Source organism: Myxocyprinus asiaticus, chromosome 16, assembly GCF_019703515.2.
Source record: "Myxocyprinus asiaticus isolate MX2 ecotype Aquarium Trade chromosome 16, UBuf_Myxa_2, whole genome shotgun sequence".
In the NCBI taxonomy this organism is placed as follows: domain Eukaryota; kingdom Metazoa; phylum Chordata; class Actinopteri; order Cypriniformes; family Catostomidae; genus Myxocyprinus; species Myxocyprinus asiaticus.
In genome coordinates, this window is record NC_059359.1 from 35,254,370 (window position 1) to 35,473,316 (window position 218,947).

The 218,947-nt window shown below is 38.2% G+C and overlaps 3 protein-coding genes across 9 annotated transcripts; 1 reads left to right on the forward strand and 2 right to left on the reverse strand.

Annotated features, from left to right (window-relative positions):
• The first annotated feature begins 10,108 nt into the window (after nt 1-10,108).
• Nucleotides 10,109-29,048, forward strand: cnot10 (CCR4-NOT transcription complex, subunit 10). Of its 3 annotated transcripts, none has more exons than XM_051721345.1 (19): nt 10,109-10,273; nt 10,750-10,844; nt 10,942-11,103; nt 11,549-11,699; nt 11,816-11,958; nt 12,703-12,789; nt 13,050-13,133; nt 13,297-13,414; nt 14,385-14,534; nt 15,105-15,310; nt 15,647-15,768; nt 17,518-17,697; nt 18,057-18,137; nt 24,258-24,371; nt 25,278-25,408; nt 25,495-25,530; nt 25,933-26,060; nt 27,203-27,278; nt 27,731-29,048. In XM_051721345.1, the coding sequence occupies exons 1-19, from the start codon at nt 10,255-10,257 to the stop codon at nt 27,895-27,897; spliced, it is 2,250 nt and encodes a 749-aa protein (XP_051577305.1). In that variant the 5' UTR covers nt 10,109-10,254; the 3' UTR covers nt 27,898-29,048. The 3 variants fall into 3 exon arrangements, with proteins under 3 accessions (XP_051577305.1, XP_051577307.1, XP_051577306.1); XM_051721347.1 differs by having other exon boundaries at nt 25,936-26,060; XM_051721346.1 differs by having other exon boundaries at nt 11,819-11,958.
• An 18,867-nt stretch (nt 29,049-47,915) lies between these two features.
• LOC127454258 (E3 ubiquitin-protein ligase TRIM71-like) lies at nt 47,916-95,349 on the reverse strand. The gene is made up of 4 exons (XM_051721339.1): nt 93,642-95,349; nt 66,208-66,375; nt 50,122-50,256; nt 47,916-49,572 (listed from the first exon to the last, which is right to left on the reverse strand). Exons 1-4 carry the CDS (start codon nt 94,359-94,361, stop codon nt 48,121-48,123), a joined length of 2,475 nt encoding a protein of 824 aa, XP_051577299.1. The 5' UTR covers nt 94,362-95,349; the 3' UTR covers nt 47,916-48,120.
• A 6,960-nt stretch (nt 95,350-102,309) lies between these two features.
• tcaim (T cell activation inhibitor, mitochondrial) lies at nt 102,310-113,251 on the reverse strand. 5 transcript variants are annotated; one of them, XM_051721353.1, is made up of 11 exons: nt 113,103-113,251; nt 112,110-112,155; nt 111,763-111,895; nt 111,413-111,563; nt 110,935-111,193; nt 107,569-107,691; nt 106,015-106,112; nt 105,825-105,916; nt 105,472-105,704; nt 104,707-104,838; nt 102,310-103,697 (listed from the first exon to the last, which is right to left on the reverse strand). In XM_051721353.1, the coding sequence occupies exons 2-11, from the start codon at nt 112,139-112,141 to the stop codon at nt 103,472-103,474; spliced, it is 1,479 nt and encodes a 492-aa protein (XP_051577313.1). In that variant the 5' UTR covers nt 112,142-112,155; nt 113,103-113,251; the 3' UTR covers nt 102,310-103,471. The 5 variants fall into 5 exon arrangements, with proteins under 5 accessions (XP_051577313.1, XP_051577314.1, XP_051577315.1 ...); XM_051721354.1 differs by having other exon boundaries at nt 112,110-112,152; nt 113,103-113,250; XM_051721355.1 differs by having other exon boundaries at nt 112,110-112,265; nt 113,103-113,250.
• Between the last annotated feature and the right edge of the window lie 105,696 nt (nt 113,252-218,947).

A 218,947-nucleotide genomic window follows, 5' to 3' on the forward strand; every position in this document is an offset into this window, starting at 1 on the left:
TTGCTGATATAAAATATGTGAAAGAAAGCCCACATTATTATACATTTTTGGTAATTCAAGCCACCATGGTTAAGAAGGATGCAGCCTAGTCTTCTATTCCAAAATAATTGGATTCCTCTTGAGGGAACAAAACATTCTCAGTCTGAATAGTGCATCTTGATTTCTTATTTCAGTTTGTGGAGGTTCAAGCCACGATGACTCACACTGAGGTCTGAGGTTAAAATCTGAGGTCTCTCAAACTAAGAGCAGTTTAGTGAAAAGTTGCTTATAAAAAGTCTAGTTTGTTTAATAAACGTTGTGGTTTACTATTATGTGGTACATACAGAATACTTGTATTTATGCATCTTTAAACAGATTTTGGAGGTGGAACAGCATTGTAATGCTTACATTTATGCATTTGGTAGACACTTTTCTCCAAAGCAACTTATATTTAAGGTATACATTTATCAGTATGTGTTCCTAACTGAACCCATCACTATGAGCCACAGAAACACCATACCACTGTAATGTCACCAAAGTCAGCTTTGCTGAGAAGTCTTTGTACACAGTGCACTTGAATGTTTACGTAAGAGTATACATCAGCCATCATCTGATCTGACTTTATACACCAACTTACTATTTAAATTAAATAAATTAGCATCTATTCAATGTAGAAAAGTGCACACAAGTGTTAAGGGTGAGGGTCTGTTTCAGATTTGCCTTCAAAATCTTTAAGTTGGATTCATGAACTGATTTCCTTGTGGATAAGTCTTAATTGACTCTGGACCAAATAAAGCCCCTGAAGCTTATTTAAAATAGATGAAGCAAAGTCTTAAAGCTATATTTGCCAATGATTCTTTGAAGCTAGGAACTGTTAATGCAATTAACTTCTTTCTTAACTGATCTCTTTCTCTCACATGCACTCATGGATATGCACACACACACTTTTTATATACAGTATATAAAAATAAAAGAATAGGCAATGTGGCCATTTTAGAGCAGCAATATCCAATGTATTTCTCGTAAAAGAAAACTGTAGATGATTTATGGGTCCATATAGATTTCTTCATTCAAGAAAGTGAGGAACAAAGGGGCTGACTTATACCAAGGAGGTCTCAATTGTGTTCGATCATATCTGATGATGCACAGGGTTACGGAGACCTGGAGGAGTTGAGAGGGGGAGTACAGATTGCTCTCCTCGAAACTTCCTCCAATCATAGGGGCCTGTTTGACCAAAGGAGAAGGCTCAGTAAGTACTTTTACTGCCAAATGCCAAATCTTCTTTGATGGAGTCATCTACCCTCATCTATTTGTGCAGCTTTGTAGAGTGAACAGGAGGACATATACAGTATGTGCGGTTTCATGAACAGAACATCTTATCAAAAATAGACTGTACCAGTGGGTCATAAATGTTTCAGGGTTCAGGGCAAATATGGCAACAAAAGTGTCAAAAATGACCAAGATTTTAAAATCAGAAGGCAAAAATGCTCCTATAATAAATCCTGCCCTAATGAGTGAGTGAGAAATGTAGAACAAAATGAAACATGCACTTTAAATGTTCAGTTAACCTAAAGGAATAGTTCACCCAAAAATGAAAATTCTCTCATCATTTATTCACTCTCATGCCATCCCAGATGTGTTTGACTTTCTTTCTTCTACAGAACACAAATGAAGATTTATAGAAGAATATCTCAGCTCTGTTGGTCTATACAGTGCAATTGAATGGTGACTGGACCTTTTGAAGCTCTAAAAATTACATAAAAGTCACATAAAACAAACCAAAAAGTGGTTTTACTATAAATCTCCACTTTCGCATTCACTCTCAAAATGTGAAAGAATGTGAAAGTGGAGATTTATTATAAAAAAGGACTTAAATGTGGATCCGTTTCTCACACAAACCTATTGTATCGCTTCTGTAGATAAGGATTAAACCACTTGAGTCTCATAGATTACGTTTATGTGGCCTACGTGGATTTTTGGAGTTTCAAAGTTTTGGTCACCATTTGCTTGCATTGTAAGATTCGACTGCTGCTTACTTCTATGAGCAATTGCTATTAAGTTGACAGTGCAACAGTTTCACTGTCCTTACAATTGTTCACCTGGCATATACTAATTATGAATAAAACAAATTAAGTTGGACCAACATAAGAAAATGAATTAAATTAAACATTAGTAAATTTAGTTTAACAAACCTAATAAAGTTGAGTTAAAATTACTATAGTACATTGATTTGACCTAATCCAACTAAACTATGTTGGCTGAATGAAAATAACTTAATCTGAATGAAAGAAATTAAATTGCTTGTAAAAAAATAATAATTAAAAAAAAACTCTAATTCAATTAAGTAAGGGTAATGACTTAAAATTATGTTGAATAGAGACACTTTTTTACTTTTTTTTTTTTTACATTTGAGTTTACATTTGATTATGCAGTTGGCTTTATTCATGAATGTGTTATAAAGGTAAGGAGAGCAAAAAAAAATGTATGTGTTTATGTTATTAAGAGTCATTTAAGTACTGACATTGAAAAGAATCATTTCATATCAGTTCCTATCTTTTAACCAAAAGGCAAAAGGACGAAACAAAACAAAAAGAAAGAAAGAGGATCTACTGTATAAACATTAATTATGACTAAGTCAGTATGTTGATAATTGATGATAAATGTATATTTTTTAGTTCATCTCAGACTCACTGATATTCAGCATGTCTGTGTATACGTATTTCTATGCATTTATCATGATACCACACAACAAAATCAGTTCAGCAAAATAAAATCATGATGAATTCTAAGCTGCTCTGTGTCCCAAAGAAACCCTTTGGAGCTCATATACTGTATTTAAACACACAACCTACCCGTATGCAAAATGTGAAGCATAACTACAGTAGCACAGTTCCAGCTGCGGAGCAGTTATATGCTGTTTGTCTCCACACAAGCACAAATTTAATGGAACACTTTATCAAAGAGGCCAGTGCTCATATTCCCACTCTCTCCTGTTTCTGAATGCCCTCTGAGCCCAATAAAAGCAGCTCCTTCCCTCCATAATGACTTCCTACTCCATTGCTAATGACAGTCACTCAAGCTAATTGTCCAGATTGTAAATTAGGAGTGGTGAAATCACATCTCGCTAGAACATCCATAACAAAATGATGGCTAAGTAAGCGTGGAGATGAATCGATCTTTCGTTGCTTTCAAATAGTTATAAATTAATGATCAAACTTGCATGAAAACATACTTTTGATTTGGTTAATTACATTTAAAGGGGCACTGAAGAGAGTTTTGCCCAGGGTGCCATACAAGCTAGAACCACTACTGGTGCAGTCATTTTAAATTTAACAACTATCAAGGGAGCTGCCACAGCAAACCTATGGCCTATGTATGTGTTAGCGGTCCAGAGTGTCTAGATTTAATCTTTCTTGGCTACAAATGACTGAACAGTAATGAGTTATTTTCCCGGAATGCTCCAATTTCCCCTGTGCCCTTAGAGGAGGATCAGTCATAGTTACTGGCTCTTTGAATAACCTGAAATTCACAGGCCATCTATCACAACTCTACTTGTCTCTGTTTCTCTACCTTTCCCCTCTTCGTGTCAGTTAAAGAGGGGTTTTCAGTCTCTCTAGGTACTTGGCTCATTTAGACAGTTTGAAGTCATATGGAAAGGCAATTCAGTATTTCTGCTCACTGGAGATATGACATTTTTTAGTATTGTTGTAACAGTTTGTCTCACTTGGAATGACATTGATGCAGATGTATCCTGGACCTATATTGCTATTCAGCTCATATGTTAAACTAATCCTTGAATATAGAGGTAAAGTTCAATGAATTTGGCTCGCTGTCCAAAGTGGAGGGCTCAAGCTCGAGACTCCACCCGAGCTCTGAATAGCCCCTCAGACTTTACTTGAGTTAAGTTTAGTAATAAATAGACAGAATGTGGAATTGGGGTGGAGGAGCGATGCTGGAAGAATTGTGGCAGCAGTGAGGTAAGCAGCAGTTTATATATGCTTACTCTGCCGTTGTGATTGATCAGATTTAATGAACATGCTCCTCCCGAACTTTGTTTATTAAACTCCATTTAAACTTCTAGTCTGATGTGCAGAATTACCACACCATAAGAGGACATGACATGAAGGGCTCTATTTTCATGAGTGCGCAAAGCGCAGCGCAACTTCTTATCCAATTTTCGTGACAGCGCTAATTCTAAGTGTAATTTTCGCACCAGTACAAAGCGCAAATGGGCATGGGTGGGAGTGTTTGCGCTACTGTGGGTGTAGGCGTGCAAACTGTGGGTGTATTATATGTAAATGAAGTGGAGAAAAGCACAATTTGCTATTTTCCTAAGAATTTGATCGTTGCGCCTAGACGTTTCAATACCACGTCTTAACTCAGCACAAAGTCCAAATTCAGTTCCAGCATTTGAAGTTTGGAGATTCCATCAGCAGGTGGTAATAAAGTTCATGTCCAAATTATGAAAGTACAGAACATCAAATAATGACCTTGACGATCACTGTTGAAGCTGTTTGTTGAAACAAAAAAATATGAGATTTGTGTTAAACTATCTAAAGTTCATCATGGTTTATTTTTTCAGTTATTATTATTAGTTTTATTCTTATGTTTAAGTCACTGCAAAGGGGCCAGTGGAAGAAGGACAGAGAAAATTTTTTGGATTTGGATTGATTTCTTTGACCACTTCTTAGCCTGGGTATCTCAGCGAGTATTGACGCTGACTACCACCCCTGGAGTCGCGAGTTAGAATCCAGGGTGTGCTGAGTGACTCCAGCCAGGTCTTCCAATCAACCAAATTGGCCCGGTTGCTAGAGAGGGTAGAGTCACATGGGGTAACCTCCTTGTGGTCGCGATTAGTGGTTCTCGCTCTCAATGGGGCATGTGGTAATTTGTGCGTGGATCGTGGAGAGTAGCATGAGCCTCCACATGCTGTGAGTCTCCGTGGTGTCATGCAAAATGAGCCACGTGATAAGATGCGCGGATTGATGGTCTCAGAAGCGGAGGCAACTGAGACTTGTCCTCCGCCATCTGGATTGTGGTGAGTAACCACGCCACCACAAGGACCTACAAAGTAGTGGGAATTGGGCATTCCAAATTGTGAGAAAAGGGGATAAAAATGAAAAAAAAAATGAAAAAAAAACAAAAAACATTATATATATAAATCATTGTTGACCAGTAGAAGTGAAGTGTGCCCCAATACAATACCTGTCTATACTAGCCATGATTTGTGTGTCAGTAGATGAAAATGATCAATAATACTTACATTCTCCATAATTTAACGGAGCCTACATCCATATCCTGAACCACATTTCTATAAAAGGAACTTGTCCCATTTAACAAGGACGCCCAAAATAATGTAAATCCATATTTGTATTCTTCCATTTCATTGCATAGTTAATTTACACCACCAATTTCTTGTGAATGAGCTGTCTTTGTTTATATCGCTGGTGCTTGACAGGGAATGGACTATATAACAGAACAGAGACAGTGCCAGAGAAAAACCTCCACTGACCTGATTAGCGCTTGCACGTGCAATTTCGCCAAACACACTTGTGCCCATACTTAACGAACGCTTGCACGAAAATACCAACACTTCATGGCCATGCCCACTGACTTTGCGCTTATGAGTTAACGCCGGGTTCACACATCCTCTGTGAGTGAGGCGTGAGTGGCACATTTTCGTTTCGGCAACCATATCAGAATCAGAATCAGAATCAGAATCAGAATGAGCTTTATTGCCAAGTGTTCTCACGTACACAAGGAATTTTTTTGGGTAATAGGAGAAACAAGTGCACACAGAACATTACAGTAAGACACAGAATATAAAACAAGGTAAGAATATAAATAGACATGCAAAAAAATATAACATAGAATGGCATATGTACATGGGCAAGTGGTAATATATGTGCAAGGTAGGGGTATGTACAGTTATTGAATTAAATATGAGTGAATTAACATATGTACATGAGATATTTATTTACATATTAACAGATGGCACCGCTTACACTGCAAGCATGAGTCGCGAGTTGAAGCGTCCCGGAAGAGTCCCAGACACGGCAGTGAGCAGACAGTTTCAGCGTTGAGCCTGTTTTTGCTGATGGCTCATGCTGTACTCAGCGGCTCTGGGTGTAGAAAACCAAAAATAATCAGGAGATTATAGAAAATAACCAAAAGCAAATGCAAATTACTTAAGCCGAACCTACAATACACTACAATCTGCATACAAACAAACACAAATTAGCTAAAAAGAATGAATAAATATACCACACTGCTTTTGCCTGATTATGTATAGCGATGTATGGGCTTTACTACATTAACTGATCACGACCAAGTTTGCTGACCAAGTTTGCTGATAAACATAAACAAATGCACATGACATGACTGCCGTTTTCGTTGAAGCAACAATTTACCTAATTTGGATTTGCATGGCCACAACAATGGACAAGACCTGACTGATTGTGGAGGTTAAGAATTACAAAGTGCTGTGCAACCCTTAACATTTATTATAGAAGGATATATTAGCAAAGGAAAAGGTGTGGGATACAGTAGCTTCAGCAGATTTGTGCAGGTGGTAAGTTAATGTTTTACAGTATGCCTTCATGTCGTATAGTGTACAGCAGTGGTTCTCAACCTTTTTGACTCCTCGCCCGAAACTAGACGTGTCTGATTAAAATAATTAATCATGGAACATTTTTGTTTCTAGAAGTTTCAGAAAGAGTCTGTTTATAATTTGTAGGTGTAATAGGAGCCAGCTGGTATGTGCTGTGCAGTATGTGTAAACCTCACTCCCCTCCTCAAGAGGCGCACTAGTGGCTGAAGCTAGGGCCTATAGCCTCCTCATTAGCACGCCTGCGTCCCATGCTGGACACGCCAGATCGAATCCTGCTCAGAGCGGGTTGAGCAGGTCCAGTTACATAGACATACATCTTAAAGTATTTTTTTTTAGCATTTTAATTAAGCTGAATTATTTTAATATTTCTTATTTTAAATTAATTTTAAGTCAACTTGAGGCCCCCTTGGAAGTGTGCTAAGGCCCCCTAGTGGGTCCCGGCACCCTGGTTGAGAACCACTGGTCTACATAACACAATATTTTCAGGTGTTTTAAAAAATAAATAAATGCCGTTATTTGAATGTTATTACTTATTTAATCATTTATGGGCTGTCGGGCTGGATACAAACTCTCGACGCAGGAAGAAAGTTTTTTTTCTCTGATTAAATGCAGATGATTAAGGACCCAATACTGTGTGGGCTGGGGTCTATTTGTAAATGATTTATCATTGTGGTGTAAATGTTTTCGTACTACTAATGTGCAAACGATTTAATGAAGACCAAATTTGTAATAGTAATCAATTAACCCCTCTCCTTATTAAAGAAAATGTCTGGTGTAGGAACCCAGAGATTTATTTTCTGTGAAGAGCCGCAGCTGCATCTCACAGAAGAGATGCGACCAATGTGAAAGCCCAACTTGACCGCGCTGCTCACGCCCTGCTCACAGAGGATGTGTGAACCCGGCATTAGGGATTGCGCTGTGTTAGCGCTTGCATGCTTTAAATAGGGCCCGAAATATTAAATACCAGGGTAGATGAATACATTGCAGCCCAGGTCAGTTTTTTGTTGACACTGTGATACAAAGATTGCATACTGAGTTGTTGGTAACTATGAAATATCAATCATTATTCTAACAACTAAAATAAGATGAATTATGTGTATAAATTTAAACCAAAATACAAAAATAGGACAATGCATGAAACCTGGCAAAAGTTGTGCCTAAGAACACCTCTTAAAGGGATAGTTCACCCCCCAAAAATGAAAATGATTTTGTCATTTCCTCACCCTCATGTAATTCTAAACCTGTACTACTTTCTTTCTTCCATTAAGCACAAAATGAGATATTAGGCAGATTGTTAGGGACTGACAGCCTAAAGGGCCATTCAGACTGAAAGATTTCTTGCACGAAGAAGCTAGATACAGTGCAACAGAATGCAGGTGTCTTGAGACACGTTTTTAAGAAGCTGTTTTTAATGTCTAAGCACTAAGGCTACTTTAATCTAGATACATTTCAAAATAATGTTTTGGTTTTCGGAACGCTGTCTGTCCACACTGGGTTTTCAGACGTTTTCCAAAAGTTGCTCATCCACACTGAAAATACTTAAATGCATTGCATGCAAAAAAACAAACAAAAAACAAAAACAAAACTAAGAAGCATGGCCCTGCTTCATTTCCATGAAAGGTCTGAAACGCAATTGTCCTCGTCTTCCGCTGCTGGACAGCAATTCTGGGTAAACCTCTCATCACTTTTAAAGGAATGCAATGTGAAGGTTATACAAAGTAATATTTATCTTTAACAATGCTTTTAAAGTGGATTGCAGGCACAACAATGCCGCTACAACATGGGCCACCATCTTGATTGTTTTGGGTTCAGTGGATCACATGACAACAAATACTTCATCATTTTCAGATATTTCTGTATTCACTGTCCACACTGCAATGCGAAGGCGGCATTTCAAAGGTATCCGCTTGGGAGAGCCTTTTCGAAAAGCTCAGTTTTTGCTGGATAAAAATGCCATCTCATTGTGGACAGAAGGCCAAAACATAGACAAAATTAATGCGCTTTCAAATGAAAACGTATTAGTGTGGATGTGGTCTGAAAAACACTGTGCTCCTGCGCAAGACACTGAAAAAACATAGAGAGGTGGCGCAGCGGTAAAAACGGTCGCTCACCGGACGAGAAGCGCCACATCGTGTCACGGCTAGGATGCGCCATGTCGACCGCCAGACTTGTCCGGTGTTTGACCCCCTTAACAAAGACGTTTATCTAGCGCATGTTTACTTAGAAAAGCAGTTAAAAAACAGCGCAGACGAATGTAAAAGGGTGTTTGGTGTAAAGGGCCTCGAAGTCACCATTCACTTTCACTGTATGGAAAAAAAAAAAAAAGATGAAAAAGAAGGGGGATGGTGATAGAGGCTGATAGTCCCAGCATCTCATTTTGTGTTCCACAGAAGAAAGAAAGTCATTCAAGTTTGGATATACATGAGGGTGAGGAACTGATGACGCAATTTGTATTTATGTTTGAACTATCCACGTGGTAACATCACTATAACCCACTACCTCTCGCGGTTAATTGCTGTAATTAACCCTTGTGCGTCAATATAAAAAAAAGTTACTCAGAGGTCCTTAGAGGACAAAACTGTCCGCGTCAAAAACTGCCATAATAATATTATATATTTCCACTTTCAGTGAGTACATTTTTTAAACCAACATCAGTCCTGATCATAACTACCAAATATTCATTCATTTTCAGGATTTTAACCCTTTAAATGCCAGTTTGTTTATATATTGCCACTGTTGTTTTTTATGAAAAAAGATTATCACAGTTTGGGATATGTCAATGATTAGCAACAACATTGATTTTGATGCATTATTATTTTTTGTGCAGTGTGTATAATGCCACTGTTATTTTTAACACATACACACGCACAATTTCTCAATACACACATACAAAACACACTCTGACGTCCATACCAACACACCCACACAATTTTAGCTGCATCAGTTATTCATTTGGCCTGCAGTGCTCTATAATACAGCAAACAGAAAATAGGAAAAAAGCATGTATTTGCTCCATAGGCTAAACATGGGAAAAATGGTGCCATCTGGTGGAAAATATTCCAAATGTACATTTTGAATCCAGGGCTCTGTAATGAAATCATAATATCATAAAATTCATGATTTTATGCTTTAATGGCACTGGGATCAAATATTGCAGTTTTAATGGCTTTCAATGGGGACATTTTTGTCCTTAAGGTCCTGAGTGTAACTATTTTGTGTACACAGTGTATAATGTTGAAATATCTAAATGTATGCTGTTGGCTTTAACACAGCCAAAATGATCGGGAAAAAAAATGAAAAAGACAAAAATGTCCCGAAGGTCGCACAAGAGTTAACTTCAGATCACTGGATACAAATGGAGCGGGAAAATTCAGTTTGATTTTCTTTGAGGCTGTCGACCTCTAGTGTGGTTGCTGAATGAACGTCAGCACCGATCACTTGCAGTTCACCCGCCAAAGCGGAAGTCGGCAATCGCGTGCACAAAGTCCCGTTTAAAAACCTCACTCGCAGGCGCGCGGCGTTTGTGGGTAATATTCATGGCGGATTTCTGAATCTGCTTGAAGGAAACGCATCGTCTGCTGTATCTCTCTACACATTCAAATAGTGGAATTAACTTCAATATTTACTTGTTGTAAAAGTGAATAAACATCCGTAAATTTAAAGGAATGGCAGAAACAGGCTCAGGTGAGCGGTGTTTATAATATGCACATTGTCTGATAAACAGTGCAGCTGTTATGGGGCGCCGCTGAAGATGTAAACATACGATTTTTCACAACCGAACACGTCTTTTTTGTGTATTTCACATTTGTATAACTATAATACCAAGCTGTTAGATGAATAGTGTATGTTTTTGATGATAACGAGCTGTAGCAGCAAAATGGAAAACTACGTGCGTCACTGAACTGGCGTGACACTGTTTATACTTACAGAAAAGGTCAATGATGAGTTATATAATAAGCATACGTTATAAGAAACGTTTATTTCCATCAGTTTTTGTGATTTGTCGCAATTAGGACTTTTAATTGTCTTGGGTTTGGTAGCTTGCATAAAAAAAGGTCAAACTTTCTTTGTTTTAAAGGGGTAAAGCTATTATATATATTTTTTGCTGTCCTATAATGATGTAGAAAACGCGTTGAGTAAAACATTTGTTCACTGTTAAGATCATACAGGTGACATGAAACATGACAGCGCTTCATCTCCTGGGATCTCAGATCAAGAGAAAGAGATGGCAACTAATGCTTTTGAGGCCTTTAAGGTAAATACATGTAATGTAGATTTCTGAGTAGGTGGTTTGTACACACTGTTGTGTTCTGTTGTCACTGATGACATGTAATGCTGTGATATCTCTTTAGGCTGAAAGCTATGATGAGTCCCTGAAACACCTAGACAGCCTTCAGGAGTTGAACAAGGAAGACTACAAGATTTTGATGAATAAAGCAGTCACTGAATTCTTTAAAACTGGGCAGACAACATCAGGCATCCTGAAGCAGACGTTAATGACCTTGAAGAATCAGGTCAGATATTACATTAGCCAGTAATTTGTTAAAAGTCTTGCATGAATGTGTGTTTTTTTTTTGTTTGTTTGTTTGTTTTTTTTGTGTTTTTTTTTTTCATTTAAAGGAACAGTTCATTTTAAAATAAAAATATGATCATTATTTACTCACCTTTATGTCATATGAAACCTGTATGCTGCTGCTTTTTTAACACTAGCAGGCTTATCACCATTTATAACATCTTTCAAACAGCCCTCTTGTCGATGAAGTTGAATAGCCCTGCTCTTGCTCATCAAAAATGAGGAAAAGGTCTAAACAGATACAAAATTAATATTGCTTCCAATTTTATACTTGTGTATCTCTGTAGTTTGACATGGGAAAATGTTGTGCAACAAAATGCTAAAGCACTGTCTAATTATTTAGATTTTTGATGCTATTATTAATGCAAATTAATCATTGTTCGCAGATGCACACAGCTGTGGAGGATATAGATGGTTTGGATGATGTTGAAAATAGTATCCTCTACTACAATCAAGCGGTGATTCATTACCACATGCGACAATATTCAGAAGCTATATCCATCGGGGAGAAGCTTTACCAGTTTCTTGAACCTTTTGGTAGGTTTCAGAATGTAAATGAAAACTGTTATCGTACTCCACATGGTTCCTTTTAGTGCACTTGTACAAGAACCAAAGCATAGTATGGCATGGCTTGATGATGTCCTCTGTCCTAGAAGAGAAGTTTGCTCAGGCCGTTTGTTTCCTGTTGGTGGATCTTTACCTGCTCACCTTCCAGCCAGAGAAGGCCCTGCATCTGCTGGCCGTGCTGGAGAAACTGACCGTTAAGGAAGGAAACAACAAGAATGGCAAAGGAGAGGTGAGAAACGTTTGCTGTCTTCCCCAAATTATCATTTAGTATGCATCACCCCTTTCTCTTTATTTTTGTTTCCTGTATCTCTAGTGCTCATTGCGTTTAAATGTGTATTTATTAGTGGTAATACTAAAGAGAAAACTACAGCATACTTCAACTATACTAGCACATTTCAAATGGCTTGAGTACTAGATAATGCCCACAATAGAATGCTGTAGCTTACCAGATTCCATTTCTTATCAAATGAGGAACAGCTGTAAACAATTAATTAACATCATACAAAGTGCAGTAGACATTAAAAAAAAAGCTAAATTAATATTGCTGTGACCACCTTTGCCTTCAAAACAGCAGCCCTTATTCTAGGTACACCTGGACACAGTTTTTCTTGGTTGTTGGCAGATAGGATGTTCCAAGCTTTTTGGAGAATTCACCACAGTTCTTCTATCTATTTAGGCTGTCTCAGTTGCTTCTGTCTCTTTATGTAATCTCAGACTGACATGATGTTCAGTGGGGGACTCTGTGGGGGCCATGACATGTGTTGCAGGGCTCCCTGTTCTTCTATTCTATTCTATTTGCAAAAGGAATGTTTGGGAGTCTAACATTTATATGTTCTATTGACACACTAAAACTGAAGATCTCAATAATCAACTTAAGACAAATGCTTTTGTGAGACACCTTATGTGCTTAAGACTTTTGAACAGTACTGTATATTCCCTCAAATCTAACTTTGATCATGTGTCATCCTAACAGAGCTCCAACAGTACAAATAAAGAGTCTGCTGTTCAAAAGGCAGAGTTCATAGCTATGATCGAGGCAGCTAAATCAAAGATTCACCAGGTGAGAGAAGTGTGTGATGGATGTCAGACTTGTTCAGGACCTGTTGCCACTTTACTGTGTTGAGATTTTAAGTGTAACCTGTAAAGAAAAGATTTGGGGTGTTGCTCTGTAAACTTAGTTGAATCTCTTCAAATGGCTAACTCTGAAATGAAAAAGAATGAAATTAAGAAAGTATGCTGATCAGCAAACAACCACTAAATGTGTTGCCACAAACAACAAATTCAGTCTAAAAGTTTTGGGATATGTTTGTGTGTGCGCAGTATAAAGTTCGAGCCTATATACAGATGAAGTCACTGAAGGCCTGCAAACGAGAAATCAAGTCTGTGATGAACACAGCTGGAAATGTGAGAACATTCACAGTTTCTTATGAAATGAGTGAATAAATATATTAATGCCAACATTAATCTTAAACACTCACTATAATTGTGTAATGATATAAATGTTGATCAAGTTTGCATGGAGCAGTAATTTACTCTGACGTCGTTTGTGTATATGATCCTCTCTCAGTCTGCACCCTCACTCTTTCTGAAGAGTAATTTTGAGTATTTGAGGGGAAATTACCGTAAAGCTGTGAAACTCCTCAACAGCTCAAACATCGCAGAACATCCTGGACCCTTGAAGACAGGTACACTCTCTTTATAATTTTATGACTACTTAATTATCTACATACACTCACTGACCACTTTATTAAGTACATCTGTACAGCTACTTATTCATGTGATTTTTCTGATCAGCCAATCGTGTGGCAGCAGTGCAATGCATAGAATCATGCAGATACAGGTCAGGAGCTTCAGTTAATTTTCACATCAACCATCAGAATGGGGAAAACATTTTCTGCCAAGATTAGAAATCTGAGATGAAGATTCATCAGACCAGGCTGTTTTCCACTCTTTACCTGTCCAGTTTTGGTGAGCCTGTGCCCACTGCAGCCTCAGTTTTCTGTTTTTGGCTGACAGAAGTGGAACCCAACGTGGTCTTCTGCTGTTGTAGCCCATCCGTCTCAAGGTTCGACGTGTTGTGCATTCTGAGATGCTGTTCTGCTCACTACAATTAAACAGAGTGTTTATCTGAGTTACAGTAGCCTTTCTGTCAGCTCAAACCAATCTGGCCATTCTCCGTTGACCTCTCAAATCAACAAGGCCTTTTCTTCCGCAGAACTGCCACTCACTGGATGTTTTTTGTTTTTGGCACCATTCGGAGTAAACTCTTGAGACTGTTGTGTGTGAAAATCCCAGGAGATCAGCAGTTACAGAAATACTCAAACCAGCCCATCTGGCACCAACAATAATGCCACGGTCCAAATCACTAAGATCAAATTTTTCCCCATTCTGATGGTTGATTTGAACATTAACTGAAGCTTCTGACCAGTATCAGCTTTTTTCATGATTTTACGCATTGCACTGCTGCCACACGATTGGCTGATTAGATAATCGTGTGAATAAGTAGATGTACAGGTGTACCTAATAAAGTGTATACCTCATACTTCTTTAGTAAAATAAATATGAAAATAAAATATCTGGAAATACATTACTATGGAGGGAAGTGCAAGGCTCTCGTGGCATAAAGTAATTTGTGTCTTTTTTTCCCCCTCAAAGGTGAATGTGTGAGGTGTATGTTCTGGAATAATCTTGGTTGTATCCATTTTGCAATGGGGAAACACAATCTGGGTCTATTTTACTTCAAAAAAGCACTTCAGGAAAACAACCACACATGCGCTCAGCTTGGGGACAACAGTAATGGACAGGGTGAGAGAATGGAGCACAACATCAGAACCTACATGCCAGATCATACTTCAGATCTCACAAAGCATACCTCAAACTACAGATTAAGCATGCAAAATTATAATGGACTATTGCACAATTTGGGCAACTGGATATGATGTGTTTTGAATAAAAAATTTAAAACAAATATTAATTTCAAAATTGTAAAATACATAATCTACTTCAATGTCACTTCTTTATTGATGTCTTTTAAATGTATAATAATGTAAAGCCACCAAAATGAGAGTTTCCTCCATAATTGATTTGTGATGTTTAGATTCTCTATTGGTCGAATATACTTTCATTACACGAATTTGTAGTTTAGAGTTCACCATACTTGAACTTAAGTATACAGCGTAAGTCAAAATTCTTCATACGCTTGCGTACCCCACTTTCCTGCTTTTGTTTTTGTATAAATAGAAGTGAATAGAAAGCACAAAATCTAGTGTTTTTTTTCTTTCTTTTTTTTATTAATACAGATTTTGAAACTACGCAAGAACTGTGATTATGGATATTTTATAGTCTTGTAATGTTGTTTTATTTTTCCTTCCACAGAAGCTAAGAAGTTCACAGGTATCCCCATGTGCGCTTTGTTAGCTAATAAGCGCTATGAGCTGCTGTATAACTGTGGGATTCAGTTGCTTCATCTCGGCCGGCCGCTGGCAGCGTTTGAGTGTTTGATGGAGGCAGTGCAGGTGTATCACTCTAACCCTCGACTCTGGCTCAGACTCGCTGAGTGCTGCATCACAGCTAATAAAGGGGTACATACATTAATATTTAGAACAAAAGACCCCCCCCCCCACACACACACACACACTCACACACTTCTCAAAATATGGTAGGAAGAACTTGACCTCAGATTGGTAAATGAATACTTGGTTAATCTTGGCCTATTCAAACCAAGCCTATTCAAATTGTTAAGAATGTTTCTTTTTTTGTGTGTGTGTGCACTGAAAACTTTACCTGCAAAATCAAATCTGGTGTAAACAGGCTGTAATAAGTAGATTCTTTGAGAGGTTATTTAATATCCTACACATTTTTAAGTTGTTGTTTGAGTGAATTAAAATGTCATTGTAAACTCTTTTCCTTTTCTTCAGAGCTCAGAACAGGAAACAAAGGGTTTGCCCAGTAAAAAGGGGATTGTACAGGCTGTTGTTGGGCAGGGCTACCATAGGAAGATTGTTCTAGCATCACAGTCCACACAAAACACCATCTACAGGTAAGGAAGGTTGTTTCACAAAGACAGATTGGCCAGAAGTCACACAAACATCACTTTGCTTATAATTGAGGATGTTTGAGGATTTCATGGACTTCATGTTGCTGTATGTATTGCAATGTCACAATTTCTCCAGGAGATGTCATCCTTTTGAGTTTCTCCCTTGAAGTGATGTAGGGAGATGGTTAGTTACTTGCCACATAACAGATGCCTTTCATCCAAATGATTGAAGTTACATTATTACATGTAGAGTTCCTTTGCAACGACTTTAATAACATACTGGTACAGAATCAAACCTGCAACCTTACTGCTGTCATCCCAGATTTATTATTTTTTTTTTTTAAATCCCCTTTTTCTCCCAATTTGGAATGCCCAATTCCCACTACTTGTAGGCACGGTTACCTCAATCCAGGTGGCAGAGGACAAGTCTCAATTGCCTATGCTTCTGAGACCATCAATCCACGCATCTTATCACGTGGCTCGTTGTGCATGACACCACGGAGACTCACAGCATGTGGAGGCTCATGCTACTCTCTGCGATCCATGCACAAATTACCACATGCCCCATTGAGAGCGAGAACCACTAATCGCGACCATGAGGAGGTTACCCCATGTGACTCTACCCTCCCTAGCAACCGGGCCAATTTGGTTGCTTAGGAGACCTGGCTGTAGTCACTCTGGATTCGAACTCATGACTCCAGTGGTGGTAGTCAGCATCAATACTCGCTGAGCTACCCAGGCTCCATCCCAGATCTCTTTTAAATAATCTTAATAAAATACTAATTAGCCATTTAGATGACACTTTTATCTGATGTTATTAAGATCTTTTACAGGGTTCCCGCAGATCCATAAAGTCTTAAATTCGGGTTTCTAAAATGTAAGGTCATAAAAAGTCTTAAGTATCTTAAACTATATGACAAAAGTCTTAATTATCATCAGGGATGAGGTGAAAGAGTTGAGAAAAGGCGAGAAATTCATAACAGGTGTTCCAGGGATATATTTTCAGTTGAATTGTTTGATGAATTTTATGTTTTTTAAGTGTTTAAGCTTAAAGTACCAATTTCAAGTGATTTTAATGAATAAAATGAAAATAAAATAAAAAAAATTACCAAACAAATTGGGCACATTTGCTTAAAAAAAGGTGACTTTTAGCCAAAAGGTGAGTAGTTTGAATCCATGTATCATTTGCAGAGGTCTTAAATTTGGGGTCGGAAAGACAGGAATCGTGAAATGGCCTAATGTGATGATTAAATCGCAAGAGGATACAGTTTAATTAAAAAAATAATGTACATAGTCTGCATGCACTGTGCGCTTCACGTGGCTGAACTGCTCATACTTAATGAGCATCGCCGAACGTAGGCTGTGATCCGGGGTTTTGTCGCTGACCTAAGAAATCTGTTTTCGACAGCAAAATACGACCAAAAATCATGTAGTGAGGGCATGGCTTTACAAGTTCTAAGGCTTTGTTGAATGTGTTCCCCAGCCTGTTTAAGTAAAATAATCTGTGAGAAATGGTTTATTTTAAGATTGTGTGAGTTTGTTCTGGTATCGACATATGGTGTGAGTTTTTATTTATTTATTTATTTTATTTTTTCAGGTCTTGAAAAAGGTCTTAAAAAGTCCTACGTTTGATTTTAAAAACTCTGCAGCAACCCCGTTTAACCACTAGGATGAGAATTGTACCAAAAATCTTTCTGAAACACCATGCTACATGCTAAAATAACTGATGAATGTTTGTGTGTTTGTGTGCAGTGAGGGTCAGTCAGCAGCAATTCCAGTGGCTAGTATGGAGTTTGCGGCAATCTGCCTGCGTAACGCTTTGCTCCTGCTACCAGAGCACCAACAGCACGACAGCAAACCAGACAACAGCTCTAAGAGCTGCAGCCAGTCAGGCAGCATGGAAAGCAGCAGCGAGACAAGTGATGCCTGCAGGTACATGAAAATACACGTATACAATACCAACCCACACTGGATACAACTGATCCCAACTGATAAATATTAAAGATGAAGTGTGTAATTTCTGCACCATTAGAGTGACCATACAGAATTGCAAAAATAACAACTGTATACAAACATGTTTCCCTTGTCCTTTCTGTTGTGCGAAAAACAGACCAACAGACAAACGTGCACCATTGGTTGATCCGATGTTGCTATATGTGGCTGTTTACTAATTAACCAGAGCATTGCCTTGTTAGTGCCACAGTGTTTACACTTTTAAGGGAAATCAGTCATCAGATGGCTTACTTATGCATATTAAGCTGGTGACCTTTTGGGTGTGCTTTTACTGACAGTGGGAAGACCCAAGAGGGAGACAAGTTCATTCCTGCTGCCCCCTCATCACCTTTGAGAAAACAAGAGGTGGAGAATCTCAGGTGAGATTACAAGAGACGGCCTGAAGATTATTTGAAGGACTGTGTGTACAGGTTTTATTTGGCTTAGCCCATTGGTTGGCAGATGTTGTATGCTCAATAAGTTTCCTTTAAGATACAAAATTTTTTTCCTAAAGAATGAAAAAAGAAGATTTATCATTTAGATTCATAATACCTTACCAATTTAACACAACGTTTAGGTAACAATGCCCCATCCATGTGTTTTTTTTTTTTCATTATAACCATTCTGCCCTCTTATACTTTTTATTGTTTGGCTCAGCCTGAACGATCTTAAAACAAACTTTGCATAAAACTGCTAATTGCTGACTTTTACTAATAGTGTGCCTTTAAAAGTTTAGGAGTAGACACAATTAATTTAGTTCTTTATTATACAAAATATTAATATGACTACATAAGATCATGGCTAAACACATTCAGTAATCTTTAGTCTGTAATAATGACATAAAATGCAACAATTATGACTAATTATATTGATAATCACTGTAAATCCAGTTAACCTTTATTAGTTTAAACCCACTGAGTCTCTGATAGACACTAGCTTTGCTTCAGGCATACCTTTTATGCCCTGTAATTGTGGATAACCCTCCCCCTGGCATCTCTCTTATTTTATGCCCCCACTTCACCATTCACTCTCACGTTACTGTTTTTTTGCCTCGGAAATTGATTAGAGCTTCAACCCCACCTCCATCCCCCTTTCTCCCCTTCCCCCTTTGATCCAGTCGGCTGGCCAGACGTGGTTGCCTGTGAAGGGAAGTAGTGTGGTGTGTGGATTGTGTTGACCCTGCTCTGACACCCTGATACGCTGACGTTTTTACAAGCCCAGGCACCATTTACTCACAGCTCTTCCTGGAATCCTGCAGGCTATTGTGTCACAAGCAGCCACTCAGAGCTTTGAGTTTTCCTCCATTTCCCCCTCTTTTCCCGTCTCTCCCTCTCTTACCCTCTGATGTGTAAAAAAAAAAAAGCAAAAGCTAATATACCAATCGTGTTTCATTGAAGTTGCAATGCAGATGATTAGGGTTGGGGATCAAGAAATGGTTCTTGATTCGAAACCAGTTACGTTTTTTTGTTACCAGGGGAAATAAATCCAGGACTGAATGATTTTTTATGATGTTTGGTACTGTTAACGATTCTTAAATGTCTGCATTCATTTTGTGACCATATCTTTCTATTGTGGTGTCCACGCTGGTTATGTTTTATTTATTTTATGAAATGGTTAAAGTGACTTACAAATGAGTCCCAGATGAACTCACTGGGCTAAAATGGCTTACTCACTGAATCAGTCAGTTACTGTAATAACATCTGAATCACTAGACCATAAGTCATTATTTACAGTCATATTAGAAACACATCAGTATAATTACTAACTGTTTGTTAATATGACAATGTGTAGTTAAGGAAACACATTATTAAGCAGCTTTATTAATTAAAACCGTAGTTTAATGCTTAAAAACAGTACTATTTTTGGTAAAGTTTTTAGTTTAGTATTAGTTTCCACATTGAAAATTAGGGATTCCAAATCTGAAACATAGAAAAAAATGGAAAGGTTTATGATAACAAATGTTATGATATAAAATTAACAAAAATATTATGGAATTTGCACTATTTCTAGGTCACTGATCAAATAAGCACATTTATGGCATTGACTACTTTGTGCGAAAGGTCAGATTTCCTTGCTTCCATTGAATCACATGAAATTCTAAAATTCATGTAAATTTTTCAATTCATTTTTTTTCTTTCTTTTTATCCCCTTTTCTCCCAATTTGAAATGCCCAATTCCCACTAATTACTACGTCCTCATGGTGGCGCGGTTACTCATCTCAATCCAGGTGGCAGAGGACAAGTCTCAGTTGCCTCCCCTTCTGAGACAGTCAATCCACGCATCTTAACACGTGGCTCGTCGTGCATGAGACCGCGGAGACTCACAGCATGTGGAGGCTCATGCTACTCTCCGCAATCCATGCACAACTTACCAAGCGCCCCATTGAGAGTGAGAACCACTAATCGTGGCCACAAGGAGGATACCCCATGTGACTCTGCCCTCCCTAGCAACCGGGCCAATTTGGTTACTTAGGAGACCTGGCTGGAATCACTCAGCATGCCCTGGATTTGAAATCACGACTCCAGGGGTGGTAGTCAGCATCAATACTTGCTGAGCTACCCAGGCCCCCTTAATTTTTCAATTCTTAACTCAATTTAAAAAATAATTTTAATTGTTATTCTGATGTAATTTGTAATGGAAAAAAAAACAATGAATTGAGAAATGCAAAATAGAAGAATTTTCACAAGTGGACTCCTCTTAAACAATTTCCATTAAAACCCTACTCTATACAAACTAAATATACTGTAGGTCAGGAGTACAAGTTCCAAGAGGTCCGGTCTCTACATTTCCTGCCCAGCAAAGTTCCGGACATAATATGTAGCTTACATGGTGTCAGTAGTTACTGTATATGGCTAGGAAATTATGTATCTTTTTAATAGTTTTTATAACTTGCCATGTTGGCAGCAATAGTACTTTGTAAAACATTTACATTTTTACATTTATACATTTGGCAGACACTTTTATCCAAAGGGACTTACAAAAGAGGAAAACAAAAGCAAATCATCTTAAGGAGACAGTGGTATGAAAAGTGCCATATTACAAAGTTTCACTAGCATCAGAATAGTATTCAAAACAGACTAAAGTGCAACATTTTTTTAAATGACTGGTTAAGTACTCATGGAAAAGATGTGTTTTTAGTCATTTTTTGAAGACAGAGAGTGAGTCAGCTTCACGGATGGAGTTGGGAAGGTCATTTCACCATCGTGGTACGATGAAGCTGAAAGTCCGGGAAAGTGTTTTGGTGCCTCTTTGTGTTGGTACAACAAGGCGACGTTCCTTAGCCGACCGCGGGCTTCTAGTGGGCACGTAGCTCTGCATAAATGATTTTAGGTATGCTGGAGCAGACCCAGTGACTGTTTTGTATGCCAGCATCAGAGCCTTGAATTTGATATGTGCATCAACTGACAGCCAGTGAAGAGAGACAAGGAGTGGTGTAACATGTGCTCTCTTTGGTTCATTAAAGACCAGACGTGCTGCTGCATTCTGGATCATTTGCAGGGGTCTAATTGCACATGCAGGGAGGCCTGCAATGAGAGTGTTACAGTAGTCCAGTCTTGTTATGACAAGTGACTGGACAAGCAATTGTGTGGCATGTTCAGAGAAGTCTTATCTTCCTGATATTGTAGAGTGTAAATCTACATGATCTTGCGGTCTTTGAGATGTGGTCTGTGAAATGTAGTCTGTTGTCGATGGTTACCCCTAGATTTCTGACAGTTTTGGAAGGCGTTACTGTAGTTGCACCCAGCTGCACGGTGATGTTGTGTTCAACAGCAGGGTTGGCTGGAAAGGCAATGAGTTCAGTCTTGGCTGGGTTAAGTTGCAGGTGGTGTTCCTTCATCCAGGCCGAAATATCTGCCAGGCAGGCAGAGATTTGAGCAGTCACTGTGGTGTCGTTGGGATGGAAAGACAAGTAGAGTTGCTTGTCATTAGCGTAGCAGTGGTAAGAGAAACCATGTGCCTGAATGATGGGTCCCAGTGATGTTGTGTATATGGAGAAGAGAAGTGGCCCAAGCACTGATCCCTGAGGTAACCCAGTAAGTAGCTGATGTGGCTTGGATACCTCAGCTCTCCAGGCTACCTTGAAGGACATACCTGAGAGATAGGAATTAAACCAGTCAAGCACAGTTCCTGTGATGCCCAGCGAGGAGAGGGTAGAGAGTGAGATATGATGATTGACTGTGTCAAAGGCTGCAGAAAGGTCCAGCAGAATCAGGATTGATGATCTCGATTCAGCTTTCGCCTGTCTCAGCGACTCAGTGACAGACAGCAGGGCAGTCTTGGTGGAGTGTCCACTTTTGAAGGCTGACTGATTGTTATCCAGCAGCTTTTTCTGTGAGAGATATGTGGAGATTTGATTGAAAACTGCCCTTTCAAGTGTTTTTGCCATGAATGGGATGAGAGAGACTGGTCTGTAATGTTCTATTTGTGTGGGGTTAAGTGCGGGTTTCTTCAGCAGCGGGGTTACTCGAGCCTGCTTAAATGTAGTGGGAAAAGTGCCTGTAAGTAGAGATGTGTTAATTATATGTGTGAGTGCAGGTAGGATGGACGGAGAGATGGCCTGGAAAAGGTGAGAAGGAATGGAACAGGTGGTGGGGTGGTTGGAGAGGAGGAATTTAGAGACCTCAGTGTCAGTCAGAGTAGAGAACATAGAGACAGTAGAGTTGTGTACAGGAGACAGGTGTTTTACGGTGTGGTGCTGAGAATGTATTGCTGATGGTTGTAACCTTATTAGTAAAAAATTTGGCGAAGACATCTGCTGTCAGTGATGTGTCAGGAGGGGGAGGGCAGAGAAGTGTGTTGAATGTTCTAAACAAGCTGTGAGTGTCTGTGGTGCTGTTGATCTTGTTCTGGTAATAGGAGGTTTTTGCAGATTTAACATTATCTGAAAAAGTTGCAAGCAGAGACTGATATTTACCTAGATCTGCTGGATCTTTAGATTTCTGCCATCTCCTCAGCTGCTCTGAGGTCAGTCCGATGTTCACAAAGGACATCAGAGAGCCAGGGGCTGGGTGGTGTAGTACGTGCTGGCCTAGAGGAGATAGGACAGATGTTGTCTAGACAGGTTGTTAAAGTAGAGCTTAGTGTGTCTGTAGCAGTGTTTACATCAAGTGTGGAAAATATATTTAGTGTGGGAAGAGAGGTAGAGACAGCAGTGGAAAGGCGTGAGGGTGAAAGAGAACGGAGGTTACGGCGAAAGGAAACCAAAGGTGGAGTCTGTTTTAATGTAGATGGGAGAGTCATGTTGTAAAAAAGAGGGGAAAAAATCCTAAACAGTCAAAATAGTCTCTTCAAAACTGGGCAGGGATGAGGACATTGGGGGCCCAGAGACAGCTGAAGTAGTGGGGTCTGAGAGATCTTTTCTACCAAAAGATGAAAATATTTCATCAAGATTTCATCAGTCGAGGGCACTTGGATGTGTGAATATTAACAGTTTGATATGAAGCTTATTGACAGCAGTCCAGGTTTTGTGTTGAAATATTTTTACATTCATAATATATATGGGACATAGGTGGCCTTTTGACAGATAAAAAATCCTGTATGGGGGTTCAGGGGTGTCCCCTGAGAGAAAATGTATACAAATGTAAAAGTCTGAATGGACCATTTTTATATTTTCCTTAAAGTGAGACTTTACTAACAACAAACAAACAATTTACATAACAGTGAAGCATTAAAATAGCATGATGACATCTCTGATTAATTTTCACAAATTTATTATTACGTTTATTATGAGAGGCTCGTAACATGCTGATTAATAAAGCTAAGTTTAGACAGAAAGAATGTTATAGTGTAAAGGCGGCACGTTAACTTGTCCTGACACAGACCTGGTTTAGCTGAACCATCTGAATCACACATCAGACAGATGAAGATAGTTTCCTTTGCTTCATTTTTGTTTTCTGCTGCGTGTTTGAGCAAAAGATGCCAGTATCTGTAGCGGTGTCTCTGCTGCTGTTGTTAAAATAACCACACCTGCAACTGGTACGTACAGTAAATCTTATGCGGCTTAATGCGGCGCCTCATGTCTATAGCAGGTAGAGAGGCAACGCGCATGGAGTGGGAATAAAGCGTGCAGTGCTGGACCCCCTTACACAATCACTTAGCCAGGTGTCAGATAACTAGCACAAAGATTTAGATCTCGGTCCGGATTTAATTGTCCTTCGGTCCGGATCCAGACCGGAGTCCGTCTATTGAGTACCCCTGCTGTAGGTAATGGTGTAACATAGTTAGGATCAGTTATTTTGTGCTTTCTCAAAGTACTAAGAATCATTTACAGAATTATTTAGGAAACACAATAGTTAAGTGGATTCGAAACGAGAATCGTTAAATTCCCAGTGATTCCCATCCCTACAGATGATGTTGCTGGCTGATTTTGTTATGCCTGCCGTATGGCTAGCTGGTTAATTTCTCAAATAAGGCCAGTGAAGAGACACCTAAACTGTGTCATTTGCATTGGATTAACTCACTGCCTATGTTTTTTGTTTTTTTCTCTCTCTCTCTCCCAGGTGCTCCATTCTAGCCTGCAGTGCATATGTGGCTCTTGCTCTTGGGGACAACTTAATGGCTCTTAACCATGCAGAAAAGCTCCTACATCAGACGAAGCTGTCAGGATCTCTTAAGTGAGTCTGTCTCTCTTTGTCTGTCTGATTTATATATTTTATGAGTCCTCTAACAGCATTCAGTTAATATTTGCACTCCTTAAATACCCCTTTGATTGACGACTGATCTGGCCAATCCTGTGTGACGGGATGCTTAAAAGACAAAAGTTCTCGTGAGACTTTTAAAAAATTAAAAAATGTCATGGAAAGTCCTAGACTTACACTTACACTGGGGAATGTCCGGAAACTTTTTTTTTTTTTTTTTATCGATTTGTTACATCGAAGTTTGGTTTAAGGGTTCACATGGTCCTAAAATGGATAAAGGAAATAAGAAGGAATTTTTACATTTTATTTTCTTGGAAAAGTCATGGAAATGAATACGTCTTGCATTAAATTCTTCATAGAAAGCTCATGCAAATTTCTATTATGAATATACATTTTTCTAGTTATGCTCTGCTATAAAATATTTCATCAACTAGGTATTGCTGTTTTGTGGAGTAAAACTTGCTCACAATCCATAGTGATGTCTGATGTGTGAGCAAATCCTTCTTTTGAGTTGGTTGATTTCCATGCATCAGTTAAACTTGTTTACACACATTGATTCATTAGCATGAATCAAATAGATCAAAGTGAATCTGTCTGATTCAAAATTATTTTAAAAAATCCTTATCCAGTAATCAAAGATTGGAAAGATCATGGAAATGTATTGATCAAAAAGTGTAGGAACCGTATGGTTTGTTTTGGTTGGTTTGGTTCATTCCGACTTTATTTCAAAGACACGGATGAAGTTGAGACTAAGAGGGGATTCACTGCTCACAATGTAAAATAATTTAGTGTAGCTTTCATCTTTGTCTTAGAAAGTGGCTTTAAATATATTCAGCTGATCTGGAATCAATGTTTGATGAGTTGTGTGCTGCATGTTCTCAGGTTCCTGGGTCACCTATATGCTGCTGAAGCCCTGATCTCTCTGGACAGAATTTCTGACGCTATTGCACATCTCAACCCAGAGAACGTTACTGATGTCTCATTAGGTGTGTCACCCAGTGAACAAGACCAAGGTACGCAAACACACACATAATCAAAACATACAGACATAATAGGATGTGGTGTATGGATACTGACATGTTTGTGCTTCTCATGACAGGTTCTGATAAAGGAGATCTAGAGCCTTTGGAGTCCTGTAAGTGTATTTGATATTACAATCTGATATTTTAAAAGACAAAAACTTCCATAACGTCATGTAAATAATGTGGGAGGGACTCTATTCTATCCATTTGGATTTGATTTGATTGTTGCTTTAGACTCTGTTGTTACATTTAGTTACATCCACAGAAAAATAAGTGATTTTAAAGGCAGAGAAAGTTACAATTTGATATTTTTTATCAAGATCTTGAAAAATATTTTCAGAATAACATGCACTGATGAATCGTGTACAATAAGACCAGGGACATTTATTAAGAAGGTAAAAGGGGTCAATTTAGATTTCATGTTGTATTAAGTGCATACTATTGAGAGTTTAGATGTAGTCATTCATGTGTACACAAAAGTTGTAGTCTGTTAATGTAATTTTGGTGTGTTGCAGCAGGGAAGCAGACTCCTTTATGTTACCCCAGCTCAGTGAGCTCGGCCAGGGCCACGATGCTCTTCAACTTAGGCAGTGCGTATTGCTTGAGGAGTGAATATGAGAAAGCCCGCAAGTGCCTTCATCAGGTAAGCGCACACTTCAAGTGAAGCACTCCAGTTTCGATTTTTTATTGAAATATATACACACAAGGCCGCAGCGGGATTCATATTCAGCCCTGGAGTTTCATGTCCAAGTCCAGCCCCAAAAATATACAATGTATGCACTTACTAGAGAGTTATTAGCACTCCATTACTTTATACCACATATGGCATTTAAGATTTATAAGTTTATGTCATTTATATTTTAGCTTTCTGACATTAGAGAATTTTAATGTAAACAAGTGTCACACCATTATTCACATATCAGTTTAGCAAATAATAACACTAGAGAATTGCAGAATTGTAAATGTGCATAAATAGTTCACGATGTACACACTAACAATTGAACTTTTCAGTGCTTTGTATTTTAAACATTTTAAATAACATAGTAACAAATCCAGTAAAAATCCAGTATGTGCACCAATTAAATGCACAAGAAACTAACTGAAGGTTAAGTGATTGTCTTTAAATTTTTTACAGTACATACCATTAACAAAATAATAATAATAATCGGTGGACGAATACAACCAAAAGTACAAAAATCCCACAATAAAATGAGAAAAGTCTAAAATAACTCATCTGTACTTTTCTATTTCTTGGTATGTAAATGTTATAGACACCGGTAAACCAGTAATTAAGTTACTGTCTCTTTAAGAAAATGTGCTTTGAGTGCGTAATACAATATTGAAGATGCTGAGGTTTGTTTTGTGGAGTTTAATGTTTTGAGAGCTGTCACATTATTTCCCTACCGTGTCGTGCTGTAGCACCTGTATTTACTTTAAGTAATCTTTTATTTTTTGACAGTAAAGAATATTGTTAGCATTCTCAACAGCAAGGAATGAAGATTGCAGAGATTAACCGATTGCATCCTGTGTGGCTTTAATACGGAACGCAATTCTCATCCATTAAATATCGGATGATTCCGTACAAAACGGATGGTTGGCAACCCTTGTTGTGGAGTCGCATTACTGAAAGTTTATTCATATTAATATGTAGTGCCCATTCAATTTATAAGCGTCCCACCGGGAATTCTCCTGTTTAGCCACTCTGGCCCTGTATACACACTCTCTCGTACTAGCGGGACAGTCTTTAGACCATTTAACTTAACTTTCTGATTACCATCTGTGTAGGCTGCTTCAATGGTGAACACCAAGGAGATTCCTCCAGAAGCCATTTTACTGGGTGTCTACCTAGAACTCCAGAACGGTGAGTCACAGGTTTCAGTAAGTACTAGATTTGGGGTACTACTGCGTTCACCACTATGATTATGACAATTATACTATAACTCTATACAATAACCAAGTGAGCTTCCTACTTGGGCAACATGAAACGCGAAGGCTGTTTTAAATTCTAGGCAGCAAACTTATGCTGCCTTATAAGGTTATCACAGATGCTGATCATGAGGAGCATTTCAAATCAGACACTTACTGGCTTCCATTTGGATTAGCATGCTGTCTTGGAAGGTATCAGTCTATGTAGACAGCATTGCAGCTCACTAGGGTTTGGACAAAGACTATTAGCTGTTCTCCTATTACAGAACAACTTTTCTGTTCTGATAGCCTTTCTTCACATTTCTGCTCTCTTATTTTGACTGCAAATATTCACTTTCTTGTGGATTTTTGATAAATGGTTTGAAACTGTCATTGTTGCTTTTATAGGAAACACACAGCTGGCTCTACAGATCATCAAACGGAACCAACTCCTCCCCTCCGTCAAGCCCGTCTCCTCCCCTGACCTCCGCAAGAAACCTCCTCCCTTCCAGTCATCCCAGCCTGTACAGCCCATACAGACACCCTCCTCCTTTACACAAGTACAGCGCAAGTGATTCCACCTGCACACAACCCCCCAAACACATGCAGAAAGGCATCTTTTAAAAATATTATTTATGAGGCTGCAGCAACTCAGATGGATGGATGGAGATCACTGACGCAAGGAACTGGAGAATTGTGGACTGGTTGTCTGTTGAAGTCTGTTAGAAATGTGTATTATTGTCTTTTGGGGTCAATGAAATTATAAATAAATTTTATTTACACTTACTGTTAGTGTGTGACATTTATGGGTTGGTGACTAAGGCTTTGTTCACACTGCACATAAATCAGATTTTTCAAGTCCGATTTTTAGGACTGACTGTACATTCGTTTTGCAAGTTATGAAATCAGATCTGTTTGATTAGACAGTGTAGTCAATATCTGGTATATCTACATTGGCTGCCATAGAAATAATTTAAGCATTAGTGGGACTCTAGCAGACACAAATAGCTCCAAATGTGAAATTTTGCTGCAGTGTTGTTTGTATTGTTCACATTCATGCATTCATGCTGTTTCCGAAAGTGCTCATTCAGTACTCAATATAGTGAATAACACAGGCGAGTGAAAATGTATGAATTTAGGCACAGCTATAGACACTACTACTTATTGTGTGTGACATTAGTCAAGTTACATCCTGAAAAAACTACTTAAAATCCAAGCTGACCATTTTGACTGATGCTTAATAAAATAATAATAATCAGATTTTATTTGGATTTCAAACCACATGTGGTTTAGATTGGGCGTGGAAATAATGTTTTTTTGCTGTTCAGTTGCACCAACTAAATCAGATTTTTGCTGTCTCTGAACAAAGCCAGTGACCAAGTATCCAGGTTATTCGAATGGTTTTTAAACTGGAGCTTGAAAGGATAAAAGTTTTGAAATTCTGCATGGAGCAAATATTGTAAATTCATAAAAAGAGAGATGTATCATGGTAGTATGGAAACAAAAATCAATGGATCAAAGGTCAAAAGTTTAAATACCATAAAATCATGAAGACATGATCGACATTAGTTAAAAAAAAAAAAAAAGACATTTTAAAGGTTTTAGTAATATTTTAAAGGTTTGGTTATTGTATAAATTGATTCCTCCTATACTGGTGCATAAAGACTACAATAAATGTCCAGTTGTCTCTGGCTACTCCTGTGCGGGTGGACAGATGTCGGCTTTCTTTCATGTGTGGTCTCTCCTCTTTTGCCCTCTTTCCTGATGGTGGCCCTTCACCTTTCCCCTGCTGGGTTTTTCTTATGCTAAATCCCTCTATCCCACACCCCCTCTTTTTCCACCCATATCCCTTCCCATTGTTGCACAGATCACCCTTCTGATGTGCTGCCAGAGATCTCTCAAAGAAAGAGAACTCTTCTTTAAACCTAGATAGAACTTTAAAAAAGCGGCCTTTTTGAAGTCATGTTTGTAGAATCACATTTTATCATTATTACAGACTGCATTGTTTTACAGTATCATGGGTTCACGTGAGCATAAGCCAGTTAATGCATGTACATTTTAAAAGTAGTTAAGAGAGCTCACCTAAAAACAAACAAAAAACCCATTTACCCACCCTCGTGATGTTCCAAACACATATGTCAATTTCTTTCGTGGAACACAAAAAGTGATCTTAGGCAGAATGTTAGCCTTTTTTGTATGAAAAAAAGGTGCAATGGCAGTGAATGGTGACTGAAGCTAACATTTTGATTAACACATTTTGTACTCCATGGAAGAAAAAAAATGTCATATGGGTTTGGAACAACAAAATGATGACAAAGTTTTCATTTTTGAATGAACAATTCCTTTAACATATTCAGAGATTAACTGTTGGTTGCTTATAATAGACAAAACTGAACAAGAATTCTTATAATACATTTTATAGATTAGAACCCCTGTATTTTTTTATTTTATGTGTTGAGCGGTTATCATTATTTACAAGCCAGTCAGTCCCATCTGCCAGACCACAAATATTTTCCTGCAGGCTCAAGATGACCTTCTGGGCTACGCCCTGCTCTGATCTTTGACCTGTTGGTATGCAGGGACGCCCATTCCTCAAACAGCACTGGTGGCCTTGAGAGGCTTTTGTTGAGTAGTTTAGACAAAACAAAGACTCTTTGTGAAAGTACTCTTTAAACAGAAAAAAATATTTCACAAGTGATTTAAGGAGCACTGTTACCAAACACTTGGCCATGTCCGAGTACTATAATACTATTCTTATGTTGCTAATGCTGCAGTATATAGTATTTATCTTGCGCACAGTGACAGTATGCTACTTTTGTGTATGCATAAATACCAAGATGATTCACAAAGTTTGCCCAAATGTGAAGTATACAACAGAGGACATTGCACAGAATACTGTTTCTTACAATGACTTGACCATCCATATCCAGTGTGACGCATTAACCAGAAGTAAATATGCATACAATCTTAAACATCTTATTTTCACTTTGTAACTGAGCTTTGTTTTGTTTTGTTTTAGTTTTTTTGCAATAGTTAACCCAAAAATGAAAATTCTGTCATCATGTAGTCACCCTCACGTGGTCCCATACCCATATGACTTTCTTATGTGGAACACAAAAGGTGAAAACAATAATAAATATTCCAGTTTATCTTTTCAGTACAATGGCACTTGATAGTGACTAATTCTAAAGCTTAAAAAAAGACCCCAAAGTATCATTAAAGTAGTTACGTGACTCACACATAATAATATCCCCCCAGGAATCTACGCCCGTGCTTGTGTGTCATTTATGCCACATACAGTACATGCAGTGACTCTTGATTCGTTGATGGAAAAAAACTATTGTGCAATCAGAAAAATCTAAACAATTTGGCTAAAAGGTTACCAAGAATAATTTACGGTATTTTGAAGTGCCCACGAAAACAATACTGAATACAGTCACATGCCTAGTGTGAACGCGTGTCACTGTAAACAATCTTCTAATGCAATCATGAAATATCCCTTTAAAATTAAAATGCAAAACCGGTTTGTACATGCACCGGTTTGTACACTTGTGCATGCAATGTGAACAGGTTATGTGACAATGTTTGAAACATTTATCATGAAATAATGCCTACTGCTTCACTTGCTACTTTTGAAGAATAGTAGGCAGTATACTTATAACGTGGCCAGGGTTGGGGAGTAAGGAATACATGTAAAGGGATTACGTATTTAAAATACAAAATATAAGTAACTGTATTCCACTACAGTTACAATTTAAATCACTGGTATTTAGAATACAGTTACATTCAAAAAGTATTTTGATTACTGAAGAGATTACTTTGCATTTTATTGTCATTTGTTTCATTTAATATTTAGTCCTTTCAGATGGAAAACATTTATACATATAAATGATGTGATCCAAAGTGAAACACTTTCTTATGATGTGTTACATTCAAACGAGCAGACAGAGAAGTAAGATTGAAGTAAGTTTGGAGCAGAAGAAATAGAAATAAACCTTGTGTAAATTGTCAGCTTTACGCTAAGCTAAAATGCTATTTCTAGCCATTTTACATGCACGTTACCAGGCACGATCATATTTTTTTATCAAGAAAATTCACATTAGATCATAATTTCTTTTTTCTATTAAGACCTTTGATATTAGGGCAAAAATCATATTCTTGATAATCATTTTTTATTGTTTTCCTGTAAAAATATCTAAAAATCCTTAAAACAAGATGAGTTTGATTGATCTTGTTTTAGAAACAACACTTTATAATATATTTATGTTTTTCAGAGAATGTATTTTTAACATGTGTATTTTGTCTTACTGTACTGACAGAGTTTTTATAGTCAAAACAAGTGAAAAAAATCTACCAGTGCTGAAGAAGTAATCCAAAGTATTTAGAATACTTTACTGACCTTGAGTAATCTAACAGAATATGTTACAAATGACATTTTACAGCATGTATTCTGTAATCTGTAGTGGAATACATTTCAAAAGTAACCCTCCCAACCCTGCACATGGCTTGTTGAGTGCGTTACCGCAGAGACATAGTGTGTGTGGAGGCTTCACGCTATTCTCCACGGCATCCACACACAACTCACCACACGCCCCACTGAGATTGAACCACATTATAGCGACCACGAGGAGGTTACCCCATGTGACTCTTCCCTCCCTAGCAACCGGGCCAATTTGGTTGCTTAGGAGACCTGGCTGGAGTCACTCAGCACACCCTGGATTCGAACTCGTGACTCCAGGGGTGGTAATCAGTGTCTTTGCTCACTGAGCTACCCATGCCCCCCCCATACTAAATTGTTAAAAAAAATTCTAACAAAATCTAACATAAAACAAAGGCAGTCTGAGTAAACAGAAAATACAGTTTTTAAATTATAATGTTATATATTGAAGCAAAAAATTATCAAATACCAACTGAGCCTGTGTGAAAAATTTTGTTACTAAATCCCCAAATCTATGAAACTGCATTCATAATGGGGTTCAGCTGGACTAGACACACCCAGGCCTGATTACTGCCAGCCCTGTTCAATCAAATCAACACCTAAATAGAACTTTTTCAGCAGCATGAAGTTGGCTAAAAGGTCTCACCCAGTAGCACATTATGCCAAGGTTAAAAGAAATTCCAGAAATGATGAGGAAAAAGGTGATTGAAATACATTAGTCTGGGAAGGGTTTCAAAGCTATTTTAAAGGCTCTTGGACTCCAAAGAACTACAGTGAGAGCCATTATCTCCATATGGAGAAAACTTCACAGTAGTGAACCTTCCCAAAAGTGGCCATCCTTCCAAAATTCCTCCAAGAGCACAGCGATGACTCATCCAGGAAGTCACAAAAAAGCCAAGGACAGCATCCAAGGAACTGCAGGCCTGTCTCGCATCAATAAAGGTCACTGTTCATGACTCCACTATCAGAAAGACACTGGCCAAAAATGTCATCCATGGAAGAGTGGCGAGGGGAAAACCACTGTTAACACTGAAGAACATTAAGGCTCGTCTGAATTTTGTCAAAACACACCTTGATGATCCTCAAATCTTTTGGAGAATGTTTTGTGAACTGATGAGTTGAAGGTGGAACTGTTTGGAAGGCAGGGGTCCCGTTACATCTGGTGTAAATCAAACACCGAATTCTATAAAAAGATCATCATACACTACGGTAAAGCATGGTGGTGGTAGTGTGGTAGTGTGTGGATGCTTTGCTGCTTCGGGGCCAGGGCGACTTGCAATATTTGCAATACTGAACTAAAGCAGTTTTGCAAAGAAGAGTGGGCCAAAATTCCACCACAGCGTTGTGAAAGACTGATCTCCAGTTATCAGAAGCGTTTGGTTGCAGTTGTTGCTGCTAAAGGTGGCACAACCAGCTATTAAGTTTCAGGGGGCAGTTAGTTTTTCACATGGGTGATATAGGTGTTGGATAACTTTTTTGCTTCAATAAAAATATATATATATTTGAAAACTGTATTTTGTTCACTCAGGTTGCCTTTGTTTTATGTTATATCTCGCTTGAAGATCTAAAACAATTTAGTATGAAAAATACACAAAAACAGAAGAAATCAGGAAGGGGGCAAATACTTTTTCACAGCACTGTAGCTCCCCTCCAGTCACCAATTTTCCATGTATAGCATCTTGAGCTTGTTAACATCAATCACATGCTGGAGGGGAATTCCTCTGCTGTCAGTAAAATGTTCAATTGTCATTCAGATCAACTGCTAGTCAGATTACACGCCTTTCTAAACTACACAGAAAATGTATGGAGTTAGAATTGTTCCTAATTCAGAGACAAATGGAAAGAGATTCACAAACAGAAAGTTGGTTCACAAATAAATTGAATGAGATCCAAAAATAAATGTTAGTTTCACAAAATTAAAGTGAATTCACAAATAAAATTAGATTTGCAAATAAAAACATTATTTACAAATATATTTAAACTCACAAACACAACTCTGTCCAGCATTTGTGAATCGTGCGCATTTATTTGTGGATCGCTTGTGCATTTGTGGATGGAAGCTCACATTTGTGAATTCTCAAAGATTTCTTGCGCGAGAGCTTCGGGCAATCCACAAATCGGTGGACTCCACCCATCATCTACTCAAGCCAATCAGATAACGGCTACATTTCTCGGACCAGTCGTAGCACGTTCTATCTTCAACCAATCACGCTTTGTTTTACTATCAGGGTGGGACCAGAGTCACAGCGCTCTCATGAGCATGGAATCAGTTGCATACAGATAAGCTCCAAGGCCGCAAACTTTTAAAGAAACAGACGCCATCAGAGGAACACTGTGATTTAAGGTTCGTATCATTTTCTCTCAGTTATAAACATGTGTAGTGTCTTGTTAAATGTCGACAGCTGAAAATTGCCCATTTTTAGAGTGTCCTGCGGCCGTTTGCATAAAACTTCTCAGAAATGCTCCTAAGAATAGAATTAAGCTTTGACTGAAGTGTCAAAAAATTCTTAGCAAAGAGTAGGACTTGTGTAAGACTGGGAGCTTTTTATAAAGATGCTAAAAGCAACTTTCAGCAAAGTCTAATACTGATTCTTAGATGCTGACTGAGGTGACACTTAAGTGTTGTGAAATAAGGACTACAGTGATGTTGACCCAAAATGGCCACCCACAACCAATGGATCAGCCAATAGTGAGCCTGCAAGTGTAATATGTCCCAGCTGGTATGACATCATTAAATCCCTCATGATTTAATACAACACGTTATAAAACAATGTTTTGATAATAGGTTATTTTCTGTTGATTAATTCTTTGGTTAATCAAATGAGAAAGCCAAATTGAATTCCACATTTTGCAGAATGTTGTCCTCAAACAATGTGCAAATTGAAGGCTGCAAAAAATCCAAATGCAAAATCTTGCAATATAAATATAAATAAATGTAAATAGAAGGACAATTTAAATCACAAAATGAAATGATAATAAACCAAACTGTTATAATCCCATTACAATTACATATAAGATTTCAGTGAAACACGGTTCATTTTAATGATACATTTGACATTCAACATATCAACAATATTTTATTGTGGCACTCTGTTTGTTTACTTCACTCCATTAATATTTGTATTTTTTTATTTTATTTTTAATTTTTGGCCTATTTAAAGCAATAATGACTTGCTTGCTGTTTTGGATAAGTTGTTTTGCAAACTGGGAATGTAAACTTACATGACACTGAGTTTATAATACTGACAAATAAGAATAAATCAGTAAAATGTAAGTTATAAGCTGGGGTTAAACATCTCTCAAGCACATTGAACAGCAGAAGGAATCTCTTAATGCACCTGACACCCCACACAAAACTATGAGCTTATCAGATGTTTTATATAGTGCTAGGGTTGGGCTCTTTTCAGATGTAGCTCTGTACCATTTCTCAAATGTCTTTTTTTCCTATCGAAATATGTTTTCACTACTGTAAAGTGGCGTCACAGATGGAGGTTTTTCATGCAAGTGCAAAGATCTTTAATCTTAATTGTAGACTTTTCATCATTGATTTTTTTATTTATTTTTTATAATTTTAGTGATATTTAGATTTTATTTATTAGTTGTTGCAGCCCTCTGAAAGCTAAGACAGGTAACCCATAAAATAGGAGACCTCTCCAGCACTCTTAAACAATTTAGGAGCTGAGACCAAATCTTAACACTTATGAATCACACTTATTCTTAAGCCTAGATATAAGAGTAAAATTACATCATTCTCAGAGTTTTTACACACTTAAGACTAAAATTTTACTTTGTGACTTTATACATACAGCCCCTGATCATTAGCTTTATAGCTAACCTGGCTGACTGCATGAGTCTGCTATTTTAATTTTAGCCAAGTTTCTTGACTGAAACTTCTAGCTACATAATGGAAAATGTATGTGTCATCAAAACCTTTACTCTTGTTACATGGCAGATCCAAACAGACACACTACTAGACACTACAAAGGATAGTGTCTTTATAACACTTGAATCATATTAGATGATCTTAGGAGCAAAAATCATAAATGAATACCCTATATTACACAGTGTACAAGATACGCTATGGCATTAATTTGGTTTCACATTGTTAATGTATTAAACAAATTTTTAATTTATATTTATATTTTAAGCACTTAGTGTTATGGCAGACCAGTCCAATGTTACTCACAAGAAATACAGGTGCATCTCAATAAATTAGAATGTCGTGGAAAAGTTCATTTATTTCAGTAATTCAACTCAAATTGTGAAACTCGTGTATTAAATAAATTCAGTGCACACAGACTGAAGTAGTTTAAGTCTTTGGTTCTTTTAATTGTGATGATTTTGGCTCACATTTAACAAAAACCCACCAATTCACTATCTCAAAAAATTAGAATACATCATAAGACCAATAAAAAAAAACATTTTTAGTGAATTGTTGGCCTTCTGGAAAGTATGTTCATTTACTGTATATGTACTCAATACTTGGTAGGGGCTCTTTTTGCTTTAATTACTGCCTCAATTCGGCGTGGCATGGAGGTGATCAGTTTGTGGCATTGCTGAGGTGGTATGGAAGCCCAGGTTTCTTTGACAGTGGCCTTCAGCTCATCTGCATTTTTTGGTCTCTTGTTTCTCATTTTCCTCTTGACAATACCCCATAGATTCTCTATGGGGTTCAGGTCTGGTGAGTTTGCTGGCCAGTCAAGCACACCAACACCATGGTCATTTAACCAACTTTTGGTGCTTTTGGCAGTGTGGGCAGGTGCCAAATCCTGCTGGAAAATGAAATCAGCATCTTTAAAAAGCTGGTCAGCAGAAGGAAGCATGAAGTGCTCCAAAATTTCTTGGTAAACGGGTGCAGTGACTTTGGTTTTCAAAAAACACAATGGACCAGCACCAGCAGATGACATTGCACCCCAAATCATCACAGACTGTGGAAACTTAACACTGGACTTCAAGCAACTTGGGCTATGAGCTTCTCCACCCTTCCTCCAGACTCTAGGACCTTGGTTTCCAAATGAAATACAAAACTTGCTCTCATCTGAAAAGAGGACTTTGGACCACTGGGCAACAGTCCAGTTCTTCTTCTCCTTAGCCCAGGTAAGACGCCTCTGACGTTGTCTGTGGTTCAGGAGTGGCTTAACAAGAGGAATACGATAACTGTAGCCAAATTCCTTGACACGTCTGTGTGTGGTGGCTCTTGATGCCTTGACCCCAGCCTCAGTCCATTCCTTGTGAAGTTCACCCAAATTCTTGAATCGATTTTGCTTGACAATCCCTTCTCTCGGTTCGTTGTGCATCTTTTTCTTCCACACTTTTTCCTTCCACTCAACTTTCTGTTAACATGCTTGGATACAGCACTCTGTGAACAGCCAGCTTCTTTGGCAAGGAATGTTTGTGGCTTACCCTCCTTGTGAAGGGTGTCAATGATTGTCTTCTGGACAGCTGTCAGATCAGCAGTCTTCCCCATGTTTGTGTAGCCTAGTGAACCAAACTGAGAGACCATTTTGAAGGCTCAGGAAACCTTTGCAGGTGTTTTGAGTTGATTAGCTGATTGGCATGTCACCATATTCTAATTTTTTGAGATAGTGAATTGGTGGGTTTTTGTTAAATGTGAGCCAAAATCATCACAATTAAAAGAACCAAAGACTTAAACTACTTCAGTCTATGTGCATTGAATTTATTTAATACACGAGTTTCACAATTTGAGTTGAATTACTGAAATAAATGAACTTTTCCACGACATTCTAATTTATTGAGATGCACCTGTAATTATGTTAACCATGTAAAACAATGCATGTTTCACTTATTTACTCAGGAAGTATATAGGCTGTGATATACAGGAGGACAACAACAACAACAACAATAATAATAGTATTAATAATAATAATAATAATAATAATAGAAATAATAAAAGAGTTGCGAGGATACTGGAGAACTGGTGCTCTCTGCTCCACATCACAAAAAGATGGAAACAGTTGTGGGACTTTTGTGCAACTGGTGGTAAGACAACAAAAGCTCCATGGCCCAATCTTGTTTGTGTAACATGTTCTTTTCTATACAGTAATGGACTTGTTTGTAACGTGTAACTGTTCTTTTTTTCCAATCATTTGTGCAGAATGCTCTTACCCTGACTAGGAGTATCCATCCCAGACAACTGACACAACAAAATGACATGGCAATGAGGATGTTCATGTACAACAAACTCGAGCAAAATGCCAGCACTCCAGTTGTAATGTTCAATTCCAGTGTTTGTTTGTGTAAGTACATGTACTCAAATTTATTGTCTTTTGTAGTTACAAGCATGACAACCTATAATTTGTAACCAAAAAAATCATGCCTTTAACCAACAGACTTGCTTTAAAGTGTTAAAAAAAAAAAAAAAAAAAACACTCTTTAAAACCTATTTACCTCAAAATGCCTTGATAGAACTCAAAAGATTTGTCAACTAAATGACAAAAAATATTTTGTCAAATGAGATGAGTCATCATTTATACTCGTATTCATGTTATTCCAAACCCAAACGACTGACTTTCTTCTGTGGGAGGAACTCAAAAGGAGATGTCAGGAATAATGATAGGGACTGACAGCCTTGCTTTCATTTCAGTCTCATCAGCAGCATCTACATTTGACAATGTATTCTCATATTCCACAGAAGAAATTAAATAGTACAGTTAAAAAAACAAACAAAAAAAAAAAACATTAGGGTGAGTAAATGACAGAATTTTAATTTTTAAGTAAATCAGCCCAAAGACAATGTTATGGTTTATTTAAATTTTGTATTGCACTTTCATTTCAAGACAAAACATTGTAACTTAAAAGAAATCTGACATAACAGAAAATAAAGAATCTCATATTACACATTGAGCAGGAGAGTCAAGTGCTCAAAGTGGGAACACAGGAAACATTTGAAAAAGATGTCAATAACTAATGATTCAACAAATAACTTTTTTTTTTTCTGGGTTGTAAGTGTTATTTCTTAATTGCTTACACCTCAAAAGTATAGAAAATGGCTATTATTCCCCACAAACAAACCAGGACAGTGATATTAGTTTCACTGGATAGTTTCCCTGCTATCTTTGCCTTTGGGACAGCAGGGACACCAAGGCGCACTACCACAGGCGGGACTGTGGTTCTGGCCACAGCGGACCGAGTTCTCTGTGGGGAGGAACAACGTCAAGTGGGAGCCACTGATGGACCCCCGGAAGGTACTGATGCCACCAATGCACATCGAATTGGGCCTTATGAAACAATTTGTCAGAGCTCTAGATAAGGAGTCAGCAGCCTTCAAGTACCTTCAAGACTTCTTCCTTAAGCTGTCTGAGGCAAAGGTCAAAGCCGGTGTCTTCGTCGGATCACAGATAAAAAAGGATTTTGGATTCACATGTTTTTTTTCTGACTTTATGTGAACGAAAATACACAAATTTGCCTGTTTTCTCATTGGAAATAGGTCAATCTGATATCACTGTACTGGTCACAAAAGCAAAGTTTGTGGGGAATAATAGCCATTTTCTATACTTTTGAGTTATAAGCAATTAAGAAATAACACTTACTACCCAGGAACAAAAATTGTGTTACATAGTGGTCAGAACATGATGCTGTATTTTAGAAAGGGACCCCGTAATAGTACCTCCTAAAACATTCACACAAAAGTGCTAAAATGCAAAATTCTAATAAATATTACCTTACAACTGCTTTTATTAAAAACATTAACATAATGTGAAACCAGATGACTGGCATAGCAGATCTTGTACACTGTAATATAGGGTATTCATTTATGATTATATGATAATATGATTCATCATCTAATACGATTCATTATTTTTAGGCACTATCTGTACTACTGATCTTTTGTAGTGTCTAGTAGTGTGTCTGTTTGGATCTGCCATGTAACATTAAGAGTAAAGGTTTTGACGACACATTTCAGTCAAGAAACTTGGTTAAAATTAAAATAGCAGACTCATACAGTCAGCCAGTTTAGCTAAAAAGCTAATGATCAGGACACTCTACAAATGGGCAAATTTCAGCTGTCGATATTTAACAAGACAATACACAAGTTTATAACTGAGAGAAAATGATACAAACCTTAAATCACAGTGTTCCTCTGATGGTGCGGTTACTCACCTCAGTCCGGGTGGCGGAGGACAAGTCTCAGTTGCCTCCGCTTCTAAGACAGTCAATCCACGCATCTTATCACGTGGCTCATTGTGCAAGACACAGCGGAGACTCAGCATGTGGTGGCTCAAGCTACCCTCAACGATAAACGCACAACTTACCACACGCCCCATTGGGAGCAAGAACCACTAATTGTGACGTCGAGGAGGTTACCCCATGCGACTCTATCCTCCCTAGCATCTGGTCCAATTTGGTTGCTTAGGAGACCTGGCTGGAGGCGTCCGTTTCTTTAAAAGTTTGCGGCCTTGGAGCTTATCTGTATACAACTGATTCCATGCTCATGAGAGCGCTGTGACTCTGGTCCCACCCTGATAGTAAAACAAAGTGTGATTGGTTGAAGATGGGACGTCCTACAAGTGGTCCGAGAAATGTAGCCGTTATCTGATTGGCTTGAGTAGATGATGGGTGGAGTCCACCGATTTGTGGATTGCCCGAAGCTCTCGCGCAAGAAATGTTTGAGAATTCACAAATGTGAGCTTCCAACCACAAATGCACAAGCGATCCACAAATAAATGCGCACGATTCACAAATGCTGGACAGAGTTGTGTTTGTGAGTTTAAAAATATATTTGTAAATAATGTTTTTATTTGCAAATCTAATTTTGTGAATTCACTTTATTTTTGTGAAACTAACATTTATTTTTGGATCTCATTCAATTTATTTGTGAAACAATTTTCTATTTGTGAATCTCTTTCCATTTGTATGTTAATATGCAACAAAACTATCTCCATAATAGTTGCTCACTCATACTCATTCCTGCAGATATTTTAAGGGATAGATTGAAAGACTAGTGCACTGTTCCAGAACCTAGTGAGCTGCCTGTTGTCGACTTACATCCACACTGCTGTTTTTGTTAAAAAAAAAAAAAAAAAAAAAAATCTCATAACACAATCATTTTGTCCAATGTGGTACTAGAAAGCACTTTCTAAATTATCTGTTAGTGGGGGGGAAACGCTGTTCCAGTGTGGTTGAGATGCAATCAATGAATCAAATGACAACATGTTAGTGTAGACTTGGCCTAATGGTGCATTCCAGACAACTCAGAATTTGCTCACATCCTGCTTAAAATGTCATGCTAAATCGATCAACCCCGACATCAGTGAGAAGCGTCATTTTGACGTCATTTCCAAGATGGCGGATACCAACAAGCATAGCGTGGAGCTGGGTTTTGAGAAATGTAAAAACAAACTTTTAAGTATCTTCACTGCACAAAATTTATGAACATACAGTATACAAGAACGCAAGCATTTTGTGTTCACGACTTTTATGTTTTTGTCATAATTGGGATAACAAAACGAAATGTTCTTGAGTCATGGCTCCATCTTGTGCTGTATACATGTGACCGTGATGTGTTTGACCTCCGTGTGTAACACTCACAATTGATTTCAATAGTGTTTGAAGTTAGCATATTGGTAAGCTAACCGCTAGATACTCAAATATGCATTCAAAGCAACACAGAAATAGGGTAAAATAATTTAGACAATTTGTAATTAGATTGTCAGAAGTACAGTACAGTTGACAGACATTATGTGGAACAAAAGGCGCAATTTGAATGAATATTAAACGATGGTTCATCTTTTCAATACAATGGCAGGTGAAAGTAACTTTAAAGCTTAAGTAGTCTATGCGGCTCAAGTGTCCAACATGTCAACAAACACAAAGTTGAAATGTTGCTTTAAAATGTTCCAGTACCCTGACTATCGACCCAATTCTGGTGAGTTACTGACAAGCTTCATGTCTGATCAGAACATTTAACATTAGTTCAAGCGTGTTTACCTTTGGCGTGACTGATAGCGCATTGCGTCAGCGGCATCAAAGACCCGGGTTCTCGTCCTGCGTTGAAACCAGGAATTAAATCGCATTCACAAAATCAGCGAGGAGCATGATTTGGGGGTTCCATTATCTCTCTAAGATAACATTTTTACTCCACTGACAGTTAGGTTTAGGGTTTGGGTTAAAGTTAATAAAATATTAGTGGTGTCAGACGATTAAATTTTTTAATCGTGATTAATCGCATAATTTTTTGTTGTTAATTGCGTTTAAATCACAGATTTTGAAAGTGCTGAAATTTGACACTATATATACTTATTTTCTTGTCAAAATTCATTTATTTCCATCTTAAGAAAACAAAACAATATAATGCTTTATTAACATTTCCCAAATAAAGCCTTCCACAAGAAATGCACTAAAATAGCACCAGTTTGAGTAACATTAAACGTTTCCCAAAGTCTATAAATGGGAGGTTGACTAATTAAAAGAACTAGAAGCTGCATTCATGATTCGCGTCAGAGCGTCAACGCCAGCGTCAAGCTTTGAACTCACCATGAAAAGCGCTTCCAGACAAAAACGTCTCATTCTGCGCTATGGTGTTATTAAGACTTGACCTCTGTGGTAATTTAAATGCGCTTAACAAATCCCACCTGGGCTTGTTTTGTACATCAAATAGCACTAAGAGCTCCTTTCTCCATAATTTTATCTCTGACAGGGAAGCGTTGTAAGAGATTCTTTTATTTACTGAGATAACAACCTTTGCTGCTCTATCATAGGAGAGTATTACGACAGTACCGCCCATAGAATGTCAATGGGACTGCCGCGTTATGCTATTTTATGCTAAGCTTGTAGGCTCATCTTGATAGAAGGGCTCTGGCGCTGTGTCTGTTTGTGATGTGTGTCAGTGTAATGACTCCGGGCAGACACATTACAAAGGTCCCGCCTTCACACAAGTGTTTATGCCATATTAACGGTAAATGGTTTAATCGCAATTTACCATTATATTATTTAATAATAACTTTTAAAATTAATCACATGAGTTAACGCATTAATTTTGACAGCTCTAAATATGCATTCCTCTTTACATTTACAACTACAAACAACTCACTTTTGGCGCCCCTCTGTGGACATTTAATCTGTAAAATTGGAGCTCACACGTGCCCATATGTTCAACAACACATCCCGCTCCGGCCACTGGGGGCAGTGGTTATAATTTTGGTAAGCACAGACCGAGTTTAGCTGAAGAACCTTCGACCTACTTTGGGGGAATTCACGGTGAGATCAGTCTTGATTGTCATATTTCAAGTATTGGTAAGGCATACAATAGGTTTTAGCGAGAAGCAATATGAAATTCACTTTTATAGTGAAAAGTTTGACGTCTGCTGACCACTAAAAAGCTACTTAAATTTTGGGTTGTTTGACTTGGAATATGAGACAACTCGTATGGACTACTTTTAAAAAAAAAAGTATCATTAAAGATTTAAAGTGATCAACTGCCACTGTACCGAAAAGACAAACCAAAATATGCAATAAAATTCTCCTTTTATGTTCCGCATTAGAAAGTTATATGGGTCTGTAATAACATGAGTAAATTATGACAGAATCTTCATTTTTGGCTGAACTACTCCTTAAATGTTGCAGAGTTCACTTCTGTTAATTATCTGACATAAGAACAAAGTAATAATGACACTTGCCACAAATACAGGATCCGAAGACGTACAACTTTATTTAAGTGTAAACAACCAAACATTAAAAAAAAAAAAAAAAAAAAAACTGCATAGGAAATGTTTAAAGTCCACAAAGACAAGAGAAAAAGACTGCAGACCACTAAATATTTTATATAGTCTCAACAGCCTAATTCACAGCGTAATACATGGTGGTTCTGTTGCTTTGGTTGAGGGGATGACAAATAGAGGGATGGCGAGTACTGATATGAAAATCAAAAGATGGAGAGTGTCATGGGCCTCTTGGAGGGCCCCTAAGCCAATATCCTCTTCACCCGAGGACAACTGACCTGGAATCAGTGTTTGCTACTTTGATTCTACCCTAATCGTTATATTTTAAAAGGCAAAACTGACACCAGGTCAGTGCTTTGGGGCGGAATTCCCCACACCTCTTTGCTTAACCTGTATCACAGCCTCAAGCCTCTTCAAAGCACTGTGACTTTGAGAGTTGATGTGCATGTTAAATTTCAGTGCCAGGTTAGTACTCTAATTTCAATTATGAGATAGACCACTGCCATCTAAACAATTTTGAAAACACATTTCTTGAGCTTTAAGGCTTTTCTGATAAAATTTCTAGGCAAGTCTGTAGTCTGTAGCAGCCAATGAATTTGAACAGATTTACCATAGTACATGAATCCATCAATTAGAGAGGCAAGCGGAAAACTCAGTAATTTGGAAGTCAAGGTAATAAAGGCTGGGTTGTGTAAATGGCATAAAATTGAGACATGCTGGTATGTTATAGATTAAGTTCACCCCCTCGTTGACAGTTAAATGAGACATGGTTGAAAAAGGATCCCATAGAATTCAATAACAGCATTTTTTTTTCCATCAAAAGAACACACAAAAGGTTGAGGTACTAACAACGGATTCACTATCAAACTGTACGAAACAAATATTGAATTTTAATCAAATCTTAAATCTCTACAAAGCTACCTGAGTTGTTTTAATGCGTGTATACACATTTCTTTTTTTCCATAAGACAATACAATCATAAAAAGGGTCTATGACCATACAATTCTGAACTGTTACATTTTCCATTTTTTCCCAGTAAGGAAGAGGTCATAAGCTGGAATCCACCAGAAATGGTGACAAAACCCGTACAATTAGAGACCAGAAGTCCAAAAATAAAACAAAAAGAAATATAGTATGCAATGATCTGCAATTTAAAGACACAGAACGAGTTTGATAACCGTGACTGTCATTTCCATTGAGCAAAAATCATATTTTACAGACAGCAACATCATCTGGATGACATATCAGCCCTAAAAAAGTTATCTGTCCCTTAAAGTAGAACTTGTGTTTTTATAATGTCCTAATTTCTGTCTGAAGAATCACTGCTTGAAGAGATTTTACATAGTGGCTTATCAATACTGATCTCGCCTGAGTTATCTCAATCACAACCTAAAAAAAGGCTCTCCGATTCCTTCGCCAAATGTAACTACCACTACAGTTAAAGATCAGTTTTTAGTGGGGAACGTTGGGAGCTGGATTCAAACATTTGCCATCTTTGGTCCTGTAGAGAACCTGCACAAAAACTTAAAAGTTGTATCGCACAAAAGACAACGCACCCAACATCCAGGGATGTCTTTTATGCAGCGAATGATCTATGACGAATGTATCAATCTTTGGGCAAATGTAAAAAAAAAGATTTACAAATATGTCAACACACTGAGGTTTCCTTTGAAAGAGGTCTTTGGCAGTTTTCCAGTTCTGATTGGATTCCAAAAGCTAAAGCTAAGAAGAGCTCCAGCAGTGGTAAGGCATTTGAATCAAGCTCAATGTGGTCCCTTACTCTGTAAAGCTTTCTATATAGAGTACAATCGTATTGTCAACCACTCACCTAAATAACAGACAAATTTCCCTTTTTTGGTATATTATGAAAATGTCCATGTCTTTCTGCTCCCTCCTCTTCTTTCCCCAACATCTATATTTTGCATCCACCTGTCTACATGGACCTTTCCAGCATGCAAAAATATACATTTAAACGTTCCCTCTTAAAGAGAGAAGGGGATTCAGGGAGAGACCTCTGCGGCAAAATACTTAAACAAGATCAAATGAAATTAATACTGTAAGACAAAGCAGATCTGTAATAAGGTGGAAGCAGCAAATTGTTCATTCTTTATTGCATAAGCTCCTTATTTCCATTAAAACAGGCCTTGTAGCCCTTGCTGGTCCTATTAATGATCTATTATGGTCTATGTGCCGATGTCTTTCAGCTCCAAATTCTCATTTTTGTTATCTGATTTCCTACCTTCTGGTCTTACCATGTGTAAAAAGCAAAATAATTATATACTTAACATCTCTCCTTAAAAATGCAACATAAATATGCCAAGATCAACAAGCAATTTGAAAACAAGTTTTGACGCACTATAATGAGGTTATATATATTCAAGCAGAAAGACTAATGAGTAGATTCAAAGAGAGATCTACTTAATAAACAAGAATCAAATCCTCAACTCTGTGACCTTCAGAATAATTTTTTGGCACATGCCCATTTTCTATAGTCACCCTTTGGCAAAGACATTCAAATGTGATTTTTTTTCTAGCATCACGAAAAGGCACAGGTAACTACATGCAAGCACACTAATATTTATGACAGGACTGATAGGACACAAGATTCTACACTGGCAGACTACAAGAACAAGGCCAAGACAAAATATCATGACCGCTTGCCAATAGGTCATCTAGTGCTACCACAATTTGCTGAATTTAAATGTTGTCAGCTTAACGTGTAAAACTGAAAGCATCTTGCAAATTAAGCCCAAAGGTTAACGCAAGAATGTTAGAATATCAAATGTATAAGGTTTGTTCTGTAAGTGGGCCTACCACACAATGGCCACTTTTTCATTTCAAAACCACCTAAACAATGCACACACAATGCTTGTCCTGAAAGGATAGAATCATACAAACTAACAAGGGGATGTGGGCCACTTAATCCCGGAAAGAGAAAACGTCAAAGTAAGTGATTAATAATGCTCATTGCCACTATGTAAGCTTCATTTCACAAGAGACTTGTAGCAATTCTGAGGTATGGAACAGCATTAGTGAGATATACTGTCCTGTCTGTTATAAACACTTTCATTACATGACTTTAGGCTAACTATAATGAGAAAGTTATGTGCTTTTGTTCTGCTGTATACCAGTGCTATATATATTCAGTTTTTTTCTTTCCTCCAAATTCTTTCCTTCCTCTTTTTCTTTTAATCAATTGAACACAGAAGCAAACAACACTTTAAAGTGGTTCCCCACAAGACAGGCACAAACTATCCAATTTCAAACTGGGCTCAATTGATTCTAAGTGTTTTCAAAAGATGTTACACTGACAGAGCGAATGGTTTCCCTAGAGATCTTTCTTTAAATGGACACAGGAAGCACCGTAGGCCATGCTATAATCAATAGAACAACAAAAACCAACTTGTGATCTAATACAGCTGTTTGTAATAAGACTCTAACAAAGCCAGCTGGGTAAAACTAAGAACTCAGCCTATACAGATATATGTGTCCAATGCGGAGACATTCTGAAGTGGCATTTGAAAAACAACAAAAACAAAAAAATTAACATACATTATCATAATGAATGAACAAAGATAAGGGCTAGGTCTTTTTAGGATATTCTATTTAGTATCTACATTCTTTTTTTATGTCCCACCCCAAAAATAAAATAGATCTGAACATTTTTAAAGACAACCCTCCATTTTTTTTCTTTCCATAACACATTTAAAATAACCATGAGTCTCTATTCTTCTCTCAGTTACATTTGCAAAAGTATTGATTACATCATGTGGGACCTATCAGATTACTACATTTTGATAATCTGCCTCGTTTAGCAATATCTTTCATCACTTTCATCAATACAATGTTACTTTTTGGTAATCGCTTACACTTGCATAATAATTTTCGAATGGAAATGACTCTAAAGTGAGGTATATGTGTAATGAGACTCATGGACCCAGAGGTATAGTTCGGTAAATGAGGTAATAGGTTTAAATGAGGTACGAGATAAATGAAGTCCGATTTCAAATGTACATGAAAATTCAAAAACAACGCAGTAGATATATATCAAAATATTATCCTAATGTTTCTGCCAAAACATGCAGCTAATGTTTCTGTTTTTTTTTTTGTTTTTTTTTTGTCTGTCCATTGTTATGAGAAACATTCAGGGATTTGACTTGCGTTCTCTGTGCACAGTAACAATCAGGAAATAAATTTGTGCGAACTGTGCAAATAACTAAACATTGCTTCATACTTAATTTTTTTTTATATCTGTCATGTCCTCACATTCTACAGAAAAGAAAAAAAAAAACACAGGAGGTAGACATTCCTTTATAAAACTTCAAGGACTAGGTCTCTGCACAAACGCGATTACATTCATACATAAGCTAGATGAGGTAGGTGTAATGCAGAGAGAAAATATTTCAAGAATGCAAGAAATTCCCTGAGAAAAAAAAAAAGATTTGAAGACACATACCAAGAGCAAAACACTCTCAGCGTGTTGAAGTCAAAACTCTGTGCCATAACGGTAAGCATTTGAGAGAACCGTACAAAACGTTAAGGGACCTTTCAAGACAGAGTTGTCAAGTCTCCACAACTGTTGTCACCTCGCTAACATTCAAATTTGCATTTGCACCTGAGAGATGTGCAAAATCTCCTTTTCTAGCTGTCTGCAGCTACAGTTTTGTGTTTCAAACCTTAGGTCAAAACGTGAGGATTCGATTATTTCCAAAGTCCACAGCAACAATCATTCCATCAGGCGTAACCGCTATACCAGAGGGGCGATCCATCTGCCCGAAGCCATTACCGTGAGTCCCAAACTTGCATAAAAAGTTGCCATTGGGTTCAAACACCTGAATGCGATGGTTGCGGGAGTCAGCTACGATAATACGATCCTCCTGGTCCACAGCTACACCTTGCGGGCGCAAAAACTGACCGTTTCCGGTTCCCTCAGACCCGAGGAAGCGTGCCGACTGGCAGTCGGGCCTGATGACGAGCAGCCGATGATTGTTGAAATCGGTCACCACAAGGTGGCCTTCCTGACTGAAGGCCACACCACGAGGCGAGTCAAAATGTTTCCATAGGGCACCCTCAAAACCGTATTTATTGAGGAATGTCCCATCAGGCCCAAAGAGTTGCACACGGTGGTTGCGTGTATCCGAAACTAGGATCTTCCCCTCGGAGTTGACAGCCACATCCCATGGGTAGTTGAACTGCCCATTTTTGGTTCCCTTCTCACCAAATTTGAGAAGAAACTGGCCAACGAACGTAAAGATCTGGATGCGGTGATTGTCCTTATCTGCCACAATGATTCTCCTCTGGCTGTCACAAGCGACCCCGGCTGGCCGATCAAACTGGCCCGGCCGTGAGCCCAAAGTGCCAAACTTGTGGTGGAACGTGCCGCAAGGCTTGAAGATCTGCACACGGTTGTTGCTTCTGTCTGCGACCACCACATAGCCTTCCTTATCCACGCAAATGCCCCAAGGCCGACAGAGTTGCCCATCCCCATCACCCTCTCCTCCAAATGAAGCAATGGGCAAGCCGACACCTCCGTAACTGCGACCAGACTTGACCATCACCTTGAAGGGACTTCCCTCAATGTGCTGATTGCATATGAGCACTGAGAGCAAATGCTCACCTTCGTTCTTAGGAAGATAACTGACTGTGTAAGTCCCATCTTGGTGGTCAGAAACATCTGCACTTGACAGATTACCATCTGGACTCATAAGCACAACAGACACGCTGTCACCACCAGACAACCGAGGCTCACCATCATGATCATAGCCTACCACGGTAAAGGAAGCTAGCTTTCCTTGCAGTGCCCTCTTGTGCCCTTCACCATGAGCTTTGGAAGCCGTGGCAAAGGCTCCACTGCTGATGAGGCCCATGGACTTAATGGCGATCAGAAGGGCCTGGTCTGGAGGAGTGAACATGATGCGATCATCATCTTGGGGTTGTAGGATGCAGCGAAGGGATTTAAGCTCCTGTAGCTGATTTATCATGTGCTCGCGTGCTAGAAGGACGTCTATGCTACGACCCTCTTCTAGTACCTGTGTCACTGTGGCGATGGTACTATCCAGCTTAGTGAGATTCTGGTGTAGTTTCTCAACCTGCAGGTAAAGTGACTTAGCCTTCACTTGGCGGATCTTCTCCACCTGTGCAGAAAACAAAACAAAGAGTCCTGAATTTGCCCAAAGGACAAAAATGCAGACAAAAATGCTTTAAAATGGGTTTCAAAGAAATTGCAGAGTTGTCACTAACAAGAAAATGCTTTTAAAATCTACTTTAATAGTGTCTTGTTATTGAACTATTCATCAAATAAAATGGTGAGAGAGCTGGTTACCACACAATCATAAATCATTTTACATCAGCTGGTTAAAAACAACAATTAACCACCACATATTGAATAAGATACTGGGAAACTAGTCAGGAAATAAACCAAAAGCACTACAAGAAATGTGAAATATTTATCCTTCTAAAGAGGGAGTCTCTTAAAGAAACCTTCAAGAATATGTTGTAATTCTATAGCCTACAAAATGGTTCAGCCATTTGGTTTGTCTATAAAAAAAAAAAATGTGTGTTTCTGCAACTGGTCTAAGAGTGTTAAGAACACTTTGGAATGGTGAAAAAGTCAATATTATTTCTGCTAATGATTAGAAAAATGTTTAAAGTTACACTCTAGTGTAGAAATGCATTCATTTTACCTTCCAGAGCAGCTCGCACTCGCGTTCCTCAAGAGCTTTCTTATGATGAAGAGTGATGGTTTTCACCTCTGACTGCACAACCTTAGCCTTCAGCTCCACCTGCTCGGCAATGGCCTGGGCTTTCTCGATGCTCAGCTGAAAGAATGTTAAGAGAACTTGGGCTTAGAGACACATGCAGTCGGAGAACACATTTGAATTCAAATAAAAAGAGGAGTTAACATTTGCAAGAAAATGCATAAATCGTTAAATATTCTGAAGATGATAATATAATGACTGCAAACAAAATAGCATGAATAGCTCCAGGGCTTCAGACTGCAACTGAACTGGTCAGTTGGTCAAAGGTGACAAAATTACAATGTAGTAATGGAAAACAAAATTTGTTTATTTGTGGCTTCTTAACACCCTGTATACACCAACGGCTTGAGGCTGTCTTCGTGCCCAGTGTAGACATGAACATTCTAAACCGTTTATTTGTGTTGTTGTCAGTAGTAGTGCCAGTACGAGCATTGCAAAATGGAACAGCACACCCGTTTACTGCCGGCATGACGGACGAGCAGCAACAGACACTTCCAGTGTAGACAGCATCATTGATTATAATGGGGTTCTTTTGCTTTTGATGCACCGCAACACGATGCTCGCGTCTGGTGTAGACAGTCTAATAAGTGAGTATAAACAACAGTGCATCTGAACAAATATCTTAGTGTGCAATTCATTTATTAACATTTTAAATGCCATTTCAGAAGTTCATTGCTAGAGGAATTTGCTTGGCTTACAAATGCTGTATTGTGACTTTTTGTAACTTGGCAACTAAACATTTATTTGGATCCATTTTCAGCCTGCAATTTAAATATTAGTTATTCAGGACTTTCTTTAATTTCTTAAAAACAGCTTCAGAAATAAACCTTTTTATTAAGGGGCAATGTTTACCACCTGAAACTGATTTTCAGGGGCACTTTATACTTTTAGGAGGGAACCTTTTATTCTATGAAAACACTAAGCAGTATCCATTTATGCAAAATGCTACAACTGCATAATTTAGCTGAACTGAAGTTGGGAGTGTGTCTTTCAAATCCACTTCATAAAAGCTACACATTCAACAACACTGAAATGTGTTATGAAATTATAGTTAGAAAAAAAATACAATAAATAAATTCACTACAGGTGCATCTGGGGCATTTTTAGCACTTTCGATGGCAATTTTGCCTTGAGCCCTTGTTAATTTCTGACCCTCCTTAAAAACAGTGTTTCACATGAAGTACTACTGCAAGAAATTTTATTTAAAAAAAAGAAAAAAAAGGTAAAACTTCTCCACTAAATCAAAACAACTAATATGTCTGTCTTAATTTGAAAGGATCCAAGAAAGCATGAGGGCTTCCTTTGTGATAAAACACAAAAGAGGGGTAAAAGGTCAATCTCGGGTGCTCTGACCTCTAACTGCTAAAACAGCAGTGTCGATCAGTACACAGTCCTACCTATGCAGCTAACATCTAAACTGTCCACTAATCAGTTTTAAATTCTTCACATAAATCCAAATCTGATTGTGCTTTCATTCAGGGCTTTAACTTTTGTGTAGTTATGTGATCCTAAAAGCATGAAACTCAACTGTGTCCTCTTAACTGAGAAACTGTTCAAATACTAAATGTTTTTGTCTCCAGCAGCTCCCACGCCTATTCCGTCACAATTCCTAGATTAAGGATGACTGGGGGCCTGGGTAGCTCAGCAAGTAAAGATGATGACTACCACACCCACACCTGGAGTCGCGAGTTCAAATCCAGAGCGTGCTGAGTGACTCCAGCCAGGTCTCCTAAGCAACCAAATTGGACCGGTTGCTAGGGAGGGTAGAGTCACATGGGGTAACCTCCTCGCGGTCGCCAAAATGTGGTTCTCGCTCTCAGTGGGGTGCGTGGCGAGTTGTGTATGGATGCTGCAGAGAATAGCGTGAAGCCTCCACACGTTCTATGCCTCCACAGTAACACGCTCAACAAGCCACCTGATAAAATGCGCAGATTGATGGTCTCAGACACGGCGGCAACGGAGATTCGCCCTCCGCCACCCGGTCACTACGCCACCACGAGGACTTAGAGCGCATTGGGAATTCCAAATTGGGGAGAAAAAAAAAACAATTAAAAAAAAAGATTAAAGGATGACTGATCACACAAAATCCAATTTGTGGTGGCACCTGAAACTCACAGTGAGGGAATAATTTAGGTCTTGTTGGTCACAGGGTTTAGGGTTAGAGGGTTTAGGGATTAAGAGAGAAAAGTTGTGGAAAAGAATGCTGTTTTATGTGGACTGTGGAGCAGATTACCTAATCTGAACCAAATCTAAAGCCCTAAGTATACTTCGGTCAGACGCAAACACTAAGCATCCACCGTACAAGACGCAAAGCAAATCACGTCATCAGCAGAGTGCTCAAGCACTGAATGTGCGCAACCCGTTTTTCTAACCGAGCATCTTTGAAAGCACAGAATGCACATGCGCCTGAAATTATTTGCACTAATTAGAGCAGGGGTACTCAATAGGTGGACTCCAGTCAGGATTTGGACCAGAGAACAATTCAATCCGGACCAAGATCTAAACCTTTGTGCTGGTTATCTGACACCCGGCTAAGTGATTGTGTAAGCATGAGCATACATGTATAAAAGCTTGGTGTGAATAGCGCTTTAAACTAGTGTCTTAAATGTCTGCAAAAGATAGCCAGTATTTATACCCTTTCCCGCTCCACGCATGTTGCTAATCTTCCCTGTATTAATGTGAGTAGCTATGAGGCGCCGCATAGTACAGCTGCAGACGCGGTTATTTTAATTACACTAGACTGTAGCGGAGACATTCAGAAAGCAGCAATATTGATGGATACCGGCAACTTTTGCTAAAATACACAGTAGAAAATGAGAATTCATCTTCATGTGTCTGATATGACTCAAACAGTTCAGCTAAGCCAGGTTTGTGACAGGACAATTTAATGTGGTTCCAGAGTGCCTTTAGACTATAAAGTTTTTTTTCCTGTCTAAAATTAGCTTGAATAATCAACATGTTACGAGCCATTCATAATAATAAAAATAAAAAAATAATAAAAATAAAAAAATAAATAAAAAAAGATTTGTCTAATTTTGTGAATTTTATCATCTCTGGCATGGATGGCAAGGAAAGGCAACCAAAACTTTGAAATTACGAGTTCTCTGCTTATATATATATATATATATATATATATATATATACACACACACACACACACATATACACACACACACACACAGATCAGCCACAATATAAAACCCACCTGACTAATATTGTGTAGGTCCCCCTTGTGCCACCAAAACAGTGTTAACCTATTCTTCTCACCACAATTGTACAGAGTGGTTATCTGAGTTTCCGTAGACTGTCAGTTCGAACCAGTCTGGCCATTCTCTGTTGACCTCTCTCATCAACAAGGTATTTCCATCCACAAAACTGCCGCTCACTGGATGTTTTTTTGTTTTTGGCACCATTCTGAGTAAATGCTAGAGACTGTTGTGGATGAAAATCCCAGCAGTTACAGAAATACTCAAATCAAATCAGGGGCCTGGGTAGCTCAGTGGTGAAGACACTGGCAACCACCCCTGGAGTTTGCAAGTTTGAATCCCAGGGCATGCTGCACTCCAGCCAGGTCTCCTAAGCAATCAAATTGGCCCAGTTGCTAGGGAGGGTAGAGTCACATGGAATAACCTCCTCGTGATCGCTATAATGTGGTTTGCTCTCGGTGGGGCGCATGGTGAGTCGTGCGTAGATGCCGCGGTGGATGGCGTAAGCCTCCACACGCGTTATGTCTCCGTGCTAACGTGCTCAAAGAGCCACGTGATGAGATGCGTAGATTGACGGTCTCAGACGCGGAGGCAGCAGAGATTCGTCCTCCGCCACCCGGATTGATGCGAGTCACTACGCCATCACGAGGATTTAGAGCAAATTGGGGATTGGACATTCCAAATTGGGAGAAAAAGGGGAGAAAATCCACCCCCCCAAAATAAATAAATAAATAAAATCAGCCCGTCTGGCACCAACAATCATCCATGTGATTATCTAATCAACCAATCGTGTGACAGCAGTGCAGTGCATAAAATCATGCAGATACAGGTCAGGAGCTTCAGTAATGTTCACATCAACCATCAGAATGGAGAAAAAATGCGATTTCAGTGATTTCGACCGTGGCATGATTATTGGTGCCAGACGGGCTGGTTGGAGTATTTCTGTAACTGCTGATCTCCTGGGATTTTCACGCATAACAGTCTCTATAATCTACTCTGAATGGTGCAGACTGGTTTGAACTGACAAAGTCTACAGTAACTCTGATAACCACTCTGTACAATTGTGTATATTATAATAATATATATATTCTGAATGTTGAAAATATTCAAAAACAAATACTGGACTGTTATCATTCAGCTTCAAAACGAACAGTTCATCTTATCTCCTAATAATTATATCAAAGGGCACTCGATTGATGAACCTTGAACTTTTTTTTTTGGTAGAAGATCCTAATCGCCGCTAAACATCAGATGAAGGTAAAAACAACAACAGTAGATGTGCAGGTCAAGAGGGCGTGTGTGTGAGGAGGTCAGGAGTTATATGCATTCGTGTAACTTGATTCCGAAGGAATATAAAGACATATTTATGGGTTTATACTCCTGAAGAGAAATAGTCCGGTGTCTCATAGCAGTCGTAGCACGCATGCACCAACTGCCTCTGTATGCGCGCACTTTCGTATGGAGTATATTTTAACAGGCTAACTCAAGATTTTTCCAAAATCTAAGTATACTTTGGGCTGTAAAGAAAGTCTTCATGCAGCATATACGTGACAGCTTTAAACAAAAAAGCCTAGGTAATAATTTTGTTCTGTAGCATGACGGCAGCTCAGCCGTTTTCAAAATAGTTTAGCTTTTCCAGTAAAAAGCTGCTTTTTCCAAAATGTCATCGTGTAGCATGGCAAAACGCTACAGCAGTTTTTTTGTCACATAGTTTGAGCGCACAGCAGTTACTTACCAAACACATTCTACTCGAATGTCTCTCTCGCTCTCATATTTAGTGCAGCAAAGTCAGATTCATTTAGTGAATCAGTTCATTTCAATGCTTCATGTAAATGAACCAGATAAACAAAAAACATTCAAAGATTTGAGTCACAGACTTTGTTTTGTTAGTAGCTTTGTAACTACTTTTTCAAAAAAGTATAATAGTTTCCCCTGGTTACAAACAAAATATGTAATTATGTTTTAAGGAATCTCGTTGTTTCAGAATAGAAAAAAAAAAATTATATTTGATTGGCACTTTGCATAAAATGCATTATCCACCTCACACAAATTCTTTTCTCTAACTATGCTCTAAGATTGAGCTGTCAATCACAAAAACCAATCATGACACGGGAAGTGAGCAAGGAATAAGCAGCAGCAAAATGACCGACTAAAATCCAGTAAATGAGATTATGCTGCGCTAAGGAAGCCTAAACTGTCTGGGGTCAGTTATGGAGTGGGTCCTTTACAGCCAGGGTGCTTCCAGAATAGAGATTATGGCCCCGAGGCTTCAGCATTGCTAAAACCCTGCTTGTGCTTTCAAACCAATAAACATTTAGAGGCTTCCCATTTAACGCCATCCAGTAACAGGATTAGAGACATACTAGGACAAGCAGCCAATCAAGCGCATAAAAACACAGGTCAGACTCTTAGAGCTGATGTTGCGGTGCTGGGCCTAATCAAGCTTTAGGAAAGGTTTAGATGATTGCAGTGTAAACACATGGCCACAGAGTATAAAGTGGCATGCGATTACCAAAGGACATGGGTTTACCGCTTTAGGAACCGCAAATAGATATTCTGTATAAATTGTGGTGTTCACTATAGCGTATGTCTGTCTCACTATAGTGCTGTGAGACAGAAAAAGTAAGAAAATACCTAGTAGCTAGAGGAGCTTCGATTGATTGGCAGCTAATCAGAATCAGCTGATTATCACTTTCTAGTGGGGGGCTTTCACACTGGCAGCTTAGTCCGAAGAGCACAGTTCGCATAAAAAATTGGTAATATGAAAGCTGTTTTAGAGACTGTGGTACCGAACCAGAGACTACCTGCAGGAGGTGGTCTGAGCTCAGTTGCTATGGAATTGTGGCATGGTTCACATAAGAGAAAGCAACTTGTACTCAGTTTCGCACTTGTTCAAGCATTTGTGCCAATTTCTTGCTTAAGACACATTAGGGGAAGTATTTAAAAAAATACTATAAATGCGTTTTGAAAAATTCGGAATTGAATCGTTAATCAAATCGAACTGAATCGTTTTGAATTTGCAAAAATAATTTTTGAATCTAATTGAAAACCTGTGAAAGGTGAATCGAATCGATTCGCTTACAACCTAAAGACTCACACCCCTACTGTGTACTTATTTTTTTACGTTTATCTGCAAATTCTGTTTTAAAGAGGGGGATAATTTGCCATAGGTCTGTAGACATGACTGTACTTCAATAAATATTTTTAAGCTATATTTTAATATCAAAATGCAATGACAGGGCTCCTGATAAAAGCACAATTATTGGTACTGGGATTGGTATCTGGTGATTCTGATAACAAGAAATTGGCAATCTGTATCCGAGCATCTCTATGTAAGAGAGGGGGAAAAACCTGAACAAATCACAATCACTGGTGTGGGATAAGGGTTGGGGGCGTATTCAAATGTAATCGGCACATTTGAAAAGCTGAGCTACATAAACTCCCTCTGGAATTAATTCTCTATAGGGCCTTTAAATGAATCATCTTTTCTGCCTTTCACTTTCAATTTCACTCCTGGGTTTCCTTGCCAACCAACTAGATGCCACTGGAGATGGATGGATGTGAACAGCCCTAATGGGTGCTGATCTGCCCCTACCCATCACCCGTGGTTCCTTTTTGAATAGTGACAGAGAAAAAAAATATTTCCTCTGTGTGCGACTAATGATCCACCCTGCTAGGGCCATCAGGGCACTGAATAGAGGCCATAACCGAGCACTGGGTCACCCCCCTTTTCTATTCTATTCATTCAGGGTGAGTGGGGGTGAGCATGCACAGTGATGCTAATAGAAAGTCAGCTCAGTCTGTGTTTTTTAAATCCATTTATATCCACAAAGTGGGAGAGAAAGACTCTCACTCGCAGGCATATATTCGCAAGTGTGTTTATGCATGCGTAGACAGCCACATAGCGGAACAAATTGATCACCATTTTAAAGAAATTAAACGAAGAAATAATTACCTGTAAAGGAATATTCCAAACTAAAGCTCCATCAACAACATTTGTGGCATACTGTCGATTATAACAGAAAAAAAATGTCCCTAAGTTTATTAAAACAACATTTACAGTAATGTATTTATCATGGAAGTCTATGGGGCGATTATACTGAAAGTCTTAAAAGAAAAATTGTGCTAAAATGCATTAGTTAACTTGTTTACTTATTGAACCACTTAAATATACATACTTCTTGTTTCATATTTTACATTTTTATTCGCTGTGCAGCACACTTGCCATTGTACACTTCCGTTCTAAATGTGTTTCTGAAAAAAAATATTTTTAGTAAAAATTGTTTTACTTTGGTAAACGACAGCATGGCATAGATGCTGTGGAAAGAGTTTTAGTTCATTTAAACCAGAATACTTTAAGGTGCAGCAGAAGAACTTGTCAAGTCTAGCAGTGATGTGTCATTTCTCTCATAAGAATAGGCAACAACAGCTCAACATGGAACTAAAGCAATGACAATGTCATCCAACCATAAAGACACCACAGTAAACAACAAAGAAAAAATTCAAAAAGTGGCAATAAACCGTTACAAATACAAATATAGCTACAAGCAGCAATTATCAGGGCCATGCACAAAAATTTGTGAAAATAACATTTTTGTGAAGATTTTAGGCAAACTGCTCAAAAAGCAATGAATAGAATCACTTGTAATGTAATATACATTGTTCCTGGCATCAGCCAAGGAGTCTATCAATGACAACAGACTAAAAATATCAAAAGTTATTAGCATTTTTAGAAACATCATTGTGATTTAATTACAAAATAAGTCTCAATGCAGCATGATCTTATCGTATTTCAATAATTTTTTAACAAATACACACTCAGGTAGATGTGAACTCTTTAAATACAATAAATTGAAATTGAAATAAATTCCTTACAAAATGTTGCAAATGTTTTCTTTAGTCATATGAACAATCAGACAGTAAGTACACTGAAGAGCTAGTTTAGCCCGTTAACTGGCACCATCCCATATATGGGACGTTTTTCTACTTTTTTAGCAGTTTTTATGTTTATTGGACTAAATCACCTTCATATCCGATTTTAATCTTGACAAACCATATATCGTTTGAAACCTACAAGTCTCTGACTTCGAAATATGCCTACTGTTTTGCGATCTGAATGATGCCATTACAGTAATGTATTAAAATACTGAAAGAGTGGATTTTAAAACATGCAACATGTGAGCGGTATTACTTATCTTTTATATCTTCTGGTTTTGATCCGATCGGATGGCAGGAAATTCAAGCATACAATCCATGGTAAATGTCCACGATTGAAAGTAGATTCGATCATTTTTTCAAAACAGCGAAAATTTAGGAAAAAAACTACTAATCATCCTTTGCTTGCGTCATCACATAAATTAAAATGTCTATTATCAATAAAATATTGATTATAAAACGTATTTTATCAATCAGCATCGAGGTCTTGAGGTCTCTGCTATTCTGGTGAACCTTCCACATTGTTTGAGCCCACCCATGAGTCTATCTGTGATTCACAGCTGGAGCAGTCAATCAAACCAGATCAAAGGCTCCATGGCCTCTCCAATATGTGCATTGGCTGTTTCAGTGAATAGATCCAGCCAATGGAACGCTAGTCAAGATTTGATTGACAGGTCATGTAGCCATTGGTATGACGTTTCTATGGTTACTGGGGTTGGCCTTGCTCATTCCAGAACAGTGACGTTATCATAGTGTTTGTTTGGATAGAGAACCTAAGGCCACCATTACGCTCTGAGCTTTCTTCCGTTTCTGATGACCGATCGGAGCCGAAATCTAAAATTTTAGCTGCTTTTTTCAATGGATCTATACAAAACAAATACTACAATCTAGCTAGACTGGAGTACTTTGGAATAAGTTCCAAGCAGTTTTGAGGAGTAATAAATGCCAAACCGGCAGGAGCGCATATTCTGTGTTTGGACTCATAGCAGCTATTGAGCTAAAGCTAAATGCACAGGTGCTGATAAGTGTGAATGAATGGGCTCTTTGGATCATTTATTATTTTATTTAGTGGCGTAAACAAACTATTATATAATTTATGGCAGAAAAATATGTGTTTATTAGAAATGTGGATAATTACTGCTTCCATTGCTAACAATACTTGCAGAGTAACCATGCATTCTAAATATAATTATAATCATTACAATCTGTAATGAATTTTAATAAATGAAATAAATGTTTACTGCATTGCATTTTCATTTCAATAAACTTAAACCTCTATAACTTTTTTAAAAATTAACTGATTTCACTTGCACAATAATCTCCCAAGTGTCTTTAAAAAGAGTCCATAATTAGGTCTCTAGTCCCAAGCATTCAAGAGCAACAACCATTTAAATTTGAAAATGTAATTTTCTGGTAAATGCTAAAAAGGAGGATTGCCAGTTAAGGGTATAGTATACCAAACATTTGTTATTTTATTTAGAGGCAATGCACGAGTAATTTTTTTTAATTTGAGTAAATTTAGTGGAATGAGTGAAAATGACAAGAAATTACTTTTTTTTTTGGTATTATATTGGGCTACAAGTTGTTTTGGTGTTACAATCAGTTTAGACTGCAAGCTCAAAAAATTTTGATTAACATGGTCTGAAGATGATCTGAGCAAAATTTGGTGAAAATTAGATCATTGCTGTAAGGACAAACTGTTCAGAAGTTTCAAGTAAAACTAGCTGTTTTTTTTTATATCTCCTGACCCATAGGGGGCACTGCGCCTCTATTCCGAGTGTCTTGTCTATTCCAATCATAAAGTCACTGTCTCAATATGTCCTCTGTATATGCATTAAACAATATTTTCACTTAATTGACTAATATTTAGTGCAGTCAGGTCATTTCTGCCCATGTGCCTAACAATGTTACCTGGGCTCTCGAGAAAACTCATACATTACACAATATTTTGAACTTAACTATTCTTTCCTGTGTCCCCAGATAATATCTATCCAGCATACAACCAGCCTGCATGGCACCTAACAAACTAAATTCCTTACAACAAGACTTAGTTCATGAAGACAAAGTAAACAAATCCTGTCTACCTGCTCCCCTCAAACACTTTACTCAGGAACACAGCTTACAAAAATACATGCTGATCTCAAGAGACAATTAACTTCATAAAGAAAACACGCTTTCCTATAAGACTGAAATAAATGTCTGATCCAATATTTATTAGGGGTGTAACGGTACACAGTTCGGTCCGTACCTCTGTTTTGGAGTCACGGTTCGATACGAGTTTGGCACAACAGCAAAAAGCAACAAATCCCAAATGCTAGGTTTCTTTTCATTTATTTTGAACAGACAGTAGTGCAAATTACAGTTTGTTCCACCTAGCGGCATTTAGTCCCCCCTGAGGTAGTTGGTACAGTACAGCCTCATTTAGTGTATTAAGCACGAAGCAGTAAACAGAATGCACTCTTGCATAGGCCATATTTTTTTTGTAGGGCTGATAAAAAACAAAAGGTATTTGGTCACAATCAGCTACAAAACTGAAAAGCATCTTGTGTTATAAAAGTACAAAATAAATAGAATAATGAAAACTTGCGCATTAGGAGAAGCCATTCTTTTTTTGGGTTGGTGCATAGATGGTCTCTTCTTCTGCTCTTTTTCCTGTTGTGGCAGTTAGCAAACAGTGTTGCATTACCACGCGCGCCCCCTTCTGGATTGGAGTGTGGATCGCCTGTGACAGACTCAGACATTCTTTGTCTGACTGCATGCACCGAACCGTGACGTCAGTTCCGTGATGGTTCGGGACGAATACATGTACCGTTACACCCCTAATATGTATATATAAAAAAACTCTGTAAAAATAGGTTGCTATTATAACAACATGTATGATCACTGAACACTTTCCCTATACAATTCATACAACACAATTTCATAGTATATGTTGACTCATGTGAAACACTTGTATTTAGATGGCAGTCTGCCATTTGTATGTCATGGTCTATTTCAAAGAATGTGACTATAATTATAGTTAATGTTGTACCTCTTCAAGTATCTGAAGAAGTTTTTTAAAAACACATCAATATGAATTTCCTTCTTGAATATATGTGATCCTCCAACTTATAAAATTGTAAATGTATATTACTGTTGTGTTTAACCTCTGAAGCTTTTTGTATAGCTCTGAAGCTAGTATCAAGAAAACATTTGAATAACTACATTAACAGCTCAACTGAGTACAAGTTTTATATTTTTGTACATGAATACACATAGAACTATTTATTTGAGTGAATAACATGCCAAACACATCCCTTGAAATAAATGTGTTTTCATACACTTTATATTGTCTACATCTTCAGCACTTTTGGACTAGTGTCAACTACAAACTAGATTGTAAACAAATAGTTTGGAATAATGTACAGATTTTGCTCTTATGGAGAGTTCTTTTATTCACCAAAGTGGCATTCAAGTAATCACAATGTACAGTCAGGACCATTAATAACATGAAAAATTACTATGAGTTTGGGAAAAAAAAATTTTTTTTCAGATTAACAATTTTTTATTGATTCACATAAATGAACATAGAAAAACAAAACATATATATACAAAATCAACATTAACCCCAACTATTACTCTTCCCCCACCCAATCCCAACCTGTCCCCAACAGCATCCCAGTGGTCATAAATGATAGACACACACAAAATAAAATAATTAAAAAAATAAACAAAAAATATAACAACAACACATCCATGAATGACATATACCCGCCCCATTTCTCCACAAACAAGCTATACTTCCCCATTCTTCTAAATGACCCCTCTTCAAAGGCCCTTCCCAACTCCGGGCTAAAGGGCTAGAGCACCACTCCTGAAAAGAGGGTGCTCCAGCCCTTTAAAATTATCTGCCTGGTGATCATGACACTGGTTAAGACCCAACTCTTTATGTATCTATTTTCAATATCGATCGCCCAAAATACAGAGTCTGGGGCAAAATGATACCCGAGTGCCCAATACATCGCACACCAAACTCTGAACCTTCAACCAAAACTCCTGGATTTTAACACAACCCCAAATGACATGGGGTATGTCTCCATCCTCTGAATGGCATCACCAGCAGGTGGGTGTGTCTTTAAGACCAAGCCTATACAATCTAGAGGGGGTCCAGTTGAACCGATGTAAAATCTTGAATTGCATAAGACGCATCCTTGCGTCTCTAGATGCAGACTTGATGTTTTTTAGAATCCTAGCCCACTCTCCCTCCTCCAATTCCAGGTTTAAATCTTTCTCCCAGAATCTCTTGAAAGTGGTTGAGGCTCCATCCCCCAGACTCTGAATTAACGGAGTAATACACTGATGCCTCATGACCTTTTCCAAAAGCAGTAATTACCACTCTCATAGTATCTGCCGCTTTAGGGGGGAGTATGCCATTCCCAAAAATAGTACAGAGCAAGTGGCACAGCTGTAGATACCTAAACAACTGAGATCTGGGGATCCCAAAATGTTGAACCAAATTTTCAAAGGATCTCAACCCCCCTCACAATCCACTCTGACTGCAGAAAAGGGACTTATTAATACGTAATTTGGGGTTCAGCCATAAGCTTGAGGCAACATTTAGATAAATATCCGAATTAAACACTATGGACACTTTTCTCCATACCGAGTGCAAATGCGAGATAACGAGGTGTAATTTAACTTCTCTGGTTAATTGATAGAAAGGCTTTGCAATGGTCAAATAGGGGCAAGAACTTCCTGTTCAATACAAAGACAGGGAGGGTTCAGAACTTCTTAAACTACTTCAAAGAGTTCTCATCAAAAAATCCTCCACGTGCAGCAATGACAGCTTTGCAGATCCTTGGCATCTATCTGGTCAGTTTGTCCAGATACTCAGGTGACATTTCACCCCACGCTTCCTGTTGCACTTGCCATAGATGTGGCTGTCTTGTCAGGTACTTCTCACACACCTTACAGTCTAGCTGATCCCACAAAAGCTCAATGGGGTTAAGATCCATAACACTCTTTTCCAATCATCTGTTGTCCAATGTCTGCGTTTCTTTGCCTACTCTTACCTTTTCTTTTTGCTTTTCTGTTTCAAAAGTGTATTTTTCTTTGCAATTCTTCTCATAAGGCCTGCACCCCTGAGTCTTCTCTTTACTGTTGTACATGAAACTGGTGTTGAGCGGGTAGAATTCAATGAAGCTGTCAGCTGAGGACATGTGAGGTGTCTATTTCTCAAACCAGAGACTCTGATGTACTTATCCTCTTGTTTAGTTGTATCTGGGCCTTCAACATCTCTTTCTGGCCTTGTTAGAGCCAGTTGTTCTTTGTCTTTGAAGACTGTAGTGTACACCTTTGTATGAAATCTTTAGTTATTGGGCAATTTCAAGCACTGTATAGCCTTCATTCCTCAAAACAATAATTGACTGATGTGTCTCTAGAGAAAGCTGTTTCTTTTTTGCCATTTTTGACCTAATATTGACCTTAAGACATGTCAGATTATTGCATACTGTGGCAAATCAAAAACAAACACAAAGACAATGTTAAGCTTCATTTAATGAACCAAATAGCTTTCAACTGTGTTTGATATCATGGCAAGTGATTTTCTAGTACCAAATTAGCAATTTAGCATGATAACTCAAGGATAAGGTGTTGGAGTGATGGCTGTTGGAAATGGGGCCTGTCTAGATTTGATCAAAAATGACCTTTTTCAAATAGCGATGTTTTTTTTTTTTACATCAGTAATGTCCTGACTATACTTTGTGATCAGTTGAATGTCACTTTGGTGAATTAAAGTACCAATTTCCTTCCAAAACTGCAAAATCTGTACATTATTCCAAACTTTTTAGAATAATGACAGAGTCAGCATCTGGAACTGGAGCGCTGTGCTTTAAGAGTGGTTTCTGATAATAACATTGCTGTTTTAGACTAAACTTTAGTTTCGCTTGATTAATAGGATAGTCATTAACTGCACACATGGTCCATGGTAAGACATCTTACAACATTTAAAAAGCAAGAATCTAACCACATGACACGCAAGCAAGTAGTGACCGGCTACACACAAAACGCCAACCAATTACTGGCGCGTTCAGCGTCTCTATTGTATTGCTGATCACGCTCAACAAGTGACACCTGAACACACACACACAGAACAAACCTGACAAACTCACCAGGACCGTGACAAAATGATGGAAATTTTTCAGTTAGCGCAACCGCTGGACCCACCTATATCTGTCACGAGCCGCAATACATCAATCATTACGTTACTGTGTTATTGTAGGATTAATGTGTTGCTTAAAATAGTGCAAGCAAAAACAAGACATTTCTTGTCATGTGGCTCCCTCTGGTGGACAAACAGCTTGTCTTTCTCTACATTTCTAATTATTTAAAAATGCAGTTGTAAACATAGCTATTTCTTCTGTTATAGCTCTAGCCAAATTGCTGTAATTTTGCAAGTGACCTCAGAATGTTCCCTTTTCAATTTTTTAAAATTTCGCTAAGTTTGACAATTGCGCTCACAAGATACAAGGCCAATTAGTTATTGGCCACAGCCCAAAACATATTTGATTATATCTTCATAACGATTTGAAATATCAAAATTCTTTTGATAACTTTTTGTCTGGAGGGTCTTTAGATGATGAATACCAATTTTTGTGCGAATCATAAAAACGGCCTAGGACGAGTTAGAAAAAGTAGGTTTTTCAAAAAATATTTCGTGATAAAGTTCTTGCGGGAATGGAAATCCATGTGGCCATATCACTGGAGGCACTGTGGATTCAGAGAAGCTACACATTTGTATTGTAGCCTATACGGTTCCAGAGTTATGAACAAAAACGCGAATTAGCCAGTTATACTGCCACCGTGTGGCCAATTGTCACAAAATTTGAAATGCGGCTTCGAGTTGACACCCTGCTTGTATATAGTAATTTCCATAACCCTCGGTCATTCCCAATACAAGTTTGATTGGCCATTGGCAGCCATTTTTCAAATTGATTTTAAGAATATGTTAATTTGAACTTTGTCGCTCAAATGGTTATGGCAGTTTTTCAGTTGTAGTGCCCCCCTAGGGGTGAAATTGTATGAAACTTTGCTGACATCTTCTAAACGTCCTGTTGACTATGCGTACCAAGTTAAGTTACAATGAGTTTGCGCTGAGTAGATATTGATCAATTACTCAAAATCGCGTTAAACCAAAGGAATTGTATCGTTAATATCTTCAGAATGATCTGACATATCGAAATTCTTTTGATAACTTTTTTCATGGGGGTCTCTAGATGATGTATAATAAATTGCGTGCTGATCTGACAAACTGACTAGGAGAAGTTCGAAAAAATATGATTTTTCAAAAAAATTAAAAATGCCGGAAAAAATTATAAATGGAAATGAAATCGGAGACATACATTTTGTATGGCTTGACTCAAGGAATAAAGGATTTTGATTCTAGCCCTTATGGTTGCAGAGATATGAGCCATAATGTAAAAGTGTTTATTACAGCGCCACCTAGGATCAGATGGGTGTGCGTTTGTGCGCCTGAGTAGTGAGGGGGATTTGGGATCATCCTGCCAAGTTTGGTGTCTCCACGACTTACGGTCTCTGACGCCCAGACACTGAGCAAAAAAAAAAAAAAAAGGAAAATCAGTCCAATTACAATAGGGTTCCAGCAGCTTCGCTATTTGGCCCCCTATTAAAAAGAACACTAACAGAAACAATAGATGCCTACACACCTTCAGTGCTTGGCCCCTAATTCAGAGTAATAAACTAAAGATAGTGGAGGGAAATCTTGATGCAGCTGGTAAAACAAACAGAATTTTGAGCACAACAGTAGAAATAAAGCAAGAAATCTCTCCAGCAGGTGTGAGAGCTGTATATGAGAGTGTTTATGTTAACTAACCTGTACGGCCTGTCTTCCCTGCTGTGCGTCTGCGAGTAGTTGGATGGTCAGAGCTCTGGAGTCCTGCAGTGCTTCCTGCAGATAGGTAAAACTGTGACCTGCATGTCTGCCCACGCTGCACTCCCTACAGATCGGCACGGCACAGCTGTCACAGAAAAAACGCAGCACCTGTAAACAAGAGCGAAAGAAATAGTGTTAATTCAACGGATTTGCTAAGCATTCTATTTGTGTGATCAACTCTAAATCAACTCTAGTGTGCAACAGTGCCTGCCCACTTTTTCAGCCATCTGGGTTCCAAAAGTATCTTCCCCATTCATAAAATCCTTCATAAGAGTTGTAAGCCATGAACTAAACCAATCAGCTCCGAGGAGAATCACAAACTTTGTTTTGAGGCCAAAAAACAAATCATAAAGTCATAAAGACAAAGTTACAAGACTGTGTACTTACCGTCTTTCATGAGGGCACAAACTATAATCCCATGAAGCATTGCGAATGACGTCACTGAATAAAAAACGATGGGAAACCATAAAACTATTGATTTAAGGTTGTTGATTACAGCTATAGAAACAATATATTTTACGTTACAAACATACAAGTAGATTAAGGATAAAGGAAGACTGACTTGATTAAGTGGTCACTCCAAGGCACATTTCGTTAGCCACAGTCCTCTGGTTGCTGGATCTTTCTTTGCTGTAACCATGGGTAATGTACAGGTGCATCTCAATAAATTAGAATGTCGTGGAAAAGTTCATTTATTTCAGTAATTCAACTCAAATTGTGAAACTCGTGTATTAAATAAATTCAATGCACACAGACTGAAGTAGTTTAAGTCTTTGGTTCTTTTAATTGTGATGATTTTGACTCACATTTAACAAAAACCCACCAATTCACTATCTCAAAAAATTAGAATACATCATAAGACCAATAAAAAAAAACATTTTTAGTGAATTGTTGGCCTTCTGGAAAGTATGTTCATTTACTGTATATGTACTCAATACTTGGTAGGGGCTCCTTTTGCTTTAATTACTGTTAAATTACTGTTAGGTGATCAGTTTGTGGCACTGCCGAGGTGGTATGGAAGCCCAGGTTTCTTTGACAGTGGCCTTCAGCTCATCTGCATTTTTTGGTCTCTTGTTTCTCATTTTCCTCTTGACAATACCCCATAGATTCTCTATGGGGTTCAGGTCTGGTGAGTTTGCTGGCCAGTCAAGCACACCAACACCATGGTCATTTAACCAACTTTTGTTGCTTTTGGCAGTGTGGGCAGGTGCCAAATCCTGCTGGAAAATGAAATCAGCATCTTTAAAAAGCTGGTCAGCAGAAGGAAGCATGAAGTGCTCCAAAATTTCTTGGTAAACGGGTGCAGTGACTTTGGTTTTCAAAAAACACAATGGACCAACACCAGCAGATGACATTGCACCCCAAATCATCACAGACTGTGGAAACTTAACACTGGACTTCAAGCAACTTGGGCTATGAGCTTCTCCACCCTTCCTCCAGACTCTAGGACCTTGGTTTCCAAATGAAATACAAAACTTGCTCTCATCTGACAAGAGGACTTTGGACCACTGGGCAACAGTCCAGTTCTTCTTCTCCTTAGCCCAGGTAAGACGCCTCTGACATTGTCTGTGGTTCAGGAGTGGCTTAACAAGAGGAATACGACAACTGTAGCCAAATTCCTTGACACGTGTGTGTGTGGTGGCTCTTGATGCCTTGACCCCAGCCTCAGTCCATTCCTTGTGAAGTTCACCCAAATTCTTGAATCGATTTTGCTTGACAATCATAAGGCTGCGGTTCTCTCGGTTGGTTGTGCATCTTTTTCTTCCACACTTTTTCCTTCCACTCAACTTTCTGTTAACATGCTTGGATACAGCACTCTGTGAACAGCCAGCTTCTTTGGCAATGAATGTTTGTGGCTTACCCTCCTTGTGAAGGGTGTCAATGATTGTCTTCTGGACAACTGTCAGATCAGCAGTCTTCCCCATGATTGTGTAGCCTAGTGAACCAAACTGAGAGACCATTTTGAAGGCTCAGGAAACCTTTGCAGGTGTTTTGAGTTGATTAGCTGATTGGCATGTCACCATATTCTAATTTTTTGAGATAGTGAATTGGTGGGTTTTTGTTAAATGTGAGCCAAAATCATCACAATTAAAAGAACCAAAGACTTAAACTACTTCAGTCTGTGTGCATTGAATTTATTTAATACACGAGTTTCACAATTTGAGTTGAATTACTGAAATAAATGAACTTTTCCACGACATTCTAATTTATTGAGATGCACCTGTAGTTTTTTCCCATGAATTCCGCTTTCAAACACTATTTTTAAACAACGAAGTTGAAATAATGCTGACAGATGGCTTCAACGGAAGTATATACCATCAAACAAACAACCTCATAGCTCACTGTAGGTCTGTTATTAAAGGTTTATAAGTTATCATTGAAAATCAGTTAATCTATGGGATAAATGAATGGGATTTTTACTTCCAGAACCATACTGCTGCGCTCTATTGGAACACTGCATATCAGATTAGAGGACTAGAACTAACTCTAGTTCAGTACATTACAAATCCGATCTAGTGCACAGCTTGTCTATTACCACTCAATAAGACATGTATGCTCTTGGCGCATGCTTTATTAAAAGCAGCTTGCACAAAAGCGCACTGATCTATAATCAGCAAAGAGCGGATAACTTCAACAGAAGCGTGAAGAGGAAGTAGTCACACAAAGAGAAGCAATCAGTGTTTGTGAAGGGCAAAAGCCATACTTACAATTAAATCTCTCTATAATAAAGAGCTCATAAATAGTTACACTGGTCAACTGCCAAGACTATAAAATGTTTACAGTTACATGTAATAGGGTGATGTGTTTATCACTTAATATGTTCCAGTAAAAGCATACATCACATAAGCACACTTGGTTCAAACTCATACATTTATTTTATTCCCAAGACACAAAATAAAACCAAACAAATAATATTTTAATAAATGCTGCAAGGAAAAAAAAAAAAATGTTGTGTAATTCAAAAATAACTACAAATATTATGCTCATATTTTAAATTCCTCATACTTCCATAATATACACATGGCTCAAATGAAACATCTCATTTCGCAATTAAAGAAACCTTTGCAATATCTTAAAAAAAAAGAAAAAAAAAGAAAAAGGGAGCAATACACCAAGAATTACGTTTTTTTTCTTCTAAAAACCGTATCTTTTAAATGACAGAAACATTACATGGCTTGTCAGGATATGTGCTTGGTTACACCACTGTTTTCCATCATTTGATGATACACTGCTGTCATGATCACTAAATATTTTTTAAACAAAATTCTGTTGATGGCATATCGCAGCACTATATCAGTGCAGGTGGTTACCGAATAAGACGCGGGATCACGTGGTAAAATACTATGCACTAAAGTGGCACAACAGTTTAGTGAATTCGCCCAAAGAATTTTGAATCTTTTAAATGACTTGCAAAAAAGGAAATGATCTCCTCGAGAACGTAAAGTTAGTTTGGCTTTGGGTTTCCTGTGTTCCGACAACCTGCTGATGGATTGCTTTAAGTCTATTGTTCTGTCACTCATCTGACCTATTTAAGAGTCATTTCATTGTTTTAAATACATTCTGATGTATTGTTAAACAGGACATGTCAGTTAAAAAAAATTAATCATTTTTATTCCAATGAAAAAAAGTTTCAGAATAATGCATTAATAAAGCAGAAGCTGACTAGACACACTGAGGATAATATTTTCCTGAGATTAACAACTAAAAGCTAAAACCGTGTAAGAAGCTTAACTACCTCTTACCCAAACAAATTCTCCATCATCCTCAGAGCTCAGTGTCAGGTACAGTATTCCCTTTCAAACCCCACCAGTCCGCTTTCTCGCAACTTAATGGCTTTACCAAAGACCAGATCAAACGCTAATTATATCTCGCTTAGCCATACTGCGGCAGCAGCTGCGTGTAAATCTAGAGTCGTGATTCCACTCAAGTTACCTGCTCATAAAAGTGAGTCCCCTCTCAGTGGACCAGATGCTACAACTACGGTAGTGTGTACAGAGATCACGTGGACACATGACCCAGGAAAAAGGCTTTCCGGAGTAAAGAGAATTATCGGGAAACGACAGAGGTGGTGGTGAGAAAAAAATAAAATGACAGACAGAACACGGAGTTACCACCCAGCATTCATAATGTAGTGTTAAGAGTAGCAATGTGCACATTCAAATCTCTTCAGTAATAGATGCATTTATTGGATGTGCAGCTACTTAAGTCATAACTAGGGATGAGAAGTGTAAGGAATATATACTATACACCAACTATAAATTTAATAATTTTACTGTAGTTCCTATTCCACTAATATACACTAACTATAAATTTAAATGTAATGCATTTTAGTTATCTGAATTATTATATTTATATATTTGATTTATAATAATTGAATCACTCAATACTGAATAATTTTTATTTGGGTGCAAATATGGATATGCAATTAATTGTGATTATATCACAGCATATCATGTCATTAATTTTACCCCTATTAATTATATTTTTTAAAGTATGATATACCAGAACAAAACTGTTCCAAATGTGTATCTTTAACTACACCTTGTCTTGTGTAAAATGAACAAGACTTCATCTGTATAGCTGGGTGTCACCATCCATCTCACAATATACGGGTTATGCGCAACAAACTTCTGTATTCTGTAAAACAGGTCGCATCGCTTCCGGTTCTGGTCTTCTGTACTTACGATGGAGTTGAACTTCCCTGACATCCAGCATTGAGGTACACAGCAGAAACCACTGTTAGGATTATCCCACTTCTGGTACTTTATTGGTCTTGATAAAGACATTTTCTTCTCACTAACATTCAGACATTTAAATTGAATAAAACGGCAACAATAAAAAGCACTAGCTAGGTTAGACGATTCCCTTAAAGTCCATAGCTATCGCTGTTAGTTCACACTGCTGTTACCGCCTTCTCCGACAAGCGGATGTGATGAGACCAGTTTTCCGGTTTGGTCATGTGACGTTCGATATAAAGCCTTTTGCGATACATGTCACAATTCAATACATCATGATACATGATGATATATAGATGGCACAATTCGATACATCAAGATATCGTGATTTGATTTTGATTCACAAGCTTTCAATACCAATTCATTTGGGTATATTTCTGTTATAATGTACATTTTGCCAACATTAAGTATGAAATAATTCTCTTTTCTTTATACAGGGGACCTTCTGACTTGGTAAATAACAGAAATATTAATTTGTAAATTTTACAATTAGTTTTTCATTATTATGGTCAAATTTTAGCTTCTTAAAAATATACAAACTCCATGTTTTACATCAATAAAAATTATTACCGAAAACGCATATCTATATACACATATACACACACACACATTTTTACATGTTTGTTGTTTACATGCCTAATTTGTGCTATTTTCAAGTATTTACAATACTGCTGTAGCACTTATGTAAAGTGCTAAAATGGTGCTGCCTCTTTAAGGCCAACGGCAATTACTTTGACAGACATGTTTGGATAAAATGGCTTCTTTACAGCATCCTTGCTGATGTGTGATTAGCATTAAATAAAATTGTTGTTTTTGATCAGTAACTGACCTGCGTGCTGATTGCCGATCACAGATTAAGACAAAGATAGGCCGATCGATCGGTGTACCCCTATTAACTGTATTCACTCAGTGTTATTATTTGACTTAATTTCAAATAAAAATGCCTGAAATATCCCACAATCTACAACGTAAAGTTTTTATGAACTCGAATCTGTATCTTCTATACAAGTTATTATTAATAGCAACAATAATTATTGTTAATGATTAATAGATTTTTATTCATTAACATAAATCGTCAATTAAGAAAATTTAATTTGCAACCCTAATGCGTACTATTCTTTCGACTGGTGGATCTGGTAGCATTGCATTTCCGACATTGCCGTTTCTCATTTCTTGGAACTGTGTGGAGTGGGAGTATTTCCTGGTAAAGATCCAAACACTATTACCATCAATTAATTGTTGTATCACTTCTATGCATGCAGAGCTGCATGAGAGCATGACATTATGTTCATTAAATCTAAGCTTTGCATCTTTATTTTACAAACAATGAGCCTTGCTGGCCCCAGTAGAGTGGAAAACAGTATGAGGGAATAAGCTTTTCTCTCTGGCCTTGTGGCTGATGCGTTTTTCCTCTAGTATTTATATACCGGCTTCCTTTTACTTTCCTGTTGGCTGCTGCTTCTGTGTGCTAAAGCCATCGCTGTGATGGCTGGCATAAATCTTTGACGAAGCGCCTGAGTTTCTTTTCCTGCCTGTACATTTGCTTGTATAATCTCACACACACCATCTTCTATGCTGGCCTCTCAACTTTCGTTCACTCTTTCCATCTCCCCCACCCCCGCCTCCTCTCTCAGGGTAGGATGAGGGCCTCTTTTTGTGCCTGTGGCATCCACCGGTCTTTCTTTAAAACAGGTGTGGAAAGATAGAGTTTCCCACTCAGAGGTAAAGGAGAGTTAGTTAATTTTTCAGCTACAAAAAGAGAAGTGTGCTGCTAAATTTAGGATGTGGTGATTACTGGCACCTAATAATTATTCAGCTTCCAGGTTTTTCAGCCAACATATGTGATGAAGTTCTAGAAGAAAACAAATGTGGCAGACTTCAATGCAGAGAAAAATGGTTTTAAAATCAGGGTTGAGATAGATAAATCTATACAGTGCAAGACAATGCTCTTGTCAAAATAGTAAATCGATACACTGATACCAAGCATCAACATATACATGTAAATGTATGGGAAGTGTAGGATATAGGACAGTTATTTCCTTACAAAGCCGACAAAGTTTAAACTCTTGTTTTAGTGCAGCTGTTGACTGACAGATAAGTAGACATAGCTTTGCTGCAGTTGGAACAGATTACACTTGATGCGCTTATGTTTTAACTGCGTTATTTTATACATATTGTTCTGTGCACTCACGGAGTGGGCAATGTGACCTTGATAGATTGTTCTGAGTTTGTTGCGTTAAGCTCGACAATGTTTGATGTGCATTCGATTGCTTTGTCCTGTGTTGTTGTTGGGCTAAGTGACAGACAGCAACTCCCATCACATTTTCCAGTGCTTTCTTTACATGTCACAGTGTTTAGGACAGCAACAACTGTCTGGCGCATATCTGATGAAAGCATGCATTACCCGCCTCTGTATGCGTGCACGGTCAAGTGGAGTATACTTTGAAAGGATAGAGTGTTCGACTGTACCCATGCGCTAGCATAAACGTAAAAACTGAAGTATATTTTGGGCTTTATACTACCAGCCCGATGTTGTTACATGCATTTTCAACCACTTATGAACCACCTTTGAATGTGGTTGAAGTGGACATCTGAAAAACAGTTTGGACCCCCTTTAAACAGTCTTTAGTAAGGGCGGGAATAGGGCTGGGCAATAAGACCATGTAATTGGATATCGACGATGTCTTACAAAGATCCCGATGCCGATTCTGAACAGACATGATCGACAATATTGGGAAATGGCAAAACTATGGATCTGGGAAGTCGCCAAATATATTAAACAGTGGCCAGGGTGTGAAACTAGCACCTGCCAAATGCGACGAGGCTGAATCCAGTTCGTGAGCTCCTCGTCCAAATGTATTTCATGCGCAGGTCATTTTGCTCATCTACCTGCAACAGGCAGGCAACACGTGACAAGAAATGCTGTTAGTCACAAAGACATGCGCTTCAAGAAACACACTTTATTATATTTTTAAGAACAGACAAAAGAAAAGCCGTCAATAGCTATGTTTCCATCAACGCTTTTTTACGCTGGACACAGTTTTTATTGGTTGTTGGCAGATAGGATGTTCCAAGCTTTTTGGAGAATTCGCCACAGTTCTTTTATTTATTTAGGCTGTCTCAATTACTTCTGTCTCTTTGTGTAATCCCAGACTGACCTGATGTTCAGTGGTGGGCTCTGTGAGGGACATGCCATCTGTTTTTGTGAAACATCTTACTGTATGTGCCTTTTGCACAGTACTAAAATATATATATAAAAATACACACACACACACACACACACTCTCTCTCTACCGGTCAAAAGTTTTGAAACACTTACTCATTCTTTATTATATATATATTTTCTTCACATTTTAGAATAATAGTAAAGTCATCAAAACTATGGAATAACATAAATGGAACTATGGGAATTATGTTGTGACTAAAAATCCAAAATAAATCAAAACTGTGTTATATTTTAGCATCTTCAAAGTAGTCACCCTTTACCTAGAATTTTCAGAAATGTATTCTTGACATTTTCTCAACCAACTTCTTGAGGTATCACCCTGGGATGCTTTTTAAACAGTACTGAAGGAGTTCCCATCTATGTTGGGCACTTATTGGCTGCTTTTCTTTATTATTTGGTGGCCACTTTGAAGATGCTAAAATATAACACAGTTTTGATTTATTTTGGATTTATTATTTCCATTTCTATTATTCCATAGTTGTGATGACTTTACTATTATTCTAAAATGTGAAAAAAATAAAATAAAGAACGAGCACTTAATTTTTTTCCAGTTTCATTTGAATTTTTAGTTGTTGTGTAGGTTTAACCCTAACCCTACTTAATGAAAATTACCCCATAGTACCACCTAGCGTCCAACCAGCAGTAATACCGGTGTTCGTCAGTTTGACTTCCTGTGGAGTTTTTTTCTGCGACCAACCAACCAATCAAAACTTGGTCGACCAAGACTCCTCTCATCAACTAACGTTTGGTCGACTTTGAACCAAAACTTAGACAAATTTACTAATGGTAGGGGGGCAGCCCTTCCAGTCATGAAACGAGTTATTAAAGTGGTTTGTCTGCGCATCCTAAACCGTGAGTATTTTATTAATAAAGAGTCACACAGTCGCTACAATTTCCTCGGAAGTGACGATTTTGTTCTTTTGAATGCAAGGGATGGAAATGCGGCTTTATCCGCACATTGTTTTTGCGATATTCAGATTTTTTCGCATAAATTAAATTCACAACTTGGATGAAAACATAGCTACTGCTTATGTCTGATTCACTGTTTGTTCAGAGGCATGCAGCACGAGCTGGAACAGGTCTCGTGGAACACACGCATGTAAAGAGTTTCATTCATCTGGAAACTGTTTACAAGAATATTGTCATCTATGAGAATGCTGCAAATGATCTCTGATCATCTCAGGAGGTGCTGTGAATTTAGCTCACTTTATTTCCATGCAGTTAGCATGCACTGTGTACGCAACTCTGCAGGTTCAGTAATATATATCTTTGTATTAAAGAAACCAAGACAAAAGTGAATAAATCAAAGTAATACAAGACATGTTCACCTTGAACCTAAAATGTAGCTTTATTTATAATACAAACACAAATTCAATAAGAACACACATTTGGCAGCAATATTTTGGGAACACAAGGGAATTTATTATGCATATTTATTTTGATTATCATTGTCTTTGCATTTATAATTGTCTTTAGTTCTTAATCTGTAGGCTATTAAACATTTTCCATCAGATGCTTGCATGATGGCAAATGGGGCCGTTGGGGACGGTAAATGTTTGGATTTGGGGAGGTGGTTAAATAAGATTTTTTGATCGCTTCGTTATTTTAATGCTTTTTTCATTTAAAGTGCAATCTGAATTTAGAAATGTCTTAAGTTTTTTGTGTTTCAATATACAGTTGTGCTCAAAAGTTTGCATACCCTTGGAGAATTGGTAATATATGTACCATTTTTAAAGAAAACATGAGTGAGCAGGCAAAACACATTTCTTTTATTTCTTATGGGATTCATATTCAACTGTAGGTTATAACAGAATGGCACAATCATAAAACAAAACATGGCAACAATGAAAAAAATGAAATGACCCCTGTTCAAAAGTCTGCATACCCTTAGTTCTTAATACTGTGTATTGCCCCCTTTAGCATCAATAACAGCGTTCAGTCTTTTGTAATAGTTGTCTATGAGGCCCCACATTCTTGCAGGTGGTATAGCTGCCCATTCGTCTTGGCAAAATGCCTCCAGGTCATGCAAAGTCTTTGGTCGTCTTGCATGAACCGCACGTTTGAGATCTCCCCAGAGTGGCTCGATGATATTAAGGTCAGGAGACTGTGATGGCCACTCCAGAACCTTCACCTTTTTCTGCTGTAACCACTGGAGGGTCAACTTGGCCTTGTGCTTAGGGTCATTGTCGTGCTGGAAAGTCCAAGAGTGTCCCATGCGCAGCTTTCGTGCAGAAGAATGCAAATTGTCTGCCAGTATTTTCTGATAACATGCTGCATTCATCTTGCCATCAATTTTCACAAGATTCCCTGTGCCTTTAGAGCTCACACACCCCCAAAACATCAGTGAGCCACCACCATGCTTCACAGTGGGGATGGTATTCTTTTCACTATAGGCCTTGTTGACCCCTCTCCAAACATAGCGCTTATGGTTGTGACCATAAAGCTCTGTTTTGGTCTCGTCACTCCAAATTACAGTGTGCCAGAAGCTGTGAGGCATGTCAAGGTGTTGTCGGGCATATTGTAACCGGGCTTTTTTGTGGCATTGGCGCAGTAAAGGCTTCTTTCTGGCACCTCAACCATGCAGCTAATTTTTGTTCAAGTATCGTCGTATTGTGCTCCTTGAAACAACCACACCGTCGTTTTCCAGAGCAGCCTGTATTTGTCCTGAGGTTACCTGTGGGTTTTTCTTTGTATCCACGAACAATTCTTCTGGTTGAGGCTGAAATCTTTTTTGGTCTACCTGACCTTGGCTTGGTATCAAGAGATCCCCGAATTTTCCACTTCTTAATAAGTGATTGAACAGTACTGACTGGCATTTTCAAGGCTTTGGATATCTTTTTATATCCTTTTCCCATCTTTATAAAGTTCCATTACCTTGTTACGCAGGTCTTTTGACAGGTCTTTTCTGCTCCGCATGGTTCAGTATCTAGCCTGCTCACGTGAGAGCTAACAAACTCATTGACTATTTATACACAGACACTAATTGCAATTTAAAAAGCCACAGGTGTGTATCGGACTTTAAATTGCCTGCAGTAAGTAATGTTCCCTTAATTCTACATAGTCCACAGGTTTATTTATTTTATGAAGTCTGTTGCTGATTCTTTAGGGTGGGGTATCTGACAGACAACGGATTGCTTTAATAAACTGTTGCAGAAAAAAGAAAAACTGTTGGATGGATAAACAATATGTTGCGCACTCACAATAATCTTAAAGTGATGTACTTTTTTTTTAAGCACTCTGGCTTCACTGAAGTGCATTATTCTGCACCTGGGATTTACTTAAGCAGTGTTGGCTGTGTTTCATATTATACAGTGGCAAGAAAAAGTATGTGAACCCTTTGAAATTACCTGCATTTACAGTCTTGAAATCTGGTTTGATCTTAAATTGAAGTTATAATAATGAACAAACACAATACGTTTTAACTATTAACACACAAATTATTGTATTTGTTCTTATACATACTGAATACATAATTTAAACGTTCACAATGTAGGTTGAAAAAAAGTATGTGAACTCCTAAGCTAATGACGTCAACAAAAGCTAATTAGAGTCACGAGTTGGCAAATATGGCATCCAATTCCTGAATCGAGATTGGAGGTGTGGGTTAGAGCTACTTTGACTTATAAAAATCACTCAAACACTTTGAGTTTGCTATTCACAAGAAGCATCTACTGAAGACCTACAATCAAGAATTGTTGCTTTGCATAAAGCTGGAAAGGGTTACAAAGTTATCTCGAAGAGCTTAGATATTCATCTGTCCACAGTTAGACAAATTATCTATAAATGGAGACAACTTAGTATTAGGGCTGCCCCCGACCAAAGATTTTCCAAGTCGACTAGTAGGCGTTAGTTTTAGCCATTAGTCGACTAGTTGTCGCACATTTAGGATATTAATTTAATTACTTAAATATGTATATATTGGGGGGCATCAGAAAATGGTTTGAGTTCCAGGGCTGAGAATGTTATAAGTAACATTGCTAACACTGTTCTACATTACAGAGAAATACATTACAGAGAAATACTAATAATGAGCCGTTAAAATATAAATTTTACGCGTACGCACGAAGCGAGCCGCAGCGCAAAAGCGGTAATGATTCTGAATGTGTCGGAAAAACCAGCAAGGAGACTGTCTGAACATTTTGTTGATTTAGAAAGAAAATGCACATTAGGGTTGTGCCGACAGACAATGATCTCGGGGATCGACGATGGTCAGAGTGATCGCCAATAGCTGATGCCTTTGATGATGTCGAGATGATATTTGGATCGTTTTCCCCATTAATGTATTAAATTATTATTGTTAGGCTATTATAATTATCAAATTAATATTAAAAATAATTTGCCTGTAGACACAGACACACGCTTGAAGAAACACTTTTTTATATTAAGAACAGATGACAGAAAAGCCGTCTATGCGCATGTATGACACGCTGTTTGTATCGGTCGGGCACTAGTGCTGTTGTATAGCAAGAACATTTTGAAATAATCGTAAAATCGTTTAACTGCAATTGTTTTGTCTCAGACGGTAATATAACCATCAAAAACAGAGGCATCCCTTGATGAGAGGCAAAACCAAATGAGCTAGGCCCCTGGCACACTGGTGTCTATGTGTGTGTGAGAGAGTGTGAGTTTTTGTGAAGCGTGAATGAGTTTGTGCAGACACACTGTATAGGCGGCTGAGGTTTGGTCTGGTTTCACTGAATGCAGAGATGTTTTTCCTTCGCACCGTTAATTGCCTGCCTTAGAGGGACCAATAAAGCACTTTATATGTCACTAAACTCCATTGGGTCAAATGCCCCAAAGAAATTCTAGGAACATACACTAGTTTGAACATTGTACCACCTATGAAAATGTTATGCCTTGAGCCTAGTTGTAACATAAATTGTCAGAAAGTTACAACTTGCACACAACTAAATCTGTTAAAAGGTAATCCCATGTAAACTAATTTATGCAATAATCGGATTAGGAATAACTGCTGGACTATAACTGCATTCCAACTGGATTATATGAGTGAGCTCAAGAATTACTGCATCTGATTAACACTTAAAACATCACAACAACAAAACTTCTTGCTGCTCAGAGGGTCCAAACAGAAACGGAGGATTCTCTGACCTCCTGTCTTTTGATGATCAGTGTTTGCTGCTGCAGAGAGACAAAAATACATCTAGGCTCAAAACATGGTCTCCATGCCATAACAGCTTCACTGATAAGCTGCCAGAGGTTTTTTATATACAATTATGTAAGCACTACCATGTGGCATGGCTGCATGTATGTATTCTATGGGGGGGGGGGGGGGGGGACTCCATCTGGATTGCCGCTATCCCCTCAAAACCCACGCAAGCACACACGGACCTGTATACTCCACATAAATGTGTAGAGGTGAAGGTTGAATAGTTCTGATATTGAAATCAGACTTGGTAAGAGGTTTAACTGCCAGCATTTGAATGCACCATGGCCACTACAACCTGGCGATATATCTAATTTTCACGATATAATTGCCATGATTTAGCTGACAATATAAAATTAAGCAATATTGTGAATATCGCAATAATTTTAATGTGCCTTTTAATTGGCCATTAAATTTCCTAAAGAGCATGACATGTATTCATGTACTTTTTGTAGGGAAAAACACAGGGGGAAAAAATGCTTGGAGACAGAATCATATGGATTACAATCAGCGTTTGTGATGATATGCACTGTGATGAAAATATTCAGATCAGCTTGACATCTTATCAGTTCTTCAGTGAAAGCAGAAGCTCATTTAGGGCTGCACAATTAATCGAAATAAAATCAAAATCGCAATATGACCTTGTGCGATTATTGAATTGTATGAATAGTAGAGAATAGTTTTTAATAAGCCTACTTGTTTTTAAATGCCTAGAGTAAATAGTAAAATGGAATATTTTGTGCTTATTCAACCAACCAACAATATTTTTGACAGCAAAAACTAGGCAACAACTATGGTACTACCAACAGGGAAATTCAGTTAACATTGACATTTCGCAGAAAGTAGGGATGGGCATTCATCAATAATTTGGTATTCAAATATTTAAGCTAATAAAAAACGAATACGCTAATATTCTATTATTTAAATGACGGTAATTAATGAGAAAGAGACGCAAAATTTTTTTAGTCATAAAGGTTGCATCACCATTTAATAAAAACAAGCTTCTAATTACATCCAAAACAAGCTTATATTATGTCCTGTGTTTTTGTTGTTAAACATTTAAACAAGCAATGCGTGAAAACAAAAAAGTACAGACTGAAAGCATTTAAGCTCATGCAAAGCAACTGCATGAGAAAAAAAGAAACTGCTAATAAAGTAGACTGACACAATTAACGTACAGGACAACTATAAACACTCGGCATATAATAATTATGTTTATATTGTATCTCATGTCATGTTTTTTTTGTTGAGAAAAACAAGCATATCCACATGCTCAGTAAACTATACTCATTTATACACACCAGTTTAATTGATGGAATGTCCCTCCGCTAGCAAAGTTTTTCTTGGATGCCATATTTGTTGTTTACAGAAGCGTCGTGAGGATTATGTTGCATGGGGACGCTGCTTTCTGACGAGTTGCACATATACTGTATGGGGAGTAAAGGGTACACCGCTTATACAGTACATTTAAACAGGAACCCAGCTTTCTCGCGGTAAGCCGCATTCTCACAATAACCCGCTTTTTGGTGTCCATCTAAACGTACTGACAGAACGGTTTGCTCATCAAATGTGATCAACTTGTGTACAAACTCAACAGCGCCACCCAGTGCATTCTGTTATAACTGAGTTTTAGTTTGTGTGTTCAGGATTTAACATGCATCTCACTGCATATATGGCCAGGAAAGCAAAATTTTGTGAAATTAGAATAGTATTTTTACTTTTCGAATACTTATTGCAAAACGAATACTCAAGTATTCGACTACTCGTGCACATCCCTAGCAGAAAGCTAACATATAACCAGTTTTGAGAGAGCTGCTGATAAAAGGTTAAATGATCAGCATCGGATGTTTAAATGAAAAGAAAATTAGAGATTGGTATCGGATGTTAAAATCCTGATTGGAGCATCCCTAATATTCATGTTGACTGGGTTTCAAAAACTAATGATGATGATTAGTGGGCTGAGACCCTACCACAAAATGGACAAAAACAGGTACATAGTGGATGGGTACAATTTGAATATGAAGACAGTGTTTTTTTTTTATTTTTCACTGTTTATTTATGTATTTGTTTGTGGGTGAATTGAAAAAAAGTGTGAAAACCCCAGCAGCCCTTTGGCAGTTTAACATGTGAAAAACATTACTATTCTTATTTTTATCATAATCGCAGTTCAAATTGCAATGGCAGTATTTTTCAAAATAATAGCAACATGACTTTTTGTTCAAATCGTGCAGCCCTAAGATCATTGGTCACTTCATGTCGCTCATTACGAGAACACAATTTTAATATTGTTTTTACTCCCTAAACAAAATAAATATTTCCCTATTTTTCTCTCTCTTGAAATTCGTACGATTTACATGGATGGACTACCCATGACACCACAAGTTCTGTTTGTTTTCTCCATTTCATATGTGACAAACAGCTTCCTACATAATTCTGTTCATAAATATCTTGCTATCTGAGCCCTGAAACAAAACAACCAAAGTCTAGACAGAGGAGCAGGATGTCTTGCAAACCTTGGCTTGGAATGTTTTGACTGGTGGAATAACTAAAAGTTTCCACTGTGAGCCCATCTGAGTGCACTCCCTTTCTCCATCCTGACTGAGTACATCTGTGTTTTCTTCCTCTAACAGCATTAAATGTTCAGACATATGTTGCTCTCATTGCATCCTTCTTTACAGCTGCAGGCAGAGCCTTTGGCCAGAGACACTATTTAAACACTTTCAAAAAAGGCTTGGGGGAGGATGGAGTCTAGTAAGCAATTTTAAAACTATGTTTAAAGCCCTTTCAGTAAAAGATAGGGGTGTAAAAATCCATCGATCTGGATCAATGCATCAATCAAATACAACATGTAAACATCAATGTATCTTTTTTTAAGATGCACCTTTATTTTGACACTAATGCCAGCCACGTCCGTACGCATTTACATCAGGCGATGTAGCAACCTTATGATAGTCATCTCACTTTATAAGAAATAAATATGTTTCTCATGTAGGACGCGTGATTGAAGCCTGAAGTTGCACTCTGCACTATCCATGTGTACCCTTCAACCGGGCTTCCCTCAAAATGCGAGCTCCGGTGACAGTATAGTGCAGAGCGGCTCACAAACACAATTAAATTGGGCATCCCTCAATATCGTGGTGCATGCAACCCATTTGAATTCTACATGAGAATTTTCTATTTTAAAGTGCTATGGAGCAATTCAACCATGTCAAACTGCCGCAAAATTCTGAACAGAATTGACGAAGTAAAGAGAAAACACCTGCCCTGCCCCAACATCAATTACAAGACTTTTCACATCTACACATCAACACCTTCACATCAACAACTTACTAACATTTATCACAGTAAACTGTAACAGGATTTTTCAACACAAATGTGGAAGTTGCAGCCAAGAAAAAACAAGGATAGAACATACTCTCCTGTCGTGGGAATGCAAGTATTTTGGATTGAAAGACTTGCATGATTGTTGTAGAGATGACAAATTGTCACTGTAGTGTTTATCTCATTCCACAAATCAGTGAGCTGTCAAACGATTTTTATCAGCGAGGGATCTGCAACATAATGTGCTGACAAGTTCTTCCTCGACATCGCCTCCATCGGAGTAAAACCCTCTCAGCAAAGCACTCTTAACCCCTGAAAGACTCTCTTCGTCCATCGAATTGCTCCTGTTTGAGTTGTTTTTTTTATATTGTTAACATAACAGTCAATCCTCTGTGGTCACCGGAGGCGCCGGCGCGATTACCTGACTTTCTCCCTGATGACAGCAGAAAGAAATACTCCGTTATTTTTGGTCATACAGATAAGTGTAAGACATCATTCAAAACTATAAAGGGTTTACTTTTATTTGTGTACACTCACAATAACAGCAAAACGTTGTGGTTTTGTAAAATAAAGAAATCATACAGGATGCGTGAACTTCTGTCTGGAGCGCGTCACAAAAATGAAACGAAACTCAGCGTATACTTGCCTCGAAGACATGAGAAATGTCTATAGAAAGCTTGAATTGTCTACTTTTAAATAGGGCTGCCCCTGACCAAAGATTTTCCTAGTCGACTAGTCGCACGTTTATGATATTAATTTAATTACTTGAATATATTTTGGATGGGGGGGGGGGCAATCACAAAATGGTTTGGGTTCCAGGGCTGAGAAAGAATGTTATAAGTAACACTGTTCTACATTACAGAGAAATACTAAACCGTAATAACGAGCCTATAAAATATCAATTTTACAAGCGCACGCACGAAGCGAGCCGCAGTGCAAAAGCGTTAATAATTCTGAATGTGGCGGAAAAACCAGCAAGTAGACTGTCTGAATGTTTTGTTAATTTATAGAGAAAAAGCACATTAGGGTTGTGCCAACAGACGATGATCTTGGGGATCGACGTTGGTCAGAGTGATCGCCAATAGCTGATGCCTTTGACTATATTTGGCTCGTTTTCCCATGTATTAAATTATTATTATTATTAGGCTAAAATCATCAAATCAATATTACAAATAATTTGCCCGTAGACACACAGACACGTGCTTGAAGAAACACTTTATTATATATTTAAGAACGGATGACAGAAAAGCCGTCTATGCGCATGTATGACACGCTGATACGTGCAGTCTCGTGGAACACACGCATCTAAAAGTTTCTAACTCTTTGTTTCTGTCTTCCGATTTATTTATTTTTTGCAAGAACAGTATCGTCTATGAGTGCTGCAAATGACCTCAGACATCTCAGCTCAGCACCGACCAAGACTCATCTCATCAACTAAACTTTGGTCGACTATTAGAGGGCAGCCCTCCTTTTAAATGAACCAATTTAAATTGAAAACAAATATTCTCTGAATGTGCAATCTGTATGAAATCAACAAGAGGTACAGTCTTTCCCGTTTGAGCCCATTATCGTTTTTGGAAGAAGACACGCTGTGAATTTACCTCAGAAGAAGAGCGTGATCCGATACGGCCTAACACAAAAAGTGTCCCACAAAAGTAAAATTGTGAGTCTACAAAATCTATTATGTGTTTCATCATGGCCTTATTTCAGTGACTTACTAACCATGCATAATCTTGATTTTCTCAAAAACGCAAACATGTACATCATGTTTGGAGGCTCTTATGTTACAACACTGCTGAGAAAGTGATGCAGTTTATTTATTCATTTTTTTTTACAAAATTTGGTATTGTTATCTCAAAGCAAGTTACGGCATTTGGAACCAAGGTAGCCTTTAACAAAAGTCCAAAAAACTCTCCAAACAATTGGTCTGAGGGTTTTACTGAACCTAAGAACTACTTACATTTGTAAATGCCACAATAAACCAGAAACATAATTACATAGAATAAGTAACAAGTAATAAGATCCAGCACTGTTTCAGTTGTGCACATGGTAAATCAGGACCTGTCAATCTAAGCGATCAGTCCAATCCAAGCTGTAAAACAGTGGCCGACTGGTCTCTACACATCGACCCTTCCCACCATACCCACCCACACACCTGAGATCAGAGATGATCTTATCGGTTTAAGAAGTTAATCAAGTTTGCTAACAATAAATGAACACATTAGCTGTTATGTTGCATTTAATGTTGAACAGGTTAGCTTTTTTAATTAAATATGCTATAAGTCGATAATTGTCATTTACTTCAATCATCTAATTAATTAGAACACCTAAAATATGTTGCTTGAAAGTTTTTACTTCAGCCAGTGGAAGGCATGGTACAAGTGTATGTGTGCACATGATCAGGATGGTACCACCTCTGCCTCATTTTGAGCCAGGAAAAACCCTGAGATGGCTTGCACCTTGGTTCCTAAGAGTTCAGTTTAAGTGTGGCCCACTAGATTCAATATCAAAGCTCTGAGATGAGTGCACATGAAAATGGTTAAAAACAAAGACAGTCACAGGATAATGGGAGTTCCAGAGACAGAGCTGTAAAACACTTGCTGAAAAGCTCTCCTGGCCTACATTGATGAAACACCCCCTGCTAAATCCAGATTCGCGCCATAAAAGCCCTCAGAGCGACCAAAGCACATTTTGATGGACCATTAAGACAACTGTAATTGCTAAAACAATTTTAGCTTATCTACAACACGTTCTCGCTCCCTAGGCGTCGAATACAGCTGCTAGTGCAAGAGCTCTGCGCATGAAAAGCACCCTCTAGCATCTTGTTTCTCGACACAAGCAGCAGGTAAGCCCAGGGTAGTCTCATAAGGGAGGCGTCACTGTGAATCTTTGGATATTATTGCATTTTCAACAGCAATATGCTTTATTATACTAATAAATATATTGTATTAGTACAGCTACATTATGCGAACATATATTTTAGATCACCTAATCCAACCCCATACTTAAACATAACCAATTATAAACCAAATAAAAAGATATCGTACCCCAACATATAATTTCACGATGATAAAATTCTTATGCTCTTTGTGTCAGTCTATTGACGCCAAAAAACGTTTCTCATTGAAAACAATGCGCTTGCTGGATGAGTCAAAAACACGGACGCTACAAGGTGCTTCTGGCTTCCATGTTGACGCAGGTGGCTCTTGCACAAAGACCAGTATTTGATGCCTTGGGAGTGAGAACGGGTTGTTATTTAGCCCAACTTATAGCCCTGTTGTAGGGCTGGGGAGAGAAAGAGTTCTGGGAGAAAACGAGAAAAAGCTTGTTGATTAAGTGCTGCATTCTCAGTGTTGTGAAACTGATGCTCTGCTATAAGACCCGCTGTCGTCAATTACTGTTGCTGACATTGTCAAGCTTTCCTACCGACATCTGTACTTCAGCAAACACGGAGAGATGTATCACATTGAGTAAATTACCGTAGGAATTATTAAATAATCAACAGCGCAGAATTTATATTAAGTAGGCTTTATAGCTGCCAAAAAGTTTACCATTATCTAATGGAAGGCTACATCCAAAACAAATAGGCCTATGTGGTGTGGTTTCTTCAGAATGTCTTTTGGGGATTGCTTCGGTATCAAAGCAAACGCTTACATTAAACTAGAGAGAAGCCTCATTTCTTGCTTGGATTGAAAAACGATGCAGAGAAAAAGATGCGTTTTCAAACGAAAACGTATTAGTGTGGATGTGGCCTTAGTTTTACACAAAATTCTACAATTTAATTCAAATATTTTACATTAAGATGGGCCAAATAAAAGGGTTTCACATTTTAAGGAAACAGGGCGATTTCCAATTGATTGATCCTACCATAACTCGGTGTTGGGAACTGAACTAAAAGCAAAAGAAACCTGCATTGGTGTCACAAAAAAGATGGATAGCTCACACGAGAGAGCAGGGCATGGGTTGGTTTCTATGGTACCTTATTGACCCAATTAACCCCACATAGAATACATTCTGGTTGTTTGGGATGACCCTTAACCCCGCCCCTAAAGCAAGAGAAGACTACAAGTTTTCAAATATTATGCTTTCCCATGCTTTGCCACTACCCAATAGAAGGCAGTCAATTGCTATATGGGATTAATCGTCCAATTTTGGCTTGTCTGAAATTACTTGCATCAACCAAGATTTACAAAAGTGATTCATCTGCCTAAATCCATTCCAAAATCTATCGACGGTAAAATAAGTGTTAAAATTGTGTGCTTCTGCATTATATCTGCCATCGGCCACCTCGCTCTCTAAATATCAGTACCTGTCTTAAAAACCCATATCGGCCAACCACTATCATGAAGTCGTCAACATATGGTCCAAACAAACTACGATCCTGAAAAGGCTCCGATTTAAAGTTAGTATGCAAAGTCAAGCTGAATTCCTGTCCACAATTCAGCACGCCTCCATAAAGAACTGAAAATGATGCCAATTCTGTGTGGTGTGGCAAGGGGTGTCAGAAGTACCAATATACTATCTAACTAATAGGCGGCTGCTTTCGAACACTAGCATATCGTACAAATGCGCATGTGCTTTAATGATCAATTGCGTATTAATTCACGTATTAATGTAAACAGTCTGTTATTTTGTAAGTGATGTAAACAAGCAGGACAAACATTTTTTATACATGTCAAACTATCGAATCTATGAATTAGGCATGCAGTGTAAATGCAGATGAATAGAACGGTCCTTTATGCAATGAAAGGAGTCAACAGTGCAAACTGTGCACAGTGCATAAATAATGCAAAGGCAATTACTTTCAAACAAAAAGATGGACACCATTACTTCTTACATTAATTTAAGAGGGGAACATGAGGATATAGGTCTCATTTCAGGCTTGAGTACAAAAAGTTTAACATTTGCAGACTTGCAATAAATAATCTGTAGTCTTGCTTTTCTGTTGTTAAAACGGTTTTAAACAAAGCAGAAGATGCTATGATTGCTGAAAGCACCGTTAACTGTAAACTCAGAATTCCTTCAGGAGCAGAATGGTGCTGGATGATACTAGGGATGTAACAGTTCTCGGTAAAAAAATAAAACGAACTGTACGGAACGCCACCCATGGTTCAGTAAGCATTTGCTCTGAGGTTCATCTAAAGTCTGACAATGCATCTGAAGCATACGGTTTGCTAAAGAAAACTAGGGGTGCACCAATCAATCGGCCTTCGTTCTTAATCGGCCGACGCCGATATCCAGAGAGGGTGGCCGAAAGGCCGATACAATGCTGATATATCACACAATTTAATATAGTAAATTTAACTTTGTATAAAAGAATGTAAAAAAATAATATTTTATTTTAAATGGTAGATAGCAGTTTCTTCTGATTTCTGTTTAGTCATCAAATTTTTTTCATTCATCTGCACAAAGAAATTGTTAATATATTAGGAAGAAGGACATAATAGTACACACCATAGTCCAGCAACCATAGATGGCATGTCCACGTTAGTAATCGCATTTTCTCAAAAAAATACTGAATCAAACCAATTGTACATACAGTAAATAGTGAATAAGACATTTACTCATAGCACACATGAAGCGCTTTTACCTTGAAGTTGCACCAGAGACTATTTAGCAGAGACGGGCCACTTCTATTAAAATGAATAGGAAAAATTAGAACGTCCAAGTGCAGCCAACGGTCAACGGCTGTAGATAAGAAGTCTACCTATATGTTTATTATCAGTCAAATGCTGACCATTAAAATAAAGAATAAATAAAAACAAAATAAATAGCTAAATAAACATCAGTATTACTGTTTAGTATCAGTCAAATGCTGACTATATTAATACTGCCGAGTCAAGATAAACAGCGGCAGCGTTGTTACACCGTATTCTGCTATACAAGTTCAGGGAACCTTTCAACGGTGGAAAACCAGACTTTTAAATATTACATTTTACAAATGCAATGACTGGAATTGTTCGGTTAAAGGGGGTACCAAACTGAATTCTTAACAAAACAGTTTGGTGAGTACATGTTTACACATTAGCTTCTACTCAGCTGACAACAATGAAAGTAGCTACATGATTAGCTAGTTAGCTATAAGCTTGTTGTCACGGAGAGTAATAGACAGACATTGTTTATTTTACTTTCCAGCATTGTGTCTCACCAACTAGGTAATAACACAACGTGAAATCAACACTCAACAGACATAATCCACCACTGCACCATTGTCTGCTGAGCTGTAAAAAGATGTTCTGATGTTTACCTTTCAATCTGCTACATTACTTACTGCACTGACAAACTATAGCTGGCTAACAGCAAACAGATGTAATAAACATGAGTGACATGGTTGTCAGGGACATGGTTAACGTTATATTAGTTATATTGAAAAGGGAAAATGATGGGGTCATTGTTTATTAAGTTTCCAGTATGTATTTAACAGACTAGTTAACAACTTACCATAATGACACCACTGAACTCCGCCCTGTCTGCAGAGCCACCGTCAGTTCAGAGTCAGCTCTGTAAACAATGGAGTCGGAGCGCGACTACGCTATGACACCAATTCTAAAGCATTGTTTTCTGCATTATATGTTCTAAAAAAAGTTTTTATATTGGCGCATATCGGTAAAATATACGCCGATACCAAATATATCGGTGAAAGGCTCATATTGGCCGATATATCGGTCGGACACTAATATATATACAGTTGTGCTCAAAAGTTTGCAACCCCGGCAGAAATTGTGAAATTTTGGCATTGATTTTGAAAATATGACTGATCTTTTATTTAAGGATAGTGATCATTTGAAGCCATTTATTATCACATAGTTGTTTGGCTCCTTTTTAAATCATAATGATAACAGTAATCACCCAAATGGCCCTGATCACAAGTTTACATAATCTTGAATGGTTGGCCTTGTTAAAAGACGCACAAGGTGACACACACAGGTTTAAATTGCAATTAGTGTCTGTGTATAAATAGTCAATGAGTTTGTTAGCTCTCATGTGGATGCACTGAGCAGGCTAGATTCTGAGCTATGGGGAGCAGAAAAGAACTGTCAAAAGACCTGCGCAACAAGGTAATGGAACTTTATAAAGATGGAAAAGGATATACAAATATATCCAAAGCCTTGAAAATGCCAGTCAGTACTGTTCAATCACTTATTAAGAAGTGGAAAATTCTGGGATCTCTTGAGACCAAGCCAAGGTCAGGTAGACCAAGAAAGCTTTCATCCACAACTGCTAGAAGAATTGTTCGGGATACAAAGAAAAACCCACAGGTAACCTCAGGAGAAATACAGGCTGCTCTGGAAAAAGATGGTGTGGTTGTTTCAAGGAGCACAATACGACGATACTTGAACAAAAATGAGCTGCATGGTCGAGCTGCCAGAAAGAAGCCAATGCCACAAAAAGCCCGGTTACAATATGCCCGACAACACTTTAACACGCCTCACAGCTTCTGGCACACTGTAATTTGGAGTGACAGACCAAAATAGAGCTTTATGGTCACAACCATAAGCGCTATGTTTGGAGAGGGGTCAACAAGTATTGTGCTCCTTGAAATTGAAATTTTGGTTGACAATGTTTTTTTTTGTCAATGCTGTCGATAACTTCGACTAATAGTTTCAGCCATAACTGAAAGTGATACTTACTAAAGTTCAGCACTATTTTACATTGAGTGAAGAGTTTTAATTCTTTTTATACATTTTAAAAAACTATCTGCCGATTAATCAGCTATTGGCCTGTTTTCCCACCTTAGTTATCGGTACCGGCAAAACCCACTATCGGTCATCCTCTACAGTCCAGCGATTATCACGCAGCAGTGTACAATAATACTGCTCAAAAAGAGAACAGCATGCCCCAGATAAAGACCTGGAGAACTTAGGAAACAGCGGCAAAAAATCTCACATCAATCTAGAAAACATATGGGCGCTCTGTGATATTTGCAGCTGCTCTGCATATTGCAGTGGAATCCATAACACTGGAAAGAAAAATACAGTGCTGATTTCTAGAAATCATTAGGTAGGTCTGAACAATTAATCAAAAATGCGATATGACGTAGTGCGATTATCAAACCGCAAAGGCAGTCATTAAATTAAAATGTCAATACATTAACAATAAATTAAGTCGACACTCGCAGCGCTTTCTGTATGTGTGCAGCTCTGATCTCAGTAGTGTATTACACATACTCAAAGCATGTGTGTGGCCAGTGAGCTGTAAAATTTACAGCGCTCTAGATGTAATAACTGCACATTTGTGTAATTCCATATATGCTTGGCCACTAAATATTACTATCCAACCTAAAGAACCCTCATGAACCAGGTTTCTGTGAACAGAAAAGTGGATGAGAGCATTTCTTTTCTTCATGTCTTCCTTCAGGGCACAGCCAAAATAAAGGTCCTCATAGCTATGCTGCATGCAGGTTAAGAAAATACTACATAAATATGGTACTGTTTTAAAATAACAATAAGTTTTTTTTTGTGAATATGACACAAAAAAGTATTACCATAATAATTTTACTTATTACAGGGTTCCAAAAAATAATTATAAAAAGTGGGCTAAAGGCCTGCTCACACCAAGTCTTGTTTTTTTCTGTGCAATTGTTAGTTCCGAACGAGCTTTTTAAAGGGAACAATGTATTTCGATGGCACTATTCATATCAAGTCCGATAAATTATCCGCTGACAATCCAAAGTTTTTTTTTTTTTTTATTAAATGGAGTGTTCCGATTTTTTGTTTCTTCGGACTGCAATGAAAACTGACTGACCAACGAGATAAATACTTTTTGTAATTTTTCCAGAGTTGCTGCAGCTGTTTAATTGTTTAATTAGACTGGCATTGGACATGCAGCTGGTAGACATCACAAAAATTCTATACCTAAAAATAAATAGTTGCAGTTCATGAACGCTTTGTACTGCAAACATAAACCTGTTGGCTTTTGAAAGTCTGCTTATGGTGTTTCTGTCTTCATGTACATTATTTTATATGTATATCACTGTGCCTGATAGTGTTGTCAAAAGTACAGGTACTTCGGTACCAAGTCAATTCTAAAATAAAGATGTAATGATACCAGTGTTTTTGCAGTACCGAGCACCGACTCCATCCGGTACCAGCACACAGTATGACTGACATTTAAAATGCTCACAGGCTTATTTTGAACGTGCTCTGTTACTCCTTGTACACTGAAATGGACAATGAAATTAAAATCGTGACATGTCCTAGTGTGATTTATTAAACCACTAAACAGGGCCGGCCCGTCCTACAGGCGAAACAGGCATGACACCAACTGCATTTGAAAAAAAGGTGATTAACCCACTAAGCACTTAAGTTTACCAGTATTCAGCTCTTTCAGCTCCTGCAGCTTAGACGGGACAATCCTCAATATACTACGACTGGATCATTTGACAAGGTTTTATTCAACAAGGTTTTTCTACAAAACATCGTTAGTGCATTGGTAATATCTTGCAGCGTTTTCTCTCTCATATTTTCGGCAACAATATTTTAAGTAGAATTGTTTAAACTCATGATGCGTTTTACTTGTCTTTGTTAACAGAATCAAAAAACACCTTGTACATTTTTGTCAGTAATTTGGTTGAATGAACGTGTATTCAGTGCGTCTGGAAACATCTCTAATGAGGTCCTCTCTAAAACCGGATGATGTTTGGGGGTTTTTTTCTGTCAAAAACATTAAAAACATCTGACAATTGAAAAGCTCTCAGCCAAGGTAGGACTAAACCATTTAATTATTGTCCAGATGTTAACATATTTAGTTGCTGAATATTCGAGTTCAGCTATATTTTAACAATCTGTAATACTTTTAGCTGTTGACATTTACATGTTACCGATGTATAAGACAGCCTATTGGTGCAATAACAGACAGACATTTAACCAATGCAAACTATTATTTTGTTTTGCATTATGGTATTTTGAGTATTTTGCGATATTTTACAAAGGAGTAAGAAATCCTGAAATGACACAAGCACTTGGCAAACACATTATTCACCCTGACAAATAATACTTTGGTCTTCGGTCTTCAACAATAAAAAAATACCAATATACACCACAGTCATGCATCTAATATTGGACAGTGGAGATGCACAACTTCTTTTAGGTCTAACTGTAGATAGTGGGAAAGCCAAAGTGGTCTGTATATGATGTGCAATATTATGTGGCCTTGTATCAGTATTTACCTGATTGCTACTGGTTACCAATTCAGATTATGCTTTTACCAAAAGCAACTTAAAATCACTTATTACAGAGGCAGTCCACCAAGGGCAACCTGGGATAAAGTGTTTTGCTCAAAGACACAATGGTGATGGTTAATGGATCAGCGCATGTGAGATTTAAACCTATAACCTTTGTTACCAGCCCAGACTTTTAACCATTAGGCAGAATAATTTAGTTCATAATTCAGCCCCTGTGAGGTTCAAACATACAACCTTTCATTTATAAGCCCAGACCTTTATTAACCATTAGGCAACATCATTTAGTTAATCTGGTTCATGTCTTAACCACTCTGAGGTTTTGAACCTACCTTTCAGTTAACAATACAGCCCTTTACCCACTAATAATGTAGTTCATGGATCTAGGTTTGAACCTACTACCTTTCATGTACCAGTCCAGACCATGAACCACTAGGCAAAATAAATCAGTTCATGGATCAACTTCTGCATGTTTCAAACCTACAACCTTTCAGTTCTCAGTCCAGATGTTTACCCACCAGGCAAAATTATTTAGATAATGGATCAACCCATGTGAGATTTAAACCTAGCACCTGTCAGTTACCAGCCCAGACCATTAATCACAAGGCAATACAATTTAGTTCATGGAACCTACAGCCTTTGTTACCAGCGTAGACCTTTATCCAATAGGCAAAATAATTTGAACATGCATTTCACAAATATAACGTACAATGGATATATATATATATAATATATACCCAAACTCACTGCATTATCATGCTGCTGGCAGAAGTCCATCCTCTCCTGGAAAACATTGAGCATGGAGAAGCTGTTATGGAAGGACTGGGAGATGTTCACCGGGGTGTTGGAGTTACTGGTGCGGTTGGCCAGGTGTAAGCTCTCCATCAGCCCCTCGATGAAGTGGTCTTTGGTGAGTCGGACCCTTTGGTGGGCCCGCACGCAGTTATCACAGAGGTACTCCTGACAGTCCAGGCAGTGGAAGGTAGCGGGATTACCCTCATCACAAGAGCTGCACTGACGATCTGAGAGGTGCTGAGGTCTCAGCAGACCACCATGGTGGACCACTGAAGACGACCGCCCGTTCTTGCCCTGTTCTTCTGCAGACACCACCACATCCAGCAGATTGCTGAAGAGAAAGTTGGAGGAGGGCAGGGCGTCCACGCCTGATTCGGATAAAGAGACTTTTTGGTCACAAGTGGGGCATCTAAGATTCAAAGGGTCACCAGGGTTCCTGTGGCCCTCCAGGCATTGCCTGCAGAATGCGTGCAGACAGGGCAAGACGTGCAGTCTCCTGGTGGATGAGGTAGATGATGAGCTGGAGGTCTGGGAAGAGGAGGATGAGGTAGATGAATTGGAGGAGATCGGAGCAGAGCAGCCGCACAGCTCCTTGCACAGAGGACATGTTTGCAGGTCGGAGTCAGGGAAAGACGCCATTTGCGCAGAGGACCATAAAATAACTTCAGACATAAAGATGCGTTAAGACACACGATGGCTACCGAAATGTTTCTCTGATTAATTCAAGATCAAAACATAATGCAGCCCATAGACTGGACATGCTATACTGGGAGCTACATTCAACTGTTTTGATATTTATTCACGTTTTCTTTTTTTCTCTTTTTTTTATGTACTATTTTGGGCGTCAGGTTGTTTTGATCGATACTAACTTCAAAAGCTCAATTAAAAAATCAGTTGTCTTTTTTTTTTTTTTTTAAATACAATAACGCTAGAATTCGTAGTAAAACTCTACACGCAACTTCTTGAGTGCACTTTAACCATTTGGAAACAAAGTTTCATTTTGAGGCCTTATAATCCCTCTGTGTGGGGCATTAACATTGTTGCGAAACATGAAATCCGCTGCGAGGTCCCTGCTCCGATCCTCCCCCACCGCCGCATGACGAGAGGGGCCAAACACGCTCGATATTGTCAATTATTTCCTTCCCAAACGCAACAAATGTCCGTTTCCCATGAACGCGCTTCAGTCTACCATCTGCGGGTGATTGTTCTCAATATGCGCTCGTGCAAGACGCAATTAAATAATTCAAAGTATGTCCCATGTAGCTCGTGAGCACGCAGCGCCCCTACAAGATATCGTGTCGGTGGTGTTTCTCAAGCAAAAAAGCCTCTTTTAACTTCCTTCAGTTCGAATACTAACAGTTTTGCGAAGAGTAAAAAACCAACCATTCAACCTTCCGTTTCCACTCAATACAATAAAGTTACGTCGCGTTTTCCCCAAGGTTTCATCTGCCCATCCGATTGTGAAAGATATGCGCAGCTCATAATCCTCTCGTGCATGCTACGGTGCGTCTCAAAACAAACTGCCTCCCCGCGCGCCTCTTCAATCAGCGTTAATTTTCATAGAGAATGACGCTCGAGCGGAACGCAAATCTACAGCGCGTGACCATCAAGTGAACGCGTCCTTACTGAAAAAGCATCAAGAACACTTCCGCCTGAGATCACTCTTGGGGGCGGGGATTACGTGACTAGGGGGTTGGGCAGGTTAACAACCTGTGATGACGCGTTTCCGATATATTAAACAGCGTAAATCTCGCAAATTAGTTTATATTATACATTTTTTAAATATTGGTTGTACATTTATAACATTCTGCTTTTGTGTTATATTACCCTGGATTTCGTTTTAAAAAACTAATTACCACAGCTGCGAAGGGGCTTCTATTACAGCTGCTGAGAGAGTGACAGTAAATTTGGCATCTTCTCCCATTTCACTCTCTTAATCCACCTCTCTCTCTCTCTCTCTCTCTCTCTCTCTCTCTCTCTCTCTCTCTCTCTCTTTAAAGTACTTTATTAGGATGACTGTGTTTACATACAATATTGCCAAAGCATTAATACACAGAACAGATAATGACAAGACAAAAAAATAATAATAATACAGTAACAACAATAAAAACAGAATTAAAATAAGGTGCCAGGTAATGAATAATACAAACAAAATAAAAACTATAATAACAATATACACTATATAATAAAAAAATAAAAATAAGCATTTAACAAGACATTATAAACATTAAATAAATAAAATACTGTGACTGAAGTACATTAAGGCAGTGATTGGTTTCTGAGGGTGTGCAGCTCAAAAATGAGTTTCCCCCAGTAACACCTGCATTTGATCAGTTTCTGCTGAACTGGAAAACTGTGGCATGAGGTTTGAGAGTTTGTCAAAGTATTTCTCTCTCACCTCTGTAAATTTCTCACAGTGAAGGAGAAAATGTGTCTCCATCTCGACCTCGCCAGTGTCACAGTGAGCACAGACTCGTTCTTCCTTTGAAAGCCATGTTTGTCTGTGTCTGCCTTTTTCTATGGCCAGACTGTGATCACTGAGCCTGTATTTGGTGAGGATCCTTCTCTGTTTTTGTTCTCTTACAGTGTAGAGATATTCTGCCAGATTATAATTTCTGTTTAGGGCCTGACAACATTCCAATTTGCTTTGGTTTTTACTTTCAAAATGATTCATGTTGCAGTGTGTTAGGGGAACTTGAATTTACGTGTATCCAGAATTTGAGGGATCGTTTTTCAATATGTATAATTAGGGGGTATCTGCCTAGTTCGGCCCGGCATGCATTAGTAGGTGTTCTTCTCTGAACTCTTAGAATGCTTCTACAGAATTCTGCATGCATGGATTCTATGGGGTGTTTGTCCCATCTAGAGCAATCTGCCAGACAGAGTGGACCCCAAACCTCACATCCATACAGAGCGATATGTAATACTGTCAAAGATTTTACACCAAATTGTTACAGGATTGTCTATTTGGGTAAATTTGCCCTTAATAGCATTGAATGCTCTTCTAGCTTTCTCTTTTAGTGCATTCACTGCCAGACCAAAACCCCCTGAAGCACTGATTTTAAGACCGAGGTAGTCGTAGTGTTGGGTGTGTTCTATTGCAGTGTTTCCAGAGTGAATGTGTATCTGGTTTCCTGTAATCTGGCTTTTTTCTGGAAGATCCAGGTGCTGCTGTAGCCCTTGTGCAGTAGCTGACAGCAGCACCAGATCATCTGCATAGAGAAGAAATTTCACTTCAGAATTATTTAGAGTATGACCGGGTGTTGCAGATGGTTCCAGTAGCACTGCTAACTCATTAATGAAAAAGTTGAACAGCTGGACTCAAACTGCAGCCCTGTCTCACTCCACGCCCTTGAGTGAAGAATTCTGTTCTTTTATTGCCAATTTTAACTCCGCACCTGTTGTCCAAATACATAGATTTGATTGTGTCGTACATTTTACCCCAATGCCGGATTGTAGAATTTTATAATATAGACCATGCTTTTTTAAAATCAACAAAACATGTATACATTTTGCCTTTGCTTTTTTTATGAATGTGCTGGTTGACTATCGTGTGTAGTGTGTGAATGTGGTTGGTGATGCAGTGGTTTGGTAGGAATCCAATCTGACTCTTACTCAAGAAATTGTGCTTGATAAGGAAGGCCTGCATCCGGGCATTCAGGATACAACAGAAAGTCTTCCCCAGATTACTGCTCACACAAATGCCTCGGTAGTTACTGGGGTCGAATTTGTCTCCACCCTTATATAATGGGGGCATTAAGCCCATATTCCAGGTATCAGGAAAGTAGCCAGTCTGCAGAACCAGATTGAACAGTTTTAACAAGGCCTCCTGCATTACTGCAGGGCTGTGCTTCTGCATTTCTGTTCTAATGTTGTCTAAACCACATGCCTTTCTGGGTTTTAGTTTCTTAAGTGCATCTGTCAATTCTTCTCTGCTAATCTGATAGTCTAAAGGGTTTTGGTTATTCTTTATTGTAGATTCCAATTGACAGCTTATTTTGCATGTTTTTCTGGTCAGGTGTGAGATTTTCTTGAGAAATTTCTTTGAATAAGTTTTTAAAATAGCCTCTCTCTATAATTTTTTTTTTAAATTAACATAATGCCACAAATGCTGAGAAAAGATTAGTTGATACACAGTATATATATATATATCGACTCGTCTTTTCTTTAGTAAAGAAAAATAAAAAAGAAACATTTGTGGTTACAGTAAGGCACTTGTGATGATAGTGAATGTGTCCAGCCTATAAACACTAAAATACACATTAATCAAAAAGTATAGCCCTGAGATGTAAAAATGTTAACATGATGTTAGTGTGATAAAAATTGGTAGATTGAGCTAAACTTTAAAGAACATTACTTTAAATATGATAATGAATTCATTTTTATTTAATTGTTTAGTATTTTTGCAAAAGCTTTTAATCCAAAGTTAAATTACTTTCAAAAATGCTTAAAGGAATATTCTGGGTTCAATACAAGTTAAACTCAATCTACAGCATTTTTTACATAATATTGATTGCCACAAACATTAATTTTGACTGGCCCCTCCTTTTCTTTATAAAAAGCAAAAATCTGGGTTCCAGTGAGATACGTACAATGGAAGTGAATGGGGGCCAATCAATAAATGTTACAATACTCACTATTTCAAAACTATAGCCACATGATGTAAACTATATGTGTGTTAATGTGATTTTAGTGTGATAAAATTGCTTACTAACCTTTTCTGTATAAAGTTATAGCCAATTTTACAACTTCATTATTATGTCGAAAAAGGCGATTTAAACAACTTTACAGCTCAAATAATACATGAGTTTCAACAGAAAGATTAATGTAAGTGCTTTCATAAAATTATAAGCTTCAAATTTCTACCTTTAAACCATCAGAAAATTGGCATAAATGTAAGACAAAACAAGGATGGGACACACTGATCTAAGACATGAAGATCCCCCCGTCTGCTCCCGTACTTCTATCATTATTAAAAATTCTCAAAGCCGTCACCTCACACCCGAAACTATGAAATCAATCTTAACCCTTTGTAATTGATGCTACCCCTCCTGAGGGCCCCTTCTGTAATAGATAGCTACCACATGTAGGACTGGCTTTTGTGTTCATTTATGGGCACTTAGGATGGGGTGCTGGGGTGGCTCTTGTGACAAGGGAGGAAGCTTCTCTGTGGGGCTTTAGGCTCCAGATGCAGGCCACCCAATAAAGCAGTGGGATGCCAGACTGAAAGACAGGGCTTTGGAAGGGACACTTTGACCCCATTATTATAGCTGTGATTAGGGGTAGCGGAGGCTGCCCACACTCTGCTGCCGAGCTCTGGCCATCCATAGGACATTCCATTGATCTGCATGAGGAAAATGCCGGAATGGGGGGTTGGGAGAGGGCAGAAGCTCAGCAAAACTAAGCAAAGCAAGGGAGGCTCATATCACATGGTGGAAATGACCACAGGCAATGTGGACAAGGGCTATGTGTGGATCTGTGTATGTAATGGAGCACTGATTCTTTCTCAGGCCCAGGAAATATTGTCCTTTTAACTGTCACTCTCAATCAACATCTGCCTTTAAAAGATGGTTCCATTAAAGCGCAAATCCTGTATTTGGTCAAAGTAAAAGCTCAATTTTGAAAATGTTTAAAATTATGAAGAAATTGCATTGTGCAATATATGTGTAATGCAAACACATTTCATGCCATATAGTCTATCTTTGTACCGATATACATAGAAGCATCTGCAATCTAATCTACTAAACATATTTTTTAGTCTTATTCTTAGGAGTCTTATTCTATTGCGACTAGTGTGATGTGGCCAAATGAACCTATCTGTGTGCGTTTGTTCATTTTTGATTGGCTTTATGTGCTTAAATCTCAACAATGAAACTGATAGATCTGTTATCAGCAGGGGTTTCCTGCAGACCTGCCTTACTCATGGGATTACATTTACATCCACTTACTTAACAAAGACTTTTGCCCTGTCGTACTCTGTTGTATCACGGTTGCCCTGACTAATTGATAATTAGTCCCTTGTTTAGCTTGTGAACATCTCTAAGATACATAGCTTTCACTGAAATTGCTATGAAATATAATTGCACTGCTCTGTAAACATGATGTGACATTAAACATTTAGGTTTTTTGGTATTGTATTAGTGAAATGACAACCAATCAGACTTTCTTTCAATTACTCACTGGTTATAAACTGCTCATCAGGTAAATGTGGTAGAAATGTATGAAGATATTCTTTAGTGAAAATGTGACACAGTGTCTAGTGAATAGTTATATTCAAAGAAGAGTGAACACAATGCTAATTATGGCAGTTGACCAGATGTACTAAATTTATGGCTGCAGCCCAGTCTTTCAAACATGTATGGGTTTCATTCTTTGGAAGAGATATTTGAAGTCTTCTTTGATTCTAATGAGGGGGTTTCTGAAAGTTCACTAATGAAGGAAATGAAAAATGTCTGTCCGAGTTCTTGTGGCTGACCCTTTCATAATCTTTAGAAAATGCCTTGTGGTTGTATATGGAGATGTCAAACACAATCTCATATGACAGTGCACACAGTACATTTGTAAGATAATGTCCAAGGTTTAATACTAATGTGCAGAGCTTTTCATTAAACAGCTCATTTCTATTCATCACTCTTGATTATGCTTATACAAGTTTTATACTTCTTTCCAGAAGCCGCTCATTCAAGTTTTATCCCATTGATATGATATTACAGGTTTGTATATAATGTAATTGCATGCAATTATTCTGCATTCTGCCTAGCAAGCTTTTTCCAAGGAAGAAAGAAAGTCATACAGGTTTAAACAATTATGAAGGTGAATAAATGATGACAAAATGTTCATTCTAACTACCACTACTATTTTCTCAGTTTCATTTATAATGGTGATTTAATTCAAAGCATGGACTGACAACAAATGCATTGTTGTAGACCTGTGCTGCGATGTAATGAAGGGCCTGCATTATGCATGCATTTATTTCGGATTTAAAGTAGTATGCATACAATATTTCCAGTATGAATTAAACTTGATATCAATTAAAACTGGGGTACAAATGTTTAACACCACCCATTGCAAATGCTTCTGTTTTGAAATGTTCATTACAAAGTACAACAGCAAGAAAATGTAAGTAAAAGTTGAATAAAAAATTATCATGAATTTCAGAATGTCCCACTTTTGCTCACAGTTTTTCTCGATCGATTTTACGCATTTCTCCAAACTCAAGTCACTGCTTTCAAAACAGTTACCACAGTCATCTGAACACTTTGTAATTGTCTAAACAGATTGTACACTGTTCATCATTTTCTTGAAACACTACACACACATTTTTCTGATCCAAGATCCATGCTTTTAAAACAGTTAACGGAGACAAAAAAAATTTAAAGTCATATTCTCAAATGCACGTCAAGTTGTCAAATCACTTTATATCGATAGCTGCTGTGTTAGTAATGCACACTGCAAAGAAAATTCAATTTACTACATTTTTCACACAACTCTCATGACTTTGCTATCTATAAAAGGGGTCAAATATGAAAATTCTGAGCAAGCAAACAATGAGGAAGAAGAAGAAGAACAAGACAAAGAAGAGGTGCAAACTGAGAAGAGGTAGAGTGGATAAAGGAAGAGGAAATAGGAGGAAGAATTGATTAGAAAGGGGGAGGGTTTTCTGAAATCTTTCAGTGGTGAGCAATGGAAATGTTGTAATGATGGTGAGCAGAGAAAGAGGACAGCAGGGTGAAAGAGGAAAGATGACACATAAGAGGCTCAAATGATCTGAGACTACCTCTAATTGATCATGTTATGAATCACAGTCTCTCTGAAACACACAATGTGTTCGGCCTAATGTGAGCAGATCTTCAATGACTTCAGAGGGAAGAATGGCATTGGCATTGTCTTAGGTCCATACAATAAAGTAGAACTAATATTTTTTATTTATTTACTTATTTATTTTAACAGTAAACTGCCTCATCCTCTTTTTTATTTTTTTTGAAAAATGTGTTATTTCAATAGTAGAGTTGTGGGTCTGTTGCTAAAAATTTTATGGGTTCAATAGAGAACACATCTATAGTTTTGATGTTAGTATTAAGTATATCGTTTTTAGAATACATTATCAGAAAAGAATACATTGCTTCATTATGCAGTGAAATTGAATTGTTCTGCAAATTTGAGTGTCTGTTTCTGTGGCTGTGTGAATTGTTTTAAGAGCATTGTCTATAGTTTGGAGAAATGTATAAAATCAACTGAGAAAAACTGTAATGTTAACAGACACTTCAACTGGTATGGACTTACAAATTTGCATAAAAACCTGATGATCCATGTTATCAAGCATTATTTGAGAATGTTTGAAACAGCATCTTATATGCTTCAGTGGAAGAAAGCAAATCTGACCTTTTGTACAAAGGGGTTAACATGGTCAGTGTCACAGTGTTGCAGATTTGATTAGTGACCTAGATATTTTAAAATTGTTCATATTAATTTTCTCTTTACGTTTCTTTGTTGTAAATGATTTGAATATTCCTTTAAACTTGTCGTCACAAAACTGCAGTTCACATGCATCTTGTCATTACTATCAATCATCTATTCTAGACACTATCAATCATCTAGTAGATATGACTATGAAATTGGGAAATATTTATTTAAAAGGTGTAGTGTTTAATAACTAAACAGAATTGAAAAAGTAATAGTTTTCAGACAGGTTTTCTGAACACTCCTTCCATCTTACATCGGTTGAACAAACAGATAGTCCCACCCCAATCTCACGCCTTTGGTTACGCCAATAACTTGAGCTTTAATATAAACAACAAGAGAGAATAGTGTTAATAATATCACTTACAGAGGAAAAGTCAAAAACTTCTCTCTAAATTTCACAATCAACAAAATCTTCGAAAACCAAATAAGTAAAACAACTGAGGACATGTTACACAATAGTGACTGTTAACACTTAATTGTTTAAACGCTGTGGTCACACAGTTCAAAATGTATCAAACATACAGACATCATGTTATAAACCCTTGAAATACAATAGCAGCAAACAACATTTAAACACTGAACACTATCTCTCTATATAGACAATATTACAGCATTTAGGACTGATAATCTGAAGAGAACACTTGCTCTTTCTAAATACATGTAGACACGCAGCATTAGACCATTATAAAAAATATTTTGAAATATACCACTAATTTTTTTTTGAATATTACAGGACAAATAAATATAAAACTACTCTCCATACAAATCTTACCTATTCTGTGCATTTTAGATTTTTGGCAGTTAGTAATACTTATATATCGATCATCAGTCCAGCACCACATTGAAAACCAGAACCAAACACAAATGTTATATTTAAAAAAAATTTAAATGTTAAATTTAAAAAGACACTCATGAGCATTTTAAACAGCTATTTTTACAACCCATTTAGACATGGTGCTTAAAAAAGATTCTGACCCTGTATACAAGTCTTATGCTCATCAGTAACGTACCATTTGATTGAACAGAAGTGACCTACCCAAAATCGTGTTTTACATACATATATATAATGTATAAGGTTGGCAGTGCATACAATCAACAAACTTTTTGTGCCATGGTGCAACATCACATCAGTGGGAACCATTAGCTCAAATACAAGAAACCATGTACTAGCATTGTAGAACCAAAGTGCATTTATATTAATAAAGCCTATACATTAGGCCAATCTCAAAGCCATTATATGACTATATAAGCCCACAAGGTATGCGTTAACATTCCGTAAATGCATCAGTCACATTAATTCTAATCTGATCCAGTCTGTTTCAGCCTTTCCAGTCCCAGGGAATACACAGATCCCCGTCTTGCATGACGGAATAGAAGTACGAGACACAGAGATGAAGGCCCTGCATCTGTGGCGATCTCTCCTCCATCAGACGTCTGCAGCAGGGGATCATCTGACTGCTCGACACACTGGTCTCTTTAGATAGACTGCGCAGAGACAAATCCTGCAGACAACTCGACATGGTGTCCACTTCCTCTGCTTCCAACCTGTGCACGTGGGAATATTTCCTATTTTAATAAAAGCATCTAAAACTGTACGAATCTAATTAATTATAAAAAATAAAAATAAAATATTCTGATCTATTACTCTGATGTTCTTAATTCTAATCGTTATGCAGGTCTTTTGTCATTATAATAATCGTACCAGTCTTTCGAAATTAGTGTTTAATGAATAGGACTTTAATTTTTGGGTGAACTATCCCTTTAACTTTCATATTATGGCACACCGGATGTCCAACTGAAACAGATTATTCAATGGGAAATAATGTGGAGTGGGACTTGATCTCATCCATTGGAAGATGACTGGACCGTGAAAAGTTATGGCTCATGTTATTAAATGCTATGATTTTATTGGTTAATATTTTTTCTCCATCCACAACTTTTTTTACATGAGCAGAAATCCATATAACTCCAGTGGTTTAATCCATGTCTTCTGAAGCTATACAGTTCGTTTTGGGTGAGAACAGACCAAAATGTAACTTTTTCACTATTCTAAATTCAGCATCAGCAGTCTCCTTGGCTATCATGATTTCAAGCTCGATTACACTTTGTAGCGCCAACTAGTGATCTGCACATGTGTCAAGTACTAGGAAGTGTAATTGAGCTTGAAAAGATGATCGTGCCTAGAGACTGCAATGGCAAGATGTTGCCTACAGCAAAAAGGAGTTGCCTTTTTGTCTGTTCTCATCCAAAACTAACTGGATTGCATTGTATGGACTAACAGAGCTAAAATATTCTTTTAAAAATCGCCATTTGTTTTCTGCTGAAGAAAGAAAGCTGTTGGTGGAGAGTAGAGAGTGGACTTATACAGCCAATTAATGGATGGGGACAGTGAATGATGGCTGAGGCTGACATTCTTCCTAACATCTGCTTTTGTTTTCCACACAAGAAATAAAGTCATGTTGGTTTTGAACAACATGAGGGTGAGTCAATGATGACAGAATTTTCAATGTAGGGTGAGATATCCCTTTAAGTGCAATGACAGGTCAGCACTCACTGGTCTTTGCGTTGGATGAGTCTCCGGGCCTCCTTGGTCTGACTCTGGAGGAAGTTTTGCAGCTGGAGGATGTCACACATGGTGGGGATGATGAAGTGCCCCATCTCATGCAGACAGGGGGTGGAGCGGTCACTATGGCAACAGAACAGAATAGAATTGCCTTTATGTGATTTCTGGAGCTTCAAAGTTCTGGCCACCATTCACTTGCATTGTATGGACCAAAAGAGCTGAGATATTCTTCTAAAAATCTTGATTTGTATTCAGCAGAAGGAAGTTATACTCATATGGGATAGCATGAGAGTGAGTAAAGGATGAGATAATTTTCTATTTTCAGTGAACTATCCCTTTAAGCTTTTCCTACAGATCCACCTGCACATGTTCTGCTCAAGCAGAACTGGCTGTTTTTCATAGTTTTAATTTTAGTTTGAAATTTAGTTAAAAAAAAAAAAAATGTACATGCTTGTTAGCCAATCAGAAACATCTATTGTGTTGTAATCACTTCCACCTGTTGGTAATTGCTGACTTTGGTTGGTTCTCTGTTGTGATGAAAATGTACCTTGAAAAAGTCTGATAGCCAAACCATTGGTAAATAAATGAGCTTGTATTTGAGTTGTGCAGTTATATTTCTTTTTTCTGCTCAGGCCTGGTAACATCAAGATGGGATCCAGTGTATTTCTGAATTGGGCACCCTACCCTGCCCAAGTTAGTAACACAGAAAACACAAAAATACACAAATAGCTGGAATGGAATTATGTTATTCTTTACTTCTCCAGGGTGATGGTGAGGCCCTGCAGGCTGTGGGGATGCAACGAGAGGCGCTGGGGCAGCAGTTTCTTGTGAAATGTGTTGAGGGTACTGTAGTGTTCCTCCAGGGGCAGAGCTGGACCCAACTGCTCAATATGGATAACTTGAACCCCACCCAACAGGTGACTGATGCGCTCCTTCAGCCAGTCTGACTGCTGGAACAGGCTGCGGTAACTGGGTAATCTTTCAAAGAGCTGAACATTCACTCATGGACGAATACAAATACAAACATTGCATCCATCACAGTCAGCATAACAGTTTGCAATAATATTTTAAAGATTACCTTAACACTGGTTTAAAAAAACAAGTTTTACCTTTGCCCAGTGGTGGTGGACATCCATTGTTCCTAACATCACATGACCTGAGGCATTCATCCCAGATTGGTCAGTAAAAACTATTATAAGTCCTATGATTCGTCGGAGACAGAAAAGGAGTAAATACTTTTATGCATTGAACATTTCGGCCATCTAATCCAATCTGATGAACTGTATTTCCATTGTTCACCTCTCAGGTTGTGCAAAGCCTCAGGGCTTTGTGTGGAGAGACGACTCAAGCTCTGCAGCTGGCAGCATTTGTGTGCAACTCCCCATTTGCGCTGCCACCTACAGGAGAGAGAGCCACACGATCATAAAAAAACACTGACAAGAGCACATAAAAACACGATTGTCTGCTGATATACTGCAATGTGTGTCAAATAGGTTAAAAAAGAATAGAATCTTTATTGCCACACAACCAGGGAATTTGTTTCATATAATGTTGGCATAGAACAGCACCATAGACAAAATGTGATTTTTCAATTAGACAACCTTTCCTGACCCCTAAGATGATCTTAAATTAAACTGCATTTTTTTTTTAAACAATAATTGTAGTTTTAGAATATATTATAATAGCTCTAAACTTATTTATTCCTAATATTAAAAGTGTTGAAAAGTTACATTTGCCAGAATATTTTGGGCTTTTTAACTTCCCCTCTACAATAAAATGTACAAAAAGTGAGGTCAATTCTACTTTGCACTTTTACCTTTTTAAGATCTTTAAAAAATTATATTTTAATATTCATGTGGTATTTATGTATAAATAATATAATTAAAAAACATTATTAGAAAGAATCACTGCCCCTAATCTGTGATCATTACCATCACGCAAAGTACTTTCAAGAACAATTAGTATTTCCAAAAAAGGGAGCACAGCTCTGTCAGGGCAGCAAAGAGTCAGTTTGAAGATCAGAAATGTAGATCAGAGAGTAGCTTCATTACCACACCAGTCAATATTTGAGAAGTTTAATTCATAAATAATACATTTTGCTTACATTTGATAAATTCTTAGTTAAAGAGATGGTTCACCAAAAAATAAAAATAACAATTCTCTTCATTTACCTCATGCCATCCCAGATGTGTATGACTTTCTTCTGCAGAACAAAAACAAAGATTTTTAGAAGAATATCTCAGCTCTCTAGGTCGATACACTGCTACTGAACTATAAATTCTCCTCTCTGCCCAGTAGGTGGCAATAATCATAAGGAATGTGAATCGCCAAGAACAAAAGAAGAATGTGAAGTGAAAGTGGTGATTTATAGTTTAAAAAAAAGGACTTAAATATTGATCTGTTTCTCACCCACACCTATCATATTGCTTCAGAAGACATGGATTTAACCACTGGAGTCATATAGCTTACTTTTATGCTGACTTTAAGTGCTTTTTGGACCTTCAAAGTTCTGGCCACCATTCACTTGCATTGTGAGGACCTACAAAGCTGAAATATTCTTCTAAAAACCTTAATTTGTGTTCTGCTGAAGAAAGTAAGTCATACACATCTGGGACGGCATAAGAGCGAATAAATGCTCGGAGAATTTAAAATTTTCGGTGAGCTATCCGTTTAATTAAGTGCTAGCTAACCTGTTGTGTTAGCAGGTCCAAATTCAACCTTATACTAAAGTACTTTATAACCATTCAACATTATACCAAAGTACATGTGATAAATGTTTTAAAATTGATGAAACATAATTTTAATAAGTTTTATTTTTGAAGTAGTTAAATGTGCATCTAATTGAAGAATCACCTGATATCCAGCAGGCCCAGTTTCTGAATGAGCTCTCTTTTCAGTCTCTTCAGCTCCTCACGCCGTGGCAGACTGGCATTCTGTTTCTTTGTGGCCTCTGGCTCATTGTTCCTCAGCCATAAACTGAAGAGAGACAAACAGACAAATAGATACGATGTTTCAGATCTGCCATTGGGTTAAATGAAGAAACATTATATTACTCAGTTTCATCAAAGAATACTGCCAAAAAAGATATCCTTCACATAATATTCACTTATTGTGTATACGTTACATATAACACTGTGTATTTAAGTGTATTGTTGATTCAGTGTTTAAATTCATTGAATGAGTCTGCTGTTGTCTAGATCACTGATTACCAACCGGGGGTACGTAAGCAGGTCAACTGGATTTTGCAAAAATCATATGTATGACTTAAAATAAAAATAATATGGATTAGGGATGGGTTAAAATATAGATTTTCCAATTAACCACAATCTTCATTTGAATGATCCCAATATCGATTTTTTACTCTATGTGAAGTCTGACACCGAGATCTTTTCACTGCATGTTGAGAATAAACGTTTAGTTTGACTCGTCCTGTGTAATGAGTGTCCAAAGATGAGATCCACTCAATCCATCTGTCACAGAATAAAGTTTAATACCCTTTCTGTTCCTTACAGTTTGTTGATCAAAAACAACAAAAAAGGAACATTAGTTCTAATCACACATAGCATGGATGCGCTAAAGAAACTGTACGTGTTCTCTCTCTAAAAATGCACTCACTGGCTAAACAGCCAGTAGTCTTAAAGAGACAGTACCGTTTTAGCTCTTGTTCTACATATCAGTGTATATATTTGTAAATAGTTCAAATTATGTTAACAATAAACATGTAATAAAACATATGTATTCAATATAATATATGCAATTTAAAGACATAATTTTTATTGATGGAAAACATAGAATTTGTACATTTTTGTATAATGTGACAAATTATAAAAACTAATGACACAATAAAATTTGTAAAATGTATATTCTGTGATGTACCAAGTTCGAAGGTCCCTTGTATAATTAATAGCATTAGCTGAGAGAGAATTTCTTTCATACAGTATGTAAGCAAAATGTTAATTGAAATTGAATCAGAATCTAATCGAATCGGGATTTTAATAGATCAAACCAAATCTAATTGACCAATAATAATCAATATTCATGATAATGTTAAATGATACAGTCTTTGGTACAAATTCTACTAATGGAGCTTGAAACACTGGTCTAGATTTCTTAAAGTTATCACAGAGCTCAAAGTTCCTTCTCTAAAATAGGTCAAGGGAGTATGAAGAAATCAGGTTAAGTTTTAACCAGCAAACAATAATTAATACCAGGTTTAAATGCGAATCATTTGTGAAAATCATTATGGTAACAGTGATATAGGCTACTTGCAACTGGAAGAATCTTCAGAGAAATGGATAGAATGCCTGAAAAAGGTCTTTGACCGAATCGCTGTAAGATTTTTCCATTTTTCCTCCCCATGTATTGTGTACGCACCTGCCCACAGTGTGTTTATTTATGGGTTTAACAGCATTAGCATTGACCATACGTTATCAACTAAATACGATATTCTGATGCCTTAACTAAATTATGAAAACTAAATTCACCAGTCCAACCAGTCACGTTAATTTTTCAAGAAAATCAAACGTAAATTGCGTCTTTCCATGAACTTTTCACCCCATGTCAATCACTTCTGCTGGAAAAACAATAAGTAGAGTTGGGAAAAAAAACGATACTTTGAAAAAATAAATGCAAGCAGCAAAGAGACGTTTTTAAATAAGTATAGGCTATGGTTTAAATGAAAACAAATTTATTTGATTTTATTAAGGTTAATTTTATTCATTAATTATTAGTCAATTTTTTCATTACTTATTTAATTTCACTTCTATCAAAATGTAGTCATAACAGTTTGCCTGAAAGAACATAACACGTTCGGATGTCTTACACGTGAATTACACGTGGTCGGGAGCAGGTGTAAATTTTGTTCGTACCAACTAACGTTTTGAAAATACAAAAACTTTCACGAATCCAAGAATTTATGTCAGAACGGCTTTACGAATGCTTTACACAAAAATTCGATCTGCTTGTGTTTCAAGAATGAGGCACAATGTGTTAAAAAAAATTAACGCAATTAATCATGTCCCCAGACCGTAATAAGGAATATTCCTACCATCAGAAAAATTTATGTTTGAATACCACCTTTTTTCAGCAGGGGTCAGTAAACGAAACTTGAGCTGTATAGGCATCTAAGTGTTTTTCTAAATTTTAAACTAAGTTGACACAGCGACCTAAAAACGTGTGTTTATGACGCAAATGCAACCAAAGTGATATACTCCAAAAGCATTGATCTGATGCATGTGTACACTGACATGTGCTTAGAAAAGCCCTTATAATAAATCTATCTCAGACATATTGACGAATTCACTTGCAAAATGGATTGCTGTGGCTTGTAGGCCAATGATAGGCTTCAATAATATGGAAATACACAATATAAATCCTTTTAAAGTCACTTTTTGTATTGCCTTATCAATGCTTTACTCAACTTCCACAGTAATGTAATGCATTTTAATTATCTGAATTATTATGTTTATAATATACATTATATTTATAATTATTTAATTATAACTATTTATAATTATTTAATCATGATATATTGAATTGTTGTTATTTTGAGGGGCTTTTTCAGCAAATATTTATTACATGCGATTAATTGCGATTAATCCGTTTAATTAATCGGCATATCATGTAATTAATTCAATTACAATTTTGAATCGATTTACTTGAGAAGATTGCGTTCTGTGGAGAGGGACAAGGCTAATTGTAGAAACACAAACAAGCTTGGTTACAAGGCTTCTGGTGTGACACTAAATGTGCCAGCTGGGTTCTCCTCTGCCACTGTAATACACCCAATGCAATTTCAACAATTCAACTAAATTTAAACAAAAACACTGACCACACTTTAGAGTAGCCAGAGCCCTGGCTTAGCAGTTAGGGGGTCTGACACAAGCTGTGGCGCCCATGTGGGTGACAAGAGTTTGAACACAGCTTACAACTTTACAAATGATGATCAAAGCCAAAATATTAAATTTGTCATTTTGACAAATAATGGATTATTCCATAATTATTTAACCATGGCATGTAATATTTTAGCTTTCATCATCATTTATGTTTATCTTTCTTCAAAAAAAGTATTAAAAAAATTAGTTCAACTGGGGAAGTTTCTGACATTTGGTGGATTTGACATTAAATAACATAATAAAATATGACAGAATTAGTTATTGTTGATTTTTGTCCAGGAAAGCGTAATAGGACCATGAATTAGGCAATAATAATAATCAGTACCTGAGTGTAGGTTCCACTCTGCTGGCTTGTTCTAATTCCTTCTCTGGGTCTCTAAAGTCTGTGAAAGTGTAGTAAGTCTTGTCCCATCTGATGGGCCGATAGAAAGATGTGTTTCCAGGCTGTGGTGTTGAGTTCTTCCTTGTTTCAGCTTTAAGCAGATCGTGCATATGCTCAACCGAGAGGCTACATGACTTCAGAACATCCAACACTGTGCTCAGAACATCCCTAGACTGCAGAGTGAAACTCACAGAGCGGAATCCTAGGAAAATATGGGCAGATATCGTTGTTATGTCACCTAAATACAACCATGCATTGATAAAAAGCTCTGTTTAAGACTCAAAATCCTTTTCAAAGATTATTTAATGATGGCACATGAATAAAATCATTAATATGGTAAACAAACAAACTTTTTCCGTAAGTTCAGAGAAGAGTGTCTGGTTGAAACCAGTTAGACATGATTTACCTGAACTGATCTTACCTGAGACTAGCAGACTGTTATCAGAGTGAGCTCTTTCTTTTGTGTCCCTGACATAAAAAGTGAGGTTTGTGGGTTTGGGGGACCTCACCCCAGGCTTCTGAAGATTTTCCAGATAACCATTTAGTCTTTTGAGGGAGTTTTCATTTACTTCCTATAATACAGAAAAGAAAACAGAACTGAGCTTAGAACAAACAATACAAAACACTTGCACCTGGTCTGTAGAGAGCTGTGGGCTAAAGTAGATAAAAATATTACCATACTTCAATCATTATCATTAAATAGTTTTTTGCATGCAATAATAATTCCATTTGGGGCTTATGTGCATGATAAAAGTTCTAATTAATTATTACTCTCTCTCTTGGATGCTGGCCAAAGAAATCAGGGTGCACTGCAAAGTAAAAGGGCCGCAGGGCATTACTAGCGTCCGCTCCTGAGAGATTCCTTCTCTGAATGACCCAAGCAGAAACACATCTACCACCAAGCCTGCAAGAGCGATAAAATAACTAGAAATAAGACTCGGTTCAATGCATGGAGACAATAATACTACGACACAGGACATTTTTCAATCCTTTGAAAATGTAAGTACTATATACTGATATTGTCATTAATCCAAAAAGTTGGAGACTTTTAGAGAGTTTCCATACAGTGTAGAACTGCTTTTTTTTCATCTCTTTTTTATGATTTAAGTTAATCTTACCTCACATAACGCAGGAAGGAGGTCACATCCATCACATTGGTTGCTGCTGGCAAGAGAAATCAAGGTACGTGAGACCAGACGACAGACTTATGCAGCTTCAGGAGGTCAACATCAGAGGACAAAGATTACACCTCATTTCTGGATTACAGATTAATGCTAGATCCAAGGATGTAACCAAATATGCAAGATTAGAAGGTATCTAGAATTAATGTTTAAGAATAGTTTTTTTTCTACCAATACTGATCAGACACTATTCTGAATATTCTAAATTATTTACAGTAATGTATACAGTGGTTACAGCCCTGGCTAGAATGTCCAGACTCCATGAAAGCTTTTCCTTCCTGGACACTTTATTATGTTTATAATTTTTCCCCATTAACAGGCACAATGTTGTGTAAAAACTGACAAAACAGTTGCTTAGCTATGGACTGTCTATCCACCCCATTTAATCATGCACATGACACTTGAAACTATTCATACTGTAATATGCATATTTATATTCTGTCCATTAGAATATTGCACAAATTGTCCTGTTATAATGTCTCCATAATGTCCTGTGTATAAGTATGCTGTGATAATGTCATGCTGTCTACCTGCATAAACTAACTCATATGTCTCATGCAAATGTTCCACCATGAATTGTTAAACCTCAATAAAATTTGACATTGAGTAGTCTTGACTCATGTGCAGGCATGGATTCTGAGTGTGATCTTGACTTACTGTGCATTCTGTCATTACTTATCTCTTATTTTGACAAACGACAAGCCCCAAAACAAAATAACATCCATAGTGAACCGTTAGATTTAAACTCAGTGTGACAGCATTCAATATAAACACACGGTAAACTCAGCACATAAACACTGATCAACAACAACAAGGACAAACACAAACTCTGTGCGCTTTAAAGACACACAACAGCCCCATACCGGACCAATCACACACAGAATTCATGTCTAGATCGAAATGTCAACAACACCCCATACAATTATTTACCTGTGATTATGTAAGGCTACATGTTCGCTGTGGTTAAAACTCAATGTTAACTCGTGCACCCCATTCAGGCCAGGTAATCCAGACAGGAGACATAGACTGCCTATCTCTGAACGTTAGGAAAGTAATCGTGTGCTAATCTTTCTTTATGCGTTTTGCGCCATCTATAGGTGCTTTATGGATTTTCATGAAACAATTAAATATGTTGAGATTTGTGCTACCCTGAAATATATGTGAAGGGAATGCAAGAAGACGTGACACTATTTTGTGGAGTGGCTTCAGACTGAGAGTAAAACATAAAAAGAAATAATAAGTTTAAACACCAATTCAAGAATGTAAACAAAAACAAAAGAATTAGAACGATCCAAACGTATTTCCGGATCCTTTCAACAAAGTCTCTTTTTAAGGTAAATCAGTCCACTCGGCGGCCGTCTTTGGAACGCTCTTGGGCAGTTTGGGCAGCTATTTTTCTATGTAAACAAGCGTCATGAAAGTGCAGCTCCTATCTACTTGAATAGGGAAATGCCGAAATCTCCAAAACGGTTGGTCAAGATTACGATAAAAGAACATATTTCAAATAAACAGCCAAATTGTAATGGTCCGAGGCGCGTTTGGCGCCGGTATGTCCGCGTGCACGTGAATAATTTTACTTGCCTTTTCAGCAGATTCGTTCAATGTGAATTGTCAAGTGGCAAAGAAAAGACGTTTTGCACATTATAAAATATGTTGGTATCATTATTAAACAGAGTTGCTTCATTGATGTCTGTTCCAATGAATTTGACACTATTTAATAGCGATTTTAAGCGTTTCACAGGGTAACATGTTTTCCCATGTTGATGTGGGATTGATTTGAATGGAAACTGGCGATTACACTTGTCTCTTTTATTTGCAACACTAAAGCATCATAGGCTGATGAGTGTCAATAATACACTTTCAATTGCTTTTCTTTTCTTTATAATGAATAATGACTTAATTAACCATGATATATTGAGTAACTTTCTCCTACCATTGAAAATAAACAAAGTGCTCTGGTTCAGTGTGAAGTCACACACATCACTCAATGACCTGGATTCAAATCCTGGTTCATCAACTGCTGTTGTATCTTTGTTGCAGGTTATGATGTACTTATAATATGTCTATTGAAAACTATATAGTAAAACACAGACACACTATATTTTATTGTTTTAAACAAATCAATCAGAATTTCAACTGAATCTGACAGCCAGTAATCACAGTATAACCTACAGAATTTGTCTAGTTACAGTTTGGTTTTTTTGTTTTTTTTTTTGTTGTTTTTGTTTTTGTTGTTTTTTTTTTTTTAATTATCAAACCATTTTAAGATTTAAGATCAAATCTTAAGATTTTGCCAAACAAACAAAATCTTTCTCACGCTTTCTCAGAGTATCGTTTATCATTGGTCAGTTTGGCCTTCGTACATGCTCTCCAGTCTCCACACAAAAACAAAATTGCACTTCTGAAAGATCATCTTTTGGCAGTGCCATTGGTAATCATAAATATATGACATTGTAGTGCATAGAAACTTAAAGTATATTATTATATTGATTGAATTAGATTTACAGATGTTTACTTGGGAATTGAACCCAGGTCTATTTGTATAGTTACAATCATGCTACCACTATAGACCAACTGGCTTTTCTATTATTTGCAAACAATAATTTTCAGGTATCTTATTTCAGTCTATGATGCTTGTGTTGCAGATTAGCGTTCCACTTGTGATTTAATGCTCTTGACAAGTGTAATCGCCAGTTCCCATTCAAACCAATGTCCCACGTTAACATGGGAAACCAGATATTACCCTGTGAAACCGTTAAAATCGCTCTTAAATTTGTGTCAAATATATTGGAACAGACATCGATGAAACAAAGCGGGTTGATAATGATGCCAACATTTTTTTTTAATGTGCGAAACATCTTTTCTTTACTCATGGACAATTCACATTGAACAAATCTGCTGAAAAGGCAAGTACAATTATTCACATACACGTGCACATCCCTAGTTAACACGATCACCATCTGATCCATAACACCTGTTCCGGCTTCACTCGAGCTGCCCAGGCGTGATGCGTGCGGGTTCCGGCTAAGCATCTAACTTGCACCGGACGCTCCCCGCTCTGTTCCTCCAGCGAAGACACCAGCAGGCAGAGACTGGTCTCCTAAGATGAGGCGTGCTTTGTGTTTAAAGTGGTGATTAGGCTGTATTTTTTTCATTGGCGGCGTTCCAATTTCTCCCTTTATTTATTTATTTATCCCCCCCCCCCTTTTTCTCCCAATTTGGAATGCCCAATTCCCAATGTGCTTTTAAGTGGTCGTGTAGTGATTCGCCTCAGTCCGGGTGGCGGAGGACGAATCCCAGTTGCCTCTGCATCTGAGACCGTCAACCCACGCATCTTATCATGTGGCTTGTTGAGCATGTTGCCATGGAGACATAGCACGTGTGGAGGCTTCATGCCATCCACCGCGGCAACCAGGTTCAGCTCACCACGTGCCCCACTGAGAGCGAACCACATTATAGCGATCACAAGGAGTTTACCCCATGTGACTCTACCCTGCCTAGCAACTGGGCCAATTTGGTTGCTTAGGAGACCTGGCTGGAGTCACTCAGCACGCCCTGGGATTCGAACTAGTGAGCTACGCTGGCTACCAGCGTATTTTATCACTGAGCTACCCAGGCCCCTTCTCCCATTATTTTTAATAGAAGTGTACCATCTCTGTGTAAACAATCAGGAAATGTTTATGGAACGGTGACGTCACTTGACAAAACAATGAACAGTTCTTGAAATGGTCTATAGGCAAAATGGTTAGTGTACCTCTAAGTTAGTGTAATCTTATTTAAACACAGTATTTATAGGCAAAGTTGGGAGGGTTAATTTTAAAATGTATTCCACTACAGATTATAGAATACATGCTGCAAAATTTTATTTGTAATTGCGGCAGCAGGGCGTGGTCGAGCGTCCATTCGGAGAGAGAGAAAGCGGGAAGGGCGCTTACACCTGAGCTAGATTATGTCTAACACCTGTCTCTAATTCCAGTGAGCATGGGGAGAGCGGCATATAAACGGCCACACCACCAGCAGAGAGAGAGTCTGGCACAAGGGAGCCTACAGTGCTCGTGGAAGCTGATGTGTTTATGTTTGTGAAGCTAATGAGTTTGAGTGCCTATGAGCCTCTGAGACTGTTGAGTTTGTGAAGCTGTAAAGCATTGAAGTGGCCGATTAAAAGCCTTACCTGAGTCTGGAAAAACCCACTTCCCTCTATCCTCCTTCCCTTCTGTTTGTGGAGTCCTTCACAGTAATGTATTCCATTAGATTACTCAAGGTCAGTAACTTTATCTAAATACTTTGGATTACTACAGCACTGGTAGATTTTTGTTTTCACTTGTTTTGACTAAAAAAACCTGCCAGTACTGTAAGACAAAATACACTCTGTGAAAAAAAGCCTAAATATTTTATGTAATGTTGCTTCTAAAACAAGATAAAGCAAATTGATTTTGTTTTAAGAATTAAAAAATATATATTTACAGAAAGGACTAAATATTAAATGAAACAAATGACAATAAAGTGCAAAGTAATCTCTTCAGTAATCAAAATACTTTTTGAATGTAACTGTATTCTAACTACCAATGATTTAAATTGTAACTGTAGTGGAATACAGTTACACATATTTAGTATTTTAAATACGTAATCCCATTACAAGTATTCCGTTACTCCCCAACCCTGTTTATAGGCTACATAATACCCTGATAGCACACGTACGTCACCCAGACATCTATTTGATGTGTTTGTTTACATCTGGAAGACGTTTTTTATGTTGTTTGCTCATCTGCAATACATCTATAAGACGTATGCCAACATGTTTGTCTCAAATGCAAATAAGACATTCATCATAATGTTTTATTTGGAATGTAGGCGAATCTACTCTCTCTTTTTTTTTTTTTTTTAAAGATGTTTAGCAGATGTTAATTCAAATTGTGACTCTCTTCCAGATAAAAAGATCTAAAAAAAGACATCCTGGAGATGTACGTGTGCTATCTGGGATCATATATTCAGTCCTTTTTATTAGAGCCACAAATATTGCCTGGATGTCTAAGCAATCGAACAGTAAGTTTCTGACAGGAAGATACCTGCCCTTTCCACTAATTAAATTGGGTTAACAGAACAGAATAGACCACTGTCATTCTCATTCACATAAAACCACATGTGTATGATGGAATAAAGAGCATTATATGCAAGGACGGTATGTAAAATGTATGTACTTATATGTACAAAAATATGTCGATTTCTTTCAAGCACTCTGGACAGATGTGCACTTTTGGAGTACAATGCACTAATAACATGAATACTTGGCTATTGGCAAAAATGTTCTGAACTTTAGTAGGTTTTTATACTATGGTTAACCCTGGTTATGAAGGCGTAACATACTCTTAAAAAAAAAAAAAAAAAAAAAAAAAAACATAACATCCAAAAGTTTGGAATAATGTACAGATCTGGCTGTCTCAAAAGTTAATTGGTACTTTAATTCACCAGTGTGGCATTCAGCTGATCACAAAGTATAGTCAGGACATTACTGATGTAAAAAAACAGCACCATCACTATTTGAAAAAAGTAATTTTTGATAAAATCTAGACAGGCCCCATTTCCAGCAGCCATCACTCCAACACCTTATCCTTGAGTCATCATGCTAAATTGATAATTTGGTTCTAGAAAATCACTTGCCATTATATCAAACACAGGTGAAAGCTATTTGGTTCATTAAATGAAGCTTAACATTGTCTTTGTGTTTGTTTTTGAGTTGCCACAGTATGCAATAGTCTGACATGTCTTAAGGTCAATATTAGGTCAAAAATAGCAAAAAAGAAACAGCTTTCTCTAGAAAATCATCAGTCAATCATTGTTTTGAGGAATGAAGGCTATACAATGCTTGAAATTGCCAAACAACTGAAGATTTCATACAAAGGTGTACACTACAGTCTTCAAAGACAAAGAACAACTGGCTCTAACAAGGACAGAAAGAGACGTGGAAGGCCCAGATACAACTAAACAAGAGGATAAGTACATCAGAGTCTCTAGTTTGAGAAATAGACGCCTCTCATGTCTTCAGCTGACAGCTTCATTGAATTCTACCCGCTCAACACCAGTTTCATGTACAATAGTAAAGAGAAGACTCAGGGGTGCAGGCCTTATGGGAAGAACTGCAAAGAAAAAGCCACTTTTGAAACAGAAAAACAAAAAGAAAAGGTTAGAGTGGGCAAAGAAACACAGACATTGGACAACAGATAATTGGAAAAGAGTGTTATGAATCTTAAACCCACTGAGCTTTTGTGGGATCAGCTAGACTGTATCACAAGACAGCCACATCTATGGCAAGTGCTACAGGAAGTGTGGGGTGAAATGTCACCTGAGTATCTGGACAAACTGACAGCTAGAATGCCAAGGATCTGCAAAGCTGTCATTTCTGCACATGGAGGGTTTTTTTATGAGGAATCTTTGAAGTAGTTTAAGAAGTTCTGACATTTTTTTTCAAATTGTAATAGTAATTTTTCACATTATTAATGTCCTGACTATACATTGTGATCAGTTGAATGCCACTTTGGTGAATAAAAGTACCAATTTATTTCCATAAGAGCATATATATGTCGTTGTCCTTTTCTGCACATCGCGGTGCCGTTTTGCAGCCCTCTTCAGCCAGTTGTGGCACGTTTCATCTTATCGCCGCCCGTTCTGCCTCGTTTCGTGGCTGGCCCACTGAGGAAAAGTCCCTGGGAGAAACCCGCTTCAGCAGAAAAATTGCATGAGGATTTTCAGTTTATTTATTATTTTTTTTAATTTTTTTCAGAATTCAGACAGGAAAGAATTACAGTCATTTTATTAATTAATTTTATTTTCATAGTAATACAAAATAACAAATGTGTTTCACAAGACATGACAAGTAATTAGAGCCTTCATTTATTAAACAAATTTTCAAATGCAATTTCAGTCTAGCTAAAATATACTATTAAAGTATACTATTTATATTTTAAAAATTATATTAAATTATTGTAATATTATGTGATACAAAATAATTATGATTATAATTTATATAATAATATTATATTAATCTGTTCAACATCAATGATTTCATTGTAATTAAATCCATATACTTACCCATACCATATGAGAATTATGTCCACTGGCATGATCTCTGTGTTCATGAAACTACTGTAAATTGCACAGCCATGTCTGTCATAGGTTCACTTTGTATGAAATGTGTTTGTGATAGGGAAGCTGTATCATCTCACTCGGCCGATGTGTATGTGTGTGGATGGTGCCGTTGTGTGTGGTGAGGTGAGACCCTGGTGTTGTGAAGAAGCCGTACCCTTTCACCACGGCGGCCTGATTCACAACACCAGCTACCCCACCCCTCCATAGAGATCTGAACATTATTTCATCATTCACTGTCACTCTCCTTCATGCAGATTCACCTATTAATCAGAAAAATACATATGGACTCTTGAGTGACATGAGACAATTGTACAAGATCAGATTTGTATAAAACTTGTCAATTTATTACTTTATATACATAGTCATAAATTCTTAAAGGATAGATAGAAATACATATTCTCATAAATTTAGCAGATTTTAAATGTAAAGTGTTAGCAATTATAAGTTATATACTGTACGTTACAAGTATACTGTTGAATGATTTTCCTGATAGTTTAACACTATTTGAGAACTACAGTTCACAGACACAACAAAATAGGTTTGAAAACAAAATGTGAAATGACAGGTAATACATTTTAATGTCAATATTGAGATTATCTACTATTAGATCATTTAGAATAGAAGTAATAGGGCAATAGTGTTGTAGATTGTTCTAATGTAAAGAACAGAATAACCATCTTGTATGACCAAATACATTTTCTCACGATAATGTTGCTGATACGTGCTGATTTATATAGGGATTGTATATGTAGGGGGATTTTTACCCCAAATAGTATCCTTTTAACTTATTTTGCATTGATTTAATCACCTTGAACAAAACTTAAAATCATAAACAAGTCTTTGTCCCAATCAGTGTTGGTGTAATGTGATTACAAAGTAATTCGCAACTGTAATCCTGGTAAAAAAATTTGTGTAACACTATATTTTAAATTCCTGTAATCAGATTACAGTTACTGACTTTCAGTTTAGTGAATTACTTCTAAATACTTTACTTGGGTTACACATGTTCCTAAACGAATATTATTTATGTAGAATACATTTAAAACATGAATTATGCTAACATGTACATCTGTTTGCGTTTCAGCTAAAGGGCGCACGCCCCTAACGAGTCATTGTAAGAAGGAAACGTCTGGTGCTGAGTGTATGACATCATCTGAGAAGAATTTTAGAGAAGTAATTAGTAATTTGTAGTGGATTACTCTAGCTGACAAACAGGTGTTTAGGAAAGTACTGTGGTGGTTTTTGTTTGCTGCTTTGGGGCGAAAAAAATTAAAAGGACATTTTACCCCAGTTCCTTTCTCTCTGTTGTACCCTTCAGTAGTGGTTCTAGCTTGTATGGCGCCCTGGGCGAAACCCGATTCAACACGCCTCCAAAGTTGTTCACCGGTGGTGGTGGTGGGGGGGGTCTGTGCGGGTGCCTCGTGCCGCCCCCCCCCCCGCAAGATGCCGCCCTGGGAAACTGCCCATGTTGCCCATGCCTAAATCCGCCACTGGTACCCTTTCTATAGTAAATTTCCTTTATAAAATTGTATTTAAGTGCAAGGTTTTCTGTAACATGACTTAATACGACTATAATAATCTGGCTGCAGATTTCAGTGTATTTCTGTAAACTGAAAAAGCTGTTGATGTACTGCAATTCACAAAGCAAAAAAATGACCTCCCATTACAAAGCCCACAGAACAAAAGGCACAATTATCCTGGTAATTCTGTGTGCTTTACTATTGACTTCATTTTTACTTGGGTTACAAGAGAGCCTCCAGGGTAGAGGTCTTATGAGTGCCATGGTTATTTTTCCTGATTTCAGTTCAAAGACTTAAGTGAGTTGAACTAAGTTTTTTACACAGGAAAACGATTATTTCCTATGATTCTATTATTTGGCTGTTCTACTGTGCCATCTCAATCCGCCGCAGGTTAATCCATGTTCTTTCATGTTCACAGATGAATATGTCACAGCACATATAATGTCTTGGCAATATGTTCCCCACTAATCCTGTTTCATCAGCTGATCTGCCCTTTTTGGTCAATCTAATAGCGACAAAACCCACATAAGGGCCTTTGTGCTGAGAACTTCTTTAAGGTTTAAATTAAAGGCTTTGAGAGGTGAGAGGAGGTTTTTGGATGTCTGCCAGTGTCTTAAAAAACACAGAATGGCACAGCGCTGAGCTGATGCTGAATAAAATGAGGCATGTGTAAAGACAATACATGCTGGGAAACATTATAAAAGGGATTTAAAATTTCTAATAAATTCTATTAAAATTCTAATTTCAAAATAATTAATTAAAAACCCATTATGACATAAAATGAATAATAACCAAATATTAAGAAATTCTGATGTTATTTTTATAAATCCACGGACATACGGACAAAAATGTTTGTATTAAAAAATTAAAATATTATTTATTACCATATCATTGAACATAAGATTATCACAGATTAATAGTCCACAGCAATCCATTTTGCACTTTGAGTTCACCAATCTGAAGTGTGGTTGCGTCACTATGATGCTGTCAAGTTAAAGTAGTTTGACACTTTAAAAGCGTTTTGAGACCCCTGCATTCTGACCGCCCCCTGATGACGACCAGTAGCAGTTTTAACCACCACGCAATTGCGTGGGGCCCCGGACGTCGGGGGCGGGGCGGGGCGGGGCGGGGGCCCACCCAGGTAGGAAAGCTCCGCAAAAACTGCTTGAGGGTGGCATGTTGTTCTGAGTACACAAGCGTATACGCTGTTGTCAGCGCACTCAGAGTGGTTCACGTTAGAAATCTGCCGGGTTCAGGTCAGTTTTTCAAGAAGGACTTTGGGTTTGGGTTTTTAATTCATAAAAAAATATATAGGCCTTCCAAACTTGTTTCACCCACGTGCTCTCACTCAAAGAGGTTGCAAAGAGGTGACTGTTACAATGTTTAACATGACTCCAGATTATTCTGCACCAAGCAAAGTTTAGCGCTTGATAAATGGCAATGTTTCTTTCCCTTCTGCTCTTGTGTTCTGAGGGGCCATCGTGCCTTGTATGTCTACTGTTACAATACTGTTACGAATATTGCCAGCGATGCTTACATAAAATACAGCCTTTTGCAGCATGGTGAACAATACACTGCAGCATCAGAATCTAAGCTCCAGGTGAAAGTAAAGTAAATAAGAAATATACTACTATTGTATACAACAAATCCTCAAAGTAATAATAATAATACTGTATCATATTACAATGACAATCTGGACAGCAAACAATAATTTTGGGTTATAATAATAATAAATAACAACTGAATTCCTAAATGTTACTGAGTGTAGTAGTAGGTTTTGCACACCCTGTTAATAAAAAAATAAAAAAATAAAAGTGTTTTGTAAAAAATATACGTAGGTAAATATTGCTTTTTATCACTGTATTGTGGAAAAAACTGGAAAACATGCATTATTTATCTTTAATTTTTACATTTTGAATGTACTTGGCTACAATGGCTGATAGGATGCATTTAAATGTATGATTTAAAATAAAAAATGTATGTAATTTAAGCAAAATTTTTTGAAATGGGGCCCCAGGTTGGTCGGTTGCTTGGGGCCTCAGAAATTGTAAACCCGCCCCTGATGACGACAACTCACAAAAACGTGAAGGTGGTACTTCAAGCTAGAATCAAGTATGAATTTCTCCTTTGATAGGAAACTTTCATATTACAGAATCAGGGGGTATAATTAATTGTGTAAATCTTTGAATGTTTTGTAATTAATTGCACTGAATTTACATGTTAAATCGAAAGCCTTAAAGGTGCTGTAAGCGATTTTAGCGTTCTGAAGCTTTCAAGTGACATGTAGCCATGCCCCCTCATTCCAAAACCCCACCCTCCAAAGATAATTTTGAGACCAAAACCAAGCAAAAGAGCAGCATTGTTTGTTCCTGTGGCTGACAAACTATGAGAACGAGCAAAATGATCAACAGGTGAAAAGTGTCAATGTCCGCGATCCGAGGACACATTTTTGTTTGCTGTTTACAAAGTCTGCAGCTGTCACAGAGACAAGTGAGATCTCAGGGCACTTAGTTCATTAATATCTTTAAGGGAGTAGGACCATTTTTCCTGAAAAATCGCTTACAGCACCTTTAATGTTAATATTAATGTTAATACTGACAGCCCAAATTTTTATATTGATATATGTAAAAAAAAAAAAAAAAAAATACTAATATACAGTGGGGTCTTGAGACCACAGTGAATCTGAGAGAAAAGTTTAATTATAAAAATAACTTCAGAATTTCTTAATATTTGGTATGTCATTCTTTCGCAAGCAAGAAATAATGCAGAATCTTTAATATATATAATTAATTTTGTCAATGCTTTTTTTTTTTTTTCAAAATCCTAAAAATTGGAATTTTAATAGAATTTATTAGAAATTTTTAAATACCAGATATTCAATGCTTTCAATATTTTTGGACCCCACTGTATAACAGTTAAACAGAAAAAAATATGTTTATGGATTCTTTGTTCTTTTTTTTTAATGGTTAAACATATTTTATGACCATTTATAATTTAAATTATTATAGATTTTTTTTTTTTATTATTCCATTCTGTTTTAAAAGTTTCATTCAGATCATTCAGGTGCAGTAAATAAGAATAATACCAACTGGTACTGATATTGGAGAATCTTGTTAGTGCTGGAGTTATTTGATGTGTGTCCACTTGATGGACTGGCCTGTAGCCATTTCCTGCTGAAGCACCAGATGTTCCTCTGACAGTGTGTCTACAACTATGGAAAGCAACTCAACATCCCACACAGCCCACCAACCAACAAAAGCAAAGTAAATGTCTCATCACTGTCTTCCTGTCTAAAGTTTACAGTTATACTTTGTCTGTCTGTCTGTCTATCTATCTATCTATCTGTCTGTCTGTCTGTCTATCTAGACTAAATTAATATAAATGCTTTACATTTGTTCATATGCATCGACACTTCTGTGTGGTCTTAAAGTTGTCACTTATATGCGGGCCAGCTACATTTCTTTGCCCAGCAAATGAAAAGTGGGTATGCCTCTGTCTATTAGTCATTAAAATATATTGACTAAGCTAATGAATACTGAATAAAATGAACATTCCACATCTAAGCAATATCGTGTTAATTACCTTTACACTCTACTAATCTCTTGCCTCATCAGTCAACCTCGTTAGATAAGCATTATGAATTTCTCCTAAGGTAAATTCCATTCTATACAAGGTAAATCAAACAGGCTGTATTGGCGAACAGGGACAGTTTATCATGCTTGGTCTGCTTGCTAAACGCCGGCCCATACATTAACGGCTCCTGATCGTAATTAAAGCTCTTAAGAAAATTACCCTGAGCTGAGCTCTGTGGAGAATTCTGTGGGAGAAGACTCCACAGCACAGTCCCTGCCAGTCCCAGCAGAGTTTGCATCAAAGTTCTTATAGATGGACCTATTGCTTCTGAGCCCTACTGACAGCTAGGGTTAATCAGCACAACTCTGGCACACCCAACTCACATTCTGAGACTTTACTTAGCAATTTAAACATATCTCCAAGTCCCAGCAGGAGACCTGACTGAAGGATCAATCATACAATCACAGCAACGCTGAAGCAGACACAGGCTGAATCTGAAAGGGTCTGGCTAGCTCTGGTGGGCTGAAGCTCTGCTCAAATACAACTGTGTTGAAAATGTAGTAAATGTTTGAAGGTTAAATATATTTAACCCTATAAAGCCTGATAAATAAAAGTATATATTAAAAGTATTTTTTTGCCTGCTCTCAGGAGGTTATAGCAAGATGACATCATAGTATCTTATAATGTTATCTAAAATCATTATTATGTAACTGAGATCTTTAATAATAATAAAACATATCATATACAGTTTCATATGCATATACACATTCATATTGTACATGTTATTTCTTACTCAAAGTGGCGCTGATGTTTCAGTGATTGACTTGATTTTCATTTGAGATTGCTATTTGATGAAGAAACAACATTGAAGTAAACTATAGTAAGAGTAACACATGAACAGTATGATATGGCTATTGTCATTTGAGTGTACTACTGAAATAATGTAAGTTGTGCATCTTTTAAGATTCAAAAAGTGCCTGAGAAAATAAATGTGTAGTTTATGTGTACAGTAGATTATGTCTATCTTATGTGTAATGTGTAGCTCAATGTGTGTTTGACAGCCAGTTGCGTCTCATTAAATTTCAGTGTGAAAGTAATGAATCCTGTTCTATATTAGTTGCATCATCTCTTTGAAATATGAACAATTAAACAACAAAATATATCAGAGTATTCTATTCTATTATTTTCTAATTGTCTTGAAAATGTTTAGAAAATGTGATACTATCTAAGCATTTTGTAGATGCATTTGTGATAGATATACGTGTTGGGTCTCTAAAGACACAAGTATGTAATAATGTTTAGCGAAACACCCATTTATTTAAGGGTTAAATATATCTTATAAAAATTATATGTCAGTATTTTCAAAGCTCTGTGTTTTTATTGTGTCGGGCATGAATGTAATGTAATGATGACTGAGAGATTTACCTCAAAAGCCTGTTGTATCATATTTGATGCATGCATTTTATGTGATTTTCCAAACTTGCTGCAAATTTGCCACTGATAAATTTTACATTGACATGAGCACTGAGGCAAACTTGTGGCAAATTGTCTTTTGGTGCCCAAGGTTTGCAGGAGTTTCACAACTACCGGCGAAGAGCTGCAAACATCTGGCAAACATTTGCGGCAAATCAAAGCTCATTTGAATGTGAAAATAATGAGCGGCAAGTTTGCGGCTACTTTAGATTTTTTGTAAGGGATGTGCATCACAGTACGCAGGCGGACATTTTGGAAATGATATTACAAGATCTTCTACTTCCAGAAGAGCATGGAAACATCTACCAGGAGGCAGTAGACATCTAATAAACTGCATACAACAGTTTATTTAATTATTATTTTTTTTTAATCAAATATTCATCATGTAGTATCAAATATGCATACTAACATTCAGTATAGTAGCATCACTGCAGCGTGTTTATAGTGTTTATTTAGAGTCCCACAGACACCCTACACCAACCCCTAAACCTAACCTTACCTTACAAAACATAACCATGGTTTCACTACAGTAACCATAGTTTGACCATGGTATTTAGTAGTAAAATCATAGTAACCAGAAAATTAAACATGGTTACTATATTAACACCATATTACTGTATGGTTAACTGCATTAAAAATATTATGGTTAACTGCATTAAAAATATGGCTTCCGCCAAAAAACTACATTATTACTTTAGTAAGACCATGGATAGTTTTACCCAGAATAAACCTTTCTCTCAACCTCTCAATCAACTTTTTCTCAATCAACCTTGTATTTATTATTATAAGTAGTATTAAAATAAATATTAAGAGTGGAGTTCAAGATGATTTAGTGCAAATAATTAACTCAGATATGTATTGTTTTCTAAATTGAAGTGAGTTACATCAGCCAACTCCTTTTTGGGTGATCCGTGGATGTCTGCAATTGGGAAAAATGTTCAAAAATAAAGCAAATGTATGCTTAAAATGCAAAATGTTTTATTTTATGAGTAGTGTAAGGTTTGGGTCAGGGTTAGTCTTTAGTCATTATAATTAGCTTTGTAATATAATCAGTAGAAGTCTATGGCATGTCACCATTTAGGTAGTTGAGTAAACGTGTGTGGGTGTCTGTGTGTGAATTTGATGGTCATTACAAAACTGCAATGCGGTTTATACTCTTATCACACTCTCTGCAGCTGCCAATGGCAAACTGCGCCAAATACAGAGAAGAAAAATAGAGAAAGGACTCATTTTTGGGGGTGAAAAACTTTTGACGTTAACATAATTTACTGAGTAACATTGTTTCAGTTCCAACAGCTATTATTGATTGCTGAATTTTGTTAAAATGTTAAGACATGCAGTTCACTGTAAATGTCACTGTTCATTTGTTAATGCGTCAGGTCAGAGGAAACTTCCTGTGACTTACTGCCATGCATTGAGTTTTTCAGATTCTGTCTGTCACCATCAACCCAATCAACATAAAAATGTTAATGTTAATTAAAAAAGACAGAAATTTTCTGTGAAAATAATCTGATAGCTACTGACACAGCTTTACAAAGTGTACAAAGGATCTGTTTCTTAAATCTGTCAGAAAGAAGTGTGCTCTTTATAAACACTGGCGAAGTGACGAGCTACTGGTCTGAATCTTGCTGCATGCATTAAACAGCTCCTCTGCGAGTGGACAAACCACAAACACACACACAAACTGCCTTGTCTGACAGCCTAGTGATCTCAGGACTGTCAGTAAATGCATGGCATGCTGTTATAGTCTCCTAGAATGTGTGCTTTGGGAAACAATGCTGATTCTCCAAGACACACCAGTCTCTCACTTTATACGTTTTCTTGAATTTTCCCCACTGTTTATAATAAAACAATGATTACGTAAGAGCCTAAGCGTTCTATTAAATATTACAAAGTTTATTAAATCTACTAATTACTGTAAATACTGGAGGATAAATTTAAGTCAATCTTAATTCACGATGTATGACTGTTTCACCGTTTCTGAGTTTCCTGCTGTAGTCAGATAGTAAGGGACAGCCTGAAACACAAAATGGCTGTCTTTATCACCCATTACACGCTGCTGTTTGCAGTAAAATGGGTAGTGAAGCTAAATGCTAAGTTTGTTCCATTTATGCTTTGTTTAAAGTTACTCTCCTATTATGTGAATATTTAAATTATCATCAAGACACATTTAAATCACGGATGATTCATTCTTAAATAGACTTCTAACTGCTGGTTGGGGCTTATCTGAAGCTGCCTGTATACAGACCTCTAAGTCTGAGGGTATTTGTGTGTTGGGCAGGCGTGGCATTGCTGCAGTCAGAGAGAAAGAGAGGAGATAGAGAGAGAGTGTGTGTGATTTTGTTTGTGTGTATTCGTGTGTGAGAGAGAGAAAGACAGAAAGAGAGTGAGAAAGGAGAGAGTTTCCATTTACATGGGCTCTGTGCAGAATGACAAAGTCATTCAGTCAGGACAACACTGCTACAGCTCCTAGAAATACATTTTTGACTTACATTAAATGAAAAAGAAAATAATTTTTTAATTAGGGAAAAATAAAGGTACAGCGACAGGAAAGGAAAATAAATTTAAAGTTACAAGAAAGGGAAAGGAAAGAAAAAAAAAAATTTTTGGCTTAAAGAAAAGTTAAATTTCGATTCTTGGCTTACAGGAAAAAGAAAGGCACTGCGAAAGGAAAGGAAAATAACTTTTGACTTACAGCAAAAGGAAAGAAAAGGAAAGGAATTTCCATTTACAGGAAAAGGAAAGGCACAGTGAAAGGAAAGGAATTTTTGACTTACAAGAAAATAAAAGGAAAGATAAGGAAAGGTTAGGTAAGATAAGGTAAGGTAAGGTGAGGTAAGTAAGGAAAGGACAGGACAGGAATTTTGACTTACGGGAAAAGATAGGAAATTTTTTACCTTACAAGAAAAGAAAGGCCTTTTTGGCTTACAGGAAAGGGAAATTAATTCTTGGCTTACAAGAAAAAGAAAGGCACTGTGAACGGAAAGGAAAGACATTTCTGACTTACATCAAAAGAAAAGAAAAGTAAAGGAATTTTCAATTTACAGGACAAGGAAAGGCACAGCGAAAGGAAAGGAATTTTTGATTTACAGGAAAAGGAAAGGAAAGGAAGGGAATTTTTGACTTACCTGAAAAGGAAAGGAATTTTTGAGTTACAGGAAAAGAAAAGTAAAGGAAAGCAAGAAAATGTTTGACTTACAGGAAAAGGAAAGGAAATGAAATGAAAGGAATTTTTGGCTTACAGGAAAGGGAAATTAATTATTGGCTTACAGGAAAAGGAAAGGCACTGTGAAAGGAAAGGAAATACATTTCTGACTTACAGCAAAAGGAAAGAAAAGTAAAGGAATTTTCAGTTTACAGGACAAGGAAAGGCACAGTGAAATTAAAGGAATTTTTGACTTACAGGAAAAGAAAAGCAAAGGACAGGAATTTTTTTACTTACAGGAAAAGGAAAGGACATGAATTTTTGACTAACAGGAAAAGAAAAGGAAAGGAAAGAAAATGACAGGAATTTTTGACTTACAGGAAAAGAAAAGGAAAGAAAATGAAGGGAATTTTTGACTTACATCAAAAGAAAAGGAATTTTCTATTTACAGGACAAGAAAAGGCACAGCGAAAGGAAAGGAAAGGAATTTTTGACTTACAGAAAATGAAAAGGACAGAAATGTTTGACTTACATGAAAAGAAAAGGAAAGGAAGGGAATTTTTGACTTACATAAAAAAAGTAAAGGATTTTTCAATGTAGAGGACAAGGAAAGGCACAGTGAAAGAAAGGAATATTTTACTTACAGGAAAAGAAAAGGAAAGTTAATGAAGGGAATTTTTGACTTAAAAGAAAAGTAAAGGATTTTTCAATGTACAGGACAAGGAAAGACACAGCGAAAGGAAAGGAATTTTTGACTTACAGGAAAAGAAAAGGAAAGGACAGGATTTTTTTTTACTTACAGGAAAAGGAAAGGAAAGGAAGGGAATTTTTGACTTACCTGAAAAGGAAATACATTTTTTACTTACAGGAAAAGAAAAGGAAAGGATAGGAATTTTATTACTTACAGGAAAAGAAAAGGACATGAAATTTTGACTAACAGGAAAAGAAAAGGAAAGGAAAGAAAATGACAGGAATTTTTGACTTACAGAAAAAGAAAAGGAAAGGAAATTAAGAAAATGTTTGACTTACAGGAAAAGGAAAGGAAATGAAATGAAAGGAAATTTTGGCTTACAGGAAAGGGAAATTAATTCTTGGCTTACAGGAAAAGGAAAGGCACAGTGAAATGAAAGGAATTTTTGACTTACAGGAAAAGAAAAGCAAAGGACAGGAGTTTTTTTACCTACAGGAAAAGGAAAGGACATGCATTTTTGACTAACAGGAAAAGAAAAGGAAAGGAAAGAAAATGACAGGAATTTTTGATTTACAGGAAAAGAAAAGGAAAGGAAAGGAAGGGAATTTTTGACTTACATCAAAAGAAAAGGAATTTTCTATTTACAGGACAAGAAAAGGCACAGCGAAAGAAAGGAATTTTTGACTTACAGGAAATGAAAAGGACAGACATTTTTGACTTACAGGAAAAGAAAAGGAAAGGAAGGGAATTTTTGACTTACATAAAAAAGTAAAGGATTTTTCAGTGTAGAGGACAAGGAAAGGCACAGCGAAAGAAAGGAATTTTTTACTTACAGGAAAAGAAAAGGAAAGGAAAGGAACTTTTGACTTAAAAAGAAAGTAAAGGATTTTTCAATGTACAGGACAAGGAAAGACACAGCAGAAGGAAAGGAATTTTTGACTTACAGGAAAAGAAAAGGACAGGATTTGTTTTACTTACAGGAAAAGGAAAGGAAAGGAAGGGAATTTTTGACTTACCTGAAAAGGAAAGGAATTTTTGACTTACAGGAAAAGAAAAGGAAAGGAAAGGAAGAAAATGTTTGACTTACAGGAAAAGGAAAGGAAATGAAATGAAAGGAATTTTTGACTTACAGGAAAGGGAAATTAATTCTTGGCTTACAGGAAAAGGAAAGGCACTGTGAAAGGAAAGGAAATACATTTCTGTCTTACAGCAAAAGGAAAGAAAAGTAAAGGAATTTTCAATTTACAGGACAAGGAAAGGCACAGTGAAAGGAAAGGAATTTTTGACTTACAGGAAAAGAAATGGAAAGGAAAGGAAGGGAATTTTTGACTTACAGGAAACAGAAGTGAAAGGAAAGGAATTTTTGACTTATAGGAAATAGAAAGGAATGGAAAGGAATTTTTGACTTACAGGAAAAGGAAAGGAATTTCTGACTTACAGGAAAAGGAAAGGAAAGGAAAGGAAGGGAATTTTTAACTTACAGGAAATAGAAGTGAAAAGAAAGGAATTTTTGACTTACAGGAAAAGGAAAGGAATTTTTGACTTACAGGAAAAGGAAAGGAATTTTTGACTTACAAAAAATAGAATGTAAAGGAAAGGAATTTTTGACTTAAAGGAAAAGGAAAGGAAAGGAACTTTTTTTTGTTTTTACCTTACAAGAAAACAAAATAAAAGCAAAGAAAATGTATGACTTACAGGAAAAGGAAAGGAAAGCAAAGGAAAGGAATTTTTGAATCTTACAAGAAAAGAGGGGCCTGGGTAGCTCAGTGGTAAAATACGCTGGCTACCACCCCTGGAGTTTGCTAGTTCGCTAGTTCGAATCCCAGGGCGTGCTGAGTGACTCCAGCCAGGTCTCCTAAGCAACCAAATTGGCCCGGTTGCTAGGGAGGGTAGAGTCACATGGGGTAACCTCCTTGTGGTCGCTATAATGTGGTTTGTTCTCGGTGGGGCGCATGGTGAATTGAGTGTGGTTGCCGCGGTGGATGGCGTGAAGCCTCCACACATGCTATGTCTCCGTGGCAACATGCTCAACAAGCCACGTGATAAGATGTGCGGGTTGACTGTCTCAGACGCGGAGGCAACTGGGATTCGTCCTCCGCCACCCAGACTGAGGCAAATCACTATGCGACCACAAGGACTTAGAGCGCATTGGGAATTGGGCATTCCAAATTGGGAGAAAAAGGGGAAAAATTACCCCCCCCCCCCCCCAAAAAAAATCTTACAAGAAAAGAAAAAAAAGGAAAGGAATTTTTGACTTACAGGAAAAGGAAAGGAAACTAAAGGAATTTTTGACTTACAGGAAAAGAAATGGAACAGAAAAAAAAAGGAATTTGTGGCTTACAGGAAAGGGAAATTAATTCTTGGCTTACAGGAAAAAGAAAGGCACTGCAAAAGGAAAGGAAATACATTTCTGACTTACAAAAGGAAAGAAAAGAACAGGAATTTTTGACTTAAAGGAAAAGAAATGGAATGGAAAGGAAAGGAAAGGAAAGGATGGGAATTTTTGACTTACAGGAAATAGAAGGGAAAGGAAAGGAATTTTTGACTTACAGGAAAAGGAAAGGAAAGGAAAGGAAAGGAAAGGAAGGGAATTTATTACTTACAGGAAATAGAAAGGAATGGAAATGAATTTTTGACTTACAGGAAAAGGAAAGGAATTTTTGACTTACAGGAAAAGGAAAGGAAAGGAAAGGGATTTTTGACTTACAGGAAATAGAAAGGAAAGGAATTTTTGACTTACAGGAAATAGAAAGGAAAGGAATTTTTGACTTACAGGAAAAGGAAAGGAACTTTTTTTTTTTTTTTTTTTACTTTACAAGAAAACAAAATAAAAGCAAAGAAAATGTTTGACTTACAGGAAAATGAAAGGAATTTTCAATTTACAGGACAAGGAAAGGACAGCGAAAGGAAAGGAATTTCTGACTTACAGGAAAAGAAAAGTAAAGAACAGGAATTTTTGACTTAAAGGAAAAAAATGGAATGGAAAGGAAAGGAAAGGAAAGGAAGGGAATTTTTGACTTAAAAGAAAAGTAAAGGATTTTTCAATGTACAGGACAAGGAAAGACACAGCGAAAGGAAAGGAATTTTTGACTTACAGGAAAAGAAAAGGAAAGGACAGGATTTTTTTTTACTTACAGGAAAAGGAAAGGAAAGGAAGGGAATTTTTGACTTACCTGAAAAGGAAATACATTTTTTACTTACAGGAAAAGAAAAGGAAAGGATAGGAATTTTATTACTTACAGGAAAAGAAAAGGACATGAAATTTTGACTAACAGGAAAAGAAAAGGAAAGGAAAGAAAATGACAGGAATTTTTGACTTACAGAAAAAGAAAAGGAAAGGAAATTAAGAAAATGTTTGACTTACAGGAAAAGGAAAGGAAATGAAATGAAAGGAAATTTTGGCTTACAGGAAAGGGAAATTAATTCTTGGCTTACAGGAAAAGGAAAGGCACAGTGAAATGAAAGGAATTTTTGACTTACAGGAAAAGAAAAGCAAAGGACAGGAGTTTTTTTACCTACAGGAAAAGGAAAGGACATGCATTTTTGACTAACAGGAAAAGAAAAGGAAAGGAAAGAAAATGACAGGAATTTTTGATTTACAGGAAAAGAAAAGGAAAGGAAAGGAAGGGAATTTTTGACTTACATCAAAAGAAAAGGAATTTTCTATTTACAGGACAAGAAAAGGCACAGCGAAAGAAAGGAATTTTTGACTTACAGGAAATGAAAAGGACAGACATTTTTGACTTACAGGAAAAGAAAAGGAAAGGAAGGGAATTTTTGACTTACATAAAAAAGTAAAGGATTTTTCAGTGTAGAGGACAAGGAAAGGCACAGCGAAAGAAAGGAATTTTTTACTTACAGGAAAAGAAAAGGAAAGGAAAGGAACTTTTGACTTAAAAAGAAAGTAAAGGATTTTTCAATGTACAGGACAAGGAAAGACACAGCAGAAGGAAAGGAATTTTTGACTTACAGGAAAAGAAAAGGACAGGATTTGTTTTACTTACAGGAAAAGGAAAGGAAAGGAAGGGAATTTTTGACTTACCTGAAAAGGAAAGGAATTTTTGACTTACAGGAAAAGAAAAGGAAAGGAAAGGAAGAAAATGTTTGACTTACAGGAAAAGGAAAGGAAATGAAATGAAAGGAATTTTTGACTTACAGGAAAGGGAAATTAATTCTTGGCTTACAGGAAAAGGAAAGGCACTGTGAAAGGAAAGGAAATACATTTCTGTCTTACAGCAAAAGGAAAGAAAAGTAAAGGAATTTTCAATTTACAGGACAAGGAAAGGCACAGTGAAAGGAAAGGAATTTTTGACTTACAGGAAAAGAAATGGAAAGGAAAGGAAGGGAATTTTTGACTTACAGGAAATAGAAGGGAAAGGAAAGGAATTTTTGACTTACAGGAAAAGGAAAGGAAAGGAAGGGAATTTTTGACTTACAGGAAATAGAAAGGAATGGAAATGAATTTTTGACTTACAGGAAAAGGAAAATAATTTTTGACTTACAGAAAAAGGAAAGGAAAGGAATTTTTGACTTACAGGAAATAGAAAGGAAAGGAACTTTTTTTTTTTTTTTACTTTACAAGAAAACAAAATAAAAGCAAAGAAAATGTTTGACTTACAGGAAAATGAAAGGAAAGGAAATTATTTTTAATAAAAATATACTGCATAAAATATTTTAGCCCCTGCATCAAAAATATATTAGGTAAATACTGGGACAGTTGTTCATGTTCTAACGTCTGCCCTACAAAATTGAGCATACGGTCAAGTCATTGAGTGGAGATGCTTGAGAAACTCCATTTAAAGTAGTCTTCTGCTAATTAGTCCCACTATGTTTCTGGGACTCCCTGCAGGATCCACAAAATGCAAGCTATTCTGCAAGTCATTCTGCAGTCATTCCCGTCCCCTCCTTTTCCCCATCACAACCTTTCCCAATCATCATTGCAGTTTAAAAAATCCATACGACATGATTCTGTTGATCTGCATTGCACGTGATACAATCAGTCATCTTGTGAAGCTGGTTTTGATTAACAGCAGACTGCAGACTCATTACAGGTGTGGGACATAGGCAGAAGTGAGGTGCTGCTCTAACATGATGTAGGAGACACACAACATTAACTACATTATTTAATGAGCAGTTACAGATGATGGTGGCCAATACATGGTTCAAACATAATGATCCAATTTTGTGCAATTAAATATTTGGTCCAAGAGAGCTGTTTGGTCAAAGACAGAACCCGATATTCAAGTAATACTGTATATTAACAAATTTTAAATTTCAATTTTTTTTATCATTTATCTGTACATGTTGGAGGTTTAACACTTCCAAAAGCATCTGAATATGTTCTGATACAAATTTTATCTACAAAAACTTCAATGGTCCACATCTTAATCAGCCTACTCAAAATTGTCAATTTACCATGCTTTCCATGAGGATTACTATTTTGTGTAATTGATAGGATCATTTATTATAATATTTAGCTATTGGACAAAATCTAATGCTTTTAAATTAGGGTGGCCAGATGTTCTGTTTTTTCCAGGGACAATCCTGTATTTAAGCACTTTTCTGTGTCCCAACTTATTCTGAAAAAATCGTGTTTTGTCCCGTACTTCCCCTCTCCTAAAATTTCTCTATCGCCTATGTGGCTTTCTCAGTCACGTGAGTATTCTAATCAAAGGTAGCCAAGGATACGGCTTGTAAACCAATAAAATCACACCTTGTTATTTGAAGTACATGATTGGATTAAACTATCCAATTACAATCTCCTATCAATACACGTCCAGTTAGTGAACTGATTGAAGATTCATTTTGAAAGAGCACACAGATGAAATTGCGGCTTTAAAAATGTCAAGGAAGTGTACATGTACATTTAATGAGGATCTTCAAAAAGAGTTTACATTTCTAAAAAAGGAGTCACAGACAGAGCCTAGTAAAGTGAGGTGTGAGATTTGTGGAGCTTGCTTTTCCATCACCCATGGAGGCCGCACCGACATCGCACAGCATGTTCATACAAAAAAGCATGTGGATGCTACTAAAAGTAAGTGTAAAACACCAAGTGTTAGCGATTTTTTTGTGAAGCAAAGTTCAGAATCTGACAAGGTGCACGAAAGTGAAGGACTTTTTGCTTATCACTCTGTTGTTCACGGCCATAGATTTGCACATTCATGACCTGAGAAAAGTCTTGCAGGCCAGGCTGGAGGAATCATTCATACCCTCTGACATTAAAAAGCAGTTGGATGTCCTGGTTGAAGTTGGTGACATGCGAGCAGATGATTTCTTTTGTGCAGTGAGAAACTTTTATTCAGCATTGGTGGATTACCTCCAAAATTGGAGCAGCTCTTTGGAGAACACAGATCAAATGAGTGGGCCCTACTGAGAGACATCCCAGAGTGCAAAGACATTCAGAGCAGCCTCAAACACTTCTACTCCAGAATCCTCTCTATCAGTCTGATTGATGAAACCACGCTCTTTGATGAGTGGGCTTGCATGAAAAACATTGTCACTCGTCGCATCACTGAGTGGAATGTGAACAAGACGGCCATGTCTGAGAGATGGACAGACGTTTTTCGTGAGCTGGAGAGCAAGACCATCAACTTCGGGGTTTTAGACAAGGTTGTGGAGTTGTTTTATGCCTGCATGGGACATCTGCATCTGTGGAGCGTGTGTTCTCATTAATGAACGCAGCATGGACACCGGACATAAACACCGGATAAATATCGTCTCAGTGTAACAGTCATGAAGGCAATGCTTTTTGTGCGTCTTAATTTTGGACTGGTCTGCTCTGCATTTTATGATAAACTCTTGAAAGACAAGCGCATACTGAAAACAATTGCTGCCATGAAAAGTACAAGGTGACAGCAGTTACAGATGCGGATGCACCCTCTACTTCGCACTGATCTGCGACTAGTTAAGGATATGTCAATTTCATCTTTGCTGGGAGGGGGTTGTCCCATTTTCCACAAGCAGGAATCTGGTCACCCTATTTTAAATAAATGTCAAAATGTAATATTTTAAAATTAAAAAAGGAAAGGAAAACAGTTAGCAGATCAGATTAAGCTAATAGTAGGTTACTTTGTAAAGATACAGACACGAAAAGGAAACCTTTAGTCAAAATAAGATTTAGCAGAAAATAAAAAGACATTATTGTATTGATAATCTGATTAATGGTGTACCGCACAAGAACGATGGAATAAAAGAAATAAGAGGAAGAATTCATGCTGTCTGGATTATATTTGCTGAAAAGAGCTATTGGTTAGCCAGCCTGGTGCTTTCACACCATTCAAAGACACACACTCACTCTCACACACAGTAACACAATGGGCACGCGGATACTCTTCTACCCTTCTTCTACCTGTCACTTGAAACAAAGAGAGGAAGGAAATACAACTGCGCTACACAACGAACATTACTGCGACAAGGCCCTGGCAGCGGAGAGCATGACAAAGCAGAAACAGAGTAATTGATTCAAAATGAGTATTCAAAGAGAGCATTTTTCATATGCTGTTTACAAGCCATACATTAAATGCATACTTTCAAATGTAATTTTGTTTAAAATACTATCTTACTAGTTTTGCTATAGTTTTTATGCCTCATGCCCATGACACTGCATACATTAAAATAAAATAAAAAATAACGATAAATGATTATTAAATACATATTTTTTTCGGATAAAAAATCTTGAAATCATATATAAAATTGTGGGTATTTGTCATAAAATGCTTTTGGAAAGTTGTGTGTTTTGGAATGTCCTGTGTGTGATATGCTATATTCTAAATCTACTACACCTAAAATGATTTTAAACAGCGTTTTGAAATATATATATATATATATCATAATTGTTAATTGTGCATGCAACTTTTATGACCTCATATTAATTAAGAGACTACACAGATTATTTATATTTAACTAATATATTTGGTAACACTTTACAATAAGGTTCCATTTATTAACATTTGTTAACAAAACAATACGTGAACAATACGTATTAAGCATTTATTAACCTTAGTTAATGTTAATTTCAACATTTACTAATACATTTTTTAAATCAAAAGTTGTATATGTTAACATTAATTAATGCACTATAAACTAACATGAACTAACAATGAACAATTGTATTTTTATTAACTAACATTAACAAAGATTAATAAATGATGTAAAAAATACTGTATATTGTTAACTGTTTGTTCATGATACCTAATGTATTAACTAATGTTAAGGAAGAGAACCTTTTTGTAAAATGTTACCGGTTAACATTAGTTAGTTAACATGAACTAACAATAAACAATACTTTTACAGCACTACAATCTTGGCAAATGTTAATTTTAACATTTACTAAAAAAAACTTTTTTTTAAATGAGAAGTTGTATAACATTAGTAAATGCATTATGAACTAACATGAACTAACTATAAACAATTGTATATTTATAAATGAACATCAACATAAATGAACTAATGCTGCAAGAAAAATACACTGTTCATTGTTAGTTCATGATACTTAATGCATTTACTAATGTTAACAGATTTAACCTTATTGTAAAGTGTTACCAATATATTGTAACACCGACCATTTAAAAACTAGAATGCAAAAATATGATTAAAAATTGTGAAAAATTGTGACAAGTTACATGACCTGAAATATACTTTACTTTTTAAACGTTCCTATAAATGTAATATAAAAAACTGCAACTACCCTTATACATTTTCTTATACTTTTAAACACAAATAAAAAGTATGTCTGTGATACTTTCAGAAAATGTTTGTTTGGTATAAAATGTGTTTCATCATTAATCTTGCTCTTATCTTCTGTCTGACTCTTTGCATATGTAAAAGACTGTAGCTACTGTATGTTGCTTTATAATGTTGATGACGGGTTGCATGCTGACACACTGATCTCACACCAGAATAAGCTCAGTTTGAGTTTAACTCTCTGTTAATACTTATCCAGCTGTGCTTCATAATGATGTAAACATGAACAGCAAGAATATAGTTTATCATTGACATCACTTGTTTATAGATTACAAGTGACGCAGATAGATCGATATTATGTGGGAAGAACATCAAAATATGGGCAAAATGAGGCATCATTTCTGCTGCATACTTACAGTTCAGAGGGTTGACATGGTCTTGTGAAACATCATTTAGGAAGCCCCATTCTGACTCCTGCAAGAAAACACAGGAGACAAAGTAGGGACATTATTATTTAAACTTTATTGTGGTTTCAGAGGCAAAATGAGGCATGGAGGCAGAAATCAGGTATTAATTAATACTGTAGTAATTTCTTTCATTGTCAATACAACTAAACAGAATTATCAATAAACTTTCACATTTAAATATATGGAAAGACAAATAAGAAAAAAGATAATCTATCACAATCTCCCTTGCATTTCTTTAAATAGTGATGAACTGTAGTTAAATATTTAAACATCAATTTCAATTTCTGAAGGGTGATCCAGTTGAGTGATCTTAAACAGAAGCTTAAATTTGCTTGAAATTATTTGGGAATGCAGTACAGGAATCATGAACGCTTGAGAAAAACCTCTGAGCCAGCCTTGACAAATAGAGAGCAGAGTACAATAGACAGAGAAAGAGAGAGAGAGGTGGATTGGGAGGAGATCGACACAGATGAACAGAAAAGAGAGACAGTACAAGAAGACAACAGTAAACTTCTGGCTTTGTCCATAAGAGTGGGGTTTCAACAACAGCCAGACTCGTTTTTTTTTTTTTTTTTTAAGTTAATAGTGTCGTTAATCACCTGGCTCGCACTTGGGCTCGATATCAGATTTAAGCCATATGATTACACTTATTGATTGAACTGAGGTTTTCTCCAGCTGCCTGCGTGGTGCTGTTCCAGCACGATTGTTTATTAATTGACTAACCGATTCAAGGACAAAAGATGACAAACTAGACAATTAATAACCCCCCTTCACTTGCACCACTGGGATCAAATAACAAATTAGTCAGGCTACAATGTTCATGAAAAAAAGATTAACTTTCATCAGACAAAACACTTTTGATTTGTGATCATGTGAAATGGGATGCTGCAATGATTCATCTCAAAATGAGTGGATATGAAATATCATACTGTGTTTGAATGTTCCCGCTTAGATAGCCTCACTTATGTCAATTAATGATGACAGATATCTGACCTATAGACAATCTATAGATAATGTGTAAAATGTAGACTAGTGCTAGCTGTCACAAGAACTAATCTCAGTAACTATAAGGTTTTGAGTCAAAAGTCCAAGTATACAAATGTGTGTTTTTCATCTATTATTAAAATTAAATGAATTAATAATAATTTTTTTAAATTGTACAATTCTATCCTCCACACTAAACTTCAAATATAATCATATTTTTGTAATGGCAATTAAACCACACTTGAACACATTCAGGCAAGTTTCACCTATTTTGAAGGAAGATTTTACTCCATAAATCTGAACTGTGTACTCAGGACAAGGTATTTTTCATAGATTTCTGGTCAAGGCATGATGCTACATGTTTCCTATATTCTATAGTTTCATACAGTTGATAAATCATTACTTAATTAGTTATTACTAATTTATTACGTATTAATAAACTAGTTGTTAATAATTAGTTAAAAGAATAATTACAATTTTTGTTAGCCAAAACGATGATATATGATATCAATGACATATGATTTTTTTGCATGTTACTTTTGGCATTTTTTTAGTTGTTTTATTAATTATTTTACTACTTCCATTTGGGCTAAATGCGTATTACAAGATATTTAAATGCAGGTTCTCATTGTGACAACTTACCCCATTTAGTGTAACAACACGCCCCGCTATTAAATAAACTGCATATTTTTTCCTGGGCAATAATGGTGAAAATGCTTCCTCTCTCTCTCTCTCTCTCTCTCTCTCTCTCTCCACACACACACACACACACACACACACACACACACACACACACACACACAGTCGAGCTCAGCACACTTTCAGCAGCTAGACTGTCTAACACAGCTGTTTTACCTCTATGAGACACAAGCATGTTGATTACTCTACAGAAAGCCATTACTGACTTTAAAATGATCATTTGTGGTGTGGGCTACAGGCTGATAGACGGTTAAGAGTACAGTACATTAACCTTCTCTCTTTCAGATAAATTGCCTGCTTCCTGCATGCTGATTCAATCTGTGAGGCTTTAGTCCTCTCACTGCAGGAAATGGTGTTTCTTTAGCAGATATTGTTTTGATAGAGTATTATGAAGTGTTTAATTGTGTTCATTATAAAAATGACTTATTATTTTAAGGACTAAATCATCTACAGTATGTCTAAAGTTTTTATCTCAATATTTTTGTTTTATTGTGTTTTACAATATTGCAGAGAAAATACTACAATTAACTAGATAAAAAAAAGAATTAATTTAAAAAAAAAAAATTATTGTGTGATGTTTGCCCTTGCAAAACTAGTTCTGTGTGTTTACAATTGCTATGCAGTTTTAAGGTGTTTTTAGTGGTTGCTTCCTAGCCAGAATCATCCCCAGGTCTCTATGATATTTCTTCAATGTAAGTTTTTTTTCCTTTTTTTGCCCATGTGATCACCTGTCACATGAAAATTCTCCTTGACAAGCCTCATAATTTGAAGTATAATTAATGTCCATGGGACAAACAGTCCGGCACATTCCTTAGCTAGCACCATTAATGAATGAAACAATGTATTAACAGCACAATGCACACACAAATCTGTTTTAACCATGATAATTACAATGAATACATTCAAACTGACTATTTTAATTGAGATCTTTGTAGATCTTTCTCTCCTGTGCTCACAGAGAACAGAAATGCCTACAGCTCATTTTGAAGGTGATAAAAGAATATCTGTCCACAACCTCTTAAAATTAGGATGGGAAATTGGAGCAGCCAAAAAAGAGACTTTAATTTTACAGAATTATTGTGAACCCCAGGGGCATGAACCAAATGATTGCTGCCTGTTCTAAATTGTGTAAAAATATAGTTTGCCATACGGAATAGGTCGTGTCTGCCGCTACTGGGGCAACCTTGTATCATTATTTCGATCAACACATCGCTTTACATAAAGAGTGACTGAGAGTGTAATAGTGTTTAAAAGATGATTATTCTTGTATGCCCTGTGAGCAGTGCAGTGCGGTGTGATGAATATTGCCAAAGAAAAGAGCCGAGAGGAGAGAAATGCTGAGGAAAGGGACTGAAATAACTAGAGACACATCATAGAGTATAGAGAGTAAAGTGTAAAAGACAACACTGACAGAGCAGATACGATTACCATATTAAACCTGCTTTTTTTCTTCCCATTTTAGAGCCCTTGACACTCAAGGGATTATTTTTGATTTGATATCTGCTGTTAATCTTCCACTCCGGTAGGACTCAATTGAAGTGCGCCACTGAGAGAGGGAATTAAGAAAACCTGAATTTATGTGTAATCTGAAGTGTTTTTTGTGTGTGTACATGTGCATTTGAGCATGTGTATATGGGTAGTTGATGCATAACATGTCCATAGACAAGATTTTAAGTTAAAACCCACAGTGGGCCAAAAACATTGGGACACTTAAAGGAATATTCTTGGTTTGACACAAGTGAAGATAAATTGACAGCATTTGTGGCATAAAGTTGATTACCACAAAAAATAATTTGACTCGTCCGTCCTTTTCTTTAAAAACCGAAGTTACAGTGAGGCACTAAGGAAGTGAACGGGGCAAATTTTTGGAGGGTTTAAAGGCACAGATTTTAAGATTATAATTTTATAAAAGCACTTTCATTAATTCTTCTGTTAAAACTCATGTATTATTTGAGCTGTAAAGTTGTTTAAATCTATATATTTACAGTCATTTTAGGGTTTGTTGACATTACATCGTCATGGCAACAAAGTTGTAAAATTGGCTATAACTTTATTCAGAAAAAGTAAGTAAGTGATTTTAGCACACTAGAGTCATGTTAGCACATATATTGTTTATGTCTTGTGGCTATACTTTTGAAACAGTGAGTATTTTAACGTTTACGGGTTGGTCCCGTTCACTTCCATTATAAGTGCCTCACTGGAACCCAGATTTTTGCTTTTTGTTTTTAAAGAAAAGGAGGGACAAGTCAAAATTACTTTTTGTAAACCACATTTAAAAATGCATGAATGTCCTTGCATTATTTGACAAAATATAATATTATAATAAAAAACTTTGTATCAGATTATTTTGTCTTTATATATATATATATATATATATATATATATATAAAGACAAAATAATTTGATACAAAGTGCAGGTATAATTGTATTCAAAATATAAATTTTCAGTTACTTCATAAATAGTACATAGTATTCAAAGTATAATTGACCCTGGGATCAGTTGATTAAAAGTAATTAAAAAAATGTCTCAAAAAGTGAAGCTCTAACACCTTTATTTGCAGATGCAGTTGGTTTAATATTTTGTAATATAACACAGTGCAGTTTATAATTTTTTAACTGCATTGTGTGAAATTGTACATTCTACATACTTTTTAAGCATAAAACAGAACGTTTATTTTGTGTGCTAAACTACTAAACTTTTAAAAGTTTCCCTATTTTTAATTTAATCGGGGATACATTCATCCCTGTTTGGCTTCACTAGTTTATTTTAAATGGTCCTAGTGTGACAAATAATTGTTTAAAAGTACACATGGTGAATTTGGTGAGTTCATTATTGCTGTATGTATAAAAATGATCAAAAAAGAGTTCGCAAAATGCTGTATAAAGTAGTTTTGTATAGCATGTCAACTTCCCAAAGGTATTTTATGTCAACTCCCCCTATGTGTAGTTGTTTGAGAATCGCTTAAAGAAATACTACAGTAAAAGGCTGTAATCAGAGGTCTTCTTTTCTAAGCAGATGTCCATTTGAAAAACACTAATGTGACCATATTGGTTTCAGATAAGTTATCATGAATCCATATTTCTTCACTCCCTGCAGTTAGAGATCATGGAAAGGAAGCATCTGTGATCCTCAAATGGCAAATGTAAAATTGCTGACATTTTGTGGCTAAATTTGAGCCCAGCAGCAGCAAATCCCCCACTGAGGAGGTACGGGTGTGAAATCCATTTAAGAATGCCGCGAGCACAAGCAATGTCATCCTGTAGAAAACAGGCTCTGCAAACTAGTGCTACAAGCCCTTTGTGTGCCGCTCCATCACGACTGTTCAGAGCAGGGCAAGAACCGATGCATTTGATGGCTGAACGGATGAACTGTGAAGTTTAGTTTTGTTGTGGGCACATGTACATGTGCGATTGTTTTTTATACAGCCAGGGTGAGAGCACAGAACAGAATTACTTCAGAGCTGTGGTTATTCAGGTCTTGCCTTCTATTAAAGCACACATATTAAGGGCGCGTGGAGAGCTCTCCTCAGGATTATAAAGCCACGGCAATTCAGGTTTCATGGCAACCATTAATTAAATCTGCTCTGTGCCTCGCAACACACACATACACGCATATGCTTATTTGTATATCTTTGTGGGGACTTTTCATTTTTATTCTGAGCTATCCCCTAACCCTAACCTAACCTAACCTCCACCTTTCTTCATTTTTACATTATTGTCATTGTCATTATGACATTATTTAATATGTGAAGCCTTTTTCATAGTGTGAACCGTTAGCTGGTCCCCACAACTTTCCCTACCCCTTAAAGAAAAACATTTTGCATTTACATTTTTTAAGACACAGTGTTTGCTTTGTTTATGATTCGAATTTCCAATTGAGAATGTTTTCTCAACGTGAGTTTTGTTTGTCCCAAAACTATAGCTAAGTACGGACAAACAGTGAGAAACTGTTCAATTGCATATAAACTTTCATTTAGGAAAAAAAAAACTTTAGTAAAGATTTTGCTACCATTTTTACCTCATGTCAATTTTGTATTTCTGTTTTTGCCTCATATGCACAATTTCACTTCTACCATCACAGGTTGTTTCCTGGTATTCCATGAAAATGGCAATTATCCTCATGTCATAATCCCAGCGCCGACACCGTCATGATGCCGACAGCACACTAATACCATATAACTAATCCTTATACACTGGCAATGCAATTTCAATGCATAAATATTGACTGTTTTTACAATTATGATCTCTATTATTCATAAATGACAAAGCAGAACTTTATGAGCTTTAGCATTGTGAATGCATTTATTAATGGTGTCCACTTTTTTACAGAGTTCTCTCCTGTTTCTGAGAAGCATACTGCCCTGCAAAGGCAAAATTCAGTAACTACTGTACATTTTTGTACAGTAGACAGACGGTTTGGCTCAATTATGCTCAGATTCGGAGACAACAGAGTATTTATCCTCATTTGCCTGCACAAAAAATAAAAATACTTTGAGGTCAAAGTACATGCATTCATTTTTCTCAGTTATTGTGTTCTGGCTTTATAGAATAGTTGTGTCAAATAGAGAAAGATTGCCAAATAATGACTCCTAGCACTTAGAAAATGCATCCCTCTCCTTCTTTTAACTAAGCCTTTTGTTTGTTTGTTTGTTTGTTTGTTTGTTTGCGTGTTTAACACCATAATTATAAATGCAATACAGGAATACAACATAACAGGTGAGAAATATGCAGGAATTGGGCTTATTTAAATGCCTTTACTTGTTAATAACATGCATTTACTGCATTTTGGGTCAGGAAAAATAGACAGGATAAGGAAGAAAAAAAACCTTTGGATTAAACTACAGAAATTCAGAGTGTGACTGGGGGTGTGTGAGTTTATGAGATATTATGAGTAGTTTGATTCATCAGGGCCCTAAATCTGTTTGAAATTGGATGATGACATGTTGGCAATAAAAAAGTATGAATTCCAGAGGAATGAAACTCTGTTTTTGATGAAGAATTGAGAAAATATAGTCTGACAAAAAAAAAAAAAAAATGGGGGTAGGGTGGGCGAAGAGCATCAAAATGTCTACAGAAGATATAGGCCACATCTACAGTAATCTATTTGTTTTCAGTTTCCTAACGCCATCGTTATTATGTTAACAGAGAGCATTTTCTATATATATATATATATATATATATATATACTAATAAATGCTAGCAAACAAACAAATAATAATAATAAAAAAGTACTTGGCCCCAATTAATACTTGGATTTCTTGCTAAGTAGCCAATATAAGGCCGGATTAAATTCTTTCATTTTTTAGGATCAAATTGGCTGTTATTCAACTGAATATTACATCGATTTTACAACCCCAGTTTCCCTCTGACATCTGTTAAACAAGTTGTCTTGAGCTGGAGAAAGGTAAGCTTTTACAGAACATAAAATCTAGTAAATCTTCAGCAGTTTTTACATAGATTTATTGTGTGATTTACGTTCCTGACCCTTGTGTGGCATGCAAAGCTGTAATGAAAGGACAGTGAGTGGACGGGAGGAGGAGAGAGATGAACTGAGGGGAGGAGAGAGAGAGAGAGAGAGAGAGAGAGAGAGAGAGAGAGAGAGAGAGAGAGAGAGAGAGAGAGAGAGAGTTCACATGAGGATGAGTCTACAGTTCATGGCAAATTCTTTCACTCTACTGAACACAGAACTGATGACTCTGAGCACTACAAAGCATTGAAAGGTATGGCAAAAGATTCTGGGTAGTGTGCTCTTACATTTAATTAACAAGGAAACCATCATCACACCTGAGTAGTCAAATCTGTGCATTATTTAACAAAATATCAAACCAAGTGGCGTTTATTATTAAGAAAGGTAGCAAAAGCACACTTTCAAGTAAAATATCTGATTTAAATTATAAAACAATAGATATACAGTTTAAAATTAAGACAAAAAGTCAATAGTTAATGTGATAAACTACACGTGTGGTTACTCTGCTAGGAAACCATGTGTGAACTTAAGAAAAACTGATTAAATAAATTCACTAAAAATGACCATGGGAGCAGTTGGTTAAAAGTAATTACAAAAATGTCTAAGAAAAGGGGAGTTAGTTCTTAGAAAAGGCAATATAACTTTAAAAATCAAGAAATATTTACATCAAATATTCATAGAATGGGGAATTGTTTCCTTGGTATGGAAATAATTGAAAAAATAGATAGATAGTTATGCTACACTTTTATACACTGTAATTAATTATATTTCTTCTTAATGCAACGATCGTGAATCAGCATTTTCAGAGAGCTAAGTGTAATGCATGAATCTGTAAATCTAACAAAAACAAAAACAAACAAACAAGGGAATTGTTACGACCAGTAATAAGGAACAAAAGGCAATGCACTCCATATCTTTGCTTACACTAATGCTATAGACCCAGTCCTGTTCTTTTGATATGAATAGTGCACAATATCTCCTCACAGCTGAAAGCAATTCTGGCACAGGCATCTAAAGGCTACAAAAAGCCTCTCTGATAATGCCTTTTACGGCAAGTAGAGCCATGAACAGATTAAACCAAGGTGAAACCTATAAAAATAGCTCAATTAAACTTCAATCAAACCATTCTTTGGCCCCCGCCTTGTTTTTAAAAAAAGCTAATATTATCCGTTTCACAATAATTACTGAAATTTCCTGCTAATAACTCCTGTGGTGATACTTCACCTTTTGATATGGAAATAGGTGATCACAGATTTGGCACGTTTCTGCCAGGCAGTTGAAGAAAACAATGAGGGAAAGGAGAAATGAAAGAGAGAAAGAGAGAGCGGAAAGGCCAGACTTACTCCATAAATGAGTGTAATGGAATGTGAGTCTTTGGGAAGTGCAATAAAATCAGTGACTTGGTCTGTTTGAAAACAAAAATAGGAATTTGATGAGGAATTTTAAAAAGAAATTTGGGTGGTGGATAATGGAATAAAAAAAAAAAAAAGGAATTTAGTAAGGAATTTTAAAAAGAACTTGGATAATGGATTTGAAAAAAAAAAAAGATTTTATTAAGAATTTTAAAAGGAATTTGGATAGCGGATAATAGAATTTGGATGGTAGATTACGAAATTTGAAAAATTCGTCATTTTATAAGGAATTTTAAAAGGAATTTGGAAGCGGAACAATGGAATTTGGATGGTGAATGATGGAACTGAAAAATGAGTCAATATGATAAGACATTTTAAAAGGAATTTGGATTGTGGATAATGAAAGTTTGAATTTGGTAAGGAATTTTAAAAGGAATTTGGATGCGGGACAACGGAATTTGGATGGTGAATGATGAAATTAAAAAAAAGGAATTTGGTTAGGAATTTTAAAAGGAAATGGGATGGTGGATAATGGAATTTGGATGGTAGATAATGGAATTTAGTTGGTAGATAATGGAATTTGAAAAATTAGTCATTTTATAAGGAATTTTAAAAGGAATTTGGAAGCGGGACAATGGAATTTGGATGGTGTATGATGGAATTGAAAAATGAGTCAATATGATAAGACATTTTAAAAGGAATCTGGATTGTGTATAATGAAATTTTGAATTTGGTAAGGAATTTTAAAAGGAATTTGGATGTGGGACAACAGAATTTGGATGGTGAATGATGAAATTTTAAAAAAGGAATTTGGTAAGGAATTTTAAAAGGAAATGGGATGGTGGATAATGGAATTTGGATGGTAGATAATAGAATTTGAAAAAATAGTCATTTTAAAAGGAATTTTAAAAGGAATTTGAATGTGGGACAATGGACTTTGGATGGTGTATGATGGAATTTAAAAATGAGTAATTTGATAAGGAATTTTAAAAGGAACTTGGATGGCAGATAATTGAATTTGAAAAAATTAGGAATTTGAGAAGGAATTTTAAAAGGACATTGGAGGATGGATAATGTAATTTGAAAAAATGAAGAATTTAACAAGGAACTTTAAAATGAAGCTGCTGCAAATATAGATGATAGATAATGTAATTTGAAAAAGATAATAATTCAGTAAGGAATACTTGGATGGTGAATAATGGAATTTGAAAAAATAAGGAATTTGAGAAGTAATTTTAAAAGGAATTTGGATGATAAATAATGGAATTTGAAAAAATTAAGAATTTGGTGAGGAATTAGAAAAATGGAATTCAATAAGGAATCTGAAAAAAAAAAGGAATTATGAGCATGTATGTGCTGAACATTCATTCACAATGTCTTTTTCACAATAAGTAAAATTAAATCTTATATTTAAGAAACACATGGTCATGTGGTAAGTGGGTGGTGTGAAGACAAAGGCAGCCGTTGGAAACGTTTGCTGATGGGAATTCAAATGAATTTTGTTTAAGCTTCTATCACTGATTTTGCATTGAGTGACAAGCTCAACAAAATCATATGACATAAATGTGACAACAAACCCCATGCAGCATCTTAGAAAAGTGCATTATACTACAAATCTTACAATGAATCTCACAATGACTCAAAAAAAGAAATTTATGATAGAAGAAAGTGCTTACCTTTGTGTAAGTGGATCAGAACACTGGAGACTCACAAACACACACATATATACACATACACACATATTCTCAAGCAAGCGACCAGACAGACTAGACAACCCATCACTGTTCTCCACTTCACCACCCACACAAAGCCCACGCCATGTGTGTGTGTGTGTGTGTGTGTGTGTGTGTGTGTGTGTGTGAGCAAATATGCAGGAGCAACAGAGAACATACACACATACAGGAACATGCATGTGTGCGTATGACAGCGTGAGAGGCACCACACAAAGAACTCCGAAGAGACTCCAGTGCAGTCACATGACACGCATGTGTGTGTGTGCCTGAGTGCAAGTATGTACATGCATCCGGATTCTGGTGCATGTGTGAGTTTGTGTAAATGAAGGGGAAACAAATGTAGGGAAGCCCTATCAAAGAGATGTAGAAATGTTTTACGAGCACCTCGGGGAATGTGGATGCTACACACACACACACACACACACACACACAAAATCACCTCCCTGCATTATTAATAAATTTTAATGGTGCCATTACATGCACAATTGGCTGCATTATTTTAAAGGAATAGTTCATCCAAAAATGACAAATCTGTCATCATTGACTTACCCATTTCTTTTCTTTTTTTTTAAACCAGCACTACTTTCCTTCTTCAGAGATATTTATAGCATAATGTTCAAGCTGCTTCATCCACAATGAAAGCAAATGGTGACCACAGCTGTCAAGCAAGATTTTCAGTAAATACGATTTAAATTTGCAAAAAGGAAAAAGTCTCTTCCTCACACAAAGCTATTGTTTGTCTTTATACGTAGCAAACAAGTCAAATGGACTGCCTTTATGATGCTTTTATGGTGCTTTTCAAAGCTTGTCAGGCCCTGGTCACCATCCACTTTCATAGTATGGAACACAGCAGGTGGAACATTCTGCTAAATTTTTGTGTTCAGTGGATGAAAGAAAGTCATAGAGGTTTTTGAATGATGGAACTTTCTTTTCTTCTTTTTTTATTTATTTATTTTGTAAACTATTCCTTTTACATGAGTGTCTGAATTCATTGTATCAAGAGGAGACAAAGGAAAAAAGACCCTATTCAGCTGACTAGAGGGATTTCTCTGTAGTTTTCTGTTAAACACTTTTCAACCACACAACAGACAATGCAATGGCTTCTTTTTTTTTATTCAAACACACATTCATACACATACTTTGTCACTCATGTTGTATTATTGTGTTTATGGCCAGATATGTCAGTGATCCTAGGGAGAAAGTAAGCGATGGAGAGAGAAAGAGAAGAGAATGAGGAGGGAGCACAGCTCAGGAACGGAAACGGGAGGCTAATTCCGGCATAGGAAACCAATCAATGAGAAAAATGAGTGCGAGAAAGATGAAGGGGGATGGGAGTCATGTTATCTCTTTAATAGACTAATCCGCATTGGTATTGTGCATTTTCTCATTTGAGAAGCTTTTGTCTGATATCAACATTATTGTGGCACTGAACAGAATTTTGCATTAGCAAGTCGCATTTGCAAGTCGCTGCTGTACTAAATGGCAGATTAACCAATAGAATAATACATGCCAATACATTCCTGCATGTTAATGGGATATTCATAATAACCATTGTCATTGGCATTAATTATAATGGCTTGTCTCAAATCAATATTCTGCAGCTGAGAATGCATTTAGGCTTTGCTATCCTGCATCGCTTAGACACTCTGGACAACTCTCTCATTAAAGAGACAATTGTCGTATTAAAGACACATTAAATGAGCTTTTTGGAGTTTAATTATGTGGAGTTTAACTAAAGAAAAATTCATACAATTGGTAATATGAATGTATGAATTAATTTGGTAGTTGTGTTCTGATTATTTTGTACATTGAAATGACGTTTGTGGTCAATTGTTAGCAAATAAAATTTACTTTAATTTGCTATTCAGTTATAATATGTGCTTCTGCACTGCAAAATAATCACTGGCGTAATCTTTTTCATGGATGAATTCATGAATATTAATAATGTGGTATTTGCAAAATTGTCCATTTTAACTCTTTACTGAATTGTCGAGTTAAACTTAAACATAATCTATCAATCTCAAAACCTCCTCTCAGTGGGCACATAGCAAACGACACACTCACTTGTTTATGTCCACACATACCTTTATCTTATGACATCTTTAAAAAGCATCTATCTGTATTTGCATTGCACAACATAGACAGAGAAAAAATGCGCTAATTAGAAAATCGAATTAATTGCTTTCTAACTGACTTTGTTATTGGTTATGGTTTAGAGAACAAAGACAGGAACCTCCCTGGTGCACTGGTGAGGTTGCCTACACACACTTTCCCGAGCTCCTCGCCATATAGCGCACATCCATCCTCGGAGGAATTTTCTGTCAATCACAGAGTCTGTGGGCAGCTCTGCTGCTACTGCCATTTTGTGAGCTCATCCACAGGGACGGCTTCATATAATAAAGATAGATTAATGCTATAACTATATAACAGTCCAAGAAGCTTCTATATACACATTCAATACATTAAGTTAAAGTCTATGCAGAAATTCTGTTGCTAGACATTTTAAACATTTTCTTTTTCTCCTTTTCTTCATGTCTTTGTCTCACTCCCTGTCTAAAGCAGTTTTATGTACAGTACATTAACATAACATGTCAGTACAACACTACATATAGAAACCTTGCAGGTGCTGTTGCTCACTTGTGTTGTAATAATAAATGGTAAATACATCTCATTAGTCACTGGCACTGGAATAAAACCCAGTCATGCATGTTTGGGATCTCTGAGTCATATATATTACTGATATTAAAGTAATGGAAATCCTTAAACGAGGGGGGAAAAAACCTATTCATTTGCCATTAATGCATCTTGTACTATACCACTTACACACACACACATAAAAAACAAAAAAACAACAGTGTTACACAACTGCTTGCTGATGCACAGCTTAGGTAAATCCTCATGGTTTGTCCAGCATTTGGATGCGTACAGAACCACACCCAATGCTACAGTCTGCATATGGAGCACAATGGAGTCCAAATGGTACACTGAAAAAGCTTTACAATCCTCAATGAGTGAGTGGAGACCTAAATCATGTTTTGTTTAGGAAGTAAGTGACTTTTAACCACAGCTTGAAATGAACTGTGACAGATGCCAATGAGTCATCTTCAATTAGGATAATGAAAAACACAGGCCTGAATATAATTAAGCGTATGGCATTTGAAAAAGTCGTAATATGCTGGAATTTTCAAGGTGCTCATCAACAAGTGTTTCACCATGGTGTGATGAACACATATGCGGTGAATTGCATAAGCAGAGCCATATTGCTGTTTGTAGTGCAGCTAAGGGCGTCAAGATGGCCACAATAGGGGAATTTATTCAAGACATCATGCAAACCCATACATGAATCACACGCCGGGCGGAACCATATAGTTTTTTGAGGCAGTTTCTCATTGGACATCATCAAGGAGCCATTACCGTATGTCAACTCTATTCACAAGAAGCCATCAGATGTGCGCCACACACTTATGCATGTGTATGCGTGAATTATGGAAATCTGGTCGGCTTACACTGAATTCTTTCACCTAATGCGTAGCATTCAGACAGGTCCTCTGAACTGTCAGGGTAATTCAGCAATATTTGCTTAAGAACATCATTTTGAAATGCAGTCGACAAAATAAATACATCATCTAAAGGTTCTAACTGTGAATCATTGTTGCATATTCCTACAGTTATGCTCCAAATCTTTTCATAGTCACTGATGCTCAATATATAAATTGGCTCAAGCTCAAGCAAAATGAACTAATCATACATTCAGTAAGGCAATTGAGGTGCCTATCGGTGGATAGTATGCCGTTTCAGTGGCACAGAGTAAATGGCCTTTCGTATTGTAGTGAGCTCAGAACAAGAAATGTCAGGGTAGACTCCTCCTGTGTTGATGGGCGTGCGTGAGTAACACAGGCCGATGCACCTGGGTTCTCTCAGCTCACTAATGAAGCCCCCCACCGACAAACACATACACATATATTGCCATCATACTCACAGCACACATATATACATACAAATATGTTACCTAACCATCACTAGCATACTGTCTGCTCACCCTATATAGTACACTATATTTAATCCAATATTGTGCAGTATTGTACAAAACTGGTTGATTTGTATGCTGGCCGATGAACGTGACTGCCACTCCAGCAAAGGTTAATTTGGTGTTGCCACAGTGTGACCACACCTGACCTCTGACTACTCCTCTCACAGAGCCATTGGCCTTCCAGGTCTCCCCATATTAAAGCTAAATCCATTAGAGCACAGAGGTTAAACTTTACCTGTGGAGGGTCTAAAAAGCGAGAAGGAAGAGCCCTTACTTCTCGCCTTCTAACGGCTCTGTCTACTCCATAGGGCAGGGCTTACTAAAGCTCTCTGCATCTAAGGAGAAGCCGCCCAATATTGTTCAATAGTCTCCTGGATGAAAAGGCAGCTTATATATTCATATTGATTCGACAGCGTCCTATACCCACAGCTCTATCTCAAGCTGAGGTATGTGTGTACATGCGAACATGCACTCGTCCCTGTGTGTATTTGTGAACTGATTCTGTTTGTGCATTGATCACTTTTGCTGTGTGAATGGGACTCTTTGTCTCGTAGGCTTGTGCAGTGATTTCTGGAAATTCTTTTTGGCATTATACGAAACTTATCTTTCTCTTGTCCATATGCATATGTTTTTGTATAAGAGTCTTTGAAAACTCTCATTGTTCAGGGCACCTAAAGGGACAGTTTTCATTCACAGAACAGCTTGAGACACTGTAGTGTACAGGTTAGCACAATAATGTGACAGACCATTATAAAACGAACACACTTTATAAGGACATTACCAGCACTGTCCAAATAAAGAAACTAAGGTGTGCAGGGCCTCAGGCATGAAAATATACACGCATAAACATTGTGAATAAGCAAGTGTGTGTGTACATGTATGCCTGTGTGTGTGTATGTGTGTGTACGTGTTGCCTGCACTTACCCCTCAGATGCCCTCATGATCTTTGCAGACAGTGGTGCTGATTGTGTCCCGTTGCTTCCGAGAGCTTCCTAGATCAGATCTCACACGAACACACTCTCTTTCATTCTTCTCTCTTTCTTGTTCACTGTCTATGTCACTTTCTCCATCCTTGCTTATCTCTTCCTAACTCTCAGACACTCACATGCTTCAGGAGAATGAGATCAGTAGCCTCACCCTGGCACAGAGAGTAGAGAGACACATGGGAGGGGTGTTTTGTAATCTGCCAGGTCGTACCACCCACAGGAGAGTGCTGACAAGAGGGGGACCGGGAAGAGAGGAGGGAGAGAGGAAGCTACGTACGCTCTCCATCTATACTATCACCGACACCCTCCGTCTGACTGTGAGTGGTCTTTCCCGCCTCCTGATTGGAGCTTCTGCCTTGTCTTTATTAAAATTCAAGCAAATAAGAGAATCCTAGGGAAATGCCTTCACACTAGAGATTGATTCAGCTATCGGTATTTGATGAGACAGAAGGATTAGTATAAGTCATCGAGACATGCTAGAATGAGCATGCTACCATCACGCTACTTAACACACCGCCAGTGCTCGCTCAGCGCCGTGTGTGAGCTGATGACACAGTATATGTGTGTGTTTGGGGGGTTGGGGTTAAATTGCCGTACATGACAGAACAGTCACTGTTTCAGGCACTAGAAAGTAGGTGACTCCTATGTTGCTTATATACAGTATATTGTAGTATTTTTTTCCCCCAGTTATTTACATAACTCAAGCAGATCAAAAGTAAATGATTGCAAATGGCATTAAATTAAGGGAGCATGTTCGTTGAGAATGCTTAAGGGTCAACACCATCAGTGACAGAGGCTCTTTTTCTTACTACATGCTTCAGTATACCATTTAATTTACTCATGGAAAGTGGTCTGAATGACACAATGACTCCATTTCAGGTTTTGCAGAAAAATTACAATGTCAATGCGGTTACAGTCCATAGAATGAGTTGATCTGACTGTGTGTGGCTGCGTTTGTGTATGTGTTTTTTTTTTGGGTGGGGTTTTCCACACTAGCTTTTGCATCTTTTGTGCAAAAACAAGACTAGATATCTTCTTACATGCATGTTAATATCTGTACACACACTGCAAACTTTTGCATGTTGGGCTTTTGGGATTGAGCAAGATTTGAAATTAAATAATTGGCTCCCTTTCAATAAATGTAATGACAGTGAGAGTTTAGCTTACTGAATTGCAATTCGAAGAATTTCAAAACAGGAAAAAGGATCACTGGAAATATAGTGTTCTTCCGTCCTGGTCCATAAACTGAAGGGTCATTCTGCGAAATCGGCTGACTTTAAAACAATTCTTTAACCATGAATAGCTGATGCCAGCTTTTTCAACATGTTATTATAGGCAATTTATAGGCAACACATTAGCACAAATCCAGTAACTTGATTTTATTTTAAGTGTTTTTTTATTTTTTATTTTTATTATTTATTTATTTATTTATTTTTAGGATGCCTTTTGGCCTGTCCCCAAGCTCTGTGTTTACAGCTTCGCCTTTGGTAATAGCAAATATGCACATTTTGATTGGAAAAAATTACAAAATAAAATACATGGAAACAAAAGCTAGTATGTAGTATTAATTCTCTCTATTTGTATTTTTTAGTGGACATTAAATATTTTTTTAAAGACTTAAAGTTGTGTCCCCAGGTTGTGTGTCAACCCTGTTACCATCATATCTCCCCCTTATTAAAATAAAGCAACATTTTATAAATAAAATAAAATACATTTTTAATGAAAAAAGGATACAAATACAAGTAAACTTCTTCTCTCTCTTTTTTTTATCCCTATATCTTGTATTTTGTTAGGTTTGTCAGTAGGGGACAATTTTAAGTTGCTATCCCTGTCACCATGATTTGTACTGAAAATAACTGATAGTTAAAAAGTGGATATCTGTAGAAATATCAGCATTAAATTCTCTTTCTAATAAACACCTTGTAATGTCATGATCTTGAGCATAAATCTAGTAATGAACAGTAATACTGTCAACTCTGTTACTTTTTTAAAGGTAGCTATATCCCTATACATACACACACATATATATATATATATATATATATATATATATATATATATATATATATATATATAAAATGAATTTAGCATGAGATGGTACAGTGCAACTTATTAACACATCAAGACATTATTTGTCTGATAGAATGTTTAAAATCTTACAGAAATGTACTTTAAGAATCATTTTTTGAAATGGAAAAGACCTTGAAATTTTATTTATAAACATTAAATATAAGGAAATATACTGTACATAAATTCAAATTTCTAAAGGTGGCATTTCAAATCATTATTATTAATTTGATCTAATGTTTCTGAAAATACCGCATATGTTTTCATGAAAAATGAAATAAATAAATAAAATCAGCAATGTCTTAAAAAAAATGTCATTCCTTTTTAACATCATTAAATTCAAATTCAAATGACAATTCCATATCCCATTTGATCCTTCAATTTAAATTCACATATTAAACAGGAATTTAAATGGCATTTTCAATTTAATTCTGAACTGTGCACAATCTTGCAGTTTATCTGTGGGAAAGTGAATGAAACCATTCATGTGCTCAGATGTGCGTGTGAAGATGCATGCAGCATGAATAGCTACATCTGCAGTCTCCATCACTCATCTGTGTCTTCAATAATAACAAAAATCCATAACAGAAATATGCTCGTGGAGATCAGCTCAAAAGCTAGTGTTCCTCACGCCATATCTCTATATCCAGAACCAACAGAATCCAAACTCAACAGGACAAAGCAAAAAGATCTTACATTTCAAAATGCAATCAGGATTACAGAGCATGAAACCGATCCCTGGGATTAAATAAAACCATTGGTGTTATGACATATCGGAGCACCCTGGGCATCATGCTAAAGATACTTTGACTTGAATCAGCTGGGTGCTTTGTATCGGGTTTGATTGATACAAATCCCTGGGGTAAAACAGCCAAAGTCCATCAAGGCTCACACTGACAGGCGATTTGATTGACAGGTGGGCATGGGAGGGCAAGTGGAATATGTTTAATTGTATTTGTGAAAAATGTATGTTGTTTGACAATGTGAAATCTTGATGTAACACAGGGTTACTGACCAACAATGTATACACAATGCGTGCTGCATACACAATTTTCTTGTCGCTTTGTGCACACGTGACGCAGCACATTTAGCCCGACAAATATTGCGGGTGTTAATGAATGTAAATGTTTTAAGGCATACACACTTGAACATGTCTATGTCGTGAGGTGCAAAAGAGTGGTGTATACTATGTGTGTGTGTATGCAATAAATAGAGTATGAGGATGATTCCATTCCTTGCCCCCAACAAAGCAAATGCATTCACACGCCTCTCTGCCACCCCACGCTACTGACATAAAGCATTCGTGCGTTTGTGTATTTCTGTGTTTTTCACCGTTATCAATCTCATAAAGGGAATAGTTCATCCAAAAATGACAATTCTGTCATCATTTGCTCATCCTCACGTTGTTTCAAACCTGTATGGCTTTCTTTCTTCCATGAAACACAACGGGAGATGTTAGGCAGGACGTTAGTCCCAGTCACTATTAACTTTTATTGTATCTTATTTTCCTCTACACGAAAAGTGAATGCTAACTGAGGCTGTTGTCATTCTGTTCCACAGAAGAAAGAAAGTAATATGGAACAACATGAGGGCAAATTATGACTATTTTCAATTTGGGTGACCTATCACTTTAATACTACACTGTGTTTATCCTCTCGCTCTACGTCAATATTATAAATGTATCATATTGAGATATTACATTACATTACATGTAACTAACTGTATTCATTTAGCAGATGCTTTACCCAAAACAATTTAAAATGAGAATAACAACTTACAAATGAGAACACAATACTGTACATGTAGCGCTACCATGACACATTTCCATACAGAAAGTAGTGTAGTACAATGCCAGGTCAGTGTGATTTTTTAAGAGCAATAAAGCTAGTTAGTTCTAGTGTTGTTGGAAAACATCTGTATTCAGCCATTTTTTGAAGATTGCAATGGATTTAGAGTCCATGTATGAGTCTGTTTCTGTGTATATATGTGTGAGTGTGTGCTTATTTGCGTGTTAAATTGTGCATACTGTATATGCGATAGACATTGCACACATTCGCACCATCAAATGGTCCTTCTATCCTGTTCATTATCTGCCTATTTTGAGTAGGTGTTCTTGAAATAAAGGAAGAAGGCTGTTTCAGGTGGTTTGACAGAGGGCACACCCTATAGGTATGCCTGTCTGCCTCTGATCTTTTCCACCATACCACAGAGAGGATATGATTAGCCAGCACTACTGGAGATTTATGCAAGTATAGAGAAGAATAAAAATTTTTTCATTAATTGGTCATAAAATGTGATCTCATCTTCATGAAAGTCACAAGTATAGACAAACACAATGTGCTTAAGCTAACAACACACAAACAATTATAATCTTTAATATCTTTAATAAACACATCCCATTAAACATTCACAGTGATGTGGAAAATGTATTTGAATCCTTGGATTTAGTAACTGGTCGAGCCTTCTTTGGCAACGGTAACCTCAACCAAGTGTTTCCAGTAGCTGCAGATTAGAACTGCACAACATTCAGAAGGAATTTTGGACCATTCTTCCTTACAGAACTGCTTCAGCTCAGCCATATTCTTAGGATGCCTGATGTGAACCGCTCTCTTGAGGTAATTCCACAGCATCTCTATTGGGTTAAGGTCTGTGCTTTGACTGGGCCATTCCAAATGGTGGATTTTCTTTTTTTTTAAGCCATTCTGTAGTGGATTTACATAGAGTTTTGGGGTCATTATCCTGCTGCATTTCCTAACTTCTATTGAAATTCAGCTCCCTCCCTCCACCATACTTCATCATTGGGATGATGTTTTCATGTTGGTATGCGGTGTCCTTTTTATGCCACATGTAGTGCTGTGTGTTCTTCCCAAACAATTCAACCATAGTTTCATCAGTCCACAAAACATTTTCCCAGTAGCGTTGTGGAGTGTCAAGGTGGTCTTTGGCAAACTTCAGGCGTACAGCAATGCTTTTGTTGGAAATACCTGTTTCATGTTTTCTGTATAGTAGACAGAGATGTTAACCAGTTCCATTGATTCCTTCAAGTCTTTAGCTCTCACTCTAGTGATCAACAAGGAATTTTTTTTTTTTTTTTTTTTTAGTGACTGGTTAAGTGCTCATGGAAAAGATGTGTTTTTAGCCATTTTTTGGAGAAAGAAAGTGAGTCAGCTTCACGGATGGTGTTGGGAAGTTCATTCCACCAATGTGGTATGATGAAGCCGAAAATCCGGGAAAGTGTTTTGGTGCCTCTTTGTGTTGGTACAACAAGGCGACGTTCCTTAGCCGACCGCAGGCTTCTAGTGGGCGCGTAGCTCTGCAGAAATTATTTTAGATATGCTGGAGCAGACCCAGTGACAGTTTTGTACGCCAGCATCAGAGCCTTGAACATGATACGTGCATCAACCGGCAGCCAGTGAAGAGAGACAAGGAGTGGTGTAACATGCACTCTCTTTGGTTGATTAAAGACCAGACGTGCTGCTGCATTCTGGATCATTTGCAGGGGTCTAATTGCACATGCAGGGAGGCCTGCAATGAGAGCATTACAGTAGTCTAGTCTAGTTATGACAAGTGACTGAACAAGAAGTTGTGTGGCATGTTCAGAGAAGAAGGGTTTTATCTTCCTGATATTGTAGAGTGTAAATCTACATGATCTTGCGGTCTTTGAGATGTGGTCTGTGAAATTAGTTTGTTATCAATGGTTACCCCTAGATTTCTGACCGTTTTGGAAGGCGTTACTGTAGTTGCACCCAGCTGCACGGTGATGTTGTGTTCAACAGCAGGGTTGGCTGGAAAGACAAGGAGTTCGGTCTTGGCTGGGTTAAGTTGCAGGTGGTGTTCCTTCATCCAGGCCGAGATGTCTGCCAGGCAGGCAGAGATTTGAGCAGTCACTGTGGTGTCGTTGGGATGGAAAGACAAGTAGAGTTGCGTGTCATCAGCGTAGCAATGGTAAGAGAAACCATGTGCCTGAATGATGGGTCCCAGTGATGTTGTGTGTATAGAGAAGAGAAGTGGCCCAAGCACTGAACCCTGAGGTACCCCAGTAAGTAGCTGATGTGGCTTGGACACCTCACCTCTCCAGGCTACCTTGAAGGACCTACCTGAGAGATAGAAATTAAACCAGTCAAGCACAGTTCCTGTGATGCCCAGCGAAGAGAGGGTGGAGAGTAAGATCTGATGGTTGACTGTGTCGAAGGCTGCAGAAAGGTCCAGTAGAATCAGGACGGATGATCTGGATTCAGCTTTCGCCTGTCTCAGCAACTCAGTGACATACAGCAGGGCAGTCTCAGTGGAGTGTCCACTTTTGAAGCCTGACTGATTGTCATCCAGCAGCTTGTTCTGTGAGAGATAGGCAGATATTTGATTGAAAACTGCCCTTTCAAGTGTTTTTGCCATGAATGGGATGAGAGAGACTGGTCTGTAATGTTCTATTTGTGTGGGGTTAAGTGCGGGTTTCTTCAGCAGCGGGGTTACTTGAGCCTGCTTAAATGTAGTGGGAAAAGTGCCTGTAAGCAGAGATGTGTTAATTATGTGAGTGAGTGCAGGTAAGATGGACGGAGAGATGGCCTGGAGAAGGTGAGAAGGAATGAGGTAATATGTTTGAGTGCTTTTTATAAGTCAGAGTAGCTGTAATCCACACCTCAAATCTCGTTTCATGAATTGGATGCAAGGTTTGCCATCTCTAATTAGCTTTTGTTGACATCATTAGCCTGGGGTTCACATACTTTTTCCAAACTATGCTGTGAATGTTTGAAAGATGTATTCAATATGTACAAGAACAATACAATAATGTGTTTTATTAGTTAAAACAGATTGTTTTTGTTCATTATTGTAACTTAGATAAGAATCAAACCAGATTTTAAGACACATTTATACATAAATGCAGGTAATTCCAAAAGGTTCACATATTTTTCTTGCCACTGTACATCATCTCAGTGCAGTCTCATAAGGGAAATACCATTTTGTAACATATTTTAAATGTCACTCTGGTGCCTTACTCATTTTGGAGGATTTCATTACTTTCATTGGATTTTACTTTTATTCTAGTACTGAAATGTTTCAAATCTATGAAAAGCATGTCATCATTTACTCATTAAATAATGACATTTTTACTTTGGTTGCTATGGGACACAAAAGGAGTTCTCGAAATGTCTGAGCTGTACTAAAAACAAATAGCATGTAGGATAAAATTTTCATAAATGACTTGAAAAGTGAGTCCACATGAAAAGTGAGCCACATGACTCTATATTCCAAGTCTTCAGAAGCCATATTATTGCTTTGTGTGAGGAATGGACGGAAATGCAAATCTTATTTACTTATAATCGCTCCCATCCACAATAACACTGAAATCCCACACTCATTTAAACATGAAAAAGTTGCCACCTCAAGAAGCATTATGACAGATTTGACGTCAGTCATGTCAAATGCCATTGGCTCTTGCATGTCTTGTGACTCATTGTGACATTCTAACGTTTTTTTGAAATGAAATTTGTCACCCTTGAAGAAGGGGAAGGTTGTCAGTGATTAAAACAATATGTTTCACTTTGTTCCTCACACAAAGCTTTTGTAAGGCTTTCATGGTGCAGTAAAAAAGGCACTAGACTTGCTACAGTGACATTTCTGTATGAGAGTATGTTGGTCAACTATATAAGGATGGTAGATTTTAATGAAAACATTTTTATTAGGGCAAGTTATCACATGTTTTATATGTTGTACTGTATGTTGTAATGGTATGCGATTTAAAATATTTGTGTATGTTACCTTTTACATTTTTGCTGATTCATAAATTTTGTCTTTCATAATTGTTTTAATGTTTAAATTTAGTTGAAAAGCTTATAAAAGGTGATTTAATGTCAGGGCCCTTTTGTGGTAACTTACCCCATATAGTGTGACAACATGCCATGCTATTAGTATGCATGCATAATGCACATAATAAGGTGCCTATACATTCAATGGAGTAAAAAACTAACCCCGGTCTCCCCTATCAACATGATCACACTGGAATTTGACTACCAAATGTTCAAGTACCCTCACATCAACCTTATTCTGCCGAATAATTAACAAGCGCCATCTCCCATTAGACATTTTTGCATCAGTTCAAATGTGTTTACCTTCTCCTGTAGTACTACTGATAGTGTGAGCAAACTCAGACACAGAGGTACTGGTTCCATGGTAACCAGGAAGTAATTGCAATTACATTAACAATGAAAAGCGTAATTTAGAGGTTGCATTTTCCCTCTATGATTACATTTTTACTCCACTGACGGTTAGTATGCTTAATAAAATATGAATTCCTGTTGACTGTATTACATAATTTACAACTAAAAACAACTCACTTTTGACACTAATCTATGGAAATTTCAGCTGGAAACTGGAGCTCACACATGCCCACACGTTCAACAACACTTCCAGCTTCGGCCACTGGAGGCAGTGGTTCTAATTTCGGTAAGCACAATTCACAGTAAGATAAGTCTGATTTTTTCCCCCTGCAAATAGTCACTGAATGGAAAACATCACATATTACACTATAAGAACAATATGAGAGTGACGGCGGGTGATCGAAAGAACAGCATATGATAGAGAGATGAAGAGACAGATGGAAGAGAGAGAGGGAAAATGTGAATATATACATTTCCTTCCGTGATGGCAAATGGGGAAGCTCCACTGATTTGACTACATCATGTGACATCCCCCTTCGGCAAATGTTAAAGTCTAAATAGACTGTATTTTCAGTGTGTGCGTGTGTGTGTACACCATCACAAGCTCCACAGAGAAGCTTTTTTTCTAATAGATTCCATCTGTCTGGCCCAAGCCCCCACCGAGCAGGCAGAGATCCTGCTAATGTTTATGCTCACACCTCTGTAGAGATGGAGACCCCTGGTGCTTGTTCTCAGAGGCTGGACATCAGGGTCATTATACTGTATCATAGAAGATAGTAAAGTTGTATGCAAATGTGAATCCTCTAGCTCTCGGCAAGTGTTAGCAAGTAACTAATTAAAAGTAGTAACGCTAATAATTTAACTCCCTTTTTCAGTAGTGTGACAGTAACTTAGCTGTTCCCTATCTGTCACTCACTCGACGTTGTGTCGATGTAGTGACACTAGGGGTCACTCTTGGGAGCCCCAAACACCTCTACTTTTTGTAAAAAGGCCAATGGAAATTGGCGAGTGGAATTTGCATGCCACTCCCCCGGACATACGGGTATAAAAGAAGCTGGTATGCAACCTCTCATTCAGATTTTCTCTTCGGAGCCGATCGGTTCTATTCATTGAGCTGTTTTCACTGAGTTCATTCACCTCGTCTGCTGGATTTACGGCGCATTTCAGCGGCTTCTCCCCCTCTGCACCCGTGGACTGCAGAGAACGCCCCTGGGCACTTCGGCAGAACAGCAAAAAGAGAGTATATTCTAAAAGAGTATATTTTCAACTTTAAAAGAGCGGCACACACGGAACATCTTTTTAAAGATGCCTTTCGGTTTGTGTGTTATTCCTGGTTGCAATCGTTATCTCTCCTCTTCTGATGGCCACGATCGCTGTCTTACATGTCTGGGCCCTGCCCACGTGGAGACTTCGTTCATGGATGGGTCTGTCCTCATTGCGAGAACATGACCATGGCAACGTTGCGGTCGCAGCTTGCCTTCGTAAGAAAGCAAGCCACCCCAGTGGCTCCCTGCCTCGGTCCTTATACCTACGGGTATGAGGCTGTGTCGGTTAGCACAGGGGGTGATTTGGGGACTCCAATGGGACCACCTCTGCCAGGTAACCCCCCACGGACCTCCCATTCAACCTCTTATTCGGGGCCCGGGAAGATGATGAGTTATCGAGCACAGCATCGGAGAGCGGGCTCATCAATTCTGACACAGAGGCTTCGGCTGGGCTTCCCCCTTTGGGTGTGGTCGCCCAGTCTCGGGCCGACACGGAGATGATGGACATGCTTTCCCCGGCAGCTGCGTGCGTCGGGCTAGAGTGGAACCCTCCACTCTCCCCTGAACCCTCGCGGCTTGATGATTGGTTCCTTGGCCTAGAACGCTGCTCACCCCGGTACCTTTCTTCCCGGAAGTGTATGAGGAACTGACAAGGTCATGGGGGGCACCTTTTACCACCCGGTCCCGATCTTTCAGCTCCCCCGCTCTCACTACCCTCGATGGTGGGGCGGCCAAGGGGTATTCGGTGATCCACCAGGTGGATAAGGCGCTCGTGGTGCACTTGTGAGGCCATTCAACACATCCTGCCCCGGCTTGGCTCAAGACCCCGTACCCCGTCTGCTCGTCGCCAAGGGCGTCCTCCTGCAGTAACAGCACCGGCTCTGCCGCAGCCCGCCCCCACGGGCTACAACTCCTACGTACGTCTCTGGTTCGCGGTGGTAGACCTGAAGGATGCATACTTCCATGTCTCAGTCTTTCCTCGACACAGACCCTTCCTGCGGTTTGCTATCGAGGGCTGGAAATACCAGTACAAGGTCCTCCTCTTCGGCTTGTCCGTGTCCCCTCGCGTATTCACGAAGGTCGCAGAGGCATCCGCATACTCAACTACCTCGATGACTGGCTGATCATAGCTCACTCTCAAGAGTTACTGTGCACACACAGTGACCTGGTGCTCAGGCACCTCAGCCGTCTAGGGCTTCGGGTCAACTGGGAAAAGAGCAAGCTCTCCCTGGTTCAGAGCATCTCTTTTCTCGGCTTGGAGTTGGACTCAGTGTCGATGACGGCGCGCCTCACGAACGAGCGCGCACAGTCGATGCTGAACTGTCTGAAGGCGTTCAGACAGAAGACAGTGGTTCCACTGAAACTTCCACTGAGGCTCCTGGGGCATATGGCATCCTCAGTGGTTGCCACACCGCACGGGTTGATGCATATGAGACACTTCAGCACTGGCTTCAGACTCGAGTCCCGATATGGGCATGGTGCCACAGGACACATCGTGTGGTCATCACGCCAATCTGTCTCCGCCTCTTCAACCCTTGGACCGACCTTGCATTTCTATGGGCAGGAGTTCCCCTAGAGCAGGTCTCCAGGCGTGTCGTGGTTACGACGGACGCCTCCAAGACGGGCTGGGGTGCCGTATGCAATGGGCACACAGCCGCCGGCTCCTGGACTGGCCTGCGGCTGCGTTGGCACATCAACTGCCTCGAGTTGTTGGCAGTACTGCTCGCCCTGCGGAGGTTCTGGCCATTGATCCAGGGCAAGCACGTGTTGGTCTGAACAGACAACATGGCGATGGTAGCGTACATCAACCGCCAAGGCGTTCTACGCTCCCGTAGCATGTCACAACTTGCCCACCATCTCCTCCTCTGGAGTCACCAGCGCCTCAAGTCGCTTCGAGCCACTCACATCCCGGGCGACCTCAAGACCCTGTGCAAGGTCAGAGAGGACAAGGAGCAGATTGTCCTAGTAGCACCCTACTGGCCCACCCAGACATGGTTCTCGAACCTCACGCTCCACGCGACAGCCCCCCCCCGGCAAATTCCCCTGAGGAAGGACCTTCTTTCTCAGGGATGGGGCAACATCTGGCACCCGTGACCACACCTCTGGAATCTCCACGTCTGGCCCTTGGACGGGACGTGGAAGACCTAAGTGATCACTCAGGCTAGGGCTCCCTCTACAAGGCGCATGTATGCCTTGAAGTGGCATCTGTTCGCTAAGTGGTGTTCTTCCTGATGCGAAGACCCCCAGAGATGCACAGTCGGATCGGTGCTTTCCTTCCTGCAGGAGAGGCTGGAGGGGCGGCTGTCCCCCTCCACCTTGAAGGTGTATGTAGCCGCTATTTTGGCACATCTCAAGGCAGTGGATGGTAAGTATTTGGGGAGGCACGACTTGGTCATCAGGTTCTTGAGAGGCGCTAGGAGGTTGAATCCCTCCAGACTGCGCCTCATGCCCTTGTGGGACCTCTCTGTAGTCCTTTGGGTCTATGGGGTGCTCCCTTTGAGCCCCTGGAGTCAGTAGAGCTTAAAGCACTCTCTTTGAAGACTGCCCTCCTGACTGCGTTCACTTCCATCAAGAGGGTAGGGGACCTGCAGGCGTTCTCTGTCAGTGAATCGTGCCTGGAGTTCGGTCCGGGTTACTCTCACATGATCCTGAGACCCCGACCGGGCTATGTGCCCAAGGTTCCCACGACCCCATTTAGGGATCGGGTGGTGAACCTGCAAGCGCTGCCCCAGGAGGAGGCAGACCCAGCTTTGGCATTTCTGTGTCCGGTGCGTGCTTTACGCATCTATTTGGATCGCACGCAGAGCTTTAGAAGCTCCGAGCAGCTCTTTGTCTGCTTTGGTGGACAGCAGAAAGGAAGCGATGTCTCCAAATAGAGGATCGACCACTGGGTCATTGACGCCATCATGATGGCATATCACGCCCAGGACGTGCCGACCCCCGTGGGACTACGAGCCCACTCTACGAAGAGTGTAGCGGCCTCCTGGGCCCTGAACAGTGGCACCTCTTTAGCAGACATCTGCAGAGCAGTGGGCTGGGCAACACCCAACACCTTTGTGAGGTTCTATAATCTCTGGGTTGAGCCGGTTTCGTCCCGTGTGTTGTCAGGTCCAAACAGGTAATTTCTGGGACAGCTGGCCGGGTGTACCGCTTGCGCATAGCACCCTTCCCCTCACACGAGGTGAAGACGTGCGCTTTTGACTCTCAGTCGTGTTCACAAGTTGTGATCCCTGGATGACTTTCCTCCTTAGCCCTGTGGCAGACTAGGCCCTGTACTGAGGTAGGTGCTCCACATGTGGTGGTTCCCCATAGGTGACCCCATGTGATATCTTCCGCTAAATCGTTTCCCTGTCGGTAAACTGCGTCTTCCTTGGGCAGAGGCCCCTGGTCACCATGTTTGTAGAAACTCCTCCCCCCTCAGGTAGGACCTACCATGGGAATTCTCCACATGACATACTTCCGACGAGACTCGGAAAGACCATGTGATGTATTTCCACTCAAAATCCCTCCCCCCCCCGGGGTGTGGTCTTCGCAGTGTCTTCCCCTTCGGAGTGACACCCCCCCCCCCCCGACATAGACATTTATGGCCCCAGTCGGTTAACAAATTCCACTCTTTTTGGGGAGAAAAAAGAGAAAAAGAGGCCATGGCTGGGCTAGCCTGTCCCTATTTTTGGGCAGTCGACTTGTTCCCGAAGGACCGTTCGACGCTCATAAGAGTGTTGGGGGAGGTTACGTGACAGCCTGGTGCGCTGGATACGATGCACACAGTGGTCTTCCCGTCTCGCACCGCCAGTCCACGTAACACAGTTCAGCTAGTTGTGCCGTTTTGTATAGGGACCCCTAGTGTCACTACATCGACACAACGTCGAGTGAGTGACAGATAGGGAATGTCCTGGTTACTTTCGTAACCTCTGTTCCCTGATGGAGGGAACAAGACATTGTGTCCCTCTTGCCACAAAGCTGAACTACCCACTGAAATGGCCGGGACCTTGTCTCTGCTCCTCAGCACAAAACCTGAATGAGTGGTTGCATACCAGCTCCTTTTATACCCGTATGTCCAGGGGAGTGGCATGCAAATTCCACTCGCCAATTTCCATTGGCCTTTTTTCAAAAAGCAGAGGTGTTTGGGGCTCCCAAGAGTGACCCCTAGTGTCACTACATCGACACAAAGTCTCGTTCCCTCCATCAGGGAACGGAGGTTACGAAAGTAACCAGGACATTTTCAAAACAGTGTAGCTTATCCAGTAAAAAGCTACTTTAACTTTAACTACTTTAGCTACCTTGGTGCTTTCACACTAGCACTTTTGCTAGATGCATGGCTTGATGGTCTCAGACGCAGAGGCAACTGAGATTCATCCTCCGCCACCCGGATTGAGGTGAGTCACTATGCCGCCACAAGGATTTAGAGCGCATTGGGTATTGGGCATTCCAAATTGGGGAGAAAAGGGGAGGGAAAAAAACTCCCATGATTTCCCATGGCAAACAAATAAAGTAAATGATGACAGAATTTTCAAAACATTTAATTTTAAAATGTACCCTTAAAGTAATGGAATGCTCCAAAAATATTTGAGTACAGAATCAGAGTGATTTTTAACATACAAAGTCCCCCTAATGACATTTTGTCAGAGTGTGTTACTGATTCATTTTGGTGAAGCGGGTCGTTTGGATGGAAGCGGGTCGTTTGGATGGATCAGAGCCCTTAGCACCATGCGATAATGACAGCTGACTGTACATTTTCACGCATATTACATTATAAAATAAAATAAAATAAATGTGTGAAGGTAGAGAGTAGAGTGATTCGACAGACATGAAACTAAATAATTAAATAAATATTTATAAATACATATTCCCCTTAAATAGCTTCAATGTAGTTTTCAACTTTTTGTCAGCAATTTGTAGCTAACTTCTTTTATCTAAACTGTCGCTTTTTTGTATGGATTTACCTCCTGGCAGAGTAGCACAAATGTCTGCTGCAAATTAACTTTGAATTTGTTGTCTCTTGGTTCACAGAGTAGGTTCGGTCGGTCAGGGTCCAAGTCTAGGGGCTGCTTGAAATTTATCCTTTTATAATCAAATAAAAGCAACTTATTCTCCTTATTTCTTCCAAGATGCTGAAACTACTACAAACGCCAGACTCATCACACACTGAGAGCTTGTTAAAGGCGCCTCACTGTCTGATATAGACATTATTTGATTTCATGGATGTGTGTCTGTGTGTGTGTGTGTGTGTGTGTGTGTGTTGAGAAGTAAAAAGCAGGCTGTCAGTTTCTCTGGCTCTTGAAATGCATGGCTGCCCACACGCCTGTTTGAGGATCCACCCAGATGTCTCAGGCCCTGCTCAACCCTCCTGCTCCTGAGTAGGATGAGAGGATGTATGTGTGTGAATGTGTTTGTGTGTGTGTAGGCAGCACACAGACAATTGTCAAAGCTCAGCTATTTAAAGCCAAACTCCACTGCAGTTCCAGCATGGTGGCTGAAAAAACCGATGGGAGTGAGAAAAAGAGCAACAAGAGAAACAATCCTTTGAATTGAATGCACTGTTCACTCTCCTCTATTCCTTGTATTTGTACAATTTTGCTTTCAAAGCAAAATGTACACATCCAATGTACTGTACATTTGGATAGACATTGAAACATTGACAGCACCTAAAATGTAAATCCTTTTACATATGTACATATGTATAGAGATGTATAAATCTTTACAAATCATCCAAAATCTGCTTGGATATGATGTCGCCTTAACCATTGCGAGAGTAATTCCCATTTTTCTGGACTCTCATTTATCAGTAAATTATGTCATTTTCACTTTTTGTATGGCTGAATTTGGCTGAAAATGTTACTGTGTAATATTAATGTATGTTTCACTCATTTACTTAATTTTCTTATCAATTCTAAAATCAACCCAACCTCAAAGAATTCACTTTCACATCTTTAAAGTTGTTTATGAGTAAAAGGGTTTAAGTTTTAGATGCTGTCAATACATGGACATTTGATGATTTTATTTTTTTTTTTTTAAATGTATGTGTATTAGAACCACACTTTATGTATGAATACTAGGCTTGGGATCTATGCCTTTTTCATGCATCAATATTCAGAAAATTTTCCCGATGATTATCAATATTTATTGGAATTTTTCAGATATAGGCTATATAGGCTGCTCGTTGCACAATAGTATTTGTCTCTTCAAACATATTTCTCAACACAAATTTGTGTGAGCGGCATTGTAAATGAAAGGGGCTGGCACACCGGACACGTCTGGCGGATGACATGCCACGTTCTAAAATTAGAAACATTTTCTATGAAGGTACGCACAGATATGAAACACCTACAACTCCTACATATGTTTCCAGAGGCTGCTCAAAATTCTGCAGCGCTACAGAGTGCAACTTGCATGGTTTTTTCTTAAATTTGACTCAAATCATTATCAAAGGGCAAAGATTATTTACGCTTGCATTCACTAGATGATATATTGTGTTTATGTATCTTATACAATGTAGTTTCAGTTACAAGTATGTCTTGTTGTGGTTTGACAGCTTGAATGAAACCTTTTCGAAGTGACATACAGAGAAATTGCATAATAAATGTTTCCATTTCTAATTGTTCAGTTTGCACAGTTGCACCCATTTCATACACTAACCTGCAAACTCATCAATGTCAATTTGTTTAAACTTTTAGAAGTACAAAAACCTTCATAACTTTTGTGTGTATGGTGACTAGATTCACAACTTTGGACTGCCACCTGTCCTGCACCACATCGACGCGTCCTTCAGTATTAAGAACATTAAGTGTTAGATCACCCCCTTGTGGTCTCCCAAAGCTATTACGCCAGACTACATTAAATAGAAGGCAAACAGACAGTGAATTGGAAATTACACAAATTAAGCTTCTAATTTAAATATCGGCTTATGTTAATATATAGATGACTCAAAAACGTATTGATAAAATAACGTGCCGAACAATTATCGATATTTTATGACATGCCTAATTATTACATATGAATGCTAATGAGATTATTTTTCCAGTGATTTCAGGCATTACCTTCATTTACAGTAGGAAAGAGAAGGAGGGCACATTAGCGTCTGCCAGCAGAAAGTCGTTAATCCCTTGATGGTCGGGACTCCCCGCTGAGTTTATGGCTCTGAGAACGCAAAAGAAAATCAGACTTATTAGACATTTTTTTCTGTCGCCGGCAGGACTCTTGTGGTCTCATCGAGTGACCAATGAACTTCTTTTACTGAAGAACCATCAAGACGTCGCACTCTGATCTGAACGTTTTCATCAGTGATCGCAGTTACTGCTGCATATTCACACAAATGCTGATTGTAAGCCAAAGTGATTCTGTCACCAAGCATTTTTCTGGGGTTTTCCTACAATAAAATGGAAGTGGAGGCAGAACTGTCTGTTTTTGCTGAACATAAATCCTTTACTTACTAAAAGCTGCATATGGACACACGTGTTCTGCAGCAATCCTCGAGAGGATAAATACACATTTGCACACATTTACAAGGTAAATATTACAATTGCTAATGTTCATGTGGTACTGCTGTTGTTATTTCGGTGAGCTCCAGGTGACAGGGAATGAGAGAGTTGGTATGTCTGTCACCCCCACCCATCCAAAATTTTTTATCTGAAAGTGTGTCATACCTCCAGTTAAAAAGTGCCAGATCTCAGCAAAACAGTCGGAAATTGTGACACCTCTGCCAAAGTTGTTTGGAGTCGGCTAGTGTTACGCCAGCTTAATGTGCCCCTCTATGGTGTTGAAAGTACTGTATATCAAAACCTGTGCAAATGTAGCACACACTATTACACTTCAATACAAACATACGCACATGATGACCAAATATACCTTACATAAAATATGTATTCAGTGCTATCAGGGTTGTTTCTTTTGTCTGTGATTTCCTTATCAGAGTCCATTTTGCCTCCAGTACAGTGGTTTCATTGAAATTACATAACAGGCAGCATCCATTAGCATTTGCTTTGGATCTTCATAGTCATAATAGAGATGTGGCCTCGCTTTCATGTTTAAACAGGCTATTACTGAGTGACATGTCCATAGGGCATGCAAATTCACGGTTGGGTATATTTTCATGCCTCCATTCTATTTGCATTAAGTAGAAAGGAAACTAGAAGTTTGTAAGGGAGAGGAGTGGAGTGTGCATTGATGGTTGGAAGCACTTATGGACAGAGATGGGTTTGGTTAATGTCTAAATGTCCAGGCTGGACTTGACAAGAAGTGAAATCTCCATGCTAGCCATTTTTTGACCCCTACTGAACCAATGAGTGTTTTTCTGAGCAGTGGAGGAAATTGCATTCACTCATGTCTCCAGTCTCGCAGCTCCCCCTTATCAGCTCTAAAATGATTCAGCACTTTTGTTCGGCCTTCTCCCCCCCTTTCTCCAGCAACCACCACCTTCCCAGAATCCTGCACTGGTTCCCAGATGGGCCAAATGCTCCCTCAGGAATGGTCAGAGAGCAATGACCAATAGCAACCATTTTCCAGCTAGACATGAGCCTACTGCATATCACCACAAATGACTGGAGGCCATTATGTAATTAGTTTGTAATGACTATATATAAATGTGTGTGTGTGTGTGTGTGTTCAGGTATACTGTATATGGTTTACAAGGACTGTTCACTAGCACTATTCTAGATTATACGCATGTAATTATGCTATAAACGTGGTTTATGAGGACACCTAAAGGCTTTAAAAAACATACTAAACTATGTTTTTTTTAATGTAAAAATGCTGAAAGTTTTCTGTGAGTGTTAGGTATAAGGGAAGGGTTAGGGTTAGGGGATAGAATATATAATTTGTACAGTATAAAATACATTATGACTGTGGAGAGTCCACAAGGACTTTTTTTAGGTTACAAACTGGTAATTACAAGGGTATTATGCTACAAATGTGGTTTATGAGGACAGTTCTAGTGTCCCCATAAATCAAATAAAATAACATATGAAAGAATGTTTTTTTGAAAATTTAAAAATGCAGAAAGTTTTTTGTAAGGGTTAGGGTTAGGGGTAGGGTTAGGGGACAGAATCTATGGTTTGTTCAGTATAAAAATCATTATGTCTATGGAGAGTCCTCATAAGGATAGCCACACCAACATGTGTGTGTGTGTGTGTGTGTGTATGTGTACTTACACATAGTTTGGGACAACACTGTACGCTAAAAAGTACGCTAAATCTTACAAAACCTCGCTTTGGAGACATTCAGGGATGTCCTCAATTGGAAGTTGATACGTAAAAGAGCCATTATTATTTTTTTATTTTATAAAAATAATAGCAGCCTATGTTCAACATATTTGTATGTAAAGTGTGGTTTTAGCACATGTACATTTTTATACATTTGCAAAGACACTGAAACGTCCTATATCAACGTATCAACGTAAAGCCTTTTTCTAGGGCTGTAGATTTAATGAATTAATTTAGTGCTGTTAATTATATAAAGAATAACGTGTTAAAAAAATGAAAGCAATTAATCGGTAACACTTTATAATAATGGTCCGTTATTAATAGGTAACTATGCAGAAATTAATGCAGGACAAATAATTAGTACTATATTTACACTTTAGTTACTACTATTAACTAATATGGAAACATGATTAACTAATCAGTAAGTAATAGTGAACTGATGACTGAGGTAGTTCACTGTTAGGGAATAAAAAATAACTGAATTTGATTTATCTCATTGAGAACTATCAACTAACTATGGCTGATTTAATATAACTACTAATTTATTACTAATCAAAACATTAACGTGTCTAAAATGTGAGCAATTATGTTTTTATTGTGAATATGATCATGAAATGTGCCTTCAGAGAAACATGCAACTTACATGTGTACAAGAAGTGTTTAATTTTAGGTGAAGAGCATTTAAAAAAAATGTCTGAGTAACAATGGATCCAATTGTCGTGTTTTCAAAATAAGACACGGGATTCAAACTGTATTAATGTGTTTACTGATAATTCTTGGCAGCTACAACATGGCTACACATGTGCTCTCACTCTGGCGCTTCTTCGCATCTCCCCTGTCATCTCCAAGTGCCTCCTTAACAACTAATAGCAACAACACCACACCTCCCCTTTCTAGAGACCAAAGGGTAGACTACCTTTGTCTCAACAGACCTTAGAGGATTATTCTCCCTCTTTCACTGGAAGGTCTGCTCCTATTTAATCCTTAAATAAAACATGCATGAAAACAATTTCTTTAACCTTTTAAAACATTTATTTTTCTTTCTCTAATGCAAAATATCCTATGAACATTCTCCATGCATTTTACATTAACACTAGTGTTTTTCTTTAAACATTCTCTTCAGGTTCGGGAGTCATGTGACGCCATGCGAGGAGCAGATGTGTGAGTGACTAGCTCTGCGCACTTTGCTATTTTTTTTAATTATTTTCATTTCATGATCCGGTGAGATTCGATATACCCGGTTACATATTTGCTCTTTGAGGTAAACATGGCAAAGAAGTCAAAATCCTCAGACTCTGGAGACATTAAAAGACTCTTATGTGTTCAAGCTGAGGCCTCTGACAGGACTGCAAGCCGGGGACTCGTCGGGAGATGAAATTCAGTGTCAACTGTCCAACATCTCGGTGATGCTGATGAAGGTTGTTGCTGATTTGGAAGATCTCTCTGTAATACGTCAATCGATTACGGCGATGGAAACAAAATTCTCTGAGTTGGTCCCAAGAGTGACGTATGTTGAGAAATGGATCGATTATTTGGAATCATCGGAAAGGGAATTATCTGCTAATCCACCCATGTCCAAAACTGACTTGGAATCTATTTTTGAAAAACTTGAATATTTTGAAAATATGAGCTGAAGGAATAATATACGGATTGTTGGAATTCCTGAGCATGAAAAGAGCAGAGATATGGTGAAATTCCTTGACAAGCTCTTCGAGTCTGCTCGACATAACAGGTCATAAACTGGAAATTGAGCGAGCTTAGAGAGTCCCGGCTCGCGGATCTGCTGAGGGAGACAGGCCCTGATCAATTCTGGCCAATTTCTGAGATCATCCGATAAAGATCTCGTTTTGCGCCAGGCGAGGAGCAAAGGAAAGCTCTCTTGGAACAATTACAATATTTTCTTGTTCCCGGATTTTGCGAATTCGACAAGAGAGAAACGCGATCGGTTTAAGGAATGTAAGAAACTCTTACATCAATGGAAGACCGCTTTTGCACTGATGTTTCCGGCCAAACTGAGAATAGACACCAAGGATGGCAGCAAAGTATTTTTATGCCCCAAAAAGGCACTGGCCTTCATCAAACTATGGGTGAGTAAACCATTGGGCGTTTCTTATGTGAGTGGACTGACTCGCTGTTTAGTGTCTCGACTGTCCGAGGAAGCTGGGCACCATTTTTGTTTCTTTTTGCGTTGGCTCCGTCTAGCGGCTGGAGTTTGTTCTGTGGCACAACTCCAAGAAACTTTTGCATTGACAGAAGATCGCTTTTATACTGAAGTTCCAGGCCAGATTGAGAATGGACACTATGGATGACAGCAAAATATCTACATGCTCACATAAAGGACATCTTATAAAGTTGACGGACTGAGTAAGTCATGGTGTATTTTTTTTCGTGCGACCTCCGAGAGAATTTGACACTTGATCATCCGAGGAACCGGAATGCCTATTTTTTTTTTTTTTGTGCTGGTTCCGCCTATCGGCTTGTTGGGCCTCATGTATTCAGATAGAAGACAAAGGTAGGCCTAACACAGTCATAAAAACCTAACTCAAGCCCCCACATTCCAAGTCGTAAATTATACTGATAAAAATCGTGCCAAAATCAAACAAAGGGAGACCAAAACAGACTACAAATCCCATGAAGCCTTGCTCACTAAAGGACATCATCAGGAGCTGAAGTACCTCTGAAATGCTTCTGGGATTTGCTTTCTAGCAACTTTGTTTGCAGTGTGTAGACGCAGCTCATCGCTGCTCTCATGTGCAACCTCGTGGCACAAGGAAGTAACGTCCGACTTGAAACTGTGGCCATACAATCTCCATCTCGCTGGACGAGTTGAGATTACTCAGTGTTCAACCGAACACTCTAATGGATCCGAAGGAGACCGCTGAGCAATCTGCATTTTCATCCGTTTGCCTGCAGAAGTGAAGAGATTAAAGATTTCTCTTCCATCTTCAATCAAGTCGACATTTCTGAGTTCTCCGCCAGCCCGCCGAGAATCAACAGCCATACCGCCCACCGACAGAGCGAGGAAACGGCCTTCCGTCATCACCCGAGCCTCAAGGAACTGGGTTGGAGTTAAAGGATGGAGGAAAACACATTCTACCTGTGTCCTCATGCGATTCAAGTAAGAGGTTTACGTCTGGGCAGAGATAGAATATTATAGTGTGTTATTCTTGTGTTTCAAGGTTTTTGCTTGTACAGTTTACGGACCACCATGTCCGCTCATTATTAATACTCAGGGTAATAATTATCACAAATTTGTTTTGCTGTATTGTGGTCCAACCAAATTGGACTGTTGTGCAATTTCGCCATCGCAGGTGAGACAGGTAAACTGAGTTCATCCATTAAAGAGTCAAAGAACGCGGGACTGTTTACGAGCCGTCCACCACGTCTCTGAGCGATGAACTAACAGCTGCTTTCTCTCCCACGATCGCGAAACCGGCTTTAGGGCCGTCGCTTCTCTCTCTCTCTTGTACTAACCACACACACACACGCACGCGACCCCTCACAAACATTCTGGCACACATTTTTGGCTCGTAGATAGCTTAATGCTAAAGCCCAGCTTTGTCCCTAAGCTATCGTACAAGCAGATACACATGGTAACTGGTAGACGCCATTGACTGGTTTCTCTCCGCCCCCATTCGCGGTCATATTCCCTGGCCGGAAGTCTCACGTGACATACTCTCCACAAGAGTCATGTCCGCCATTTTGTGCACGTCCCTCCTTACACACACACACACTGTCACACACACACCTTATGTGTTATAGGATTATTTTAGTTTCCATATCTAATCATATCACTGTTTAGTTTGTAGTTGTAAGTCAGAAGTTTACTGACTGCGTTGTATTAATTATTAATTGATATTACTGCATAAATAAATTTTGTTTATATTACAAAGAGAAGTGTTTTGGTTTGCTTTGCATATGCTTGTGTCATGCTGACGGGATGTCAGTGCTCGGATTCAAGCCTTCATTCATTGTTTTTTTTCCCGAAAATCAATATTCTTCGGATGTCGATTTTCCTAAGAAAACAATCTAATATTGAGACTGTTTTACTATCTGGTTATTAGTCCCTGATTCCAGTGTGGTGCCCTGTCAATGCTAATCCTTATTAATATTCTATTGATTTTTGATAATTGATAATTATCTTTGATGATTGTTGAATCTGAATGATCAATAAGCTAGTGTTAATTTTAATTAATGTTTCATCAATGTTAACAATTAACGATTATCTTTGATAATTGTTGATTTAAAGGATTAAAAAAAGCTAACATTGATTCTCATCAATGTTCTATTGATTTTAATAATTAATAATTATCTTTGATAATTATTCATTATTGCTAATAACCAAACTTGCTCCTAAACGTAGCACACTACATTTACTGGAGCCCCATATGAGGTTTTAATGAGTTAGATTCAATTAATTAAATATTAATTAATAACTAAAGAAATAATTATTAATTATTTCTGATAGTAACACTGATCTAAACAACCAATAAAGCCCTACAAAATAATTGGTGCCCCATGTGAGGCATCCTATGTGCCAGTTCTGTCACAGTGTGTATGCATAAGAATCCAAAGTAATAACTTGAATCCTTACTTCAAAGTTTGGTTCTGTTTGACAATTGACTTCTCAAAATTTGCCAAACATAAGCCAGTGTGGTGTGAAAGTGCTTTTAAGAGTGAATTAGGGGTTGGTAAATTCACTATAGTCTGCTTAAAATCTGCTGTTGTTGTTATTTAACTCCTAACGCTTTCATCTAAATGTTACAGAGAGGTGCCAAGTCACTTCATTGACGTCCACCAAAGAGAGTACGCAGTGAAATTTGCACATTACATAACAGTAGCCCGTATGCCACAGGTCGAAGCCTCTCACCTGTGCGTTCGTGTCAGCATTATAGAAACTGTAAAACAACAAGCTATCAGAGCCACTGTGTTGCAAGAATTTTTACTGCCCAGTAAAATGAGTCACCAGTTGCCCTGCATGACTGGAGCTGAAGCTCCACAGAGGTTAGTCAACCCAGCACTGCAAGATGTAGTTGCTGCTGTCCTCCATCTCTCCATAGAGGAGAGAGATAACCTTAACGGCAACAATATTAGTCGTTGTGATGAAGCATTGCAGGAAATAGTTGATTATGTCAACAACCCGGTCGGAAAGCCAATGCCCATAATCCTGGACCTAGTGGGCCAAATGTTCCTCCTTCATCACCGCAAAACCCAACTGCAAACCACAGAGCACCAGGCCCAGCTCGCAGGTGCCCCTCCTTATAGTTGCCCCCCCCCAGTCAGTTTTCAGTCACGCCACCTTGTGTTTCAAACCGACTGATTCCACACCACGAAGGAGGGACAATTATTTTCAAGCCCAGAGTGGTGTAAGCGGCTCAAAGATCCCATTAGCCAGGGAGCCTTACGCAACCCCGGGTCCACCCCCACGTGTCAACTGGATTCCTTCCCCACCACGAAGGGGAGGAAGCCATCCTCATCGCTATAGCAATCCGAGTGACTATGGTGTTTCGGATGACTCGGACAACCCGTGGTCATACCGACACCAACGCTTGCGTATCCGACAACTCAAGTCCCTCGCAGGGGACATAGAACACTTTGACCCAAGTAATCGAGATTCAAACATTGACAATTATCTTAGGGAAATTGAGCACTGCCTGATTGACTTGCCTTACGCTTCGTCGCGTGAAAAACTCAAGCTCATATGGAAGACCAGGGTAAGGAGTGTCCATGCGTTCATGGAAATGCTACCGACTGGTACATGAAACTGCTACTCAGCTCTGTGTATAGCCCTACGCGAGGAGTATTCGCTGTACAGGCTGGAGCTTGTTTTGTTGAATAACACTCCTTCGGGTCAGTTGTGGATGAATCTGTACGCTCTTTTGCTTATGCCTCCTGTTGGCTGGAGTTTGTTATGTGGAGTATTTTTGCGGGACATTGGAATGATTACGTCATCTGCTGCACTCATAACAGCTGGCTCACTGAACACTTGAAACACTTGTTTGTCTGCCCGAAGAAACTGAATGGCTTTATATTAGCTGGAGTTTATTTTGTGGAGGAACACACCTTCGAGACAGTTCTGTGAATGAATCTATGTGTTCTTTGTGTTTATTTTGCCTGTTGGCTGGGGTATGTTTTACAATGTTTTTTGTGTTATGTAATTTTGCCCCACAGAATTTGTATAGAAGCAATGGACTTGAGCAATCGGATGGCAAAGTTGTCACAGGGGTTCTCGTATGCGTACATGGACTCTTTGAGTTTAGAGAGATTGACGCCGGTTGGCGCTGTCGTGCGCGGGGTTAATGCGCACGTTTTTCTTTTTTCTGTTTGTTTTGTTCAGGGTTTGATTGTTGGATTATCACTCTCCACGTGGAATGTGAATGGGTTGGGGTACCCCATAAAAAGAAGGAAGGTTATTTCTTTTCTTAAAAGTAAGAAATATGATATAGTCTTTCTTCAAGAAACGCATCTTTCCCCGCAGGAAGCTGAAAAATTTGGGAAGATATGGGGTGGACATGTTTTCTTTAGTGCTGGTTCAAGTAAGAGTAGGGGAGTCATTATATTGATAAATAAACATCTACAATTCAAATTTCTCAGATTAAAGATAAAGTAGGAAGAGTCATTATTGTTTTAGCAGGCATTCAGGGGCAAAGGTTGATTTTGGCTAATATTTACACACCTAACACTGATGATCAGGGCTTTTTTATAGATCTTGAGGGGATGTTGCAAGCCATGGGCACCCCTCATGATATAATATTGGGAGGAGACTTTAATTTATTGATGGATTCAGTACTTGATCATAGTGAAGCAAAAGTGTGTAAGCCCCCTAGAGCAACAGTGATGCATCACAGGATGTGTAAAAATCTTGGTCTTGTAGATATTTGGAGACTGTTGAATCCATCTGGTAGGGACTATACATTTTTTCATCAGTCCATAAGATTTATTCTAGAATATATTTTTTATATATATCTAAGTCTCTCATTTCATCTGTTGTTGATTGCTCAATTGGAAACATCTTAGTCTCAGATCACGCCCTGGTGTGTTTAGAGATGTTGCCACACACAGAGAAAAAGAAATCATATAGTTGGCGCTTTAATGTATCCCTTTTGCAAAATCCTGATTTCCAACAAATGTTAAAATCTGAAAACAGTGTTTATATGGAGACCAACTGATCCTCAGTATCCTCTGTGGGTGTGGCTTGGGAGGCACTTAAGGTGGTTCTTAGGGGTTGGATCATACAGTATGCCTCATTCACCAAAAAATCCAAAGCTCGAGAACTCGTGGAGTTAGAAAGGAATAATAAAAATGCTGAGGCAGAGCTGAAGTGCCAAATGTCATCTGATGGTCTCAGAGAATTGATCTGATTGAAATACAAATACAATCTTATTTTGTCACGGAAAGTGGAGTTTTGGTTATTTAGGGCAAGACAGTCATACTTTGAGTCAGGGGACAAAGCAGGAAAACTTTTGGCTAGATATATAAAGCAGAGAGAGTCTTTTTCTATCATTCCCTCAGTGAAATCTGCTTGTGGTGAAATATTTACCTCGGCTATTGATATTAATAATGCCTTTAAAGAGTTCTATCTTGATCTCTATGGTTCCAAATCTTCATCCACTGATGAAGATATTAGGAACTTTGTGGAACCATTAGATCTTCCTAAACTGATGACTTTGCAAAAAAATTCTCTTGATTCTGAGATAACCTTGGAGGAGCTTGATGAGGTAATTAAAGCCTTGCCTACAGGCAAGGCTCCGGGGCCTGACGGCTTTTCCTCTGAGTTTTTCAAATCTTATGCTACAGAACTGGCTCCACTTTTGTTAGAAGTTTATACAGAATCATTAAAGAACGGAAAGCTTCCGCCAACCATGACACAAGCCCGGATCAGTCTGATTCTAAAAAGTTACCGCCCAATTTCCCTGAACCAGCTAGATGTAAAAATGTTGTCAAAACTTTTGGCTAACCAATTAAGTAAAGTTATGACATCTCTTATACATATAGATCAAGTGGAGTTTATTCAGGGCCATAGTTCTTCTGATAACATTAGGCGTTTCATTAATATCATGTGGTCAGTAACGAATGATCAGTCTCCGGTCGCTGCCATCTCACTTGACGCCGAAAAGGCGTTTGATATGGTAGAATGGGATTTTCTTTTTCAGATTTTGGAAATGTTTGGGTTCGGGAGTACATTTATTGATTGGATTAAGTTACTTTATAGACACCCTGTAGCGGCAGTACAAACGAATGGATTAATTTCAGATTATTTTACTCTGAATAGGGGCACCCGGCAGGGCGCGATAAGTAAGGAGGATGATTTTCCAGGGATGGTGGCGGGAGGTGTGGCGCATAAACTTTTGCTTTACGCAGATTATATTTTATTATTCGTCTCCGACCCCACTAGATCTATGCCTTGCCTCCACAGAATTATTAATTCCTTCTCAAAATTTTCGGGATACAGAGTTAATTGGTCTAAATCTGAAGCTTTGGCTCTGACAGCTTTCTGCCTGGTAACGGCTTTTCAGCCAGGCACTTTCAGTGGCCCAAACATGGCATTAAGTATTTGGGTATTTTATTCCCAGCAAATTTATGTGACTTAGTCAGAGTTAATTTTGACCCTTTAATAAAAATGTTTTCGAGTGATGTGGAAATGTGGGCTTCATTACAATTATCTATGATTGGGAAGGTTAATGTTATAAAAATGAATTGTATTCCAAAATTTAACTACCTATTACAGTCTCTACCCATTGAAGTTCCCCTCTTTTATTTTAAACAATTTGATAGTATTGCTAAATCTTTTATCTGGAATGGTAAATGTCCTCGAATGCATTCTAACAAGTTACACAGGCCAGTTGACAAAGGTGGGTTAGGTCTCCCCAAAATATTGTTTTACTATTATGCTTTTGGTCTAAGACATTTGGCGCATTGGTTGCTTCTGCCTGAAAGTGCTCCTCCCTGGCTTATTATTGAACAGGAGGTCCTTGCCCCTATCTTGCCATTGCAATGTCTTTCTACCAAGCTGCCCGGAGAAGTAAAGACACATCCCGTTATCTCACACTTGCGGTTAGTGTGGACAAAAGTTTCCCGCATGCTCAATTTGGACATTTACCTCAAGTATCTGGTTAAACCCTAGATTGTGTATTTACAAGTCCCTTTTTTGCTGGACAGAATGGATTGAGAGGGAAGTTGCTATGCTGGGTGACCTGTATGAAAATGGAGCATTGAGATCCTTTGAAAATATTACACAGCTGTTTGGGATTCCCAGATCTCAATTCTTCATGTACTTACAGCTGTGCCATCTACTTTGTACCATCTTTGGGTGTAGTACGCAGCCCCCTAAAGCTGCAGACACTCTTGAGATGGTACTAGAGGTTTTTGGAAAGGGTCACGAGGATTTAGCATACTATTCCTGGCTAATTCAGAGTCTAGGAGATGGGGTTTTGACATTCTCTCAAGAAATTATGGGAGAAAGACTTGAATTTAGTACTGGAGGATGAAGAATGGGGTAGGATTTTTAAAAATGTCAAGTCTACATCAAGGGATGCAAGGATGCGCCTCATTCAATTTAAGATTCTGCATCATTTTTATTGGACTCCCTCTAGATTGTATAGGCTTGGTCTTAAAGATACACCCACCTGTTGGCGATGCCATTCAGAGGATGGGGACATAGCCCATATTTTTTGGTATTGTATTAAGATTCAAGAGTTTTGGTCGATGGTTCAGAGTTATGTCTGTGAGATCCTGAGCACTCAGATTTCATTCTGCCCCAGACTTTGTATTTTGGGTGATGGGGCGGGGGTTAACTTAGGGAATACACACATTAAAAACTGGGTCCTTACCAGTGTGATGATCGGCAGGAAAGGTATGCTTGGGGGATGGAAGTTGGCTTGTGCGCCCTCATTTCATGAGTGGTGCACCGAATAGTGGCGGCCTTTGAAAAGATGTTGCATAGACTGCTGGGCAGCTTGGGTGCCTTTGAGAAGAAGTGTGGCACTTATTTGGCCTTCTTGGAGGATTTCCAGGGAGGAATAGTGGAGAGGGACAGTATAAATGGTGTGTATGTAATTAATTGATGTGTGGAACCCTTTTTCTTTTTTGTTGGGCAATTTTTTGTGTTTTTTTTATGTCTGAGTATTTTCTCTGGACTGTCTGCTTGTATGTGTGTCTGTTATTATTCAGTGTCTGACCACTGGGATGTGTGTTGGGTGGAGGGGAGGGGAGGGGAGGGAGGGAGGGGGGAATATTTGTTGAAAGTTGATTCCATGTTTTCATGTGCTGTTTGTGTTGATTTGAGTGTGGAATCAATAAAAATTTTAATGACAAAAAAAAAAAACCATTCTCTTCAGGTTCAAGTGCATTTATAGCATTAGTACTGAAATAAAACACTCATTTTCATTCACAAGTTCAGTCTTGCAGGTTTCACAACATGTCTTCCAGACTTAGTTCTAGGAGTGGATGGTAAATCAGATATGTTCTGCCTCTCCAGCTCCTGAGAAACAAGGTGTGGCTCAGGAATAGAATCAGAGGACTGCACTGTTTTCCTCAGCTGATGCTTGTATAGGTAACAGATGGTGACAATTACATCTCACAGTCCCATGCTGCATACCTACAAGATAGGACATGGGGTGGAGTGCCTATGACCGTTCCAGGTGCTTTTGCATTAGGCACCCAGACTAATTCTAGCTCTGTGGCGTTTATTGAAGCACTCTGCATTTGCACTCCTTCTCCTCTTCTCTTTCAAAGAAACACCAACTTTGTCAGGGAGCGCTGGGTCAAGCAAAGCCGGAAGTGTGGGCACAGTTGTCCGCAGCCGTCTGCCCATGAGAAACTGAGCCGAACCGTACCCGTTTTGCAAGGGGATAGCTCTGTATACTAGAAGAGCGAAGTGAGGGTCACTGGATTTCTTGAGGGGAGTATTTACTGTCTGGACTGCACGTTCAGCCTCCCCATTGCTCTGGGGAAACTTAGGGCTGCTGGTAATGTGTGTAAATCCATATGAAGCAGCAAAGGATGCAAAAGACTGCCCAGAGAATTGTGGCTTGTTGTCTGTGACCTGTCTCTGGAACACTGTGGTGTGTGAATATAGACTTCATGTGGACAATGACATCAGTGGACCTGGTGGGTGACAACTGAGCAATCTCTATATATCTAGAGTAGTAATCCACCACAAGCAGATATGTTTTGTTGTTCAACATGAATAAATCTGCCCCTAACTTTTGCCATGGCCTGTCAAGTAACTGGGTGGGCATAAGTGGTTCTATATGGTTTTGTCTCTCTTTGATGCATGCTCTGCATTCAAGCACCATTTTGTTCAACTGATGACTTAAACCTGGCCACCATACAGACTGTTGTGCCCATTCTCTCCATTTCTCGAGGTCCTAGGTTCCCCTCATGCAGCTTGATAAGAACATCGTTTCTCATAGTGGCTGGAATTACCAGCCTTGTGCCTCTCAGAAGAAGGTCATCCTGCACAGTTAGAAGAGCACGTTCCACCCAGTATCGTTTCAGCACTGGGTCACTGCTGCTTTGCTCTGTCCACCTGTCCTTGCACAGTCTCATGACACTGGAATACTCATTGTCACTCTTTAACTCTTCTCTTAGCTGTCCCAGGTAAGTTGTGCATGCTGGCAAATGTTCCATGACAGATTAAACATATATGTTAGTGTCCTCTAAGAACTCTCTCTCTCCATGGGACTCACACTGCTTTACAGCATCATGTGACAGGGTGTCAGCTGTCCACAAACTCTTTTCTGGCACATGAACAATAGAGTAGGACTAACACATCAGTCTCATTCTGAACCTCTGAATACGCAGAGGAAGAGCGTCAAATGCTTGTAACCCCAGGAGACTCAGTAATGGCTTTTGGTCAGTTTCCAATACAAAGTGTTTTCCTATGAGAAAATCCCTGAATCTTTCCCATGCCCACATGAGACCCAAGGCCTCCTTTTCCACTTGCACATACCTTTGCTCTGTTAAGGTGAGAGATCGAGACACATAGGCTACTGGCTTCCATTCCGCCTGCCACCTCTGCATAAGGACTGCCCCCAGCCCATAAGATGATGCGTCCGCTGACATTTTACAGTCTCTAATGGGATCATACATGGCCAGAACAGGGGGAGACTACAGCGCATCATTCAGAACTTTAAAAGCCTTGGCCTGCTCACTTGCTCAGATACAGCAGTTCTTTTTTGACAGCAGGTCAAGGAGAGCTTTATCATTGTCCACCAACTGGGGAATGAACTTCCCTTACTGATTAACCATCCCCAGAAATCTCCTCAATTCACTCACATTTGAGGGCTCCATCAGGTTCCTGATGGCTGCTGTTTTCATTGGGTCAGGGCTGATACCATCAGCAGAGATAATATGGCCTAAAAAGTTTAATTTCTGTTTTGACAACTCACATTTCTCAACATTGAGAGTAATGCCTGCCTTTTGTATTTTCTACAGCACAGCATGAAGATGGACATCGTGTTCCTCCTGTGTTCTCCAACACTCTAAAACATCATCCATGTGGCACACAGTGCCTTACAGCCCATCTGTGACCTCCATAGCCATTTTATTTTGAAAGTGCTCTGGAGCGGAGGCTATTCCAAAGGGAAGCTGTTTGAAGAAGTAACGTCCAAATGGGGTTATAAATGTTGTGTATCGTGCAGAATCCTCTGTTAGTGGTATCTGCCAGAATCCCGTATTAGCATCCAACTTACTGAAAATCTGCACTCCGGCCAGCATTCCCAATATCTGTTCTACCGACAGCAGGATGTACTTTTCACTGCATACTGACTCGTTCAGCTTGTTGAGTTCAACACATATGCGGACAGCACCTAACTTTTTGGGGACAACAATGACAGCACACCAGTCTGTTGGTTCCTCCACCCTCCTGATTACCCCTAATATCTCCATATGACACAGGTTCTCTTTAACTTTCCCCATCAGTGGCAAAGGGATTCATCTGGGGGTTTTAAAGAGAACGGAATAGCCTCTGAGTTAAGCTTAATAGCATATCTCTGACTTACCTCTCCCAGGCCACTGCACAGTTTTGGATAATTCCTCTTAAGTGTCTCAATATCAATGCTATCTAGCCGTGCAACCTCTTCAGACTGTATTTCACCTCTCTTTAGCAGCAAGCTGGTGACACCAACAACATCTAAGGGAACCTGCCCTGGTCCCAGCAGTGGCCTTGTTGTATCCCTGAGGGTAGGTAAGTCATTTCTGAAAATATCCTCAAACACGGCTTTTGGAATGACAGTGACATCAGCACCTGTGTCAATCTTAAATGGAACGCGTTTGTATCCGATGTGTAAGTCCACCATCCATGGCTCGCCTATAGCTGTGATGCTGCCAAGGTATATGGCATCTCCTTCACACACTTCATGCACAGTTTTATATGTCGCACACACATGTCTATAGTGACCTTTTTTCCACAGGAGTGACATTTCACATAATTTGCTGGACAGTCACGCTTTGGGTGTGATGGAGAGCCACCGCACTTATGGCACTGGTTGCTGTGTGTCTTACTGGAATGTGATATGTGTGGCTTTGGTCTGAAGCTATTTCCTTTTTGGGGTCTAGCCATGTTACTTTCTCCTTTGTAAACTCTATCAACAGAGCTTGCCTCGGCAGCCACAGTACCCAACACACTCCTCAGTGACGTTTGCTGTCATTTCACCTCTTCGCTTTGCCTTGCCATTTCAATCGCTTTTTCCAAGGTCAGATCATGATCCAGCTGCATATGTTCAGAGAGTCATCTGTCCACCAGGCCAACTACAAGTCTGTCACGAATCAACTCGTCGTGTAGAGCTAAAAAGTTCCAGTGTTTTGCTAAAGCATACAAAGCTGTCACAAACGAATCAACAGTCTTGTTGTCATCCTGTTTGCGCATATTGAATTGTGCACGTTTATATACTGTATCACATTTCTCTTTCCAGCGTAGTGTGTTTTAAAGCCTGTTTTGACTGTCTCATACCTTGTCTTTTCAGCATCAGTCATTGGTAAACCATGGAGGACATCATCCGCTTCATCTCCCATACTTTAAATAAAGGTATTCACCTGGTTTTTGTCAGAATTTTCATGCAGGTTGCTCGCCAGTCAGAACCGTTCAAACCTCCAGATCCATTTCGCCCATTCTTGCGGTTTTGAAAAGTCGAACGGCTCAGGCAGCCATATGCTGAACGTAGCACTGGGTCCCGCTGCTCTCAGTGCTGCGACCGCATTATCTTCGCCTTCCATTTCACTTGACTTTCTTTCCTCTATATCTGGGCTTCACTCACAAACTAATGTAGGTAACACATCTAACTACAGCACTTCTGACACCATGTCGTGTTTTCAAAATAAGACATGGGATTCAAAATGTATTAATGTGTTTACTGATAACGCTTGGCAGCAACAACATTGCTTTACATGTGCTCTCACTCTGGCTCTTCATCGTATCTCCCCTGTCATCATCTCCAAGTGCCTCCTTAACAACCAATAACAACAACACCACACCAATGAACAAAAAAGAAAAAGAATGAGTGTTACATCCATGAAGCTTCTAATCCAATCAGGGTTCGCCATATTCGATGCTCTCGCTGAAACTGAAAGAAGAGTGAGTGCTGTTTTGGTCCGCCCTTCCGTTGCTCCGCCTGCACGTGGTAAACTTTAATATACATTCTGTTCTGTTCAGACTGAACATAGGCAAACGAGGAAACATGTCAAATTAATTTTATAAAAACTTAATGTATTTACAGAGTGGACTGTCTAGGGCGGAAGTACACAGATAGGTGGAATCGGCCTCATAGCTGCAAGTTTTCTGTTGAAGCCTTGTGGAGACACACTTGTGTTAGACACATAATTTTAATATTTATCGTGATTTATTATTTTACTCTATGTTAAGAGACATGCAGTTTCCATGAGCACCAGCCATTAAAAGCATTACCCTGCTAAAGGTTTGCAAAAAGACATTGTTGTAATGATGGAGAGGCGGAAGCCGAGGAAGAATCCATATGTGGATGTTTATTCAAACAGTCCATCGAAATCCAAACACAGTGTCAGAAAAACAGGCATTGGGGTCAAAAACACAGTAAAGCAGTCCAACCAGGCAAACAGGCAAAAGGGGAGATCCAAAAGAGAAGTCAAAACAAACAGGTCAAAACACTAGGCAATCAGGCAATGATATAAATGCTTGGTAAGGCAGATGATCTGGCAATACTTCGCAATATATGAATGAGCATGCATGGCTTATATACTAGGTAAACAGGAAATGACAATACAGGAACTGATGTGGCAGGAAACAGGAAGTGACAGTTCAGAATTCAGGTGAGGGCTCCCTCTGGTGGGCAGGAGACCGCTCAGGTGTTACAGAACCCCCCCTCTAGGAGTGACTCCTGGCGCTCGGCGTGGACGTCCCCGAGGTCGTGGCGCTGGGCGATCTGGCCTGGCTCGATGAAATTCCTCCATGAGTGAGGGGTCCAGAATATCAGAAGCAGGTATCCATGATCTCTCCTCAGGCCCGTATCCCTCCCAGTCCACCAGGTATTGGAGCTGACCCCCTCTACGCCTCGAGTCCAGCAGCAAGTTCACCCTATAAGCTGGCGATCCGTCAATGTCCAGCGGAGGCGGTGGTTCTTGAGACTCAGCGTTGGGATCAGCATTCAGGTGGACCGGTTTGAGGAGCGAGACATGAAATGATGGAGAGATGCGGTAGTTAGCAGGAAGCTCAAGCTGATATGTAACCTCATTTATCTGTTTTACGATTTTGAATGGGCCAACATACCTTGGGCTGAGCTTCTTGCTCAGCAGGCGTAACGTGATGTCCCTCGTAGAGAGCCAGACCCTCTGTCCCGGTTGGTAGCGAGGATGTGGGCGCCATCTTTGGTTAGCCTGGAGTTCTTGCCTTCATACGACTCTTTGAAGATGGACATGAGCACTATCCCATACCCTCTCGCTACGACGTATCCAGTCGTTGACCGCAGGAACAGAGGAAGGTTCGCCAGACCACGGAAACAAAGGAGGTTGATATCCTAGCACGCATTGGAATGGGGTTAGTCCTGTAGAGGCATGGGTTAATGAATTCTGTGCATATTCTGCCCATGGCAAGAACTCTGCCCACCGATTCTGTTCCCGGCTACAGTATGTTCTCAGATATCTACCGATTTCTTGATTCAGTCTCTCGACTTGACCGTTAGACTGGGGGTGATATCCTGACGTCAGACTCACATTGATGTCTAATTGTAGGCAGAAGGCTTTCCAAACCTGAGATGTGAATTGAGTCCCCCGATCAGAGACGATGTCTTCAGATAAACCATAGATGCGGAAAACCTGGTGAAACAGGGCTTGAGCCATTTCCATGGCGGTTGGCAGACCCTTGAGGGGAATAAGACGGCAAGACTTGGAGAATCTATCAATGATGACAAGAATTGTTGTGAAATTTTCGGATGGAGGGAGATCAGTAACAAAGTCTATTGACAGGTGAGACCATGGACGTTGCGGGATGGGTAGTGTTTGCAGAAGACCAGATGGCAGTTCCTTGGGGGTCTTTGATTGTGCAAAAATTTGGCAGGCTTTCACGTAATCAGTTACATCTCTGTTCATCGTTGACCACCAGAAAGCCTTGTTGATTAATTTGATTGTGCGTGAGATACCTGGATGACCTGAGGTGATGGAGGTATGAACCCATTGCATGACCCGTTGTCGTAGTTCCTGGGGAACATATTGTTTGTTCAAGGGGCACATAGCAGGTGGAGGATTTTGCTGCGTGGCTCTTTGAATCTCCTCCATGATGTCCCAGTTCACAGGAGCGATAATTACAGAAGAAGGGAGAATGGGTTCAGGAGAATGATCTTGAAGAGGAGGGTCATGACGTCTGGAGAGGGCGTCTGCCTTGCTATTCTTACTATCTGGGCGATATGTCACAGTAAATTGGAATCTTGAAAAGAATAGTGACCATCTGGCCTGACGTGAGTTTAGTCTCTTGGCACTCTTTACATACTCAAGATTTTTGTGATCGGTGATAACCTGGAACGGGTGAACGGCTCCCTCCAACCAGTGTCTCCACTCCTCTATCGCAGCTTTCATGGACAGTAACTCCTTATTTCCAACATCATAGTTTCGTTTGGCAGAAGTGAGTTTTCTTGAAAAAAATGCACATGGGTACAACTTAGCTGGTTGACCCTGACGCTGTGACAGTACTGCTCCAATTCCGCAGTCAGATGCATCCACCTCCACTACAAATGGGAGGTTAGGATCAGGGTGTTTCAGGATAGGTGCCGAAGTAAAACTTGACTTGAGTTTTGTGAAGGCGATGGTGGCTTCGTTTGTCCACTTTAACTTGGATGGTTTCCCTCTCATAAAAGATGTCAAAGGAGAGGCGATCATGCTGTAATTCCTGATGAAACGGTGGTAGAAGTTGGCAAAACCTAGAAATCTTTGAAGTTCCTTGATTGTGGATGGTTGGGGCCATTCAGTGACTGCCTGGATCTTGGTAGTGTCCATCTCCACTCCCTGATGACTTATGTGATATCCCAAGAACGTTGTTTTCTGAACATGGAACTCACATTTCTCAACTTTTACATAGAGTTGATGCTTCAGAAGACGAGAGAGGATGTTTCGGACATGTTCAATGTGTTCAGCTTCTGACTTGGAGTAAATCAGGATATCGTCAATGTAGGCAATAACATACTGGTTCAAGATGTCTCTGAAGATATCGTTAATAAATGACTGAAACACAGCTGGCGCGTTGGCTAGCCCAAACGGCATCACCAAGTACTCATAGTGACCTCTGGTGGTGAGAAATGCAGTCTTCCTCTCATCACCTTCCTTAATCCGGATGAGATTATAAGCACTTCTTAAATCTAATTTGGTGTATATCTTTGCTTCACGAAGTTGTTCTAGGGCAGCAGGAACAAGAGGGAGCGGATAGCGGAATTTCACCATCACGTTGTTAAGTCCACGATAATCAATGCATGGTCGTAGACCTCCGTCCTTCTTCTCAACGAAGAAGAAACCTGCTGCTGCTGGTGAGGTTGAAGGTCTAATGAATCCTGAGTTAATAGCCTCTTCGATGTAATCTTCCTTGGCTTGAGATTCTTGACGCGATAGTGGGTAGACTTTACTCTTAGGTGGCATGGCATTGGGCAGAAGGTCGATGGTGCAATCCCAGGGGCGGTGTGGTGGTAGCTGTGTAGCTTTGACTTTGCTGAATACCTCTAAGTAGTCGTGATAACAGGCAGGAATTTTGGGACTGGGGGCAGTGAACGGACTCTCAACACTCGTGGCGAGACATGGTCTTGGCCTATTGATGTTCATGCAATGGGTTAGGCAGAATTTGGACCAGTGAGACAGTTCTCCATGATACCATGATAGTACAGGATCATGAACAGATAACCATGGATGTCCAAGGATGATTTCATACCTGGGTGAGTCAGTGATGTAGAGTGAAATGTTTTCACTATGGAACAGACCAATCTGTAGCTGTGCAGGTGCAGTTTGTCGGGTAATACCTCCCTCAATGGGTTTATTGATGACATTAATGATGCAAATTGTGGGAACACAAGGTAACGTAGGTAGACTGTATTTTTTGACAATATCTTTGTTGATCAAATTCAGAGCAGCACCAGAGTCAGTCAGCACTGTTAAGGTAATGGGACCTTCTTTTGTAATCAGCTGAACAGGAATCAACAACGATTTTGAAATCTGAAGAGAGCATTGATTAACACTCACCCGTCTGGTAGTAGTGGTGGCTCTCCCGACTTTGTGTGGGCACTCTACATTACGGTGGCCTGCTTCACCGCAGTAAAAACACAGATCATGTTGGCGGCGTCGAGTTCTCTCTTCATCAGATAAATGTGCATAGCCTATTTGCATGGGTTCTTGGTTGACGGTTGGTGTAGTGAGGAAGTGTGTGTGAGGCAAATGAGCAGATTTCCTCGTAGGATTGTTTCTCAACAGGTTATCTATCTTGATAGCCATAGTAACAAACTCAGAGAATGTTAAATCCTCACCCTTGCAGGCCAGTTCCGTCTGTTTAGACTCTGTTTGAAAACAGCCCTTAGAGACACATCATTCCATCCACTTTGAGCGGCAAGGGTTCTAAATTCAATAGCAAAATCTGCAGCGGTACGGTTGCCTTGAGACATGTGTAACAATTGAGTGGAAATATCCTTTCCCCCCTCGGGATATTCAAACACATCTCTGAGTAGTTGTAAGAAGTATGCAGAGGAGGAACGAAACTGTGAATCCGTCTCCCAGACCGCTGCAGCCCAATCAATCGCTTTACCAGATAACAATGACATCAGAAAAGTGCATTTACTCGCTTCATTTTGAAACTGATCTCTCTGGCTCTCTGCGTGCTTGTCTGATAAAACCACGACATTGTCCTGCAGAGCCATCAAACTTGTCTGGCAATGCCAGTCTTACCGTTGGTGGTGTAGCTGAAGGAAGCGATCGAATATAGTGGGTCAAATGATCGTTTGCCGACTGCAGCTTGTTGAGCTGCTCTTGGTAGTTCTTCAGCAATTCGCTCTGATAAGCGAACGCCGCTTGAAGCTGAGAAACTTCCGCTGGATTCATAGTAGGCGAAGTATTCTGTAATGATGGAGAGGCGGAAGCCGAGGAAGAATCCATATGCGGATGTTTATTCAAACAGTCCATCGAAATCCAAACACAGTGTCAGAAAAACAGGCAGTGAGGTCAAAAACACAGTAAAGCAGTCCAACCAGGCAAACAGGCAAAAGGGGAGATCCAAAAGAGAAGTCAAAGCAAACAGGTCAAAACACTAGGCAGTCAGGCAATGATATAAACACTTGGTAAGGCAGATGATCTGGCAATACTTCGCAATATATGAATGAGCATGCATGGCTTATATACTAGGTAAATAGGAAACGACAATACAGGAACTGATGTGGCAGGAAACAGGAAGTGACAGTTCAGAATTCAGGTGAGGGCTCCCTCTGGTGGGCAGGAGACCGCTCAGGTGTTACAATTGTGTTTAGTTAAGTTTGCAGTTGCTAAATTATTTCAATGATTCATAATTTAATGGCAGAATTTTTATTTTTTTTAATATTTTTGAAATTTTGTTAACTGTATGTTTGATTAAATGAATAAAATGTAGGAACAAACACTTGAATATTCATTATTAACTGACAAGTAACACCTCATTTACTAGTTTTTAATGTGTTTTCACTTTATAATAATGGTCCAGATAACCTTTAACTCCCATGGAAGGAAACAGTAAGATCTCATTAATTAAAAATACGTTACCATGACACTCACTTTAGAACAATGGTCCAGATCATTAGGCATTCCTTCATATTTATGTGGTAACACTTGACTCATTACTTATGGGTTACCAAAATTATATAAAAAAAAGACCTCCAGCAATATCAAACATGCTGAAGTTAATAATTTGTAATGAATAGAAGGGATATCCCAAGGAATACACAGGTTGGGCACATACATCCCTATATTTCTGTAAGGTAAGCGGACTATGATACTCTATCAGATTATGCATTTGATTTAGCGAGCTGTTACATTCATAAATGAATTCCTGCAAAGGACACACGTGAGGTGCATGTTTCTTTGAAGGCACTGTAACGGGTAAAAGATGGGCAAGGAGGAGGCAGGAACTGGCAGAACAGTCAACATAACTTTAATTACATAACTGAATTTAAACATAACATAAAACACACAGACAGCTCGTCCACGTGCGTCTCTCTCGAACTGGGGCCTCCGGCTCATCTTTATCCCCCTCCCGGCTGGTTAAAACAATTCAGGGCTGGGCGTGTGTCCTCACGGCCCATCCACACCATCCTCCTTGTCACTCTCCTCCACCGCTCGACTCAGGCCGGGGAAACCTCCGGCATGACATACTCCCCTCCCTTCCTGGAGGGGAGGTGTTGCCCTTCCAGTCGTCCTTCTGCCGGCAGGTCTTCTCCACCTCTCTGGAGCCCTGGGAGAGATGAGGGAGAGGGAAAGAGTGAGAGGGAGAGAAAAAGAGAGAGAGAGAGAAAAACTTGCTCGCCGGTCCCCGGACACGCCGTCGCCTGGTCCTCAGCCACTCCTGCGCCTTCTGGCGGACAACAGCCGCTCCTCCCCTGGCAGACGGCAGCGGTGAGGACTCCACGACAGCACATCCCTCCTCCTTTCTGGGTTTTGGCACCAATGTAATGGATAAAAGATGGGCAAGGAGGAGGCAGGAACCGGCAGAACAGTCAACATAACTTTAATTACATAACTGAATTTAAACATAACATAAAACACACAGACAGCGCGGCCGCGTGCGTCTCTCTCTCTCTCTCTCTTTCTTGAACTGGTGCCTCCGGCGCTCTTTATCCCCCTCCAGGCTGATTAGAACAATTCAGGGCCAGGCGTGCGTCCTCACGGCCCGGCCACGCCCTCCTCCTCATCACAGGCATATTTCATGATCTTGTTCGCAACATAATCATTCACATTTAAGACACATGTTGCTGTTTTGATTAGTAATTAGTAGTTATTATTTAATAAGCCATAGTTAGTTCATAGTTCTCAATGAGGCAAATCAGATTCAGTCATTATTTATTACCTTACAATGAACAACCTCAGTCATCAGTTCACTATTACTTACTGATTAGTTAATCGTGTTTCCATATTAGTTAATAGTAGTAACTGAAGTGTAAATGTAGTACTATTCATTTGTCCTGCATTAATTCCTGCATAGTTACTTATTAATGACTAACCATTATTATAAAGTGTTACCGATTAATCTTGTCCTCGGATCGTAATAAGGAATACTTTTCAAATGTATTCCACTACAGATAAGAGTGCAACCTGAACTTGTAACATATTCTGTTAGATTACTCAAGATCAGTAATGTAAACTAAATACTTTGGATTACTTATTTAGCACTGGCAGATTTTTTTTTATACATATTTTGACTATACACACGTGAATAACAAGTGGAAAATATCTTGTGCAGTGTAGCTTCTCAATTATATTTATTATGTCTTAAGAATTTACAGTTTACAGGAAAACAACACAAATGAAGCTACAGCATAAAAACAGTGTAACTTGCACAATCGCTATGGTCTTTCATACTGTGAGCAGTTTTACTATGTGACAGCCTGTAGAGAATATAAAATGATTTCTATGCAACTAACTGAGTACTTCCTTTATTAATGACCACAACAAATGGTTGTCAGGAGTGGGCTATTGATGAGTATTACAAACTTGATCGTCATGAAATTATTTACATAATGCTGTTATAATGTAATTTAGTACTGTAGAATTCTTTCATTTAGTGACAGCCAACACAATAAGCTCTGATCCTTACAAATATCATCATTCTGTGGAGAAACTAAGTTTGTAAAATGGAGGGGGAGGGCGAGGACAATGAGCCTTTGTTTTTTTACACAACACAGGACGGTAATCACTCGGTTTGGCTCAAACACTCTGCTTTATAATATAATCAGATATTAGTAATTATGTACAACCGCTCAATAGAGATATATCTGTACTCAAACAAAATTTTGAAGTGTTGAATACTTTCTTTATAAGAATAAGGATGCACTTCCAAAACATTTTAACTTACCAAAAAAATTATGGAGTTCAGCACTCAAATTGTTATCCAGCCGATATTAGGCTACATTAATTTTACTTAACTAATTGAAAATGCATTAAAAATAAGCTGTAAAAAGGAAATATTGGTAATTGATGTGTAATTGTGTGACTTTCCCATGGCATCATATGGAGGAAACGTTCTTTGACAACGAGGATTTCTTGGCTGATGACATTTTCGATTCCCAAAGGCTATCTGCTTAGAATTGTGTTCTATTACAGAAATCACGCTCTTAGATTAAAGAAAACATTCAAAAAAAGATAATCTGTGATGCACACTTGACTCTGACTGACGTGAATTGACCTGGTAAAACAGACACATTCAGTAGTCGAATGGACCATTGCAAAGACTTTATTGGCGGCTGTCTGGATATGTTTTATCAGAAACATGGTACTGAACAGCAGCACACATGTGCAGCACTGCACAACATGGGCATAAAACATGCTGCCTGCCCAATTTATCGGTTATCCCGACTTGAAACGCAAAGACAATCACGTTTGTGGTAATAAAAAACATAATGAAAGATGTAATTGCCGTCCAGCAGTGGTATAATAAGTTGAAAATTAAACAAAAGATAAGCCATTGTCTGTCTAAAATAACCAAACATTTGTTCAGTGTCTGCGAATGTTGATATATCCCATTATTCCACAAACCATCAAAGGATACTCACAAGATGCTCGTTTCAAGCATCAAATAAAGTGTTGGTTAGTATGTCTTTATTAGTGGGTGATAATTCATGGTGTAGAGCACATAGATGTCTCCTCATCTCTCTATTAAATTTCAAAATTACAGCAGACTTATCATTAACCCTGTGACATGGCCAGTGCGTTGTTTTAGCGATAGTTACTAGATATCTAGGATTTGAGTACAATTTGGGCTGAGAGTAAGCCTTAACATAAGTGTAATATTTTCTACATCATTGCTATACCTCATTGATGTAATTATATAATAGTTACAATGTAATAACAATGTATTAACACAGGGGCCTGGGTAGCTCAGTGGTTAAAGATGCTGGCTACCACCCCTGGTGTTCACTAGTTCACTAGTTCGAATCCCAGGGCGTGCTGAGTGACTACAGCCAGGTCTCCTAAGCAACCAAATTGGCCCAGTTGCTAGGGAGGGTAGAGTCACATGGGGTAATCTCCTTGTGGTCGCTATAATGTGGTTCGTTCTCGGTGGGGTGTGTGGTGAGTTGAGCGTGGATGCCGCGGTGGATGGCGTGGAAAGCGCTCAACAAGCTACGTGATAAGATGCGCGAGTTGGTGGTCCTCAGACGTGGAGGCAACTGGGATTCGTCCTCCGCCACCGAATCACTACGTGACCACGAGGACTTAAAAGCGCATTGGGAATTGGGTATTCCAAATTGGGTGAAAAAGGGGGAAAAATCACACAAAACAAAAAAACAATGTATTAACACAGTTATGTTATCTTTATTAGTTACAGTAATGTGAAACAGCTCACAGTTCATCTGCTGGTTCCTGTTATGTGAGATTTTGAATTACAGGCCACTATGTAGTTATATTTAGAATATTTTCAGTTAACTAAGATTAAGGAGACACTTCATCAAAATGATAGACAGATCTTTAATAATCATTTTCAGTTCTATGATGTTTCTAAACCTATGCACACATACCTTACTCCTTCTCAAGGTAACCATCTCAAACATGCCTAACACTGCAAAACCATTGTTTATTTGAATGCTTGTATATTTTATTTTATTTATTTATTTATTTATTTGGTGTGCATTTTTGTTAGTGTGTTGCATGTGAATGTGTGCATGTATGGTATGTCAGTCCAAATCCTGAATGCATCTGCTCTATTTTTCATACAATAGCATCATATATATGCCTTCCCTTAATTCTTTTACAGGCTGTGGTAACTTTTCCACGGCTAAAAATGCACTGTAAAATGTAATAAGTTGACTTTACTTTAAAAAATTGAGGAAACCAATTGCCTTAAAAAAATCAAGTAAATATACTTATTTGGCTCAAGTAAAGTGGACTATTCCTAGTTCACTTTACTTGAGCCAAATAAGTACATTTACTGCCAAATAAGTACATTTGCTTAGATTTGTTTAAGGCAATCGGTTTACATGCTTTTTTAAGTAAGGTTAACTAATTCGATTTTACAGTGAGAGTAAATCCAATGGGCTGTCATCCCAAGGAAGCTTTTATTATAACTAGTCCAAATGTCTGCGGTTGTGGAGACATACTCTAGACATTCAAATGTCTTTTTAAGTTCAGGCTCCATGTCAGCATAACATTTATCCAAATACCTTGCAAATGTATTTTGGTCTGGCAGAGGCACGCATCTGCCTGTCACGGGTATATGACTGCGACTCCACAGTCAACAGGGGTAGCATTTTCTACACCACATATGCTACAACCAGGGGTTGCGTTAACTGAAAATTCTGTCATTTACAGATTTTTGGAAACATTGATGTGATCATTTAAAATGCTGTCAGCCATTTTGACAGATACAAAAATAAGAAAAAAAATTTCACCTAGTGCATGAGTTCTGACTTCACTGTCTCTCTCACACACATTTCTGCAGTGTGTGTGTGCCCTGTTTATTGCCTGGTATCAAGATGTATTAACAGGTACCATCACCATTAACATCTGGTAATATGTGTCTCTTTTGACCAGTTGTGTTCGGATTTCGAGGAGTGGGTCTCTGAATTAATGACTGCATACATCAGTCATTACATTAGTGTGTTATTGCATGATTAGTGTGTTACTTTATTATAATAAAGCTCAAAAAATATAGTAATAAAATGAAAGTGTGAAAAAGCGGCGCATCGTTTCTGCCAATTGCATTTAATCTATGCGTAAACATGACATTTAGAGCAGAATTGTCAGTTATTTTAGAGTACTTGCATTAGAGCTTTAGAGATGTGTGTTCTGTGATAATAGGCATATTGAAAAACTTGTGTATGCATGTATGCGCATTTTCAAATCAGATGTTTATTTCCTTTAAAAGCCGCATGTAACCGGCAAAGTTTAAAACCTTGTTTTAGCGCAGCGGTTGATTGACAGGTAGAACTTCACCCAAGAACCCATTGGTTTCATCAGACTCGCTTGGGGAGTAAAAAATAAATAATTTAAACCTATACACTGTTATGTTGTAACGTTGGTGTCTGGAGTGGAGTACAAATGTAATTATAAATCGCTGGAGTGGAGTAAATGCTGGAGTAGAACAAACTAACAAACTAATCAATAGTAATCGCTGGAGTGGAACAAACACTGGAGTGGAACAAACGCTAAACATTACAAATTAACTACACAATGTAACACTTCATAAACTTAATGCAACACTTCAAAGACTGACAGATGATGAACAGAACTACAGGGTATATATACACAGGGAAACTAATGAGGGAATGGAAGGCAGGTGAGGATGACGATGAACAGATGGAAGTGATTAGGGCAGTGGATTCTGGGAAATGTAGTGCAGGGGAAAACTTCAAAATAAGAGTCCTTGAAGAACATAATGGAGACAGACTGTGACATTACCCCACCTTTAAAGGGCGCCCAAAAACGGATGATGAGGGTAGGGTGACGCAGAAGATCCAGAGGCCTGGGGGTGGCCTCAGGGCAGGGACTGGGTCTGGAGGCCGAACCGCTGGAGGAGGAGACTCTGAGGGCGGAGCCGAGGGCGGAGCTGAGGAAGGAAGAGCTGAGGAAGGAGGAGCCATGGGAGGCTCAAGGGGTGGTGCCATGAAAGGCGGAGCCGTGGAAGACTCAGAAGGCAGAGCTGTGGAAGGCAGAGCCGTGGAAGGCTCGGGGCTGAGAGCCGTGGTAGAGAGTACAGGCTGAGATTGGGGATCAACCACCGTGGTCGAGAGCACTGGCAGAGACTGGGGAACGACCTCCATGGTCGTGAACATGGGCAGAGACATGGGAACAACCTCCGTGGTCGTGAGCACTGGCAAAGACTGGGGAACAACCTCCGTGGTCATGAGCATGGGCAAAGACTGGGGAACGACCTCCGTGGTCGTGAGCATGGGCAAAGACTGGGGAACGACCTCCGTGGTCGTGAGCATGGGCAGAGACTGGGGAGGAGGAGTCCATTTCCTTCTCCTCCTCTTCCCGCCAGCAGGGAGCGTGGATACGGGGATGGTCGAGGCTACAGACACTGGCTCTGGGACGGTCGAGGCTACAGGCACTGGCTCTGGGACGGTCAAGGCTACAGGCACTGGCTCGTTAACCATGGCAGGCATGGGCACTGGCTCGTTAACCGTGGCAGGTATGGGCACTGGCTCCTTAACCGTGGCAGGCATGGGCACTGGCTTGTTAACCGTGGCAGGCATGGGCACTGGCTCGTTAACCGTGGCAATCATGGGCACTGGCTCATTAACCATGGCAGGCACGGGCACAGGTTGTGGCCCGGGGTTCCTGCCATAATTCACAGAATATGGGAGAAATGCAACTTCCGTGGTCGCTACCGCAGACTGCGGCAGGGAATCGACCACCAGAACCTGGAGAGGATGAGCCCCCCCAAAAAAATATTTAGGGTAATTGTATGGAGAGGAGTTACCTTGGAGATAGGGGGCGTGGAAGGCGCGGAGATAGGGGCCGTGGAAGGTGCGGAGACAGGGGCCGTGGAAGAAGTCAATTTCTGTATTAAACATGAAGCGAGTGAAGGGTTATGCATATTCAGGGTGGCTAGGATGTAATTCTCCAAGGGAAGATCTTCCACCTCTGGAAGTGCTGTGGGTCTGTGGAAGTTTAATCCCATTTCATAAATGGGCTTGATGTATATGTCCGGAATTCATGCCGCAGCGCATGCTGGGAACATTGCTGTTAATTTCAACAACAGTAGATAGTATGTAATTTGACAGCAATATGCTGCTAAATTACAGTTGTGTACTGTAGCTGTTAAAACAGTATCTAGCTGTTAATTTCAGCAACAGCAAGACACCGTTAATTTTACAGTAACATGCTGGCAACCCTGCTGCCAGTTCTTTACTGTTTTTTGATGGGAAAATCTTTAAGAGTGTATATGCCATTACAATGGATGCTAAAAATGTCCCATGAATGCAGTACTTATAAAATTAAACAAAGTATGACGGCTAAAAATAGACCATGATGGAAATTTTACAACTCAGTCCATCAGTGACAGATAAAGATTTTTTCTAGTGGAACCTTTGGCTACAACTCTCTTCTACTCTGGAGTTAACTTCCCTCTCGATCCTGAACAAAAATGTAGACTGGCTTGTTTAGATGAGGTTGGACCACTCTCTTCTTGGGCACTGGATTCCTCCTTAGCAATGAAGTTTGCCGTAGAATACTGTCTGTTTAGATGCTTAGACAAATTGCTGGTTAAGTTAAGAGCAGTAGAAAGTTTTTTGGTAATTTGGCTCAGTTTACATTTAACAGTAAGATTATAGTTTTTACTTCAATTAAATCAATATAATGTTTGTCTTTCCATTTGAAGAAACCACAACACTCCTCTGTTTCCATTGTAACAAAATTTTCACTTATCTGCTGTCACCTCGATATGTGTCCTCTACGGTAATTCGTTTTTACGCATGCTCATTACACTAAAAAAAAGGGACAGCTGATCTATTGAACATAATAAACCTACTAAATCAACTTAATACATTTATGTTTGAGATGAAAACATAATTATATTGTGTAAAGTCCAAAAGATGTTTAGCACAGTCATCAAAAAGTGATATGATCACATTGCAATGAAATGTTCAAATAGATTCAGACTTCTAACAGATGGTGTTCACTCAACGTGATTTTTACTGCTTTCTCAATTTACTTATTTAAAATGAGCTGATGCAACACAATTCTTCAGCATTTGTTCTCAGCTTAATTTTATTGTGAACAATCCATCTTTGTTGGGACTATGTGAATAATATTTGTTGCAGCAATATATTGCTGAAACCAGGCAGGGGATTTCCAGCTTTGAATGCTTTGCTTGGGACTGGATTGACAGAGTAAATTTAAAAATTAAGTATTATTTTAATGAATTTCTACACAAAATGAAACAAGTAGGAGACTTGTTAGTGTTTAATTTTCTGATATGTTGGGATTTACAAGTTTCTGTCATGTTTAACAAAAAAATTGTTTTATTCATGTCAGGAACTGTAATCAGATTACATACATTTAAAATGGAACCCATTACAGTACTGCGTTATTAAAAAATGGAATTGAAATACAGTAACACTGGTTGTGATGCCCTTGTTTTAGGTTAAATCAAAATAATTTCCTATTTTACATATGGAGAATTTTGTAGCTTTATGATTTTGCTAAATAAATCATGCAAGAGTACTGTCCTGAATTCTTTCACTCTATGTGTGTGTGTGTGTGTGTGTGTGTGTGTGTGTGTGTGAGGTTTTCGCTGCAGTACTGGGGATATGGCTCAGAGAAAAGGCTGATTCACTGGCGCTCTCCTCTGTGCCAAGCACATGGCAGCCTGGCAGAGCAACTTGGCATGCTCCACCCTATGCTCACAAAAGGGCAAAGCAATGACAGAGAAATAGTTAGAGAGAATGAGGCTGGGACAGAGAAACAGACAGTTCAGCAAGTTTATCCAACTATTAGAGCTACTGTAGTAACACATCAAGGCAGCTAACAGTGGAAACCCCCTAAATTCACACTGCAAGGACACATAACCCATTACAGAAAACAGCAGAGAATGCAATGACATGTTAACTTATGACATCCAAATGTCCTATATACTATGAAAATAGCTTAATGTACCATGACCACTAGCTGACAAAGGAGAGCAGGCAAAGAATGAGAGTGATTTAGAAACCAAAGAAATAAAATAAAGGCATCAAATGCAGTAACATATGCAAATTATGAAATGAAACAACCACATTTCATCAAACTTAAAATAAATATAATGTTAGAGCATTTACGTTTTAATGCACTTGTTAAGTATAAGTTCAAAATTTTAAATGATTTGTTGCTTTATTATAATGAGATCATGATTGATACTTATTATGATTTTTGACTTGATAGATACTGTATGAAGTATTTTTTGGATCTAATTTTATGAATTACTTTCATTATGGTATCTCCACCCATATCTCATACCTGCATAATTGAAAGCTTTTGGGAAGGAGCATACATTTTGTATTATAAATCTGTTGCATTAATTATCATTAACTGCCTTTGTGGATTATTATGTGGATTTTGTATGTGGGTCAAAAAACTGAACCTTTTCATGATGTGGGTGAGACATTTTGGATAAAGAATGCACCCTAAATTTAAAGCTTTCAGATCAAAGAAATACTGATTATAATAATATTAATCAAACAATTTTGATCATCTCTGGTCCATTTTTTAATATCAGAAATTTCTCTAAAGAATTTTCATATTGTATTAGTTAATCTGATGTCATTGAGGATACTCAGAAAATGTATTCTGTATTTTGGCTTATTTTTCCACTAGTTTCATTTAGAATAATATTTGAATTATAGTAGATTAGAGCAGGGACAATTGTAACACCTTTTGTTTTTTGGTCATTTATTCAAAAAAAAAAAAAAAATGTTTAGTCTAATGCTTTGAAATTTTTCCTCAAACATATTTACCATGTCAGCAGTCATTACCTGTGTCAGTTATATTTATAAAAGAATCTAGTCAAATGTAATTAACCAAGAAGGCTAATGTTACATTCAAAACATCGTCTGTATAAAATGATGCATGATTTTATCAAAAAAATGCACGAGAAAGAAATGTTTTCCCATCGCTCTCAAAACAGTTTTTTTTTTTTTATCTGTGTCTGTTATTGCTAAACTGTCTGTTATTTTGTGAGGAGGTTTGAGGAGAATTAAATCATACATATTGTGCACATAACTGATTTGGCTTGTGTAAATGCATTGTGTATTAAAGGGATAGTTTACCCAAAAATGAAAATTCTGTCACCATTCACTTTCATTGCATCTTTTTACTATACAATCAAAGTGAATGGTGACTGAGGCTAGCATTCTGCCTAAAATCTTCCATGGAGGAAAGAAAGTAATCAGGATAGATATATGATGACAGAATTTTCATTTTCGGGTGAACTATCCCTTAAAGTTATTACCAATGTTACATTAAGTGTACCCTGGTTAGTTGTGCTTTTCAGCATTTAAAGGTTCAAGTAAAATGTGTGTTTGTTCAAGCAGACAAGGTTTCAGCATTTAAGAATTGTTCGCAGCTACTGAACAAAGCCAGAGACACAGTGACAATTGCAATCGCAAAGGACTATCAATAGCAGAGCTCTTTGTGCACTGCAAAGGCAGGTCTTTCTTCCAGGATCTGCTTCCTCTTTAGGTTTTATTTCAGGCTATTTTTAGCTGAAAGAGTAATGCTATTTTGGGAATGCGGCCTGTGTCATTGATTATGTTAAAAGAAAGAAGCTTCACAGAAGCAGTATTTACAGTGTACAGTGTGTTTAGGGCATGATGACATTGTCACTAAAATACAGAGAGATGCTGAACAATTTGTACTCATAAACTATAGAAAGAAACAGTGGATTTGAAATGTCACTAGGATTCATAACTTGTCGTACATAAAGTGTGGTTCTAGCACACACACATTTTCATACATTTGGATTGACACTGCAATGTAGCAACATTTTTACAGTATTTTAAATGTAAATCCTTTGACAGTATGTATGAATGACTTTAGAGATCACAAATGTTTAAGAATCCTTTGAGTTTCATTGAATAAACACCAATGGAATTCTTAGGCTGATTTTATTGTATTTATTATAAGTGAAATTAATTAACACCACCACTTTTATTACAATGAACACATTTACCCAATTTTACCTAATTTACATTATAACTGTTTCATTCTGTTCTGTGTGATTTCTAAAAATTGGTAGCATTGTGACAGCACACTCTTTCTGGCGAAATTGTAGATATCATACAACTTGGCTTGTATGAAAATATACAACTTTTTATAGAGACAAACCAATCAACAAACAGAATTACACATCAATAAAATAGAGGCATCAAATTCTATCTGGACTCCTATCCAATATTTGGATTATATTTGTTCAATTACATTTTCCTATTAAAATCATGGTTAGGTTTGGGATTTGGCTAAAAGGTTAGACTTTATAGTTTGGTTTAGGGGTTAAACTTGGAAAAACCGTAACATTGTTCATTGGTTCGTTTATTTTTTCTCTATGGCAAGTCGTATGTTTTTATACAAGCCAACTCGTACGATTTATCATGATTTTTCCTGGTGCTATTATTACAAGTTTTCATGTGACCGGGTTAGTCTATCCAAATGTAAAAAAAAAAAAAGTATCTCCCTTTACATACACTGCAAAAGTTGTCATTACTGGACAAAATCAAGTTTTCTTAATTTAACATTACTTGAAATGTCAAGTTTTGGGCTCAAATATCTATGTTCCTTGAACTTATTTTTCTTAAAAGTCCATAGATGTAAGATTTTAAGTGTTAATAACTCAAACTACTGAGTACAAAACTGAGGCTATGGGGAATACTATAACTATTTAATTATGTTTCCTTGGTCAAAGGGAACATATGGGGGCATTTAATAGCTGTTATTAAGAATTCATAGAGATAGTATTATTTATGTTGTTTTGTTGCAAGTTGTTTCGTGTGATGTCACCATTAGGGTGATCTGTGTCCCCTTTGGTCAAGTTGGACCCTTTTAACTCTATCTCAGTTCTCCTTGTGCATGTGCAACTGAAGTACAGGTGTCTATGCATTTCTGAGGAGAAATAGTTGTTATTAATTATTTATTTATTTAAGCCGTGATATTGTATGACCTATATTTTAGTACATTCGATTAAATTATTAAGTAGAAACGACAACATTTAAATAGCATATCTGAGTTAAGTCTACTTGTATCTAGTTGCCTTAATCCTCCTGCGCTGTTCAGTCATTTTTGACCGATTTCATTTTTTTAAAATGGTTTTCTCAATCTGAGTGGTTCAAGACTTTGTAACTTTTCCTAGACTTACAATCTGCACATACAAAAAAACATTTGGACTTGATTTGATAAGTCTAAGTGGTCATTAAAAAAAAAAGTGACACCTTTGCTGTTCGTGGTCAAAATTGACCGATCATAGGAAATGACTGGGAGAGACCCTTAAAACATTTCTTTTTTTTTGTTTTTTTGATTTGTCCAATAAAATCAACAAATCAGCATAATGCCAAACATAAACACAGAGAAATTAAGAGGTGGGACTATAAAACATCCAGAGTGCAAAAGATACACACACACACACACATACACACAAATAAATTGGTGAGATTATAACAAAAAGCTATTTTTTTTTAATTTGTCAAATAATATCAATAAATCAGCCAAAATGCAGAACACACACACACAAAAACAAGGGCGTGAGACGATAATAAACCCACAGTGCAGAACATGCACACACACACACACACACACACACAGAACAAACAAAAGTGTATTCAGTTTTGATATTTAATATAAATTATTGAAAAAAATGTCCCCACTTGTAACACCATGGTCAGGTTTGACAGTAAACAAATAGTAATGTCACATAATTGCAAAAACTGACACTTCAAAACAATTTGTAAAAATGATCAAATTTGACAAACAATTTTTTTTTAATGTGTCTTAATACATATCCAAATGCATAACCTATTAATTGTATCTATCATAACTTGATAATTTAATATAAATCTAAAATTAGAAAATCAAAAATGAAGTTATAACAGGCAATCAGGCCACACAGTATCTGCAGCCACCTACTGATTATTATTGTTATGACATTATTTTCAAGTCATGTAACTGTTCTTTTTTTCCACCAGATGTAAATAATTTGCCCCCACTCATTGACACATTCTTATATTTTCTTCATGTTTCAACTTACAGAAGTGAAGGTTTTAACTGAAGTGTAGTTAACATAAATGTGCGTATTCACATATGAAAATTAACTGAATAATTTAGAAATGTAAAGGTAAATAAGATCTAAATAGCATAAAATTACAAAAGAAGTGCATTGTTTTTCATTGTTGTTGTTGTTGTTTTTTACACTTCAGGGAAGAAGAAATAATTTCTTTGTAATTGTAAAAAAGTTACACTTGCTTTGTTTCCAGTTAAAAACTGATCACGAGCAACCAAGTGTCAGCCTTTACTGAACAGCCTAGGAGAGTTAAAAAGTTCATTGCTAACACTTTACAATAAGTTTAAATTCTTTGACCTTGTTAGGTATCATGAAGAAACAATTAACAATATTTTCTTTACCACATTTGTTCATATTTGTCAGTGTTAGTTAATAAAAATACAATTGTTCATTGTTTGTTCATGTTAGTTCATAGTGCATTAAATAATGTTAACTAATACAACTTTTGATTAAAAAATGTATTATTATATGTTGAAATTAACATGAACTAATATTAATAAATGCTGTAAAAGTATTGTTCATTGTTAGTGAACAATATCATGTTAACTAATGTTGTTAACTAAGGTTAACAAATGGAACCTTATTGTAAAGTGTTACCAGTTCATTCTATATGATCACCATGTTAAGTGAACTTAATTACAACAGTTTTGGAGGCACCGTTACTCAATTCAACTGAGGGAATGAGTTTACTCAATCAATTGAGTAAAGTCAACTTATTAGGGTTTTCAGTGTATGAAGACCTATGGATATGAATGAAATCACCCTGGTATTTGTTTGTGTGTACTGTATATTGTCCGGATTTATATTCTTGGTGTCTAAAATTCATTCAACAACTGTAAACTTTCACCAACCAAACAAATCAGCTTTAAACATACACATCAAAAAGCATTTACAGGCTACAGCATATTAACAGGCTTCATTCAATAGAATTGATTGATCCCTGTGTTGGTGGCATAAGCACATTGGCTGTGGTTTAAATACATTGGATGAGGCAAGAAAATGGAGAGAAATGGGGGGATGGAGACGATGGAGGAAAAAAGGAGGATGGTAAGAGAAGAGAACAGCAGCGTCTAATTGCTATGAAACAGCCTTAGAGTCTTTTCCCTCCCACATGCACAGCTCAGCTCAGTCCAACCCGGGCCGGTTAAACTGGGCTCTGCTTGTTAATATGCTGTTAAACTGCCACCCCTGAGAGGACACATTAGCCATGCGGCAGACTCAGACTCATATATGAACAGATAGAGGGTTTTTACAATATCCACTACAGACATAGCACACAAATTTGCTTTATAATGACAATTAAACTGGAGATAAATGGTTTGTAGCAAGCCAGAGTTATCATGGGTCCTGTATCCATTACAACAGTTGTTATTTGTACAGTTAAAATTACAGTTAACTGTTTATTGATACAGCCATTTGCATGTAAACAAATACATACAGTACTACAAAAACTACCAGTTAAAAGTTTGGACACACTTGACTATTTGTTTCTGAATATTTAGCTGTTGAAACCATTTGATCTAAAGGGTTATGCCAACATGCAAGAAATTAGACAAAAAAGCATAATAAAAGTAGTCCATTCTACTCATACATTATATTCCAAGTCTTCTGAAGCCAGGCTAGCGAGATTGAAATTTTATTTTACCCAAACGACTTTAACTACTTTAAATGATGAGCTTTGTGCAAACATTTCAGAGTAGTTCTGATCTCTACTCAATCTAATTTACAACACGCTAGTGTCGGAATTTATTTATTTATTTATGTATTGGTTTATTTGTATAGGGACAGTACAAAAACATGATTTAGCACAAAAACTAAAAAAGATGCATTGTACACAGAGATTATAGCACATGCTAATTTGCATCTCAGGTCCCTAGATAGGCTTTTTTCATTGAAAACTACATCAATCAAGCAATATAAACTAATCATATAAAAAAATAACAATAAATGACTAAATAAATACTAAGGTTGCTCCCAACCCTGGTGACATCTTTTATAAAAGATTAGACCCAAAAAGTCATTGAGAATTAAAAATGAGTACAGCTCTGGTTTCTTTTCAACCGGCGCTTAACCAATATTATGAAAGATTTTATGTCTGTTATTGATTTTACTTCAAATGGTAGCATGTTCCAGAGTTGGGAACCCTTCACAGAAAAGCCCCTTTGCCCCTGAGTTGTTCTGCGATAGTCAATGCTACAGTTACCATTCGCTGTGCTCCTTGTTCTACTACCATCCTGTCTATTTAGCCATTTACATAGTACCTGTGGGGCTTTATTGTGGATACATTTATACACCAATTTTATGTAGGACGAATTTTAAACTAGATATTATTTTTTATTTTTTTGTTTTATTGCAATGATGCACATGATTTGGCTTATTGCCCATGTTTTTTAAAGCCTAATTGTAAATTGACATAATACGATTTACTGTGGATTCACTTGTTTGAGTCCAAACTGTAATGCAATATGAGACAAAATCATTGCATGCATAAAGAGCTTTGAAATGCACTGTCTGATATATTTGAAACAATGTAAGTTAATCTTTATGTTTTGAAAGTTTCTTTACGTGTCTATCAAAAGTCAGTTGAGAATATAAAATAATACCTAAGGTAATGAACTCTTCTACCTCTTCTATTTCTTTATTTTGTATCTAAATTTTCAGGGTTCCTTTTTGTTTTCTATTAGAGAAACACATAGAAACTGTTTTTCTGATGTTCAAAGTGAGGTGGTTATTTTGGAGCTACTGATATATTCCCTCCAAGTTTGCATTTAAAATCTCAGCTGCCCTTCCTGGTGTTTTAGCTGATGTGTAAAAAATGGTGTTGTCAGTATAAAGCTGACACTTTACATCTGGGCAGCAGCTTGGCAAATCATTTATAAATCAACTAAAAAGCAATGGACCTAAAATTGAACCTTGGGGTATTCCTAGTTTATTGTTAATAAAAGATGATTTTTCCTGCTAAATTATCACACATTGCTCTCTTTTTTGTGGGTAAGTGGAAAACCACTCAGATGTTTGATTACTAAAATTAAAAGCAGTTCTTTTAGACAAAAGAATATCGTGGTTAACAGTCTCGAATACCTTTTTCATGTCAATAAAAACTACTCCCACAACACGCCCCTGATCTAAAGAACGTCTTACATTTTCCAAAAATAACAGTTTGCAGTTTCCATAGAGTGCTGGGGCCTAAAACCAAACTGCTGTGGGTGAAGGAAATGATTACTCTCTAAGTGATTTATTGATTGTTCTGCCACTACCTTATCTAAGACCTTAGACATGACAGGTAAAATCGAAATTGGACGATAATTTGAGACAAAATTGTAATCACCAGTTTAAAAAATTGGAGAAATAATAGCTTTTTTTCCAATTTTCGGGGAATTTTAATTCTCTAATCAGTTTCCATAATAGAAAGGGGTTTGGTAATTCTTCCTCTCTCTTGTCATTTGACAATGTTAGTGTAAAATTTTGAGCCTATTCTTCTGCTGAGCATATACAGGTGCATCTCAATAAATTAGAATGTCGTGGAAAAGTTCATTTATTTCAGTAATTCAACTCAAATTGTGAAACTCGTGTATTAAATAAATTCAATGCACACAGACTGAAGTAGTTTAAGTCTTTGGTTCTTTTAATTGTGATGATTTTGGCTCTCATTTAACAAAAACCCACCAATTCACTATCTCAAAAAATTAGAATACATCATAAGACCAATAAAAAAAACATTTTTAGTGAATTGTTGGCCTTCTGGAAAGTATGTTCATTTACTGTATATGTACTCAATACTTGGTAGGGGCTCTTTTTGCTTTAATTACTGCCTCAATTCGGCGTGGCATGGAGGTGATCAGTTTGTGGCACTGCTGAGGTGGTATGGAAGCCCAGGTTTCTTTGACAGTGGCCTTCAGCTCATCTGCATTTTTTGGTCTCTTGTTTCTCATTTTCCTCTTGACAATACCCCATAGATTCTCTATGGGGTTCAGGTCTGGTGAGTTTGCTGGCCAGTCAAGCACACCAACACCATGGTCATTTAACCAACTTTTGGTGCTTTTGGCAGTGTGGGCAGGTGCCAAATCCTGCTGGAAAATGAAATCAGCATCTTTAAAAAGCTGGTCAGCAGAAGGAAGCATGAAGTGCTCCAAAATTTCTTGGTAAACGGGTGCAGTGACTTTGGTTTTCAAAAAACACAATGGACCAACACCAGCAGATGACATTGCACCTCAAATCATCACAGACTGTGGAAACTTAACACTGGACTTCAAGCAACTTGGGCTATGAGCTTCTCCACCCTTCCTCCAGACTCAAGGACCTTGGTTTCCAAATGAAATACAAAACTTGCTCTCATCTGAAAAGAGGACTTTGGACCACTGGGCAACAGTCCAGTTCTTCTTCTCCTTAGCCCAGGTAAGACGCCTCTGACGTTGTCTGTGGTTCAGGAGTGGCTTAACAAGAGGAATACGACAACTGTAGCCAAATTCCTTGACACGTCTGTGTGTGGTGGCTCTTGATGCCTTGACCCCAGCCTCAGTCCATTCCTTGTGAAGTTCACCCAAATTCTTGAATCGATTTTGCTTGACAATCATAAGGCTGCGGTTCTCTCGGTTGGTTGTGCATCTTTTTCTTCCACACTTTTCCCTTCCACTCAACTTTCTGTTAACATGCTTGGATACAGCACTCTGTGAACAGCCAGCTTCTTTGGCAATGAATGTTTGTGGCTTACCCTCCTTGTGAAGGGTGTCAATGATTGTCTTCTGGACAACTGTCAGATCAGCAGATTGTGTAGCCTAGTGAACCAAACTGAGAGACCATTTTGAAGGCTCAGGAAACCTTTGCAGGTGTTTTGAGTTGATTAGCTGATTGGCATGTCACCATATTCTAATTTTTTGAGATAGTGAATTGGTGGGTTTTTGTTAAATGTGAGCCAAAATCATCACAATTAAAACAACCAAAGACTTAAACTACTTCAGTCTGTGTGCATTGAATTTATTTAATACATGAGTTTCACAATTTGAGTTGAATTACTGAAATAAATGAACTTTTCCACGACATTCTAATTTATTGAGATGCACCTGTAAAATGTGTATTAAATTTGTGCGTAATATTGGCTTTGTCACTAACAATCTCTCCCTTTATTTGCAGCTCTTTGATTCTCTGTTGTTTATGGGTTTTATTTGTTAAATTATTCAATTGTTTTCATAAAACTGAACTTTGTCCATTAGCATCCTCTATAAGTTGAGGGTTATATGATACTTTTTAATTACACAGTTCTTTATAAATGAAAGTATCTGTACTTAATTTAGAAGATAATGCCATTTTTAAAGCAATGTCTTGTTTTTCATAAGATTATGGATATCACTATAGCGATGGTAATGATTTCCTTTTTCTAGAGCATTTCAAAAGTGTATAGTGTTTATCAACAAATTTAGTCACTGTTTCAGTTAAAGAATTGCTACAAGAATTCTCATCATTTATTCGCAAGACATTACCCCAATCAGCATTAGTCATCTCTGTTTCAAACTGTGTTAATTTGGATTTCAGTATCCCAAACCTGACTCTATCAAATCCACGATTTTGATGTTGTTGTAAACTTTGTTTCATTAATTTTCTGACCTTAAGCACCAAATTGTGGTCTGATAAACCCTTCAATAAATTACTTGTTTTTGTGATTTGATCTTTTCTATTGGTAAAAATGAGATCTATTAAAGTTGTGCTACTTTTTGTAATTCTTGTTGGACTTTTAATAAGCTGGTGGTTCTTAAATTTAGTTATAATCATTATTAATTTTTGTTTTCCACTTTTATCCAACCAGTTGATGTTACAATCTCCAGACAATATTATTTCAGTGTGATTATCAAACATTTCCAATAAAATCTTTATTTCATCATAAAAAGATGCCGTGTATGACGGGGGATTATACAAAACGATAATATTAAAATTCATACGAGGAGAGAGTTTAACATTTAAGGCTAGACACTCAAGCGTAGTAAATTAAATATATCTCTTATGTAAATTAATACCCCACCACCATGATCTATCTTTTCTAAAAAAAAAACATACCCAGGAATATCTATCATACTCATCAAAGTATTGCACTGAAGCCATGTTTCCATGAACAAATCTAATCTAAGTTTGATTCAGTTAACAATACATAAATTTGATCTAACTTTGGGAGTAAATTCTGAATATTGAAGTGTCCACCTAGAATTCCTCTTGGTTTTGATTTAGTGTCCCACACTACTTTTGCATGATTAACAGTTTGAAAGAACAAGTGTTTCTGTTTTAGTATTGCTGGATATCTGTCTGTCACTGACCTCAGTGCACGGTGTGTTTCAGTAGTCCTTTGAGGCCCTGCATGTGCACCCTTCGTCCTTCGCTGACTTCGCTCGACCAAACCCGCATGTCCTCCACCAACCACACCACATGCACCTGGACTGGTGTGTCCGCTATGCCACACATGAGAGTATCCACAACCTTAGCTGGAATGCGCACACAGATCCAACTGCATCTCCAACACTTCTCCTACAAATAGGCACAGTGGATCCAGGCCTTCACCAGTACCTACACCCCCTGCAGCGTCGCCTTGCCCGCCTTGGAGAATAAAGTCCCCCATTGGTCTGGCTGGTTCGATAGGTGTTGAACTTGGGAAGATATTACTCAATTGTTCTCTCATAGCAGGTCCAGGATTTAGATGTATGTCACTGGCCAGCAGCAATAAAATCAATAAAGTTTGCAGCTTGTGCCACTTTTGCTTATCTGATCTTTGTTTTATAAGTTTAGATTTTTTGCGTTACAACAATTTGGTTTGTCCACAGCTGGAGTATAAAACATAATGTCCATATCCACAGCAGTATAACTTTGTTCTGTTGTAGTCGCAATCCACTGATCAGATGATGGAGTTTGATTAACTTTCAGTACTGAGTCATGGTAATTATTGGAAGCCAGCACCAAACAACAGCAGATCGGCAATAAAAACACTTTGCCTTTGTTTATTTGTTTTCTAATTAACTTTGAGCACTCACTTGCCGCATTGATTAAAAGCTGAAAAGTACTAACAAATACAATAAAAAATGCTTGATATAACTTTACCAGGAAAGTGGAGCCTAACAAACCACTCATTCCCTTGGCAGCCATCTCATATCAGATGAACTCTCTGAGAGAGAATCATGAATGCATTCCTCAATAACAGTATTCTCTATGTCTATTTCCAGGTTTTTCAAGGACACAGCAAACAGTGCTGGCTAATAATCATTTTAAACACTAATGACAGCAGTGTCACTTTCCCTTTGACTGTAATTACTGTACTTGAGGAAATGTCCTCAACCGAGGTTTCAAATTTCAAATTTAATCCAACAACCTCTTTGAGAAAAACATTATTTGATCTTTCTATTCTAAGCGGATCGGATCTTTATGTCTCTCCACATTCCGAGGCAACATGCTTTGGCTAATTTCCGTATTTAAATATTCATGTATGCAGATAAGGCAGTGTGAGTGCGTTTACACCTACACAGGGTCTGTGACAGACAGACGGTTTGTTTTACAATGAGCTTCCCCCGTGAAGGAGAGAGACAGGCTAAAGGGTGAATTTTGTTCTGAAATAGGAACATTAAGGAGGCATTCTGGGGCCGCAGATGAGAAAAGAGTTTGATTGAAGGTTTGTTGGGGGTGGAGGGGAGGGGGTTTGCAGGCAGCTGAGGCAGAGAGAACCAAGTGATGAGTACAATACCACCAGCAGGATTTATTCTGGATTATGATGAAGAGTCAGAAAAATGCATAGGCATGGAAAAAGCTTTCTGTCTCTCTCTCTTCTCCTATCTCTCTCTCTCTTCCTGCCTTCCCTCGCTTTCCCCTTCTCTTTCTCCATCGCTATTCGCTGGGTCAGCAGAAGCATTTGGAAATTAAATGGGTTTCTTTATGGCAACTTTCCATGGAAGTCAAGCATTTTTTGGAGAACACTTAGAGTTAATTAAGGTCCAATAATTTGCAAATGCACTGGGGTTCAAGATGCAGAAATTTTTCACCCCAAGCTTTCTACTCACATGACTTGACCTAGTGCATTTTAGCTGCTGGTGTACTGGAAGAGAGCATGTTGTAAAGCAAGATTTTACAAATGTGCTTGTGTAAAAGAGACTGTCCATACTCCGTGCTGTCAATTGGAGACAATGAGAGCTACAGCATCAGAGTAAATGTGATTATAGCCACATTACAATGGTGCCTCAGACATGCATTCTAGAATACATGACCAAACCAGGTCAGACTCTTAAGGGAAACACAGCTATAGTGACTATTGACTAAGTCTTTTGACAGTCTCACCACAGTTCAGAGGATTCTGTCAAAGCTTCAGCAATCTTCAGATATTATTACGTGTTTGAATGATGCAAAACAAGGTGGTGGGTTCAAATGCATTATTTTTTATTTAAAGCTGTCAAAATAAATGCGTTAACACGTGATTAATTAAAAAAGTATAACACTTTTTTAATTTTCTTAATCGTGATTAATGCATTTACTGTTAATAAAGTATAAACCCGCTCTGCGGCCGTGAACACTGGTAGTGACTGTGGCACAGCCTTCGTGGCCATGAGAACTGGCAGCTGCAACTGGGGAAAGGCCTCCTTGGCCGTGAGCACTGGCAGGGAAGGGGGAGTGACCTCCATGGTCATGAACACAGGCAGTGACAGGGGAATAACCTCCATGGCTGTGAGCACAGGCAGTGATGGGGAACAGCCTCCGTGGCCGTGAGTGCTGGCAGCGGGAATGGAACGGCCTCCGTGGCTGTGGGCGCTGGCAACAGTAGGGGAACAGCCTCCATGGCCGTGGGCGCTGGCAGCAGCAGAGGAATGGTGCCCTTCTCCTCCTCCTTCTCTTCCGGGCAGTGAGAAGTTCTGCTGGTGTGACAGCCTCCTCCCCCTGGTGGTCTGCAGCAGGAACGTTCGCCGCCTCCAGGCGGTCAGCAGCGGGAATGACCGCCTCCTCCTGGCGGTCAGCAGTGGTGGGCTCAGCCGATGGGCTGGAAAAGACACCGAACCCCAAGTTGCTCCCAATGGCAGGCTAGCGCCTTGCATGTCAGCTCTGCTGTCATTGGTGTGTAAGAGTATGTGTGAATGGGTGAATGAGTCACAATGTAAAGCGCTTTGAAAACTGCTAAGGTTAAAAAAGCGCTATATAAGTGCAGACCATTTAATATAAAAAAGGTTAAAAAACAAATCAAAACTCCCACAAGGGGGAAAAAACAAACACAAACTACACACCATAGGGGAAAATGTAAAGTAATTAATCCAGGCGGGGGCAGAGGTTACGGGGAACAGGACCGACTGGACCACACAGGAACAGGGAATAACATAAACCGACCAACAAGACTAGACCGACTGGAACATTCAAGACCGACTGGAAAACAAGATGAACTGGCACTGGACAGCACACATGAGAAGGCTAAAATAAATAAACTAATAATAAGCAAACAAGGAGGTGGGATATGACGTAAGACAGAGAGACACGCGGCAATGCAGAAACAAAACAAAGCTACATGCTCTAACAAGACAACAAAATACCTGAATGGCATGAGCGCACATTGCCAAGACAATAAGGCAATATACGCCTATGCCAACTGACAAACAAGACAAAAGAATGCGTAGCAATGCCAAACAAAGCCATGCCACACATTCTCACACTAAACAAAACCAAAGCATACATCGCAAGACAAACGCCATGCGATGCATTCAACAGGTGACAAAAACAAGACAGGACACCTGTGCGAGAGATCGTCTACACACAAACCCGAAATCTCAGACCGAAGTGATCAAACCTCAGCACAACATGAAGATAGCTTGCGACCCGGGCGTGCAGTGCAAAGCGAGCGCAACGCGAGGCGCACCCATGTCTGCAAGAGACAGACATTAACTACTGAAGAGAGTGCATGCCACCAAGATGACATATGTTTGATGCACCCACCCAGAACATGGAGACTGAGTGTCCGGATCCAGACACAGACCGAAACCAAACCAGACAAGAGGTCAGGATTCAGACACCATGCTCCTGACATGAAATAAGACAGACCGAAGAGCGCACGGCAGGGAATTAAACCAAAACTGTGCGCTCACACAAAGACAGACAGTGAAAAACAAGACAGACATGGGACAATGATGCCACAGTTCTGTCAGACAAAAACCCAAACTGACAGAGAGGCAGGACCGTGACAGCTAAGAGCATCGTAAGCACATAGACTTATGCAGACACCTGCAGGACAATATCAGGAAATCAGTATATATATGTGTTTTATTTATTTTTATTTTAATAGACAAGTCTAATAATAGTAATAATAATAATAATAATAATTAAATGCATACAATAGGTTATCTAAATGGATGAATAGTTTAATTAGTAAACAAATAAACTGATTTGTGTGGACTAGTTTGACAAGGTGGTAACAACAAATTGGTGGCATGAGTGATGCAGACAACTGTATAAATTAATATTAGAGAGAGAAGAAAAGAGTGAAAAGAGATTAACTTGCTACCGTACATAAAAATCGTCCATATATATTTGCTCATCATCCTACATTTACATATATTCATTTGGCAGACACTTTTATCCTCGTTTCCTCTTCCTCTCTGACAACCGGGGCTCTCTCGGCAGAACTACAGGTTATGTAGCACCGCACATGCAGCATTGCTGTCACCAGTTTCACTTTTGGGAGTAAAGAGCAGACCTCCGCTTTACTGGTGAATGTCCCATAGCGCTTCTTCCAAATGTCTCCTTATTTTGCTCTCCGCGATAACACGTTGAACTTGTAATATTCAATGAATGCTTGTTATTAGCAGGATCATACATAGGGCCTCTGCTGTCTTTACTAATTCTGGAAGCTTTTATACAGACAGGAATTTGTATAAACTAAATATTATAAATGCACACCTGATTATGGAAGCAGATTGTGTAAAAGAAATAGATCATTCTGCACATATTATTGTAAAAACAATATGTAAATATGTAGCTAATTAAGTCAAATATTTTAAAACAAATTTTAGCGAGGTAAATTACAAATGATTGTAAAATTACACACAAATATAATGAAATTACAATGACGAACAGCACTATACGGTCACATTTCAGCACTGTCACACGAACAGCAACTTGCCATTGCAGTCTCTAGGCACAATCATGATTTCAAGCTCGGTTACACTTTCTGTTGCTTGACACATGTGCAGAGTGCTAGATGGTGCAAGAAAGTGTAATCGAGTTTAAAATCATGATGGCCAAGGAAATTCATTATGCAAAATGAGTTATATTTTGGTCTGATCTCAACGAAAAGCGATTGGACAACTTCAGACGACATGGATTAAACCGCTGCTGTCGTATGGATTACTTTTATGCTGAATTTATATGCTTTTTGTAGCTTCAAATATTGGTCACCATTCACCATTTAATGGACCTAAAGAGCTGAGATATTCTTCTAAAAATATTTGTTTGTTTTCTGCAGAAGAAAAGAGAGTCATACACATCTGGAATTGCATGAGGGTGAGTAAATGATAAGAGAATTTTCAGTTTTGGGTGAACTTTTCTTTTAAAGATTGCCACCAATAATTGTTCTTAATAATAATTGATCTCAGCCCACTCTGTGTGATACTCCATTCCTTTCCCTTCATACTCACCCTACCACTGTGGGTCCTACAACTCAGTTCACTTGTCATCCAAATGCAGGCCATGTCCGCATCTCAGCTTTTACATCATGACAAACAAACCAAATGATGTTCAACAATATGTGATTTAACTGGGATGAAAACTAGTGTAGTACATGTGTCATTGATAGTAAGTTTATTATGATGTGCCCTACCAAGTAAAGTCATGACATGATGCTGCATTAACAAGTCATCTGTTGATTATAGTTCATGGGTAGTTAAAAATGTGTTAATAATGATGTGCCCGCCAAGTCAAGTCATGACATTATGACACATTAACAAGTCATCTGCTGATTATAGTTCATGGGTAGTTAATAATGAGTTAATAATGATGTGACCCACCAAGTAAAGTCATGACATGATGCTGCATTAACAAGTCATCTGTTGATTATAGTTCATGGGTAGTTAATAATGAGTTAATAATGATGTGACCCACCAAGTAAAGTCATGACATGATGCTGCATTAACAAGTCATCTGTTGATTATAGTTCATGGGTAGTTAATAATGAGTTAATAATGATGTGACCCACCAAGTAAAGTCATGACATGATGCTGCATTAACAAGTCATCTGTTGATTATAGTTCATGGGTAGTTAATAATGAGTTAATAATGATGTGACCCACCAAGTAAAGTCATGACATGATGCTGCATTAACAAGTCATCTGCTGATTATAGTTCATGGGTAGTTAATAATGAGTTAATAATGATGTGACCCACCAAGTAAAGTCATGACATGATGCTGCATTAACAAGTCATCTGTTGATTATAGTTCATGGGTAGTTAATAATGAGTTAATAATGATGTGACCCACCAAGTAAAGTCATGACATGATGCTGCATTAACAAGTCATCTGTTGATTATAGTTCATGGGTAGTTAAAAATGTGTTAATAATGATGTGCCCCACCAAGTAAAGTCATGACATTATGCTGCATTAACAAATCATTTAATACACATGCACCAGAGAAATAAAGACCAAGAGTTTTTTTTTAAGATCTGCTTATTTGAAAATCCACATCCACCAACATATATGACATTAAAAACACCTTTAATGAGAAAAAATAAAAAT

Coding starts and splice junctions, on each gene's coding strand:
- LOC127454258 (XM_051721339.1), bottom strand. CDS start 94,361: ATGTCTGAAGTTATTTTATGGTCCTCTGCGCAAATGGCGTCTTTCCCT. Junction 66,376..93,641: donor GCCAGCAGCATGATAATGCA/GTGAGTTTGGGT, acceptor TCTTGTTTACAG/GTGCTGCGTTTTTTCTGTGA. Junction 50,257..66,207: donor AGGGAAGACAGGCCGTACAG/GTTAGTTAACAT, acceptor ACATTCTTTCAG/CTGAGCATCGAGAAAGCCCA.
- tcaim (XM_051721353.1), bottom strand. CDS start 112,141: ATGGATGTGACCTCCTTCCTGCGTTATGTGAG. Junction 111,896..112,109: donor TCCTTCCTGCGTTATGTGAG/GTAAGATTAACT, acceptor TCGCTCTTGCAG/GCTTGGTGGTAGATGTGTTT. Junction 111,194..111,412: donor TAACAGTCTGCTAGTCTCAG/GTAAGATCAGTT, acceptor ATATTTTCCTAG/GATTCCGCTCTGTGAGTTTC.
- cnot10 (XM_051721345.1), top strand. Junction 11,959..12,702: donor ACAAGAATGGCAAAGGAGAG/GTGAGAAACGTT, acceptor TCATCCTAACAG/AGCTCCAACAGTACAAATAA. Junction 15,769..17,517: donor ACACAAAACACCATCTACAG/GTAAGGAAGGTT, acceptor GTTTGTGTGCAG/TGAGGGTCAGTCAGCAGCAA.